This window comes from Mesocricetus auratus, unplaced genomic scaffold, assembly GCF_017639785.1.
Source record: "Mesocricetus auratus isolate SY011 unplaced genomic scaffold, BCM_Maur_2.0 Super-Scaffold_100013, whole genome shotgun sequence".
In the NCBI taxonomy this organism is placed as follows: Eukaryota; Metazoa; Chordata; class Mammalia; order Rodentia; family Cricetidae; genus Mesocricetus; species Mesocricetus auratus.
In genome coordinates, this window is record NW_024429196.1 from 42,576,753 (window position 1) to 42,826,853 (window position 250,101).

At 39.7% G+C, this 250,101-nt stretch overlaps 1 protein-coding gene and 2 gene segments (V, D, J or C); all 3 read left to right on the plus strand.

Moving 5' to 3' along the window:
* Window positions 1–25,181: 25,181 nt before the first annotated feature.
* Amph (amphiphysin) lies at window positions 25,182–209,781 on the plus strand. Of its 4 annotated transcripts, none has more exons than XM_021228210.2 (22): window positions 25,182–25,343; window positions 110,955–111,035; window positions 138,046–138,100; window positions 145,715–145,809; window positions 149,338–149,433; window positions 157,833–157,940; window positions 159,704–159,789; window positions 166,032–166,107; window positions 166,701–166,783; window positions 169,231–169,369; window positions 170,522–170,650; window positions 176,805–176,921; window positions 179,604–179,627; window positions 181,509–181,532; window positions 181,785–182,306; window positions 184,254–184,286; window positions 184,945–185,001; window positions 188,725–188,847; window positions 198,241–198,447; window positions 199,330–199,596; window positions 202,301–202,402; window positions 208,595–209,781. In XM_021228210.2, the coding sequence occupies exons 1-22, from the start codon at window positions 25,275–25,277 to the stop codon at window positions 208,700–208,702; spliced, it is 2,601 nt and encodes an 866-aa protein (XP_021083869.1). In that variant the 5' UTR covers window positions 25,182–25,274; the 3' UTR covers window positions 208,703–209,781. The 4 variants fall into 4 exon arrangements, with proteins under 4 accessions (XP_021083869.1, XP_021083870.1, XP_005071867.1 ...); XM_021228211.2 differs by having other exon boundaries at window positions 25,183–25,343; window positions 184,945–184,989; XM_005071810.4 differs by lacking the exon at window positions 181,785–182,306 and having other exon boundaries at window positions 25,191–25,343.
* Window positions 209,782–226,508: 16,727 nt separating this feature from the next.
* On the plus strand, window positions 226,509–227,192 carry LOC101822658. The segment is given in 2 exon segments: window positions 226,509–226,636; window positions 226,731–227,192. Coding segments are annotated over 2 exon segments (384 nt in total).
* A 15,666-nt stretch (window positions 227,193–242,858) lies between these two features.
* Window positions 242,859–243,601, plus strand: LOC121143538. The segment is given in 2 exon segments: window positions 242,859–243,180; window positions 243,288–243,601. Coding segments are annotated over 2 exon segments (405 nt in total).
* The last annotated feature ends 6,500 nt before the right edge of the window (window positions 243,602–250,101 follow it).

Consider the following 250,101-nt stretch of genomic DNA (forward strand, 5'->3'; position numbering starts at 1 on the left):
ACAAGTCAATATTAAGGTGCCTTTAGAAACATCTTGGTGTGGGTAGATAGCATCAATATATGGCATGGGGAAGAAACAGAAGACAGTATTTTGGAGAGAACTGTGAAGCACAGACCTCCTACTTGGTATGAGTAGCTATAGAGAGAAGGAGGCAGAACCCCAACGAGATGTCAGTAGCAGCCTTCCCTTATCAGCAACCTCAGCATCGACTTGGAACACATAGTTACCTGGCATGGACTGCTCAGCAACCTCTGTTGCTTGGCAAATTCCAGCATTTCGACTTTGTGGATCACAATTCTCTAGCACCCTTTATTTTCATTTTTAATGATTCTTACTCCTATGTCTTTTCCTTTGGGAAATTTTGTGTGGACTTTGAAGGATGAAATGTATAAAATGACAGCTTCTTAAAACAAAATAATTCTTTGGAAAAAAAACACCGTCATGGAACTACATAGCATGATGACTCTGCCTACTCCCACACAAGCTAAAACCAAGCTGCTAGAGAACTTAGATAAGTAACATATGCTCGAAAAATAAAGCATATTTGATAATCAAATTTATAAATTCCTAAGATCTACCCAGGTTCACAGTACTATTTATCTAGATTCATCTTTGTTCATTTTAAAGCTTTAGTTATTTAGGTAAACTAAGCCATACAAGAAACTACAATATTCCATACTGGAATGTCTGTTCCCCCCAAAATGTCCTTCTCCCAAAGCCAGGCATTTAGAAAAAAGTCCCCATGGACTTGAAGAAAGTTCCTGCTTGCTAAAAAGGGAGTCATTATGTGTGGCAAGAGGAAATTGTGGCCCTTCCATTAATGTAAGACTGGTGTCTATTAACTTGTCAAGGTCAATGCTGGCTTCCTCAACCCCTGATCTCAAGCCACACCCCCAGCTCACAGGCTCCCTTTCTCCCATTTAATCCTATGTGCAACTATGGAGTACAAGAGTATAAAAGATGTTTTCTTTTTTCCAATAAATGAGCAAACAGCCATCCCAATTCAGCCTCAGATTGTGTCATCCTGGTGCCCGTTGTCCACTCCACACATCCTATTTGGACCTGAACCTCATCAGAGCTGGTCTCTGGCAGTTACCTGAACTATGTGAATGCTCACTCATAAGAGGGCCAGATGCTTCTGGATCCCACTGTTGAGTTATGGGCAGTGCTAGACAGGGCTTCCTTTGGTAAGCCAGCTGACCTCTTCCACTTCCTCTGCCCAGCTCTCTCCCTTTCCTTACAATGACTCACTGCTCTCTCATCAACTTGTTCTGAAAGTCCGTCTCAGACTCTTTTCCAGAAAGAAAACCTACCTGGCAACTGCCTCTCTCCTGAGTTACTGTTTTGTTGTTGTTGTTGTTTTGTTTCCATTTAATTAAGTAGGACAATAAGGTCAAATGATGCACCTCACAAAATGCACTGTTTTCAAAGAAAGCAACAGAGAAACACTGATTCTCCCCACTACTGCAGAGCTTACTCTGGAAATCTGATAACAGTTTTTTTGGACTGAGGGTAAATTTTCAGATCTGTTGTTTTGAGGAAAATACTTGTATGCTGTATAGGTTTTTGATGCTGCCATATCAAAATACCACATACTGGATGGGTTTAAAAATAAAAGTTGGTTCTCCCACAGTTCTCTATGTCAGACATGCAACACAGATTTGTTAGTAAGACTAGTGACACTCAGCCTCTGTGGTGACTCACAAGCCATAGAGTTCTTTATGAAGCAGTCTGACCCCAGTCCTGTCTGCCCTCATTATGCCTCCTGCTTCCCACTGTGTCTGTTTGCATGGTGTTTCGTATATGGTTATCAATCACATGGGTGGGAGGGTCATCTTCCTCTACCATGAACTCATTTAAATTTATATCTTATTTAGGTGTGTAAGGATTCTATTTCCAAACAATTTTGCCTGCCCAAGTACCATAAGCAAAGACTTAATTGTTCCTGTTTAGGAAACATGAATCTATCCACAATAGATTCTGTCTTAGATGGTACTCTGGAGGCTCTGGAAGTCTAAACTTAAAAGCTTGGTCATCAACAAAAGTGAATAGCATCAACCTTTATGAATTTTTCTCTTTCCCACCGGTTATAGCCCAGGAGGCCAGCTTCCAGGTCTGCACCCAGGATAGCAAAAAGAATGTCTTCTCAGAGTAGTGAGAAATGTAGAAAATGTATCTTCTCTAACCTGGCAGCATTTTGGAGAGCCAGCTGCAAGGATGCTTCCAGGGTATGCAATAATAATAATAATAATAATAATAATAATAATAATAATGATAATGATAATCCACAAATATTGTAAGAGCCAGACTTTACTATCTGAGGGTAAATAAGGAAACACATGTTTTCTGGTGATAACTTAAGAAAACAGGATCAAGTATACACTTTCTTGATGGTAACCTTCTCTTTTACTTCATTTTGCATAATCTCTCTTTCTTGACAATCTAACAGTTACATATAGTTATCTCTCTTTACATACATACATCTTTCTCCTATATAGCCACACATCTCTACATACAATTACATCTCTTTTCACATAGTTATATCTCTCTCCCCAGCTAAATCTGTCTTTTACATTGCCACACATCTCTATACATAGTATTTTCCACATAGCAACATACCTTCTTCTTCTTTACATATTACATCTCTCTCCACACAGTCATATACTTCTTCCTTCACATACAAATCTCTCTTCAATACTGTTGCATCTTCTATATTCTATATCTCTCTACCCCCTCAGCTACATCTCTCCTTACTTCTCTCTGTGCACATTCCATTCATCACACACACACACACACACACACACACACACACACACACACACACACACAGCTCTCACACCTCTCCCACTCCTTCCTACATCTCTTACACTTCTCTCCCATCACACATCTCCTCTCACAGTAAAAGCCTCTGGACAAAAATGAATCACATCTTCATGGTTATGTAGTACTTCTTGAATAAGCAATAAGAAACAGAGCCAAACTGATCACACAGTTTTTCTCAGGCTAGAGAGGTCAAGCTGACCAGGCAGTGAGTAAAGTAAATACATAGCTCAGAGTGGTCAGCATTCCCAGACAGAAAGTGACACTGAAATTCAGGACTTATTAAACAGTTAGTTGGCTGAACCTTGAGGTTGTGAGTACATGCAGAAAGTCCATTGCTGAAAAAGCTCTGCCTACTAAAGTTGATTCATGCTCTGACCTTGAATCAACAATAAACACCTGGGAAATTGACCTCATGTATTTATCTCTAGGGGCAACCAGATATTCATATCCAAGGGCAACCAGTTTGCTTTGAATTTTGTCTGAAGTCTAAAATCAGCTTAATGTGTAAAAGGCTGTCTTTGTCCTAAGTATTATTTTATTCATAAGAATTATACAGTTAAGCAGAAATCATTTTCCTGACTATCCACATGTGTGCCCAGTAGATGGAATATATACATGAGGTAAACACACAAGCAGTGGAAAAAATACCCATCACTGTTTTTAGTGGCACATGAGAAAAATTACATAGACAAACAGTCATTCTCAGTCAGTGATTCCACCATCTTTGCCAAGTGGGGCTCCCCATCAGGGAGCTACTCATCTGTTAAATACTAGTTGCCACCTGTTGTATACTCCCATGGCCTCTCTCACCCAGCCAGTTCCACTGACTGTCACGGTGCTAACACTAAGCCACAACAAGTCCTGGGTCTTCAAGAAAAGGGAGTGAGGTAAATGATCACATGGGAGAAGCTAGTCCATAGTGTGGCCTCTGGACCAGGAAGGGGCATTCCAGAAGGAGAGAAAGCATGTCTTTCTGATAGTAAAAAACTAGAAAACAACAATTAGATCTAGGTGACCAGTGACATGGCCTCATCAGCTTTGGTTGAAGTGAGAGCTCAGAATGTGGGACACTGTGTTGAGGGATCCCACGATGAAAGGCAAAGCCTGGGCTATGCTACTGGCTACAGCTCCAAGAGCTCCATGGATGTTTTTGTCAGGGTCCTAGTATTGGAAAAGGGGGTTGTTGGCAGAAGTCAGCAGGTTAGGGGCCAGCCATGAAGTCAAAGGTGGGTACACATTTGATTATATACCTCCAAAAATACAGACATGGGAGCCGGGCGGTGGTGGCGCACACCTTTAATCCCAGCACTCGGGAGGCAGAGGCAGGCTGATCTCTGTGAGTTTGAGGCTGGGCTGGACCAACAGCCTCGAAAACAATACAGAGAAACCCTGTCTTGTAAAAACCAAAAAAAATACTGATTGCAAAAATACAGACATGGGTAAATTTAATCAAAATTAGTTTCCCAATTAAAGTTTTTGGCAACATGGATAGAGCCCGATTTATAGTCTTTGGCAACATGTATAGAGTCTGATTTTTAAAGTTTTGACTTAACGAGTGAGTTTTGACTTAAAGATGGTGTGAAATATAGATCCAGTAGGGACTATAGTTCAGATTTGGAATTTGCATCTTTTCCTAGACTAATGACACATGATATGAGTCTGTATGGAGATATAGGCATTGGCAGTGTGTTGGCCCCCATTCATCCCTTCTTAGGGGAAAGAGACAACCCTCTGTAGTTGCTGTGGCACTAAGCTGTGGTGTTTGGTAGGTTAGCTTATGACATGCATCCTTACTTATGACATATTTAACTTAAGAAGAGTTTATAGTATGTAATTCCAGCCTAAGTTGAGGAGCATCTGTGTATGGAAAAGTAAATATTTTAAAGATGTTTAGATAGATCACTGTTAAAAATCTGAGAATTGTTCAAGCTGGAAAATAGTCAATAGTCAAAAAAAATGTCAATTATCCAAAACAAGTAAGAAGGAGGTCTTCATGTGTGGAGATCAAGATTCACTAGACTCAGTACAGGTTAAGTGAAGTTTATTCAGAGAGAATCCACTTACACAAGAAATGGGTGACTGCAACAGGTTCCAGCTCCAAGAATCCACCCAGGCTGTCCTCTGTGACCCAACTGGAAGCAAGAGAGCACTGGGGTCAGGGACCCCAGATCTAGTCCTGCCCTCTATCATGTCTGTACTGGTGACAACACTCAAACGGGCGTGGTCAGTGCTACAAGTGTGGGCAGGCTGGATATTTCACTACAGGGTCTAAGTAGCACAAATGTGCTGATTCTCACATGGTACATGAGATTTTTATAGCTTTTTTTGTGGATAGAAAGTAGCATAAATATTCATAAAAGCTCATCCTACCTCAGAAAGAGTTGTGGCTAATTAGAATTTTGATTTCATTTGGGTGACCAAATGGTTGAAGTGAGAGTTCAGAATGAGGGACACTGTGTTGAGGGATCCCATGATGAAAGGCAAAGCCTTGGCTATGCCACTGGCTACAGCTCTCATTTGGCTTATAAGATATTAAGTGATGTTCAAGTAATTTGACTGAAGTAGAGGAGTTTTTTGTATCTTCTTTGCATAAGCATATCATGCATGGTACTGAAGTACATTAAAGTTATTAGGCAGCTTAATTGAGTGTTTCCTTAAGTGGCGAATGGCTATCTATAAATTGCAAATCTTGCTCTTGCCAGTTGTGGTTCTTAAGTGATGAATTATCAAAATAGATAAGAAGTGATGTTGAGACTTAGTAAAATTAGAAAAGTAAGAGTGCCATGATGAAGGCAAAATTTAGTTTGAATATTATGTGAGACTAAATAATAGGCAGTTGTCTTAATTTGAAGACTAATATGAGTCTATGCCTGATCGTTTACAGTTGGAGTATACAGGATAATCAGTAAAAATATTCTTTCAGGACATCTTAAATTACTTCCATTTTCACTTGATATTTGTGACAGAAAATTTGATTTCATTTAATCTTTCAAACAAGGAAGCTAGCTTAAGAAATCAGTATAAATTGAATGAGATCAAAATTTCTGTTATGCTTGTCTGGAGGACTAGATACTATATCATTTTAGCTACCCGTAATTAGAAAGAAGTAACTAATCAAGTCACAATTGTGTACAACATGATAGCACCTATGCATACTGACAAACAGCCTGATGTATGTAAAGCACATCTAGGTATTTCCTTTCCTAAGGGTCTTGGTTAAACTGATGAAACATAAAAGCAGGAGCAGACAAGTGCCCATGCTATTAAAACATATGTGAAACAAGTGGGTTAACTGTAATTCTTGGGTCTATTTTAGCCATTATCAAACACTATCAAAAGTTATTATAATCTACATTGGAGTCATCAATCAATTTAGAAGGAATAAAAATATATCAAAAAATATATCAATCAATTTAGAAGGAATAAAAAATGTATTGGTTATTGGTTTTTGTCTTCTATGGAGTTGAAATTCTTATGTTTTTTTCAAGCTTTGAATAAACATTAACAATTTTATATTCTCAAATTATAAGATAGTTAGATATTAAGATAAATATACATGTAGGTTTACTTCAGAAATTACAAAGAGTTATAGTTAACTATTCATAAATACTAAAATATAATGGATTGGGTAGATTACAGTTTTCCTTGACTAGTCAAGGTGGAAAATGGTTAGCCAACTTAAGGAAAAGAATTAAGTAGTTATGAAATTGTGAGCATGCCTAGTGGTGTTGAAATGAAGAGGGTATGCATAAAAGCACAATCTCATCACTTGAATAGTAGATGAAACCCCTGAAACCCTCTTGTACTTATTGCCTTTCATCTGCTATAGGGATGCACTGGGGCCATCTATGTGGGTAAAAGGCTGCTTCATGGCTGGTTCTGGGCATTTAACACCCTCTACAAGATGTCCATATCATTAGAATAGGTAGGTCCTAAGATTATGAAGGAAAAGATATTGCTGTGGTCCATAAGATCATGCAGTGAGATTTCAGTTCACAAGCTCACCAGGCTACCCATCAGAATTCCACTTGACAAAAATCCCCATTTGTAAAGCTTTGGAGATACCTGACCTTTGAATACTCACTGACATCCTTGTGAAACCATAGTGCTCTCTATTTTCCATAGTGGGATTCATCCTCCCAAACCCCAGCAGTGTATTAATCAAGTATTGGGCACAACTCTTTCTGGTAAACTGGATAACCTTTTGTTCTCATAGTCAAATCTACATAACTTAGAAGCTACCTTCCTACAGTTATCTCTTATGGCAGGACACCGCACCCCACACAAGAAGAGGAGCCTTGCAAATAGACCAAATTCAGAGCTTCAAAAGATAGGCATTGAGTACAAGACACAAACATCTGGTCCCACTGACAGCAGGACTGGGTGGCACTGAATTCTCTAACAGGAGAGTGCAGCCTACTGGCCTCTGCTCTACCTTACTCGTCTATCAATATTCTGTAACATTTTTCTCCCTTCTTAATGATAATAAACCCTTTATTTCATTTACCTCTTCCCCCCACCTCTTGAGTTTTGTCTGGGCACTTCACAAGTCATATCCTCCTTGAGACATTAGGTCCCTGCTTTTTCCAAGATTGTATCTGCCTTCCTGGTTCTGAGAGATGCATGCCTGATATCCCTGATATTCTCAGTGTTGTTAATTGTATCTATATTGGATATATAAACTGGAAGTCTTGTGGGATAATAGAGCAATAAAGATATCACTATGAATCATAAAATGCTTGAAGACATGGTAGTTGACCTACCTGTTCTTCAATGTTCCAATATGGGAAAACCTACCATGTTGCACCTTTGTATATATTTCGAAAGTTGCTTTTGCCTGCATTATATAATATTTAGTGAAAAAGATTCATCTACTCTGTTAACCTCTGTATATCTATGGTATGCCAAGTTTAAAGTTTTTGTTGTTGTTTTGTTTTTTACAGAAACTGACCTTTATTTGTTGTATTAAAGTCCTTTAAATTTTGAGACTAAGTAATATTTTTTCATACAAAGTATAATATGTCAGATCTATACCCATAAACCTGTTGCAGGTCAGAGCCCAACTGGGCTTGTGACCTAGGAAACAGTCCACACTTGATAGCCTCCAGAGTGATCTACAGTTTTTCTCAGTTGTCTGAGCTAGAAAACTGGTACCTGTAAAACAGAGAATAGCTCTGAAGGCTGAAACTTGTCTCATTCTTAAAAATAAGTCTTGTAAGAAAATATGTCCTTGCTACAGAGTCTCCCCTCCTGGCGGGAGCCACACACCCTAGATTCCTGGTCTTCTCTTCCACCAATGGGACCAGGGGACCAGGTAAACCAGGCCCTGTATCTGGGCCGGCCTTCCAGTGCCTGGGGACTGACAGAGAGCCTCCCCAACCTGCAGGAGCCCCACACCCCAGTTTCCTGGTCTTCTATTCCACCAATGGGACCAGGGGACCAGGTAAACCAGGCCCTGTATCCGGGCCTGCCTTCCAGTGCCTGGAGACTGCCACTGAGTCTCCCCTCCCCCTAGAAACCCCAGATTCCTGGTCTTCTTCTACACCCATGGGACCAGGACTAGGACAAGGAAGAGGAGAACTACCAGAGTATTGGACTTGCTTACATCCACCAAAAGGGAAATCTGGTCCCCTAACCACCAAACCAGTAAGGGGCTCTTTCTGCACCCACTAAAAGAAGGGATGGAAAAGAGACAACACAAAAACACACTCAGCAACAGAAAAACAAATATGACACCACAAGATTCTAGAGACTCCACAATAGCAAGACTGCAACATTCCAATGCAAATGAAGCAGAAGAGAATGACCTTAAAAACAACTTCATGAAAATGATAGAGGCCCTAAAAGAGGATATAGGAAAATCTCTCAAACAAATGGAAGAAAAAACAAACCAAAAAATGCAAGAAATGGAAGAAAAAAGCAAACCAAAAAAAAAAAACAAGAAATGGAAGAAAAGGCAAACTAAAAAAATGCAAGAAATGCAAGAAAAAACAAATGAAAAAATTTTTTAAATGCAACAAATGGATGAAAAGACAAAGCAAAAAATGCAAGAAACAATTCAAACAGTGCAAGAGTTGAAAACTGAAATAGAGACAATAAAAAAACATAATCTGAAGGAAGGCTGGAAATAGAAAAGCTGGGCAAGCAGTCAGGTACTACAGATGCAAGCATAACCAGCAGAATACAATAGATGGAAGAGAGAATCTCAGGTGTTGAAGATACACTAGGAGAAATTGATTCATTGATCAAAGAAAATCTTAAGTCCAACAAATCCCTAACATAAAACATCCAGGAAATATGGGACACCTTGAAAAAAACCAAACCTAACAATAATAGGTATAGAAGAAAGTAAAGAAAACCACCTCAAAGGGGCAGAAAATATATTCAACAAAATCATAGAAGAAAGCTTTTCCAACCTAAAGAAAGACATGCCAATGAAGGTACAAGAACCTTACAGAACACCAAATAGAGTGGACCACAAAAAAAGGCCCCTTGCCACATAATAATCAAGACCCCAAATATACAGAATAAAGAAAGAATATTAAGAGAAGATAAGGAAAAAGGTCAAGTAATATATAAAGGCAAATCTATCAGAATTACACCTGACTTCTCCATGGAAACTCTGAAAGCCAGAAGGTCCTGGATAGATATTCTACCAACACTAAGAGACCATGGATGCTAGCCCAAACTACTATACCTGGCAAAGCTTTCAATCACTATAGATGGAGAAAACCAGATATTCCATGATAAAACTAGATTCAAGCAATAAATATCCATTAACCAAGCCCTACAGAAAGTTCTGGAAGGAAAACTCCAACCCAAGGAAGTTAACTACAACCAGAAAAATATAGGCATTAGATAATCCCACCTTACCAACAGCCAAAAGAAAAAAGGGATGGAATTCCACACATAATTCCAACAACTGTAGGAGGAAGTCTGATGCCGCCATTAAACATGTGACTTACTAGAGGCATATACAGATGAGGTAATAAAAGGGCGGTTTACCACACCGCTAACCACACCCACTTTAGGCAGGACTAAAGACGTATACGGCTGGACGTAAAGACGTATATGTACATAGGCGGAACTATGTCACTAGCCAAGCCCACTTTTGGGCATGGCTAGGGGCGTTACGGGGGAAGGCATAAAAGACAGCACACAGGAAGTCTCGCTCTCTTTTCCTGGAGTTCGGCTTCCGGTCCAGCCGCTAGCTGAGATCTGCTGGGCTTCTCTGGGTTTGGTATCTTGTGAGTAATTTTCTACATTAAATACTTAGCTTCACTTTCAGTAATTGTGTGTCGCGTATCGTTACAGCATCCAGTAAAGCCTACAATTTGGTGTCGGAGCGGGATTGGAATCGGGACCCAGGCGCTTCTCTCGGCCTGACCAGGCACACGTGGACTCTCCTTTCACTAAGTTCCTCACTACTTCGCTCGGCAAGGCACGATTCCTGCCGCCAGGAACCAGCACCTCCTACCTGCCGGTAAGGTTAGGCGGTATTCCAAGATTTCTCTTGCGGCCACGTGCTGTTTTACTGGCGGCCTGTTGACTCTGGCCACGTGCTCTTTCGCTTGCAGCCTGTTGATTTCGGCCTGAATTACTCCATTGGTAACAAACGTAACTGCTTTATACAATGTCAACAGCTAACACTATGATGCAGGATGTTAAGAATTTTCTTGTTTTTTTGTATGGATGGGATTTTAGAAAGGGTTGAGGACCTACCTGAAAGGTACTTCCTACCCACGATGGTGATTATTAGCTTCATAATCAATATAATTTTGTTAATGAAATGGCTCAAAAATAGGAATAAACTTATACAGGTCATAGAGTCATCGCAGGATAGTTTTGAAATCTTAATACAAAGGATTCAGGAAGTGCAAAATTCATTGCAGGAGAGTAAGAAAGGGTTGGTAGATAATATTCAGGATATTAAAAATGATAATGTAGGTCTGACGAACAGATTTAAAGAGACGGAACACAAAATTGAATTACTATCAGGAAAAATGTGTTCCACAGATAGAATTGAAAAATTGGAACATAATGTGGAAACATTTAACGACAAACACGGTTCCATGTTTGATGATTTCACTAGCAAATTACAAAGACTGGAACATAACATTGAAATGCTAGCAGAAAAGAATTGTTCCATGTCTGAGAGCAATGATAAACTAACTGATAGAATATCATTTGTAGAAGGCAGTTTACATGCTATTGAGGTACTTGCTAAGGATGAGAATATTAGAAATTTGGAATCACATGTAAATAATGAATGTAAGAAAATGAAAGATTCCATGACGTCCTTAGAAAATTATTTGTCCCAAGAACTTCAGGAGCTCAGAGAAACAATGGTGAATAGACTGCAGGATTTAGAAGATGCTCAATCTGATACTTCAGAATCAGAAATACAGGCAACAGGTCAGGACAGGGGTTTCCCAAAGCTTCTCAAATGCCGGAATGATTTCCCTAAGGTTGCTATGCGTTCCCCTATGGTTTTTCCGGTATCTGTAACAGAAAAACCAGCAACGAAAAAACAATCAAATGGTCCCATTGCTTATCACTGGGAGCCTATACAGATGAAGGATCTAAAAAATATTAAGGAGGCCATTGTCCTGTATAGTTTTCATTCTCCCTTTGTCAGAGAGCTCCTAACCTCATGAGCTACTGTAAATAAAGTAACCCCAAAAGACTGGGCCCAATTAGCCTCTGCAGTGCTCGAAAATTCTTGCCAAATTCAATGGAGAGCTTTGTGGAGGCAAGAAGCAAAAGCAATAGAAATTCAGGAATTACAGAACGGTCATGAAGTACCCCAAGACAAGATTCTTGGGGAGGGTCCTTATGCTGACACGCAGGTTCAATCTGCATATGACGAGCACATGTTGTCTTTGTGCCGTACAGCTGCTTTAAATGCCTTGGATAAGGTTTGTGAAACAGGAGAGATAATGCAACCCTACACCAAGGTATTACAGGGCCCAAGGGAAAGGTTCACTGAATTTTTAGAGAGATTATCCAGAGCAGTAGAAGTACAGGTAGCGAACCCAGAATCCAGGCGTCTTCTTATAGAATCTTTGGCGTATGAGAACGCGAATCCTCAATGCAGGCAGGTAATTTGGCCATTAAAAATAAGATCAGTGCCATTGGAGGAATGGGTCCTACATACAGCGAACCTGGAATGTAAAAGTCAGGATACAGGAGCTTGGGTAGGTGAAGCTATTTCTACAGGCTTGAGGAGGCACCAGGATGCCAAATACCCTACCTGTGATGATATAGAGGCATGGGTAGGGAAGGCAATCTCAAAGAATTTAAATAGGCGTAAAGATGCAACATGCTTTAACTGTGGTAGAATAGGACATCTTAGTAGGAACTGTAGACAACGCATTCCTAGAAATAATGCTTTTACCAGGAATGCATCAAACAGAAGGCCTAAGCCTCCTGGTCTATGCAGGAGGTGTGGGAAGGGGCGCCATTGGACTGATGAATGCTTTTCCACAATAGACAGACAAGGTAGATCTTTACAGCCAAAAAACGGAATAAAGGGGCTCAACCGAGCCCCAAACAGAGAGGTTATCCGGTCATTCCCAGTGACAGTGGAGGACAGCCTCTCCCAGGACAATTAGAAGATCCACTGCCCATTGTAAATAATACGGCACTGGATAATACATTAGCTCCAGAGGATGAATCAATTACATCAGGAGGAGATACAAAACATATATTTTGGCAAACTTCTATACAATATCATAGACCCAAACTTCCGGTTAAGGTAAATAATAGGGTGATTTACGGATTACTGGACACCGGAAGTGACGTCACTATCCTTAATCAGCAGTCTTGGCCACACAACTGGGCTTTAAAAGAGGCTAATGTTCAATTCTTAGGGATTGGAACCCTATCTGAAGTTAAACAGAGCGTTAGATGGATTGACTTTATTGGGCCAGAAGGACAGAGAGGAAGGTTAAAGCCATATGTTGCAGATATTCCTATAAACCTCTGGGGTCCTGATCTACTCCAGCAATGGAATACGCAGATTAAAATTCCTCCTGTATCAGCTAGGAATTATAGACAAGCTCTTAGTGGTAGAAAGAATATAGTAAGACAGTACAGAAAACAGATGCCAAATGTATAGGCTGTACAGAAGCAAGATGCTAGTGCCAAACCTACAGAGCAACCGAAAGCTCTACCATTAAAATGGCTGACAGATGAACCCGTCTGGGTGGGTCAATGGCCTATGACATCTGAGAAGTTAGAGGCTTTGGAGAAGTTAGTTCAGGAACAGCTAGATGCTGGACATATTGAGGAATCAACTAGTGCATGGAATTCGCCTGTTTTTGTTTTCAAGAAGAAGTCTGGTAAGTGGAGAATGGTTACGGATCTTAGAGCCATCAACAAGGTAATTCAGCCTATGGGGTCTCTACAACCTGGGATGCCGTTACCTTCTCTAATTCCTAAGGATTGGCCAATTATAGTTATAGACTTAATAGATTGTTTCTTCACCATACCGTTACAAGAAAACGACAGAGAAAAGTTTGCCTTCACAGTACCTACCTATAATAATTCCCGTCCGGTACAGAGATTCCAGTGGAAGGTACTACCTCAAGGTATGTTAAACAGTCCGACTTTGTGTCAATATTTTGTGAATAAACCTCTAAAAATAATTCGTAAAAAATTTCCACATTCGTTAATATATCATTATATGGATGACATATTATTGTCTGATTCAAATAAGGATACTTTGGAAAAGATGTTTGAGGCAGTAAAGGAAATTTTGCCTCGCTGGGGATTACAAATTGCCCCAGAAAAAATACAAAGAGGAGATTCTATTAACTATTTAGGTTATAAAATAGATGCTCAGAAAATTAGACCACAGAAAGTACAGATCAGAAGGGATCGTTACCGGACTCTTAATGATCTTCAAAAACTATTAGGAGAAATTTCTCAATTACAGACAATTATTGGTGTAGAAGGGCATGATTTGAAACACCTGAAAATGGCTTTAAAAGGAGATAAAGACCTAAACAGCCCACGAGTACTATCAGCTGAGGCTGAAAAAGAATTAGAATGGGTAGAAAAGAGAATATTAGAAGCACATGTGGACCGTGTGGATCCAAATCTGGACTGTATTCTGGTTATTTTACCATCTAGAGAATACCCCTCAGGAATATTAATGCAGAGGGACGACATCATTCTAGAATGGGTATTTCTGCCACATAAACAAAATAAAAAATTGAAAACCTATATAGAAAAGGTCTCAGATTTGATATTAAAAGGTAAATTAAGGCTTCGTCAACTGACTGGGAAAGACCCAGCTGAAATTATTGTACCTTTAACGAATGAGGAAATTTCCTCCTTATGGAAGGATAATGAGTATTGGCAAATAGCTTGCAGTGACTTTTTGGGAAGTATTAGTAATAACTATCCCAAAACAGAGAGAATCAAATTCATAAAGAAAACAATTTGGATTCTTCCACGTATCGTGAGGCAAACACCTATTTCTGGAGTTCTTACCTTCTACACGGATGCAAACAAATCAGGTAAGGCAGGGCATAAATCAGGAAATATAAGTAAAGTAGTTCAAAGCCCTTACAACTCCGTACAAAAGGCAGAGTTATATGCCATTCTCATGGTACTTAAAGACTTTACAGAGCCTCTCAATATAGTTACGGATTCTCAGTATGCAGAAAGAGTTGTCTTGCACATTGAGACAGCAGAATTTGTTCCTGATAATACAGAATTAACCTCATTGTTTTTACAATTGCAGGAAATCATCAGAAACAGGACTCATCCTATATATATAACACACATCAGATCCCATACAGGTCTGTCAGGTCCTCTGGCACAAGGCAATGATGAAATTGATCGTTTATTAGTAGGTAATGTGTTGGAAGCTTCAGAATTTCATAAGAAACACCATGTTAACAGCAAAGGTTTAAAGAAGGATTTTTCTATCACCTGGCAACAAGCCAAAGAAATAGTAAGAAATTGTCCCAGTAGCTCATTGTACAATCAAACTCCATTACCAGCAGGTTGTAATCCTAAAGGTGTTCACAGAAATGAACTTTTGCAAATGGATGTATTTCACTTCCCAGAATTTGGAAGTTTGAAATATGTACACCATACTATAGACACGTTCTCAGGCTTCCAATGGGCTACTGCCCTCAGCTCTGAAAAAGCTGATTCTGTTATTACACACCTCTTAGAGGTGATGGCTGTTATGGGTATACCTAAAACAATAAAAACTGACAATGGTCCAGCATATGTCTCCAGTAAATTGGAACAATTCTTCAAATATTATAATATAAAACATGTAACTGGTATGCCTTACAATCCCACAGGACAAGGTCTAACCGAACCTTAAAAGAGATGCTTCATCAACAGCCAGGGAAAACAAAGACACCTAAACACAGGTTACACAATGCTTTACTAACGTTGAATTTTCTTAATGCTGATGAAAAAGGACAAACTGTAGCAGAAAGACACTGGACTACAGAGAAGAATTCTGAACTGAACCAACCGGTGTATTTTAAGGATGTTATGACCTCAGTCTGGAAACCAGGATATGTGTTACGTTGGGGAAGGGGTTATGCTTTTGTTTCCACAGGAGAAGAAAAGGTTTGGGTTCCATCAAAATTAATTAAAATTCGATCAGAACAGAAAACATCTCAGGAGGAGGAAGATAACAGCCCATCTACAAATTCATAGTCCACCATGGGTAAAGTGACCTCCTAAAAGGAAAGAGAAGTGTTTTGTTTTTGTATTCACAGGTAAACTCAGCAAAGAATACTGGACTTATGGATTCCTGTAGAAGAATGAATAGCTACCCTGAGGATCATCAAACAAACAGTATCTCACTGTGTGGTATCAAAGTCTAAATCTCTCTATATTGTTTTTTCATAGTACCCTTTTATCTTTATTTCTTCACATACCTCAGTTCCCATTCATTTAACTGAAGCTGGCTTTGGAGTTGGATTGGCTCTCCTACTCTAAACCCAAGCATATTATTTAAATACAATTCAGAATTTCTGTATTATATCAAAGAGCCATTGATATAAGACAGAAGAAATACAATGAGGGACTGTTATCTATGGATTTCTTTTTCTGAACAGTCTAATTTCCTCCTGGTTTTCCATCTTCCCTATTGTCACCTCTTCTGTATGCATACATATGAAAGTTAAAATATTTCTTCATTAACATTAATGTTTGAGTTTTCCAGAGAACAAGGGATTTCCTGACAGCAATCTTCAACTGCTTCCGAAAGAGAATGAGGATCCGCTTCCTTGACTTCACCTGATTCGACTGGAGGCATCTGAATTGCCCTACATCATTGACTCCACCTGACAAGCACTATCCTGAAACTGGCTTGAAACTACATCACTCTACACATCTCCGGACCAAGAAACTGAAACAGCACATCTTCTACAATCTGACCAGAACTTCAAGATAAGAGCTTCAATCAACACTAGAACCCTGGTCAGGAACTTCAATCAAGCATCTCCTGCCATACTGAGACTGTCTGATCTACTGAGATTTTGTTATACTAACATTTTCTTTTCACAGGTCCCCATGAGATTATCATCGTCCCATCTCAGCAGGAAGTAGTTTTGAGAATTCCACGCCCCCTCTCCCTACTATTGATATTATAAGATAGTTTACACCTGTTAGTGTTAGTTTTCAATTATTTTAGAGTTGGGATTGGAAGGAGGTGTTCATATTTGGGTGTTTCTTTCAGATAAGTTTAGGTTTAGATAGATGTTTATTACATTTTGTTCATGGACACAAGTTAGTTGTCCTTTTTTAGACTAAAAGGGGAATTGTAGGAGGAAGTCTGATGCGGCCATTAAACATGTGACTTACTAGAGGCGCATACAGATGAGGTAATAAAAGGGCGGTTTACCACACCGCTAACCACACCCACTTTAGGCAGGACTAAAGACGTATACGGCTGGACATAAAGACGTATACGTACGTAGGCGGAACTACGTCACTAGCCAAGCCCACTTTTGGGCATGGCTAGGGGCGTTACGGGGGAAGGCATAAAAGACAGCACACAGGAAGTCTCGCTCTCTTTTCCTGGAGTTCGGCTTCCGGTCCAGCCGCTAGCTGAGATCTGCTGGGCTTCTCTGGGTTTGGTATCTTGTGAGTAATTTTCTACATTAAATACTTAGCTTCACTTTCAGTAATTGTGTGTCGCGTATCGTTACAGCGTCCAGTAAAGCCTACAAACAACAACCATTCCAAATCAAAGAAGAATGAGCAATCAATGGTCATTAATATCCCTCAATATTAATGGTCTTAACTCGCCCATTAAAAAGACACAGGCTAACAAAATGGATTCAAAGACAGAACCCATCCTTCTGCTGCATACAAGAAACACACCTCAGCCTCAAAGACAGATATTACCTCAGAGTTAAAGATTGGGAAAAGATTTTCCAATCAAATGGACCCAAGAAACAAGCAAGGGTAGCAATCCTAATATCTAACAAATTAGACTTTAAAATAAAATCAACCAAAGGAGATGAAGGAGGTCACTACATGCTTATCACAGGAGAAATCCACCAAGATGAAGTTTCAATTCTGAACATTTATGCCCCAAATACAAAGGCATCCACATTCGTAAAAGAAACATTACTAAAGCTCAAATCACATATAAAGCCCCACACACTTATAGTGGGAGACTTCAACACCCCACTCTCACCTCTAGACAGGAATACCAGACAGAAACTTAACAAAGAAGCAAAGGGGCTAATAGAAGTTATGACCCAATTGGGAGTAACAGACATTATTGAACATTCCATCCAAATAAAAAAATAATATACATTCTTCTCAGCACCACATGGAACCTTCTCAAAAATTGACCACATACTTGGCAACATATCAAACCTCGACTGGTACAAAAAATCAGAATAACTCCATGCATCTTATCAGACCACCATGCATTAAAAGTAGAATGCAACAACAACACAAATTGCAGAAACCTGACAAAATCATGAAAATTGAATACTGCACAATTGCACCATTCCTGGGTCAAAGAAGAAATAAAAAAAGAAATTAAAGACTTCCTAGAATTCAATGAGAATGAAGCCACAACATACCCAAACCTATGGGACACTTTGAAAGCAGTGCTACAAGGGAAGTTCATAGCACTAAGTGCCCACATGAAGAAACTGGAGACTAGCTACACTAGAGAATTAACAGCACAGTTGAAAGCTCTAGAACAAAAAGAAGCAAACTCACCCAGGAGGAGTAGATACCAGGAAATAATCAAACTGAGGCCTAAAATCAATAAAGTAGAAACTAGGAAAACAATACAAAGAATCAATGCAACAAAGAGTTGGTTCTTTGAGAAAATCAACAAGACAGATAAACTTTTGTCCAAACTTACCAAACAGCAGAGTGTGAACATGAAAATTAACAAAATCAGAAATGAAAAGGGGAACATAACAATGGACACTGAGGAGGCTGGGCGATGGTGGTGCACGCCTTTAATCCCAGCACTCAGGAGGCAGAGGCAGGAGGATCTCTGTGAGTTCGAGGCCAGGCTGGACTGACAGCCTCCAATCCAAAACAATACGGAGAAACCCTGTCTTGTAAAACCAAAAAAAAAAAAAAAAAAAAAGAAGGAAACAATGTACACTGAGGAAATCTAGAGAATCATCAGGGCATACTTTGAAAACCAGTACTCTACAAAAATTTGAAAATTTAAAGGAAATGGACAATTTTCTTGATAGCTATCACTTGCCAAAATTAAATCAAGAACAGATAAACAATTTAAATAGACCTATAATCCCTATGGAAATCGAAGCAGTCATCAAAAGTCTCCCAACCAAAAAAAGCCCAGGTCCAGATGGCCTCAGTGCAGAATTCTACTAGAAATTCAAAGAACAGTTTATGCCAATTCTTCTCAAAGTATTTCACACAATAGAATCAGAAGGGTCTTTGCCAAGCTCTTTGTACAAGGCTTCAATAACCTTGATACCCAAGCCACACAAAGATACAACTAAGAAAGAGAACTTCAGACCAATATCCCTCATGAACATTGACACAAAAATACCCAATAAAATACTGGAAAATCGGACCCAAGAACACATCAAAACCATCATTCACCACAATCAAGTAGGTTTCATCCCAGGGATACAGGGATGGTTCAACATGTGAAAATCCATCAATGTAATCCACCATATAAACAAGCTGAGAAACAAAAATCACATGATCATCTCACTAAATGCAGAAAAAGCCTTTGACAAAATTCAACACCCCTTCATGATAAAGGTCTTGGAGAGATCTGGGATAACAGAAACATACCTAGACATAATAAAAGCTATATGCAGCAAAAAACAGCCAACATCAAACTAAATGGACAGAAACTCAACATTATTCCTCTAAAATAAGGAGCAAGACAAGGCTGTCCACTCTCTCCATACCTTTTCAATATTGTACTTGAAGTTCTAGCCAGAGTAATACGACAATAAAATGAGATCAAGGGGATACAAATTGGAAAGGAAGAGGTCAAACTTTCACTATTTGAAGATGATATGAAAGTTTCATAAGTGATCCAAAAAACTCTACCAGGGAACTCCTACAGCTCATAAATACTTTCAGCAAAGTGGCAGGATGCAAGATCAACTCAAGAAAATCAGTAACCCTAGTATATACAGATGATAAAAGGGCTGATAAAGAAATCAGAGAAACATCACCCTTTACAATTGCCAGAAAAAACATAAAATACCTTGGGGTAACGCTAACCAAACAAGTGAAAGACCTGTATAGAAAGAACTTTGAGTCTTTAAAGAAAGAAATTAAAGAAGACATCAGAAAATGGAAAGATCTCCCATGCTCTTGGATAGGAAGGAGCAATGTAGTAAAAATGGCAATCCTTCCAAAGGCAATCTACAAATTCAATGCAATCCTCATTAAAATATCAGCACAATTCTTCACAGACCTTGAAATAACAATAATCAATTTTGTATGGAAAAACAAAAGACCCAGGATAGCCAAAACAACCTTATTCAACAAAGCAACATGTGGAGTCATCACCATCTCTGACTTCAAGCTCTATTATAGAGCTGTAGTCCTGATAACAGCTTGGTATTGGCACAAAAATAGACAGGTAGACGAATGGAAAGGAATTGAGCACCCTGATATTAACCCATATATGTTTTAACTTCTGATATTCGACAAAGAAGCTAAAAATATACAATGGAAAAAAGAAAGCATCTTCAACAAACGGTGCTGGCATAACTGGATGCTGGCATGCAGAAGAATGCCCATAGATCCATGTCTATCACGATGCACAAAACTTAAGTCCAAATGGATCAAAAACCTCAACATAAATCCAGCCACACTGAAGAACTTAGAAGAGAAAGTGTGTGATACCCATGAACAAATTGGTACAAGAGACAGCTTCCTGAACATAACACCAGTAGTACAGACAATGAGGTCAATAATTAATACATGGGACTTCCTGAAACTGAGAAGCTTCTGTAAGGCAAAGAACAAAGTCAACAAGACAAAAAGGCAGCCTACAAAATGGGAAAAAAGTATTCACTAACCCTACATCTGACAGAGGGCTGATCTCCAAAGTCTACAAAGAACTTAAGAAACAAGTCTCCAAAACACCAAAGGACCCAATTAAAAAGTGGGCTACAGAACTACACCAAGAATTGTCAATAGAGGAGTCTAAAATGGCTGAGAGGCACTTGAGAAAGTGCTCAGCATCCCTAGCCATCCGGGAAATGCAAATCAAAACAACTCTGAGATACCATCTTACTCCTGTCAGAATGGCTAAAATAAAAAGCACCAACTACAGTTTATGCTAGAGAGGTTGTGGAGAAAGGGGAACACTCCTCCACTGCTGATGGGAGTGGAAACTCATACAGCCACTTTGGAAATCAGTATGGAGATTCCTCAGGAAAATGGGAATAAGTCTTCCACAAGACCCAGCAATGCCACTCTTAGGGATATATCCAAAAGATGCACATTCATACAACAAGGACATCTGTTCCACTATGTTCATAGCAGCATTATTTGCAATAGCCAGAAGTTGGAAGCAACCTAGATGCCCCTCAAATGAAGAGTGAATAGAGAAAATGTGGCACTTTTACACAATGTAGTACTATTCAGCAGAAAAAAACCAATGGAATCCTGAAATTTGCAGGCAAATGGTTAGCACTAGAAGAAACCATCCTGAGTGAGGTAACCCAGTCACAAAAAGACAAACATGGTATGCACTCTCTCATATATGGATTTTAGACATAGATCTGGGGAGTGCCAGCCTACAGTCCCATGGCCAGAGAGTCTGGGGAACATCCAATGACTAATGGAAGCAGAGGAAGACTCCTACAGCTAAACACTGAGCTGAACTCAAGGAACCCAGTGACAGTGAGGGAGGACTGATGAGCAAAGGGGTTAAGACTGGTCTGGTTTAACCCCAGAAACAGCTGACCTGACAAGGGTTAACTCTTGAATCCCAGGCTGATGCCTGGGAATCTAGCATGGGACTGATCAAGACCCCCTGAATGTGGGTGTCAGTAAGGAGGCCTAGGCAATCTATTGGGCCTTGGGTAGTCGATCAGTATTTATTCCTGGCATACAAATGGACTTTGGGTGCCCATCCAACAATGAGAGATGCACTCTTACCCTGGACTCTTGGGGGGGAGGGTCTAGGCCCTGCTCTGACTGAAATGACAGACTATGGACACCTCCATGGAGGGCCTCACCCTCCCTGGGGAAATGAGGGGGTTTTGGTAGGAGGGTATGGGAGGAGGGAAGAGAAAGGGAGAGGGACCTGGGATTGACATGTGAAGTAACCTTGTTTCTAATTTAAATTTAAAAATAAAAATTAAAACAAACAAACAAAAAACAAAAAAAGAAAATATGTCCCAGTGAGCAGTAGATATACTACATGCCACTCCGGTGTAGATTGCTCTTGGTTGGGGGGAGGTAGTGGGGGGGGGCTAGGCCATGCTTGGTGTCTTTAGGACCCAGTAGCAGAACAGACTCAAACATGCTACCCTGAGTACTTTGCCCTGAGGAGACAGAAAGAAGCAAAGCGCCATTTTTGAGAACAAATGTGTGAAAGGGTATGAAAGGGAGAGAGAGGCAGGGAACTCTGTGCCCTTTGGAGAGAGGCAGATCTGTAAAGTCAAAGGTGGTGAGGAACAGGCTGATATGGGAGGCCTGCTTGCCACCTCGTCCCTGGTGATGTTGGTGCCGGGTTCCTGCTAGGGGCCATATCTCTCGGTAAGTGACCCTGATTCAGTTATGGTCTGTGTTGATGTCCATGACTCCTTTTACCTCCGAAGGCTGTGAGGATGCCGGGTTTTTGGGCCATCACCTTGTGGCTACATTGGTGCCTAATAGCCACTCCATTGCAGGTGTCATCCCAATATGAGTGGACTGGGCTGCCACATGGCCATGGAGATGTCTGGGCTTGAGTTGTGGCTGAGAGCCATGTCTGGGTCCATGGCCCTACAGCAGGCAGGGTCTGTGGCTCCTGTTGTCATTGGGAACCATGGAAGTACTTGGGGTTTCTACTGACACCTGGGACCATGTTAGAATCTTGGGGACCATGTTACTGCTGGGTCCATGCCAATCTGAAAGGCATACTCTGCCACTCTGGTCCATGGTGACATCCATGCCCAAGCTGCTGCTGCTGGTTATGTCTGGGTTCATGATCCTGCCACAGCTGGGGGTCAATGTTGATGTCCATTGTCCATGTTACCACAGGGTCCCATGTGACCCATGTGTTGAATACAAGGACTTTCCTGAGTTGGACCTGCCCCTCACAGGCCTGGCTAAGCCCCCTTCACTGAACTGTTGACTCTGTCCCTTGTAGACCCTGGGATAGTGGACCCCAATGATCCCAATATGGGAAATCTGGCCTTGCCCTTAATGGAAGAGTTGGCCCCCAACACTTGGGGAAGATGACCCCATCCCTTTCCATGGGTGCAGAAGAGGGGATGATCCCAGCACCTGGTATGATCAACTTAGCAGTCACCCAGGTACACATTCAGGGTTTTAACCTGGCACACCGCAACATCTACCCCATGTGTGACCTCTTGGAGTCTGTGAAAGGATTTGTCCTAGAGAGCCATGTCTGCATGGTCTACATGACTTGGGGGTGACAATGGGATGTCCAGGGAGTTTCTGTGGGGGTCCAGCGTCCAAGGTGTACCAGAGGCCAGAAGTCTTGGACCCGACCAATGAAATATTATGCAATGAACATTTGAAAGGAACTGTTTGTGCAAAAGGGTATACTGTGTGGTACGCAGTGGCTCCCAGTGCCACTAGGAACAAAGAGAGGCAGACAGAGGAGTGAAGTATTTGTTTTTTAACTGAAATTTATATTCCTATTTGTATTATTTATTTATTATTGTTTTTCTTTTTAAAATCTTTATCTTATTTTTACTATTTCTTTGTTAGTTTTCCTTTGGGGAGACACTGCAGTGGTGAGGTGTTGATATGGAGGGACTGGGATATTGGGGTACATGATGTAAAATTCCCATAGAATCAATAACAAATAAAATAAAGTATCAAAAAATAAAAAGAAACTATATCCCTTTTCCAAAATAATGTCAATAATGGCTAAAATACAATCTACTAACTAAAATTACAAGGAACAAAATAAAATCAAAGGTATAAAAGAAACATAAGGAATAGTATTAAAATATAGGACATATCCTAATGATACATGGAATCCTGTACAATATCTATTAGCAGGACATACAGCTGAAAAGGGACTATATTACTTCTTCAGCCATATAGATGTGATGTTACAAGTGTAGAGGAAAAGAAGAAGAGAGAGAGAGAGACACACACACACACAGAGATAAACAGAGAAAGAGTAAGAGGAAAGGAGAGGAAAAAATAGATCCTTAGGAAAAACAGCAGCAACAATTCTGGAAACCCAACAAAAAGTGGAGATACCCTCATTGTGTCGGGCTCATGCTGTTAATGTTGTACTCAAAAGGAAAGAATTACCTGGCTTGCTTCTTAGGTTTCCAATAGAGGAGTCTATCAGACTTTCCCTCCAAGCTCTCATTTCAAAGTCTGTATCACAAGTAATTTCATATAAAAAATAGATGGTGCACCCTCCCCACTCTGCAGTGTAAGGGTCACACTGCAACATTGCACTGACAAAAGCTGTCAGGATCTCAGAACCTAGGGGAGCCAATGACCTGCCCACATTCCTTATTTTATACCATCCTCTGAGGACCCAATCATCTTGCAGAGGAATCACAAAGCCCCACATAGACCAGATGTGATGCTTAAATATAAATGTAATCATAGAAGAAAAAGTCCAGAAAGGCAGGAGAAAGTGTCAGAGGTGAGTTGGCAAAAGCATCAAATCTGTCTGTCTTCCTAACTTGGAGGCAAGTAATGTCATTGCAAATTGGCCTGGCCAAAGCACTGATTCTGTGTCACTGGTGGTCTGAGCATCTGCAGTTATGATGTCCTTTGGGTTATGATGTCCTTTGGGAGAAGGACTACCGAGGTGCAAGAAATCTATCAAAGTTCTAGTCCCACTGACAGGTACCTCTTAAAGACAGGGATGCCCCCCAATAACATTCTACCACAGACAGGAACATCAAACCAACAGGGAGTGACAGAGGGACAGGATCAGAGATAAAAGTTTTTAATGAGAAACCGGGAAACAATTCAGAATCTCAGGCATAGGCTTCTTAAAGAGCGTCTCTGATCCCTACCAATGTACTTGACATCATAGATACTCATGATCCAGTCTAGTGGGATTTTCAACACAACTGTCAGGAGGCTTTTAAGGAGGCGGCAGTTGACCCAGAGATCCGAAAGCCCTGTCTGCTCTTCTCACTGCACTATTTCTTGGGAAAACTGTTGGTCCAGAGTGCCTGCAGTGCAGTAACTTAAGAGCTAGCAAGGCACACAGCACCAGTGTGTAGGAGCTGACCCTTCTCTTCTGAGAGTCCCCACTCCAGAGCCTTATATTCAAATTTAAGTAAACGTCACAATGGTCCCTCTACCCCTTCTCTCTTGCAAACTGTCCTGCAGGGACTTTCCTGTCAGTTTCCTACAGACCCCCCCTTCCCCCTCATCCTCACGTTCTTTAATGGGGAGACAGAAGCAAGACCTTTTGCCTCTCCTTGATGCAAGCCTCCTTTTAGCAGCACCACTGGGACTGCGGGAAGCCTTTCCTATTTGCCGCCTCTAGACCTCCTCCTCCATCACTGGGTGCTTGGCATTTTGACTTCTCCCCTCTCTTTCAATGTACCTCACTCCTGGCTGTGTCACCCCTAGTGGCCGCGCCTCCCCTCTATCTCTTTAAGCCATTCCCGCTGTCGTGCCCCTCCCTCACCCGTTGCCTCCTCAGCTCCTCACGCCTCTGCTGCTCCTCCTCCCGCTCCTCCTCCTCTTCCTAGGCTCCACCGCGCCGCTGCCGGCCCGCTGCGCGCTCAGCTCTTCCAGCTCCACCGACCTCAGCAGCCATGGCCGACATCAAGACCGGCATCTTCGCCAAGAACGTGCAGAAGCGGCTCAACCGCGCGCAGGAAAAGGTCAGCAAAGGGAGGCGGGCTGTGAGGCAGGTGGCGCGAGGCAGTGCTGGCACCGATGGCGGTACTGGCCTCCGGCAGACTAAGCGTTGCAGGGCCACAGGTTCAGGTGCGGCGTGCTGCGGAGCCGGGGCGGGAGTTGGGTGGAGGAGTCCCCGGTCCCAGCGATTGCAGCCGGGCAGCATCCATTCAGGCAGCGTGGGCACGGCCCAGCGAGGGGGTACGCCAGGGACCCGCAGAACCCCGGAACCCCAAGCATGGAGTGAGCCAGAGCACCGCAACCCGCTCAGGGTGGCCACTATCCTGGGCACGCCTCCCGGGACCAGGGGTGGCAGGTGCAGCTGCTGTCTGGCTGCACCCAGAGCAGACTGCATTCCCTGGCTCCTCCATCTCTCTGAGCCCGCACCTCCGGAGCTCACGCTCTCCTGCACGCAGCTCAGGCGCCTGTGGCCGCAGATCCGGGAGGGAGATTGTCGCATCCCCGTCTTTCTGGGTGGGGATGTTGTGGCTATTTGAGTGAGGTCGAAATTAACGACTTAAGCGGAGAAGGTATCCAGATGTGCATGGACCAATGGGACGAATAATAAACAACCTACATCTTAGTAAAACGCTCATCTGGACTTCCAGAGAATGCACACTTTCCCCTATAAATCCCTGTTCTTTTTGAAGCCAAATGCCCTCTGGAAGGTCAAAAATAAATAGCCCCAACCTCAGAGTTCTTCTTTGCACATTTCTGCACAAAATGCTTGTTTCTCTGTTTAAGAAGAGGGCAAAACAAAACCCACTCCTATCAGAGGGGCTGGGGTCGCAGTTGTTTTGCACGCTCCGGAGGAAATTAGCCTTTGTAAATTATGTCTCTTCCCGAGGGATGTGCACAAACTCAACCCAGATCCATAGCAAGCCCAGCTCTGGGCAGTGGGTGGGCGGGGGCGCATTTTGCAGGTACTGGGCTCCACAGATTTCCTGATTGCTGTATCTGACCCTGTAAGGTCTTCTTCATTTGTCCCGAGCCAAGGACATTTTATATTGGAGGTTGAACATTGTATTTGAGCGTGTACCTAGGCTAGTGATCCTGGGTAAATTGAACTGCTTTTGCTTCACATCACATTAATTTCTGACCCTTGGATGAGGGTGTCTGCTGTTTTCCTGTGTTTCTGGAAATGAGGTTTTCCTTGTTTCTTACTTTGACAGCACTTAGCCAAGTTCCAGCTGCTCCCAGAGCTGAGCCAGGGAGCACTGAACTCTGTCAGTCCTCAGGCCCAGCCATGCTGCTTGTAGCCCCTCCCTGCCTGCACACATGCACCCTCCCAGTGCTGTAAGAGGATTGTATTGCTTTTAATATCTACTCAAGCTCATCCTGAAGTCCAGGCTCCTCCTGCCACTCCCTCAGAAGCGGAATTAGCCAGACTACTTGGCCCCTTCCATAGCCAGACATGAGATGTTTGCCTACCTCCAGATTTGGACAAGACTTTGCCATCATTTTTCCACATTTCATTTTGCCCAATTGTAGTTATTCCCCCCCCACCAAATAATCACTTGAATCTTTCGTCTGAGGCTTTTCACTGAGTCGACTTTCCATCTGTGAAGTAATTTGTGATATAGTTTGCTTTTTCACATATTAATCTAGGTCACCAGCTGTTCATATGTTCCAAATAGATGAAGGAAATGGCAATCTTTTATGACCGAGCATCGTAACCTGTACAAACTGTTGAAAACTCATTTTTTCGTGTGTAAGATTAAATGTATATTATGTTGGCAGTTGTGGATGGTGTTTACTCTTCTAGAACTGGGCGTTCAAGGGTCCTTTCACAGGCTTCAATTCTCTTATCTTCTTTCCTGGGACCATTGCTTATGCACTGTGCCTGTTGTACTAGCATAGGGGATTCAGACACCAAGAGGCCAAGAGGAGGGGTTCTTTCCTGTCTTTGAACCTGGGCAGCATTGGAGTATGGTTGGCACGGGGGGGTTGCAGCTGCCCAGCAAAGCCCAGCTGGCAGCTGAGCTTGTAATTTCCCAGTTGGTCCCCTCTTTGTGTTCTTTGGTCTCTTCATCCCCAGTGCAGACTCTCCATTTCACCAACCACACATTTTCATCAGACCCTTTGCTCCTTGGTTGGAGAAAGGAGATTTTATTAAGCAAGGCTGATTTTCTTCTCAGATCTTCTTCTAATGGTTTGAGTACAGTTTGGCTGCAAATGCTGACTGAAATTACCCTTAGAGATGATTTTAAAAATGGTTTTTTTCTTACTGAAAGTCAGTTGAAGTTTATTGAAGGAAGAATTAAATATACATGTAAGCAGGAAATAAGCTAAATCCAACAGGTTAGGAATTTTACCTCTGCCTTCTAGAGATTTTACTGTCATCTGATGGGTAGTAGACTTTCCATGTACACATGCAAAAGTTTATACAACCGAACATGCCTTCACTGTCCAGTTGGGTAGCCTATTTATTTCATTTAATAATAAAATGACTGAATATAATACTGTAGCATATAGAATAATGAATTCTGCTTTTGGATATTCATTTCTTAGTGTTTCTTTATATAAACACAAGCTACTAATACTAGGAAGAATATTTATTCATAATCTTAGTTATGGCCTTAGGTCAATTTCTAAAAATAATTATGCTTATTTTTATTACAGCTGAATTGCTTCCTGACTTTTATACCTTTTTCTTCTTTCCAGCGGTCCATCGAACACTAGCCAGTTCTAATAACATTTAGCTGTATCATGGGGAAAGTAGTTTATTATTAATGTCATTTGTTTATTCTTTGAAAACAGAAACATTACCTCCACATTTATTTTCAATTTGTGAAACTTCCTGTTTTAACTCCTTAACTACAGTGTCTCCATCTTGTTATATGTAAGGGCAACAATGCTACTAACTTAAAGCCTCTTCTATTTACTTTAAAAAGTTATTTTTATGATGATGACAGCATTATGTTTATATGAAGATGCATATATCTATCAGTTGGGTTGTGTGGTTTTTTGGGATGTATCTATCAACTGTCAGAAAATTCAAACCAACTTAAAGAAAAGAGTAATTTAATAACTAATAATAAAACTAGGTAATAACTTATATTTGAATCTTGGACAAAGATATTTAAATGATTTTTACTATAATAACATGTGTGTATTAAGCAATACACCTATGCATTTTTGCAATACATAACTGCATGAATATATGTGTGTTTTATACATATTAAGTCATTTAATTAACTCAGGGTCCTTTACGACTCCAATTTTGTACATGAGAAAAAGTTAATGACACAATTAATTCACAGCAAATCTGATTTGCATCTGCATGGTCCATGCTTGATCATCATGTTCCATGGTACTGCCCATTTCAATTAGGATCAGACAAACTTGAGTCCTCCATCGAATCAGGGCTCAGGTGTCTTTCTACTGACTTCTCTTGGTGACTTCAAGGAAGCATGTTCTTTTCCTTCAGAGTTTCCATAGGATTTTTTTTCTTTTTTGGACTGGGGTAGTACTCACTAGCTCCAATGAATCTTGTGTCTATCTCTAAAAGAGAAAACTTCCTTAAGGACCAAGATCACAGCTGGATTGGGTCCGAGTCATAAGCCATTGCTTAAATAACTGGGGATTGAAAGGTCCCTTTAACTATATGGACTCACAGTAGAAGAAGAAAGAAGTTCAGAGCAGAAGAAAGTAGGTGCTGGACCAGTAGAATAAAAGCTGTCACTGAGGGACTCCTAAGGGCCTTTTCCTTCTCAGGGTTATGTAAATAATCACTAACCATTTAATATTTTAAAATTCTCATCAAATTAATGTATCTATTGCTCAAAAAAATTAGTAAGGAGTACTTGGCAGTGTCTGTCCTATCCTCCTCAACCTCCAGCTTTGCTTTGTAGAGGCAATTCATGTTAATCACGAGATTTCTTAAAATTATGTTTCTACAGCTCAATAGGGGCTTTAGCCACTCATACATATTCGGTAGTGGTAGAGAAGGACTCAGGACATTTGCACTCGTCTCCCTAATTTTCCTTCCCCATCACATGCTATGACAAAAGTGGTTACAAATTCAGTTGGGGAGTGTCTGTGTATGGATATCTGCATGATGCCTCAAGATCAAGTTACTGAGTCATTTATGTCATTCTAGACACTGATCTGTCCTCTCGATTTTCTGGTTCTTTGTTTTTTCATGTTCAAGCTTTTAATTCCCTCAGTGTTAAGGGAGCCTCTTTTTCAGTTGACAATTGCTTATTGGTTTATTTCCTTTAGGGGCTTGTTTGTTGAAGTCTGTTGCTTGTCTTTCCCTTGCAAGGCTTGTATTTTTCTTGTCCTATGGAATCTCTTTGTATAAAAATATATTAATCTGTTGTCATATTTTGTGGTTATTTTTCCCCTACATATGCCACCACACCAAGCAGTGAATACATCATCCTAAATGAGACTTAAACATGATGTTTGTTCTGATTTTTGTGAAATTATCCTAAGGGTTTTGTTGGTTGTTTTCTTTGCTCTCTGTGAAGGTATCATATGATCTGTAATAATTCTTGTGTCCCTTCCATGGTGGAAACTTTGTAATTATTAAGTTGAACGGTGTGTACTTTCCATTTTTATAAGCCAATCAGATTTTGACAGACTCATGCGGCTCTTCTCAATGTCAACTGAATGAACTAAAAGAAAAGGAGTGTTGTCTCCTAGCACATGGCTAGTAATGTGGCATGTAAGTTTTCTGGGAATTCCGCCTTTGTTGGTGGTGACGTAAGGATACTTTTTACATGCATGTGCACATGTGTGTATTTGTTTGTCTGGAATATTCTTTCTTTGAGTTTATGAGTCTTGTCTTCAGAAGAAGAGCCAGCATGGCTGTGGTTATGTCTGAGTGAATTAAAAAGACTCAATTTCTGAGACGTGCCATGATTTCCCTTTAAAACTTTCCCAATGCTTTGCTGTTGCTTACATGTGTTACCGTTTTTTACTTCCTTCTGAGGACTGACTGCCCACCAAAAAGCATATATTGGAAGCTTCATCCACAGGTAACAGAATTATGAGGAGGGGCCTGGGGAGCAGCTTAGGTCATGAGAGACACACGCCTCGGGATGAATGAATGCTGATCTACCAGGACTGTGGCTGCTGTGTGATCTCTTGTTCTTTCTACCATGGGATTAAACGGGATGAAAGCTCTGCTCATATACTGGCTCCTTTGCCTTAGACATCCCAACTTCGGGAACTATGATAGATAAATCTCTGTTCATTATAAATGGCATACTTTCAGGTATACTATTATAGAATCACAAACCAGACCAGGACACCCTCTCCTAAGACAATTTCCCCCACTTTGGTAGAATTAAAAATTGTAAAAATAGGGCTGGAGAGATGGCTCAGAGCACTGACTGCTCTTCCAGAGGTCCTGAGTTCAATTCCCAGCAACCACATGGTGGCTTACAACCACCTATAATTCAATCTGGTGCCCTCTTCTGGCATGTAAGCAGACTTGTATATGTAATAAATAAATAAACCTTTAGAAATTGTAAAATTGAAAAATAATAGGAGAACATTCTTGTTTGAGTGAGGATTCCTTTGTTTTTTTCCCCACAAAGCCATATGCCAATGCATCTTTCTTTCTCCAGCAGAAGTAGAGTTGAGAATTAGGACTACAGGAAGTTAGGTTTAAAAAAATAGTGACTGTGACCATTATGCTTTGTAATATGACTAATTTGAGGAGCTGTGAATGTTTATATGCAAAATAAGCATATATGATTATATACATATATCAATATAGACATGTCATTAAATTTTACATAAAATAATATTTTAAAGTACCTTGAAAAGGAGAGACTAGGTATGGGAACATATATTTTTAAAATTTATGTATTTTTCTCACTTTATTTATTTATTTTTGGTTTTTCGGAGACAGGGTTTCTCTGTATAGCTTTGGAGGCTATCCTGGCACTCACTCTGTAGAATAGGCTGGGCTCAAACTCACAGAGATCTGCCTGCCTCTGCCTCCCGAGTGCTGGGATTAAAGGCTTGAGCCACCAATGCCTGGCCCTTTCTCACTTTTTAAAGTGGAAATTTATGTGTAATTACTCAAATACAAATTAAAGATTTCTAGAAACGATAGAAATGATTTGAGTAGACCTCTGAAGAAAGCAAGTGGGCTGAAAGATTTCTTTCTATGCAGAGACTGAAGATATAAAACTTCCTATGTTGTAAGTACGCTTTTCTCAACATTCTTAATAATGTTTAACATCACAGGATGAAAATACAGGTATCACAGGGTTGAAGAAATCTACTTGTAAAAGATTATAGTGGTTGTACATATAAAATATACACATGTATGGTACCACGCATAATTAAAGTGCTAATAATCGCAACTTTTGAGAATACATTAATGGACTACCTTTCAACAAGAAATGCTGAACCTGCAATACTATCAGTTCACAGTTCAAATTTAAGAATTCTCCTTAGCTAGAATTGTTCTTCCTGAACACATTTAAGAGACATCTCTGATTGGGAAAACTGTATGAATCCACGGATAACCTCTTAGCTTTGCAATCATTGTTACTCCATAAGTACCTATCAGTCTTGATTACCTTGACACTACTTAGAAAAGATGTACAAAAATCAGAAACCCACCATTTCAGTCATTTTCATCTTATTCTGATAGAGTTACTTAGTTGAAAGACTACTTAATGAGTGGAGAAGCTTTAATGTAAGAGGATGAGGCACGTGAATAAACATATATGAGTTTTTCTTATCTTAAAGTGTCTTTAATTTAATGAATGTTTAATTTAATTAAATGTTTGTGGTAACTGCATAAATACTTCAGATGATTTTGTTGGATTTTAATCAACAGAAATTTTAAGTTATGGTATAGATATTAATTTTATAGATCATAATACTACACTATGTGAACATAATTTTTGTTTGCATTTAGAAATGAAAACTTCATATCACTTGCCTTATTGTGAAAATCATTTTGCTGTGTGGTCTGCATGTGGATCTGGACTTCTCCAGGTTATACCTGCACTTGAAAGAAAGCAGTTAACAAAATTTTCATCCTCGTACATACAGAACAGCAGGAGTTGGAAGAAAGTTAGATTTTTGCACATACAAGAAATTCCATAATTATTTATGAAAATCTTAATAAAACATCTGCAAGAGAAAATACTGTTTGGTATGTAGGGAACTAACAGAGGGAGAGAAATCCTTGTATGAAAAAGGTTGATATTAAGCTAAGATCTTTTGGATGAATTGAAGGATTTGGGCATGTAGAGTTTTGGTAGGAATGAGGCAAACATAGGATTCAGGAAATATTCTATGTCTGTTTTAGTTAAGGTTTTTATTCCTGTGAAGAGACACCATGACTATAGCAACTCTTATAAAGGAAAATCATTCAGTTGACGTGGTAGCTTCCTGTTTCAGAGGTTTAGTCCATTATCATCTTACCAGGAGCATGGCAGCATGCAGGCAGACATGGTGCTGCAGAATGAGCTGAGTGTCCTACATCTTATCTCACAGGCATCAGGGAGTGGTCTGGGACACCGGGCATGGCTTGAGCAAATATGAGACCTCAAAGCCCACCTCCATAGTGATACACTCCCTCCAACAAGGTAATACATACCCCAACAAAGCCATACCTCTTAATAGTGCCACTCCCTTTGAGCATAAATAAGTACTGTAATATAGAATATAATATCACTATAAATATTGACCTTGTAATGACATCTTCCACCATTTATATACTTAACTATGCAAAAGAGACCCCCCACTCAACATTTTCCAATCTTAGTAACAGTTTCTCTTAAGTGAAATCAGATTTCAGCTCATATGTTGAAGGGCTCTTCAGAGGCATACTTGGCCCCTTGGCGCACAGTCAAGATACTGGGTCAGAGTTGACTCACCCTCTGAATTAGTAGCCATACAAAACTCCTTTGTACCAAGCAGTTCACACCAACTCAGCTAGCTTTCATGGATGTTTTCAGAGTGGGGGTTCTTATCTTAAACTATCAGAAGTTCAAAATAAAAGTGAATCATAAAATTCTCAAATGTCACCATATAGGAAGATTTTTTTTGTCTCTAAAATGTTTGATCACATTTGAAACTCTCAAATTTAATGATTTGCTTATGTATATGTGTATATGCAATTATTTTGACACATTCAGAAGAGAAAAAGGAGGAGGGGGAGATAAGCATGGTCAAGGCTAGTGTTAACTTGTTTCTGGTAGGCATTGACTTGCTTGTTTGGTAGGCGGTGGTTCTGGATCTATGGATAATCAGTATGAGATAATTTACTACTATAGCATGCTTTATTGGACCACCAGCCCCCAAATCATGACATGGATATACATTAGTAGTTATGAGTGTGTGGCCTTAGTTTAGGCTTGTCCCACTAACTCTTAAAGCTTAATTTAACCTGTTTCTCTTCATCTACATTTTGTATTGTGATTTTTTTAAACTTTCTTTCATTCTGTTCTCCTACTTTCCTGCTTCCTCTGTGTCTATCACTCTGGTGGCTGCCTGCCTGGCTGGTCTCAGGAGTCTCCTTTTCTTTCTCTCTCTTTCTCTCGGCAGCTTAGATTCTTTCTCCTACTTATTATCTGTGCCCACCAGCCCCGCCTATCCCTGTACTGTCTAGTTATTGGCCCTTCAGCTTTTTATTAGACCAATCAGGTGCCTTAGGCAGGCAAGGTAAAACAGCAACCCATCTTTACATAGTTGAACAAATACTCTATTCCACAACAATTTACAGCTTGGGAGGAGAATCTCTAGTTTCAGGTAATCTCATCTTTACTGAATCATGGATGCAAACTCTTAAATAGTACAGATAGACCAAGCCTTGAATGTTCTCCAAACTCACAGTAAGTATGGCCTAGAAGACTGATGAAGACAGTGATGCCTTCACTTCCAAGCTCCTTAGTAATACAGTCATCGCTATGGACCATATTGGTTCCTTAACCTATAGGCTGTATAGTACAAGGTATACTTCATGCCTATTCTCTGTTCAATGAGCTCTTTCCTAAGTATTTCAAAGAAAAAGATTCTAGATTTACCTTTCTTCCTTCACAAAATGTTTGTGTCCATTGGAATAGCTAGTGTTCTTGAACTGAGAGAAGAAACTTATGATTTACATCTCAGGGTCCTCTTGGGGATTCACATGGTCCATCACTATTCCTTAAAAATAGAAGAAGAACCTAGAAACCAGCCACTTCCAAATAGTGTGAGCAGGTGTGCTCAATGGAGAGTGTTAAAATGCAGATTCCCAGACTCAGATACCAGTTTCCCAAATCAGAGTCTCTTAAGTGAGACTTGAGCATCTATATTTAAGCAAGTTCCTCTGGTGATTTTAAGGCATGGTGAATGCTGCAAAACATAGTACTTTTGGGTTGAGTTTTTGTTTTTGTTTTCTTATTTATAACCTTGTAGTGTTCTAATACAGATAGTAAGTAAGCTTGCCTCCAATGTAGGAGAGAAGTAAACAGGGTAAACAATGCCCTGTAGGATGCTTTAGAATATCCTTATTCTTCAAAAAGCCTACCTAAATGTCAAAAACATAATTCAGTTTTTTGGAAGCCAAGTTGGAAGTTTGTCAAAGACCAAATGGCTTCCTTGTTGGGAATGAAGTACAGTGCATGGATGCTTGCATAGCATTATGTATTCTGTGTAATCTGATTCTACAAAGAACAGCCTTTATTTAGAGCAGTGCTGGTTGGTGCAGCAATCTCAGCAGCCAGGAAGATGAAATATCGGCTGACAAACTGTTGCTTGTTTTTTTGTAGGTAACAGCTGATGAGTGGATTTGAGGAACATTTATAATTACTCTGTTCATGTCTGTTTTATTATAGTCTGAGAAATAATTAAGTTGCTTAAAGTGATGGTAAAAAATGATCAAAACTCAGAGGAAGATTTGACTCTACTGAGAAACAAGCTCCATTTTCCAGGAAACCTTTTTATTATTTTCTTGAAGGCATATGTACCACTATTTGTAACAGATACTGCTTTGTAATTTCTTATGATGTCTTTGTTTGACTTTGAATCTAGGTAGTAAAGGCTTGAGAGAATAGGGATGAGTACTTTTATCTTTCATATTTTTACAAGTGTTCAAAGGATTTGTGCTTATTTTATTTTACAAATCCTGGGAAAATTCACTGTGCTGTAATCTAGGCCTGGGCTTTTTATTTGCAGAAAACTTTGATTGCTATTAAAATTTCTTTACATGGATAAAGTCTATTCAGAATTTTGTGACCTCTGCTTTACGTTGTCTCTGTGAATTTTGTCTATTCTATTCTAGTTATTTTAAATAGATGGAATTATACAGTACTATTTGTCTGATTAATAACTGACATGCCTCAGTGTAAGAACTGTGTATAAGCCAGGCCTGGCAATGCCTGCTGGTGATTCTAGAACATAGAGAAAGGGACAAAAGACTAATAACTCAGACTCACTTTCATCTATAGAACTTTTTAGATGCCACCCTAAAATTTATCTATAAGTTTTCCACGCAGTTCTTTTAGAAGGTACTTGATTTAAAAAATCTTATCTTTTCATTTTCTTAGTGTCATTTGAGGTACCAAGTTTTTTATGTTAATGTTGTCAATTATTTTCTTTCATTTGTAACTTGTACCACTACTTTTTTGTTTAAAATGTCTTTGCCTAATTCAAGGTCACAAAGCTGTTCTTCAATATGACTTGTAGTTTTAGCCTTTATATTTGGTGGATTAAGTTTGGAGCCTAGTGTGAAGATTCTGATTGTGTGTGTGTGTGTGTGTGTGTGTGTGTGTGTGTGTGCTGTTGATTGCTTGGATTTTGAGGCACACACATGTCCAATTTCCCCAGCATCATTTATTGTAGAAATTGTGAGTTCTCCCTCATATTGTATATGCACCTGTATCTAAAGTCAATATAATCTGATTATTTGTATGTGTGTGTGTGTGTGTGTTTGTGTGTGATACGTGATACGACATATATCTATCAGGATAAATGGCTAAACATTGATCCAGTCCTGGTGTCCATCTTTTCTTAAAACAGTATCATACTGCCTTTGATATTACAGTTAACTTTTAAAGTTGCATTGTTGGCTCCTCCAGCACTGTTCTTTTCAATTGTATTGGCTCTCTTAGGTGCTTTGAATGGCTAACAATGTTAGGAATAAGTTGACAATTGCCTCAAGAAAATCAGATGGTATTTTTAAATAAAGACTACTTTGAATGAATATAAGAAATGAAGGAGAATTACTATGTTAATGATATTTAGACCTTCATTCTGCAAACATAGACTGTTTCTTCATTTATTTACTTCTTTTATATTTTCTTGTGGCAATGCTCTATATCCTTTTGTGTACAAGTCTTGTACTTGTTAAATGCATTTCTAAGTATTTTATTCTTTTGTTCCAATTATAAATCTACTGCCTTGAGAACTAACTACAGTTCTATAAGAACTATTTTAATATTTTTCCCAAAGGTGATACCCCAGTGTGATGGTTACATTTTTGACAAGATGACACAAGCCATGGTCATCTGGGAGGTGGGAATATCAACTGAGGGATTATTTATATCAGACTGTGCCGTGGGCATGTCTGTAGGGCATCTTCTTCAATAATTATTGGTGTGGAGGGTCCAACATGCTGTGGATGGTACTACTTATGGGCATGGATTTGGGGTTGTATAAATAAGGAAACTGAGCAAACCGTGGAAAGCAGTCTCATAAGCAGCCTGCTTCTGCTCCCATTATGATGGACCATGAGCTGTACAATGAAATAAAGCCTTTCTTCACCAACTTGCTTTTGGCTATGGTGTTTTGTCACAACAATGGAAAGCACACAATGACACACACACACACACACACACACACACACACACACACACACACAGTGAGCTATTTAAGTTACCTTTAAGAGGTACCACCTTTTAAAGGTACCACTAACTCCTCCTCATCACACCATGACCCCACTTTCTATCCAAAGAGTTTTGGGAGGTCATCATTCACAGCATGTACGTATGTTTTGAATACATCCTTAGGATGGACACTATTTAGCTTTTGGATGTTTTGCCTAAAGTGATGCATCAGATTTACAACCCCATCAAATTGTGAGAGTTTGGGAAGTCTATGAGTTTTAGCTATAAATTGGATGTTTTGAACCAAGTTGTATTTGTCCACTATTCTATTCTCAAAGGGCTCATTAATCTGTTAATATCTTATATATGTCCATAGGAATAATGTCTCCCCATAGACCTGTCAACACTTTGTGTTTTAATTCATGATGCTTCTTCTCTGTGTAGAAGAGTTGTGTAGATGTTGTCCATGTGGATGGGGATCAGGAGGATTGTGGTAGTTCATGGAGGCAGGGATAATTTTTTCTGCCATATTTTTGTTTCCTGTCCACAGGGTACTCACACAAATGGTGTTTTTTCCTTCATTTGTACATGTATTCCTAACTCATGGTCAGCATCTTTGGACTTAGCTAAGGCCCAATGGCATGACATTGTCTTATAGCCTCACACTGAGAGTCCTCTGGCTGAATCAATGAACTCTGATTTGAAGTCTCCACAAAGTAACACAGCCACTGCTTTATGCTGCATGATTATGCTGCATGATGGACTCATGCCATCCCATGCATTCATTATAACAGGACACTGACAGCAGAGGAGTTTGGGTCTCCTGACAATCTGGGCTGCTTCCCTGGCACAGTGATGCGAGAGAAAAAGAGACGTCTCTCTGTAGAAGATACTGGTTCTTTTTAGTTTTTCTTTCTGAAGCTAAACATCGGCCCCAAAGATTTAGTTTGAAACATTCAAAATGACACATTTTGGTGTCAACAACTTTTAAAATGTCAATTTCATACAGTTCAAAATTAATATGCATGCTTATTTATTTTTTAATTGACTTTTACAGCCTACTACCTGATACTGTACTGTTGAAGTAGGGTGTTTCAACTAGGGTGCAAAAATGAGTCAGGCACAGTGGAGAAATCCTCAGTTCTGAGTAGGAGACACGGAGCAGATGATTAAACATGGAGAAGTTGTCAGTTCCTCTGTGATAGTTTGAATAAGAATGCCCCCCATGGACTCAGATGTTTGAATACTTAGTCTCCAGTTGGTGAGCCATTTGGGTGGGTTTAAGATGTGTGTCTTTGCTGGAGGAAGAATGTCACAGGAAGTTGTCTCTGAGGTTTCAAAAGCATCCCATGATTCCCAGTGTGCTCTTTACTTCCTGCCTGTAGGTTAAGGTAGGAGCTCTCCGCTTGCTGGTCTCATCACATGTCTGCCTACTGACATGCTTTCTCACCATTATGGTGATGGACCCTTATCCTTCTGGAACCATAGCCCAAATAAATCCTACCTTTTGTGAGTTGCTTTGGTGGCCATACTTTATCACAGCAATAGAAAAGGGACAAACTCAGATTATTTTTTTTCTTTTTTTGGGTAATGCATCCCTATTTCTAGAAGGAAGGTAGTTTTATTTGGTAGCAGCAGTCTGTCAATGGATTACATTGAGATCTGCCTCTGCCCTCTGGGCCATATTTCTATTTGAATTGTGATGAGAATGACTCACCTGAATTGGGTCTGATGCTAGCGGGAAGAGCTTAAAATGTTGTCAGGGGTTTGTTTAGAGTGACTATGATGCTACAGAAAGAGTAGCTTTTGTAAAAGATAAGCTATAAGCTGTGCTGATAGGTTGAGGGAAAGCTGCCACTATTTGGAAGCAGTTTAGGACACATCAGGAGAAGCTTCAGTGTGTGAACCCCAACTTTCTCACTTCCATGGTTTGGTGACAGCCAAGGCTTTCTAAACTTACTGGTCTCCTGTAAAATACAGAGTGTGATGCTAACACTAACGGTTTGGTCCTTTAGTTAAGATTCGAGCTAATACTTCAGAAATTGGCACAATTGGCTGTACTTCTACAGAATTAAGCGCTGGCTATTTTAATTTGTTTGGATGTCAGTGTCTTTCTCAAGGTGATACATTTATGCTATATTTATATATCTTAAACCTTCCTTTAGAACTGATGGCAAAAGGAGGCTATAAGTATCTTCTGCACACATCTATTAGGTCAAATGGGGAGGCATCTTGATTGAACTGAGAACGCCTGGCGTACAACACATGTTTTACTGCAGGCACTTCAGATGTGCTAAGGAACTGCCCCAGACCTCCTGCTAAGGGCAGACCTTGACAGCATCTACAGCAGTGCTCTATAATCTTACAGACAGGCATGTGGGCCTCTGCCTCCGCCATGGGGAAGAAAACCCATAGAACCTTCTGAAAACCATCAATCCTCTGTCCTGGAAAGATCCAGCTGTAGGGAAGGCTAAATTAGAGAGACAATACTCTGCCCCCCCCCCTTTTTCTGGGAGTTCTGTATGTACTAGCACTTCTGAGAGGAGGCTGCAGGGGAGGACTTGGGCCTGTGGATACAGCCTATAACATGTCAGCTCTGCCCTGTATTCGAGCCCCAGAGTCCCCTTTGCAACTCTAGTAGCCCCTTTTCACATTGATGGTGCTAAATAAAACAAAAAGCAATTTTACTAGAGGATCATTGGGTTTCAGATATTTGAATTTCACTGTTTGTCTCCTGGAAAGCTACTTAGATTCCTGGAATGAGGGCTCACTTGTAAGTTCTAGAAAACACTTCAGAGAATGTTGAAAATGTTAGCATACAGTGAAAGTCAAATGTCTAGTACCATGCCTGCAAGTTATACTCAGTGCACTGGAGGGACTGTTCTCAAATCACATAATTCTGGCATATTATAATTTTCTTAGAATAACATTTCAACTGAATTGTCCTCCTTCCTGTGCCTTCCCATGCACTTGGTGTTTTTTTCTGTGAGTCTCTGGATTTCCTTTATATGATGTTCATTATTCCTCTCACTACATTTGAATAGAGCAAGTTTTGGGAAATACTTATGGAACAGATGAATTGATGATTGCTGAGCTATTTTTGATGGGAACTAAAAATAAATTGTTATTCTTAGAAAAGGATTTTAAAGAATATGAATGTAACCCACAACCATGATAAAAAGCATCCATGGTCTAACCCTAAAGTGTGTGTGTGTGTGTGTGTGTGTGTGTGTGTGTGTGTGTGTAGGTGTACCCTAATATTTTTAAAATAGATTTTTACTTTTTTAAAAGTTGATATTAGGTTTAGTCTCACATATTTTTGTTTGGCATCTTTTTCTTTTCTTTTTTTGGTTCAGTGTGCTTGAAGAACACAGGTTAGAGGGGTGTTTGAGGATGGGCCATAGATGGAAGCAGATCCCTTACTCACTGTTCTACTAGAGTGCTAGGGATGTTCTCAAGTACCTTACAGTGCTGCACAGACAAATGTCCAGAAACTTCCTGAGTTAGTGGCCACTGTGACTGAGTTAGGCAGCGGGACTTTAGGTCAAGTGGAATGTCAGAGCCCAACACATGCCCCTGAAAGGTGCCTCAAGAGACTTCCCTGGAAGTTTAGTAAAACAGAAATAAATGAAATAAAATGGATGATGAAGGCCGTTTCTATACCAAATCAGTTGTGTGTGAGTCTTTGTGGGTGCTGTACCCGTGCTTCTGCCTGTGATGCTGTTGTCTGGTGCAGAGGTTGGCACCAATTAGAGACAACCCTGAAATCAGAGAGTTGAGCTGATTTTAGCAACCTGCCCCTCTCTCAGCCTGGCAATGCAGTGCTCTTTGTCTTCTCACTAACATCTTACTTCCTTAGCCCACGGGTAGGGTCCAAGAGCTCATTTCTTTTTAAGCCGTAATTCCTTGGTTTGTCTTCAAGTAACACACATTGCTACTATTGCCCAAGTAAATCAGTTACTATATCAAGACAAATAAAACAAAAAAACAAAAAAGTCCACAGTTCATTGAAATTGATGGTTTTGCTTAGAAAAGACATATCTCCTTTGTCACCTCTGTAGGAACATATCATTTTTTTGGTCTTATTTGTGGTCTTTAATCTTCTTGCTTAACAAAGGAACACATCATTTTAAGTGTCGATTTCAAAAGGGGAAATGGACAAGTTGAAAGTCACTGTTGTTGCCATAGCCTATATCCAATAGCTGATGCAGTCTGGTCACATGGTTTAAAGGGATGCGCTGCTGAGGCATTGGTATTGTGTGCATGGAATGTGACCAGGCCCCTTTCCTGACACTCCTTTTTACTTGAGTCCTCACTTGTTTTTTCTTTGGCATGTCAGGATTGATACGAGGCATCAGTAGTGGCAGTGACAATGATGTCAATATACTGGAGGATGGGAAACATATATGATGTAGTGGTTTGAATGAGAAAGACCCCTCTGGCCTCATATATTTGAATGCTTGGTCCCTAGTTGGTGGAATTGTTTGGGAATGATTAGGAGGTATGGACTTGTTAAAGGAGATGTGTCACTGGGGGCAGGCTTTGGGATTTCAAAAACACTTGTGTTATTCCCAGTGCGGGCTAATTTCCCTGCTTATGGATCAATATGTAGTTTCTTAATTCCTACTCTAGTTTCCTGCTGCCATGCCCTCACTCTGCCCTCTAAAATGCTAACCTAACCCTTGAACTGTAAACCCAATTAAACTCCTTCTTTTATAAGTGTCTTGGTTATGTTGTTTAATTATATCAATAGAAAACTAACACATATGGACATGCAAAATAATCATTCTTTCTTCTTTCACATCTGGGGGATGGCCAGAATAACAGGCGTGCTACAGAACTCATCTATAAGGTCGAAGTTACATCTCAGGAAAGCAAGGAGCTACTCAGTGAGTAGCTGAAGAAGGCAAGAAGGGAGCCTTTGCCAGGCAGTTAGTTATTTTGTCTAAATAACAGGCAGATGACATTGTTCTTGCTGCTTGTCCTTCAAGAGGACACCAGACACAGGCAAATCGAATGGTGGATAGTCAGACGGTGGGGAGTGACGGTGAGGCAGTACCCAGGACAGCTGTCCGTGAAGCAGACCATGCCACATGCACAAACCCCCTCAGGAGCCCCAACAAAGCAATTTAGGAGAGGTCTTTTTTTTTTTTTTTTTTTTTTTTTGGTTTTTCGAGACAGGGTTTCTCTGTATTGTTTTCGAGGCTGTCGGTCCAGCCTGGCCTCGAACTAACAGAGATCTGCCTGCCTCTGCCTCCCGAGTGCTGGGATTAAAGGCGTGTGCTACCACCGCCTGGCAGGAGAGTTCTTAAAAAGACACATACAAACTTAGGTCCTAGGTGGTCCCTTAGGTCCACTAAGGAAGAAAGAGAGAAAGATGTTCTATTTTTATAACCACTTTTCTCAAGCTTGATACATGGGAGTTTGAAAATAGTCTTAATGTTTATAACACCAAAATTCACCTGGCAAAGCTTGGGTGTTAGAAATCTTAGATTCTATTTTTAGTGCCTTCAGTGGTCTATGCAATTCCAAGAAAATCCATTACTAGGAACGTTGTACAAAGTTCCTGGTGTTCATCTCAGTACTGTCTGGACTCTCTTTACTTTCATTTTATTGTGTGCTCAGAAAACAGATGACAGCAGACAGCAGGCTCCTCTCCAGTAACAGAAACAATCTCTCCAGCTGTCTCTCCGTCAACCACATCCTCTACCTCTCCGTGGCTCCACTGCATTTCTGGGGGGCTTCTCATTCTCTTCTAGCCCCAGTGGCCTCTTTCATGGTAGTTAGACACCTTACATTTAAAACCTTTGCACTCAAAAATCAGAATATGTCATTAGCATTTGTATATTCTGTTTTGGAAATTTGGTTAAAAGGTGTTTTATGATTAAGAAACAGAGGTGCTACATTCAGTAATTGATGGAAACAGATACAGTGACCCACAGCCAAGCACTGGGTTGAGCTCCTGGAGTTCAGTGGATGAGAGGGAGGAGGGATCCTATGAGCAAGGGAATTAAGACCATGATAGGGAAAGCCACAGAGACAGTTGACCTTAGCTGATGGGAATTCACAGACTCTGGACTGACAGCTGGGGATCCTGCATGGGACTGAGCTAAGCCCTCTGAATGTGGGTGACAGTAATGTGGCATGAAATATTGGGGGGCTGTCAGTGGCACCAGGACCTATCCCAGGTGCTTTTTGGAGCTCATTTCTTATGGTGGGATCCCTTGCTTAGCCTTGATACAGTGGGGAGGGACTTAGTCCTACATCAATTTGGTATGCCAGACTTTGTTGGCTCCCCAAGGAAGGCCTTACCTCCTCTGAGGAGTGGATGGGAGGGAAGGGGAGGGGGAAAGAATGAGAGGTGGGGAACTGGGGTTGGTAATGGTGTGTAAAATTAAAAATGATTAAAAAAAAAAGAAATTGAGGTGCCCTTACATGCTGGTTAAATGGCTTGATATTGGGTGCAGTATTTGGGGGACTGCACAAGCTGCTTTTCTGTTGCTCTGATAAAATGCCTGATGAAAAAGAAACATAAGGAAGGCAGGGCTTATTTGGCTTACAGTTTCAGAGGGGATAAAATCCATCACACTGTGGAAGGCATGGTGACAGGTAGGGAAGGTGTGGCAGCAGGAGTGGGAAGCTGGCTAATCACATTTTCACCCATACCCAGGAAGCAAGGAGAGAGAACATGAAATGGGGCCAAGCTTCAAGGCACAAGCTCAAAGCCCTCCCTATCCTAAGCCAGTGCCTCACTCTCCAGCAAAGCTCATGTCCTAAAGGTCCAGTAATCTGCCCTAACAGTGCCACCAACTGAGACCAAGTGATTAAATCCATGAGCCTGTGGGGGACAGTTCTCATTTAAACAACCTCATGGACTGTCAGAAATTAATAATGAAGCCGGAAAAGCGCCAGTTTGTGAAATCTAGACTACTTTTCAGTTACTATTTCATAAACATACTTTCTGGGCCTTTTTGGATCTCTGGAAGGTTGATGGTTGTCACAGAAATCAGTTCTTTTGAAGAACTGAGGAGTGCATTGATTACTAGTGTGGGTAATTTTGAAGAAATTGAAAATAAATGTGTAATGCAAACCATGCCTTCTTCCCTTCCTGTCTATAGGTTACACATCTGTGGGTTCAGCTAAGACATACACAGACATATCATTGTTCCATGGAGAGAAGCTTGCAGGTCCCTTAACATTGCACTATGATAACTAATGTAGACATGACTTCAAGTACACAGGAGAGATATTTGTATAGCTTGTATGTAGACACTGTCATTTTACAGGGGAGTCTGTACATCCACAGATTTTGATATTGATGTTGTGGGATCCTATGAGTGTGATTCATGTGTGACAAGTAATAGCTTGAGTGTTCACAAGAGTGTTGTTTATAATCCTCAAATGTTGTTTATAATCCTTATATGTGGAAATATTCCTAAGTGTAGACATTGAGGAATAGGCAATTAATGTGGTTATCATAAGTAAATAAGATTTGGCTGCTAAAAATATCATCAGATAGCATTTTAAGCCCATAGAATACTATCTCTCCCCATATCATTGTATCAAGCACTCTGATAAACCCACCAATGCATTTAAAGTTGCCTTATTTATGATTTTCTGTCCTTTAAGACTATAAAAATCTTTGTAAAACTGCTTCCACATTGTAACATGGAATTTGTGGTAACATAAATTTGCTGGTCACTTAAAAAATAAATATGATTTGGCCTAAAAAATAAATGATACTGTGGCACAGTAGCATGGATAAACTGAGAACATCATGGTAAATGAAAGACTTCAGACATAAACACCATATATTAAATAATTCTACTTGTAGGAAATCTTGTAACTGGAAAAGTCACAGAGAGATGGAAGGTTAAGGGTTACTAGGCACTTGCCGGAGGGAAGAATAGAGATTTGCTTCCTGAATAATACAGAGCTCCTTTGGTGGTAATGAAGGCCCTGGATGTAGAAAGTGATGATGGTCACAAACTATCATTAGATTGTACCTCAGAAGGGTGAATTTTATATTAAATTTCATTGCAATTTTGAAGAAGCAAAACCAAACCAAACCAAACAACAACAACAACAACAACAACAACAAAACTAGGACCAACCAAAACTCCCCCAGTTAAGCTTAGTTGATAAGTGCTTGCCTTAAATTTCTGAGGACCTAGATCTCATAGGATTGCATAAACTAGACCTGGTGGTGTGCCCCTGTATTGCCAGCAGTTGAAAATTAGACACAGGAGAATTAGAAGTTCAAGGTCATCCTTGGCCATATAGAGTCCAAGGCCAGCCTCAAAAACCAAAACAAGAAGCCTGCCCCACAATAAAACAGTTTCTTCCAGACTCAAAATATAGAGCTATACAAAAAGAACTATGGGCACTATCTCCTTGTGAGGACTGAAACTGTGCTGTAAGGAATGTGCTAGACCTGTGTGATCAGATTGGCCGTCTCTCAACTTAGGCTGTAGGTACTTGGGATATCATTGTGAGCACTAAACGAATATTGGATTAAGACTCCAAGAAATACTAAGCAGACTATCTTTAAATTCTCCTGGGGAGGAGATGTGATCTGCTACAGTAAATTTATAAAGCCTTCTATAAATGAGATCAAAGGGAATGTATTTTTGGATGATACAGAGAAGAATGTTCTAGAAATGCTGTTCTTCATCTCATTCTTTATCCATCATGGCAGCTTGACCCCTCAGAGACCTTCTTCCCTACCCAGACTTCAATCTGTTTTCCTCTTTGGTTTCTTCCATCAGCTTTTCTGCACTGAGCAGATAGATCTCTTGCTTTGTTCTGCATGTTAGTTTGACCTTGGTTTAGAGTTCTATTTGAAGTAGTGTCCATTAGCCTCACCCGGTCACATGCCAGGGAAGACAAGCTAAGAACTTTTGTCTGTCACAGAAAATCTTTGTGTATGTGGTAAATATCCTTCAACAGCTTCAAATGAAGCCTGCTGCTCCTTTGTCAGTTTTCAGAAGAGTGGGAAATACATTGCCAAGCTGCGTTGCCTAATGACCTTTCCCCTTAAGAAGAGGTCCTAGAGAAGATGGAGGAAGTGCTATTTCCATGGGCAGTGTGAGGAAAAAAGGGAGAGAGAGAACTCTGAAAGGACCTCAGTTGTTTGAGTTAATAGTCTTTCTCCAGACGATGCTGAGGGCAGAGGGAGGAGTGTTGTTAAAGGGTCACTCACCACTAGTGGGATTGCCAGGGTTGAAAGGCCACACACTACAGGTAGGCTTCCCAGGAGTGACTCTTAGGGGGGATTTCCTGAGGGAACAGACTCTCCAGGAGGTGAGATCATCTGCTCAGCTCCAGTGAGGAAGAATTGTCTGAGCCAGTATTCCAGGCAGGCCCACTGGCTCAGAGACCATGCCAAGCAGCTCTATCCCAGGCATAGTCACTGGCTCTTCTGTGTCCTACCTGCTTCCTCTCTCCATAAGGGAGATCATAAGCCTAACTTAGCCACTGACTCAGTGAGGGTGGAGAAGTCACGAGGTTCATGGCTGTAGGACTGGAAGCCACTCTGCCCTTCCCTTCATTCTTACTCTTGTCATAATAGCTTTTAAAAAGATTTCTGTGTGCTTATGAATGCTTGATTACGTATATGTGTGTATACCACGTGCATGCTTGGTGCCTGTGGGGGACAGAAGACATAGTTGGAGACTCTGTAACTCAAATTATAGATGGTTGTGACCCTGTATGTGGGTGCTGGGAACTGAACCTGGTTCCTCTGCAAGAGTAGCAAGTGTGCTTAATCAACAAACCATATCTCTCACCCTATCATACTACCTGTCTCATAATCATTTGATGGATAAAATTTGGTTGCCTCCAGAAAAGCAGACATCGAATGAGTCCATTTATGTGAAACTCTAGGAGCAGCAAAGCTAATCTATTATAACAGAAAGAGGGTCAGTGTTTGCCTGAGGCTTTGGGATGAGGGTACAGAAATACTCTCTGTCTTGATTTGGGGTGCTTGAAGGGTGCATGCATTTGACAAAACTCATGTATTTCATGCTAAAAACTGGTATTTTGTGGCATTCAAGTTCTATTACGGTCACATTGATTTTTTTTTAAAGGGTAGCTGGCATAGTGTATGGGAATAGGCATGGTTCTCAAAGAAAGGGACCTGACCTCATCAGTCCAGCAATCTTGCCACTTCTCCAAGTGGCATTAAAATATGCTGCTCAAGCCTCCTGCATCCCAACTCCCTCGTGCATTACACCAAGGTTGCGATCTGAGACTGTGCTCCGTGGGATTGATGCTGGCCACATGGAGCTGAAACCTTAAGCAGACTTGTTTACAGTACCCCAATCTGTACCGAGGGATTATTAAAATCTGACAGCATGACCACTACAGCCATGGAAAGCTGGGTATCCCTTCCTTTAGTCCACACAGCTGTATGCACTCCTAAAATTGGAGTCTGTTTAAAGAGGGGAAAGGATGCGGGACCTCTGCTCCAGAGGATTCTCTGTCTCAATTGGTCTGAGAATATAAAAACCCACACATTAACTCCGTGGAGGAAAGTACTCTTGTATTCGGGTTAGTTATCGATCAGATCTTTGTTGGTTACATATGATTGTTTCTCCTTCCTGAGTGAAATGTTTTTCTATGCAAAATTTGTCACTTTGAGAAGCCATTAAATAATACCCTCCCTCTGTTATTTATGAACAAAACAAAATTTGGTTGCCTCCAGATTTGAGACTATTCTTAGTTTTGTAGGTTTTCTTGCTGTATACATTTGTTTATTCATTTACTGTTTTTTAGGTGTGCTTTTGGGAGACAGTGTAAAATACTTCATTTTTATTGAGCAGGATTTTGTACACAAGTGAATGATTCCCAATTATCCTCCCTAGTAGTGGTCGCTATTATGGCAATGTTGGGCCATCTCTGAAAGACAGCCATACTTATTTGATCATGTTTTGAAACTTTCTGGTGACTTGGACCAGCAGGTTATTCTGTAGTGACAGGATCCTGAGAGAGAGGACCAGGAGATCAGAAAATAAAGAGGAGAGAAGATAAGAAAGTTTGGGATTGGGAGGTCTTTCACCAGCCCTGTCTTTTTTGTTGTTGTTGTTGTTGTTGTTGGTTTTCGAGACAGGGTTTCTCTGTGGCTTTGGAGGCTGTCCTGGTACTAGCTCTTTTAGACCAGGCTGGTCTCGAACTCACAGAGATATACCTGCTACCGCCTCCCGAGTGCCGGGATTAAAGTCTTGTACTACCAACGTCCGGTGCACACAAGCTCTATCTTATGCCAATCAAACTTATTAAGAAATACAGCACCTTATGTACAATTTCCAGGGAAGAAATGGGACAAAGTCAGCAGAAACCAGGAAGCTAATCAAGCAATGTTGCACTAGGGGAATACAGGGTATCTCAAGAACATTACAGACCAAGAACACTGCGGCCTTGGGACTGATAACCACAACTCCTTGGGGTGGGAAAAGTTGGGTTTTCAGGATCTGAAGCCACAGCTCCCCCAAGGTGCTGGCCCCAGCCCATTACCAGCTGTGCCAAGCATATTCCTGTGTTTTTTTTAAGGATCTGTTTTTCTCTTCTGTACATCTGGTGCTCAGGGAGAGACTCAGTTATCAGCCAGCCCTAATCATTTTAGAAATTTCCACACCTTTGTCAATACAGAAATAATCTTCCCACTTAGCTACTTTTTTTCTGTCAGATGATCTGAGTCCTTTCTGTTCCATCCTGTTCCACTGAAGAAAGATGTTAACAGTCACACACTCCTGGATTTTGTTACATTTGTCAAAACTTGAATCTCTTTTCATATTTTTGCTTCCAGAGTGAGAGGAGGGCCTTGACACAAATCAGTGGTATTTGGTAGCATCCTTTTCTGTCAGTCTCAGAATTAGGGAGGTGTCACAGAAGTGCCAGGAGCATGGGCAGGGAGAGTTGGTGCTGTGTAATGCTTAGTATCAGTGGCAATTTGACAAACCTTGTGGCATGCTGGCTTTCAGGGCCTCTGTGGAAGTCTTGTTTTTCTGGTGGTTACCATCCTCCCATGTGCACTGTCTAGATCAGTACTGAGTTACGTGTGGCCCTTACATAGCTGTAACTCATGTCTACTTAACCATGTGTTTAGGCAGCAGGAAAAAAAACTATTCCAAGCAAGGTTGGAAAGAATAAAAAAGAATTTCAAAACTGTTTGCAGTACATTTCTTCTTTGCTACAGAATTCTGTCTGTTAGTGTGATTTTTATGATGTGTTTTCTGCCTTATGTTGTACTGACTTTTCGTTTTGCACTAATTTAGGGATTATAAAAAAGTACAGTCTTTCAAAAGTCAAGAACTTTACAAGCTGTCATTATTTGTCTATAGAGCCAATTCAGAAACTACTATATCTTGTTAGCTACTTTTTATATCAGGCATCTTCAGCCTTTTAGCTTAGGGTAGCAACATTATTGAAAGCCAGGGAGTTTACTAAGCATCAGTGTGGCATGCTGTTTCATCATGGTTGTGTGCTTCAGAGGATGACTTGGGCAGGACCATGCCCTTAACACATCCTGTCAAGGATTTGGAGACTGTGGGAAGCAGAGCAGTTATTGCCTAAGATATCTGAATCCTAACTTCTGGGACCTGTCAATCTACTTTACCTGGTTAGAGTGACTTGACAGTGCGATTAAGAATCTCAAGGAGGGTGATGATCTGGATATTCTGGTGGCCTACTTGTCATCACAAGAATCCTTATGATGGCAGGTGGGAGACAGGAATCAACAAAGAGATGTGACAGCAGAAGTCGAATTTGGGGTGGGGCCTGGCCATTCTATAGCATGTAGATGGTATTTCTAAACTAGACAAGGCAATGAAAGGGTGCGAGCCTACCCATAGCTTGATGCTAGTCTGCTAAGATTTACTCGAGGCCTCTGAGACTCTGGACAAATTATATTTATATATATATATGTGTATGTATACATATATCTGTATATATGTCATTTTAGCATTTGTATGTACTTTGTTACCGTAGCAGTGGGAAACTGACACAAGTGGACTTACATAGTTGGGCTACTAAGAGGCTGTGGAGGAGAGAGAGAGAGAGAGAGAGAGAGAGAGAGAGAGAGAGAGAGAGAGAGAGAGAGAGAGAGAGAGAGAGAGAGAGAGAGGTCGCATGTTCTAGATTTGCCCATCTTCCTTGTTGGCCTCTGTGGCACAGTCAGCTGCTAGCCACCCTTATATGTTGTGTTCTTATCCATACACAAACACATACAAATGGAGGAAAGAAAAAAATAAACTTAACACGAAAGACCCAAAGTTAGTGTGTTCTTTAAACACACACCCCCCCCCCACACACACACATGCATGTGAAGGTGAGAGGTCAAGGTTAGGTATCTTTCTCATTCCCTTCCCTCTCCTGATCCCCTGTTTTGTTTTTGGGACAAGATCTCTCCCTGAATCCAGAGCTCACTGATTCAGCTAGACTGGCTGGCCAGCAGGTCCCAGAGAACCCCTATTGTTATCTCTCCAGCACAGACATTATAGGTACATACCATTGAGTTTAGCTTTTAAATGGGAATTGTGGGTTGAAGTAGGATTCTCAGCTTCTGAGGCAGGTACTTTACTGAATGAGTTGTCTTCCTAGGAATAACAAATTTACAGATTCTTATAAAGTTAATATTAAGAAGATGATGAAAATATGCCACCTACAATAATAATAATGTAATATAGACTTTAGTCAATCCTGGGTATCATAAAATATTATTTATGAGGAACCATCGCTTCAGGCAAGTGATACTACAAAAATATTGGAATATGTAGAGTTGTACTGTCATTTCAGAGAAAACTGACTGGATATTTTATACCACTTCCCAGCTCAATTTCCATTTAAACAATTGAGCAGAAGAACGATAAAAGCTAAAGAACATGCATTTTGGGTACTTTTGTTTTATCAGATAGTATTTCTCCTTTTGTTGAATGAAGTACAAGGTACATGATTAAAACAATGGTGGGATAGTCCACAAATCCACTGTCAGTTTATATTTAATATTAAATCCAGGAGAATTAAAAGATTCATTGCAAAAGTATTTCCATGAAAGATAAATATGTAAAATTCAACTGTCAGTCACAAGAAAAGCACTAATTGGGAGAAGTAAGGAAATTGTTTTAAGTCTTTACAGGCAATAATACCTTCCCCATGGATCGCGTATGCAGATGATGTCAGGGGAACTTGGTGTCACTGTATTGTCTCCTCATGTAACTTGTCCTGAGCCCTGGGTTCAACTCATATTACTACACAGACACACAAAATCAGATCACATAAGACACACAAATGAAAAATAATGTGTTGTTGCATTTATGACAATGACAACATAAACACAACAAATAATGATCTAGTTTATATCTCATAAAGCTTCATATCAAGTTTGTAGAGATCTATTGAAAATTTAGCACGCACATGTTTTGCCGGTATAGCTGACTAATTGTCCTATTACATGCAAAGGTCCTTAACTGACTGAAAAGTCAATGAAGCATTTGTGTTTTAGCAGGGAAATGAATCAATGCTAGCTCCTAAATGGCTTGTATGTCTCTTGAAAGAATACAAATTATTCATAAGGCATGAAAATATTCAGATTGATTTGTATTGGAAAAAGTTAATCTAAATTGGGAGGATTTTTTTGTTGAACCATTGAAAAAAGGAGCATAAAGCAGCTTGTGTGTCTTGGGGGAAGATATTGTCCTTCAAAATACTTGTAACTTTTAACTCGATAAAGATAGCACAAGGAGACAGGGACGTTTTCAGATCACAATGCTTTTACTTCTACATGGCTTGATGAAATTCACATCAAGGCTCGTAGAATACCAGGCAAGTCTCTACTATTGTGCTCTTGTTCAGTCTCCTTTTGCCTTTACTCTGAAATAGGACCTCACTAAGTTTGCAAGTCTGGCCTTAAATCTGTAGGCCAGGCATGCCTTGTAGTGGTGGTCCTCCAGCCTCAGCTGCAAGAGTAGCTGGGAATACATGCCTGTGTTACAAGGCCCGGTTTCATACTGCCTTTTTTTTAATGAAAGAAATATGTATTAGTAGAATGTTGAAGTAGATGGTGCTAAAAATAGGAACTCTTAATTTATTTATGTCAAATCTATTAATGATGCTATTATTTAGTAATATTTACAAATTTAAAAGTTAAACCAACATTTAAAATATTTCAAATTTATTTGATATTAATGCTAAGTAGTGTACAAGTACTTGCTCTATAATTTTATGAATATGAACATATCAATCATCAGACATACTAATAGATATTCATATATTAACTGGAGGATATAATTGGTTTATTTTGATATGAAGTATAAACCACGAGTGACTTATTTTATCCTGTAAACTCAGAATACACAGTTTTTCCCAGTGCTTCAAGAATATTCACACATATAATACTGCATTAAACTGTAGTAGAGATTATCTCACTACATCTATAAAATCAGGTCATAATCTCTCCACAATCAGAAACAACTCACAAGATTTACCACAGCTCAACTCCATGAAAACTTACAAGGAATTCTATTAAAGATTTATTTTAAAGAAGATAAATCCAAAGTACATGTAGATATGATATGGAAATGCACTCCAGTCACATCAAACATGGAACACTGTGGGTATGTTGTATGCAGAGAAGCAACTGTTCCTTTAAATGGCTTTGTGTTTCTGGAGGATGGGGGAGTCTCCACAAAAAGTAAAGAAAGTATAATAAAATGGCCAAGGAGGAAGGAATAATCAAGTTAAAAGCACAAATCAAGACCAAAACGTACAAAGAAATTGCAAGAGCTCTTTGAAAAGACTCACTGAGTAAAAGTCATTGTGGGATGACAAGCATAGAGCAAGCTTTGGACCACACACCAAGGAAACAAGGAGCGAACTGAGGATGACCAAAATATAAACTAAAACATAAACTTAACTGGGTAATTTTGGTTAAAGAAAGTAAATGTTGTCTTACCAGATGTTAAAATGCTGCAAACATAATGTATCACACCAAGAAAAAGCTTAGTGAAGGGATGATGCTTGTTAGTTGTCAAAACATTACAAACTTAATGTTAGAAATTATGGAAATAAAGCCTAAGGTGTGATTGTTTAACAACCTATCATTCAGAATAAAATGGCAGCTGTATGTTATGTACCATCAGCAGCTGGAATGAAGGTTAATGTGCGGACACCTGTAGGAACTGAGGGTCTGGGAATCTTTGGGGTCACCTACTGAAGAAGATGTTTGATCTCAGAAGACTGACTACTGGCACTCCATAAATCCTAAGGAGAGTGCATTTGCTGTAGACAAGGCTAAAGGGCAAGGATGCTTCCACATTGTGGGATGACTCAGGGTTCTACAGGGACTTGCCAGAGCATCAACCTGCCTCTGACACAGTAGCAGTTACGTCATCACCTATTACCAGGTGCATTTCCGCCATCAACTATGTGACATGTGCACCCCTTGAAAGTGTGTGCTGGCACAGCTCACTCTTGCTTCTCTTGTCATTCTTGTCTCTGGTCTGTGTCTCTGCCTCTCCCTCTGTCTGTCTGTCTCATGTCACCACTCTGACAAGGCCTTTCACTCTTTCACTCTCCCCTCTCCCCATCCCCAATAAACCTCTTGCACTAACTCTGCTGTGTGCTCCTGTTTGCTTATTGGCGTACCTTGGCAAGGGCCACCAAAAGGTACCCCAGTGTTCCTTTTTCCTCCTTTTTCTTTTTAATTCTTTCAGGGCACTTTTAAGGCTGTTTCAGGTCATTGGAAATAATGTTGCTTTCTATGCATATTCTCAGTATTTGGTAGAAGTAGTTTCTACCTCTTCTTGTGGTGTGATAAAAATTGACTTTCATTGTGGGAAAACAATTAAAGCAAGTTCACCTAAACATGACAAGTATATCTAGTTCTGCTTAAGAAATCTCAGCTGATGAATTACATCAAAACAGCTTTTGAATCAAAATATTCATTGCATAAAATACTTGCGCTTACCCTGAACCTCTGGGTGGTGAGCTGAGTCAGAGCCTTCTCGGGTGCACAGCTTCCTGAAGCGAGGGATGTGTAAGCGCATCTTTGCTTTTGTCTTCTTGGAGAAGTATTTGACAGATGGTAATTTTTTAGTTAATTTTCATGCACTGTTAAATGGAAACGTGATGACATATCTGCATGAATTCCTGCAGTGTGTGTGCCATGATTATTTACAATTCCACAAGCAAACACTAAGATGACAGAAATGAAGATTTATGAAGTTGTAATTTTTTTGTTTTTTGGTGGTAGTGGTGGTGGTGGCGGCGATGGTGGTGGTGGTGGTGGTGGTGGTGGTGTGTGTGTGTGTGTGTGTGTGTGTGTGTGTGTGTGTGTGTGTGTGTTCACATGTGTGTGGGCCAGAGGTCACCCGCAGGTGGTTTTCTTGGGAAATATTTTTTGAGACAGGTCACTCACTGTGACCTGGGGCTCCACTGATAATTCTAAATAATGACTGGCAAAGCCCACTGTCTGTATCCCCAGCACTGGGATTTCTGTGTAACCACTAAGGATCAAACTTAAGTCCTAATGCTTATGTGTAGGCATTTTTAATATCGTTTTTATTTTAATTTTAAATAGCTTGTTTTACATGTCAATCCCAGTTCCCTCTCCCTCCCCTCCTCCCGCACTCCCCTTCCCCCCAGCCTCCCACCCTATTGCCAATTCCTTCCACATAGGGGATATCTAGAGTCTGTCATTTCACTCCGGGTAGGGTCTAGGCATTCCCCTAAGAGTCCAGGCTGAGAGAGCATCCCTCTTTGTGCTATGGGCACACAATGACTGTTTGTATTCCAGGGATAGACACTGATCCACTGCTCAAGGTCCCTTAGGTTGCCCAGGCCTTCTCACTGTGTAGGCATTTTACCGACTGAGATCCTTGCCCCTACCTAGCACCTGAAGCTCATAGAGTTTATTGTCCTCAACTGGAGAGTAACCTCCTTCCCTCTGGTGCACCACTAATGGCTCTCTTACCCTCATTGGCTGCCATGCCACCTGGTGCTACTGATGTTATAAGGACAGGCAACAGTCTCAACATCAGCCAAAATGTCCCTGACAGCAAGCTCCACATCTTTGACTGAGGAGGGAAGGCAAGTTGATGGATTCCCTCTCTGGGGCCTGAAGATGGAGGTTTCTGTCTCGCTTGGTCCCACAGATGCTTTGCCCCCAAATAAATACAACATCACCCATCAGTGGTCCCACACTGTCAGACAAGTATGAGGAACTCCCTGCTAAAGTCCTGGCTACTACCCGTATTTGTGCCAGCAACTGTATGGTAAAAAGATGTGGTAAACATGGCTTTCATATTCAGATGAAGACCAATCCTTCCAGGTCATGCATTTCATGGTAAAAATTGCTTTCATATTCAAGCGGAGGCCACTTGTTTCCAGGTCATGTCCATCCGCAAGCTGTTGTCTTGGGCTGGGAATGAGAGGCTTCAGACCAGTATGAACAGTGCTTTTTCCCAGGGCACAGTAGCTAGAGTTCACATGACCAAGTCATCATGCCCATACACACCAAGCTGCGTAATAAGGAATACGGGACTGAGGATCTATGAAGAGCCGAGTTTATGATCTGTGGCTGTCAGCAGATCCACATCTCCAAGAAATGAAGCATTACCAAGTTTATTGCTCATGAGTCTGAAGGTATGGTCTGAGAAGGATAGTGGTCCCTGATAGCTGTGGGGTCAAATACATCCCTAATCATGGCCTCATGGACAAGTGCTTCCAATGCTGCATTCTATAGCAAATCATGCTAAGTAATCACCCTCATATCCAGTCTTCTTAAAATAACAACAATGGCAAGGTGAGCTGGCCGCATCATTTCCCTTTTTCCATGGTTGACAAGCATTCTGCTTGGGCTCAGCTCAGAATTGATATTGTAAAATTCAAAGTAGAGTAGAATACCCAGAATTGATCTAAACAACACATTGCATTTTTTTTGTGTGTGTGGGTTGGGAAGCATAGGGCTTTGTCCTGCACCCAGTGGAAACTGCTGAATCAACAAGGTTGTGAGAAGATCTGGGTGTCTGGGAATTTCTTTGCCTCTGGTGTGTGGAGTAAGGTGGAGGAGAGAGTAGGACTCAGTCAGAGATGAATGTGTGGGTGAGTTGACTGGAGGGAGGCTCCCATAATTCAGCAGTCTTTGGGAGGTAGACTTGTCAGGAGGTGGTATGGGAGTGGGTGAGAATGATGGCTGAAGGCAATGTTGAGTTTCAGGTCTGAAAACTGAATAAAAGAGGAGGATGGAATCGACATTGCTTTTCTCATCAGCAAGCAGCTTTGGCAGTATTTGTTCATGCTCGATTGCATCACACAAATATGGCATTCTAAGGCTGCAGCATGAACACACAATTCCAAATGTAAGATTTGAGTTTAGTTATGGTTTAGATACGAAGGGCCTACATAGAAACAGTGCTTCACTTAAGGTGTGGCTGTGAGGGATATACTCACCGCCAGATTTTTCTGGGTCAGTCTTTCCCTGCCTCTGGGCCACCAAGAGGTTAAGACTTTCTGATACCATTATGTTTCTGTTGTCCATAATCTCAAAGGAATGGAGTCCCTGACATATAAATATGTTAACCAGTTTCCTTCCCCCATTTAAATTATTTCTCAGTTATTTTGTAACATCAATAAAAGTCACTAACACTGGCATGGGCAATGCCCTCTTCCCTTGTACAGTGTCCTACCATCTCCATGTAAGGTGGAGAATTTTAACTTCCTCCTGCCCATGAATCTCATCTATGGACTCTTTTCCTAAATGGTACAAGGTTTGAGCTTTCTCTGAGTTCTTCACTCCTAGCTAAAGGCTGGATACCATATGACCCATTTGGGGCTGGATCTGACTGGGGAGGCTAGAGGGTCCCTGCTGATGACTCCTGGAAGCTGATTGTAACCAAGCTCTGTCCATCTTTGGACTCATCTGTTCTCCCCAGATGGCAACAAATCCCTCCTCCTTTGCAGCTGTTTTCACGTCTTACCCAGATGTAGCTGCTCTCTAGCACTTATCACGCCCAAGCTAATGTTTTTTTCTGGGTACCCTGATTTATATATGACCTAGATTTCTATGTGGGGATTCTTGTTGTCTGTCTGTCTGCTGTCTTGTCTGTCTGTCTGTTTGTCTATCTGTCTGTCTATCTGTCTATCTGACTACTTATCTATTTATTTTAAAGCTTCCATTTTGTGTTTGAACTTCACTGGGCACTCTTACATTCCCTTTGGGCTACAGGGGACTTTGTGTCTACAAGGGCCAGGCATGTCAGGGACTGTTGTTTTGGCTATGGTGTCCCCCAGCCCAGATTTGAGACACTTCATTTTTCTTTCTCTCTTTTTTTTAAGCATAACTTTTGTTTTCCATAGTGCTTCCTATCCAGATACTGACTCCAAACCATATGCCTGGATCTACCGCTCTGCCTACTGTGAAGGCAAAATAGGAAGCCAAAGGATGGCTGAAGATGGAGAGGCAGAGAGAGGAAAGGAGCACCAGGGGCAGACTGGTCCCAAACAGCCTGTATGTCAATATATCTAAGGTGTGATGGGAGGTCAGCTGCCTGGGTTGCTCTGTAGTCACAGAGCTATGGGCACTGGCTGCAAGCAGGCCTTTTCCTCAGGTGCTCATCGTAGAGTTTTTTCTACTACATAGCAGAGGCCATTAGGTAATTGTTTTTCACTCTGGTGCCTTTAGCCTGCAAAATATAGAATCAGAGTGGAGCTTCCAAATTCTTTTTGTTTTCTCTATACTCTTTTTTTGAAGAGTTTTTACCTTTCCATCAGCTAAGATGATCATTTGAAGAAAACAATCGCTTGTAAGAAAAAAGTTTGTAAGAAAGAATCAATAACTAGCATCTCTGCTTTGCTGGGATGGGCTGCCCTTAAGGGATGTGTGTGAGTGTAGATTTATTTGTCTGGACCATAGTACACTTGCTTCTTTTTTAAAATTATATATCAGGAAGTTCAATATCTGATGGGGAATGTCCTGTATATATGTTTCTCTTCTTGGTTTATGAATAGAACACTAATTGGCCAATAGCCAGGAAGGAAGATAGGCAGGGCTACAAGAGGAAGGAGTAAGGACAGGGAGAGAGGCATTGAAGAGACATCATGCTGCCCAAGCAGTAATATGCCGGATTATGCGTAAGCCACAGCCTTGTGACTACATAAATTAACAGAAATGGGTTAATAATTAAAAGAGCTAGCCAGGAAGAAGTCCTAGCTACTGGTCAATAGTTCATAATTAGTAGATGGTTCTGTGTGTTCATTCTGGATCTAAACAGCTGTAGGACCAGGTGGGACAGAAACCTCTATCTTCAAATATCAGGAAGTTCATGTAACAATCAGGATTTCTAATTTCTCTAAATCAATGTGCTATATGACTTGGTGGCTTGGCTTTCCCTTGGTGCTTACTAACCTCTGCTTAGTCCCAAGCTGTTTCTCTCTCTAAAAAAAACCAGGATAATACTCAATACCCCAAAACTTTTAATGTGGGCCATGAGCCTTCAGGGTATCAAATCCGCTGTCTGATACGAGATGGATAGATGGTAACCGTGGGATGCTATCCACAAATGGTTAGTGTATATAAAGAGAGGGAACAGAGAAAGAGATTTGGGGCTCTCAGAATGGTATTTGTTAGGACCTTGGGATCCATTGGAATCATGTACATTTTACTTCATCTTGCAGAAACCTGGGCACCTTAGAGTCCTCTCTTGCCCTATATCTATCTAGTCATCAATAAATCATTGAAGTCCTGCTTTCCACAAGGTGACTGGCATTTGACCGATCCTCACACTGCTTCTCAAGACCACTTATACCTCTCTCACTTGCTTCTGGAAGTAGTCCTCCAGTGTGGTTTCCTACTTTTGCGTTTGACCTCTTCCACACAATTACTAGCAGGAAAGATCCCAGCTTGCCAGGCCTTTTCTTAGATCACTCCAGCGGTTCTTCATATTTCCCGTGTAAGGCCACTGTTCTTATGTGTCCTATGCCCTTATCGTCTTGACTCTGGCTTCATTTCCTATCACTATCTCATGTTCTCAATGCTCTGCTTCTGCTATCTCATGTCTTCCTGCTCTACTTCTCTCTTGTCTGGCTTCCCCATTATGTCTCCAGGTTTACTAACAAAACACTATACATTTACTCACTTGACATATTATTATATTCCTCCACAGTTGAATACATGCCCTCAGAAAGGATTCTTTTTATAAAATAATACTTTTAATTTTTTGATAATTTAATACATAAATGCAATGCATTTTGATCATGCTTACCTCCCCACTCCTTCCCCTAGCTACTCCCATATCCAAAGCCTCCAAATCCCTCCCAATTTCATTCTTTATTTTTCATAACCTTTTTAGTCCAATTTGTGTTGCCCAAACAAACATGGGAATGAGGCCATCCACTGGAGGACAGTTGACCTCATACGGAGCACATCTCTAAAGGAAATCTAATAGCTGTTCCTAATCAGCTGTTGGTACCACTCCAGATGGGGAGCGGGACTTATGTCCCCTCCTTTATCTATGTTGAAATATTATTTGGCTTGTACTCGTGAAGGTTGTATGGAGGCAGCCACAGCTGCTCTAAATTCCTCAGTGACTTTGTCCTGTCATGTGCAGAAGACACTGCTTTGTCCCAGTCCTCCTTGATGTCTGGCTTTCACTGTCTTTATGTCCCATCTTCTGTGATGTTCCCTAAGCCTTCAAGGGTGAGGTGTAGTATAGATGACTCCTGTGTAGGTGAGCATTCCACAGACACTTATTCTCTGCATTTGACCAGTTCTGAGTTTTCACAGTAGCCACAACCCACTGCACAAAGAAACTTATTTGAGAAGGACCAAGAAGTGCACTAAATGCTGTGGCATAGGGACATATAAGAGGTCAGTATGTGATTGTGTCCATTTAGTAAAATGCAGTAGTATGCTCAATCTGTAGGAAGTATGAGCTCCCCAGCCATGAGTTTTTAGTTAGATTTACACTGTGAAGCATGCATTTCCTCTGTAGAACAGGGCTTAAATCCAACTGAAGGAAATTGGTTAGCCTATAACATTCATACCATGATTGTTCCCATGGGTTTATCTTGCCAGGCTAATTATTATTGTTACTTACAGGGTTTATACCTAGATGAGACTATTATTGACCTTTCTTCCCCAGTAGCCTGCATAGCACCTTTCAGTACTACAAAACAGTCAGTATTAGCTTGGTTTCTCCATGTCCTGTGACCAAAATTGTGTGTGTGTGTGTGTGTGATCATTATCCTACAAAAGAATGCTTCTCCCAGAATCCATAGGCTGCCAAATAAAAAATTCAGTGTTAGGTGTGGAACACCTTTCTCAAATTGTTGGCTGAGGGCGTCTGAAGACCCTAAAAGTAATACAGGAGATTGCCATCATTCAGATCCTGACAATGAGATCCTGTTGCTGAAGATGCCATATACTTTAGTCTCGGGACAAGGATTTGTGACTGTGTTTTATACTGTATCCCCAGTGCTCAGAGCAGCTTGCAGTTCTAATATGGGTGACCAGTCAGTGTTTTTTGATGCAGGAGTGAAAGCTAATTAAAGTATGCCACCAAACAGGACTTCAGGTAGCATTCTTTTTGCCAAGTCAGAGCTGTGGAATAAGGCAGCAAATTAACAGCTGCTATTTTTATAAGAGGCAGGTAGCTCCTGTGTAAAAACTGAGAGCAGTCACGGGGAGTGACAAAGTTCTTTCATATTTTTATTTGATTAAATGTGAGAGCCACTCGGGGCATGACTTGTTATCCCTAGGTTCTCTGGGTAGATCTCTGTTTAATTAAATAGTGTTTATTTCCTTAAAATACACATTTTTAGGGTACACTGGGAGATCCTCCATATTTTGCTTCCCCCTTCCCCTTTTTTCCTGTGTTCCTCCTTCCTTTCTTTAGAAGAATGTAAAAGCAAGAAGTGGACCTGTTTTTATATAGTGAGGTAATAATTTCTTTTTTCTAGAATGAAATAGATTTGTTCATCTGCTTGCCTGTTTTGTTTTTTGAGAGTAGGTCTCCCTATGTAATCTAAGCCAGCTCTGAGCTCTCACCCCCTCCCTCAGCTCCCTAACTGCTGGGATATTAGGTGTTGACAACACACCTGGTTAGACTTCTTAATAGGTACATGATTACTAATGGTTTTCTTGTTGCAAAGATAATTTAAACTTCATTGCTTGAGATGCTCTTCATTTGTGTCATTTACCCAATATATTTGTTTTGTCCTTACTATCTTACAAATATCGGAGCACTAAAACGAAGTCTGTATTTGATGAAGTTCATAAGATCTACAAGAGGAGAATTTTCAGCACACTTAAAAACAAACAACAACAAAACGAAGTATACCACAAGCGTCAACAGTCACTAGTGTCTCAGAATGTGCCAGACACTGTCTTCAGCTTGTCAGAGCTCGTGCCCTCATTTAATGAGCTGCCAGGTAGATGTGGCTTTGACTTCTTTATTGACCAATGAACTGAATGCAGAGACTCAGTTCAGAGTCACATAGGTGGGATGACATAGCAAGGACATTAGATTTTAATTGTGGTCATTATGCCCCAAGATGATTTGATTCCACAGTCATTTCAAAGTCACTCCTCTTGCCACTCCAACATGGGCAAAGCAGTGCCATGGTAGTCACCAGCAGGGCAAGAGTCTACCTGTAGTAAGAGACTTAAGAGAAAGTCACCATCAAGGGTAGATGGCTGGTTATTAGGGACAAATTTTGGGGACTGAGCAGAAGAATGGAGGTACCAAGTACAGCTGCCGGTTTGTCACTAGTTTGTGAATTTGTTTTTGCTAATAGTGAGGGGGTGATAAGATTTGGGGGAACTTCCCAGAATGTCTCCCTTTGGAGAACGTTTTCAACCTAGGTGAGTCAGCTTTACAGAGAGTCAGCATTGATTGCTGAGCATGTCTGGAGAAAGGAGACACTGGGTTCCTGAGCAGGTTTGCAGAAGAAGGCTCCGGATTTCTCAACTTTGTGAATTACTCTTTCCTGGTTGAGATCATTTTTACTTGACAATTTCCTTAACTTTAGAAACTGACAAGCTTGGGATGGGAGTCAGAGGAAGTCTAATGACATAGCCCAAGGCTAAAGAAATCCTGGGTTTAGGCCTCTATGAATATGACTTACTTTTGGAAGTGTCATGACCTTTTTGTTTTTTAGCTTTTTATTTTTATTTTATTTTATTTTTTTAAATTTATTTTTCAGTTTAATTTAGATAAGAAACAAGGTTGCTTCACAAGTCAGTTCCAGGTCCCTCTCCCTTTCCCTACCCTCTTCCCGTGCCCTCCCCCCAGCCCCCCATTATCCCTTCATTTCCCCAGGGAGGGTGAGGCCCTCTATGGGGGTGTCCATAGTCTGTCATTTCATATAGGGCAGGGCCTAGACCCTTTCCCAAGAGTTCAGGGTGAGAGTGCACCTCACATTGTTGGATGGGAGTCCAAAGTCCGTGTGTATACTCTGGATGGGTACTGATCTGCTGCCCAAGGCTCAATAGATTACCTAGGCCTCCTCACTGACACTCACATTCAGGGGGTCTTGATCAGTCCCATGCTGGATTCCCAGGCTGATGCCTGGGATTCAAGAGTTAACCTTTTTAAAGTTGTTGAAATATCGGAATGTCAATTAGCAATGCCAATGTATTAGTTTATTAACATATATTTAAAATTTTTGTTCATAAATCATATCTTACTTAGAGCTATAACTTCTCTATCCTTCCTCTTTATGAAACTTAACAAAAAGCTTTTAACATGGATCTTTGCCCTTGATATCATTATTTTCCTTTTGAAGTTACCCAGCTTGTTTCACATGCCATCTCAACATTTCAACACTCTTTTTTATTTTTTTGGATTTTTGTCCTTGATTTTATTGCATCCTGTTTCCAGTGGGACCATTACAAAGGAGTTGAGCAAAGCAGGACTAAGAACATGATTCCGTAGCTACCTATGGGGATAGTTACCACATTTGTCAAACATTAAATGAACATGGAAAAATTCCCAAATCCTAACGGCCTCTGCTCTCATTTCTTTAAAACTTTGTTATTTACTCGATATAGACAATACCATCTCAACACTCTTACCGTTGTCCCAAAGCCCTTCTTCAGGCCTTGGGTTCAGATCATAAGCAACAAGAAGCTTTCAGTACAACTTGCAAATTTCCCCTTTTACTGACTTCTCGTTTATGATTTCCATAGCAAAATAGTTTGAAGTATTCTCCAAAATCTATGCCGAGGAATGGTCCCAACTTTGTGATCATGTGTTCTGGTGTTTCTCTCAACATGAACACTGACACTGGCTAAGATTATGTCTGATTTTTGTGTCTACTGGAAAATTACTTCTTCACTTTTAATTAACAAGTATGAAGTATTATGTAAACAATCAAGTGCAAATCTGTAGGTTCCCTGCCCTCCCTTTTTTCTGACACAGGGTTTCTGTCTGTGTTAGCCCTGGTTTTCTTGGAATTCACTCTGTAGACCAGGTTGACCTCAAACTCACAAAAATGCCTACCTCTGCCTCCTGAGTACTGGGATTAAATGCATGTGCCAACACCACCGGTTAGTTCTATAGTCTTAAAGGAATATTTTCATTTAAGCAAAATTCATTTTCAAGTTGAGCAGAAATAAGTAAGCTCTTCAGTGATGATGCAAATACATGACATTTGATATATTCACTCTGATTTGGATGCAGCAATGATGATAACATAAGATGTTGACTTAGTCATAATCTAAAGACAAGGCACGGACATTCTGTTATTTAAAAAAATTACTAAGTACAGTATGTATCAATCATTTCAAGTCATGTTATTTTTAGGAACTTGGGTGTACTCCAGTGCCTAGATAGTTAGAAGGTGTGAGGTTCTATCTTTAATGGCCCATATGTAAAATATGTACTTGCATACATACAGTACCTTGAGCCAAGGATTAGGGAACAGTTGCCATGACAGACAAATAAGGAATTTGGAGGGACTCAGAGATTTGTAGGGAATTAAGGCAGCTGAATCCCATCAAACCAAGAGATGTGTTAACTATATTTATTTCATATTTATTTCTGACTTGAATATCACTTACCTTTAATGTTTTGTGATAAACTGTGCTACAAATTAATATATTTATTCATCAAAATTAGAGTTTATCTAGTGACAAAAATTATAATGCTTTCTATTCTAAAGAATGAATATACTTATGGTTATTCTTATAATTGGTTATTACATTATTTCTTATGAATCTTATTTAATTTACTATTAAGCAGTAGTGGTTTGGGGAATAGGAGGGGTTTCATAAAGGGATGTTTGAACTCCTAATGCTCAAAATGAACAATTGAATTTTAACTATTACTTCCACAATCTCTGCAAAATATCTGTTAGTGTTAATGTGCTGGAACATTTAATCGAAATATCACTTGCCTTCAAAGAGAATGAACTCTTTCAGACACTGCTACCAAATTGATAACATGACTTCAGAAAATGTAAGACTGTATACTTAATCTGCTGTCCTACTATGTATTTAGCCTATTTAAGATTAGTTTGCCTTTAAGAGAACAATGTAACCAACTATAAAAGCCTTGGATTTTCCATGTAATCAGCATTTACAATCTAAAATAATGTACAGCTGTAACCAAGAGTTATGCACTCTTCTATGTCCCCTGACACAGAATAATGTTGGTGTATATGTATGTATGTTGTAATATTCATTTGTTGAAACACACCAACAGGTGGAGAGCAGCCTTAGGTTAAAAAAAATCTATCATGAATATTGGGAGCAACATGTGGATATTGGTTGGTAACATTTGTTCTGAGTGCTATTTTGGGTCAGTAAAGTAACTTATTTCCTGTATTATTTCATTACTTTACCATCATGTCTTCTGTACTGTTTAACAAATACAGAGCAAAACTCTTTGTTAGGGATAGGAACAGACACAGGATAGACATAGGCAATAAGGACAGATAGGTAAGACATGCACAACAGTTATACAACTGATAGGCCAGTAGCCACAAACTCCCGATGAATGGAAAACTTAGGGAAAGAAGTGGAAAATTCAAAGATGGTCTTGCTCTTGGCTACACTAATCCAAGAGAAAGATTCTGCCCTCATTGTTTAATGAGGTATTGACACATCTTGGTGCCCCATTGAGGTTATCCCTAATGTGTTAATTGATGTATATTTTTATCACTGGAATCTTACAGTTATGATGGGAAGCAGGTTTTCTGAAAATCTCTTTTGTTCGTGATTATTTGGGAGCTCTCCTTGAAGCTATGCATAAAAAATCACTCATTTTAGCCTCCATGTACTTGAGATCTGGGACACATGATGCAGTCAAGGATGTGAGTGGGACATACTGTAAGGAACAAAGAGTTTGTGTCTTGACAAATTTGCCTTGATGTTTTGTTACTAGCATATCTCTCCGAGTTGACATTAAGAAAAATCATTGTCAGTCAGGCTAATCCCAGCACTCTGGAGGCAGAGGCAGGTGGATCTCTGTGAGTTCGAGGCCGGGCTGGACCAAAGCCTCCAAAACAATACAGAGAGACCCTGTCTCGTAAAACTAAAAAAAAAATAAAAATAAAAATCATTGTCTGTTTTATTGACTTACATTAGTTCATTCAGGGAGAAAGCACTGAGGAATGAGTATGCATACACATGCCTAGACCTCTTCAACTTTTTTAAATATATGAAATACATGTTTAAAAGAAGATTCAAAATGATGAGAAACCTCATAGTTAAAGTTAGGGGCAGGGGAGGACTATTTTGTGGTTCATAGCTTTAAATATGAGTATCTTAAGTGATTATTCACCTGCTGAGACTTTATTATTGCAGTGAATATTGTTGGGCTCAGAGGATGAGCCCAGGTGGCTGTCATAGTGACTGCAAAGCTTTTTTTTAGCGAGCTGTTCATACACATGGCAGAAGCTTGGTTCAGCAAAGCTAGGTCATCCATGGAGAACTATTTTGCATTAGTTGAAGGTCTGTTTCATCATTTCAGGCATCTGTTAATTAAATATTTTCTTCTAAGAATTAAGTTCAGTGCACCTCGTTTTGCATTTCTCAGCCTCCAGCAGATATTTAAGGTTATAATGTAGTGCTTTCTCATTTGCAAGCTTTCATTAGTTAACTGTCAAAATCTCTCCAAATCCCCTGTCAGTTGATTTTAGCACAAAGTGTTATTTAAATATCAGAAGGCCTTTTCTTACCCAGATTTAAACACCACTGAAAATTCAGTAAATTTAGGCTCGCTGACAGTCTCTGAAGTACTTCTAGTTAGATGATAAGAATTGTGTCTGTTGGCACTAGATAGTAACAATGCCTGGTTCTTCTGTCTCACTGGCCTTGGCAAACACTGGTATTCAAGCTTGGCTGGGCCTGCAGTACAGAATGTGGAGCTGGACATACAGACTGGCATGGCTTTATCCATTTCCCCTGCATGGAAAACCAGAGTTTAACCAGATATCACATATTACTGATCATTCCATTCCTCAAGGGAGTCAGAATAAGTAGATTCTCTCTCTCAATCTCTCTCTCTCTCTCTCTCTCTCTCTCTCTCTCTCTCTCTCTCTCTCTCTCTCTCTCTGTATAATTTTCAGCCTGCATTACTTGGGACCAAGCTTGTCAAGAGGGGGATTTGGACTTTCAGGTCTGGAGGACTTGGCTCCTACCCTAGGTTCTAAGAAAAGCACTTGATCTTTGTAAGTCCCACTTTCTTCAATAGACATTTGAGAAGAACAAAACGATTTGTCTTATTGAGGACTGAAGAGAAGATGTATGAAATGCTTAGCATAGAATCTCTCACAGTGGATCAGCAGAAAATGTTAGGATAATAATTAAAAAAAAAAACCAAGGGCCTTTTACCTCTAGTCTTTGGCATGGTAGGATGTGAACTATGTGTGCCTCTTCTATTCCTAGCTGGATCCTTCTGCTTTCCTTTTGTTCCCTGCTTTAGTTTAGGATATCTTGCCTTACCTCCACTTTGTAATTTCACAAAAAAATGTGGTTACATGTAAGAGTGAAGATTAGTTCATGCTGCCTAGAGCTGACTCACTAGCAATTAGCATATCCTTATCCTAGTTTGTGGCAACGATGAGTTACTATCTAGAGTAGTTTTGAAATGGGAGCAGATGCTTGTGATTTGAGATTCTCTGTGATGGAAACATCTGAAAAAATCATTGCCATCGAATATTCTGCTCTTAAAACACAAAATTTCAGACACCACTGAAATTCTAATGTGACTTGGCTCAGAAAATGTCCTTCAAAGTATGAGGCCAAGTATGGTCTTACATTCCTGTCACCCCAGCCTTCTGGAAGCTGAGACATGTAGTTTGCAAGTTCAGGGTCAGCCTAGGCTGTTTCCATCTCAAAAAGGAATATAAATAGAAAAATAACAATGTTGACGAGAATAAAATGAGCGTGTGATGTAAGAATGGTGAAAGGTTGGGAAACTGCAAGTTGGTATGGAGTGTGTGTGGAAGTTCTACTGCTGTTTCTAATTATGTGAATGCTGGAACATTCCACATTTAAACAGTTTGAGGATATTAACAACCTTTTAAAATATTAAGAAATAGTAAGCATGTTTTAGCTCCCGCATAACTTTACTAAACTATCATTATTTATGTGTTATTTAATGCACTATGTCATTATTATAGGTGATAATAACATTTTATGTAATCTATAAATTATATTATAGATTATATGAAATAGTAAAATATATGAAACTTACATTCATGAACCATGCAAGTAAACTATCTCATTGCAAGAGAAAGAGTTGCAACTCACTGTTCTCAGTTAAGGATTGTGTAAATTGAATCATCTTGTCATCAAAACTATGTGTACATTTCTATTTAATGTTCCCACCAGGAGAAGGAATCAGGGATGAAACATTATTGAGGGTTGGAAACCTCACAATATACCGCACTTGAATGATGAAAGATGTTTAAAAATATGCCTTGCTGCATTTAAATAGCCTATTAGTCAAGAAGATTCCACTGGCACAGCAGACTGCGGGGCTATTTAATAGATCGGTGCACTAAAAGCTTAGGCTAACTTTGGGTGTGTGATGCATAAAATGATTGCAGAACCCAGCATAAAGAGCTTCTGCATCGTTTCTCCAGAGGTCCATGTGTGTGATACACCGAAGCTAGGAGCATGTCATCAGGACTTTATACACTGGTGACCTTGGCTCTAGCCATCACTGCATTTGCATCCTCTCACTTTGCACAAGTCCTTCATATGAGGGTCCTGCTAGTGTAAACATGATGCACAAACCCTTCCACTGATACTGAAAGCTAGTGGCCAAGTTAGATGCCCTGCCTTGTGTTATCCCTCATGAAATAAGAGTTTGTACTTGCTGTTTCCTTGAAGCGAATGTTGCATACCTCAGAGTCAGGTGGGCCGAGGCACAAATTTCCTATTAATGCTATATGGAACACAGCTTCACAAACTCCTGGAATCCTCATCATAATATAAACATGATTGTTGTCTGCCCATAGAGTTGCTATAAGAGAAGATGAAACATGATTATACATTTAACTGACACATAAATACTAATAATTACTGTGGATTATTATTATTGTGGTTAAGTGTCATTGACCTTGAAGCTTGAGGATTTGGATGCTACCTCTTTGTTTTTCTTGGTTGTTGTGGAGAATTCAGAAAAGGATATTTTCTAATTCTCACTTGGAAGGATCTAGAAAACGGTCTAAAACTGGAAGGGCTTGGAGAAAACAGATCTAGTGGCTCCTTGGCCAAAATATACAGATGCCCTTGCACATTGGAGTAAAGCCCATATCTTTACATAATAGCTGTTTTATTTAGGTAGAAGTCGTGAGAAAGCAGCTCCATCTGCTCAGGGTTCTGCTGAAGTAGTGATGGAATTGGGATGTATGCCCAAGAGAGTGGCACACAGGGAAAGTTTCCAGAGAGGCCGAGTGTTGATTTCTCAGTACACCCCTCAGAAAACAACCTTCCAGATTACAAGAGGAACTCTTCCTTTTCTCCCACATGCCCTGACTCAAGGCTACTTACAAGACTTATCCACTAGAGAAGAATCACTGTATCTTGACGGGAGCTGTAACTTTTTCTGAGTAACTGATTCCGGCGACATTCTCTTAGGGATGGTATTGTCAAATGGAAGATTCCAGGAAAGATGCTAAGTAGAAATGAATCACTAAGGGGTAAAGAGAAACTTTATGATTATGGCCATATATAGAATAATTCCATTCTAATAGAGAGTCCAGAGGCAATGATAACTGTACAAATACACAGTGTTTATTCCCTTCAAAAGGGAACCATTTCCTTCTAAAAATGTTTTCATTTCAGGGCTCTTGAGAGGAATAGCCTATCTCATGTGTATAAGGAAATGTGTAAGATAAGATTGAATATCACATTTTTCCTAAACAAGAAAGCTATCAAAGACTACCTGAGGTCATCTAAAACAGACACAGTTGTCAACTTGAAGGGACTAAAGTTGTCTGAAATGCCACAACATCAGAAAGACAGATTACAATGGATTGATTCAAACATACCAAATATGTAAAAACCAATGCTTTCCCAGTGACCTTATATTTTTAAAATGTAATACACAAACGAATAAACTTGTTGCCATCAAGTGTTTTTCAAGGATTAAGACAGGTAGGGATGGAATCCTACATACCCAGACACATCAATAGTCTCCCTTCTCCCTGTCACTACAGAGCATGACTCAGCCTGTGACGTGAGTGAGAGCAGGGATGGTGGGGTGGAGTCTGTAAGGGCGACTCTCCTGGGTTGTTTCTCACTTTAAAGAAGACAACCAGACTTGATGGGTGTTCCCACCTCCTCTGCCTCCATGGTGCCCAGTAAGGACCCCTTGTGCTTTAATTCTTATGCACTGCCACTTAATTTAGTGTTCTAGGCATTGTAGGGCAGAAGGGGTCTCTGTTTTGTTCTTTCAGTATTCCCCTTGTCTGCTATTGTACCCAAACATTGTAGGACTCAATACATGAGAACTGGGTAAGTACCTAGTAATATAAGGGAGGTTCATGTGAAATGAATGCAGAAAGTCACTATCTATATGATACCCCATAAGTCCTTCATTGTGTTTCCTGCATATTATGGGTGACTTTGTTGTTGTCTTTAGTCAGAGTCTTGCTTTATAATTCTGGCAGCCCTAGATCAGACTGACCTTAAACTTGTAGAAATCCTCCTGCTTCAGTTTCCCAGATGTAGCAATCACAGTTTTTTGGTACTCTGTACAGCTATGAATATCTTAAAATTAGTGTTTATAACCCTATTTAAAAGTGTGTGACCTGGCTGAGTGGTGGCAGCACATGCCTTTGATTCCAGCACTTGAGAGGCAGAGGCAGGAAGATCTATGTGAGTTCTAGTCCAGTCTGGTCTACAGACTGCCAGGACAGGCTCCAGCATTACACAGAGAAACCCTGTCTCGGAAAACAAAACAAACAAATAAACAAACAAAAAGTGTGTGGCTTATACTCAATTTCTAAAATACTAAAAATGTGAAAGTGTACCATTTATGCAATATCTACATTTTTTCTAAGCTTTTTCTTAGTTTTTTGGAGGATATAACTTATTTTACTTGACTCACAAATCTATGAAATCCCAATTTTACAAATTGGAGAATTAATTTTCAGAGATGTTAAACCCTTGTAAAATTTGTCCAGCTAGAAAATAGTCAGGTCCAGGTCTTGCAAACTCCAAAGTTGATGTTCTCTTCACTTTATTGGGATATAGAAATGCAATCTTGGATGCTTTTGGTAAAAATATTGAAGGATTATCATCTTGAGAACGAATAAATAAGATGGTGTGATTCTTTTAGCTGGGATATTTTTTATTACAAGAATTCTCTATTCCCACCAGCAATAAAGCATGTAATTTTCAATACATTGTTTGCTGCTGTGTTTAGAGATTCATTCAAGACTAAATTTCCCCTTAGACAAAATTTTAGTGAAAATAATAAGAATTTGAATGTGTAGATCTAATCATGCTTGAACATTGAGTAGTCAGATACATTTTAAAACCCAGACCTGAGTAAATGTGATTGTTTTAGAACACAGGCTTTCAAACTCACAAGATCACTGTAGGGGGGGGTCTACTTTTGATTCAGGCCTTGCACATTATGTATGTATTCCTGGAAGAACGTTACAACTCTTGGGTCTACTGTTTAAATCTCATAGTTGGCGAATAGTACAAGAAATATATAGGAGTGACTAGGTACTCCAGGCTGTGAACCTGGGAGAAGAATCAGCATGGGAAACAGTACATGGAGGAAGAAGCAGAGCATCCATTCTTACGTTCAGTTCCTTATCAGTTTAACGTTATCTACCCACCATCTATTATCTATCATCTATGTATCTGTTTGTCTATCATATATTTATTCATATATCTGTCTGTCTATAAGTTTGTCTTATATACGTTTCTATTGCTGTGATAAAATAACAGAACCAAAAGCAACTTGGAGAAGAGAGTTTATTTGACTTATAAGATATAGTCCATCATCAGGGAAGCCAGGGTAGAAATTTGAGGCAGGAACTGATGCAGAAACTATGAAGGAATGCTTTTTATTGACTTTCATGTATGGCTTGCTTCGTATGCTTTCCCACAGAACCCAAGACCATCTGTTCAGAGGTGACACTGTCCATTGTGAACTTCACACTCTCAACATCAATGATTAATTGCAAGAGAGAGAGAGAGAGAGAGAGAGAGAGAGAGAGAGAGAGAGAGAGAGAGAGAGAGAGAGAGAGAGAAGAGAGAGAGAACTATGAATTTGGATTATTAGGAAGATGGGGTGATCTGGGAGGAGTTAGTAGGGACAAACATGCTCAAAATGTTGTATGAAAAGTTGAAACAAAGGGAATTAAGAAACAAATAAAGGAAAGGGGAAGAAAGTGCTCCCACAGATTTGCCAACTAGCAATCTAACAGATATTTTCTCACTAGAAGGTCCTCTTTCCAGATGACTCTAATGTGTGTCAAATAGACAAAAATGCTAAATAGTACAAAAGTTTCAAATATTTTTCTTTTGGGACTCCATTATATTCTTAAAAACAATGAATGTCTCAGAGAAGTTTGGCAAATATTCATTATTATCTCCAAAGTTAGATATCAAAATAGAAACATTTCAAATATAAGAATCTGCAGACACATGTGCCTGTAGATGTAAGTACAGGATGTGATTACATACTGTGGAGTCTTTGGGAAAGTGTACTGTACACACTCCAGAAAAGGGGGTACAGATAGCTTTGAAGCTGTGAAATTATGCAAAAGTGTTGTCTGTTCTCTGAGGGTGCCTGACCACACTGTGATAATTGCACATGCTTACAAACACACACACACACACACACACACATATGCATGTGAACACAAACATTTTAAGTTTTCCCTATTGTCTATTGACACTGCTACTTAGTATTCTACCTGGCTATGGCATTTTAACAGTCCTTACTCCTCATTACATAATTCATTTGGTGTGAACATAATCCAATCTTTTAAAAGTACCATTTTAAAAGACTTTTAAAAGTACCATTAACTTGCAGATACTCCACAAAGTGTATTTCAAACCTTCACCTTCCTCTTGAACTCTGAATCTCCATAGTCAACTACCCACCTGACTTCTTCCCATGGGTGTGCATTAGCATTTCTAACTTAAGGTGTGCTGAGTTCATCTCTCTATCCCCCTTATCAGTCCTAGTATAAACACATTCTTCCAACAGTGATCAGATAGTTTATCTTGAAAAAGGCAGTCAGTCTCCAAATCCTTCAGCAAGTTTTCGTCTTATACATACTATCCCCCAATCAGAGCTTTCAAATGGCCTTCTAATCTCTTCCTGGCTTGTTCCTTCCTTTTCTAATCTTTCTTTTTGTAAGAGATTAAAAATTATTTTTGTTCAGGTGTATGTGTGTTTGTGTTTGGTATGTGATTTCAGGTGCCCACAGAGGTCAGAGGTGTCAGATAAATAACCTAGAGCTGGAGTTACAGGCAGTTGTGAGTTATGTGACATGGGTGCTGTAAAGCAAGCTTAGTCCTCTACAAATACACAGTATGTACTCTTAACCACTGAGTCTTCTTTCTAGGACCCTCCTTATAACTTTTCTTTAGACAGGTTCCATGCTGCCACCCTGTAGCTCCTCTGGGCCTTTGCACTTACAGTATCATTCCCTTCCATCTATCAGTTCCATTGCCAGTGGTTATCTTGTGAATGAAACCTTCTCTCAATGTTTTCTTTAAGATGATAGCTTGCTCAACACCACCCATACCTTTTTGCTTTAAATTTCTTAACAACACCCTTTAAACCATCTAATAGAATACTTTGCTTATTATAAAAAATGTTGATTTCTGTCTGTTGTCTAGCCATAGAAGGACAATTCTTCAAGGCAACTGTTTTCCCCTCCTTTTTCATTCATCTTTTTCATCTTTCATTTTCCATATTTCTGGGCACCCATGACATACCCCAAACCCTTTGTGAATAGTCATCAATGACTAAATGAATGCAAGGTTGAGAATACATTAGGTATATCGAAGAAATATAACTATGTGACATATCCTTGATTCTTTCTGTTACTGGTAGAGGGGAAAAGAGTTCCAGTTACAGATTTGGCTTACTGATCCTGGGTATTACGTCCAGTGCTCACTGTGTTAGGTGACCTCATAATTGGTATTAGAGGACACACGGTGTGAATGGTAGAATTTCATAGTATTAGTAGTTTTAGGGAAACATTGATGAAGTTGAAGATAAAATTACTCAGGAAGTAATCACGTTACTGCTTTTCCATGGTCTTTAGTTGTTGTTGTACATTGGAATCCTCTAAGGTGGAGATAAAAAATATAGGATTTCATACACTTATAGAAATACAGAACATTTTACTCTTGTAGCATCTCACTATGGGAATTTGAGAATATAAGCCTTTACCACTAATCTTTTTTTCCTGACCTCTTACTCTAACAGAGACAGAGAGAGAGAGAGAGAGAGAGAGAGAGACAGAGACAGAGACAGAGACAGAGAGACAGAGAGAGAGAGAAATAAAGAAAAGGAAAGGTATCAAAGTAGAACAGAGAATAGTCTTGTAACACTAATCGCTTTTTCCAAACCAGGAAGGATAGTGTGCTTGGAGTTGGCGCAATGCTACTATCAATCTGTAAATGAATCAGGCAGCAGGAGTCAATTTGGCATTGGGGAGAGTCACAAGAGTAGAGAATTTTACATAATTGTTTCCACATAAGTGAGGGTCTGATCTCACATTGCATCTGTTCTTTCCAAAAAAGATTTGGTGAGAGAGGAGATCAGCTTGCAAGTTTAGGACGTGAGTCATTGCTTTATTGGCCTCAGGGAAAAAGACTTCTTGTCAGTTTTGATATCCCTTTCTCACCTGGAGAACTATCATCAGTACTCTTTTTGTAAGTAGGGTTCTTGACCACACATTTCTATTTAAGACATGTATCCTTTAGTTTCTTTTTTTTCCAGTGTGTAATTTTATTGGCTTCACTTTCACAAGTCAAATCCAGATGTCACATCTTTTTTTGGTGGGGGGGGTCTTTTTACTTTTTAAATTTTTCCTTTTTTAATTTAAATTAGCAACAGGCTTGTTTTACATGTCAATCCCAGTTTCCTCTCCCTCTCCTCCTCCCCTGCCCTCTACAGACCCCCTATTCCATCTCCTTTCTGCTCCTCAGGGAGGGTGAGACCTTCCATAGGGAATCTTCAAAGTCTGTCGTACCATTTTGAGCAAGGCCTAGACCCTCCCCTATGTGTCTAGGCTGAGATAGCATCCCTCTATGTGGAGTGGACTCCCAATGTTCATTCTTCATGTACTAGGGATAAATACTGATCTGCTACCAGAGGCCCCATAGATTAACCAGACATCCAAACTGACATCCACATTCAGGGGTTCTAAGTTGGTCTTATGCTGGTTTCCCAGCTATCAATCTGGGTCCACGAGCTCCCCCTTGTTCAGGTCAGCTGTTTCTGTGGGTTTATCGAGCCTGGTCTTGACCTCTTTGCTCATCACTCCTTCCTCTGCAACTGGATTCCAGAGTTCAGCTCAGAGTTTAGCTGTAGGTGTCTGTTTCTGTTTCCATCAGGTACTGGATGAAAGCTCTAGGATGGCATATAAGCTCAAAGCCACAAGCTATCATAAAGTAGTATTTGTGCTGACATGTAGATGTTTTAATTTTAAAATTATTTAATAAATAATTAAATGCATTTCACTTAGAATCTAATGTAAATATTGAACTTAATGAACTAAAATTATTCTGGAATTTGTTTTCACATAAATGTCCCACATAATGCATGAATTATTACTTAGTAAACCTGGTAGTCCTATCTGCTCATCCTTACATATTCCTGAGTGCCTGCCTTTTAGGAAGCGGTTGGAGACACAGTTCTTTTTTTTTTTTTTATTGGCAGCCTCTCAGCATGCTTTAATGACTAAGCGCAGCTTGGGATGTACCTCTTCTTCTTTTGTCTTTGTGGCTGTTATGTATGTATCTCTCCTTGAAGAAGTTGAGGACTACTTGAAAGGCATCACATGAGAGTGTACAGGGCCTCTATGGTTCCATGCAGTAGTGTCTGCAATTGATCTTCATTCATCTATGTCATTATTTACCAAACACAGTGTAGTTGTGTCTGTTGTCACTCATGGCATAGTTTTATATCTCTTCAATGTTAAGAACGTGGCATTTGTCAATCAAAGGCTAAGAGGCTTCACTGGATGGATGGATCTTCCATCCTCCCACCCAACCATCCATCCATCCATCCATCCATCCATCCATCCATCCATCCATCCATCCATCCATTTTCCCTTCCTTTCTTCTCCTTGCTTTCCTTTCTTTCCTCTTCTCTTTTTTCTTACCCCCTTTTTCTCATTTGTTTAACTGCTATTCATTGTGTTGTGCAGTATGTGAGCTGTTGTGTTAAGTGCTGGCTCTCAAATTTGAAAAGTGATGTTCTTGCCAGAAGGGAATGTAACATCCCAGAATTCTTTATGGTTAAGTTACTCTAATTAAGTTTACAATAGAACGAAGCATATAATTGGAAGGTAAATGCGTTACTTTACACATAGGAGATTATTATTTCCTATGTATAAAATTTCTCAGCATCTCCACATGGAGAAGGGTAGAGTGCTACGAAATCCTGGACCTGACATGGCCAGATCTAGCAGGAGAGGGAAGTTCCAGAGTGAGATGTTTTATTTACTGTGTATGCAGTTTGCAAACATACAGGCCAAGATTTATGACATGCATGTATGACTTATTTTTATTCCTCTTGAGTTTATAAAATCAGTTTTGGGTGTGAATTCATTAGCAACATTTAAAAATACTAACATTTTATAATATTTCATGCTGAAATCAGAAGCCCCCACCTATTTTTGCTACGAGATGTGTATTTACAAGTTCCCTCCTGTTCTGTAGAGTTGACCTATAGTATATGGAATGAGAGCTGTTCTTTAGTATATGAAATAGGAATGTGGTGTAGGGCTGGATTCTGCGAAAGTGTTCTTTAAGGAATCACAGTCACCACTGGTATTTCCTGGGCTACACTAAGGCCTTAGATATGTTGATGCATCGCCTTTCTTAAAGCAAGCCTGCAAGGTAGCTATTATAATTATACCCATCGTAATTATATCTTTCAGACATAAGGAAATGCTAAGAAATGTCAAGCCCATAGGCATACATCAGTTTCAGGACAGAATCTAAATTCATAAGCATATGTTCAGCACATATTTCTTGTGTTAGATTAGGTAAAGAGTATTGGGCCTGAGGGTTGTGTTCTATTGTTTTAAAGAATTAAAAATGAAAAAGAACAATTCACAATCCTTCATACTCTCTTCTTTTGTCTTTAGTATCCTGACTTTATTGACTTGGTAAATTAGATGGATACAGTGGCTGGCTGGGCATCTGATTTGCACTCCGAATGATTTCCTGGAAGGCCTCAGATGGTTTGTTCTAGCTATTCTCAGGTGGATAAGTATGAAAACAGGAAAACGTTATAAAGTCAGGACAGCAAAACATTATAGGGAAAATTGCCATAATTCAATATCTGAGGATATTAAATTGAACATTTGAAAGACTGTCATGTGAAGAAGGAATTAGTTCTTCTCTGGGGAGACGAATTAAAGAATCCAATAAAGAGAAATTACAGTAGTGAGTTACAGAACTCAAGATTAGGAACTTTTATTGTTAGATGGTTATTTGTTAATGGTTTTAGTTAGATTTCCCCTTCAGAATATTGAGGTTCTCTGGCACTGGATGGGCAATTGAAAGTGTGAAGGTAGCTTTTAGTTCTTAATTTTGTCCCTTAATAATCCTGTTCTTACACAACACTACCACTCTACAGGTCCAGAAACCTGAGTAGCAGTCTAGCCTAGACATCTACAGTTTGTATTAATAGGGAAAGTGACTTTTAAGAGGGTTAATTAGGGACAGTAACCAAAGCCATAGTGTTGGGTGGGGAGGGACAAAGGAATACTGCTGACATAGTATTCCTATGTACTTTGAGGGAACTGGCAGATCAGCTGCCTCTTCTGGTTGGCTTTCATGCAATGTGAGTGCCTTATAAGAACAGAGAAGTGGACCAGATAAACGACAGGCAAGATGGACAGCATCTGTTTGGGCTTAGAAGACTGCCCTTCAGATCCTAGCATTGGTGTTATATGTCTAGTCTCTATCTTGAACAGTCCTGATCATATTAAAACTTAATATTTGGCTACAAAGATACCCATGGATATGTATTTTCTGTTTAAATTAGAACTCGGGATTCACAGCTAAGACTAAACATCTCTCACTTCTTCAACATCAGTGGCCAGTAGAGATTCTAAAAGGAATAGGACTGAATATATTTTCACAGATAAAGTGAACAGGAAACTGGAATTAGGATCATTTATGTGTTCTATACTGTTAACTATTTTAATCATGATTCTTCTTGGGTAATAAGAGTGACACACTTGGAAAGCATATAAAAACAGAATAAAGAAGTTCACCCAGAGTCCTACAACATGAAAGTAGCACTGGCACCCATTCTACTATTTTGTTTATCCTAAAAGTGCTTCTGAGTGGGGTTATGCCATTGCTGTCAGTCCAGCGGCTTTTTAAAATCCTAAGTGGCAATGACTATGTGAGCATCAGCTGCAACAATTGTGAATCACAGCTCAGCTTCCTTAACCTTGTGATTATAGAAATCTTTTTTATTTAACTTAGAATCAATCTTATTTTACATATCAATCCCAGTTCCCTCTCCCTCCCATCCTCCCATGCCCCTCACCTATCCCCTCATTCTACCCTTCATCCACTCCTCAGGGAGGGTGAGGCCTTCTATGAGGGATCATCAAAGTCTGTCACATCATTTAGGGGAGGGCCTAGGCCCTCTTTCGTGTATCTGGGTTGAGAGAGTATCCCTCCATGGGGAATGGGCTCTCAAAGTCCATTCGTGCACTAGGGATAAATACTGGTTCCACTATCAGTGGTCCCGTAGACTACCCAGGCCTCCTAACTGGCACCCACATTCAGAGGGCTTGGTTTGGTCCAATGCTGGTTTTCCAGCTTTGCGACTGGGGTCCATGTGCTCTCACTTGGTCAGGTCACCTGTTGTTGTGGGTTTCAACTTGAGAAATTTTAAGGAGAGGAATATTATAACTAAAATTTTTAGTGTTCTTGTGAGTGTTCATTTGTGTTTGAGGGTCCTGTACTTTAGTGGGGCACAGGAAAGGCTAGTTCTTGGGCTTCCATCCAGATGGCATGGGCCCAAAGCCTCCTGTTTGAGATTTTGATTCATTGTCCTAGTTTTCTTAGTTACATATTTGTAATGTGTGATAGGGATATCACAGTTATGCTTCATCCCTGCTATCTGGCACCTATGAGATGCCAGGAGAAATAAGATGTGTAAGTAATGAAGATCCAGTCATTAACTGTGTGAAATAAAGGTGATTCGGTAAGATTGCTAAGCAGTTTGTTCATGACTTACAAAGGAACACTTTGGCCCTTTGCTTTAACTTACCATCAAAATACAATCAAGGTAAGATTTTGGGGCTGTTTGAACATGAAGAATCCAAACACCAGATTCAAATGTCTGTTATGCCACTTTCTGGTTCTGTGGTTTTGGCTGAATTTATTAAGCTCTGAAAGGCTTTATTACTTTTGTATAAATTGGAAATGGCTGCTACTTTAGGATACTTGTGACAGGTGAATGAGTTATTGTATTAGTTACTATTTAGAAATGTAATTTAAGAATGTAACTGGTACAGAGCAAGCTCCCTATGGCTATTTGCTGTTAGTATTGTTGCGGCCTGAAGTATTTATTTTTTTAATTTAGCAAAACCATAAAATATTATGAAGAAATATTAATTATTACTTATTTGATCTTCAGGTGGCAAACTTGCCCTGTATATGTAGTCAGTGCAGGAAATCATAAAGGACCTACTAATTTGATTACATAAACATTAAAATCTATTTTGCATAAGTCAATAAAGCAAAGTATTTATAGCATTACAAAATAAATTGCTACAACCTAATCTTACACATGTAGAGCAATTAGGCATTGAACTAACTTCATATGATAGTAAAGCTCATGCATTGGATTTATGTTATTTTATAGTTGTTATTAGCCTCTGCTCAAAATGACACATGTACACCGCCTGTGGTAGTATGTAGGTGTGTGTATATATATGTGTATTTCTTCCCTGTATATTCTATGGACTAGTTAAGTGAGGTTGTAGTGATGCAAAGTACATACCAGCAAAGTAAAAGGAGGGCCATGCTGAGCTTGTGCATGTGATGCGGCAAGTCAGATGGTTGAAAAATCCACTGACAAAAGCTTCAATATCCTATATAAGGGATGGAAAATAGTTTCAGTACTAGGAACAGGAGAAAAATTTCTCTTCCAAGTCTCCAAAGGAAGATATGATTTGGTGAGCCTAGTGGTATATCCTATAGTTTCAGTCAATCATGACACCAAAGAAGGAGGATTGAAAAATCAAGACCAGCCTGAGCTACATACAGAGCAAGTTCAGGGACAGCTTGGGCAATGTAGTGAGACCTTGTCTGCAAATAAAAAGTAAAAAGGAAGAGATCTGGAAATATGCAGCTTCATGGTAGGGCAGTCTCCTAGGATATGCAAGGCCCTAGGTTCAGTCCCCAGCACTAAATGAGGGAAGAGGCTGTCTAGTGAGGGACATTTTGATGCTACTTTGGTTATAAAGGTAAGCATGATGCATTCCATTCTCTTGGTCTAGGTTGTTAGCATCACACCAAAGCAGGCTGCTAAGAAGTGAGTCCTTGGAGTGAAGACAGGTGCTGTGTTGTTTACCCTGCGTCTATTTATCCTCGGCCACTGTCTTTGTCCTTCTCTGCCCTATATGTTAGATGAGGACCTAGGTTTTGCAGATTCATATCCCAGACTGTGTCAATTGTTTTCAGCTGACATTGGCTAACAAGAGGGGATGGTTAGGAACCTGAAAGGTAGGTGGAAGGGAGAAACCACAGTGCTTCTTTTTGGGTGGTTGTTTGCAGAGAAGTTTCCCAATGACATCTTTCTTTGAGTACCAACTTCTGCAAGGTGACCAGAGATCCCTACTTCCACTCCATTCAGTCATAATAGCTTGTTTTCCATGTTTGTGAATCTTTGGCATACCTCTCTATTTCCTGTAGCTTCTAGACCTCTCCAACGCCTAGGTCATACACATTCAAAATGGTTCTGTTTCACGCCCCTGATTCAGCTGGATTCTGGACAGCAATGTGTCATCTATAACTTAAGATGAATTGCAGTTGCTGACATGCTGCTGACATGCCTTCAGGATGGTAATACATTAAAGTTGCAGTTTCTTTCTAAGCATCCTTTCTTCACCAGAAGATTGCTCTGGGATTGAAACTGAGCCTGGCTTTGTGCTTGGAGTCTCAGGCCTCCAATTTCTAGGATTCACAAGGATCATTTCCAGGCTGGTTGCTTGAATGTCCCTTTTCACTGAGCAGCAGATGTAAATCTGTGCTGTCATGGAGAATTACCATTTAGATTGAAGAAACCTAATTCATTTGTTTCAGTAATTTATTTCCAAGAAACTTGTGACCTGACAAATTTGACATAATTGGAACATTTTGGTTTTCTTGTTCATGAAAATTGCTTCTATCTCCGAATTAATAAACAGAGAACATATAAATAATACTTCAAAATATCTAGCCATGCCACTTCCCTGTTCCTGTTCCTATTCATGCCTGATTAGCCTCTGTCAGTGCTGCTGAGAGTCTCTCACCATGATTTCTCTGTCCTTTCCCATCTGACGAAGACTTAAACTCAAGTTGTTTTGTTTTTTTTTCTTATTTTCTGATTCTAAGCCCTTCACAAATATAGTTTCTCAACTATTCCATATTTCTATACTCTGTGCTACTTTATTAGAAAATGGAAGCAGCTCTGCTCCAGCCACATTTGTCTGTATGTTACTGATTTTTTCCTGGAGTGATGGCAAGATCTATTATCAAGTGTTTTCATGCCCTATGTAATGTGAGGTGACATTTATTTTTCTTTAGTTAGAAATGGATAATCACATGGATATAGTGTGCATGGTACAGATAGATACAAGGACATATAAAGCGCTTGCATGGAACTATTAGCCAACACTGCTAATTCCTGAAAAGCATGCAGGTTTAAATAACTGTATTATCTGTATATAAAAATCTGACATCCTTCATGCTTTAATTACAAGTTCACCAGTTCACCAGTCATCCACCATCATTTTGCCTCTTAGATTATTACCTTAAGTAGGATAAAGTATTTTTTAATATTAATATCATGCAGATTATAGTTGAAGGCAAAATAGATAAACTTTGGGCTTTTAAATGATGTCAAATATTAAAAGATGTATCTCTAAGTAGACATGAAGTTTTGCAAAACTTCTACTTAGGAGGTCCCAAGTAGAGACATAATGACACAGCAGAGACATAATAAGCCTCAAATCCAGATATAAGTACTTAGCTTGTAGATACATTGTCATTCTTTTTGATTAATTTTCATATGTATATGTATGCTTGCATAAATGTGTATAAACCATTCACCACAAAGAGGCTAGAAGATGACATCAGATCCCCTGTACCAGATGTTTGTGAGGTATCATGCTGGTGTTGGGAGCTTATAGTCTGCAAGAGTAGTAAGTGCTCTTACTGGCTAGCTCTGCTTTAAGTAATTACCCCATAATTGTTAATCTAAGTATGTCTCTTACCGGAGAATAGTTCTGGGCTCCTACCCCCATGGCGGTTACATGTTGACTCTCCTGTGTTTCTCCTACCCAGAATCCTCCTGGATTCCTAGCCCCACCTATCTAGATTCCTATTGGCCAGACAGTGCTTTATTAGCATAAGACTTCCCCAACATCTCCTCTTTTCTGTTTAAACAAAAAGAAAGGTCTTAACTTTAACACAGTCAGTAAGAGACAAGCAAGGCCAACAGCTTCATAATGAATATAGCCTCTTGTGTGTTTATTTGGGATTGAAGCGGCTCTGGAACCAGGCTGGCGGGAAGGCTCCTCTCAAGGAAAGCTTCTCTTAACAAGTATGGTTAGTTGCATCAAGATGTGCTATATATGCATCAGGCTTAGAAAACTGTATCTAAAAGAATGTAAATGTTTACCAATCATTCCTATTTTGATGGTACATTAAGTGACAGTATTTTAGAAATAGAGCATTATTAATTTTTACTCAGTTTAATATACCTATCATGTAATTTATAATTACATATTTTAATCACATTTTATCTAGCATTTTAAGGTTTAGACAGTAAGATGATATAATACTGCAAAGCACAAGAGTGTATTACAAGGCAAACAGAAAAAGCTTCATTTCTCCTATTATTTACAGCATTAATGTTGACAGGAACATTTGCTATGACAGTAAACTCAGAAGTCCGATGAAGACTCCAAGCACAGGAGGGAAGTAGGAGAGAGAGAATGGACTCTAGGATATGCAGAAGGGCACACAGAAGAATGTGAAGGTGGGAAGGGTGAATTAAAAACTTGCTTACAGAAGAAAGTGCAGGCAACTTCCAGACTTCATCCACTGAAATCTGGGCTGAAGGGATGGTGGGAACACAAGACTCCATTGCTCTCTTTATAAAACACTCCAATCATTGCCAGTTTGAGATATCAGTATAGTACAATGCACACAGTATGCTCCAATTTCTGGCGGTTGGCAGCTTTGTTAATGTCACTTATCTGAGAACCACTGTTTCTGTGTGAGGAGATGCCCTTGGAGAGCATGAAGGCTTACTAACAACAATGCATTGCTATAATAATTCTATTTTTATACCTTTTTAAAACCTAATGAGCTTCAAGTTTTGAGCTTGTCTCATTGTGCTTGTCACAACAGCAAAAGAGTTTTTGTTTTGTTTTAATTTTTAAATATAAATGTAAAATTTTATTTTGTAACAAGAACATGCTACAAAAGACAATAATATCCAGATTCAAATAAGTAAGTAAGCAAGCAAGCAGCCTTCAGAGCTTAGGCAACAGCAATACCCACAAAACAAACAAGCAGAGAGAAATGGGGAAATGCAGGAAGAGACAAATACATATTCTGTAATGGGAGATGGGTCTCTGTTCATACTAATGTGCTCGTGTGAAGCCTGTGACTCAAACACTTCCATAGAAGACTTTAAAATAGAAAGTAGTAATTTCATAAGTGTTGCTTTGACCTTTTGTTTCAGTGTTTAGAGCCTATTAGCATTTTGTTTTGGAAACAAAAATTGTTTTAAGAAATTGATAGAAATGGGGAAATGAACAGATAGTGAATTATTGGAAAGGAAAGATGTATTGTAGCAAATAAGGACCCCATACTCTTGGCTCTCAGTCTCCTTTGATTTCATCCCTGTCTCCAGTACAGGCTAAATTGTGTCTCCAGAATTCGTATGCTGAATACCCAGTTCCTAGTGCCTCAGAATGTAGCAGAATTGGTTACAGAGGTGGGGGAAGTTACCATATGACTACAGGATGAGTTTGGATATAGACCCTGAAAGGAAACCATTCGAGGGGCAAACATGTTGGGAAAGGTGAAGAAGACAAAAAAGAAAGGAAGTGGGTAGGGATCTGGAGGGTCAGGGGAAGGGTGAGGAAGACAAACAACAAAACCAAATTGTATTTGAAAATCCTGCAATGAAACCCAGTATTGTATATGGTAGTTAAAAGTATTTAAAGAGAAAACAAATATGGCTAATAGGGTGGACCCTGACCCATATTTTAGACATATGCCTTTAAATTAGAGTACATATAGAAGTTGTGAAACTAGTAGGGACCACGTGGTAGATTTTAAGAGAATAGGGTAGAACTCAGGTTGTATAGGGGAGGAACAGAGGAGTAATGGAACAAAAAAAGTTAAATGGGGAGATGAGAGGGTAGGGTAGAGGAGGGAGTATGAGAAGGGATAACTCACACTCAAAACCTTTAAAAATGCTATGTTTGGCATGATCTGCTACTGGGAAGCTTCTTAAAGTACACACATATTCATATGCTTATATAAACGGAGTTTAAATGAAATTATCCTATATCAGGGGTATGGCAGGGAACAAAAATTCCTTCCCCAGATAACATATGCTATTCAATAAAACCCCAGTGCCAAGTGTGTTTCACCTCTTTCAGAGTTGTCTGACACTGGTGTCCATAGTTCCTCCCAACCCTTGGATGTTGTAGATTGTAAACATTGTTCTTGCTTACCCTCTGGGACTTTATGGTAAGATCCGACTTCAGAAGATACCACATATTTGATTCGTAAAACATGAAGAAATCAAGCTGATACTGACCTGAAAGCTTCATGCCTGCATGATACCAGGGGAGAAAAAAATCAATAATATCACTCATCAGCCAACCCCACTAACTACAAAAAAACTGGCCTGACAAGGTTTGTCCACTTGTGTAATAGTGGCACACATGTTATGGAATAACCATCACTTTCTAATTTGAGTAAAGTCAGCTCCAGAAAATGGAACCTGTGCTTGGTACTGTTGACTGGATCAAAAATCAGGACATCCTAAATAAGGTCTTAGACACATAGGGGAGAAACTTCTACTCTTATTCTGCTAAATTTACTTGGTAACATTTACATGCTAAGTTCTTAATCTTTATATACATACATCACTGTGTTCCTTAACCCTCAACAGAGAAGCTTCTTTTTTACAGTAGATAGCAATTAATACAGAGATGCTCAACTGATCGTGATACAGAAAATAAGACCATAGAGTGCTCAGCTCTAAATGAGACATCTTTTTTTAAAAAATGAGACAGCTTTATCATATTCCCTCTACTCTAAGGCTTAGGAATCTTCTCAGAAGAGGGGGCAGAGTGATGTTAAGAGCCAGCAGTAGTGAATCTCTGCATCAAAACTGTTTACTGGACATAACAGCACCATTTGCTAACATGAGGTCTCAGTGGTTATAACTACACTTGTAAGATCTATCCAAGATCAAACCTACAAAAATCCTAGCATTGATGGCAGAGAACCTCACAAAGTCCCATTCCTTACCTGAAGGGCTGTTGGTAACTGAGGACACAGTGAAAAGGAATATCAATTTCCTTCAGGGATGCAGCCACTGAGAATCTAACCATGCACATTCAGGCAGCACTAAGTGGATTTAAACAACATAAAAGAGCACATGAAGCTGGAAAGGAAAAGCCATGGGAGAGGGGAGGGCAAGCATTGTGGGGGAAGGAAAGTGGAATGGATTTGATTAAAGCACATTCAACACGTGGATGGAATTCTCAAACAATAAAAAGGAGTGATAATTTTAAAAAGAGAAACAAACATGAGCACTAGGGAGGGTCCTGATCCATTCTGACTGAGGCCCTTGCAAAAAGAGATTAGGACACAGAAAGAAACAGACACAAATGAAGGCCATGTGAAAAGGCTTCATGGAGGAGCTATCTGCAAGCTAATGACAGAGAACCCTGAAGAGAAAAATCTGGCAGTGCCTGAGCCTGCCTTTTAACCAGCAAGACCGATTAAAAAAATAGGTTTCTGCCTTTGAACCTGACTGGAGTACTTTGGCATGATGACCCTAAGAACATAATGCTCCTGTTTTCTAGGTGAAAGAGCACAGCCCCTGAACAAAAGGTTAACATGATGGGAAGCCCTAAATACAATCATGTCAAATCAACTAAACAGCGTTTTCAGGTGATCATTTACCAGAACACATTCATTATGGGGAGAAAAGAATATACTTTCATAGGTAAAACATGTTTTTAGGTTTTAGGTTTTCTTTATCATGCCAACTCTCAAATAACCATTCCCGCTTCAAAGGAGGTGACTTGGCATGCAGGCAACATAGCTGAGTATTGGAAAGGAGACAACTCCCATGGAGAGTGAGGCTCAGTGTCAGCTTCTATTAGGTAACCCAGTAAGTAGAGAATCCAAGTTTCCATTCTCCTAGCATCTAAAAGGGGCTGCCACTTTTGTTGTGCTCTCACTTCTTAATGCTGGCATCAAGGTGTGGGCAATCCCTCACCATTTTCAGCTCTAAAGCCCTGCAGTTGGGTCTACATGCCCTTCTCTCCTGGGGTCTGTTCCTGTCAGTCCTGAGTCCATGTGGCTTTTTTTGTTCACACCCCAGGGCGTTGCAGTTGCTTTCCTGCCATAGTTTTACTTTTCCTATTCTATAAATTGGACCTTTGTTATTCCAAAACTCTTAAGTATGAAATATTACTAATTCAAACATTTTTGAACTAATATGAAACCAGAAGTGGAAATTCTACAATATGTTTTGTTTTGTGCACACAATTTTGAAAATTATACAAATCACCTTTGTGCTGTGTGAATCAATTATATATGAAACATAAGTAAATTTTATTGTCAGATTTGAGTATTAGCCTCAAGACACCATACTATGCACATGCAAATATTTCACATTAGAAAAAGCAATTGAAATTAACATATTTCACTGCCATAGTTATTGGGTGATGCAACAGAAGCTATTCCACTGAATGTTACTCCACAGTCTGTACGGCCCACTGAGGAAGTATAGGGGTTCTATCTCTTAATCTCCAGTAATACCCTAGAGGTGTAAATGTAGAATAGGCCAAAGTCATGGCCTAGAGCGCCTTTGAACTCTGCTCAATGTACCTGATTTTACACTTAATAATTTGGGGAAATATTTTGCCTCCATTTCTTCTGATTTTTAAATGCTGGGGATTTATCATAATACATAAAAGCTACCACAAAATTGCTGTGAGGAATATTCATGGAGCATTATTTTATCATTGTTAAAGTATTGGCAACCACACCTAAGAGTTTGTCAGCAAGGGAGTGGTAACATTATCTAGTTATAGTGGGCAACCAAGAACAATAACAATAGCCTCTGTTATTTTGGGATCTCTGGGGGCATCTGAGACCAATATATAGAGATACTAAATTATTTTCAAATAGTGGTCCAATTAAAATATGCATGTCATTCAAATACTACTTGAGAACAAATGATTGAAAAAAATGAATGCAAAGTATCGATTTAGAAAAATATACCCTTAAGCAGAGATTGACTTGTTCTTTTAGAATATTGTGTGTTCCTGAAGAACAATGTACTCTAATCATTCTCTCACCATTCATTCATTCATTCATTCATTCAGCCATCATTTTATGTTCAATGACCAATTGTATAGTGCTGGGTCTGAAAAACACCTTTTAAAAAGTTCCTTCCTCAGAAAACATATTTAAATTTAGATCAGTAAGCATAATGCATTTAACAATTGGTTTCTCCCATGGATGTTAATGTAGCTTAATGTACATCTACTGCAATTAGACTCATGGTTATGCTTAGTTAAGAATGGTCAGGTAAGATGGAACTGAAAGTAACGTGTCTTAATTCTGTTTAAATCCAAACTTGCCCCTTAGAAGTTTGAAGCCGTGCTCCCCTGCATGTTCAGCTTCTTAGTGTATCCTTTGACTGTAGATTCTTGTAGTCAGACTTCATAGATGATAGATGCTACTCTTCTTTCCTCCATCTACTTTCCTCTTCATCTCCCTCGCTTGTAGCCACCCCAAAGTTGTCTCACCAGTCCAGACTGAGTCTTAAGTCTCCTCACTGTTTAGGAGTGCTTGCCTGTTGCTTTGCATCTGCTAGGTCCACAGTGTTAGAGACCTTGGGTCCTTCTCCCTGTCTCCGTCCTGCCAGTAGGTAATAAAGTTTATGTATGAACTCGGGGTTCCATCTTGAAGCCATTATATTACTATAAATGATGTCACCCCAATTTAAGATCTGCTTTAAAGTTAATTGTTTTCCTTAGGAAAAGAAACCACAGGGCACAACCTCACTCATCAAGCAGTTGACTGGCACAGTTGACAATCCATAGTGACTTTCTCTTTGAACACTGGGCTTCTTGGAAAGGATTGAAAATATTCCCACATACTTCTGCTTAAGAAGGTTAAACAGGGGAGCTGTTCTCTTCTGCCCACAGAGACTGCTCCATGCATTTCTTTCACTTCTTTACTCCACATCCACCTTTCCACCCATGAGACATCCTCCCTCTCCTTTCTTTCCCTGCCTCAGCATCAAACCACCTCACTTGCCTCTCTTCTACTGGCTTCTCAGCACAAGGCCTACCTCTTTGGGGGAGCCTTCTGTCTTAGCTTGAACAGATAGAACAAAATTCTATAGAAATTATGCATTAAACAACAAATGTTTATTTCTCATGCATATGGGATAAGGCTTGGATAGATTCTAGGTTAGATGTGGAGGCTTTTCCTGGTTTGCGTGTGACTGCCAACAGGCTCTGTCCTTACATGGCATAAGGTAGAAGCTCTATTGCCCTTTTCCTATAGGGAGCTAATTCTGTTGTAGAGTCTCCACCAGCAGGACTTCATCTAAACCCAGTTTTCTCTCCATACCTCCTGACTCCACAGCACTGAGGATTACGTTTCAACTTCGAATTTTGGAGGGACACAAATATCCAATTCTTATCAAAATGAGATCTACATTTCTTTTTTGTGACCCACATGCTGGTTACACAGCTCTGCACGTTTGTCTATTTCTCTAAGCATGATTAGTTCAAAAATCGTATTCTCTCTTTTTCTAACTGGCCCTGCCTTGTCCCACATTTCTGATACTAGGGACTGAACCTACAACATGATGCATCCTATGTGTTTGTTCAACCTCTGAAACAAATCCCTATTTCTCTTTGCTTTTTATTTGAAACAGGGACTCAATAAATTATCCAGGTTAGCCTTGAACTCACTGTGCAGAGCAAGCATGCCTTGGATCTGTGATCTTCCTGTCCTAGACACAAGAATAGCTACAGTTTCAGGCATCTGCTTCCAGGCATGGCAGGTTCTCCTAAAGAGGATATACTGTAGAGATGTGTTGCTTGGATTGAGGAGGATACACAGTCACATCACATTACTGATAGCACTTCAAGGGTGTCAGATAATGCTCTTCTAAATTCCATGCCAGTTAGCTTGTGGTATAAAGACCTACCCTAGATGTAGGGACTGAAAACAATGAACATTTTTCATTTCTCAGTTCCACAGGTCAAGTGAGGAATTCTTGGGTCTGAGATGCTTCTGCTAGGGATGACTGGTTTGGAATGGCCACACTGGCTGGACCAGTGGTTCATTTGCAGTGGAGTGACTTTGCTGCAAGTGTTGCATCACCCAGCAGACTACCTTAGGTTTGTCTGGATCTGAAGTTGGATTCTCATGTTTAAAAAAACATACTTTTGAGTAAGACCTTTTCAAAATTTTATTTTTCCTGTCACTTCCTACATGTTCCAAATGCAGCAAACCACAGGGCAAAAATTCAAACTGAAGGGATACAGAAACAGTCTTTTCTTCTCCAAGGGAGGAACTTCACAGTTTCATGGTCATAGAAAAGCAGCTTGTGTACAGGACAAGAAATATTTTTATTATCATTTTTTTTGTAGTTTCTGGCTAACAGAATTCTAGGTAAATCAAAGATAACTTGGGTTACATCCTCTGTCTTATTGTCCTTGTACTTCAAACAGACTCGACGTAACTTAGGCAGGGCTGTGTTCCATTCCCCTAGCCGACATCCTGTGTTGCAGGTACCACAGGTGCCCCAGTGGTGACCCGCACAATGCATAAACTCAATACCACAGAGCAGGAAGCTGCAAGGAGTATGAACATGGGTTTTGAGATATAGCTCTAATTCTTATTTACCAACACCCATAAGCCTTTGTGTCCTCATCTGTGAACTGGGTGTGATGGTACCTAGCTTCCTGGTCGTCTGTATGGCTGAAACAAATCATATTTTAAATTTCAGTGAGTATAATTGTTAAAACTAGAGATCCTCATTTGTTAGCAAGATACAGTGAACTCTAAAAGTTTCTATATGACACAATCTGGAACCTAACTGGATGTGTGAGCCTGCTGCCAGTGAAAGCTGACTGAGCTCATTGCCTAGATCCATGGCTCACCATTCCACTGGGGACAGAGTGTCTGCAAAAAAAAAGGTTGGCTTTCTTTCAGAATATTCTGTAGAAAACAGTGTCAGTGTTTTGTTCTCTAACCTAAATGTTAGATGTACATCTTTGTTCTTTATCAATAATCCCCTCATGTAGGTGAGTGGTAAGTCAGGCAGCTGGTGTGTGCTCATCACAATCAATAGGTGAGCTGGAGAAATATGCCAGTGTACCTCACTGTGATTTCATTAGGAGGGATGCCTACTGGATCTGCCCCACAGGGTGAGTGATAGAATGCTGGCAGCAGGCCAAGTTCAACTATTGTGCCTGCAGAGATCCAAGGAGGAAAACACATGGATTGATTATACATTTAGCAGCTTGAATCTAGAAAGGGCATGCCCTTTGTGACTTTGGTTCTTAATTAAACAAACTTTTCTTAAATTTGGCATTCTTGATTTTCTGCCCCCTTCCCAGGACAAAGGAGGGGAAAAACACAGGCCAGCTAGCCAGTGTAGGGCTGAATACAGAGGCTGTTAATACTTGCTTGCTTTCTCTATTCCAGATGACCCTTGGCTGATGCTGACTTCCTTCAGTCACTGAGTCTCTGTACCTGTGGAATGAAAGTCATAGGATTGCCACCAAGCAGACACTAGCATCTTGAAAAATACACTGTTTCTTTCAAGATGTGAAAATGATTATGTATCTGATGATTTTATGTCTCTTATCCTCCAAACCCTCATCTAAGACAATTCTTCATGCTTTCCTCAGCCAGGTGCCTATTAATCACCCTCTCTTCCCTTACTGCTCTTTTTTCTTTATTGACCAGTGGATTAAAAGCAGCCTTAGCCTAAGTACTTTCAGTGGTCCTTCAGAATCAGCACAAGGAGAGTTTGGCTTTAGAGAAAACTCATTTGACACAGAAAAGTTCCAGTCCTCTGCACAAGCCAAGTTACAAACTTAAAACCAGGCTCCTTCATGTAGAAGTAAACTGTCAAAGGCTAGCCTATATCCTTAGAGTACCAGTCACCCATTCCTGCCAGGTAGACTCGACCTGCATCTGTCAGGTCTGGACCATGTGTAAGCAAGAATCATATGGCAGCCCTCACCTTCACCTGACATCATCTCCAACCTGAGCTGTGCAGTACGCAAGTCTCTCCAGGCCAGGGCCATCTGTTGTGGGCTCTTGCTGGATGTGTTTCCTCTATCCATCCCACTGATGCACTCGTTATCCCATCAGTGATGCTAACTGCGAGGGTGTTGAAAATCTCCAAGGAACTCTGTGGTCTCCTGCAGTTTCCCCTCTTAATCAGTACGTGGATATCCCTATTTTCTCCTCTCATTTATTTTTCTTCATAGCAGTTAACACTACATCACACAACATAAAATGTCTACAAGGAAAAGGCCTCTGGAATGTTCACATGTATGTTCCGGGATCTTAAGCAGAGCCTTACATACAAGTATAGCTACAGTAATGCCTGTTACAGCTGTGTTTCTTTGCAGAACTGCAGGTGAATTAAGCAGTTGTGGCATAAATGGATGTGCCTGTTTGTGCATCTTGATTCAGCCCGTTTCTCTTCCTTGCCTGCTGTGACCAGAGTTATCTCAGTCTCACCATCCTTCTTGTATCCTACCTCTTTATGCTGCTTTCCTATGCTGTCACCTCTTCTCAAGGGGTGTTCATTGTTTGCATATTCTATTCTTCATATCTCCTTCCCATCTCATCTGCTGATCTGCTGTGACCTGCACTCTGGAAAAAGAACTCTTTTGAGCTAATGCTTCTATCTCTTGTCTCTTTGCCTTCATTCTTTTATTCAGTAAATATGTGAGCACTGATTGTTCCATAACACGGAGTCTTCTAGTTCACCAAATTTCTAACAGAGTGAAAACACAGCATTTGAGGAAACCACACATCAATACTATTGTATTGACACAGAAGAGTATAGAGAATGAAGGACTGTGTAGGGGTGGGGACAAGGTGCTTTTCCTTCCCTTAAAGGACTCCTTTTCATCCCCTCTGCCTCCAAGTCACTCCTATGCTTTCACATAAAGACTCTGATTCACTCCCTGCAGAAATCCTTCCTCAACGGCTAGCCAAGGCTGGGTGAGGTACTTACCTCCTCAGGTATTGCCCTATGCCTGGTGTGAAACCATAAGTCAGAGGTGGGCTTTATACTTGCTATAGTTTGAATCCTTGTCCAAGCTGTGTATTCCTGAGACCAGGACTGATTTGTATCTGCAATGGAGCTTCTGCCTTGTGTGTTCTGGTATCCAGCAGGTGTCTAACAGCAATAGAATTAAAAGAAGTAGAAGTTATGCAAAGGTCACATCTGTGCTTCTGTTAGTATTTACATTAGGGGAGCCAAACCATGCCAGGAATTACCGCAAATGTTTCCCTATAGATCAGGTATATTTTTTAAAGATTAAGTTTTGTATAATAACTTTTTGCATAATTTCCAAAGTGTATGTACATTTTAGAGTATTTGGAAAACACTGAAATTATGAGAACAGTGGGACATCCTGCAATTCAATTCCTGATGCTTAAAGACTCTGGTAATGTATTTGCTTCAAAGGCTTCAGATCCAAAATTGGTGATCTTCTTACAGTCATAATTTTCTCTACAATGAAATACAAATGAATGCCTCCACTGTTTTAGAAGATTATTGATATGTGTTGGTTAAGCCCGGGACCTGAGGCAATATCACTCAGCATTGCGTAAAATGAAATGTTTAGCTTGAGGCCTGCCTGCTGACCACACAGATGGGAGGACTGTGTAATCACTTTACACACAGGGAAGCCAGGCTGTGATTTCTACTTCCAGGAATGGGTTTCATTCTGTATTCCCAGGAGCAAGGTCAAAAGAGGTATTTTTCTCTTGTGCTTGCCTTCTGGGAACAGATACTCTTTTAATTCATCACGACTCCAAAAATGTAATCTTCTAGAGTGCCAGCCTCAGGTTAGTGTGAGGAGAAGAGGGTACAGGTAGGTGTTCTGGGTGCTCCCCAGTCTGGGTTATCCTTATCAGCTCTTTCAAAGCAGCTTTCCAAACATAGAAATCTGTCCTCCAGGTAGATCTTCTCAGACCATTCTCATTGGCCTATAATTCCCAACTTTCTTGCCAACTCAGTATATATTGAAAATAAGACTATATATATATATATATTAATTTTGGTCGAGGTGGTTTTTTTATTTCTCTCTTGCCATGAGTTAAATAGAAGTATCAGTAAGCCCCATCTGAAAATATTTAGTTTGTCTCTAGGGTTTTGTTACCATAGGTTAATTAAAATAAGCATTATTGTAAAGATGCCTTTGATAAATTTCTGAGTGTATTTATAGGAATAAAACTGCTGGTACAATGAATGCAGATGTTTCTAAGTGCTTTGAGAGATGCTTCCAAAATTTAACTCAGAAAAACTGACTCACATTGTGCACTGACATCAATGTCTATTTAATTTCAAGTTTCTATACACAGAGACTGTGAATTCTCCTGAGACTTGTACATAGAGATAAAGGAAAACTGAGGATGCCTTTGGAGTTACTGCAGTCTCAGGTTTACTCTGTTACTTCCTGAACATTGGAAGCCATCAGAGTCATTATTGACACAAGTCTGAGACTTACATGCAGTGGATGAAAATGCTTGGCATGTAGTTTGCGTGCCTCCTTCTCTTAAGAAGCCAGTCCCAGTTAGGTGGGTGAATTAAAGAGATGAATATAAGATTGTGATGTATTAAAAAAAAGGGCTCAGGCTAGGTCTGGAGGTTACTGAAGCCTCCACCACATGGTAAAATTAGTCCGATTGGAGGCTGATGTTAGTGGTGCTTGAAGAACAAAAGCTATCTGATTATAATCTTGTGATGACGCTCAACACTCTCACCAACTGTGGTGCAGATTTTGAGCACTTTTCCAGTGTGTGGAGCTGGAGGAAGAGTCTTTGAACATGGGGCCCACATTTCTCCCAGAGTGTCTTTCTGTAAACACCACTAGGCTCATATGTAATCAGCTCAAGTTTGGGTCTCTTATACAAATCAAAGGCTGGAAACACCAAAGACCCTGTCAGTTCTTCTGGTAAACCAAGAGGACAGCTGCAGGTCTTTAGTCTGTGCTGATATTTGTTGTCCTTTCTGGGTGGCAAGCTTGTTTTTCAACAGGAGCTTCAGAGCTTGCAGACAATTAAATACACACTTATACTGCACATTATTCAGTGTGTGTTTGAGTGGCATGCTAGAACCCTTTCACCTTTCCCTGAAAAATCCATATTCTTCAAATAGATAAATGTATATTTGCATACATACAGATTTTAAAACTGAAAATAAGTGTTCTACACAAATTGAGCTCACAGTAGGCACATAAATGAGGACTGAGATGGTACAGCCTGCCTGGAAGTTCTGCTTCAGAACTACAAGGATTCTCTGGGTCCAGGACTGAGTTTGTGATACAGGAAATCCCCCAAGGACATTTACTAGTCATCTGTCTAAAACAAACCAAAACAATACATCTGCATCTCACTTTTGAAACTGCAGACTGTATTTACATATTAAGTTTGTGTGAAGTCATCCAGTATCTTTTCAACTAGTTATGTAATTCTGTGGTTTGGTTATTAATACTAGGAAAAAATTTATTCAATATATATTCAGAAATAAAACATTGTAATTGCAGGTATGCACACACACAGTGGCGTTCATATTATAAAGTCTTTTTACTTTTCTTCTTTCACTTGTTTGTTTCTCTGGTGGCTGATCTTGATTTCCAAACTGAAATGGTTTAGGATCACCATGGGAACAAACCTCTGGACATGCCTGTAATGGATTTCTAGTTGAGATTTATAAGGTAGGAGGACCCAGTCTAAATAGGGATGGCATCATTGCATGAGGCAAGGACTCTTCACTAAATAAAAGGGAGAAAAGAAGCTGAGCAGACACTCATCTCTCCTTGCTTCCTGATTGCAAATGCAATGCAGTCATCTACTTTAACCTGCCACCAACAACCTTTTAACATGATAGACTGTACCCTTGCACAATGAGCCAAGCAAACCATTTCATCAGATGTTTTCTCGTTGCAATGATAAAACTGATAGGTGTATAACATGTCATAGGTACCTACTTCTCATGTGTAGTCATGTATCTTCTAACTTCTCTCCTTCATTTCCTGCCCACCATCTACCATAAACTCCCTTCTCTCAGGATCACTTGGAGCTTCATATTCATAGACAGAATGTAGAGAGCTTCCAGATTCTGGGCATTTCTAGAGGATGCTTCTGCCTTTCGTTTCTACAAAGACAGCTTTCTACAAACTGTCCTCTGCTAATTCTGGATATTTTCCAAAGCATAATACAACATCTTTATTTTCTGTTTATGCAAACTACATGTTTTATGAAAATCCTAATACAAAGTGAAGAAGGGAGGGGTAAAAGAAGTCAGTGATGTGATGAAAATCCTACATTTAGTACAATTGTTGGTCAGAAGAAGCAATGATCACTCTTAATATTTGCAGCCCCTCTGAATAGAACAAACAGTGCTTTGTTTACAACTAAGATTTGTGTAGCTAATTGGTTGTTGTCTGTTCCTTGGCTTTCCAATAAAGAAGCAAGGAGTGGTGCCATGTTATTGGTGCTATATCCTTCTGATAAGCTCTTGGAAGAAAACCCAAGTCCTATTTTGTGTAAAAATGCCTTTATTTAATATTCAGAGTCTCTCTAATTTACAGCTATGATCACACAATGCTGTAATTCCCTGCTTGTGCTCTAAGTTGCTTGAAACATTCTGTCTGAAATCTAAAACCAGATGCAGCTCATCTGGTTTCAGTTGTTATTTCCACACGAAGGAGCAGAGTCAGTCATCAAGGGACTTGAGTAAGCCAAAGATTATTTATCACTTTGGGTCATGGCTAGGAGGAACTTCATGGATGTTACTGTTTCATTTATGTGAATGCCACTAAACCTTAATTTTGAGGCTATTCCATACATTCTGGACCAAAATGTAAATAATATAATGATTCTCTTACTCTAGAGAGGTTTGCAGAAACATCTTTCTCTAAAATCTAAATATAATGACTTCATCAAAATGCAAATTAAGCTATAAAAAAAGCCAGAGCTGAGTCAACCATCCAAAACCTTTAACCATTTGGGAGATGTCAGCCTTTTGCTGAGAGAATGAGGGAACACTGAACAGAGATCATGTGTTTATTGAAGTAGCCAACATTCAGAGTGCATCCTATAGCCTTGAAGCTTTGAGACCATCAGTTCCTGATTACTTCTGCATCTACACAAAAATGTCCAGAACAATGACTTCAATTCTTTGACTTACTTATGGTTCCATATGACATTGACTTTGCAATACATCACAGACACCCCAAACTTCTGAGAATGGGCCATAAGCCCATGGATTTTAGTTAAACTGTAAATTCCTGTTGTGATGTAGGGTACCAGACTATTCATTTAGTGAGCTGTCAAGATATGCAGACGCTACTGGTTTGTGTGAGTAGGATAAGAGGAGAAGAGTTAAAAGGGATGAAAGGATTCATCAAATAAAGAATGCAGTAACACATTCACCAGGAAGACCAAAAGTGTGTTAGTTTCTTTTCCTGCTGAAATGATAAACAAGCAGGCGAAAGCGGGGGGGGCGGGGGAGGGGGAGAGTTTGCTCTGGCTCACAGTTCAAGGGTACTGTCAATCACAGTGTATTTGTCGAGGTTGCAGGAACATAAAGCAGTTGAGCACATATGCCATGCACAATTAGGAACAAACAAGAATGAATGCATGCTGCGCCTTTCTCCATCCAGTCTGGAATGTGACGCAGACAAGGGTTCCACCACAGTTAAGATAGATCTTCCCACGTTAATGAACTTAATCAAGATCTTCCCCCACAGGCACACCCAGAGCTATTTCCAATGTGAGTATGGATTTTTTCAAATTGACAATTAACCATCCCACTAGGTGGTTAGATCTGAAAGGTTTGCTTCTTTGAATTCACCTGGATGTTGCATGCATGAGGCTTCAATATTATCAATTTTCTGACTAATCAGATGTTAGTTATTGTAAATTACAATTTTAACAGAAATGCATGAATTGGGAGAAAAAGAACTAATACTTTAAATAGCAAGTTTATCTAAACCTTTACATAGAAGACAAAGAAGTGTTACTTTGTTATTTCATCTTATAAGATATGGAGTCACTGTATTAGGTGACTCTGAACCACCGTCTCTGGAGAATACAGTCTGGAGAAGGGCTTTGTTCCAGAAATATGGGCAAGCCCTTAAGTTTTCTTTTTTGATTTCTATCATCTAGCCTCTGTTCTTAGCAAAGACCCCTGTGCACACGTTGATTTCCCAATGGGCATGGAATATGAACTACTGAAGTTTGTTCTTTGTTGTGATTTGCTGTGCTTGAAACTTGCAAGGTGTTAAAAGTCAAAGGTTCTGAATGGCATCACTTTTCTTATAGGATATGAGTAAGTCATCAATCGCTTTTTGTGTTTTTTGTTCTTGTAAACTTGACTTCCAGTGGCTTGGGAATAGGATGTAGCATCTTTCTTTATTCTGTTTCCTTAAAAAATAGCTTTGGCTAACCTGTATTTTTATCTTTCAACATATGTGTGAGAGTGAACTTAATAGTTACTTTACAAGAACATGGTGGGATTATTGTTTTGTTTGCCCTGAATTCTCAAAGAAAGAAAATCAGCATCTGAACAATGTTGATGAGACCATTGTGTAAATTGAGATGTAAGTTTTGAAGGCATCACAAAGGGAAGCATCATCTGCCCTGAATTGGAGGCTGAGAACATCATATCAAATGTTCTTTAATGATAAACATCCATTATCAAGTTTATAGTCCTGAAAAGTGTCCCAAGGGGCCGGGCTCACTGTGGGATCAGAATACTCAGACTTGATTGTTGTGCACATGATTTCTGGCTTGGTGGATTGTGGTGCCTTCTTTTTAGATTGTTTCTATGCTGTGATGTAACAATGGTGCTTTTATTCTTCACTGAAGTATAATGTTTGTATATATTATTGGGGTAATTCCACACATGTTTATATTACATAATGATTAAGTTTGGGGCAATTAGCATTTCCATGTCTTTAAGCCTTTGTCATTTATATGTGTTGGGAATGTTTGAACATTTCTAATTATTTAGAAATATGTGATTGCTTGCTCATATCCTCACAGTGCTACAGATATTGTATTTGGGATGCTTTACAGCCTTTCCCCTGCCCTTCTATCCCTTCCTGGCCAGTATGATTACTGCCCTACTCTCTAACATCTAGAAGCGCATTGAGTTGTTTTGATTCCTTTTCCTCATAGTCAGCAGGGGTTCTGTGCAATCTTGAGGTAGGACCATGAGGCTCAAGTTCTATTCCAGAGTTTGCTGTGGATTTGGTAATTAAGGGAAATGTGTAAATAATGCTGAAACTACCAACAATAGAAGATTCACTTATGAGGGGCAGTAATGTTCACAAAACTTGGAGGGAGGAAATGGGATTGTTGGGGATACTTGAAAGGAAGAAACATGAATCTTCAGATGTTGTTATTGACTGGGAGTGAGCCAGGAGAACCAACCACATTTCCCTCCTTCCTTCACTTTCTTGCATGCCCCTCCCAACTGTTGGCTCTGTCAGAAGTGGAAGCCCGTCTGTACAACTGGCTTCTGATGAAAGAGACAAGTGGATATGGGAGGACTGTGCATTTGTATGGGAAAGTGGAGATAATGTACCACAGAAGTAGCTGCTGGAGTCTATATAGGATGTGAACAGCTACGGGAAGTTCCTTCCAGAACTGGACTGTAGGACTGACACCAGAGTCTACTGATGGAGTTTGTTATTTCAAGAGTAGTTTTGTGTTACAGGTTCTGTTAGTGTTTTGCTGTCTAAAATCCAAGATAAATATAGGAATATGGACTTCTAATTCAGAAAATCTGTGGAAGGAGCTGGAAGGATGACTCTGTGATTAATAGTAGAAACTACTCTTGCAGAGGACCCAAGTTCGATTCTTAGCACCTCTGTCAAACAGCTCATGATCACCAACAAATCTAGTTCTAGGGCATCCAACACCCTATTTTGGATTCATATATGCACTCATATGTACACACACACACACACACACACAATTACAAAAAAATAAATTTCTCAGGTGAAGCCCACACCCTGCTTCAGCATTATTCCATCTCTTGAAGACTATGTCTTCTGCATGCTCTCCCAAGGATAGGATGTCAACTCCTGCTACATTTTTAGTCCTCCTTCTGAAGATCACATTTCCTATCCTCCAGGTAGGGATTTCCACTCTCTACCACAGCTTCACCCCTACCACATGAAGACCTCAAGTTCTGAATGACACTTCCAGGGAGGCAGTCCAACCCCTTCTGAGTGTCACCTGTGAAGTTTTTAAACACCAACAAAATCATTTTTAAAAAAGGTTACCTAATTCTGAAGAGTGGGCCTTATACAATAGTATTTATTAATTTCTCCACTTTTAGTTCCCTGCACGTTGATCAGACTTTTAAAAATAGCTTCAGAAAACCCAAACCTCAAGATTTGAATCATTTGTTCATCCTTCTATTCGTGAAATCACTGACTGCCCCTTCTTTTTGTGTGAGAACTTTAAGTCTCGAATGCTGGCTCTAGGGACCCAGTGCTCTGATACAAATGACCCTCAGCTTGTCACAGGAGCAGCATCTCTCAGATGCCAGTGCTGCTGTCACCCCTCTGGCCAAGCCCACTAGGATGGCTATATTACTTCTCAGCTGAACACAACTCTTTAAACAAGCATGTGAACAGCATGAACTGAAAAGAGTGCGAGCCCTGCATTAGGCATCATTATTAGAGTAAGTCCCACTTGTGTTTCAGTCTGCTAGTTATCTCTTTCCACATTTAAAAGGAGCTCCATTCAAACTTCAGGTTTTTTGTTTGTCTAATGTTTGTGGTTATTGTCTCACTAAGCTATTGTTACTTTGGGCCAGTAAATATTAAGAATGGCACTGATCACTAAGTTGCCTTTGGAATCATACTTCTTGTTGGAAGTCTCTGAAGTCTTCAGTAACTTATGAGCTTTGGCACTTGAGGTATATGACTTAGCTTTTGTGTGAACATTAAGAAATTATGGAATTACTACAGGTCTCCACTAGAGATTATACTGAATAAAGAAGCTTTTTTCAAAAGCTCTCTGAGTATACTGTAACCTTTTTTTCTCATTCATAATATGTTTGTGAGCAGGAAGTAATGTTACTGAATGGTACCAGGGTTAAAATTGATTCAAAAGGAGGCAAGTTTGTTCTTGAGATAGGGGACCTGTTGACATCACTGGTGGCCAGATAGAACTGTAATGGCAGTCACACTGTTCTTTCTACCATGTGTAAATGAATGAATAAATAAACATAATAATGATAATAAGATAAACCACCTCTTTGAATGACATTGGTCTTTAAAGTAAAACCTACAAGGAAAAATTTTTCTTAGACATAAGTCATAGTCCATGCTGTTTCCAGCACAGATTATCTAGATTCAGAAAGAAATTCCTAAGCAGGTCCTGTGTAGACAGTGTGTAGGGAGCTCTGTACTATGAGGATTCTGTCTCTGTAGCTACCAACTTCCCTCAAATGCTTCTTGAGCTATGAAGCAGTCACCAGCTATGCTGATAGTAGAAACTTGATCTACCCATGGATCTCATAGCTATATCAGCAATGTTGCTGCACAGTATGGTGCTTTGAGTTAGAAAAGTCTCCCTGATGCTTATTTGAGATACATGGAGAGAATTTCTGGCCAATCATCCTCAAAATTAAAACTGTCCTAGTTTTCACAGTATCCGTTACCCTGTAGTATGTGTCTACATAATAGGAGACTGAGGGTACAACCTGCTTAACTCTTTGGGAGTTTTTTTTTTCAGTGAGTCACTCAACTGTCTGTAACTGCTTTGTATTAAAGGTATTAAGTCACGAAAAGCCACAGACCCTATTAGATATTTTCATATTCAAGCTAGTAACTTTGTTTGTCTTCTTTAGCCTTCCTGGAACTGCAGAAAGACAAAAGCAACAAGTTATTCATGCGTGGATCCTACATAGCCTATAGTATGTATGTTTCCTAGAACAAATAGGTATAAGTGTGGGTAGAGTCTTAAAATCTAGAAAGGAGTTGAAGAGAGAGGACTATTTGATGATGAGGAAAGATGAAGGGTGGGGAAAGGTATCTGGGGACAAGAGAACAGGTAGCAGGGGGCATGGTGGGAAAGAAAATGTCTATTTAAAAAGAATTCTTCACAATCAGAGTTCCCGTGCTTACATAGCATAGACTTGAGCTGTTCAAACCCAACCTGCTTCTTCAATTCAGCTTTAATCTTTTACTTTAAAAATACGATTATTTTCCTTGAAAAAAGCGAATGTGAATGGGGAAAATAACTTGATAAGTTATCTGGAGGTTGTGCACTTGATCTTCTAGGGAGACAAGAGTTTATGAGATATACAGATAGAAGTAATTGTGCTGTGTAGGAGAGGAACCTTGTAAGGTGTTCATTGTGCTAGATGAGCTAGTTCATAACAGACGTCATACAGCCTCCATGCTTGGGTGGAAGGAAGTGTAATGAAAGGCTAATGGATTATGTCAGGGAGGAGGCAATTAATTACATTCACGTGTATTCCCCACCTCTGTGTAAATTTACTTCTTCATTCCCTATTGCCTACAGATATGGGTTCTTTAAATTCTCCTAGTAGTTAACTTCTAGGAATTAATTTCTCTGATTAATCAGTGAATAAAAAGGTTTATTGACACTTGTTCATTTAAAAATTTTATAAGCATTTTGGGTCTCCCTTCTGAAAACATTTTTTGTAGTATCTTTGTGTTTCCACAGAAGAACATATAATGTTTCATGCTTCTTGATATGTCACTCTGGAAAATATTATTGCAGATTCCTTTATGCTCCATGAAATGCTTTGGGAAACCCTGTTCAAGAAAGACCATAGTAAGTCATAAGCAATGCTGCAAACTATATTCCAGTCTTACACAAATTACAACATACCAACCTATGACACTATTGAGATGAAAAGAGAGGGCAAGTAGTCCTGCTCTTGTGTGCTTCCAGATACTGTGATAGAAAAGCAGATGAGTAATCATCATAGATTCAAAGAGAACATAGTCAGTGTTGCCTATTAGTAGATTTTAGTCCAAACCATCACTAAATTACTTTAAAATAGCTGAGTGGTTTTAGTCTTCTCTGACTTTGTCACCATGGCCTTTAAGTTCCCCTCTTTAAAAGCAAAATAAGACTCTTGTCAAATGTGAAGACATCTGGAATCCCAGAACTCAGGACACTGAGGTTGCCACTAATTCCAAGGCCAGGTTGTGCTATTTAATGAATTGCAACCCCTACCCTCCCTTGGGTGAACAAACACAACCAACAAGAACAAAAATGAAAACAAAACCCAACCACACAAACAAAATGAAGTAACCTCCCCAAAAGATATAAAACTTCCAGAAATCTTCCCTGTGCTTTGTAGATCATGCAAACTTTTGACTGCATGGACCCCTGGCAGGACAAGAGGAAAGGAGAATCCTTCACTGATGATATGCTCTGTGAGGCCAATGTGCCATAACAAGAGGGATTCTTTGGTTCTGTCTGTCACAACAGGTGGGGCAGGTGCAATGAGAAGGCTCTGCCTGTAAGTAGCCAGGTGTCCCAAGAAAAAGAGGGTTCATGAGCCCAAGCCTTGCATTATGCTCCAGGGCAAATTTCTGCTTTCCCTGGTGGCCAGGGTTTTGTATTGACTTAATAGTACTTATGAAATAAAGTTGTCTTTCTCCAGGACCACTTTCTGCTTCACTCATGAGTCATCCTTTGTGTCCTGATCTATAATGTTGACACAAGGAATTGAGGTCTTCCTAGGCCCGTGTCTTCTGTTGCCGTGATAAAACACCATGAGCAAAAGCAACTTGGGGAGGGAAGGGTTTGTCTTGCACTCAAAGTTCACATCACAGTCCATCACTGAGGGGAGTTAGAACAGGACCTCAAGCAGGGAGGGAACCTGGTGGCAGGAGCTGATGAAGAGGGGATGGAAGGGTTCTACTTACTGACTTGCTCCTAATGGCTTCTTCAGCCTGCTTTCTTTCAGCACCCAGGACCATTTCTGCAGGCTTGGCACCACTCACAATAAGCTGGGACCTTCCACATCAATCATCAATCAGGAAAATGCTTGTTCACAGGCCAACCCAAATGGAGACATTTTCTTATTTGAGATTATTTATTCCAAAATGACTCTAGTCCGTGTCAAGTTGACATAAAACCATTCAGCACATCCTGTTACTAACAGAGGATAATTGGAAGTTATCTCCAAGAAAAAATGAAGAGAGCATATATATTAACTTGCTTCCCTTCCATAGTAGATCTGAGTTGAAATAATATTCTATTTGGATGGAGTTGATGCCAAATAACTTCCATTTAAGAAGACTATGGATCAACCATTGTTATATGAGCATCCAGGATGTGGGGGAATATAAAGTAGAGGGAAAATATTGAATTGCCAAGGGAAGTATGACTAGTAGTCTGTGTTTCCTTCTTTGCTGAAGCCTTCAAGGTGTTAGTGCATAATGCTCAGAAGCTGACTCTGTCATTAATCTGTCTATTTTGAATCTAGGCTATTACACTTTAGCTGCATGGCTGCCAATTCCTCAGTGTTTCCAATATCCACATAGTTATAATACACTCACATGGCCTTATCAATAAAAGGGACAATCATAGTAACCCAACTCACTAGATTGTGGAGAGGATTAAGTATTTTAAAACTAAGGCATTCAGAACTCTGTTTGATTTGGTTAATGTTTCCATAAATGGTAACTAATACATTAGAATAATGAAATCAGTGGAACATTTTCACAAGAGGAAGAATAGCAAGAATGTGTTTTCTCTTCCCCAGACTCTCCTTCCATCTGTTTCTCACTCACAGGGTGAGCAAGTCCTCTCTCACCCCAGACACTTGCTGCTCCCGGTTTATGCCTTCCTTAAAACTTGTGAAGCAGGTCTGGGTTTTTGAATGGATGGTTTGTCTGGGTAAGGAAGATAACTGACACTGTAGAACTGACCCAGTGAATCTGTAAGATGCGACCTGGGAAAGAGCTCTCTGTGTTGCATTGCCGAGTGTGGAATCGCCCTGGATTTCAGTGCTGGATATGTTTTTACTACCAGCAGCTTTTCTACAGGGAACACTGCTACAGGTTCAGTAGACATGAGACATCTCTGGGACATCTGGCTAATGATACATGGAAGAATCTCATTCCTTGATTATATAACATGAAGGTTAACTTAGGGCTATTGTTTTATCCTGTATAGACTTGACACACTACAGTGTTGTGACTTTGAAGAGATCTGCTAGTCAAGGAAGATGTAGTCCATCTCTTAGTCACAGGACATGATTAGTAAACTTTTACTGTAAATTGGTATGCATTGTATCCTTGCAATGATACGTGGAAGTATCAAGTTTCATAGAAAAGTATTTCTGAAAATAAAAGATAGTCAAGGGTGTGGTGGTTGGAATGAGAAATGCGCCCATGGGCTTAGGCATCTGAATTCCTAGTCATATCCATCATAATTTGGGGAGGTTTAGGAGGTGCAAGGCATTTGGTTCACTTTCAGAACACAGAGCCTCATTCCACTTCTAGTTTGTTTTCTTGTGGATGAGGGTGTTATCTCTGCTTCCTGCTCTGGCCACCACTGTTCCTCCCTGCTGCCACGCCTCCTCACCATAATAAACTCTTACCTGTCTGGCACTGTAAGCCAAAATGCTCTTCCTTCTAAGTTGGTCATTGTATTTTATTACAGCAACAGAAATGTAACTGAGACACAGGGAGAGGATAGGCTTAAAATTCAGGCATCTTTTCAAGATCAATATCAAGCTATCCTTTCCACTAAGGTATTTTCCTTTCCTCTGTTATGTAAGGGGACTAGGTGTTCTCAACTTTAAAGTACTCAGGATAGCAAAGAGCAGAATTCTCAACTTGATACTTGATTAGAAAGCCGTGGTTAGAAAGCTGTGTAGGCTGGTGCTTACTCTGGCTACATCTGATTTTTAGGACTTCCAGTCACTTACCTCTGTTTCCCCTTTAGGTCCTTGAGTTTCTCTCTTCTATTATTTAACATTTTGTTTTACTTTGCTGTCCTTAGTATTTCTCATGCTTATCTTGCAAGTTCTATTACATATTTTTCTCAGACTTTTAAATCTCAAGGCTACAAAATAAGACAAGTGTCTGAGAACATTCCTTGTCTTAACTGTTCCAAAAAGTGTCTTCCAGAGTTACCATTAAGGGTCATATCAGGTGGAGGAGTTGTGATGATGGGATGACTAATACACAGTTGAATACTACTAGAGAAAAGAATACATGCTGTAATTGCACAAACCTATTATTCTCAAAAAGATGAACCTGAGGACATATGGGTACCTTCATGGGCACATGAACCATCCTAAAGATGTGTTTTCAGTAATCTTTCTTATTCTTCTCTGGGTAAAGACCACAAGCATTGATTAAAATAATTGAACAAAGTTGGAGGATCATTGTCTGGGTCCTGAAACGCATCTGGAGTGTAGTAAAAGGAAAAGCATATTGAACTTTGAGAAACATCACAGTACATGCCTAGTAGAAATGAGTGGGAGAAGTGTTGAGGGTGCTCTTATCTTACTGGATATTGTAGTATTTGAGTGAGTACTTCCATGCTTTATAACTGAGGAAATGCCTAGTGGAGCTATGGACAGAGCAATCAGTGAGTCATATGACTGTAGGACAATGCGGGAAGATCATTACTCCCCATCCTTTACTGAACAGGCTTTGGTCTTCTCACAAGTAGATACTGTTCATATAATATTATGTACTTCTTTTAGTGAAGATATACAGTAGGAAGAGAAAGTACCTCATTATTCAAAGACAACTAATTTGTGTACTTCTCCCATTGACTTTTAGAGTCTGATGAAAAGGAAGCATGAGTCACCAGGATAGGAAGTTTGTCTAGTCTTCACCCTCATCCACTGTACACTTTTCTCTAAGGTGTCCCAGGGGTCAATTCTTCCAAGTTCTTTTATGAATACATAGTACTGGTCATAGTATCAAGCCAGGCACCAACACATGTACTTGATATCCCCACATGGCCTTCCTTTTGAACTTCTTTCAAGTTTGCATCACTTGCCCTTATCAGCTTCTTCACTTCTGAATCACAAGACCTGTGTTGCTGCTTGAGGGTCAGACATAAGTACAGCTGAACTTTGCTTTGATCTTTTCTCTTAATTAACAGAAGCCATTTCCGTGGTAAAAGAGTGTGATTTTTTTCTCTCTGGCTTCAACTGCCAAGTTTTTTTCCCCTAAGAGCTGCCAACTTACTGCCTCATTTCTAATTTAAAATATTAAACAGAGCTGCTATTCCCCAACCACAGCTGCAGTCAGTAGTGAATTTGCCTTCCACTTTGGGGACATAAAACTTGATTAGAATTTTGTCTTTACACCATGGAGAAAGTATTCAAACCAGATTTTCTAAATTCTTGGGTGATGTGCTTGACCACTTTAGGCAGCAGTAATTTCTCTAGGAAAGAATAAAGACCCCTGCCATTGGGATATTTGCAGCTCACTCCCAGATCACTTCTGGAGAGGACATGGAAAGAGAGCTTACCATGAAACACTCTAACTTGTCATGTTCTTGCACTGCCTCTCCATTTGATGTTTTATTTAGTCTCTTAAGATTGGAATTTCTGGACTCAGAAGCCTGGGAGAATAAGTGCAGCCCTTGGGGGAATGATGCAGAATTTCACTGAAAGAAAGTACATCTTTCTCTGCATCTATTTGTCATTTGAAAAACAAAAACAAAGCTTAACAATTTAAATTCTATTGTTTTCAGTTAGTAATGTGCAATGAAATTAAAGTCCTAAATCCAAATGTTCTTATATAACCTAGGACCATAGCCCAAGGATAATATCAGCCAAAATAAGTTGGGCCCTTACACATGAATCACCAATTAAGAAAATGCCTATAACAGACTTGCTATAGGCCAGTCTTATGGACACATTGTCTTAATTAAAATTCTCTCTTCTCAAATGTCTAGATTTGTGTCAGGTTGACAAAAAAAAACCCAATCAGGATATATACAGAACTAAACTGTTATTCAAACTATATAATAAAATCTTAATTAATCCCTGTGTTTTTCTTGATTGTTTTAGCGACACACTACCACTGAAAAGGTTGTGGAGAATGTGAGCCTTTATGAAGACCTGATATTTGGACGATAAGCCAAGTAGGATGAAAGTGAAATCAATTGGGTGAACACTTTCAAAGCAAGGGTGTAAGTCATCAATAGGATGAAATTTCTTTCTTCAACAAGGATCTACTCCTACAATGATTAGCTTTGTGCCTTATCATTGTTCAGTTCTCCTCACTTACAAATTTGGTCGCACATGCCATAAGGCTGTCATGAAAATTAAAGGAATTAACCCATTTAAGTCTTTGGAAAAGAACCTGAAACACAGTAAAGCTCAATTAAAATGATAGTTATTTCAGAAATAACAAGAAACCTGTGAGGGCACTTTTGTTACTATGACAAATTGGAAGAAGTTAATGGTGATAATCCCATTTGAGCTGGGAAAGCTTCATGGAGGATTTAGGTAGCTTCATGATTATACAAAAAGGAGAGAGAATTTTGTAGGTTGAAGGTGACAGAAAGTGTCAATGTGGGATCAAAGTGTTGATCAAAGAAATTTTGGAGGTACGATCTTAAATTATAGACTGCACATGCCTCCATCCCTAACACAGAAGCTATCTTCAGGGGGAATTGCAACTTTGCCACCCATCACAAGAAACTCAGATTTTAATTTATGATGAATTAGGTGTCCATAGTTTCTACTGACAGACCTTGAAAGAAAGGCAAATAATTCAGCACCTACCATAGAGATCACTTCTTGGAAGCATATTAAATCTGGAAGCTAGATCAGTTTGGCATTGATATTTTAGGACTGGTATTCTAACTCTCCATTTTACAATGTCAAAGCCTTGGGGTGGGAAAGGCACCATAGGGAATGGGATATTCTGCTTACAAAGGAAGTGACTTTGCACAGGCGTCATTTTCTGTGAGTCTCAGTTTATTTGTCTACAACTCAACGATGAGTTGGCTGTTCTCAGGGTCAATTGAAATAGAATGCATAGGTCCCGATGTGGCCACTAGAGTGAAAATGTTCCTGGTAGATTCCCTGTCACTCGTCCTTTCCTCACTCTTCTCTGTGGATACTGCTGCCAAAGACTTCCAGAACTAACTTACAGGACCATTGTAACTCAGAGTTTTGGCCACTCTGTTTTTTCAATGACATCGATAAGTTAAAAATTCTTTGTACATGTAGGGAACTGTTTCATGGTTGTTTTATAGCATCATCTCATTTATATTATTTTTAGAACATGAAGCATAAAGAACGATGATTTGAAATTTCAGTGAAGAGTTTCAAGGAGGAGTCCATCCATGATCTTCCCACTATTGCAGTTATGTAGCCCATAGGACACATTTCTTAGAGCCCAGTGGCCTTGATATATTTTCTCCATGAAAATAAGAATATTATATTTGATATGCAGGTCTTACCTGCTTTCCTTGAGAAGGAAAAGACCATACTTGTGATCAAAGAGATACTGGACGACAGAAAGGGTGATTTTCCTAAAAGTTTCCAAGAGGTCACTTACCCAGCTATGTGTTCTTAGTTCTTCAGATGTCATATGGATAAAATAGGTGTCCCAAAAGACTGTCTTGAGGATGAGAATAAAGGTCAATTACCTTCTGCAATTTCGCATTCATAGAGAGTATGCAACACATATTTGTGGTGTTCTTTATCATGCCCAGGACAGAAGTGCCTATTCACTACTCTAGCAGGTTGTAGAGCTGACAATCTTGTTCAGAAGAGACTGGTAGCATCCTTGCATGCTGCTGTTAACAGATGAAGAATTAATTAACCTAGCAAGACCTATGACATAGAGCGTCTGAAAGGGTTGGGTTTGTGGACTCTGAAAGCTAGGTGAAAGTTGTATGATACATGCCAGCTGCCTTCCTTCATCACCTTTAGGCTTGTGCATGTTTGTACATCACTCTCTCATCTCTCTCTCTCTCTCTCTCTCTCTCTCTCTCTCTCTCTGTGTGGGGGTGTATACATTTTAGTAGCCATAGATAATTTGGTAGAATTTCCTCTAAAACATTTTTTAAATGATGAGACAAAAATGAGTAAAACAGCTGTAAAGCCAAAATCTTCTTTCTGAAAACCATGAAATTAAGAAAGATGAGAGCCTGAGACTCCCTTGGTTATCCAAGTTTGCTATTATTGCAAGTGTGGCTTCTGTTGCTTTTCATTATATCTGAAACAATAATAATAACTGAAAATAGTAGTAAGACTCTGAATTGCAGCTGAGCTTCCCCCTGCAGCCATTAATTCTGTATTTTGATGAATGTGGATCTCTGTAGTAAAGTTTTTCAGTGACATTTGATAATGTCACAGATGTCACAAAGTGAATTTCTAAAAGACAATGCTTGTAGAGTTTCCACGTTTTTGAACAAGTCAGTGTTTAAAAAACTGAGATAGAGGGACAATGATCATCAAATAGTGAACTCTACTGTAGCATTCAGACTCCATCTGTTTCATCCTCATGCGGCTTCCTATTTGTCTTTAAGACATGGCATGTTGTCCTGTGTTCCAGACACATTTCTTCCTGTGAATTTTCTTAGACCCCTTGATTGCCTGGAATGGACTCTGTCACATTCCTGTCAGCTGGAATTCCTAACAACAGATAAAAAAACATCCTTCACAGAGAATTCTCCAAAGCTTTTGACTCAACAGGATATTGTTGCAATACTTCATAACATCCTTTTATTGCTTATAATACATTATCTCTGCTTTGTTTTTGTCAACTTACCTCACATATTTTACTGTCAGATGTTTAAAGTAAATGCTGCAACCTGATTTATTTGTTTTATGTTTCTGTGTAGCCAATGATTATCATGAGGTTGTACAATAATTGCATACCCATGGCCACTTTGAATGTCTATTGAATTGAGGTGGATGTCAGAACAGGGTCAGGACTGAATGCCATCCCTAGAATGCACATCAGTCATATAGCTTTGCTTCATTAACTCATGGTTGAGTTACTATGCATCATGCATTTTGCCAGCTTCTGGGAACAAAAATGACAAGTAGAGCTTAGCTTCAGTCTTAAAGTTATGCATAGGCTCCTAGAGGAATTCATATGTAAGCAAACAAATGCAATGCCTCATGGCCCTTGCTCAAAATCACACAGCCTGTGGGCAATGGATCTGTGATTAAAATTCAAGTCTATTTGGCTTCAGAGTCCCCAAGCACATCACTTCCAGAGCAGAAAAGCTGGTGGTGTTGAGGGTGGTTTCTGCTCAGACCCCTTAGGGAGAAGCAGTAGTCTCTGCTGAAAAGCTTGTGATCCTGTTCTAGCAGCACTGTTAAATCAAATCATTTTGTTGTATTCACAAACTAGGTTCTCCAGAAGCTGGGGAAAGCCGATGAAACAAAAGATGAACAGTTTGAAGAATATGTCCAGAACTTCAAACGGCAAGAGGTGAGTTCAGGTCTTAGTTTTCTGCAGCAGGAAGAACTGTTTGTGTTTTCATGTGTGGTATAGTTTGCATCACTCCCCAAGCTCATGTATAGGACGTTAATCCCCACTCTGAAGTCTTAAGGCCCCAATTTAATCTACTATGGTGTTTAGAGGCAAGGCTTTTCAGAAGTGGATAGGATTAGAAAAAGCCATTCCTGGTGGCTTTATAAGAAGAGGGATAGAGGCGGAGATACATGCTTTCTTGTTCTTGCCATGTGACTCTGAACTGCCTCAGGTCTCTGCCAGTAAGCCTGTCATTACTGCATGTCCCCAAGAAATACAAGCTGAAGTAAATCTCAGGTCTTTATACTGCACTTAATCTGTGATCCTGTGTTGCTGGCAATACAAAGTGGACTAACATAGCACAAGGATGATACTCGAGATTTTTAAGAGAGGCAGGGGTTATAGGCAGCAAGTTTGGAGTATAGTTTCAGGATATTATATTTTGCTACTCTGAACCTTTGCAATGAGATGGCTAAGATAATTGAAAGATGTTGTTTCAGCACTCCATATTCCACAGAATCCTAGAAAGACATTACACAAGGCTGTCAATTGATTTCAGTTAGTGTCTACTTTAAGAACATGCAATCTTTGGCTGGAGAGGTGGCTCAGTCAGGAAAATTCTTACCTTACATGCAAGAAGATGTGAGTCTTATTTTTATCATACATATAAAAATGCAGGACATGATAGTATACACATATAATCCCAAGGTGAGGGAGACAGAGACATGAGAATACCAGGGGTTTGTTGTCTACCCTAATTGGTGAGCTTCAGGCCAAAGAGAGACCTGTCTCAGAGGATGTGATTGTATTTCTGAGGATGTTATTTCTTAGGTTGTCCTTCTACTTCTATACATATAGCCCTCCACCACCATACACGTGTTTCTTCACACATATACAGAGACACAGTTACATCCAACCCTTCCCTTTTTGACACACATTACATCTTCCCAAAAGGTTAAAACATATTCTTAGTAGGTAAAATGGAACTAAACTCTTGATGTCTAAGGCACAAATAAAAAACATGTGTTACGCCGGGTGGTGGTGGCGCACGCCTTTAATCCCAGCACTCAGGAGGCAGAGGCAGGCAGATCTCTGTGAGTTCGAGGCTGGGCTGGACCGATCGCCTCCAAAACAATACAGAGAAACCCTGTCTCATAAAAACCAAAATAAAAAAAAAACATGTGTTACATTCATAAATACATGAAATATCTATGCTGCTAAAATTTCATAAAGTATATAATTAAAGAAATGGTGTCTTGTAAGACTCCTTATAGGACATAATAGTAAAAAGTAAGTTTGAGAAGCAGTGTGTAAGAGGCTGGAGAAATGGCTTAGGGCTTAAGAGCACTGACTGTTCTTCCAGAGGACCCGTGTTCAATTCCCAGCAACCACATGGCAACTTAGGACTTTCTATGACTCCAGTTCTAGGTGACTCAATGCCCATTACAAACAAACAAAAAACAATGCACATAAAATAAAAAATAAATTAGTTTTAAAAACTGGGGAGAGCCAGGCGTTGGTGGTACACGCCTTTAATCCCAGTATTAGGGAGGCAGAGGCAGGCAGATCTCTGCGAGTTCGAGGCCACTCTGGTCTACAGAGCAAGTTCCAGGACAGCCTCCAAAACAATACAGAGAAACCCTGTCTGGCAAAACAAAACAAACAAACAACAAAAACAAAAAACAAAAACCTCCCAAAATCCAGGGAGACACATTGTGTGATATTTGTTCCTTTAATGAAGATTTGTTGTTTAACAGGCACATGAATGAATAAATAAAGTACTTTTTAAATGGGCAGTTTTAACCAGTAAGGCTTGGATAGTTGGCTGAAATATCACTCATAGTAGAGAGGAGATGAAAAGAAGATGATACCAGTAGACTATGGAAAATTGACTTGCAAATGGAGCCAGTGTCAAGATGAAGACTGTCTTTGGAGCTGCTATGTCCACAGACAATCTTAAGCTAATCTTATATCAATAATGGAAGATCATTGTAGGTTATTTGGTCATCTTTGCCCTATTAGGACCCCTGATCCTAGAGGTTCTTTCTTCCCAGTTGCATGTGGGCTTCTATTGTTTCTGTTAATGGGAGACTCACCATTTCTTTTCCTTGACAAGTTGGGTTTAAAACTCAACAGCTATAGAGTCATGTAGACTAGTCTACATTAAAATATACTCCTGAATGTTGCCAATTATATTCCAGAATTGAGGATTGGTACTTGTGGATAGGAACTCAACTTTCTCGAAATCTTGGAGATCTTGTTCTATTTAAAGAGTGAGAAGGAGTGGGGAGGTGGAGAATGTGTTAGTCAGGGTTCTCTAAAGGAAGAGAACTAACAGAACAGGAGATTTATTAGATGGGCAGTCAGGGTAGTCTAACAATGCCTGTGTCACACTGGAGAGGCAGAGAATCCAGCAGTTGTTCCATCTAGCAGGCTGGTTGTCTCAGCAGTCGCAATCTGGCACAGAAGGCCTGTAATATTCCTTGAGAGCTGATGGTCTTCAGTGTACTTGGGAATCCCACAGAATTTGGCCTTCATATTGGTGAAGGACTGTCACAGCACAGGGATAGAAGACCATGACAGTGAGAGGACAAGCAGGCAAAAGCAAAGCTTCCTTCTTCCATGTCCATTGACCTGGGCTGCCACAAGACGATGTGACCCAGATTTAGGGTGAGTCTTCCTGCTTCAAATAATTTGATCAAGAAAATACCTCACAGGAATGCCCAGCAAACTGTGCTTCAGTTGATTCCAGATGCAGTCAAGTTGACAATCAACATTGGTCATCATAAATATAAAGGAGGTAGTAGAAAAAAAAAAGGTACCTTCAAATTGCCAACTATTACATGAACTTGGATTAATAAAAATGGAAAAGAGAATCTAAGAGATATGGTAAGTATGGGTCCACTGGATAATATGTATCTATTGGCCACCAGGAGAGTAGACTCTATTTGTCAATATCTGTTTTTCCCTTGCACCATTCACACACGTCTCCTGAACTTGGATGGCACTCCGCAAGGAAACTTGTAGATCATTGCCATGTTCTTTCTCCAGACAGCCCTTGATGTTTGCTTTTGGAAATTAGATTTAGATTGAAGATGTGACTCAATCTTACAGCTGCTTTCCCTTCTTGAGAACTTATGATCTGCTCTTCAAAACTTGATCTTCTTGTCTAGTGAATCAGTATAGATCGGATTAGCTGTTTGTATTAGATTTTCTGTCTATCACTTTTCTGGCATTTTTATGTTTCCCTGAGTCCTAGCTGGAATACTGTCCTGGTCTATAATATATTCATTTCTAGGTGTCACTCTGCATTTTCCAACTATAATTAAAATTGCCCATTTTGTGGACATTTTAAAAACTGAACTAGGTCAGAAATGTTTTTTTTTCCCTTGTATGAGGTACTAGAAAAAAGTATAGTTTGTTACATCATCATTTGTGTCAGATAAATTGTCCTTGCCTCTTGGAGAAAAGTCTGGGGTAACTTCACTTCTCTATTCCACTTCCATTCTTTCTTTCTTTTCTTTTCTCTTCTTTCTTTCTTTCTTTTTTTTTTTTTGACTTTTCAAGATAGGCTTTCTCTGTGTAGTCCTGGTTGTCTTGGGATTCACTCTGTAAACGAAGTTGACCTTGAACTCAGAGACCTGCCTGCCTCTGCTCCCTGAGTGCTTGGATTAAAGGGCCATCACTGCCCTGCTCCACCTCGATTCTTATCACTTCATACACTTCTCAAATGTGATGGGGCAATTGGCTGATAACCACCTTTGAAGGCTTGTATATTGGCTCTCTTAAGAATAACAACAGATTGAAAATCTAGGTAAAACTCAAAAAGTTAGTAAAATGTGAGGAACTAATTTTATTTTATAACAATGAAGCATGTAGGCAGGACAGAGGACAGCAGTTTCCTGAGTCTTTGAGAACCCAATTGGCTTCATTTAAAAAATATTTTTATGTAAAATCATCACATATCTGCATGTTTTTTTCTTGATGTTTTCTGTTGGAATCAGAAAGAGTTGGTTTACAGTCCTTATCATGGAGTGTAGACAGAAAGTGTTAGGGATACAGAAGTAAGGAGAAGGGGGTGTTAAGAAGAGGTGTTAGTTCTTTTCTTTCTTTTTAAAAAATCTATTTATGTTTATTTTTTGTGTGTTAGTGTTTTTCCCACATGTTTGCCTAGGTGAGGGTGTCAAATCTTGGAGTTACAGACAGTTATGAGCTTCCATGTGAGCACTAGAAATTGAACCCAGGTCCTTTGGAAGAGCAGCCAGTGCTCAAAAATGCTGAACCATCTCTCCAACCTCATAGTTATTTTCAAAGGAAAAAATGCTGCACATTGAGGACCATAGTTGAGGTCTGAAGAATTTTTGATTTAAAGAGAACAAGATTTTATGGATAAAAAGACCCTCTTTACCTTTAAAAGGTTTTGGGAATTGCAATGGTTAATCTTAATTGTCAACTTGATTGGAGTGGTAAACACCTAGATTAGGAGAGCAGATCTCTGTTTTTGAGGCAATTTACGGGGCTACTGGCAGTGGGACCAGGATTTATCCCAAGTGCTTGAACTGGCTTTTTGGAACCCATGCCCATTCCCTATGGGGGGATACCTTGTTGATATAGACATAAAGGCAGGGAGGGTCTTTGTCCTGCCTCTATGTGATATGACAGACTTTGTTGACTTCCCATGGGAGGCCTTACCCTCTCTGAGGAGTAGATGGAGGAGTGGAGTGGGGGAAGTTGTGGGAATCAGGAGGAGGAGGAGGAGGGGAACTGGGTTTGGTATGTAAAACATTGGTTGTTAATAAAAAGAGAGAGATTAAGCAGAAAGGAAGCTTCCTGAATGGAGTGGTACCAGCAAATACATAGGGGACCTAAAGCGAATAAAGGAGAAGTAAGCCTTTATTTAATGTTCAGACATTCTTCTCTGTTTTCTGGTCTCCATGAAGTGAGCAACTTTACCACCCCCCTCCCCCGGTCTGCTTTGCCACTCTACTTTTGTATAGCCTAGAGACACTAGAGCTATCTAGCCATGTACTGAAACAGTTAGCCTCAGTTCTTAATTTCTTTTTCCTTTCCAGTTTTTGACTGCAGTGGTTACAGAAAGAAAATCTGACCCACAGAGTGACCAATTCACATTTGTTGCATATGCTGGAAAAGTGGTGGTGTTTATGCACAAATATTAACTGAGTAAGAATGACCTACCAAGATAGCAGTCACCTCTACAAAGCCTAGTATTCTTAATATTGTATCACAATGACTGAATACCCAAAGAAAGAATCCCAGAGACATTTTCTAAACTAGACAACCTAGAGTTCTTGTATTTTCAAAAACTATGTGTTTTTCGATCCCCAATGTGTAATTGACAGTATACAATGAAATGAATTTTTATTTGTACACTGTAGTATGTGACAGTAAATGCTTTAAAATTGCATTTTGTAAAATAGACATCCTCATAGTTGTTGATATTTTCCCTGCTGGACTGTTGGAATAAAGGTTTCACTAGGTCTGTCCTTGATCTCTGGTTTGGAGCTTAGATTTAATTTATTCCAGCCCATATATATATTTTTTTAATCTCAAATCTCTTTTTTTTAATGATGATTTGTTTGGGACAGAATATACAAAAGTTCTGTGTGCATGGTCCTGTTGGTCTGTTGGAGTTCAACTATAGTTTTTGTGGCTCAGATTTTAATTGGGATAAAGTGGAAGGAGAAATGAGGGTAGATCAGCAAATAGAATCAGTGAACTCTGCAATGAAGACTTTGGAATTTTCCATGATGAAAGCTAATCCTGCAGGAAGCAACACAATCTGATGTTAATCCTTCCTCTCTGGAGGTGGTTTTCCCCTTTCCTGATTTTTGTCTTTCATTAGAGTCTCTAACAAGTAGCAAAATTAATTGGTGTGGGCACCAATTATTTTCAGCACACCTGGCTGCCTGCTGATGGACCCTTTATTAAGTGGAGAAAAGGCCTCAGTGGGAGGAGGGACCTTGACATTTCTTTTTCCTGCCTAATCAACTCACCCTTCTTGCTAATAAGCTCACCTTTGGAGAATCTGCTAGGATAACAAAAGAACCAGTGGGTTGGCTGGACCCACATCAGCAGCTGTCAGATCACATCTTGGTGACCTTTGATGTGAGCACACTCATTCAGGTCAGATCCAACAGCAGGGTTTCAAACACTGGGAGAGAGAACTGTGATTCCATGCATTTCCATTTCCTCTGTGAAGGTCCACAGTACAGGTGGTTCCTGCTTCCTTTAGGGTACCTGCTTTTGGTACAATGCTTAACATCAGATGTGTTTCAGATCTTTGGGACTCATAAATTTGGGGATATTTGTATAGATTTCCCTTGTTGAACACCATTTATTTGAAAAATCCAAAATCTGTAATACTTCTCAATTTAAAACTTTAAAAAGGTTTCCATTTCAAAGTCTTTCAGATTTTAGATGTTCTGATTAGAGATGCTCAACCTGTATACACCAAGAGGAAAAACCAATCCTGGGATCTTGACGTACTTTTTAGCTGCAATTCCAGACATGGGATTATGTTACCCTGAGCTGCTTACTTCTCTGAGCCATAGATCCTGCTTCATCTTTTTATCTCTACAGGACCCAAAGTCTTGCTCTGAATTTGGACATGTTTGCTGATACTTGACTGTATTCCTAGAGTACATTTTCAGTTCTGAGATGAAAGAGATGTTTATTATGTAAAGACACTTTTATGACATATTCAAATAACTTGGAGGGTGTATATCAAAGATTAAAAGGAAACAAATTGCCATCATATACAGTCAGGCAGTGGTGGAGCACGCCTTTAATCCCAACACTTGGGAGGCAGAGGCAGGCAGATCTCTTTGAGTCTGATGCCAGCCTGATTTACAGAGTGAGTTCTGGAACAGCCAGAGTGTTACACAGAGAAACCCTGTCTCAAAAACCATCCCCCCCACAAAAAAAATTGGAAAATACACATTTAAAGGCACATAAATAGAAAGTATATTGTCCTGTGTGCTGACATGTGAATTGAAACTTAACATTTTATTATGGTAAATTACACTTCTATTCTGAAATGCTGGCAGTTTGGCCAGATAGCTAGGCCTAGCACATACCTTTGGAGCATTTTTCTAACAATAAGTGGCCATAATGTCTACATGTTTGTGCATTCATTCACCTTTCACTGAATATGAACAATGACTTTTCTTCTGAACTAGCCACTCCATTTATTAAACATGAACCCATTGGTCTGTTTTGCATAATTATCTGGTTCTAAATCACAGTCTAGTGAATCTCACTCAGACAACAAATCTTCCTTTCTGGTTTTGAAACCTCTGGAGTAAGAGCTAGAACCTCATTTGCTGAGTTGTATGCTTAGCAGAGCAATGCCAGTCTGAATTTAGCCTCTTCAGAACCACCCAGAAGGCACAACATAGTTCCCTGGGCTGAATACAAGAGTTTTGATTTTCGTAGATCTGGGGACAACCTTACATGTCTACATTTCTGACACACTCCTAAGTTATGTCAATGATACCAGTCCAGGGACAGTACATGGAGGACCTCTACATTAGCATATTACTTATACAGTGTTGTCTGCTGCCTTCTCTAATTAGTCCCTTAGCCTTCTAACATTATGGGCAGTGAATAGTTTTAGCATCTTGACATATGGAAAATGTTTACTGATCTGTCATATACATAGGACTTAATCAGCGGAAAGGACTTGTCTGTAATGCACATGATACTAAGCAATAAGATAGAGCTCCTAAGGCCTTGAGGTTGTCATGCCAGCAGAAGCTGCATATCTTGCTTAAGTAGGATGTACATGTGCTTGCACTTTAGTGAGAATGAATTGAACCAGTGTCTTTATAGGTCCTGTAGTTTAGAAAGGAAAATTTCAGTCAGCATTAGCATTCTAGATTTAGGGTATTGGAGTAAAACGAAGAGTGTTTGTTTGGGGAATCTGATTTGTTATAATCCTTGAAGATGAAAGCATTTTTTCTGCAGGCAGCTGGAGTCTTGCTGGAAGGGAGACTTAGAAGATTAAATGCATACACTAGAAGCAAGAAGCGATCACAAATCGTTAATCTTGTTCTTACCTCAAGAAATTAGAAAAAGTGAGGAATAAACCTGAGCAAGCAAGACTAAGAACATAAATCAATGATCCTGAAAATAAGAAAGCAGTGTGAAGATGTATGAAACAAAAAGCTGGTTCTTCAAAATAAAAATCAATAGAATTGATAAATCTCTAGGCAAGAGTAACAACCAAAAGACAGAAATCACCAGTCTGAGAAATGAAAGACTCTCATTTTAGACCTTGTAGCCAGTTAAAATACAGCAAGAGGATACTGCAATCAACTCTGTATTTAAATATTTAACAACCACAGTGGACCAGTTCCGCCAAAGCCACAAACTACTAAGATGGGATAGGCAATGGCATACAAACACTGAGAAAGAAATTTTATGATTTAAAGTTTGGTAAAGAAATTTCTAAACCCATGTTGTTCTGCTGGCGACCCAAGATACTTAAAGTAGAATTAACATTAATTTTATAAACTATTGTAAAAAAAAAGAGGCAATACTTCAGCTCAGCATGAAACTGTTCTACAATCCAGTATGTCTTCATGAATTTGAACCTTCTTCTCTCTCTCATCTGTACCTCCTTTGAGAGTGAGATACTTGTTACTCAGTAATCTCTACACCAATATTTATTTATACAACTTCCTTTTTGTAACAGTTCTTCTGACACAAGTCGCATCTCTCCTTTCCCTGTGTGGCACTAATGGAGAGTAGCACTCCATGATCTAGCTGTGGACTGACTCTTACCACTGTTCTGGCCATGAACTCCTAGCTACTGAGGTCACAAGCTGAGAGTCCCCCTTGCCTGGTACAGTGTCTTCCGAGAGTTTGTCCCCTTCAGTGCTGCTAATGCTGGGTTGTTCAACAGAGAAATACCTTGGTTATTGATATCAACTAATTAAATTTTATAATGAAGGTTATAAAAAGTACCTATGGTACAAAGTTGACCCATGGCTACACTGCATTGAACTAAGAAGCCCTATTATATATGAAGTTATACTGAATTGTAAGCATGATTAATTTCTTAAAAAGTTAGTTAATCTAGTATGAACTGAGCCTGAATATCTTTAGTCACTTCTTCACACAATTGTGGTATACTATTAGGTGAACATCATGGATGTGACCTTTAATCACTGTGATTGGGCTAGTGTATTTTTACACTTTAAGAGATAGACAATTAGTGTAAGTGCATGGTTTGTTTGCATTTATCCTGCAGTAGTTCTCAATCTCTCTAATGCTGTGACCATTTAATACAGTTCCTCTTGTGGTGGGCTCCAACTGCAAAATTATTTTCATTTGTTGCTACTTTATAACTGTAATTTTGCTACAAATTTTGAATCATATTGTAAATATTTTTGGAGATAGAAGTTTTTCCAAAGGGGTTATGGTCACATGTTGAGAACCACTGCCTAAGAGGATGAAATGCTGTTCTTAATTTTTTGGAGTAAGATCCCTGCTTGAGGTGTCTTTTTGTATCTACCTTATAATACATTGACCCTAAAGACCCCAGACACCCCAGACAGCTCATTTGTAACCAGCCACACTCTTTCTTGTTTGTTTGTTTTTTTGAAAATTCTCAAGAGAAGTGAAGAAGTAAATTCACCAGCATACTAGAATTGACTCTAATTACCCTGTTCCACCAAGACCAGTAAGAGTAATCAGAGTAGCATCCTCAGTGTTGGGATAAGGGCTCACTCAAGCCAGGCCAGCTCTGGCACAAATTACAGGTTATTTATTTATAGAATATGCTTTTTTTCTGTTCTCTACTCTGAGTATATTACCTCAGTAAGCATTATTCCAGGTTATATGGAGAAAAAGAAATAATTGACTTATGGCCATGGGCTGTAGAGAATAAAATCTCTAAGTTGTGTAAATATCATACAGCAGAACTCTGTCCAATCACAGCAGGCAGTGGGTTTGAAAGAGCATGCCACCAATGCCATGATGTTTACTTAGCAGGAGGCTGTAAGCATATGACAAAGGGACTGATGTCCAGGTTTCAATCCACTGGCTGAAAACCTTTAGCAACTCAGATTTACAGTGGGTTTTTCTTTGTGCCCATTATGCAAAGGGGAGGGTTCTTTTAAGTGGAGAGAAAGAAAGGTTGATTGCAAGAAGAAGACCCACCAGAGTTTCTAACAGTACCACTGACTGAGATGACATTTCAGCAGAGAATGAATAAGAAAAGCTTCTTCAGAAAGTTATAGCTGAGGGGCATCTCCCACAGAGAACAAGTAGTCTGTGGTTCTAGGAAAGAATGTGAAACTGTGGGAGTTATGGCTTTTCCTTTCACCTTAGGACAGGTAGTAAAGGATGACATGACATGTGGAGGAATGTCTTCTACTCACTTTGCACTTTTCCAGAAACCTTTTACTAGAAATTTCTCTGTGTTTAAAAATATGCCTTACTTCCTGCATATATTTTAAAACAGAAAATATCTAATCTTGTCTTATATAACTTGAAACAAATATTACTTGTTTGCTCTCATCTTCATTTAGATTCCTGCTGTGTTAGACATATTTTATTTGTCATTGCAAATAAGTATGTTCTTCCTCTTACATTCAGAATACTAAACTTCCTTTGACCAAACCCAGAGATTAAATCCCATTTCTCCTTCAAATATTTTGCAGAACTCAGCAGCCTACCAGCCAAGTAAATGTCTTTTCTCTTTCAGGATAAGGATAGAGAGGTGCATTTGAGACAAGTCACTCTATTGTGATTAAGTGAAGAGGGTTGGGGCAGTGACAGGTCATGGTCAATGTGTCTGGGGTGACTTAATGAGAATAAGTAAACATTATGGCTTTGGTGGCATGCTCTTTCAAACCCATTGCCTGCTGTGATTGGACAGAGTTCTGCTGTACGATATTCATACAACTTAGAGATTTTATTCTCTGCAGCCCATGGCCATAAGCCAATTATTTCTTTTTTTCCATGTGACCTTGGGGACATACCATTTGTCTCCAAGTTCTTTTACATCCTACAGTGCACCTGATCCCTTATGATTGCCTGTTCTTGCCTGAACCTCCATGTCCACATTGAAATCCCACTTTTTCAAAAAAATCTTTTCTTAAGCTATAGTTGACCTGATGTTTCCCAGTCCTTTCAGAGTGTGTTCCTGTGTTTGCTTCACTAATGCATTCTTTTTTCCACGTTTTTTGAGTGACAGCTATTTATGTATGTATTAATGTCTTAGTCATTTAAAGAAATACTCTGTGGCTGCTACAACATGCCACATGCTTAATAAATGCATCCTGGTTTTTTTTTTGCCTCCTTGGAGTACATTATATGCTTCTTCTCTCATTCGCCTTCAGTTTGTTGTCACTGACTTTTTTCTTCCTTCATCCCTTGGCAGCAAAATACCTACTTAGTTGGGCTCAATTATAACCTGAGCAACCTTTCAGCCATGGGTGCCATAACGATCTTCTGGACACACTGTTCTCTGTCTTCAGGGAGTCTTACATACTTTTATACATTTTTATAATCTAAATCATTTTACTTATGCAGCAGAATGCTTATCTTGTGTTTGAGTTCCAATTCCATTCTCTACTTTCTAGTATTAGAAAAAATGCATTGGGTAGCAGTGATCAATGAAGAGATAAATAAATTGTCCAAATGATGAAAATGAGACTTGATGTCCAGCCGTAAATGAGCTATCTGCACGAATAACCCTCACACCATCACTCAGGACACATGTGGTAGAGGTAGAAAGTAAGTATGGACTGGAGGATGAGGAGGACTACTATGAGATCTGTGAGATGTTTTCTTTGAGTCATGCTGTGACTATTGAACTCTTGAGCTCACACAAGCAGTGAAGCCAGCCCCAATTCTGGCATAAATGGAAGAAGTGCTCTCCAGGGCCCACTCCTTACTAGGCAACTCTTGGCAGTTGGTAACTGGCTGAGGGACTGTGAATTGTTCCTTTGAGGATGTGGCAACTGGTACCCCAACACACATACACCAATGCCACATGAACATATTGGCACCATATTTTTAGGGACGTTTAGTGGATTATCAACTAAAATAAAAGAAGATGATAATGAAGTTTTTTTTAAATGTGAAAACATTTTATTTGTTATTCTTTTTTATCATTTTTTATTTTAATTTTAAATAGCTTGTTTTACATGTCAATCCCAGTTCCCTCTCCCTCCCATCCTCCCGCACTCCCCTTCCCCCCTCCCTCCCACCCTATTGCCAAATCCTTCCACATAGGGGATATCTAGAGTCTGTCATTTTACTCTTGGTAGGGTCCAGGCACTCCCCTAAGAGTCCAGGCTGAGAGAGCATCTCTCTTTGTGCTATAGGCACATGAAGACAGTTTGTATACCAGGGATAGACACTGATCCACAGCTCAGGGCCCCATAGGTTGCCCAGGCCTTCTCACTGACACTCACATTTGGGAGGTCCAGATCAGTCCCATGCTGGCCTCCCCACTGTCGGTCTGGGGTCCAAGAGCACTCCCCTGTTCAGATCAGCTGTCTCTGCTGGTTTTGCCAGCCCATTCTTTGCCAATTTGCTCATCATTCCTCTCTCTCTGTCACTGGGTTCCTTGGGTTCAGTTCAGTGATTAATTGTGTGTTTGCCTCTGCTTCCATCAGTCACAGGATGAAGGCTCCCGGATGGTTATAGACATCAAGTTCATTATCAGGAATGGGCATTCGAGGTGGTCTCTCCACTATTGCTTAGCTGGCCAATTGGTGTTATACCTTTAGATCACTCGAGGTCACTCTGGTGCCTGATCTGTCTTCGATCCTATGATTCCCTCTTCCCCCTATTCTACCCCCACCCCCTCAACTTCCTGTTCCCCCATGACCAACTCCCTTCCTCTTTACCCCCTCTATTCTTCCCAGGTTCCACTGCCCCCCACCCCTCGCCGTGTTCCCCATCCATTCAGAGGATCTTGTCTCCATCCTCTTCTCTTGAGGGAAATGTGTTGGAGCTCATGGGGGAAGTTAGAAAGAGGAAATAAATGGAATGTAGATATGATCATATTTCATCATATATTCATATATATATGAAATTCTCAAGACAAATGAAAATATGCTTTGTGTTTCAGAGAAAGCTCATTTGTTTCTAAAAAACACTTTTATTATAAAACATCTGTGTGCTAAACTGATATCAGCAAATTACTTCTGAGGGAACTGTGAGTCCTGTTGCCTGAATTCATATACTTGATGCCTATTAAAGTAAAAACTCATTATGATATGTTATCTTGTAAGTGGATCAGCATCTGTCTGCATCTCTGGGAGGTTCCTGCAGGATCCTTCACTTTAGTTTCAGCAGGAGCTATATAGTATTGAGCACCAACTTGGTCCACAAAAGGTTACAGCATTTAAGCCATTTCCTCCAGTGTCAACTGCCAAGGTCATTTGTAGGTTGTTTGATAGCTGACATTATGTGGAAGCATATTTGGAACAGCATTGGGCAAGTATGAAGTATCCATTTGCTATTTATTGACTGCATTATATGTCAGGAGCTGAGCTACACCATTAGGAAACATCAAGAAGAAAACAGACAAAATCAGTTTCATTAAAGATCTTTACATCGAAAAATAAGTCAGAATGTAATGATAGGTTAATTATATTGTGTTCTCAAAAAACTCAAGAGCTATGGAAATGCAGGTAAGTGAGATACAAATCAAGCAATGTGCAAGATGCTGGGAAGCCTGAAGAGATCAGTTGTCAAGCTCTGCTTCTTAGCAGAGCTATAGTCTGCAAGATAGGAGTACATTAGAGAAAGAAAGTAGAACAAAGAAAACAATGGTTAAAATGACAAACCTAGATGATGATGGAATCCGTTTGTTCCCAAAGGAAAATGTGTTGATTCATCATAGGGATTTTCAGCAGATCTGCACCTAGGTGGGAGGAGACGGTGGGCTGGCACACACAAGTGGGGTAGTTGGTTTGAGGAGGAGCTGGACAGCTCATCTCAGGTAATAGGTAGAGAATAACTTCCCCATAGGTAAATGGCCATCAAATGCATTCATACCTAAGGGCACATAAGCATTAAGTCTTCAGGGCACAGGCACTGGGCACTGGAAAAAAAGTAATGAGCCATCTGACGCTACTCTTGTTTTGGTTAAACTTTAATATACAGAAACCTTTCTTTTGATACATTTAAATCAATAATCAGAAGAAACAGAGTCTTTAAACAATGCTACTTATTTCCACCGTCATGATATAACTTTCTCTCATAGTTTCCTCAGTTTGGTGTATGAGTATACTCCAACGGCAATTAATATCCTTAGAAAAACAAATGAATTTCTGTGCCTTCTCTTGATAGCAGTAATTCCCAACTTGTCTCCCCAAGCTCAGGACATAAGAACGTATTATTGAAAAGGACAAATATTATATTAAGTGCCATGAAATGCAATGTAACTTTCTGTGAGTCTTTGTTTAATTGTTTGAGATGTATTCATCATACAATAGTCATAGCAAAATAAGTTGCTTACTAAGTGCTAAATGAAGACTGGAAGGACATCCTCTATCAGGGGATTGGCCTACTTTGTATCCATGCTACAGTTGCTGTCTATGGTGTCAGAAGAGGAAAGAACCTTGTCATATTTGTTAGATAACCTGACCATCTTCAATTTCCTTACACATATGTGTTTCCTCTTTTTAGCAGCAGCATGCCCCGCCCTCTTGTTCTATCGTATATAAATCAAAAACTTTAAAATGAACTGAAATTTCAGTCAGTGAGACTAAAGACATTTTTAACATCATTGCTAGTGCCATTTTCTGTGGTGGCTATTCCCAGTTAAAGAGATTGTTCCTGGAAGGGACTCTTCATGCTTCTCTCTAAAGACTTCTTTTGATATATCATAGTCTGTCACTTATCTTTGATTATCTTTTACCTACCCATAGCAACTGTGACAACTGAAGAGGGTTTGGTTTCTCATTCTTCAATACCCATTAAAAGACTGACTGCAGGTATCTCCACTGCCACCTGTGAGAAAAGTTCATTACCTAGTTGGGAAGCTTCTCTCTGAATGATTTCCAGCGTAGGACTGTGTCACGCTGCTATGACATGCAGAGAATCAGGCATCTTTCTCATGGGTGCCTAGGGAGCAGTGACCATCTGAGATGGTTGTAAATCTACATAAATAAGCTGCCGTCAGTTTCAGGTTTACAGCCATTCTATGGTTTCATTTGGGCTGAAGTCACCCTGTAATCCAATTTTTGGCCCTGGCATAGGAGTAACATTCTAAACAAAGGATGGCTTACCAGGAATCTCTTATGACAATTGTCTGAACCCTGGAGACAGGCATGTGTTTTTAAGTATAGGACTGTGTACTAGATTCTAGTCAACATAAGTTCCCATAATATAATAGATGTAGTGACGAGTTAGCAAAGTTTCGAACAAGCATCAGGTAGGGGTCTTTAAAAAATGTTGATCTCTGTATTCTACTCTGGCTTCTAAATTGAGTCACACATTTGACTTGTTTCTCTAAAGAGTCATCCTATGATGGAATCATAGTCTGATTTCCCACAGAGGCAGGAGATATAATGGCTCCTTAATTGAATATGTTTTGAATATGAACTCATACCTAATTATGAGTCTTATAGGGAAACCTATGATTTTTAAGTTTCCGAGCCCTACTAGTCTACCACAAACAAAAGATGAAGGTGTTTGTTGTGGAAATATTCTTGAAAAAGAACTTTGTCAATTATAAACTATAAGTACAGTATCTACTTGATTTACATAGTGACCTACAATTATTATTTTGCTGTATCTGTAAGTAATTGAAAGATGTATTATAAAACTGTCATTGTGGGAATTAGGTTAATTATTTTTCTGATGTTAATATTCATGCCTTCTAGTTTCCTCAGTCAGTAAATTTTCAGATCACCTTAATGTCTCCCATATCTATTGTTATGTGTTTCTTGTACACCTGCATAAATTTCCCCTATGTGCCCCTGGACTCTTTACTACTGCAATATTTAAAACCATAAAAATTTCTGAATTGCTTGTCTGTGTATTTGATACTTAGATGTCCAAGTGAAAAACAAGGACTCATTAAAAATTCCCAAAGAGGTTGTTTGGGAAGTCTGGCATGTTCCCTGTGAAGGTACTCTGCTGCATCATTAGACAGAGCAGAATTTAGTTCATTTACTCATTAATTATGGAGGGCAGGTCCATGGCTACAACATGTGTATGGCAGTCAGAGGACAACTTTTAAATTTGGTCTTCCACCTTGTTGAGGCTGGGTCTGTTGCTAAGCTTTGAATTCCAGGTATTTGGCCTACAAGCTTCTAGGTGATTCTCCCATCATTCTCTCCAATCTCAACATAAGATGCTGGGATTACGGATGTGTGCCATGGTGTCTACTTAGATCCCAGGGGTCAAACTTGGGTTGGTAGGCCTGCTGGATTCGTACTTTTATCCACTGAACCATCTTAATTCCATTAAGCATTTATGAAACATCCACTTTTGGCATAGTAGAACATTTGAAAAGCACTGACTATGGTAGTGATAGTGATATATAGCAATACTGAACTTATGAAACATGCCAGGCACATTCTGCTGAGACTTCCATGGACTTACTGCTTAGCCATTCTTGTCACTCAAGGAAGTCAGCCTTGTGATCACCTTCATTTTGCAGAATAGAATTAAACAAGCTAAATGACTTACTCAAGATTGTATGACCAGAAGGATAGAAATCATTTTATTTATTAAATTTTATTTTTATAATATCCAAGATTTTAATGTAATACCAATATTTCTCCCCCTTTTATCCCTTCAAACCCTTCCATATAACCCTCATTAATCTTTTTCAAGTTTGCGGCCTTTTGTACAATTGTTATTGCATATATATATATATATATATATATATTCCTAGATATAGCCTGCCCATTATGTATAATGTTACTTGTATGTTTGTTTTCAGGCCAGCACATTTGGTATTGAATTGCTAACTGGAGTTTTCTTCCCTGGGGGAGATTATTTCTTCCACTCTTAGTATTTCTTGGTTGCTGTAGTTCTTTGTGTAAAGTTGGGGCTTCATGAACTTTCCTCAATGTATTTTGGAATTTCCATTTATATTGTGCTTTTTCAGATCACATTTGGGCAGTCATGTTGGTGATACTTTATGCTTGAAGCTTCTGAAGTTACTAGAAGGCACAATCTCACAGCAAAGTCTCTACCCTTTTGGTTCTTATAATTTCACATACTCCATCTTCACACACACACAATGTTCCCTGAGCCTTAGGTGTGAGATTATTTTGTAGATATATCCATTGGGATCGGTCTCCAAACTCTTCACTTTGATTGGTTGTGGTTTCCTGTAGTGGTTTCCATCTGTTGAAAGGAGAAGTTTCCTTATTGAGGGTAAAGGGTACATTTATCTCCAGTTACAAGAACAAATGTTCAGATTATTGTTGGGGAGGATACTGGCCTACCACTGAACTGAAACTGACCTGAATGCCTCCTCAATGAGGACTAGTGTTCATGATTCCCAAAGGCACTATGCAAACTTCCAAAGTAGGGAGGCAACCAACAGTCCCACCCAGCTATGAAGTCTATGAAACAGAGCTCACATTTTAAAGCTGGGCAATGTGATCAAAGTACATTGTCATGATGGTATACAAATTACACTAAATAAACTATGGAATCATGAGCTTTTGAGAAAAATAAGCCATCAAATTTGGCATCTTAAGTATTATAATACAAGGGATGGCTCCCGTGGCTATATTTTTTCACTGTTCAACGACTCACTCTTCCTGGATGGTCTCATCCATCATTGTCATCACCATTTCTTCACAGTGTGTAGCACAGAACTGATAGAGAGTCATAGATCAACACTTGGGCGCATATAGGGCTTAAATAGCTCAGACTACCTAAAGTCAAACAATAAATTTCTGTCTACTAGAAAAATGTTATTTGGGGGCAAGTTTTCTGCTTCTGTGCCCAGTTTCTCATCTCTAAAAGGTAAAATCTCCCTTTCTAAAACTCCATGGCAGTCTCATGGAGTTGTTGGGAAATAGTAGAGCTGTGACATTCAGGACAGTTCCTGTAATAAAGGAACAGCCCAGTAGTGTCAGACTTTGTAATTATATTCCTGTATTGATGGCTTCCATTGAGGATATTGTCCAGTCAAGAATTGAACTTTGTTTTCCCCAAAGCTGAGTGCTAACCCTCAGGACCTAGGAATGTGCCTGTATTTTAGGATAATATCATAATAGTTATAGATTTGATTAAATAAGGTTGTGTGGGTGAGTCCTAACCGGATATGGCTAGTGCTATGACAGGAGGAGGCAGAGAATGTAGGAGTTCATGTACACTGTGAGGTAGCATTGAGAGTGGCTCCTACTAAGCCAAAGAGAAACAAACCTTGTAATAGCTTGGGCTCCCTGCATCCACATCTGGAGAAGTGTGAGAAACTATGTTTCTGTTGGCTGTGGTCCCACGCTAGGATTATCTTTTATAGGAACCCTGGGAAGATAGCTTACAATTTAGACTGTAAGTGGCAGCTTCAGGAGCATTTTAGATGTTCTATTGTGACTGGAGTATTGACAGACAAGACACATTCCTCCCCTTCATTAATGCGTTTCCTTACCTTGACACAGCAGTTGTTTTTATAGAGCTTTCAAGTCTGTTTAATTTAGTCATGAAAGAATGTGGCAGGTAGAGCTGTCATCCACACAAACAGTAAAGGACACAGAACAAGAAGACATGGGGACAGCTATTGTTGGGGTGAGTTTCCTTTTTTCACCTACCTTACCCTTATCTACTCAATATTATGCTCTATGTATTAAAGAAGTGTTGAAAAGATATTTAAATCATCCCCTCATGTACCTTACAACTCTCTCTCTCGTCCCCCCTACAAACATGCATGTGAATATGAAACCAAGGGTCATAAACCCATAAACTTTATTGTATAAAAGTTTCAGATCTTATCTTCCAACTGTATCTCACCAGCAGCCATGATGATTTCATTGGTTAGCTTTTATGCAAGTTAATACACATGGTTATGAACTCAAGTTAATTGATCTAAGGGAAACTAATGGAGAAATAATACAAATAATTCTAAATTAGCTTTCTATGCTTTGCTGATAGGTACAAAATATGTTTAATTTTATTTCTGATTTTATGCGTTTTTTAAGTTAATGACTGAGAAAACTGAAAATTGAGCCACAAATACTAGAGACAGATACAAAACAAGTTATTATCTTTGGTCTCTGTTTGGTGATTATCCTGGCATCTCCATAGATCCAGAACTATGATTTCAAATATAACTCACTCCAGATTCTTGTCCGTCTTATAGCTTCTGTATTAGTATCAGTGCATACCAAAAGAATATCCAAACAGAGAAACTTTTATGAAAAGAAAGGCTCTATTTTTCAAATATTTTATGGGAACTTTACGTATGAGCCTGCCATCTACTTTACTCCTCTCCTCCTCCTCATTCCTCCCGTGTCTCATATCTCTTCTCTAATTATTATTGTTACCTGTACAATCAAGTGTGAAGTTATACCCAACACTGAGTCATTTTAACATTCCTCATGTATTTGTGTACATGGATGGCCACTTGGAATTCCACAACGTATGTGGGCGCATGTCACTGAAGGAAGCTGATTCTCCCACTCTCAGCAACCATGATCACATGTAGGGCATGACTGTTATTGTTTTAAATGTAGTTTTATGTGCATGAATGTTATGCCTGTATAAATGTCTGTGTATCACTTGTGTGCCTGTTGTCTGCAGAGTCCAGAGGAGGGTGTCAGATCTCCTGGAACTGTATTACAAAGTGTGCTGCAATTTAGGTGCCATGAATTGAACCTGGGTTCTCTGGGAGAGCAGCTAGTACATTTGACAACTAAGCCATCTCAACACCCCTAGACTATGGTTCTTAATGATGGATTTGGTTGACATATAGTGTTCAATGTGAGGTAAGAGCAATGTGTCAGAGATTCACTGCCTCTTTTACCTTTGAAAGACTTACAGTTTAGCAGCACTCAAACTTGTCTGAGGGAACATTCAATTTCTAGCTCCCTGTGGGTGCTTGTAATATTCAGTAGCCTAGAGTATTTGATCACACGTGGATTCTGATATTATTACGTGTTAACTTCTTAATAGTCACAGTACTGATTAAGGCCTTATTAAGTCTCAATTTTTTGATAATATAATTTCATTTAAGCCTAAAAAGGATAAGCGCATTTTATTTACATTGCTTTAATGCTTGAGTTAACTTTCCTGAACTCTTATAAATCATAGCCAGTTATAATTTTGATGTATGACTTCAGCCATTATTAAGAGAGAAATGTCAGCAAAGGACAAAAATAATAAGGTTAATGATGGGAATTCATGTATGCCTATCCTCATGGATGAAATGGAAGGGTTTAAACTTCTAAAATCACATTGTTAAGTTCTGTCATCTGAGGTCCAGGTTTCGTGTACCATTATTACTGTGGGTTTTGCACAAAAGCCTTTTTCTAAATGCCAGTTCACAGCTTCTTAATTAGAGAAGTGACTTAATGGAAACTTTTTTCTTAATGGAAACTTTTGTCACTTTATTTAGTCATTTTTTTACAACTGAAATTCTGGGAATTTGAAATTAACACACTTGTTGATGAGCTTCTTATACACGCCACAGTGTTCCAGACACTCTGTCTAAATGAACATTTAGACCTTGTTACCCTCCAATTTCACACAAATACTGTTACCCACAATTTTGCTTGCAAAGACCAAGTCCTCAAGGATGGTGTCAGGCACTGCAGTCAAGGTGATGCTTTGAGTGCTTCTGTTTCCTTTTTTGCTTGACTTTCTTGAGGTGACTTAGGCAGAATTCTCCTCTGAGTGAAGACTACAAGCTTCCCATTGAACTTTTCCTCCCAATCCATGCACTATATGGACTTGAACTTTCCGGAATTATTTCTGCTGAAGAACTAGTACAAAAAATACGGTAACTATGCAACCTCCACCAACTTCAGTATTCTCAGGCAAGATGAGGTTGAGTTCCCACAGCTGCACCTTGAGATCTGAGTTCATCTCTACCTTGAACCTGAGAGATACCCAACTCGTAGTCATCCAGCTTCTTGCTCTTGGTTCTACAGCTGAACATGGCCTTGTCCTTACAGAGTGTCTGCTGAGAAAGAGGTGTTTGTAGCAAAAGTTACCTGAAAAGATAAATCAGTTAATTATTCAGCAGTTACTGTTTTTAAATAGATGTTAAGCCCCTGCTACCTTAAGGTAATTTGAAGACTCATAACCTTATTATTAACATCTGTCTGTTGGGTCTAGTTTTCTAAGGTCAGTGAGGGTTAAGTGACTCACATCCCCTGACCAGGGTATCATGCACAAGGTGGTATATAAAAAGTAGTTTGCAAAATGATCCAGGACAACCTGGTGCCCTAAAGAATAATTAATTCCATATATTTTTGTTCATAATCTTATCAACTTAATACCTAAATATTGGCTTCTTTTTTTCTGAAAAGAAATGACTGAAATAAAATCAAGCTAATGAAATTGTTCCTTATCAACTCTTGCAGCCTGGGGTTATTTCCTCGTGTATTTTTAATTCTTCAATGTAACTTTTTTTGTTGTTGTTGTTTTTGTTTTTTTTGTCATTCTTTTTTTAAATTTATTTTTCAGTTTAAATTTAGATTAGAAACAAGGTTGCTTCACAAGTCAGTTCCAGGTCCCTCTCCCTTTCCCTCCCCTCCTCCTGTGCCCTTCCCCAAACCCCCCATTATCCCCTCATTTCCCCAGGGAGGGTGAGGCCCTCCATGGGGGTGTCCATAGTCTGTCATTTCATACAGGGCAGGGCCTAGACCCTCCCCCAAGAGTTCAGGGTGAGAGTGCACCTCACATTGTTGGATGGGAGTCCAAAGTCCGTGTGTATACTTTTCATATGCTATTTATTACACCCTAATGGAGACCTGGCTCTGAAGTCAAAGACCTAGAAGTCTTCCAAAGGGCACAGAAGCTCCTACCATTCTCCCACTTCATATAAAGTCCCCCTGTCACCACCAGAATATATAATTGGCATTTAATTTAATGGCATTGTTCCTGCTTGTTAGGTACTTCCTTTACAGTGGCAGCTATCCAAGGTTCTGAAGTCTCTAGTGAATGAAGCTGTTTTGAAGCCTACATTGTCTGGGTTCCACTCCACACTATGCTGCACTCCCTGACAGATATGCAAATAATTAATGAGTTTTTGTTACTCTGGGCCAATGTGGTAAAAGCAACTTGAAACACATTGAATTAAGCATGAAATGTGACTTCCTTGTACTAGCAAAGATATTTGAAATATTCATTGCTGATCTGCTTACTGCAGTGTTTCTCTGTTAATTTGATTTTTAACTTCAACTGACCTTTAGGGGGTGTGTTGATGAGATCTCCACACAAGATAAAGGAATAGGAATAGATTCTCAGACCTGGGCAGAGTTCTTTTAATCCATCTGTACCTTGTGTGTGCCTGCTAATTTTTGAAACCCCTGTGATGAAACTGTCACATGTCTCCCAGGAGATTTTCTGTTTTCTGAGAAACAAGCTACTTCAGAGGGTACCTTCTTCTTCCTCATGCTGTAAGAGTGTGAAACTCCATGGGAAGAGTGACTGGGAGAACTTAAATGTGAAAGAAAAAGGGGTATAAGTCCCTTAGGCTGTGTGTGGGAAAGTGCAACCTGGAGGGGCCAGCAGGGCTTGAGAAATATCAGGAAGCTCCTGACAATCTGAAAATGAATCAATTGAAAAAAAACAAAACAACAATACTTCTGAGCAATATTGGAGATATGTTGCAATGCTACCATGTTTGGTAGAACAAGGAATTTGGTACGTGGCAGATCCTTCTTGGGGCTTGTTCAAAGAATATTGCTAAGAAATCCAGATGAGTTAATTGTATGCACATTCCTTTGTTTTACTGTGGCCATGAGCCCTGAAGAGACTGTGATCAAGAGGTGAGAAAATAATCTTAATACAACTTGGTGGAGAATTACATAAAAGAAAATAGTTGAGAAAAGTAAAGGCATGTAGTACCACAGATGCGGGGATTTAAGTATAGTTTCTACATACACACAGAATAAATACAAAATTCATGGTTGAGTTATTGAAATAACAGTCCTCAGAGGAATAAATGGCTTCATATTCAATGAAATATGAGCAGTGAGGTAAGAGTTTTTCAACTTAAATTGAAGAGAACTGTGTTCAGGTCTGGGCTCTGTGGAGATGCAATTGGAGAAGGGGAAGGAAGCATTAGAAATGAATGGAGTAAACCAACACCAGATAAACATGGTACATTGGAAAACATTTTCCAGATCATCATCTCAGTGCTGCAAAGGCGTCACTGCGTTATGGGGTAGTGGGGGAAGAACAGTCACCAGCTGCACTATTGCAGAACAGGACAGGATCACAGGAGAGGGGTTATGATTCTATGCTTTTCCACTTAGAAGTCACCAACAGCCAAGTCTATGGATCTCTGTGAGTTCGAGACCAGCCTGGTCTACAATAGCTAGTTCCAGGACAGCCTCCAAAGCCACAGAGAAACCCTGTCTCGAAAAAACAAAACAAAAAGAAACGTTAATCAATTCTGCTAGACCGCACACCTACAGGGCATTTATTATAGCTGAATATAAAATGAGGGCAGATACATATAGATGAAGAGTTTATTAACTGCAATTATCTATGGCTCACCCACAATAATTATGTGGGAATGTTTCACCTACCCTATGGCATGCTGTAGGTAACAATTTTTCTGAAAAGTTTTTTATATTTTGGGAACTGGCAGAATTTTAGATGGAGCTCCATGTGGTTGTTATTGAAAGATTTACATAACCTTATGGGGAAAATTAAACATGTTAATAACTGAGAAAGAAGAAAGTCATTTAAACTAGCCCTAGTTTTCTGCTTAAATTGAACTCATTTATTTAAGCTAGTGCTGTACAGCCTGAACATTTCCTCACTGTTACATTAAAAAATAATCTCTTCTGAGAATTTCATTTCATTAAAAAGATTATTGTTTCCTGTTGGCTAGATGAATCCAGTGTATGGAAAGGAACATGAATAATTTAAATTTATTTCTTGTTTTGAAAGGAAAGGCAGTGGCTTAACCAGTCTTCATCTGACATACTCTGTTCCATAAGTGTTTGGGAGAGGAATTTTTTCCTGCTACACTTTTGTTGTTTCTAGTTACTCTGAACAATCCTGGTGACATATGGCCACCATTTTCACAGTGGGCTCTTCATGCTGTTTGCATGAGATGCTGGTGGTAAAGCATCTTTCCTTGTGTGAAGTGAGGCAGTCCTCATCTCTGGGGCCCTGAGCTGTTCCAAAGAAGAGCCACAGACAACAGAGCCAGCATCTGAAAGTCAGAGAGATCTGTGAGGTTCTGCCCTAAAGGCTACAGGTGTCATTCTTCTTTATGTCCCTGGAGAAACCACTGAGACATCTCAGGTTCTCCACTTACCTTGATTAAGAAGTGTGACCTCAAGGAACTCAAATCCCCCCAAATTACACCTTTTAGAACTTCCAGCTTCAGATTACTTTGGGGTCACATCAGTCCAAAAAAAATCTAATGTCTCAGTTCAGAAAGGATTCCCTCTAATTTTGGATATGAAACCTGGAATTTCTCTCATCATGATTACATCTCTTTCCATTGTTGAACCCTCCATAATCCTCTAACCATCTGCTTTGTCCTTAACATTTCCAGTTTGTTTTCTTCTCTGAATGGTTCTGCAAATTCTAATAATGCTTATCCACTCAGGAACTCCATTATATCTTTTGTTGTATTTCTGTCTACCATGCAGGTCAGCATTCCCAGTGTTCACTGAATCATTTAATTGGGCAGTTTAGCCTACGTTCTGCTGAGGTCACACTATGTCCATGACTTTCTACAGAAATTGTTCTCACTTTTGGAAATGCAAAAGTGAGCTGTATCATATGTTTCTGTCACCCTGGGACCCAGGGAAAACAAGCAGTCCCCATCTGAAACACTGTGGGACACAAGGCGAAGGAAAGATGTGTCAAGGCTATAGGATGACCTCCAGCTTAGCAGTGCATGGCACTTCTACTCACATTCCCTGGCCCAAGAGAAGTACTATAGCCAACCTTGATGTTATTGAAACTTGAAATACTACTCTTATTAAAAGAATCATAATAGATCTGCATAATAAAATCTCCCAAAACCATTTCTGCATCTTTCAACACTTCTTCCTCTTCTGAGGGGAGACCAAATTTTCTAAAGCCATGAATTATATGAAACCTGTATATATTGTCTTTTCCCTTACACACACACCTGAAATCTACATGTTTATAGATGAGACACAGTAGAAGATTAGCAATAACTTATCGTAGCTTGTAAGATCATGCAACCTCAGCAAGCAATTTTTCTTCTTTCTTGTTTTCAAAAATTTCACCATTTTACTCTGTACAGGAACTTTGTGGATTTTCTTTGGAATATCTAAATCACCACAATGATTGTTCCCAGTCTGTGCAGCCATTGTAAGATAAAGTTTATTGGAACATAAGGGAAAAACACATGATTCATGTTCTTGTTCAGGGCACACATTGAAATGTAGGATTGTTTATGGAAATTTCCATTAAGTGCTTTTGGGCCAGAGTTGACTATGGGTTGTGGCTTCTGGAGAAAGTGAAGCTGTGTTATGGCAGGGGATGATCTCCTGTACTTAGATTTAGATTTCAGTGGGAAAAGTCCCCTTTCCAAGGTTTTGTCGTAGAATTCCTTCTGCTTCTCTGTCCTGTAGCTTCTCTGGGAGCTCTTCACTCTCCACCTCATCTCATGTTTACCATGATTGTCCCACCCTTTTGCTTTTTCTGTGGCATGCCTTGTGACTGCATGCTCCTGTTTTAGAATTTCCCCCATTTCCCTAGGAGCTTTGTGCAGTTTTCCTTCACACTGTAGTTCTAGATGGCTCAAGTCAAGGGAACCTAAGAATGTTTATTTAAGCCATGTCAACACATAAACAGGGGGTCACCTCCTTAGAACTTGACCAGTTCCCTTTCCTATTCTGAATGGAGCTGCTTTGATTAAAGTTCATGTATTCCAACACATGTAATGACCCTCAGCTCTTTTCTGATGTTAACAGTATGCAGAGTTGCAAAAATAGCCTAAGAGTAATTCAAACATATACTTTCCCTGCATGTTACACAGATTGAAAAGCAACAATGCCACTCTTTCTGCGCTTCATTGGTACTCAGTAGGATGCACCTTAAGTAAAAAATGGTCTTTGGGTAAATCTTTGTTTTCAGGTTTCTTTGTATTAATCACTGTGTGTATTTAAAAATGATGGACATTTCATGGTTATTTCATATCTCTAAGTACTTTGAATGGCTATTTAGTGCTAAATTTGTGTGATATACATATTTTACTTAGAAATTTTAGTTTTGTATTCAATGATAATTTATAATCATATGCATAATCATTTGGTTGATTTATTGAGTGAATATGAGTGCCATAATTATCCTCATTAAACTCAAGGTGGAAAGGTTGTTTTTGCAAGTTTGTGACATTATCACAAGACAAAAATGTGTGTAGTGTGTGTGATTACAGAAGCTTTGAATGCTCAGACACATGCCTCAGCACTCGCCTTTTCACAGGACACTAGGTAGCTACCAATCCAGACAGAGGTGATGAAAACCATATTATTATTCCCAGGTGTCAGAATTAAAAGCAGAGAGTGTATAAGATTCTTTCTACTGGTTATTCTTAAGTACAGAAGATCTGTCTTCTGGACCCCATTTCTACTCTTAGCAAAACCTTTGTCCTTTGTTCTTCTGAATAACACCTATATAAATACCGAGACTAATGAGATTATCATCTTGTTCAGACTGTGCTTACACATATACATATTTTTAGTAACAAGGTTCTGGCAGTGATAACTGAATCTTATCATGTCTTCATATTTGCATGCAAAACATAGGCAAGTTGTTTAGCATCTTTGTACTGTGTGTTTTTCAGGCAGAGGGTACCAGACTTCAGCGAGAACTCCGAGGATATTTAGCAGCAATCAAAGGTAATGTGTATGTGTGTTGTTTACTGCCTGTTTCTAAGCACAAGTTGTTCTCAGAATTTCTAAGAGACAGTAGTGAGTGTTAATGAGAGCTCCACTTGGCTTTCTGGTAAGTAGCATACTTTAACACAGGTGTTTCATTCCACCCACTTCCAGTTTCCATTGAAATGATAACCGGAATATACAAGGACAAATATACATGTGCCCTTCTGCTGCAAACTTAGAATAAATGCCACCCACATGCCAGGGGTTTCTAGGAAGACTTGTTAGACAGAGTGAGTGGGAGACTCTACTAAAGTAAAGGTGCAGCTGGCTTCCCTTCTGAAGGAGTTAGGTCCCAAGGTACAACAATACACCCAGACTCACTTAACCCTCTCTCTACTACTAGCAAGGTGTTGCAAGAGAAGCAGGTGGACGTGTTGGGTACCAGGGAACACATGCCTGTGACTTTCAAGAAGTAAAAGATGAAAATTCCAACAATTTATAAAGTCTTGGCAATGTATAACTCTTAGGGAACAGAGAGGATTTTGCATTGGTTTCTAACCTTTGCCATGCAATTTAGGAGGCTAGTAGGAGAAGGAAGAAGGGAATCAATGGTGAGGTGTGCTCAGCCAATTGCTCACCATTCATCACCGGGCCTCCTCCTTCACTGAGTCAGAGCCAAGAGCACCAACAGACTTGATGCTTCATAGAGTAGATCTCAAGATGAGTGGAGAAAAGATGAAAAAGCTTACCAAGAATTTTGGGGAAACTCTCCAAACACTGAGATGGAAGGCCCAATTTCACACGTCACTGCTTCCTGACACAGATAAAGATTTAAACATGCACATATAAAATGGTTCAGTGCTAGAGTAAAGCAGAAAGTATTTTGTTCCCATTTTTGGGTGAGTGAGGTCTTTACAAGATACCCCCAAAAATGCAAACCAAGAACAAGAGATTTTACCATGTAAATGTGTGTTTAATATTACCGTAATTTTGACAATTTATGCAATGCAATTTAACTAAGATATAAAGCACTTAGTAAATAAACTAAATGGAGAATGGTTTATTTTTAAAAATGAGTAAAACATTTGAAGAGAAAAATTAAACAAGAGGAGCTGAGACAGGAAAATTGTAACATCAAAGCTACCTTGAGCTGTTGCTGTTGTGAAGCTGTATCAAAATAAAATTGTGAAAGGAGGTAAGGGCAGATGACACAGGTTGGTGGTGGAACACTCACTTGCTTAGTTAAGGTGAAACCCTAGGCTCAGTCCCCAGTACTGCAAGCCAAAAGGAAACAAAGAACTTCTGAAGGAAGTGACATGGATAATGCTTATTCCTGGGACTCACCAGAGAATGGTTAAGAAAATGGCAGGAAATGCCATCCCTGCACTCACTGGATATTCAAGGATGCAAGAAATCTTTCTGTTAAGATCACTTTCACAATATGGTAGAAGCTTTTAAATGAGTGTTCTTTGACTTTTTTTACACACATGTTTGACACAGCATTTCACTACTAAGGAGGTATTCTCAGAGTTTGAAGTGAACGTATAAAGATGATTATAAAGATATTGATAAATAATGAAGTACTGGAGATGTTATTAATGAAAAACTAGTTATAATTATAATGATCAATAAAATGTATGTTTAAACTGAAAGGTATGTAAGCTTCTCACTTGCCAGGAACACATTTTCAATCTTTATGACAACTTCATGAGGGAGATAGTTCTATTGTCTGTGTTTAAAAAATATCTTCTTAATCTTTTTTTTAAATTGTGTGTTTACCTGCATATCTGTAAGAGGGTGTATGTATGAGTGTGGGTGTTCCAAGAGGCCAGAAGCATCACAGGCTTTTGGAGCTGGAGTTATATACACATGGTTGTGAGCCACTCAAAGGGGGCACTGGGTGCTGGGAAGCAAACTTGGGACCTCTACACAACAGTATGTGCTCTTAGCTACTGAGCTATCTACCCAATACTATATATATTTTGTTGATGACATAAATGAAGCACCTAAGTTTAGCTAGTCCTAGAACAGTGCTTAGTAGACTGCATGCATGAAGCCCTGTCTGGTTTTGTGTTCTCCACACCTTTGGTTTTATCTGCTTTCTGACAGGGCTGTTGAACTTCATGACTAATGCTGAGCACCAGTGTCACTGAGTTTTACCTCATCTATGCAAAACTTCCACTTGTGTGTATGTGTGTGTGTGTGTATTTATGTATATGCATGTGCCACAGTGTGTGTATTTATGTTTATGCATATGCCACAGTGTGTGTGTGTGTGTGTGTGTGTGTGTGTGTGTGTGTGTGTGTAAATCAGTGGAAACCTTGGTTCTCTCTTTCCACCATGTGGATTCTAGGGATCAACCCCAGGTCATTAGATTAGTGGCAAAAGTCATTCTCTGATGACATGTCTCTATGGTCCTCCTACTTTTACTTCTTCAAGAGCACTTTTTGTGTGCTGGATTCTGGGCTGTGTACTTTAGACATCTGACTTGCTTATAGTCTTCTAAGCAAGAAGTGATAAATGCTGTTACCTCTATTTTACATTTTCTAACAAGTAATGCCAAGATTTTAGTCCTGCAGATTCACAAAATACATCAATAACTGCCTCAAAACTAACTTCAAATAGTATTTATAACATTTCTATCAGAAAATATAAACTTCTTTAGATATTTACTGTCTTTATCAACTTAAGATATGAACCCAGGAAGTCATGTCATTTCAAGATTAGAGCTTATCTCTATGTTAGCTAATATTTTTTTGTGGATGTATTTGTTGAATGAATAAGCTCTTCTATATCAGTGGTTCTCAACCTTCCTAATGCTGCAATCTTTTAATACAGATCCTTATGTTGTAGTGACGTCCAACCATAAAATTGTTTTCATTGCTACTTTCTAATTGTAATTTTGCTACTGTTATGAATCTTAATGTAAATATCTGTGTTTAGGTGACCCCTGTGAAAGGATCTTTTGACCCTAAAGGGGTCATGATTCCCATGTTGAGAACCACTGTTCTATATAGTTCTGTGTAAGTTGATCTCTTTTACCTCATTAGTATAGAGAATACCACAGAAAAAGACTGGCATAATTCTTTTCTCAATATGATCTAGAAAGGGAGCCTCCTTAAGTAAAACATTAGTTCCAGTGAGAAACTGGATGGTGCATGAAAGTCTAGTCTGTTGCTTCTGGTGACCACATCTCTCTGCAGGAGAAGGGTTATTATGAGCTTACTCCTCATTGATGTTTGCTGATTTGATGGTATTTGCTAGTTCTATCCACAAACAGTTTTCTGTGTTGAAATTATTTCAGCCAAAGATGGTTAGGATAGATATTTATGCAGATGCCTGGTGAGCTTCTCAGTGCATCTTAGAACTGCCTGTGATGCTGTGTTCTGCAGAGCTTCTTTGGGATAAGCAGTACATCCCAGATGGCCTCTCTCCTCAGTATCATGAAGAATAAGTTATGTTCTTTTGAACACATTTTGGGGTGGGAAACACACTTAAACACAAGGAGTATGTGTGCATTAAGTAGATCATAACTGGCAATTTTGAAGACATTTCACTCAAGGCCAATTTTTGTTTTCACAGAGAATGTTGACTAATTGATAGTACCGCAATGCACATATTATTATAGCAGCAGCACAAAGGAAGGGATTTAGCCCCATAGGATCCTGGGAGTTGAGGCAATTTTGGGAGGAACATTGAGTCACTGGCTGCATTCACAGACACTATTTCAAAACTAGTGCCCTGACTCTGGCTCTTATAATCTTTATTCTCTCTCTTCTGTGATATTCACTAAACCTTAGGTATACAAGTTGTGTTATAGATGTTACAAATGGAGTTTGTTTCACTGTGACTATTATTCTCTGCATTTGGCTGTCTGTGGATCTCTGTAACCTCTGTCTAGTGCATAAAATAAGCTTCACTGATTAGGGATAAAAGCTACACTTAACTGCAGTTGGAAGGACAAGATTTTAGAATATATTTAGAAACTATATAGATTTAGAAAATTGGCAGTAGTAGGTTATTCATCCTCTAGGGTCCATTACTTCTCCAGCTACCAATAGTTTGCTAGGTTAATAGTAACAAGAATGAATTCCCTCCTGTTGAACAGCCTTAAGTCTGATTAGATAGCAGTTGGTAACCCCTGAGGAAAAAAATGTGCTACTATTGTACCCTTGGGACAATCCTTATCATACTTACCATTACTATGGTTTGTAGGCTTTACATTTGGGTAGGACTATTGGTTTCTTCTTTCTCTTGACAGTTTACTTAGCATTTCTAATATAAGAGCTAATCCTCAGGGAGGAGCTTTCCAGGTCAGTTCCACCTGTATTTCTCCAAGTCCCATGTCTGAAGTGTGTGGTGTATCTTCAACTTCTGGGAGGCAACCAAACAGGAGTCTTTGCCTGGATTTGGGGTTTCTTTTAGGTGACTTCAGGGAGCACTGTCACCCCATATAGTGTGTCTCCTTGACTATATTTTATAGACTTATTGGAGTGGTTGACTACTATTCTATATGAGCTCTGTTAATTTTAACTAAAACATATACTCTGAAGCTATGCAAACAAAGAGTACTCATTGGAGTGCAATCTCTACCACTTGTCTTAGGGAATAAAAACAAGGTCATGAAGTTGGCCTCAAATGGATATCTATTTTATTAAAATCTTTGGAGAAAGCCCAACATTTTCAATATAGGCTTCTATTCAATTGAAACTGAATATTCTTCCTATATGTAGTGCTCTATAGTTGCTATGCAAACTTTTAAATTACTAATCTTATAAAATATCATGTATTAGATATTAACTGTCAGTAGTAATTTTCAGGATGAACTCTGTTCTGAGGTTAAGAAATTACTTTGTAATGAAATTGGATTTTAGCTGTTTTTTCTTATATTCTGCCACCAGAGTGAGTTCTTTGTTTTAGTTTACTTTGGGTAATTTATAATGAATAGAAACTGAATTGGCTCATCTGGAGTCTAAGATGTTCAAGACCAAAATTCCATATCTAGAAAGGTTCTCTGCTGCACCACACCACCTCAGAAGCATCCCCTGAGCAAGGGAGAGACAAGTGAAAAGCTCCTTCTTTAGCAGGTCCCACTCTCTTGATGATGAGTCTATTTGTTCAATAGCAGCATCAATTCATTCTTGAGGACAGAGCCTCCTGACAGTCCCTGCTTACCCTCCCTCCATCCCCAACACTGCTATACTGGGAATTAAGTTTCTCAAAAATAGACTTTGGGAGATACATTCAACTGAAAATCATTCTCAACTGAAATTATTTGAAATTATACCTGAAAGTCTTCGTGATCCTCAAAAGGAAGGTTTGTCCTTTTTCACTTGGGTCTCAGTCTACTGTTTCGGAATGTTTGCTTTACTATTCAAAGATTTGTTGCATTTGTTTAATTTTATAAAAACGTGTTGGTGTTTTAACTTGCCTGCCTAAAACACTTGACTGGTCTAATAAAAAGATGAATGGCAAAACAAAACAAAACAAAAAGAAACAAAAAAACCCAGATGAATGCTAATAGCAAGGGAGCAGGTATAGGCAGAACTTCTGGGCAGGTAGAGTAAGTAGAAGGAGGAATTTAGGCTCAAGAAAGAAGAAAGAAAAGGAGATACCAGCGGGATGCCAGGGGCCAGACAGACAGACATGGGGGAAGCAGGAAAGTAGGACATACAAAATGAAAGAAAGGTAAAAGAACCCAAGGCAAAATATAGATGAATAGGAACAAGTTATATTATGTTAAAAGAACTAGTGGGGCAAGTCTAAGCTAAGGCTGAGCAATCATAATTAATAATAAGTCTCCATGTCTTTATTTGGGAAGCTAGTTGGCAACTCAAGGAAAATTACAACTACAGTCCACCTGCTTCCTATGGAGTCATCTTCTTGGAACCCATTTCTATGTTAAAATGACCTCTTGTAAATTTTCTGTGTATATGCACAATAAAGAACAGTCACTTTGGTCTAACAGAAACATTACCACAATGTTGTGCTTTTAGCATCCATGAGTAAAGTCTTTCTTACAAAATTTTATTTTGTCTGAGGTCAGTTTTATTTTTCACCACAATGGTCATTTGACTGGCAGTGTCACTCACAAACTAATTGAGGACCTGCTTCCATAGCTATTTATAATTTTCACCAGACTCAGACAAAGACTTAGAGAAAATACCAGAAGCCCTTGGACTATAGAAGCACAAGAACAAGTAGCCAGTGTTGGTCATGAAATGAGGAAGGTGTTTCTTAGTGCAAGTTTGCATGAATCATGGTTGGGGTGAACATGACATATTCTGTACTTGTCACTTCAGTGGTGATCTTATTGTGGGAGTATCTATCTTCACTTGCTTGAATGTGGGAGTAGACACAGGTTCTAATGTCGCCTTTGTCTTGTCTGTGCTTGCATGACTCTGCTTCACCTGAGGCTCCAGTTCTCATTGACTTTCTCTGTCTTCACCCCATCATGTTCATGAAAGTCTCTTCAGCCACATGGACTTCACACCTCATTGTCAAGGGTATCTCCAGTCATGTGCAGCAGTGCACTCTTCATATGATGTGAGGCATGCCAAAACTCAATGGTGTGAGAACCATCATCTATGTACAATTAATTGTCAGGAAGAACCTGTCAATTTGCATGTGGCTTTCGCACATTCTTCTGTGATACACACTGTCATCTCAGAGCTTTTTTATTTTTTCCTTTTATACTCCTTGGTGAACCCAGAACTGATTTCCATCTGCCCAGGAATCATGTGGTTGTTTTCAATTTGCACAGTCTCGATCTTTGCTTCACTGCATTACAGTTTCTCTGCTTCCCTATGTTAACCTCTTAGTGATGAAGACATAGACACCAGCTTGGCCAAGTGAGGTCTTCCAGCACTTGTTTGCCTATTGTTCTGGTGTCATTCCTGAGCCACCCAGCATTTGCACCTTATCCTCCATGCTTTTCTGGGTCTGTCCATGTCAGGAGGAGTTAAGTGGGTGGTGACTGCAAAGCCCTGGAGATGCTTTATACCACTACTGCTCATAGACAATCCACATTGTTGCTACTATTAAGTGCGCGTTTGCAACCTACTGACGTGAAAAGAAAATTTAGACTTGTAAGCTCATGATCCAAAGTTTTCTAAAAGGTGTTATTCCAAACTATATCCATAGTTTTAAGAGATATTGAGAAAATGCATTTTACTTGTCTTTGTAACACCTAAGTTTCACTTGAATTGTAACCACTTTCAATAATTTTACTGCTTACAACAAGTAACCACTTTGAGTTTATATATAACTTTATTTTTTACAGTGATTCATGATTAATTTTGCTTTTAGAATTTTGCAGCTTTGTCTATTATTTCAGTGTTCTAGATAGTTATTGTTAGATTGCCCTTAATAAGTGACTAGAGCATGTTGTTGTTGCAGTTCTTAGAATATGACAGTGTTGACTTCTGAAACCCAGTGTTTTTCTACCACTGTTAAGTAACTGAAAATGTGTGCTGTGAGAAAGAATATAAGACTCAGAGACTTGTGGTGAAACATGTAGCTGTGCCTTCACAGTTGTTTTTGTGTCACTTATCAAAGTAGGCGTAGGCAGAAGATTGCAATACCTTCCTCATTCCACATAATGTAACAGGAACTGTTTTTCTCCAATACCAGGCATGCAGGAAGCCTCGATGAAGCTCACTGAGTCACTTCATGAAGTCTACGAGCCAGACTGGTATGGGCGGGAAGATGTGAAGATGGTTGGTGAGGTAAGACCCAGGTGACAGCTGTAGGAGTCCTGGGGTGACTTCCAGAAGTCTTCCACTACTCATCCCACTCACCACTCTCCCACTTCAGGGCATCAATCATAAAACAAGACTAGATGCTCAGAAATCAGCCTGGAGTTTTATGGCCTAAATCATCTCCCACTTGCAGTGTGAGGGAAAGTTGATTCCAAAAAATTCCAAAAACTTTGAAAAGATTTTGGTTAAAAATTGCTTTTATTCAAAATAACAACAGCTCCTTTCTGTTACATAGCATAGGTTGTAATGGATATTTTTTGGCAGAGCCTTTTAATACATGTGGTTTTAATGTAATAGTTCACCCTTTTATTCCTATATCCCTTTTAATCAACCATCTTGGAATGAAGAAGCACTGCCCATCCTCTGTAGTATAGTTAGTGCATTCACTGAAATCAGCTGAACTTCATGGCAACTTTGGACTCAGAAATACCCTCACACCTGAACTGAAGACTATAGCTCTGGGTCACCTGCCCTGCGGGAAGTGAGCAAATGGGTGTCATTACTTTGTGGAAAAGGCAGTGGAACAGACAGCAAGAATGGTTGTGTGACCTCAGGTAGATCCTTTATCTTTTGGGATTAACTCTCACTTAAAATGGGAATAATAATTATACAAACTGAAAATGCATTTGAATCTTTGTGTTCAGGTCCCCTAGTCATTGTTCAGAGTATGTTGTAGTAGCTGATGTTGTAGTAACTGATGGGAGCTTCTAGGCAGCTACTGTCTTCCACCCAAGTTCTTTATTGAAATGAACCTTCTTTGTCATGTCATCACTTAGGGTGAGTCAATATAACTCATCTAGGAAAAGAAGACCTGAATTAGATGATACAGCCAAAGCCCAGGAGAAAGTCAATTCCATGAACTGCACATCTCTACAGCCTTGGGAAAGAGGTTCATAGAGAGTCTCTGAATGCTGCTTGACAGTGCTGCCACCCTGATGGTGCATTTATCTATAAGAAACACTCTTGGTGGATATATTCCATCTTCTAAAATCATTCAGAATGAGGAGTTGACCAAATGGTTTCCACACACCATTATCTAATGCAACTATCAAGTGTTTTTATCATCTTATATTTTTCAGTATAAAAACATATTGTTTCAACTTGTTGGTAAATGCTTATCTTACTTTGTACATTTCTGACTAATAATGTATTCTCAAAACCAATCGCAGACAAGGAAAATATAAAGAAAAATTGAAAGGTGTATTCTTATCCTTAGAACATTATATGATTGATTCAATTTTGTCCATGGCAATGCCACTGTTGACACTGATTCTTTTTTTTTTTTTTTGGTTTTTAGAGAAAGAGTTTCTCTGTGGCTTTGGAGGCTGTCCTGGGAGTAACTCTTGTAGACCAGGCTGGTCTTGAACTCACAGAGATCCACCTGCCTCTGCCTCCCAAGTGCTAGGATTAAAGGCATGCGCCACCAACGCCCGGCAACACTGATTCTTTAATGAAATGGCTGCTATACTACAAAGGTCCCTATGGGTTCCAACATATTTAAACCCTCATTTCCAGGTGCAAACATCACCCTTTGGATAACAGAGCAAGTGATCATTACATGTTCAGAGTGTCTACTCACCACCGATGATGAGCTCTGAAATTGGGCATTAAAATGACTAAAATTAGTTTCTGAAGTGTTAAAAAGGAAACAAAATGTAGATGCAAATCAAACCTCTTTTGTTTGTTTTAGAAATGATCTTATGTAGCCTAAACTAGACTCAAACTTACTGTGTAGCTAAGGCTGACCTTGATCTTCTCACCTGTATTTCCCAAGTTCAGTGATTATAGTGTGGGGCATTATTTCTAGCTTTAAATTTGTTTTTCTTAAAACAAAATCAACAATTACCATTCACTGAAGGTTAGGGAAAGATGCCCTCCCTCCTGTCCCCTGGCACCTGTGGTGGGCTAGGAAGCAGGCCCTCCACCACACCAGCTGCAGCCCTCAGGAAAGTAGGCCCTGTAGCTTGCCTGGGCAGTACAGCAGAGCTGACCCTATTGTCAGGGGTACAAGTGAATCACCCTGACAATATGAGCATGGGAGATCTGGCACTGGTCCTCATCTGCCATATGCTGGTGTGGATGGGATATCCATCCCTGAAGTCATAAGAGTAGGGAGCTGTCCCTGCCTCTCATTAGCTGTAGCTCTTGGCCCCTACACCTAGCCTGGGCAACATGGTAGAGTTGACCCGGATGATCCAGGTGTGTGTGAGCCACCACTGAGGGTGTGAAAGCAGGAGAACTGGCCCTGTCCTTTGCTCATTACTGCAAGGGGTGAACCAGCCAGGGCAATGCTGGAGAGCTTACCCTGATGGTGAGGACAGGAGAGGGCAGATGGGTTGACCAATCCTGCAACTATCCAGGCCCAGAACCAGGGTTATGTGTTGGCCTACACCAACATCCACCCCATCTATGATCTATGGGACCATGTAAAGGGACCCATATGGTCCTAAATGCCTAACGCTGCAAGATCTCCATAACACAGGGCAACAACAGAATTCTCAAGAGAAATCCCAGAGAGGGCCCAGCATTGACAGTGTAGCAAACACTAGAGACCTCAAACCAGACCAAAACTCTTTGCAATGAACACTCACAAGTAAAGATATGTGAACAAAAGTGTTTACTGCACAACTGTGTCACACTACTGCTTCCACAATGGTATTTTTTTTTTTTTTTGGTTTTTCGAGACAGGGTTTCTCTGTATTGTTTTGGAAGCTGTCCTGGAACTAGCTCTGTAGACCAGGCTGGCCACAAACTCACAGAGATTTGCCTGCCTCTGCCTCCTAAGTGCTGGGATTAAAGTTGTGCGCCAACAATGCCTGGCGGATTATTTCTTTTGTCTTAATTTTTTTTGGGGGGATGGTGGAGATGCAAGGGCAGAGGGCAGATACAAAGTAACTGGGAAATGAAAGGGATCAGGATGTATGATGTGAAAGATACAAAGAATAAATAAAAAGAAAGTTAAAGAGGAATTTACTACTCACATACATTTGGAAGTGACAGCCCAGACTTGGAATGGTAGACTGACAAATATCAGACACTCCCCATGCCCAATCCACTGTATACCTCATAACTGGTAAGAGTATCTCAGTATGATAGACTTTTCATTCTGTAAATGATGTTTCAGCCGTGTTTTGTTGTTTGGTTCTGTCTGGGTTGGCTCTACTTTCATCAACTGTGGCAGAGAAATTAATTGTCTCACAGGACCTCTTCTCAATCTTTTAGCTCCAGTGTCCATCTAGTGGGATGTGAGAACTTGCTAAGGAAAGCATCTGTATTCTTTAATAATTCAGGGATGTATTTTAAAGAAGACATGCTCTTAGCTTCTATTGTTAACTACAGCAGACTGCCTTAATGTTTGTATCTTAATTAGTTCGGATTGTATCTTCTAATATCTCAGAAGTATTGATCACCAAGTTTTATGGTTTTAGATATTTTAGAAGTTTAGTGAAATGTGTCTGAGATTATCGAGTCACTGTCTCTTTATTTTTCTTTTAGAAATGTGACGTGCTGTGGGAAGATTTCCATCAAAAACTAGTGGATGGGTCCTTGCTGACACTGGACACCTACCTGGGCCAATTTCCTGACATAAAGGTATTTCACTCTCTGTGTGAAGGAAATAATGGAATGGTTTCATGTAGTTATTGAAACTAGGGCAACAGGGGAGAATGAAAAGTTCTCAAACCGAAATGAAAGCCATTTATAACTTTTCGTCTAGTTAAGCATGGATTTTTATTCTGTTCCTATTATCGTGAAATAAAATTCAGCGATAGAAATCAAAGTGTCTTTCTTAGTGAACCCTTCAATAGTTCTTTCTTTGACAAAGTCTTTTTAATCTCCAAACCTGTAGACACAAACTTGGAAACCAAATGTACCAAAAATCCAAATCATTATAGCCAAACCTTGTGGGATGATTTTCATTAGAATAAATGGTCACAGGGAATGGAGAAACCTAACTGTGAATTTGAGGAGAAATCTGATATTTTGCTATTTACTGCTAATTTACATGTGGTCACAGTGCACCTGGGCTTTTTTTTCTCTCCTTGAAAATTTCAGATTAAAAATGAAATATATGTCTTTTAGGTGTACTTGCAGTAGGATGTAAATGCATTATGTTTAAAACAATTGATTTAGCTCTTAACTTCCCCACAAGGTTAAAAACAATAGTGAATGATTGATGAACTGACTTTGGGTGTAAAGACGGGCTTAAGCAAATGTCTGTGTGCAAAGATATGCAGGATTAGCTTCTGTTTCAAGATGGAGTCAGGGCACGTTGTCCTTCTAGCAGGCTGAGGAGGCTATGCTCCAGTACCTGTGGGCATCTGAAGCATTTTCTTGCACAAATCTACTGTGTGCTGGCCTTCTCTGTAGTTGAAATGGAAACTTTGAAGCTTCACAGTAGATTTCAGTTTCAATACTGAATACCTTTTATGTACTTATCCACCACCAAATCATTCCACTCCCCAAATATCCATTAGTGCTGGACCCCATCAGTGCTGAGACCAAAACCAATTCCATAGGCAATCTCTCTAAAAGTGGAACCATTGTACACTTGTCAAATGTTTTCTTTCTGAAGGAGGATTCTGGATCATTTTTTTAAACTTAGTTTGCACAGAACTCAGAGAAATGGCGATGGTTACTAATTCTGTAGTAGATTCAAGTGTCATCCAAGATGAAACTAGCTCCTCAGTGTGTTGAGTAGTCAGTGTCTCAATACTTTTTCAAGACGGGGCTGTCTAGGAATATCATGCGCAAGTTCATTGTCACATAGAAGATCTGAAAGTCTACTCACATAAGAGCTGGGAGTTAAGGCATGGCAGCCACGTATCCTGAGCTGTGCCAGGCAATTGAACTACTTCAAACGATTACACACTCGTTGAGTGTCTCTCAACCAAGGATTTTCTTTGCACTTGCTGCATAGCTAAGAACCTTGTTGTTTTCCATGAGAGAATTGATTGGTAGTTTGAAACAGTGTATCCAGGGGAGAAAGAAAACCTTCTGATATTACCTCATTACCTGATAGTTTAATCCCCATAAAATCAGGATCTCAAAGTTAGAAGACGATAAAGAAAGCAGTATTCTCCTACCTTAAATCAGCTTGCAACTTGTCTGATTCTGTTGTCTGTTCGTAGTGTAACTGAACTAAGTACTGCTGATGCTAACTAGATAAGTAGACCACTGGAGGGCACCTGGATTTCAGAAGGAAAAAATGGGTGCAGTATTACCCAGAGACACTTACTTTCTTGCCTCTGTTTCCTAAAAGTGTATAATTACAAAGCAAATATGCACAGAATTACAGCGTTGAAACAAAATCAAAACTGATTACACTGATTGCTCAGATCAATTCATTTGAAATCTACAGGATATAACACTCAGTGAAACTTTTACCTAAGGAAAACACCTGAGTGTGATCCTTCACTGGCAGCACGATTAAGGGCTTCTTCACCCTATTCTGAAGGCAAATGCATGTTGAGGTTTTATATGTGTCACGCGAAGAGGCTGGATAAGTCTCTTTTCCCCTTTTAGCCTTAACTGTCAAGAGCCATTGACAAAATTATCAGCCAAAGCAGAGGATTGGAAAACTGTGTAGCATGACCAGCAATTAAAGGACTATCGTAGATATTTCAGAAAAGAGACAATTTGGAGAGCAAACAATAGCTATATTCAGTGTGTGTGTGTGTGTGTGTGAGAGAGAGAGAGAGAGAGAGAGAGAGAGAGAGAGAGAGAGAGAGAGAGAGAAAACAGATTTAAATTTTACATGTATTCAAGGAGTGTAATAGAGAAGTAGGACTAGACTCCCTAAGGTCATAAAATGATGGCTGGTGAATATTTAATGAAGGGTTATTGATGGAAAGTAGCGCGATGCTACGAGTAAGATTAACTAAGTGGAAAGATTCCAAAGCATGGAACAAAACTGACTTCTTTTACTACCATTAGAATCAACAGGCTATGTGCATTTAAAACCTCAGGCAAATTCCCAAACATTTACTATAGCCTATCACAGAGGGCTATGAAGCACCATTCATGAGGATGATGTTTGACCTTTGAGCTGCGACTGGCAGGGGACTCTGTGTAATGGTTCCCATTGTGTAGTGCTGACATCTAAAAATCAGCATTATAATTAAAACCCACATGTTACCAACCCAGGCAGGCTTACAGCTGTGAACAATTATTAATAAATGTAGTTTAGATTCTAAGTTGGCAGCCATGCATGATCAACTAAGCATATATTTACTTCAGCATGCAAAAATGAATTCCAAATTGGGGTTGTTAGAGAATTATTTTAAAGTGTAATAAATTATTTTCTAATCTAGACAGTAATTCTGAGAAATTTTAATTAAATTTATTATTGCTTGACATTTATTACTATTACTTAAATTGACTTATTTAATTAAGTTTACTACTGGGTACCTAATTAGAATTGTGTTGTATGAAAAAGTTAATCTGTTCTTATGAAACTTTATTATTTATTTATTTACTGTTTCAGACTCCTAAAATGTCATACAGGAAGGGAAATAAGATTGATGTTGTACCGGTGCAAAACTATATGTGTTGAGTGACTGACAGATCTTAAAATATTCACTGCCCCCTTAGTAAGCTGCCTTCTTAGAGAACCTTGTCAGTTACACAGGGAAGCGTCTCACAAGACTCACTTCACTTATTTGTTGAACAAACCCAAATTACCAGGACACTCTTCTCCCTCATTCCGAAGCATGGCAGTAACTAAATTTCAGTCCTTTTCAAAGACCAATTCAATCTTCAATAGCTCAAGATTTGCTATTGGAAGACATTAAAGATGTCCCTAGGGCAGAGGTACATTTGTATAGACGAGCTCTGGAGACACTGAATGATACACAAGTGTCTGTCCCTCAGAAGGAAACAGTCAGGTGCTTATTAAAAACAATGAGCTTTATCACCATTCTGGTCCATCAGCATCGTTGAATGGATGCACTTTCCCCTGACTGGGCTAGCTCAGTGACTATCATAAGGCCCCTCTAGGTGTGTCTTGAAACATTTCATTGCCATTTAGATGTAGTAGATGCAGGAAAACATTGCTGGATTGAAAATTAAGAACTGAAGCTGCTCAGAGTAAATAACCTCCTGAACTTACCTATCACCAGTGTCAGCAGATTGTGGAGAATCATTGCTGAATGGCAGGTATAATTAGCAGAGACTGAGGGGGGAGAACATTAACAGAATTCCAGAAGCAGGGTAGGGTTGACAGAAGTCAGGCAGGAGAGAGCTCAGGAGGTGCAAATTGGAAGAAGGCAGTCTCTGGCAGCTGCTTGCCTTGCACTCCAACACCAGAGAGTCAGCTGCCCTCTTGAGTGCTGTTTCCAGTCCTTCATCCACTCCTGTTGTTGTCAGTGGGTGGAGTGGATTTCTGATTTAATTCCTGTTAGGCTCAGACATGGTGCATAGTTCTAGGCAAATTACAGGTTAATCTCCTGAAACCCCAAATTCTCTGAGTAAAAAGGAAACAACCCTTACCATAGCCATCCCGTAGGTTGCTGTGAAGTGTCTTCCATGGTTACTGTGTTGTACAAAACCATAAGTATATTATTAATACTATTTTCACTCTTGTTAGTATACCCAATTTAAAAGATTTTCAAATGCCATCTCACGAAATGGTGTTTATTTTTAGGCCATCTGGGTACAGCCAGAGAGTTGCAGAGACATATAATGTGAGGCTGTCAGCTCTACTAATTAAGTCAGAATCTAAGTCGAGATCTCAGAATTCAGTGTGTTTTGCCCTATTTGTTTATTGGTTCCACGTCTTTAACTAAGCATTTTACTGATTATCATACATTTATAAACATACATTTTCAACTGTCATATTTAATTCCACACAGTTTATACTACTTGATACATCATCTGAAGATCTCATGATATGCTCCAATCATCCTTCTGTGTGTGCTATGATTTACCCGTATTTGCCTCTTCATGTGTTATTAGCTCCATAACACATTGCTTCTGTTTCACTGCTGCTGTTGTTGTTCAGAATGGGTAGTAATGTCTTCATGCAATTGAAAATAAATACTTGCCTCGAATTTTACCCTTTATATTGCTTACTGAATCAAGTAGTTCCATTTATTAGGTTAAATGTATTATGCTGGGAATGAATTTCCTACTTTTGTTTGTCTGAAATTTTCTTTTACCTTCATTTCTGCAAGTTACTTTTACTGGGGATAGTGTAACTTGAGAGATTTCTTTTTCACAACTTAATTTTAAAGTATTTTGCAGCTAGTCTTTTGTTTTGTGCCTTATATGTTTTCTAAGGTTTAGTTTGCTGTAGTTCTTATGCTCATATTATACTTTCACTGTTTTTAAATTACTTTTTATCTTAGTATACAAAATAATGTGTTTCATTCTCTCATTTTCATACATATGCACACACACTATGATTATCTATCTAATCACATACACATACATGCATACATACATGCATATCAAGTTTATCTAAGTTAATTGAACTGTGGAGTAAGATGCTGGAACTGTGTGAAATTTCTTTCCATAAAGCCAGTTCCTCCTTTGGCTAGTGCTAAGGCTTTAGCCGTCCTTCCCCATGCATGGGATTTGGGAGAAATTTTAAATCTTTCATGTCCACTTTCTAATAGTTTGACAACTGAAGTGGGGCCACAGACTCTGTCTTAGGGTATCATTTTCCCTGCCAGAGCTTCAGCAGAGAATCTAGTTAGTTTCTCTCTCTCTCTCTCTCTCTCTCTCTCTCTCTCTCTCTCTCTCTCTCTCTCTCTCTCTCTCTCTGTGTGTGTGTCTCCCTCTCTCCTTGTCTCTCTCTCTCTCTCTCTCCTCTACTCCCCATTTAATCTTCAAAGAAATACTTAGGTGGAATACAGATAAGAACTTAAGTTAGAGCTGGTGGTGGTGGCACACACTTTTAGTCCCAGAACAGGGGAGGCAAAGGCAAAGGTAGGCAGATCTCTGAGTTCGAGACTAGCCTCGTCTACAGAATGAGTTCTAGAGACAGCCAGGGTAACAAAGAGAAACCTGCCTCAAAAAACCACAACAAATAAACAAAGAAAGAGCTAAAGTTAGAAAACATTCAGTTAATGTAAGCTTAATGTAAATTTATGTCATGAAGCTCTGTTTTTAATTGTCCCTGATGCTGGAATGTGGCTTTTCCTGAATGATCTAATCTTGTGATGGATAAGTAGCAGACAGAACATAACACCACGTTTAAGTAAAGAGAAGTCTGGGAAGAAAGTTCTCAGACTAGATAAATGTATTGTTGCATCTCAGATGGACAGAATGCGTGTTGTTTTTGCTCTTACTGGGATCTCATTTCTCTGGGTCATTTATGTTTTTTCTCTCAGGTTTGGGGGTGGATACTTTTCTATATCTTTCCTTCTTAGATGTATACCTTTATGTATGTCTTCCTGTAGTTCCAGTTAAACACACAGACCTCCTAATGAAAGAAGTGAGATTGTTTACTCCCCTTCTGTAGAAGAATATCAGCAAAGGATATTGTGTATATCAGAATTCTCTAGAGAAACAGAACAGAGAGAACAAACACATGTTGATAGAGCACTGGTTAGACCGATGGACATAATATGGTTTGGGTTGTCTACCAACTGCTGTCTTCATGTCGGAGAGGCTAAGAGCCCACAGATCTGGATGCCTCTGTTGTTTCAGTCTACCACAGAAGGCCTGAAGGATCCCTAAGGAGTCGCTGTTTGCCAGCCCATGCTCCAAGGCCAAAGAAGCTGGATTTTGATGGTGGCAAAGAATGACAGCAGTGGTTGCAGAAACAGGGTGGACTAACAAGGCAGAAAATAACAGTGTAGATGAAGGTGCCAACACAATGTGAAGGTAGTAAGCAGGCAAATAACCTGATCAAGAAAATCTCTTACAAGCAGGGCCAGAAGTTTAATTTTTAATTGATCCCAGATGTAGTCAAGTTTAATTGATTCTAGATCCAACCAAGATTAACTACCATAGACACCTAAAAATTTTATAAGGGAATCACAAAACAAATCAGAGATTTAGCAACTTACAAGATGATCTAGTTATTTCCATTGCATACAGAATTTTAGAGATAATAGTGGTCGAGGGGCTGGGAAGATTGGTCAGTGAAGTCTTGTTGTGCAAGCATGAGAGCCTGAGTTTGGATGCCCAGTGTGCACATAAGAAACTAGGTATGTCAGTAGATACCTGAAATCCTAGATGGCCAGCAATTAAATCTGTAAACTTTAGATCCAGTGGAAGATGACATCTGACCTCTGACCTCCACATACTTGTGTGTACCTACATATATTTGCAAGCACATATAAACATGTACATGTGCACACAGATGCACACACAGAAAATTATTGAAAGCTCTCAGACAGGGGTTCAAGAGGGTTACAGACAGACTGTTAAAGAGTGAAGACTAGTAAAAGAGAATTGACATCATAGACAGAAAGACAAATAACCAATGGCATGATGGGGACTCTAAGGAGAATTCAGACATGAAATACAGACAACATGGCGTGGTGTCTGAAGAGAGGAATCTGAAGCCCATGTAGCAGAAGTAGCAGTTTCCTCTTAAACATTTATGAGAATGGGTATGGTTTCCCAAAATAGGCTATGGGTTCTACGAATGCCCCAGGTTATCTCTCTGGCCCAGTTCTCTCTTTAATTCTGTTTTCCTCTTTGTGTTTCAACATGGATAACTTGTTATAGTAGCTCTTATAGTAGCAAACAATGACCAGATTTACTCACTAGTCCAAAATATGGAGAATAGTTCCTAGAGAACACAGTAAGAGGGCAGCGGGTAGGTAGTCATTAGTGAGTAGGTAGTTAGCAGTGGACTAAGAAGTCATCAGCGGGTAGGTAGTCAGCAGTGGACAGGGTATTCAGCAGCTGACAGGTCAGTAGATCATATCTTGAAGGACAGGGACCTTGTGCTATGGAGGTCTCCATCCCAGAGAAGTTCTTTTCTGTTTAGGTTGAGTTTCTTTATGGGTAGCTTCCTGCAAAGTAGCTTGTTCCACATAAGGGAGAACAGTCCATGTTGGCTGCTATCCAGGTCTGGGAGCTCAGTGTGGGTCACTGTGAGGATAATTTCTGGCTATATGGTCCCTATGCAAATGAAAATGGTCCTGGTTTAGCAAAGTTCGGTCCTAATCAAAGACTTGGTCATGGGGCTGGAGTTCTGTGTTGTCAAGTTTGCCGTACTCCATGGCTAGTGGTTCAGGACTTCTGAACCAAGCCTGTGAAATGTCATTAATGAGGTGGCTATGGAAATGAGCTAGCACATGAGCTAGCACAGTACCACAGTGTCTCTGTGTACTGCACACCAGAATTTCTAAAGTGATATGTTAGCTCTAGAGACTCTAATACATAAAGGACAGTGATAACTGAAAAAGATTTCTTAGAAAGTAAAGCTGTCTTAGGGAGCTCCCATTAGTATGCTATTATAATCATAAAACAAAATCTACCATGGCTTTCTCCTATCTTCCAACTGCAAGAATATTAAGAGTGAGTATAGATGCTAATAGAGAGTCCAGGTTTGCCTGATACACCAGAGCAATTCTGGGATTTTACTGCTCTTTGATGGAAGCTTATGCTTTTAGCCACTCATGACTGGACTCATTATCAGAAGGGACACTCTTTACCACACAAAGGTCTGGAAGCTTCGTTCTGATGTCTAGCTGTCTTTCTTCCTACTCACATTGCTGCTCACCTCTATCTCCTGCTTAAACCCTCACCTTTCCATGCCAGTGAGATGGCTCAGTGGGTAGGGGTTCTTGTCATCAAGCCTGGGGACCCACCTGAGTTAAATCCCAGAAAGCCACATGGTAGAAGAAGAGAACAGACTCCTATGTTTTTCTTTAACTGTACTCACCTAGTCACATACACATTTAACTGCAGCAATTCTTTTAAAGCCTTCAGCTGCTGTCTTCGACACAGAAAGCATTTGACCTTTGACTTTTGGCATTTATAGACTCTGATCACCTCTCCATCAGTTCATATGTTTTCCATGTTGGCAGAATCGCATCGCTAAGCGCAGCAGGAAGCTCGTGGATTATGACAGTGCTCGCCATCATTTGGAGGCTCTGCAGAGTTCCAAAAGGAAGGATGAGAGCCGGATTTCTAAGGTAGGGATGGATCTAGTGGGTGACATCACTCTCCAAATCTTAAGGCATGTAGCAGCCTTGTTTTTTTTTTTTTTTGTTTTTTGTTTTTTGTTTTTACGAGACAGGGTTTCTCTGTATTGTTTCGGAGGCTATCGGTCCAGCCTGGCCTCGAACGCACAAAGATCCGCCTGCCTCTGCCTCCCGAGTGCTGGGATTAAAGGCGTGCGTCACCACCGCCCGGCTTAGCAGCCTTGTTTTTAAAAATTAGATATTTCTTTTTTAAAGGAAGACTGCAATCAGGACAGAATTTCAAACTAAATTACACTTTTCTAAGGTACTTTCATTAAAATAAGCTTTTTTCATGTTATTCTAAGTGAGATCCATGAGTGACACTTACTGACGCATTTTGGCCAGAATAAATTTGAGCCCTTTTCAGTGTTGCAAGATCAAAGAAACCAAGGAGAATTTCTGCGCTTCTTCATAATCTGTGAACACTGCTAAAATATAGATTCCGGTGGGAGGCCAACCTTGGAATTCTCAGACAAGACCCCCAATTGAAAATAATGACAGAAGTTACATTTTGCATTCCATTAATTTCTTGGAGAAGATTTATTTCAGCAGCTCTTATTGCTGTATTAGTTGCGTTTTTAATGATGTGATAAACACCATGCCTAGTCAACTTGCAGAAGAAAGATTTATTTGGGGCTTTGGGTTTTGGAGGAATGTGCATCCATCACTATCACAATGAGGAAGTATGACAAGAAGCAGGCATGCCAATTGGAGCAGGAATCTGGGAGCTCACACTTTAAATCACAAGCAGGAAGCAGAGAGGCGAAAGTCAAATTGTGCAAGTCTTTAAGGTCTCAAAACCTGACCACCATTGACATACTTCCTCTATCAAGGCTGTACCATGCAAGCCCCTCAAACATCGTTACTAGTTAGGAACCACTTATTCAAATGCCTGAGATGATGGGGGGTCATCTCATTCAAGCCACCACAATCATGTATGTCAGCATTGCAGATGCCAGATAAATGATGTCAGCTTTCTGCTTTTCCCTTGGATTCCAGTCTTGTCTTTTCTACCATACACCATTGCCAAAGCATCTTCCAACATGGCATCTCTAGATCAAGTTTCCTACTGGTCACCTCTCTTAGTGGTCCCCATTATAAAAAAAATGGTTTAAATCTCCTAGCATGACATGTAGAACCTTCACAGTTTGGTTATAACTTACTTGTCTAACCTTATGAAATTTCACATCTTTTCCTCTCTCCTTTCTTTCATCTGTACATCCACCCTGCGCAGATAGATCCTGCATGCATTACCCACCAGTTCCCAAGCAAACCAGCAAAGTTGTGCCATAGAATTCCAGCCTGTGGGTCATTGCCTTTGTATATGGTGATTGAATATTTTTCTCTGTAGTATGTTCTATAGCAAATTACAAGTCTATCTTGAAAATACACCTGGTAATAATTGATACTCTGCATGGGGCTTGGTCTTTTCTGTAGGAGCACTCATGGACAGTATCCACAGCAGAGATCTGTATAAGCAGTATAGCATTTATGTAGAATCAACAAATTAGACCAAGGCTTGAAGAATAGCCATTGATTTTCTTGTGAATCTTAATATTTCATATTTAATTACAAAAATGGTGTGGATTTCAACAAATACTTCTCCTCAAAGCCTTCTCAAGATACCACAAGGCTATCCCTGTTTCATATGAAGTGATGCTTTCTGTATCTGAATGGCTCCCCATGTGTGTAAACATGTTTTGTGTCATTTCTAGGCAGAAGAGGAGTTTCAGAAAGCTCAGAAAGTGTTTGAAGAGTTCAATGTTGACTTACAAGAAGAATTACCATCGTTATGGTCAAGGTAAACATGCTTCTGCTCCAGTTTGCACATACCCCCTTTAGCAGTTCAAGAGGAGTGGCTTTCTTCTGTGTCACCTTCCTTGTCTATGATGTTTCTGTGCTGTCTGGGAGAAGTACTGTACTTATGCTTTCCAATATGGAAGCCTCTTGTCACGTATAACTGCTGAATACACAGGTTATGACTGGGGAGACGGAGAAATGGAATTTTATATTTATTTTGTTGTGTCTTATTTTAATTAAATACTCATATGTGCCTGGCAACTATTTAGACAATGATATGTTTCTCAAGTTTAGACTCAAACTCTAATTAGGAGAATTTCCCCTAATCTTAAAACTTACAATAAGACTCCTTCCACTCTTATTTCTCTTATTTTTAGACTTCATCTAGTCATCTGAGCTTGTTCTTTGAATTTTTAACCTGAGCTATATTCTTATTTCAGACACCAAGTGTTATTCTTATTTACAGGCATTCCACAGTTCTCACGGTATCAAGTGATGTTTATGTGGTTTATTCTGTTTTCAGTACTCAGTGGTAGAACCAGGAAGTTACTGGAAGCAGGGATGCCTTATGTTCCTCAGTACTCATCAGCAGTTCCAGCCCCTCCAACAGAACTCTGCTCACCATGCTGAATTACTTTTAGTCAGTCGCCTCCCTATACCTTCCAAATAGCTGGTGGCCCTGAAGAAATTAATCTCATATGAAGGCTTAATTTTCCACTGCTTTTATCTGATGCTCTCTTTAACTGAAATTGCACACAGTCATGATTTTTCACAAGTACATAGTTCTTTTCCCATTTACATTGCTCAACCCTGAAATTGAAGTCAGTACTTTTAATGTTCAGTGTCTCCTATGGGGAAATGCACAGGACTGGCCATGCAGCAGGAAACATGTATTCAGTGATAAATGCTTGAATTCCTGCATCAAACTCAGACATTCTGAAATTATTCACTGGGTCTGGTTGTGCTGTGGTGTTCATTGAGTCCTCTCTTCTCTGTCTTGTGCCTAATTATTCTGTTTATCACCGAAGCTGAGTTATTGACGTCAACTATTTTCAGGCTAATTTACCTCTTCAGTTCTGTCAGCTTTTTAAAAATATATTTTACTCCATTTTCAGATTGAGGATATTATCCTTACAAAATGTCCTATGTTTTTTTTGTTTACTTTGAGACAAGGTCTCTTATATCCCAGTCTGGCTTTAACTTGATTTATAGCAAAGGGATATTTTGAATTCCTAGTCCCCTTGACTTTACCCCCAAGTGCTGGGATTACAGGTGTACACCACCATATGAAGCTATAAAGCATCCTCTTTTATCTCTCTTAATAAATGTGTCTGATACTTGCTTCACTCTTTACATGGTACCTTTCTCATCACCCTTTTCCATCTTTTTTCCTTTCACGCTGTTTGCATCTTTGGATGTAAAAGGTGGATTATATTAACCTGAATGCTTGTCTTTAGTTTGTTCTTTGTTTATTTTGTCCATTGTCCATTGCTTCCATGCAAAGGAAATTGTTTGAAATATTTGATTGTATAAAAAAGAGAAGTAAGATCTGTGGAGATGGCTCAGCCAGTGACGTGCATGTCACACAAGTATGAGAACCTGATGTCAGATCCCCATTGCCAAATGGAGTTGGCCACAGTGGCATGCATTTGTAACCCAGCATAAGGAGCAGAGAAAGATGGCTCATTGGAGCTTACCAGTAACTCAGGTCAATTAGGGAGTTACAAGTTTAGTGAGAGACCTTGTTTCAAAATATGAGATGAGAAGTACACTTCTGGTCACCCTATACACATGAACAAATGCACACACATAATCAACTGCATATAGGAAGATATGGTTGCAAAAGATTGTATTATTTATTATTTATTTGGGGAATTGGCTGGAGGTTGAACTTAGTGTCTCACTCACACTACAGAAGTATTCTACCTCCTGACCTATATTTATATTTTGACCAACTTGTGATTCTTTGGAGCTGGTTATAAGGTATTACTATAAAGATGGAGGATGCTGTAGGGGATACTTAAGATAAATATTTTCAAGTTAGTATTTGGTAAACAAATGTTCCAAGATGATGAGTGCACAAATAAAAGCATGGATATTGTAGATTTTTTATTCTTGGAACTTCTTTTAATTTTGGGTATTTTGCCTGCATGTATTTCTGAGTACCACATGTGTTTGGTAGTCATGAAAGCCAGAAGAAGGTGTCAGGTCCCCTGCAACTGGGAAGTTCAGAATTATTGTGAGCTTCCATGTGAGCACTGGGAACCAAATCTAGGTCCTCTGGAAGAGCAGTCAGTGCTCTTAACTGCTTAACTGCTAAGACATCTCTCACGCTCCAGTTCTTGGAAGTTTAATTAATGTAATGTGGCAAGAGGTTGATTAGAAAACAAATGCTAAGGAGGGAATTATGGGGAAAGAATAGGACAAAGGTTAAGTTTAGATTCACCTATTTATCAAAAATTTATTGGTCACTCACTGCTTGTCAAACTTCTCTGCGTTGTTATAGATCTTCTACTGAGAGCTGTATTTTCTTACAGCATAAGCTGAAAGATAAGAAATTACAAAAAGTAAACTGTCAGACAAAAATTACAAAATGGAGACTGACTTTGCTGGTTGACCACTGTAACTTCAGAGATGAGGAAGGCTTCTCTCAAAGGTTTATTATGCAATGAAAATGAAGGTTTGAGAATGCACTGAGTTCAATCTTATGTTTGCTATGTTTGAAGAATCATGCCCGATGTCCCGATGCCCGAGTGACAGTATGAAGCAGTGTGAAGTGTCAAGAAGCTCTGATTGAAAACCTGGAAGGAAATAATCAGAATTCTATCAAGGCCCTGAAATTGTAGAACCTCAAGAAGCTAAGACCGGAGAACACTCCAATGATGAATGTGTTCCAGGAGTGCCCATGACAATAGGAAGATCAAGTACAGGGGAACTAATGATATTTCTTCACCTGTGCTGAACTTCCAGAGAGGGATCAGAGGGTGGAGGGATCAGAGGGCCCATGGTAGGCACTGATGACTCCATCAGATGTAAGGGAACAGCACAGTGAATATCGATGGTTTGAAAATCTTGATTTTAGGATAGGCATGAAGAATCATACAGAAAATATAGAGAGTTGATAGAACAAGGTAAACCGTTGGAAATTAACTCTTGGCCCTTTGAGAAGGTGACAGTGCCAGTGGCAAAGGAGGGAATTAAACCTGAGAATGTGTGGGATGAGTAGCGGATAGGAATTGTATATGGGTGTTAATAGGACTGGTCAGATAGGGCTGGGGCTGTTTTACATGATTTCTTGAAATGGACTGGGCTCCAGTGGACTGTGTTGCTTGGAATAAAGACATAATGATCTCATGTACATGGTGAAGGATTTGGGATGTCTTCATCAAAGTCTTCCTCTCCTTAAGGCTCAGGGATCTATGTGGAAGAAGAGGCATATAGATTGTAAAAGCCAGAGATGATGGATGACTCCAAGGACACAGTGTCTTCTTGACACAACAGGACTGATGCACATATGAACTCACAGAGGCTATGGTAGCATGCACAGGACCTGCACAAGCTCAAGACAGACAGAGTCCCAGCTCTGAGAAGGGGAAGTGCACATGGGCTCCCACCCACTAACCAAGAAGCTATTTGCAACTTCTTGTCTTATTTGGACATTTTTGTCTTATTGGTCTTTTGTTTGTTTCATTTAGATTTCTGGTTTTGTGGTTTTGTGTAGGTTTTAAATATATGTTTTCCTTTTTATTTGTTTTAAAGAGAGTAAGAAGTAACATATTGGGTAGGCAGGGTGGTTGGGAGGATCTGAGAGGCATTGGGGGAGGAGAAAGCATGATAAAAATGTATTGTTTGAAAAAATGAATAAAATGTTCAAAAAAACAAAAAGAGGTAATAATTGTTCACAAGTTTTAAAAATAGGGTCATAGGTGCATTAAAATGTAATGAGAGATTTTTTTCCTGGAATAGGTTAAATGTGAGACCCTGGATTTGCTCAGCCAATAGAAACAGTTTGACAGACACATCAAAGCTTCCTTATCCCAACTTTTCAATAGACTTTGCATATATGGAACATATTATAAGGAAATATTGAGCTAGGCATACAATTTCATTTATTGATCTTCTCTGGAATTTAGTCATTGAAAAAATAAACTGAAAACAATAATCACTGTCATAGTTTGAATGAAAATGTACCACAAAACGTTCAGCATTTGAGCACTTGGTCCCCGTTGGTGGTGCTGTTTGCTGAGGTTTGAAGTGGTGAGGCCTTGATAGAGGAAGTGCGTCACCAGGGATGGTCTATGAGAGCTTATGGCATCATCTTACAGTCAGTTTCTCTGATTCATAATTGCTGTTTAAGATGTAGTCTCAGATCCCTGGTATCATTTGAGCTTACTACTGTGGATGTACACAGAGTTGTGTAAGTTTTGTTGAGTAATTAAAACAAAGGATTGTTTATAGCCCAAGAAAGGGGGTTATATATTCTACTTTGATCCTCCAGAAACACTCCTCTGAAAACACTACAGTGAGTGGTTTCCTCTATATAGTCTTGTTAGAGTGTCCACACTGTCTCTCTTTTCCCATATAGCTATGTCTGACCTTGTCTCTTCAAATTCAAGTGCAAATTATGTCCTTTCTCATATCTCAAAGCATATCTACATGATTCTTCTGGTCTGTGAATAAATGTGATTTTCATCCTGGCAAGGGCCTCTACCCTTGAGATCCAGCTACCTCTCACCTCCTAGTGTCTCATCTGAGTCTTTACTCTTTCCCAAACACACTATGCCAGGGTTTGTATTGTCATGTTCCTATATGCATAAGTATATGTCCATGAACAAATGCATATATTTGTCCCCTGTGTCTGTGGAGAACTGGTTCCCAGAACCCCCAGGGGAAGCAAAAATTCATGACTACTGAAGCCCTTTACATAAAATGATGTAGTATTTGTGTATAACCTACTCTCAAATCCTCCTATGCACTTTCAATTATTTCTAGAGTACTTAGAAGACTTAATGCCATGATAAACTTATGCAAATAGCTGTTGTAAATTGTTCAGAAAATAAGATGGAGAAAGAATACAGTCTGTTTGATGCAGAAGCCCTCTGTTTTCTGATGGTTTTGATTCATAGATAGTTGAACCACAGTATATAGAACCATGGATACAGAGAACCATTTGCATGCATGTACATGGAAAACATGGGATTTGAAGTAGTTATAAAAATATGTGAAGTCAGGGTCAAATGGGGATTGTAAGTATAGGAAAAATATGCAATGTGGCAGGGATTTACTATATAAGATAAGCCACAGAAAAATAATGCCTTGTTAATGGGACAGATTCACCATTCAATTGTCACTCCATTTCAGAGTTTTTAAATTTGGCTCTAAGTTTTTATTTTAGTTAAAATTCAAAAACACCTATTTTAAGTAGAATTTGCTGATACTGAAATAACAAACATCATTGTTATAAAATTCCTTGTAAAGTATTCTATGATTTTTTTTATTACATTTTCCTCTTTCGGGGTTATAATACTGGTTTTCTCTTCCCGTAAACTGCATGACCCTGGACAGTTAATCCCCACTTATTTTTTTCTAGTAAATGAGGATCACTGTCCCAAGGGATTATTGTGAGCATCAAATGAGGGAACAAATAAAAGCACCTTGATGGCTCCTGGTTCCATCGAGCCTCATTGTTTCTCCATTTCTATTCACTGCAAGGCTCGGCTTAAGCAAGAAATCTTTAAGTTTCCTTTTGTCTGAGGTCTTACTAATTTCTTTTTTAATTGATAGTTCAGTTCTCACTACACCATCAAAACACTGGTTATTTTTGAGAATGTTATTTAAAAAACAAAATTAATTAATTAAAGTTGTTGTTTCTCAGATGAGTTAAAAAGAATTAAGTAAAATAGAGTCCAGAAACTTTTCATTTGGAATTTATCCTTGGTTGACAGGATAAGTCTCCCTTTGGCATTTGTGCTTACTGTTAGGGATCTTAGATGAAGACAGATGGAATTTGCCTCATGTTCCAGCACCCTGCCCATAACTTCCCTTTACAAATGTGTTTGAGATGTTGCCAACGGGCAGCTTGTATACTCAACAGCTAAGAAAAGTTAGGCTTACTCCAAGATGTTATTAAATCCAATGTTGTTAAAAATTATGTATAGGAAACAGTCTTAATATGTTTCATTGCCATTAAAATCTATTTTTTTTTTTGCTAACTGGTCTCTCCTTTGTGTTTTCCCATGGTAGACGAGTTGGCTTTTATGTCAATACTTTCAAAAATGTCTCCAGCCTTGAGGCCAAGTTTCACAAGGAAATTGCAGTGGTGAGTAATGGTGACCGTGTCCCTTATAGAAGGCAATGTAAAGGAAGAACAGGGCATGGCACACAATCACTAATTCACCCTCTTACACGGTTCCTGTAGCAGTGGTTTGTCACTACTCTCTGGACGAATCGCACTGCTTTTGGTCATTAGTAAACACACAGCTCTCTAGATCCTTCCAAAGTTTTGTCATAGCCTCACCATCTTGTTTCCTCTTCTGTTGGTTGAAGTTGAAATTTCAAGTGATGCTCTAAACTGATGAAAAATCGGTCTCAAAATATTCAGAAAAGCATCAGCCATGTTGATTACTGTTGTTTTTGTAGTTCATCGGGACAGCCATACTACAATAGAATTTAGACAATTAGTTTTTCTCTTCTTCTTTAAATTCTAGTGAATATATATTTGGTTGACTTAGTGTTTGGTTTATTTCAGCTTAGCTATAGATTTTAAATTTGGTATATGGGATTTCAAGAGCCCTGAGACCAATCTAATTCTTAGGGTAATTGTAGCCTCTCATTAAACAATTTCTTTCTTAGGGAGAATAGCATGGGTGGGCACTAAGATGTCCTGTAGCTAATAGGCCTCTGTCCCTTTAGCTTTGCCACAAGCTCTATGAAGTGATGACGAAACTTGGTGATCAGCATGCTGACAAGGCCTTCAGCATTCAAGGAGCTCCCAGGTAGGCCACTGTTCCTCAGAGCTAGTTCTGTTCCATGTGCCAGTGTGCACTGTGTGTTGAATTTTCTGGAGTCTGTTTTATTCACCTTATAAAAGTCTAAAAGGACCCTTCCCACCTGGAGACTGCTCCCAATCTTAGATTTTGAGCTTTTAGACTTCCTTCTGGCCTTCAGATACCTCAGTATGCTACTGGTCACAGTACAAGTAAGTAGTTGCCTCTCTTGTTTGCATGGAACCTGAGAGCAATAGTGTGGGATAGTGATCATTTCTACTTGTTACTTTAACTAGATTAGAAAATATTCGAAGATTCCAAAGTTGTGTGTTGATTCTTATCTGTTGAAGAAAGGAAAGAAGTTGAAGAGACCTCTCCACCCTCTATCTCTGCTTAGGCATTTACCACCCAAAACGACTTTATTATGACTCTATTTTCTGTTGTTGTTAGTGTGCCAGTCATAGACTGAGGGCCCAGTGGCACATCTTAGCTGTTTACCCTGGTTTGATTGCATGCCCACTTTCTCTTATGATTTTGAAGTCTCTTTTATCCCATCCATGCTTAGCAAGCATTGAGCTAGCAATCGGAAGCCCTTTAGGTTTCTAAAAGGTTAATTTGGCTCTGTGGTCAATTGGTTTTGTTTTCCTTGTTGAAGCCCAGTAATCGCTGTAGTTAAAGACCTCATTTTTAAAAAATGATAGAAAAAGTAGAGTGCTCTGGAATGAAATGGTTTCTAAGGTGATGTTCAGTTCTAAGATTTTACACTTGTGGGTTTTACCCCAGTTATTGGAAACACTCATAGGAATATATTTGTAGAATTATTCACAAACATATGCAGTGCCAACCTCTCCATAGGTCAGCATGTGGTGACCGCTGTTTTGGTCACTTACTACTCCCGAGAGTGGCCATAACTGTGCCCTTGCTATGGCTGCCAGAGTAGCAAGTGTGTCTTTTCTCTCCAAGAGAAGGGCATGGCCTAAAAGAAGCAAGGAAAGGAACAGAAATATGGCTCTAACTTTGTTTAAATATCCAAATGGCTATTGGATGCTGTAAAGGAAAGTGCATAAAGAAACTAAGAATGACTTCCTCACATGGAAATGAAAGCAACAGTTAGTTACATTTGAAAAGTACCAGTTCCAAAATCAACTAAAGCAAGAAGTAGGCTCATAGTCACTTAACAAATGTTTCTTCCTCTTTTTTGTTCTTCTTTCTTCTTATTTTTACTGTTTCTTTTTATTTGTTTATTTTTTTACATTCATCTGCAGAGCAAGGTGGTGAGTTAGCTCTCTGGAAAGCCTCTAGACTAGAGATTAGATTGGGAGTGTTTCCAGTCAGAAGTCATGATTGCTGGTCCAGAGCTCCAATCATGTAGATCAGTGGTTCTCAACCTGTGGGTCGTGACCTCTTTGGGGGTCACCTACCATAAATCCTGCATATCAATTATTTACATTATGATTCATAACAATAGCAAAATTATAGTTATAAAGTAGCAATGAAATAATTTTATGGTTGATGGTCACTACATGAGGAACTGTATTAAAGTGTCACAGAATTAGGAAGGCTGAGAACCACTGACATAGCATCTGCTCTCTGAAGAACCCACTCCCTTAGCTCTTGAATGTGTAGAACACGCTGCTGTGTCTGCTCTCTTATTTAGGTCACAGACTCTGTTCCTTCTGGTTGTTATCTTAGAAGTTCTTAGAGAGTAGGATGTGTCCCACTTGCCATCTGAGTCATTATGTTAAGCTGTCCCCAAACACTTGGCAAGGTGCCTAGAACATGGTGGTTTCTCAGGAAGTTGTGGAATCTTGCCTGTCGTGTGGTCTGCTTGCACATTGCAAGGTGTCTGAGTTAGTCATTGTTTCATAAGGCGTGGAGAAAAGTAACTGGTGACTCCTCAAATGTAACCAAAAAGCATTCCCGCAGAAGATTTATTAACACTCTCCTGAGATGCCTTGGAAAATAGAAGTGACAGTTTTCTGGGTAGTTTTTCTATAGATTGTAGCATGACATGATTCTCCTGTCAATAAAAAGTGAAGCTGGTTTTATTACTACGTCTCATGTTGGGAAATCTTTGAAGCTTGTTTTGCATGTGGAGAGAAAAAGACATTTGTACTAAGATCTAAATGTGAATGTGGTAAAATATGAGTATGAGTTTTTCTTATTTTTAACTTATTTACACTCTGCCTTTTGCATATCTAATGTGGGGTCAAAACTGCATGGCTGACATAAAGAAAAGAGGTCATGTTTGGCTGGGTTCTGGCTCATAGGCAACAATTTAAGTGGTGCTGGTTGTCAGCATCTATTACTATTGCTAATAATTATAATTAGGATGGAAATGGGGAATAAAATAACAGTGACATTAAGCTTCAGGATTTCTTTGGGATAAAGAATCTTGGGTCACAGGAGTTCTGCTTCTTAGAAGACCTCTTGCTCAATCCTCTGTGTCCATCCAGTGATTCGGGTCCTCTTCGCATTGCAAAGACACCATCACCCCCAGAGGAGCCTTCGCCCCTGCCCAGCCCAACAGCCAGTCCCAACCATACACTAGCACCTGCATCTCCTGCCCCTGTGCGACCCAGGTCACCTTCACAGGTAGGAAGAATATACTGGGGTCATGATAGAACTCATGGGTAGGTGATTTTCTCTTGGATCATCCTGTGGTGACCAGGTATTATAAAAATGTTTCTGTGGCAAGACTAATGTATGAGGCAGTAGACATTACTACTACTATGATTTGTCTGTTTTTCTATTTGATTTTTTTTCTATTCTGAGTGTTTGATTCCTTTGGACATTCTTGCCATCCCCAGCTTCTTGAGCTGTAATGTACTCATCTCTACTTTCTCTTAGAATCCTGTCTTTCAGAGGCAGGAGGTCTATTCAATGATGGAACAATTTCTTGGCTTACCCCATGCTCTGAGTTCAGTTATTAGCCTTGAAAAACAAAAATCACATCTTCAAAGCTCCATTCATTCTGCATTCTTCTTGGACTTCCTTTTTAATGCTGGAGACTACCTAGGACTGCAGTAATGTTTGGTATTCCATCACCCATATTGTGTTACATGTGAGTGAATGATGCCTCAGTAAAACCTGTAACAGGTTAAAAGAAATTACAAGGACCAGGCAAAAGGAAATAAAGAGGAAAAATTACCACTTGATTTTCCTACATTGAATGAAAATAATATCTCTGTAGGGACATTTACCATCCATGGTCCAGTATAAGCTTTCAGAAATATGGTTGCAGCTGAAAGTTGTAAGAAGATACATGTAATAGATTCTAAAGTTCTCATTTCAAAATCCTGAAGTGCAAAGTGAAGTGGCAGATGTCTCTGGTTGGTCTCATTGATTCAATTGGAAAAAGCAAACAAAACAAAACAAAAATGGGCTTAATTTTTGTTTTGAAATTCCAATTTTCTGTAGACAAGAGAAATCATCTGTAGTTAAGCTGAGAGAATGTCTGGCCTCCATGTGATATCATAGGTCCTACAGCCTGGGACACTGCTCAAATTGAGATGCATGAATTCTTAGCTCATGATCTGACTTCTTCCAAGATCATTGCTTGTCAGTGTTCAGAGAACCCCCCAAGTGGACAGCACTCCTGACTTGAATCAAGCAGGCTTGCACCTACCCACATTTCAGTTTCATTCATAAGTCTGTCTGATTACACAGCTGTGTTTATGTGGGAATTCCTCAAAGATGTTATCAACAACGTCTCTGGCTACCATGTTTCTATTTGATGCTTCCTAGACAAGGAAAGGGCCTCCTGTACCACCTCTGCCTAAAGTCACTCCAACAAAAGAACTGAAGCAGGAGAATATCATCAATTTCTTTGAGGACAACTTTGTTCCAGAAATCAATGTGACGACCCCTTCTCAGGTGAGTGCTCAGGGCAGCTGGGATGCCTGTGAAAGGACCATGGTGGGAGGGAATTTCATGGTAGCTGTAGAGAATATTACATGGTAGCAAATATTGAGCCATTAGTAAGATTTTGTTACTTAGGCTTAATATATTTGTGTAAAAAAAGATTGCATACACAATGTATAGAATTTGAGTATTCTATCATTTACTGAGTATAATATTATTTACTGCAGACTATATTGAAAGCATAAAAATGAAAAGTGCTGTCATCTTACCATTGTGACATAATACCCTCTGGCCTATTTTCTTTCATCATGTCTTCCCTCCCTTGAGAATTTATCAACATCATATTTTAAAAATCAGTTTGTGTTATTATGCAGTCCTTACATTGTAACTTCAGTTCACTAGTCAATTTTACATCACAACATTGTCTTTACTCTCCTATCAACTGAACTTACCAACCTCTGACTCTTAGCCACATGTTTGTAGCTAAGATTGCATCAGCCTATATGTTGTCTACTAGGCAGAGATATTTTCTGGTTTTCTACATTAACAATTGCACTGAGCATATTTTTGGGTGGCTTGTCCTTGATCAGTTGCTTTTATCTGTGTCCACCCATAGCATCCTCTCAATTCCATCACAAGTAGGGACTTTAGTCCTCTAGAAGCCTGTGTATTTAGCTGAGGACATCCCTGTCTAGGAGATGAGGCTACTTAAATGACAAGAAGGTGACACACAGAGTAGTTTGGAAGTAAAGATGAGGTTCAGAAGTGTTCTTTCTTTAAGTGTTTTTACTTGAAGTTTTCTGGCTCCCTTACAAGGACCCTCATGGTGGGGAGAGGGAGAATCAAGGTACTTTTGAAAATTACAAATGCCAGGAGAGTCCTTAAGTGCTTCTGGAAGCATTAACTCTTGCTAGTATTGTTGAGTAAAAGAGATAGGAGCAGGGTTGGATAGAGAAGGGGAGAGGGAGTCCTTCAGGAGCAAAGCTCAACTGATTTTGGAATTGAAACTCACCAGAAACATATGACAGTCCATTGGGGGTGGGAGACATTATTTAACCTGTTTTATTTTAAGAGGGAGAAAGAAGAGGGGTTCTGGTTTTTATTTTTGTTTTGTTTTATCTGAAAGACACCCTGCTCCAGTAGCTGGATCACAGAGTATGAAATCCAATGTTTCCATTCACCAAATGGCCCCTGGTTTCACATCAAGATGTGCAGAGATGTGAAATGGAATTTATATTTATATAAATTTATATATTATTTTGTCATCTTTATATTTTAGTTTGTCATCTTGAGTTATTAAGTGGAAAATCTAATTTTATTTCAAATAGAAACTGCCTTTTTGCAGTGTTTTAACAATTTGCTCAATTGCTTGTCCTTCTGTGACTGAAAGCTGCCTTGTGCTTCATTTTAACACATCTAGCAGTCTTTAGTCTTGGGACCTCAATCAGAGAGATGCTGATTTGATCAATTGGAAGTCTACATGGTCAAAGTCAGTGATGCTGAATTGACTACTGCACTAAATTAACAGATTCTGTCCTTGAAGCTGTCTAGGCAAGCCAAGGCTGTGTGATGACTGCCCATTTACAACTGCCCCATATAAAACAGCTTTATTTCAAGTGTTTCATATAGTCTTTTTGGACACATACATGTTACATGCTTATAATATTAGATGCATTGAAAGGACTGTATATCAGGACATATATTATAAACTAATGGATTGTATAATCTGGGTGATACTGTTTTGAGCAATGCACAGAAGAATGGAAAGTAAAGGAAAGAGCAAATTCTTGATGAAAAATGAAGTATTGAAAACTAGAGATCTGAAAATTATCTGAATAGTTTTCTCTCTACATTAATGCAAGATGATTTTTTTCTCTGTTGTCTTGGTTGTTTACTAAGTGAGTCATCCTACATTTAGAAGACAGTTCATGGCTGCAAATGGCTATTTTTATCATGCACTTAATGGGAAAGAAAAACACTTGTGTTCATCCTGGCCAGATGATGCAAATATAAGAAGTAAAATCTATCCTGCCTGATGGAAAAATCGCCTTAGCAACAACGCTTTTCCAGCTGTGTCCTTGGGACTGAGAACAGAACTCCAGCAAGCCTGCAGAGCCCTCGAATGGCCCAAACCTTAGCTATAGTTCAGAACTTCCTGTGGGAAATGCTTTTTTCCTACTCATGAAGACACTGTGGAATGCTAGACCAAAATGCCTTCCTGATTTCCTAACTTTTTTGTTCACAAAAAGAAACTGCTAAAGGATATCTCATCCTTTCCTAAACTTACCTCCCAAGAATGTAGACAGTAAAAAGCAATCCTATGCATGAATCCTTTATTATACTTATATTTTGGTAATAATTTACTCCATCTCTAATTCCTCCAAGATCCACACCACACTCTTCCCTACTCACCCAGCCCTGACTTCTTCCTCTTACTCATCCTCTGCCTCTTCTACTCTTCCTCTGCATTATCTTCCTTCTTCTTCTTCTTCTTCTTCTTCTTCTTCTTCTTCTTCTTCTTCTTCTTCTTCTTCTTCTTCTTCTTCTTCTTCTTCTCCTCCTTCTCCTTCTCCTCCTCCTCCTCCTCCTCCTCCTCCTCCTCTTCCTCTTCCTCCTCCTTCTCCTTCTTCTTCTGGGACATTTTGTGCTGCCTATATATTCTTGGGTTCATGGCTTTCCACTAAAATTTGGTCAGTCTACTAAATATCATATCCTTAGAGAAAATTGACTCTCCTTGTCCCCAAAGCTGAAATTGTCAATTATGGTAGCTCCTCAATTAGGGATGAGACTTTATACATACATACCCTCTCCATGCTGATATTCTGTCTGGCTTGAGCTTGTACAGGTTAAGTGAAAGGTATTGATATTGCATGAAAAATAACTCTTAATTGGACTTGTTCCTAAAAGCTTTGTCTTCTCTGCCTTCAACATCCCTTTTGAGCTCCTCTGCCTTATTAGGAAGTTCTGGAGGCAAACAAAGGCTTGGGATATAGTAAGCTTTCTTAACATACATTGAAAGAATAGAAGCGGGAAACAATCTCTAGAAGTAGTACCTATGCTCTCATCAGTCTGGATCACTGAAATAATGGGTTATGGCTTAGTACTGTCTATATGCATGTGTGTGCACCTGTGATGCTATGGGGTTTTGTTTGGCTGACATGCTGTAGCCATAAATTGCAATATCCATTACCTCATATTGTTTCTGAAAGCTTATCTATGCTAAAAATAACATATAATTAACATAAAAAGTTTATAAAAGTAAGCAAAGCACAGATAAAAATTAGAAAGTATAATTCAGTTTTCCAGAGGTAATGTTTTAATAATCTTGTTATTATATCATATTTTCCATCTTTATATAGTGAAATAAAATATGGTTTTAAATTTTTATAGTTTTTTATAATCTGTTGAATATTTTACTGCATATATAGTGAGATAATCTTATGTCAGTTTGACTTGACCTCATCCCAATAAACAGCAGGACGACTGAAAATGTGCAGGTGTGTCAAAGCAGATGTAGCTTTTCCTACTGGTAGTTGTTTTCATTAGTAAATGTACTTTGTGTTAACATATAGTATGGTGCACATTTTAAAATGTACAGGCTTCTAAGTGACCTATATACACATGTAAGAAACCACCAGTAGAGTGGGTATGGTGAGTATACTAGTATGTCAATGAAGGTGATACTCTCAAGCTTTAGTTAGACATGCATTTTAGGTGTTGGAGTGATACTGTTGAACCTAAGTATAGTTACTGGTTGGTACTGAGTGTACAGGTTAATGTCATCTATAAATTCTAATTTTTAACCCATAAATTTATTGTATTTCTCTTTTAAAGTTTTCTTCCGGCTTCACTGTGCCTTCTTTTATAGTTTGCAATACGCAGATGTTAACATTCTTTGCTGGTGTAATCCTAAGTATTTCATACATTGGTACTGTCTAAGTCATACTTGAAATTTTTACTTTGTGGTTATTAATGCTATATGTAAATACAATTTTATATATTAATCCTGTGTACTGAAGCCTTGAAAACTCAATTATTAGTTCTTACAGTATTTTATAAATTCCATTGCCTCTTCTGTATGTATCATAGCTTTCTATGAATAGTTTAATTCTTTCTTCCTTCTAACTTAACTATCATGCCCTTCTTTGTCTAGGAAAAGAAAGGGACCAGGAGGGAATGGGAGACAGATTAAGACATATGGGGTGAATATGGTCAAAGTATTCTTGATTCAAAAGATGTTTATGAAAGCCTTCACTCCATGCAATGAATAGACATAACTAAAAACATAACAAAAGGTACACATAACTGGTTAAAATTATGTTTTAAATGTCATTTAATTGAAAATGCTTACATTTTAAAATAATATGTAAGAGTGTGATAAAAATCTGTCCCTCAACATTAAAAATAACAGTAAATACAGTATTAACTTAGGTGATAAGAATGCATTATGCATTTAAAAGGTGGCACAAAGAGTAATACACAAGTAATTTTCCTACACAATGGATGCAGGATGTTAAAGTATTACCCTTACATCCCCCACCTGTTCGTGCATTTCTGTATTCTGAAATTTGTTTCCTTGACCAGTAATGAAAACAATTCCCATTCTTTAAAATCTTTCTGCAAACACTTCAACTTTATGTTGCACATGACCCACTGATGTGACCTTTCATTTTCTATACAGCAAAATGTTCAAAAATGAAACACAAAACATCAAAAGCATGTTATTTGACTGTGTGAAACTGCCCCCCAATTCCTGTCACTGTGGTATATTTTATGGAGATGTTGTCTCAGTTTTGCCCTTTACTTTGTAGCTTGAGTCCAGGTTTATCCAGCATCAAGTCCATGCTGTTTTCCTGTGTCCCATTGCCACTGGTGAATGGGTGCTAATGTTTGATACAGTCTTTATAGTATTACAATAGGACTTTTATTCTGTGTCTTAGCTGCTTACTTGCTTCCCAACTAAGAAACATTACAGGGTGGATGTAAGCAGTATTTTCCTTTCCTGACCCCCCAGTCCCAAATAAACATCAGAGGCTTATATTGCTTATAAATGCTCAGCCGATTGCTCAGGCTAGTTACTAGATAACTCTTACAGTTAAATTAACTCATTTCTATTAATCTATGTATTGCCACATGGCTGGTGGCTTTATATGTCCTGTAGCATGTCTTGCTTCCTAGGTGACTGGCTGGAGTCTCCCCCAACTTCACCTTCCTTCTTCCCATCATTCTCAGTTTGGCTTTTCTACCTAACCTCCTGTCCAACTACTAGCCTGTCAGCTTTTTAGTAACTGATGGCAGTAGTAAATATTCACAGTGTACAAAAGTATTATTCTACAGTAGGTAGATGTGTCATTTTGTGAGAAATACTGACTAGCATAGCGCTCTCTGTCTTCTTTCCCTTTTACCATTCTAGACACACACACACACACACACAAATAGTGGGGTGGATCATATGATAACTAAATCTAGGACTGGAGTAATAATTCCAGATGCAATTGAAGTAAATAGTGCATTTCAGTTCAAGGTTTGAGAGGCAATCTATCATGATAGGAAAGGGGATGCCAGCAGGAACACAAGAGATGGCTGGTCACATTGAGTCCACAGTTAGGAAAGAGAGGGATGATAGGAAGGGGGCAGGGTATAAAACTTCAGAACCTCTTTCTAACACTTCCACATAAAGTTACCATAATCTTCCCCCAAAAGTGCCAGCAGGTGGGGACCAGGTGTTCACACACTTGAGCATCTGGGCACAGTTCATATTCAGTCCATATGTGGAAGAATGAGGGAGGTGAGATGGCCAAGAGCATTCTTTTGGTTCTTTCCTGTGTCTTGGCATCTTAGAGGTGTACCACAGAAATGGGTTATAATAATGGGCTCAGGCCTCAGCACATTTTTTATTTTTATAGTTATTTGTAGTTTTCTTTTGGATATGTGTAATTTTCTGATTTACATGGTTTGAGATATTCAAAAAGGATATTTCTTTTACCTGTGTGGTACTATGATACCTCCCCTTAATGAGAAATCTAGCCTGAGGTGTGTTCCAGGAAGATGGGAAATGCATGACTAGACTTTATCACTGCATTGCATGAAGCCCTGACATGGCTAGGAGCATCTCAGTGAACACCCCACCTGGCCTGTTCCGTGAACTATCCATCTGTCTCAACAGAATGAAGTCCTGGAGGTGAAGAAGGAGGAGACTTTGCTGGATCTGGACTTTGACCCTTTCAAGCCTGATGTGGCTCCTGCAGGTTCTGCTACAGCAACCCACTCACCCATGTCTCAGGTATAAAGTGAGCAAGGGATATTAGGGTTGACAAACCTTGACAATTATGCCTAGTTACTCGCTGATCCCTATACCATTCAACTAAATATTATAAAGTTTTCTTATTGGTTAAAATATTTCCTATATGTAAGGTATAGAAATAAGGCCTTATTAGTACCAAATATTTTATATTACTCTGTGCCATTAGCCTTCTCTTGCCATTGAGCTTTTTGCCACAGAGTCGTGTCTCACAGGGTAGTGACCAGTGCCTCATTTCTCTCAGACGAGTGTAGGTTCTGATAACGCACCTCATGCCTTCCTAAACAAAGATCTTCTAGCTTCCGGTCTTCACTGCTTCCTTTCTCATACTTTTCAAGCTAAGGTCTATTTGAATAACCAACAGACCTTTCTCCACAGAGATGTGTTTGCAGCCTGGATAGTTCTGAGCTTGAAGCTGCGATCTTGCAGAGCCCTGCCCTGGTCCGTGGTCCCCGGTAGATGTTGCCCTGGTCCCTGGATCCCTGGTGGATGTAGGGTGCCCTGTTTCTTGTGCTTGTTCTTGTACATTACTTCTTCACTTCTCCCTAGCCAGTAGCTATTGTGATACGGTTCTGTCAGAAGGATCCTTGCACTGGGTGTGTGTACCTGTGGATGTATGGATGATACTTCTGGAGTGGTTAGTGTCTGATTGCCAATTCTTACGGAAGGATGAAATGTGGTGGTCCATGCCTGCAGTCCTGCTCCTCCAGAGGATGCTGTAGGAGGATTTAAAGTGCAGAGCCAGACTGGGTTACCTTGTCTCAAACCAAAACACAAATCAGCACTATTGACATTAAGTGTGTGTGTTGGAGTAGGAGGGCACTCGCATTTGACTTTGAGAAATTTGAAGATTCACAAATATACTGCAAATTGAAACTAAAATGTATTACAAGCTTCAATTGGGAATTGACTAGTCATGTTGACTTGAATCATTATTGCTAACTTCTTCCTGAGGAGTGCAAATAACCAAAATGCAGTCTTCCTGAGGAGTGCAAATGGCCAGTGTACACAGTTTTCTTGCTTATCTGTTCTCTGCTAATCTGACTTGGCTCCTGAAGGCTTATTTGCTGTAAGTGGGACTGGGTAAGGAGTTATAGGAGACAAATACAGCTAACCCTACAGGTGCTTTGCAAATAAAAAGGATCTCTTAGAGGCTGTCTCTAAACTCTTCTAGGAAAACCACAGTGTACGTAAATTACTGCAATTAGGGAAGGCTCCATGTCCCTTCAGTCTTCTTTCCTGTCAGACAGGAAACAATTCTGGCTGTCTGTTGTCTCTAAAGGAGTCACCTAAAGGAGTCTACACATTTGCCTCTCCTCTCTAAGGAGAAAAGTCAAGTTGAAGGAGACTGCAAGAGGCTATCAGGTTCTGAGATGCCCTTTCTCCTTCACTCAGAGTCACCTCCTTTCCCTACCGCTGAGACTTTGTTGTCAGCTGATATTCTAGATGCCAAGGAACAACTTACCTCATGGTCTCTGCACTGCTCACACAAGCTAGCATATCCTTTCAGGATCTGCAGGAGCAGTACACACAATATTTAGGGATTGCTAGTTCCTTTGGAGAAAATGCTGCTGCTGTCTACACTATGCAGGGACTTGTATTATATCGCTTTTATTATCTGTTTTTTTTAAGGGGCTATAAAGAGAGGAACCACCAGGATAGTCAGGAAATGCATATCAAACACAAAGGCATTGCAGATACAAACCAGTGCCATTTTTCAAAGGAACCCTTCTCTCCTATCTTCACTGTTCTCTGAGTGGTGCTAACCAAAAGACTATCCAAGAGATGAAGTTGGAATGGGGATAGACTGTGTAGGAAACATCAGTCTGCACCACAGGGCCTGACTAATCTGTATAAGGCAACTGTAGCCTTTGGAAACCCATTTAAAGCAAACAAATGTCTTCCTAGTTTTCTGATTACCTTTAGTGCATGCAAACAAGTGGGTGAGTGCAAACTGAGTCACAAAGGCATATGTATAAAGCAATGTGACTTTAGCAATTCCCAGTCTTAGGGAGAAAGTAAGATCTCTCAGTACAAGTTGCTGTAACCATTCTGATTCCTTCATAGGTGGGCAAGCTTTATAATTAAGTATCAGTATATCAGTAGTGAGTGCACCTCAAGCATACCATTAATATGTTTTAAGGGGCACCTACTAATGTACATGATTGGCAGTTAATCTGTGTGTTCTCTAACCCAGTATATTGGAGTATATTTAAGGATCTGTTTGCCATCAAACTGGTCATAATATGTATTCTTGAGATAGTAGGGAAAGGCAAGGACATTAGTTAAGGATTAAAGTCTACATTCCCTCAATGATACAATAACTCCTAGTTTTGGAAAAAATTTTGTTTTAATGATGTGTGGATATTGAAGTACCATGTTCATCATTGTAAATCATTCTCACTAACAAGCAAACTCCTATAAAAGAAAAAGGCTGATTAGATTCCCCACTGCTCTCATGGTATCTACAAGTGGATAAACTAAAATTCAGTAATGTTGGTTCAGTTAGACTAGTACATTTTAAGTTCTTAATAGACATGTGACGAGTGTCTACCAAAATATGTAACAGAAATGGAGTGTTTCTATTATCAAAAACAGGGCTTCTTTGTATTTATCACTGACAATATGGACTTTTACTCACAGTGTTTCTTTGTTTGCTTTTAGACATTGCCCTGGGACTTATGGACGGTAAGGCATCTAAAAACTAATTTCACATATTTTAATCTATAAAAATTTGGAAATCTTTATATACTCTTTCACTTGTGAGAAAAAGAAAGCTCATACATTTAATGAAAATGTATTTACCAAGAAAAATACCTGAAAGTTGTGAGCATTTCCTAAAGCTGAAAAACCCAGCAGAGAAACTTGTGTCATTAGTTCACATTACTGAATTGGTGGTAATCAAGGCAATGGCATTGTGTTCTTTGTGTCTTCCTGTAGGGAATGATGACCAAAAGAGCTGTCATAGTGGAGGGCATGCACACATGTCGATCAAAACACAGAGTATGAATGAGAAAAATGGGAACTATTTTTCATCATTATATTTAATTAAGCTTGATTGAAACATTTGGAAAATTTGAGCTAGACAGTCATGGATTTCAGTTCAGGCCTTAATACTTATAATCTTGTAAATTTGATCAATTTCTACAATTCTCATTGTAGAAGCCTCCACTTTTCTCATCTATAAAATAAAGGTAATGATAAATACTTCAAAGTGTTGTGAGAGGATTTAATGAGATATGTGTATGATATTTATCCCACTCTGGGACAGGTATCAACAAAAGATGGATATGATTATCATGTTATTTTATAACACTAATCTGATGTGCAAGGTTGAGTATTTTCAGAATTTAGTCTTGGAGGAGGGAGATGGCCAGAGCTTGTAGCGTTCATCAGCATTGCAAAATTAGGAGACTGGTGACACCCATGCAAAGCCTGGCTTCCTTAGGGCAGGGTCTTAGTCTTTAAAACTCTGGTTGTGAATTCTACTTGAGTTTAGTAAACTGCAACAGACATAGTCAATAGATGTAGCTGTTATTTGGGGACACACTCTTCAGAAGTAATATTTCTACTAATTCCTTAAAAGAAAAAGTATACTCACCGTCTTCCCAGAGTTTATGTCCCGCTTTTTAGGATTCTTAAAAGAGACCATGATCACACATAATAGTGTTGACTGAAGTCACACATGACTAAGTCAATACTTTTCACACAGAATTAGATGTACTTGTGTACTTACAAATGGGGGATGTGGGTTAGTAGACAGGACACTAGAATTCTAACTTCAATTTTGTGTTACTTTTATTGTTGATTATGGGAATAATAATAATCTTGGTTATCCTAAAATTTATAACATGAATTAGAACTATGACACATTTTTCCCTCTCTAAAAGGAGTGTGGTGAGGGTAAAGGTGTCTTCTAGAAGGATCTTTTCACTGCTTCAGGGGACAGACTTACTAGGAATATTAGTCATAAAAATATATGAAATCGTGGCTTCTGGACATAATAGACATAATTATTAGTCCTGTCTACTCTACAAGATATTTTCCTTGTAGACAGAAAATGATTTCTAGGTTGAGGTAAAACTTTTAAGAGAATCCTCAAGTTAATATGAAGTCACTCTCCGTCCAGCACATTCCTCAGATATAGACACTAGTGAAAAATGAATTTGACATTTTGTTCCAGTGTTCTTATAGAGCATGTGACATGGAGTAATTTCTTGACCTCTACTCCTGAGGACATCTGGGTATTCTCGACATGCATATTCATTTGTATAAGCATTTTCATTTCATGGTTTCCTAAGGTAGAAATTGTGAACTAGTCACCAAACATCCTCACTGGTATTAGAAAATGGAATCGGTTCTTTGAGTTTCATTTGTGCCTCTTCCACAATTGTCTTGAATACATTTTAGAAAAAATCATTCCTATAGCAAAAAAGTGGTAAAATTTAATTCCTGGACAATAAAAAGCTGCAGCATTCATAAGAGTGTTGTTCCTGGATAACATTAGACTTCAACCAGTGATATGTTTTTCATTCTTTACTTTTTGTCTCCCCCCTTTCCCCCTTACAGACAAGTACTGATTTGGTACAACCGGTAGGTTGATTCTTATAAGATTGTGGATTTTAAAGATATCTAATATCATTATACTTATGGCTTTTTTTTTGGTAGAATGACATTTCACCATGACATTGCCAGTTCTAGTCTTGACTTTAAGCCAATTAACTCAAGTACTTTCTGATATTGTTTAACTGGTGCTACACTACTCAAGAGCTGTATGTTTTTCATCAAATATTTCATGGTCTGTTTCATCTTTTTCCCCCCTTTGCTTTTCTACATACTTTAAAGACTGACTCTTCAAAAAGTCTTTCTATGTGTAACCTCATCATAGAGGAAACTCCTGGCAGTGGGTTGGATGAAGAACTTGAAAGATCTGAAACTATAGGTGCATTTGCTTGGGGCCCTCATGCTAGGACAGAGAGTGTCAGCCAGGAGATGACCCCAAGTGGGTCTCGGGAAGACATTGAATGTCTCGATGAAGCAGAGCAAGACATGAGTTTATCTACTGGAATGCTTTCTTCTGCTGACCTTTCTGATGTAGCTGAACAGGGTGAGGATGCCCTGGGGCCAGCCCCTCCAGCTAGAAATGAGCAGCTGTTCTCAGAGCCTGTGCCTGTGGCTGGAGTTGCTATTCCTGCATACATGGAGATGGACCAGCCATATGCAGTACTTGACTCAGAGAAGCCAGCCATGGGAAAAGTTGACCTGCTCAAAAAAGGTCATGAAGAGGCTAAAGGAGCAAATGGAGAAACAAAACAGAAACAGAAGGTAGAAGATCCTATGTGGCAATGTGTGGACACCAATCAAAAGGTAGACACTGGAGCTATTGTTAACAAAGCACTAGAAGATACTCGAGGGTTTGAGGAGAAAGTGTGTGACAGTCTAGGAACAGAACACTACATTATCTCAAAAAGCCAGCAGAACAAGGCCAGGAGACCTTCAAAAGGAGTGAAGTGGGAAGTAGAAAATATCTAAGGGTGAGATGTGAAGCAAAACTAAAAACATATGAAAGTTATTTTGAGGAAGCTTATCTATTAAGAAAAGACACAGAAAGAATATGTGTGGCAGATAAATTTGGTGACAGAATCCAAAGGTTTTCTGAAAAGATTCAAGTAATAATCAATCATCATAAAAATGTAAAAGACTTTGAAACTACACCTGCCAGTCACACAGGAATCTGTAATCTGCCTCTCCAGATTGACCCTGTGTCACTTATTAAAGATTTGAGCATTGAGGAATGGGATTTAACTAAAATAGACACAGGGAAACATTCAGCAGGCCCTCACAACCATTCTACAAAGCTGCATCCAGCACAGGGAGGTACAGGAACAGAAGAAATTCAGTGTGACATTCCAGTCAGTGCACAAGAGACTGATGGACATAAGAGTCAGACTGTTGTTTTGTCAATCAAATATGCAATGGCAGATGAGTCTAACACTGGCCCTAACTGTTCTCTGAGAATTCTTGCAAACAGAAAAGGGCAGTGTTCATATAATGGAAACAATTCATCAGCAGAAGGCTCTGTAAGTACAGTGCCTGGAAACTGTAGTCATGCCATTAAATTGCCAAGAACTACAAAAACAGATTCTTGGGGAACAGGTTCAAGTCAAATCTGGCAGCCAGACTTGAATTCAAGAATAAATAATGCGGACATAGTGGGAGTCTCTGGTATTCCAGATGGCCCAGCAATTAGACTTGCCAACTGGCAGGAATCTGATAGCCACTGGTCTATCAGAGATATAGAGGGTTTACATAAATATTGGGGACATTTAGTAGAAAGTGAGAAAGGCCTGGAGGTAGATGTACCTGCAGATGTATGTGGGAAACATGCCAGGGCTAGTGGCTTGTATCAAAGCCAGGAGACCACTGGGCGATCAGTTCAGGGAACCTCCTGGAACACTAGCATGGAGAGTCCTGGTAGTCCCCAAGACAATGAAATCAACAACTCAGATTTATCTGAAGATGAAATTGCTAACCAGAGATATGGATTGTTGTACCAAGAAATAGAGGCTGATAAAGATGAGGTACTTGCCCTAGAATGTAGCATAGTCTAGCTGGACTTCCTTAGGTTCCGTTTTACCTCGTGTCTCTCACCAACTTCATCCTCCATCATTGATCTCCTTGAAACCTATGTACACCAAACACAAACAGGTTGACAAAAAAAAACCCAACAAAAACAAATAAACAAACAAAAACAAAAAAAAACTACATAATGATTCTTACTATATATCTTACCATTCCTCTTTTTAATTTCTTTTTTTTTGCTTTTGTTTTTTTTCTTTTTTCTTTTTTTTTCTTTTTTGTTTTTTGTTTTACCATTTGGATACTAGAATGTGCTAAACCATGAGCAACACTGACTTATTGTAATTCCACTCCAATAAAAACACATGAAATGCTTCTACCCAGACTCATTAAAGCTATAGAATCTTAGTTGCTGTTCATCAAAGTGATGCATATGAATGACTTAAAAGAGCCATTATCTCCCATGGTTCTTTCCTAGAATCATTTTCTCATTATTGTGAAGGTCACTGTTGGTGCCAGCGACAATTGTAAAGCTGATCTTTCAATTTTTGTCAGCCTGTTTATAATAATACAGCATGGCTTTTTGTAGTTCCTAAGCACTTTCAAGCAAAGCAAGCTGTTGTATTATTTTTGAATTTGTGTGTGGTAGTCGTTACTCTCCAGTTTGTCTAATGGATATGCACTCATCCTATGAAAATGCTGAAAAAAATCACACCTGTTTTCTATTTCTTTTAGGCTTCTGGAGGTTCATTTAATGGTTTCACCCAGGTAAGGAGAATGCTACCTTTGCAAGAGCCAACTGCGGGGAATTATCAATTCTTTTCTGTGTGAGTTTTATGTCACCAGTCCAGTAAAATGATGAAAAACATCAGTACAAAATTCAACCTCACTATTTACAGCTGGAGTAATGGAAACAGCATTGTAGCATCGTGATGAAATGAGCTGTGATTGCAGTGTCATTAACCCAGTGACCTAGCACATGCTAAGTGCTCCATAATGCTTTGCCAATATTTTTACTAGTCCTTGGAAGTAGTTCCAATCTGAAATATCCTCTAGACTTGGCCACTAGAAAAGAGAAGATATGATTATTTTTACTAAGATGATAGATATTAGAGATAATGATTTTTAATAGCTCCTTCTAAAATGTTATATTGAGTCACACCGTGTACAGCCATACCTTTAGTGAATCTACAGATAAGAGTCATCTGCCGATTGGGAACCATACTCTAGCTGTAGCCAAGAAAGCAGTGATTCCTGAATGTTCTGCCAACCCAGATTTATGTTTAGAATAGCTCATGTTAACACTTACTTGGTATTTCTTAAATGATTTAAAGGGAGAACTTTGATAAACATTAAAACGCCTTCATTGATTCAGCTTATGGTTACGAGTTTAGATAGCTTTTTACAATTTTATCCCTCTTTTCAGGCCCAGGAAACTTCATTATTCACCATGCAGGCAGATCAGAATATGGTAGGTGGCTTGGTAAGTTGATGTGACTGTATTTGTTGATAGTTATCATGGGATATTTGAAGGTTAGTTGGTCGCACTAGCTTCTCTGGCTTTTAATATAAGAATATGGTTTGTACATATCCCTCTTTTCAGAAAAACAGGAAGAAAATCATCTGTAAAACCCAACTTCGAACTTGTTTAACACTGGCACAGTGACACAAGCAAAACCTAGCTTCTTGTGATACAGATGATGCCCAGTTGAAACACAGTGAATCCACAAGTCACAGGTCTCCATGTGACTATAACAAGTATGAGATGGAAAATTAGTTTGTCTCAAGAACTTGTGCTTCAAATTATAGATCATTGCCTTTACCTTGAGCTTAGAGCTACTTATTTCTCAAGTCATCTCATCTCATTTTAAGTTCTAGCCAGAAGTATGTATACAGGCCTGCTGATGATGAGAGTAACCCTAGGGGAATGAGGTGGAAGGAGAAAGAGTTACACAGGGAAATAGAGGTTTTTAGAAGGTGGAAGTTGCAGTTATCATGGGAAGCCTTCCTAATCGAGCTGATTGAAGAGACCTTAAGAGATGTCACTGTGTATTTATCATGCAGGACAGTGGGTATGTGCATGCTGAAGACTGAAGGGACTATCAGTATTGCTATGGTTTTTCTATAGGAATACTATGCAACTATCTTAGGTACCAGATTTCACATCAGAAGTTTGGAAATGAATTCACATAGAAAATTTTTTCTTTGTATATTTCACTTTTAATTAAGTAATTCTGAGAAACTTGTCTAAAAGTTGATTTTGGTAATATCCTGCTATCTTATCAGTGGACTATCATACATTGTGCTATTTGCACACCCAAGTGGAAGACAAAGTCTCGATTTCTTTTTTCTTCAAGTATATGATAACAAAACCAGAGAAACTCAATATGTATGCTCATTGGTCATTCTTAGCCTTGATGATAGAAATTGGATTGTGAGGTTTGAAATGGACAATTGTGAACACTTGGGGAAAACTCAGAAATTCAGAAGTAAAAGAGAGACTATTGGTCATGATTAAATTTATAACCACTACATCAATACACAAAATCCAAGCTCAGAACCATGTCCGTTCAGTAGCCTGACTATCTCCACACTGCACATTAGTGTGTTAAGACTTCCCGGCTTTCCCTCCAGTCCTCTCCACATATATTCTCCTGAGCAAACATCACACTTCCTCTCTCCTGAGGAATGCAGCTTGTCAGGCCCAGCCATGCATGGTAACTGTAATCTACAAGTATCAGTAAGTTGTCACTATGCAGTATCTCAGGAACAGCAGAAGCCCCAACACTGGATTCCTTGACTGTGCTGAGCAAAGGGGATTGAAGCTGTTACTCAGCTGTACATCTCCTGGTTCATGTCTCGTGGCCCACAGAACATCACAGTAGAAAACAATTTTGAGTCTTCAGACCTTGTTTGTAGCTGCCCTCAAGTTCTCTTCAGTCTGTATTAAATCGGTCTTCTAAACCGAAAAAGGCAGTACCAGAAGGAAAATATCATATTGGTTTGTGAATAAACTTAACTCTCCATGCCCATCTCTACCTCTGTACCGACTGGCTTAATCTCATCAGAAAGTGGTTTCAGTATATGTGTTCCAAGACTACACAGTCAGCTTCATTCAGAAGAATTTGCATTTTGAAGAAAGAATCATTTCTAATGCTCAAAAAATAGGTACAGCACGTTCTCAGTCCATTAATATATTTCAAGGCAGATATCTTGTAGGAGCAACAACAAAAACAGTTGAAGTGGAGCCCAATTCACATAAGGCTTCAGATTTTTCCAAGAGATTTTTTTCTCACAAATGAACTTTTGCTATATTATAAGAAAGTATTTATAATTTCATATCTCAGAGGAATAGAAGACTAACTTGAGTGGTGGCGTTTATGCAAAGTGTGTTTCATACTTTCTCAATACTAATGAGTTGCATTTGTACCCTAGAACTTAAGTCATATCCACAGTAGTTAGAAGTCAGTAAGCATGTGTAGCTTGTGAGAAAATGCTAAGATAGTATCTTTCATTCTATACGGTAGTTCCACTTATTGATTTTAACAAGGAGATACAGCTAGACTTATGCATAAAACTGCCCTCATTGTACTTTGTCAAAGTTCCAGAATTTCCCCCAGACAGCTAGAAATCCAATCCAATCATCCAAACATTGTTGTGTATTTCAGTTACCTTTGCATCTTTAAAGTGCACAATATCTTTTTATGTAAGTTGTGTATCAAACCTTCTCCCGGCCCCTCTTCAGCTTCAGACTTCCTCCAAAGCAGACTCAGCTGGCCAGAGGAGAGCATCATAAAAGTTTTAAAACCCAGTAAAAAACATTTAAATGTTTGCACACTTGTCTACAAAAGTATCTTTTCATTTTATTATGCCCTTTGAAAATACCAGGCGTGTTGTATTTTTAAAGGTGAGTGACTTGGTGGAGGCCAAAAGAAAACCAGTTTTTCTGTTTCTTCAGCACTAAGTGAGTCATTATTTTAGAAAAAATTCTCCCGCACGTTTCTGTAAACTTCATTGTGTACGCTGAATTAATTATGTGTACAGGAAAAACAGAAGATTTTGAGTTAAGAAATGCTGAAGACCTGATTCTGATTCGGCGTGTAACAGGCACTGGAGGTTAATTATACGTGGCAGTCTCATGTTGACAACGGCATCTCACCCTAGCAATTTAAGGTTTCTCAACCTGAGGGTGATGACCCCTGTAGGGGTCACATATCAGATATCCTGCATATCAGATATTTACATTACAATTTATAATAGTAGCAAAATTACAGTTGTAAAGTAGAAACAAAAATATGGTTGGAAGTCACCATGAAATAAAGAGCTGTACTAAAGGGTTGCACTATTAGGAAGGTTGGAAGCTACTGGTTTAAAGGATCTACTTTGAGACCGTGCAAAAGGCTATTCTATTATTCTTTAAGGCATTCCTTTGTTACATGAAATAAATTGATTGCTATAGGTTTGTTTTTCTTGTTTGTTTGTTTAATTGCTTGTTTTTGATACAGAGAAGAAGAAGGGACTGAACCAGAATCTCAAATGAAATGACAGGTTCTGGAGTTAATGGAGCAGCCAGGTAGCTGAGCCTGCTCTCCCAGCTTTGGATGATCCACTGTGTTAAATAAATACCTTTTAATGTGCATACTAGAAAGATCCCTACATTTTTAGTGTACTATATACTTATATATGGAAATATCACAAAACTATATGTCCTATAGGTTCTTCTTGACTCCTTCTATCTGACAAACCGTGGAACTCCTAGAGATATTCTCTCTGTCTCTGTCTGTATCTGTCTGTCAGTCTGTTTGTCTGTCTGTCTGTGTCTATCTCTGTCTTTATCTCTGTGTCTGTCTCTGTGTCTGTCTCTCTCTCTCTCCACAGCAGAAGAGTAATCTCAGGTTCTCTTACACAGGATGTAGAGACATGAAGATAAACTGATACAGGTGAATACAGTGGCAGGTCTTTGCTGGGCTTCAAAGGAAACATTTGTGGAGCCTGTTCTAAACAAGCCCAATACAATTCCGCTCCTTGACTCTTTGGTTGTGCAAGGGCCTTGGCACTGGAGAGAATTTATTTTTCTAGGATGGATTTAACAAAACTGCTGCTTACTCTGAATGATGATGAAATTCTGGGTTCTCCATTGTTCTTCAGTGTCACCTATTCATATGCTGAATCTTTTTGTTTCCTCCTTGCCCACAAATAACTTAAGGCTGAAGCTGAACAGCCTCTATCCATGGAGCCCCAAGCTGATGAGCCTCCTGCCACGGCTGCTGTACCTGCTTCAGGGCTAGACCTTGGACTGGAGATGGAGGAGCCAAAGGAAGACGTAGTGGTGAGCCCACTGCCTGCCCCCTCTATCCACTCTGTTGCTTCCATCCAGCTTCTCCCATGATCCTTTGTACCACTTCCTTTCCAGGCTTCATCTGGGCTAAGGAATCCTCTTGTCTGCCATGGTTTCCAGGGTCAAAGAGCCTTCTCTAGTTTTATTGTAAAATCTCAATTCACTGATATTATCATTATTATTATTATTATTATTGAGATTATACCAAGGAGCGGAATTTGTGGATAAGGAAAACTGCCATGTAACCACAAGTATGACTCTCCAAAAAATGTTCCTTGATTCTTTCTGATGCACTCTTTTTGTCAGTGGAGAAGCTCCAGCATGTGGACAGAATTAGACCTATTTCTATGTTCTGCCTGAGACAGCTGGAAATGTGAGGTAATTGGGGATGAAATTACCAAAGAGAAAAATAAGGATAACTTGGCTGGTCATGTCTGCATGTCACTAGCAGCCAGGTATAGACAGCGTTTTCAGGTTCTTGACCTCTTATCCAAAACAATAGAAAATGCAGTCTCATGCAGACCTGCAAAAGAAACAAGATAAAAGTATTGGGAGCAAAGTGATAGTGCAGATTAAAGAGAGATACACTGACAGGATTGGCAGTGGGACACATGAGGGAATATACTCAAGGGTCCTGATTATGCTTTCTCCTATAGAATTCAAGAGAAGGAGGGACTGGCTACTATAGCTTGAGTGCTTCTCATTCTGATCAATAAGTTAGGTTATATTATCATTTCTCTGCTATGAATGTCCTTTCCCACAGTATATCTGATTTAATCATATACCCGGTCAATTATGGATAGGTATAAGATGGTCCCTAAAAGAGAACACAGTTTTGTCTTACTACATATGCAGCAAAATGAGTTCCAATTGGAGTAGCCCTTCTAATCTTTATACCTATACATGTTTGCAATTCACTTGAATAATAACTATACAATATGACTGTTACCAGGGGTAAGGAAACATGCCTTTGTTCATAAATGGGAACAGGTGTTGCCTGGTACATATGGAAGGTTACGGAGTTTTAGGCACATTGTTTGGCGAGGAGGGGTTATACATAGTATGTGCAGGTGAGGGAACTAGGCTGCCAAATGCATTATTGCAGATGGGGGGATTGCATAACTCAAGACCAAATGGGTGCTCTAGGTCATTAACCTATCTCCTATGCTTGTCTCCCATATATGTATTGATTATTTATGGTTTTGGTTTCATACATTGTTGATGAACCTATTGTGTATCTTTTAGACCTGTGAATCTACAAATATTGCTTATTTACAAATTCTTCTTCAAAATCCAGCCCTGGGTGGCCTTTAAGTCACAGAAATACATCTGACTCTGTCTTCTGTGTCCTGGGACTAAAGGTGTGCTCCACCACCTCTCAGTTTCTATAGCTGACTAGTGTGGTTGGCTTTGCATTCTGATTTTCAGTGGCTTTATTAGATCATAAACAATATATCACCACAGATTCTTGACCACTGTTATATATAAAGTGACCATTGATTTTGAGGTGAATGTGGCCAATACCAGAGAGGTAAGAAGGTGATGATTTAGATTTTGAAGAAATGATTTGATTCAAAAAAGCTCTCATCAAATTCCAATTTTGAATGTCAGGTGATTTCTTCACCATGTGTACTTGTGTACTATATTGATCTCAGGTTTCAGAGCAAAGCCTAATTCTACAAAGTTCGTAACACTGAACAACAGGGTGGAGACATGAAGGAAAAAAGCCAATTCTCTAAGCTCAGGCACTGATGCTGGCTGGTTCTCTGTGATCCCCTCTCAGGTTGTAGAGACCACACACCTTCTCACTCATACATATTTTGCTCTTCTGCAAGTAGATTTTTAACACATTTCAATTAAAATATAATTACATCACCTAGCCATTTCCCTTTCCTTCCTTCAGCACCTCCGATGCCCCCTTCCTCCAACCATTCCCATGTACCTCCTTAAGTGGATAGCCTCTTTTTCTTTTATTATTACTTATATAAACATACACACAAATATATAAATACAACATGCCGAGTCCAGTTTTGTTTGTGTGTGTATGGTTTCAAGGCTGAGCACTTTATATCAGATAACCAAAGGAACTCATCCCAGGGAGAGGCTAATTCTCTCTCTCTCAGCTGTCACTGATTACCTGTAGTTATTTTTCTATGAATGAGACTCTGTGGGATTCCTGGTATTTTCTTCCTTCCACTTGTGTTTTGCTGTAATGGCCTCCATTGTGTGTGTGTGTGTGTGTGTGTGTGTGTGTGTGTGTGTGTGTGTGTGTGTGTGTGTGTAGAAACGTTTCAGTGAAGGAATTTAGGGCTCCAGATAGGCTGAAATCTCTGCTAATATCAGGACTTTCCACAATAATTTCTTAGACTTGAGAGATGTCCCCTGCAGTGTTGCTAAAAAAATCAAAATGAAGCAGTAGCTCTTGTTCAACCTCAGTCTTGAGCTTCCCACAGGCAATGTGTGTTCTCATCCCTTGCTTTGGCTGTGAAGCAGTTGTCAAAGGGTATGTAGCAGTAATATCCTAAAATGGGAATGCACAGAATGAGCTTTTGGCTGTAGCTGATGTTGGGGAAATCATTTTACCCTCGGTGCCTGTTTCCACCTCTCCTTTAGAGGAGTTTCCCTGATAAAGTTTTTCTGCTCTTAAAAATCTACAACCAAATGCTTTAAAATGCAAGGGCTTTCAAATCCCTGCAGTATGGCGAAGCAGTCTTGTTTATGGCTGTTGGCAGCCTGTGTTTACTGGGCAACTGGGGTGACAGAGTCACAGGAAATAGTTCAGTCAGTGATGCCACAACTGTTCCAAAGCCATGAGGTTAGAGGGCTGCCCGTGGGTCTTCTCAGTGTGATGCTCAGCTGCCTTCTCCTCTAGTTTCAGGCCACACACAGCCACTCAGGCTGCTGTGAGACATGTACATGGTCAGAGCCAGGATATTTGCATGTAGAACATGAGTTATTCAAGTAATCTTCAGCCCAGTCTTAATCTAGTCTCAGGCTGGGCCTGGCACCATTCCTTCAGTTCTGCCACCCCGATCCAAGACCCACACAGCAGGAATTCTGCTGCTCTCGTCTTGTTGTCGGTGTTTAGAGTAAGAGATTCAGTCTGTAAATTGGCTTGTCAGTTACTTATGTATCCCATGCTGTCCTCCTGCCTCAATCCTCTGAATGTTGGGATTGCAGCACATGCCACAATTCCTGGCTTGCAAAGGCATCTTTTTAAACCAGTCTCAGGGCTGGAGTTGTGACTCAGTATTATGGTGCTTTTCTTCTTTTTCCCGACTGAAGCTCAGATTCAGTACCAAACACAGTTAAATAAAATTAAGTAAAACTCTCTTACAGACTTGGCAAGCCCATTAAAGATACCCCTTATGATTGCTTTCCAACCACTGCTTAATCATGTCCTCATTTCTTAGCAAGCACAGTATACAGTATTTACTTTTGCTTCAAAAGCTATACCTTTTCCTGGTCATTCAGCAAATAAATCTCTAATTGAAACTATTAATGCTAACGTATATAACTAGATACTGTCTCCTGTGCTTTATAGTCAAATTAACAACACCAAAAATTCATTAACTTTGGCAACTCTGCAGAAGATGATTTTCAAAGAAGATGTGGAGCTAATTTTAACAGATGTTTGCCATGGCAACCGTGCTGTAATTGGTTGAGTTGGACTAGAAGCCAGCTTCTTAGCGCTTCTAATGGGACTGCAGGGTAGCAGCCTGAAAGCTGAGTGAGATGGAGATGGAGATGGAGATGGAAATGGAGATGGAGGGTACGGGAACTCTGCTTACTGGCCTGCTTGTTCAACCTTATGCTTAGCTACCTTTGTTTTACAGTCTAGGAATACCTGTTTAGGGAATAGTGCTGCCCACAGTAGACTCATCACTCCTACAATCTAGACGGTGCCTCCATTGATATATCAGCATGCCCGTCTGATCTAGGCAAATTCCTCAATTATGATTTTTGTCTAAGTTGTGTCAAGTTGACAAAATAAAAATACTGCGGACACTAGCTAGCATCTTCTTGTTTTCTGTTTGTTGCAAAACTTGCTATGCCATGTCTTTGCTTGTTCCCAAGTAGCACAGGAAGCATGAAAACGTTATTTAAGAGTGGCATTTCAAGATCATAGGATACATATTGGTTGTTTAAAAAAGCATACTTAGAGTCCTCTTCAAACATGGTTGGTTTGGAAGCTAACACCACATTGTCTGTAGTTGGAATTTGCTACAAAATTCCCTAATCTAGATGCGTATCTTCTGGGATACAGATTAGGTATGACATAAACAGAATTTGAACAGACCATTCCAAACATTTACTGGTTCATTCTTTGTATCTTAGTTAACTTCTAGGAAATGGGAATAAGTTATAAGACAGATATTAAGAGAATAATATGCAGTAGACATGAAACTTCTGTGATAGCACCTGGAGACTGTTGGATTTACAGTAAATACAAGTTTCTTGCTCAGGATGGATATATAAAAATATTGACAGAAATAGCCCATCTGTGCTTCAGAATAATTATTTAGGATCAGGATAAGTTGGAAAACCTGTACTATCTTTATAAAGCAAACTTCAGGAGTATTGCCATATTCTGACTCCAGTATAAGCTGTCCTACAATTATCAAAATATGTCCTTTATCTAAAAATCTGTAATATATACTTCTTAGAGTCTTCACTTATCATTTATGTCAGTTATGCCAGAAAATAACATCAATAAAATAACTCCACAAGTGAAGATAGATTAAGAAAACTGAAAACACTAAAAAGTTACAAAAAATAAAACTAACTTATTATCAGTTCTTCTGTTGTAATCCTCCACACTGAAGATAAAAAGGATTTTTAACAAAAGGTATCAAAATTTCTATAGTGCTATATTTTAGAAATCTCAGCTATGACTAGGGACCTGTTCTGTAAGAGAAAGCATAGAGGGAAAAGGAGTCATAGTCAAGTCTACAAAGCAATTGATGATTGGGTATGGTGGTGCTTTTCTACAGTACCCAGTCCTTGGCAGTGTGCCATTGGGATCGTGCTTGCATATCTTTGATACACATTTGGGAGATTCACAATAAGTGGTGATCATATATAACAGCCTGATAAATCACTGCCACTGTGATAAACACCTTGACAAAAAACAACCTGGGGGAAAAAGGGTTAATTTGGCTTACACATCCCAATCACAGTCCATCATTGAGTGAAGCCAAGGTAGGAACTCAATCAGGACAGCAACCTGGAAGCAGGAGCTAAAATAGAGGTCACAGAGAAATGCTGTTTACTGGCTTGTTTCCCACGATTTACTCAGCCTGGTTTCTTATATAGCCTAGAACCTCCCCACGTAGAATGTGCCGGGCATTCTTACATCTGTCATTAATCAGGAAAATGCCTCACAGGCTTGCCTATGGACCAATCTGATAGAGGCATTTTCTCAACTGAATTTACTTCTTTCCAGATAAGCCTGATTATGTCAAGTTGACAAAACAAAAGTCTAATGGAGACAATCTCTCCCAGCTGTTGACCTGAAAGGAGCATCTGAATGCCCATAGATGGGATGCAAAATGGAACAAAGAAATGTTCCTAACATACAGAAACTGTTGAGATATCACCTAATTTGAAGCAACTACACAGAAATCGTTTGAAAGCAGTATAGGGCACATAAAGCAATATAAAGGATGGAAAGGATCGCTTAATAGGTAAAAATTCATTTTAGAGAGCAAACTGTAAAATTATTCTTCTAATTTTTGTGAGAAAAAAAATTAAACTGTCTTCTCATGGTGAAACTTAAGATGACATTGATGAGAGAAAAAGAGTCGATGTAAGTTTGACGTAAAGGGAGTAAGAAAAGAAATTGTTGTTATTAGAATTAAGATTTGAGTTCCAAGTGGGAAAGACCAGGGACTACTGTGCAGAAAAATGGCAATGATGGGAGCAGACACCGAGGATCTGCAAGTGCAGAGGAAAAGCATAGCATAGGTAACAGACTGGAAGGCCAAAAGGAAAAATCCAACTCCTGGACCGTTGCTGATTCTCAAGAAGGGGCTGGACAGAGATTTACAGAGTCAGGGGGAGGCATACTATGTTAGATTGAGGATTTCTGATTGAAAGATTCCCTAAGGGTAGAGCACAAGAAATCACAATCAGAAAGAGAGACTACAATAAAACATTACACAACATCAAAACTAAACACAAGGACATCTAAATATATTGTTAATTTTTAATTCAAAGCATAAGAAATTATGTAAGCATATATCAGTGAGTCCTGCTTTAGAATTATCTTCTCAATGCAAAATCAGAAGTGACTAGTAAAGCCCAGAGCTTCCAGAAACATTGTAGCATCTACTCCAAGCCACTAACTGACCATTATGCAAAGAGCAAAAGACATGACCAAAAATATAGCAATATGAAATCTCCACAGGAACCCTGAAAATTTTTTATGGAAATACGTTGCACCTGACTCTATATGGGTCACATAAACATGAATAAGTAGGTCGTTCTGAATATCTTTATTCTTAGGAGTAAAAGGACTAGTTTCCTTAGCACCCATTCCCAGTATTTCCCAGTGTTACTCATTCCAGTGTTTGAGTGATGTTTATTTGCTTCCATTCTTCTCAGCCCTGTCCTATGTTAGGATCCTTTCATGTGGCTGAGATTAAATTGCTGATGTCCTGAAGCTGCTTGTGCTTGCCTATGAGGATCAGGCAATACAGAACAGTTGAGTCTCTGGTCTCCACCTGCTGGTGGCCTGTTGTCACAGCAGTGTTGGCAGCCTGAACAAGCAGATTAAGTCAGCAATGCCTGATCAAATGACTCAGCCACAGAAAAGCTATGGCATGTCTATCTTGTGACAGTAAAATATGATAGAGCCCACAGACAGACAAACAAAAAACAGTCATTTATAAGCTAATGATTCTGGTTTCAACAAATGAAAGTTAAAATTACTTTTGATGTTGCTGGAGAGATGGCTAAGTGGTTAAGAGTCCTTACTGTTTTTGCAGAGCATCCCAGTTCAGTTTTCAGCACTCACATGGGTATCTCATATCCACCGTAATTCCAGTTCCAGGAGACCTGTGCCTTTTTCTGTCCTCCTGTATGTGTACATAAAGATACAATTACATAAGTAAAGAAAAATAAATTTTAACAATACAAATTTACCCTTGGTAGTAACATCAATATCAATATGCCATAGAAAATTAATATGCTTTCATCTAAGGAAATAACATTAATTCACTTAAGACAGTACCAACTGGTAATGATATGTGCTTCTCAGAACATATATTCATGGAAGAATTTATGTAAGATGTTATGAAATAGCAAGCTATGCTTTGTTCATCTAAAGTGCTCGTGTGTGCATGCATGCATGGTGTGTGTGTGTGTGTGTGTGTGTGTGTGTGTGTGTGTGTGTGTAGGCTGGTTTACCATTGGTTTACCATTATGTCTGCATGTATATAGATAACATATTGTTCAAAGCTATTGAAATCATGTGTTGTTCATAGGTGTGACTTCTGTTCAGATATATGGAAAGTAAAAATAATGGAATTATGAGTAAGTAGTTTCCCTTCCCCATTTGAGCCTGTGAGCTACTGTATTCATATTGTTTTTATCAATAGTCCCCACTATAGAAGAAAACATGTTAGGTCTTCAGTACCTTAGTAGAGCCCACTCTCTCCTTCCTCCCTCCTTTCTTCTCTTTGTCCCTCCCTCCCTCCCTTCTTTTTCTTATCTTTTTATCACAATACCTGGTATTGAAAATAGAGCCTCAGCTGGAAGAACTGTAACATTGAGATCTGTCCTAGCCTAAAATTGTCGATTTCACAAACAATAAATCAATGAGCAAGTGCTCATTATTCTCCTTGGGATTAAGATGCCTTCCTGTTATTGCTAATTATACTTCTTTTGACAACAGTGACGGCAGCATTTACATAAAAATTATATTTACCAACATTTAGATTTAATTTTAATTAAGTATCAGCTGTAATTCACACAAGAGGATCACTTTTCTGAATCCATGCACTTTAATGGTAGAGTAAAAATAAAAGAAATAAAGACAAGTGGCTCCTTTTGCAACCTTGTCCACTTTCTGTGAAAAACCAAATTCTCATAATAGGATATTCTCATATAAGACATAGAAATTTCTATGAATATGAGTAACATTTGATCATGTATCAAAAGATATATCTGTCTTTTATCCCCAAAGTAAAATCATGACATTTAGAAAAGGTCCTTCACAGAAGATTATTTTAAGCAATATAGTAGGTGTGACTTGGAGGCAAAGGAGAGTTCTTGGATAATGCCAGGCTGAGTGCCTATGTGGGGAGGTCACATTCCCCTATGCCATTTGTGATGCCCAGTGAGAGCTGCTCTCCATCACCCACTTCAGAAGTTGGGCTTGGAGAGCTAATACTTGCATGAGTATGGCTGTCCTAACAATACAGAGAACAGTGTAGAACTGATCCAGTAAAAAAGAGCACCAACTGATTCTAACCCATCAGAAAGCAACATCAATGTCTGGAATATGTGTCCTGGGTATACTTATACAATCAGCCTGAATGTTCTTTCTCAATAGTCATTTTTATTCTACTTGTCAAATCTGGTCTGTAATGCTGATTTACAATCCTATTAAAGAGTTAAACTCTAAACCAGTTTGTTCAAATTATAACCCTGTGATGGTACTTCCTTTATTTCATCATCTGGTGTTTTAAGCACTACTGAAAACTTCTTGGGATTTTGCTTCCCTTAGTAAAGACTCCAAGTCTGATTGTGACATTTTTCTAGCCAGTAGATAGCGCCATGAATATTTGTATATTGTTGATGCATATTGGATTTACAAGCTATTTCCCTTCATTCTTCTTTTAGAGGAAACCACACCATCATTCCTTTTCCCTGAACGTGACTCAGCCACGAGGTCTTCTCCACACAGATGTGGAGAGCAACCATTCTGATTCTTACTGTGTGGTGAAATGCCACCCCCCCTGTGGTCCTCAGTGAGTCAGGAACTCAGGTCTCTTAAGCATTATAACTTAGGTATTTCCTAAAGCTTAACCCACTGATGTCTGCTTTCATCAAACAAAAAAGAAAAGGCTATGGAGAGAGATCCATCCACTGCTTACTAATAGCCTCTAAAAATGGCATATGTGACCTGTTCCAATGCCATCTACCATACCTGACTGAAGGGTAAGCCAAGGGATACAGAATTCATATCGTTGGATACTCTGGGAAACTGAGCTCTGACCACAGAAGAAGCTTCTGTTGCCCCTGACTACTGCGATTCCATAGCAAAGCAGCTCAGTGCTGATGGCCTTAGCAGTTGGGGAAGAATGATGGAGTGGTCCTGGGTGGGGCCTTGTGGAGGCTCTAAAGAGACAGGCATAGTGACTGCTCTCTAACTTATAGATCCCTCCTGGAACGGATGCTGACGAGACTGTGGGAACTACAGTGCCAGCTGATGGGGTCCCAGTGGAAGAAGCAGGGGCAGAGAAGGCAGCCCTCCCTGCTGCAGAAGGAGAAAGCATGGAGGGAGCCAAAATCAATGCTGAAAGCCCTGAGGTTGCAAGCAGTGAAAGCCCTCCACCAGCAGAGACTGAAGTGGCTGCCACTCAGGTAAGGGTTTCCTGAGGGACTTGTGAGGAGAGGGCTGTTTAGTGGGCTGTAGTCTACTGGCCTGGGTGGTAGCTGTCTGTGGAACGGACTTCCTATGCCTGATGGCTAAAGCATAGAAAGGGGGAAAGGAAGCTGCAGTCGTGAGAGAGGGAAGAAATGAAGCCCAGATGATGAGAAAACTCAGTGGAGAGAGGAAGGAAGAGGATGGTAAAAATGACAAATCTGTTAGAGTGAGGAATGCCCCCAAAGGCTTAGCCCAGTGCCAGACCTTGGTAAGGAACTCAGTGTAAATACAGAGGTTGAGTTACAATTACCAGTGTTTCATGGTTACTTTTATTCCAGTATCTCAGATTCCCCACCAGGAATCTCTCACCAAAGCCAACCCCACTTTTTAAGGAAAGTCAGATGAGCACACACATGAAGTTAGAATTGGCTCCAGCTCTTCCTGTCTCCCTGCAGTGAAAAAAGACAGCACACCCTCAGCCCCATGACTTGGGCAATGATGGGTGGCCATTGCGAAGTGTGAGAGCAGCATGGAGTCCTCCCTTGTATTTACTTTTTAGGATAGCCTCCTGGCCCTCAGGACAGACCGTCTCTGCTTTCAGCCTCCTACCACTCTGGACTGCTCATAGAAGCCCCAGTTTCCAGGCAGTGTGACTGCTCAGGATCCAGATAGGCTTCCCACAAAAGCTTTAGTACTCAGGGGAGACGATGAGAAAGTCAGGACAAATGTAAGGCATAGGCCCAAAGTCTGCGAACTTAGTGGGCTTGAAACTGTGGGTTAATGAGACAGAGAAAGTATAGGTGGCCGGGAAAAGACAGTCCTTGAACAAAAGCACCCGTTGTTTCCCAGGCCGTTACAATATCCATTTCTCTAACCAGGAGAAGGCTATCCCTTCTGTTGTCATCGAGCCAGCCTCCAACCATGAAGGGGAAGGAGAACACCATGAAACCACTGTGGGTCCCGAAACCAGAGAGGCCGCTGATGATGTGGTTCCCAGAGGCCAGGCTGCTGAGATGCCAGAACTGGCCACAGAGGCCACGTCTCTGGGTTCCCAGGCAGCTACACCTGCAGCAGCAGGTGCTGTGGATTCCTCCTCGCCTGCAGAGGATGCTGCTCAGGAAGTGCCTCCTGGCTTTCTCTACAAGGTCTTTATGTTGTCACTTCCGGGTCATTGGCCTTTCCTTGAGTCCCCTTCGCACTACTTTCTGGTTGTCCAGTGTGCTATTTGCATTGTGTATGCTTTCTTAAATCTGTTTTCCTTTCACCCTGGCCTGGGAAAATGGCAACATGTCCATACAGTAATATCCTTTGTGTTTCAAGACAGAATAGTTAAAATGGGCATGACCTGCCCTTGGGTAGTGAGTGGGCTAATGCCTCCCATGTCTCCTTCAGACCTAAGTCTGTCCAGCCTGTCTCAGACCAGGTCGTTGAAGTCAGCTGTACTCCAGTATGTTCCCTAAGGAGTTGCCAAACAGGCAGGAAGCAGAGCCATGCAGTCCAAGTACAGATCAGGGGGCCAACCAGAAGTCTAAAAACAAGTCCCTAAAGGTACTAAGGGCCTTCTGTGAAAAGGATGAAATAAAGAAGGCTCCATTCCTGGGAAGAAAGTTTTTCCAGCCAGGGACCATTATAAATTAAAGCCTCCTTACCAGTCAAACAAAACAACACAACAGTGATTGCCTAGAGACCATACTTACAGCCAAGTGTTAGCAGTGGATAATGACCCCAGAAGAATCTGATAAGAAAGTGTAAGCAGTGTAGAATTTGATAGTGTATTTCAAAATGCAGCCTTTGTTTTCATTTGGTTCCCTGCTTTTTCAGTACTGAGAGTGAACTCAGAGCTTTGTGCATGCTAGGCAAGCACTCTGCTACTTGGTACACTGTACTTCTTTCGTTTTAAGACAGGGTCTTGCTAAGTTGCATAGGCAGACCTTCACATTTTGATCATCTGCTTTAGCCTCCCAGATAGCTGGGTGATAGGCACAGACCACCATGCCTGGATACCTATTTTTCTTTTTAAATATGAATATAATTCGTTTGTGTTCATAAGAATGAGATTGAATATCTCTATCCATTCTCTCGGTCCCTCCTTTAGCAGGAAATTTCCACCTTGCCACTGGAAGTGGGTGCAGGTATAATAACAGATTTCTGAATGGATTAATGTGGGGCAAAATAATTGAACATATGGGTTAAAGTTGGGGCTAGAAACCGGGTTATTTGTTTAAGCAGTACAAGTCCAGGAAATGTGCACCATGCAAGGCTGGGGCATGAGGGACCAGTCTTTAGCTTGGCTAGTCACTATAGTGTGACCCACTGTGCACATCTCAGTCCCTTTCTGGACATCAGTTCTCATTGCAGAAATTAATTTTGTATAATAATCAGTTCTTGCTCTAATACTTTTATTCTACACATGGAATGCATATTTTAAAGGCAGACTGTTTCATCTTGAGTGTCTAGGTGTTTGCAGGGAACCAAATTGGAAGAAATAAAACTAAATTGGAAGAAATAAAACTGGCCAGGACTATACAGTCCTTCAGGTTGAGAAATGAGTATTCAGTGTGTTAGTCTTTCTGCTTTTTTTGTAATATAGTTTAAAAGTGCAAAGGAAAAACAGGCTGCTGTAGCATAAGGTGGTAGGATAGAAAAATTTATTTTTAAAAAGCCATTTGTTGCCAGGCAGTGGTGGTGCATTCCTATAATCCCAGCACTTGGGAGGCAGAGGCAGGTAGATCTCTGAGCTTGAGCCCAGTCTGGTCTTCAGAGTGAGTTTCAGGACAAGCAAAAACTATATAGAGAAACCCCATCTCAGAGAAACTAAAAAAGAGGCCATTTGCTTAATTCTTATATAACACTCAAGTGGCAGTTTGCCAGGCTTTTCATTATTTTATAAAAATTCTTTAGCTTGGCAATATTTAACTCAACTTAAACAATCATCAGTGACAATATCTAATTGATGATTAATTAAGAAAATTAAATATCTAAAATATCTAACAAAAATTAACAAGTTAAATTTTAGTATAGTATTTTCAGCTATTGTATAGTACACTGAATTAATAAAGATAGACATAAATGGCCTCATACAAGTCAGTAAGAAGCAAAGGTATTAAGTAAATAGAAAGTAGTGTTCCCAAAAGTGTTCTGCAAAATTTTCCCCCCTTGGGGTTTGTGTTAGCCTGTTTTATGTTACAACAGTAAAATGCTGGATTCTAGGTCTTTAGAAAGAAAAGTGGTTTATTTAGCTCACAGTGGGAAGTCCAAAGAACGACACTGGCAGTGGCTCTTCTCTGGCTACATGACAGATGCTATCACAATGACACAAGAAGCTGGAGCATGGAAAAGTTCACTGTCTCATAATCTTGCAGAATAACCTAGGTTCTATGAGAAATCCACTAACCCCTTTGAGAGCATCACCCTAGTGGCCTCCTACTTCACTCCTTATCTTATTGTTTCCCATGCCTCTCATACCACCTCCTTGGGGTCCAAGCCCCCCCCCCCATGCACGCACAAATGAACTCTGGGGCAGACCATATTCTATCCATAGTAAGATTGCAATGTGTATCATCATCCTTTATGTGCTTTTAATCTTGTTAGGAAATATGAAGTTACCATTTCCTTCCTTCCTCCCTCCCTTCCTTCCTTCCTTCCTTCTTTTATTATTTCTCCTTATTTTGAAGCATGGCTTTCCTGTGCAGCCCATGTTTTTGCTAGTCTAGAGTTCAAAGGTAGCACAAGCTGCCTTTGAAGTCATGTCCATAGTCCTGCCTCAGACTCCTGGGTGCTGTGGTTACAGGTAAAGCCACCACACTCAACTTCTTTCTAAAATTAACCAATTGTTTAAATGTTTTGCAGGTGGAAACCCTGCATGATTTTGAGGCAGCGAATTCTGATGAACTTAACCTGCAAAGGGGTGATGTGGTGCTCGTGGTTCCCTCAGACTCAGAAGCTGACCAGGTAATGTATAAGACCGAAAGGTGTCTCAGGCCACATTGGTCTTTTGAGGGCGAGTTGGACAAGTGACTTCCTGCAGCATCTCTGTTGTCTAAGATGCTGCAGGGCAACTTTGAAAAGGCCTTAAGGACTTGCACACTCAGCACTCTATCAACTCTTTTTTTCAGGATTACCATTTATGATGCCGTTGACTGTTCCTTTACGTACAATTAGATGAGATGACCTTTCTTTGTCTCCAGATTTCTTGCTAGGGATGCTGTACTCGTAACATTGGGTTTTAGGAAAGGCTGACACCATACATGAACTGTGCATCCCTTTCAGAAGTAGTGTTCTCTCATGCTGTGGTAACCCATGCAAAGAACCTGGGAAAACATTATAGGTAAAGTGAAGTTTCACATCTTGGTGAGGTTATACCTATATAACTTTTACACCTACATAGCACAGCTTTGAAATTATGCCTCATTTGGGGAAAGTATCTATTATCAGAATGATTGATTGTGAGATACAGGAACTCCAAGGTTGTTCCTATTCACAATTTGGAGCCTCCTGAATTGCTATGCAAAGCATGTGTAAATGAGCCTATGAGCATGTATTTTTACAGAGAAAAGCTATGACTCCCATACTCATTTTAAAGAAATGAATTTATGAGTCTTCTCCCTAAAATAAAGTGTAAAATCACTTTATATGCCAACATTTTGTTCTTTCTTTTGATAATAGATTTAGCAATATAAATCAGCTGATGGCTAAGCACCTAGATTCTCTGCCTCTGTAAGAGTTAGAAATTATTTTAAACATATATTTTAAAGCTCCAAATATTAAAAAACTGATTTCCAAATAATAAATTTAGCAAGTAAATAATATTATAAGTGAAGAATATTTTATACTGGGACTGGAGAGATGGCAGAACAGTTAAGAGCACTGGCTGCTCTTCTAGAGAATTCAGATTTGATTTCTAGAACACATGGTGGCTCACAAGTGTCTGTATCTTCAGTCTCACAGAATATAACACCCTTTTCTGGCCTCTGCAGGCATTGTACACATGTGATGTGTTGGCATGCAGGCAGGCAAAACACGCATAAACACAACAATAAATAAATTATGCATATATGTACATATATTTAAGTATAAAGTAAAAAGAAAGAAATGATAAAATAAATTCACAAATGAATTCAATCAATAGTACTCAATAGCAAGACATGGTGTTCCATGTCATATCTCAGCACTCAGGAGGCAGAAGCTCACCAGTTAGAGATTATTCTGAGCTCCATAGTAAATTCCATTCTCAACACACACACACACACACACACACACACACACACACACTCAAAAACAATAACCCAGAGAACAGAAAACTACAAAACAAAGAAAACCTTACAATTAATAATTTCTAGTAAGTCCTAAAGTAATTCCTTGAAAGAGTTAATAAAAGTAGTATTTAGGCTATTCATGAGCAAAATTGATAAAGCAGAGATTAGCAGTATAGGCAGAAACAAAAACATCTCTGTGCTTTTTGAGGCATTAAAATTCTATTTAATTAGTTACTTTTCTCATTGCTGTGGCTGAATTCTTGAGGATAAGCAACTCAAGCAACGAGGTCTTATTTGGGCTCATAGTTTGAGGGAGTATAATCCATCACTGAAAATTACAGTTCATCATGAATGGTGGGAAAAATCTGATAGCAGGTGGCTCCATGGTAGTAAGAATGTACCCTCACATCTTGGTAGTCTAGGAGCAAAGAAAGGGGCATGCCAGGGCTTAGCTGGATTTATCAGTTTTCCTTCTTACTTACTTTAGATCACAACCACGAGGTAGTGCTTTGTATATTCGGGACAGGTTTTCTCCCTTCAGTTATCCCTCACTGATGAAGCACTCATAGAAAAGTCCTAAGGCATGTCTTATGAAATTCTCTAGGCATTTATTGATTTAATCTAGTTGACAATGGAAAGCAACCATAACAAGTATGTCTGTTGTCAGTTTGATACTCAAATATATTAGTGCAAAAGATAACATTTCACTCTTGATCCCTTTACCTCATAATGTAAATGCATTTAGTCTATCTTCAACATTCCCAAAGTCTCAACATTGCTTAAAAGTCTAAGTTCAGTGTCTCAACTGAGACTTTGACAGTCTCTTACCTGTGAGGCCTGTAATATCCAAAGCAAAGGGAAGGAAGGAAGGAAGGAAGGAGGGAAGGAAGGAAGGAAGGAAAGAAGGAAGGAAGGAAGGAAAGAAGGAAGGAAGGAGGGAAGGAGAGAAGGAGGGAAGGAAGGAAGACCACCCTATTGCATACTTCCAGTATGAAATGGCACAATTTAAACATCCCCAGAAGGAAGGAATTGGAGAAGAACAAAGAAATGCTGGACCAAAGCCAGACAGAATCCCAGTAGATTTACTACCAAGTACTCATGTGTGGCATCTGGGCCTAAGGCACTGTCTTCTGTGCTACACTTCTCCAGCTCCAAATGCACTGCTTTCTTCAACAATGTGTTGTCTCTCTCTCACTAAGTGAATGAAGTTTTTCTTGGCAGGCAGCCCTGGCTTTCAACCAGTCTCTCATGGGGTATTGCAACTCGGTCTTCACCTTCACAGCTTTGCCCCCTTAGAGATCCATGCAAAAAATTTGACTCTGCTGTGCATTGCTAGACTCAGCAGCCTCTTAGAACCTTGACATAAACCTCCAGGACCCTACAACACTTGTATATTGTACTTTTGAAAATGCAAGTGAGTACCCTGTAGAAAAATTTTGCTGCCTATTCAAGATATAGCCTGGGTTCCTTAGACCACAGTCACAGTAGCTTCTTTGTTTCTTCAAGGCTGAACTTGGGAAACCACTTCAAATAAATTTTCATTTTTACAAGCTGGAGTCTTTGGTAGTGGAAGTGGTATGGCTTTCCCACTTTCCCAGTACAAAGTTTCAAGATTTATATTAATGGTACACACCCTTTTAACAACCGTAGTTACTTTGACACTATCAGTTATGTCTATAACCATATCTGGTTAAAGCTGTTCACTTGAAACTACATATTTTCTACATCTTTCTGTTCTTGTACACTGTAAATCTAAGCCAATGCATTAACCTTGGGTTATTACCATACACTTGGCAGATATTATGCTATCTTGAAATATCCTCTGCCAAACAGTTTAACCCATTAATTTTTAACTTTAAGTTCAATATCACTCATACTTTCAGGACACAGGCAAAACACAGCCTGCTCCTTGGTAGAATAAAGCACACGTGGTCTCTGGGAGAGTCCTTGTTTCTCACTGCTGCATCATGGGCAGTCATTCTTTACCTTCTGCATTCTATCAGCATTCTGATTTTCCAAAGTCCCATCAGAATAGCCCATTAGGCTGTGTGTACAGCATTCAAGGTCTTTTCTTGCCCAGGGATCCAAACTCTTCCATATTTCTTCCACAAAACAGTTTCAAACGCCTACAAACCTCATGATTGGGTAGCCATAGCCACAAGCCCAACACACAGCACTAACCTCCCATATTAGTTCTCTCATCCCTTTTCAGAGATCCACCTGCCTCTGCTTCTCTGAGTGCTGGAAATAAAGGCATGCACCACTACTGCCTGGTGTGTTTGGTAACATTTTTATTGACCCTAGATGCAGTAAGTGTACAGTACATTGTAGGGAGCTGGGTTCTGTTTTCTATATCTGAAAGCTATTTATTTTTGTTCTTTAGGCACTAAAATTACTAACTTATTAACCTAAATTTGTTGAAGACTGTTTTGTGTTTTCTCAGAGTGTGTACCTATAGACCCTTCATAAATTCTTATTCATAGGGCAGTATTTCTACCTCTCAAATGTAACAACTTTTTAGGGTGACTATCTATAGAAAGCCTGTAGTGTAGTGTTTTATCAATTCTCCTGACTTGTTAATCATTAGTTTTTAAGAATTGTTTTGATTTTAAACTTTATATAAGAATAAATGGCTGTGTGGGGGCCTGTGCCCACGAGACAGGTGCCTAGGGAGGCTGAGTGTCAAATGTCCTAGACTGGAGTTACAGCTGCCAGATGTGGATTCTAAGATGCAACCTCGAAAGCTCAGAACTGAACCCTGGTGCTTGCAAGTATTTACAATGTTACCCACTGAGCCGACTCTCCAGCTCCATTCAGGATTTAAAGTCCAAGGGTGCTCAACTCTCCTTACAGTGCTCAACCATGTTGCTATTGTTCTCCCCTAGTTCTTGAGATCTCATGTATAGACGCAGCCTGAGATTTAAGGAAAGTGTCGCTGAGTACTCGGGGACTTTTTTCCTCCAAGAGCTTCCCTGCCCATTAATATAAAGCTGCTTTTGTGACCTCAAATTCTATAACCCTGCAGTATGCAGGATGAGGACAGTTCTCAGGGAAAAGCCGTATTAACCTGCTCTCACTCACAGCAATTCCCTACACTCAAGGGTTAAACAGTCTCCATTCTCTGCTTGCTTTTTTGTCATTCTTGGTGCCTTCAGCTAGCTCTGCACATAATTTATACTCACTTCACTATATATAAACTTTTTTCTATTTTATAATTATATTTTACAGTTGGATATGTATAGATTCATATGTGCACACACACACACACACACACACACACACATGCTTCATTATCTGAATCCTTACTCTATGCAAGCATTTATCTAGTACAAGCTGTCCCTCTATAACCAAAACTGGAAATTCTTCTCTATCATATATTCTCAGCAGTAAAACTTTAATTTTCCCCAGCTAAAGATTTATACTGCCTAATACCCTTCATGTTACAGTTAAAGTTTCAGAGTAATGCGTTAGAATATATCTTCATTATGGGTTTGTGGATGTCACTTATCTTTTTGCTCTCTATTGAAACAATTGAAAACTGCCTAGCTCTATTTGGCCTCATTAGGTTTTGACTTGCTGTAAATAAAATTTAATATAGACATGTGGGAGGAGAACTGACCTTTCATATGCATACTAGAGGCTTAGAAAATATTTATTCATCATCTCCTACTCTAGGTATAACTTTGTCCTTCACATATGTGAGATCATAATTTTAAGAAGGGCACCTTTCCTCATCAACAAGAATATTATCAGTCAATTTATTGGGGCATTTTTTCCTCTGTTATTTTTGTGGGGTTTTTTTCCTCTCTTCAAAAATTGGCCTGTCTAAGTGCTTCTATTTCTTGTCTATATAGAAGCATTAATTTATAGTCTCGGATGATGTCAAAGGGAACATATCCAGCAGTTTATTTAATTTTTGAGACCTCTTTTTATCAGATGTTCTTGGGCTTTGGGGAGGATTGATCCAGATTAAATCTGGCCATCCCTCATTGTAAGTGGACTCTCTTTCTTGCCTTGGTTAACATAATAAAGATAGTTGTTTCCCACTGCTGATCATGTAGTATGTATCCTTCCGTGTTCCTTTTTCTTTGGAGGTCAAGGACAGGAAGCAGCTTGCAGTTCTCAGTTATTGAAATTGTCTCCCATTCTGTAGGTGGCCATCTAAGCATGAATTCTCTAGCCTTTCTATGGCTAAATGCCTTTATTTGTATGATGGTACTGTTAAAAGAAACAAAGCCTATTTAGAAAGAACATGTACCTCCTACAAGAATACCACTGCATGAAATTTCCCTGTAATCCACAGGAATGGGAAACATCAGACCTCAACAATAGCAGCAACAGCAATATGAGGCAGCACTTGGCCAGCATTCAGTTGTGATGAACCCTGTATAGGGTGCTTTGTTGGAGCTATGTGGGGCAATTCTTTTCTGTAAGAAAGTGGCTCAGGATGGAACACCAGACATTTGGTGGCCATGTTGCCATTATATTCTAACCTAACAACTTTAAAATGTTTGTCTCTACTTGGCACCAAGGATTGTTTCCTCAATCCTTAGTTCACTGTGAACCCAAGACAATTGGTTATGCTCCTTGAATGCCATGTTTTTGTGTGAAATCCCTTTTCCTTAACAACTAATAATTCAGTTAATGTTAACTAAATATATCTTATACAAAATTAAAATGTTAAAATTAACCTTAAGTTAACTATGTACAACAATACATAACAAATTATTTATTCATTATTTTTTCAACTTCTAGATTGTACAGTGTTTTATAGTAGTGTTTTGTCCAGAGATTGCAGTACTAGATGAATGGATTCTTGAAAATTCTTGGCACTATGACTGTGCCCAAGAGATTTCTGTATTCTGAAACCCTTGTTCTTTTCTTGCAGGATGCAGGCTGGTTGGTGGGGGTGAAGGAGTCAGACTGGCTTCAGTACAGAGACCTGGCCACTTACAAAGGCCTATTTCCAGAGAACTTCACCCGGCGTCTGGAATAGGGCTACAGATGTTGCAAAAGAGTCCCATGATTGGGTTTTTAAACCTTCATGAAATGTGGAGGAGTTCACTCTTGCTACTACCCTCATAATGACTGACAGACTGGTGCCAGATGAGGCTTGGGAAGACATATCAATAGAGCATGTATGCAAAAACTGTAAGAAGAGGGAGAATAGCAAATTAAGGAACAAGTCCTTACTTAGTTCCCTATGTTCAATAGAGGTCTGTGTGTGGTTTGTCTAACTGTGGACACTGGTACTTGATTCCCCTCCCCCAAGTCTAAAGTAGCTTTCTCCAGACCAGACCTGACTTCTTTGCATCAAATGTGTGATGTCGAGTGACTGCCCTGCAGATAGTGAGTTATCCTGTAGTGAGACACCATCTTACTCCCTTGCCCAATGTGAGCACATGCTCTCTTTCCCTTTCAAGTTTACTGTGTATAAAACTAAACAGCTGCAAATGTTCTTAACAGTCTTTTCCCATCACCTCTATATACTTATGTATGGGCATACAATCCCACAAGCTAATTCCCATGCCTGCTGGACCTATGTGTATGCAGATGGCTACATATGCATAGTGGATTCCTTCCCTTTCCACTGTAGTTCTTTGCCTCTAAGTGTCATTGATACATGCATTGCTCTTATTCCGTCTGGCATTACAGCTGTAGTTTTGCCTCAGGGCAAAACCTCTCATCCCATTGCCAAAACAGTTGACAGTGTCTGTGTGTGTTGTGTGCCGTTTTCAGGATGATGTAACAGATAGCACGTCCATGCTGCTGCCCCTTTGGAGAGAGCTGGGCCTGGTTGTGTAGCTGCTCAGCTGCTGGGGCCAGATAAAAATTAGATCTGGATTAGCAACTATGCAGTCTTCACTTCTGCCTTTAGGCAATTGACTGAATGAGGGGGCAAAAGAACCTATTTACAAAAGCTCCTATATACTTCCACAATATATTTATGCAACTCATCTTCATAGATCATTCTAAAGTGAAAGAGGTGATGTATGCTGTATCACAAACCATCTGTAACAGTTATGTTCTCAGTGCTGTGTCATTCCAAATAAACCTTCGGTAATCTCCAAGTTACACTGATTCTTTTTCACGAGTGTTTTTTTCTTTTTGAAATCTTGTTCCAGCTGGACATGCTACTTGAAGCAGTTTATATTGGAGTTGTTATTTGTGCAGATACGTGCTTGTTCCACCTCTGGGTTGTGCTCCATGGCCCTGCCTTACTTCACCATCCCTCCATCCCAGTCATTGCTGGTCACTCGATACTTCCCGGGAACCAGCAATTACTAGAGCACAAATAACGGCTGCGAGGAGATCCCCTTCTATTGTTGGCTGTGGACACTCAGTCTGTGAATCACTGGCAACCGTATGACTCATAATCAGCTCACAACAGCTTCATTTTTGGTCACCTTTCTTTCTGGCATTTTTATGTTTGTAAGTACATAAAAAAATTAGATCAGATGGAATATAAAAGTCAATTCATGGAGACATTGTAGCCAGAAGAGAATTCTAAAAGCATATTTCATTTTGAGAAATTTCTACTAATATAGCTCTGTATACAGTATACACTGATCAAGAATATGCATGAATATATTTCTTTTTATGCTTCAAATTCTCCTGATAGATAACTGGGTTTTATGGGGGTTTTTTAAGTGTTAATAGGAACATTTTTATTATTGACCTATTGTTTCCCCAAGAGGTAATTTACAGGGAGACTTAGTCATTTTTGAATGCTAGTCTAATACAAGAAAATAAAATGTAACATGCCACTGCCCAGCAACTTGCCAGGAAATTAATCAAGCGAAGTGCAGTAAGGCAAACCTTATAAAGGAAATCACTCCTGGCATGTGAGCATATGGAGTTCTGAAATATGACTGAATGAACAGGGGGTTAAATACTTTGCTTTGGTTTTGTTGTTTTTTGCTGTGTTTTGTATTAAGCTCTGACTGTTGCAAATGCTAGGCAATATATCTGCATCCCCAGTCCTCCAAATGATCTTAATAATAACATGACCCAAATTGAGCAAAGCTAGTTGCCACATCCCTAGGAGCAGTTACTCTGAAATTCCACTGTGCTCCTCCCTTGACATGGGGCATAGCATCCAGGATGTGGCTCAGGTCAATTTTGCCCTGAACTTCCTAGATTAACAGACCAAGGTGACGCTTCTAAGTTTATCTAGAACAACATCCTTTAATTTTTTAATCCCTATCTAAATTACTTTTTGCTTTTGTAATACCAAATGCAAGTAATCATATTGTTTAATGAACTGACAAGATCCAAGAATTCCCAACATCCTGAGAAGGGATGACTGGGAGACAGTGTGCCATTCCCATGCTACAGAAATTGCTCTTCATTTCTAGTGGGCTTTCTAGGGGGGTGGTAGTGGTTTCAGGTGCTTCCAAGGCTACCACTCTGGTGAGCCCCTCCTGTGCACATCACTTGATTATGTATCAGTGAGTTTGCACCTATATTTTATCCCACGTGGCCTGAATCCAGGAAGTTGTGTCTAAGTCACTTGCTCATTTACTTCCTGTTTCAAAACCAATGGCATACGGAATTTCACATTTTTAGGAATCAGATAGAGAAAGCCTGTGGGTATCCTGAAGTGGACACCGACCCCAGCCCTACGCTAGAACTTTACTCCATTAACCTGTGTGGTGTAGATAGCTACACCATCCTCTGCTGTCCTCAACATTCAGTGGCATCTCAAGTTACACTGTTCCCCTGGGCAGAAAAAGTCCCTGCACTGTGCTGCTGTGCAACCACCAAGAAGATTCTTTCTGTCAAAGCCAGGGAAGCTTTGGAGTCAAGAAGAAAACCATGATGATGGCATTTCATGGGTAGAGTGTGAAGACTCAGTGTTCTGAAAACTCTTTTAAAAAATCTCATCATCATTCCACATCCCATTCAGGTGGCCCATTGAAGAAGACATCATGGGAAAACTCCAAACACATGAGAAATGAAGAAGCTGTTGATGACTAAGGCTCAGTCCTTCTTTTTCACCCAGACTTCACGACTGAGCACTGTGAAGCTTTAGAGAGACGCTAGTCACCAGAGTCACCACCCTAGAACTCTACTAGTGTTTTCTGAGAAGCCCAACTAAAATCTGCCTTTTGATTTTTATTTAGAGGTGAGAGAAAATCCTTAAAAACACTGTGTTGCAGACCTTGGTGGAAAGCATATCTGGCTTTTCTCATGTGGTAGTAGCTACTGTCTTCCCAGAATGTTACCTCTACTTGAGCCTCAAGTAAATAGACATTTTATACTTCCTGGAGAAGACAATGACAGTCTCTTGGCAAACTTAGACAACTGAGAGCCATGTGGTTTTGTTCAGCCTACAAAGTTCTTTTTCCTGACTCAACCTTGACTTGAGATTTTCTTAACCTACAACATTAGGTTGAAGTCGATCTGGCTGAGACCAAGTCTCTATGCTATCACACAGTAAGGGAATGGGCAAGTTCAAAAGCACCAAACATTCAAATGTACGAAAAAAGAACAATCTACATAAATATTTTGAGATGCTGGTTATACTTTTTCAAGATTGTTTAATGACTTTTCATGTTTTAAAAGATAAGTGTGATACAACTCTTAAATCTATGCAAACAGAGAGAAGAACCTAAAGATTTTTTCAAAGGAAACTTAAACTTTGTATTCGTTTCCTAAAATCAATAGCCCCTAGACACTTACAATCTCAGGTCAAACACTCAAGTTGTCCAATGCCTGAAGGTCAAGTGGAGTTGTAAGCTGATTTTTGCCTCCTGGCAGCACCTATGGATGTGTCTGTATTTAGCTCTTGAGAAATCCATCCTTGTACATCATCAAGTTATATAAGTTCGGTTGAGTGTGGGAGCACCTTGTCTGTAAATACTTTGTCATAAGTATGATACCCATGTACCCTCTCCCATCAATAAATATTATAGAACTCTCATATTGCCGTATTTCCCCCATTTCTGACCCCTGTTTGATGTCTGTGGCATCTGATACTATCAAGCCTTTCCACACTCTCTCTTAGATTCCAGGATACAAATTCTACTTGTCCTACCTCTCTGATTTTCCCTTTCTGGTTTCCTGTGCTTGTTTCCCTTCTTTCCAAGGAAGCTGGGAGTGGGACCCTAAATGAGGAGATGGGAATACCCTTCAGTTTGTATCCCTACTGTCTAAAGACTGACCCTCAAGAGAACCCCTTGTTGCTTCTAACTCAACAGATTTGCATGTTCATTAAACAGTTGTCAAGTTCTTCCTAACTCTGAGTTGCTATCTATAGCTTTTGTGGAGTTATTCTGAGATTTCTACCTTTTCTCAGCACATGGCTGAATCCTCGACCTGCTGAATTGGGACGTTTTTGTGCTTCAGTTTCTTGAAAACACATACACCCTGTCGCCTCTGCCCTCCAAAATGTGCCATTCTGTACTTTAGTTTCTATTACCTGATCCTGCAGCCAGAGGTCCCCGTAGTCAGAGGTGATTTTGCACCTCCTGCCTTCCCAGTTTGGCCTCTCCTCAGTTCATTTTAGATACACAACACTTATGCCAGCATGCTGACACTCCCCTCCTTATCTTTGCTTCTCATATGCATGTGACAGTGATGAGTATCCTTTGGACACTGTGTTGTTGGTATTCCAGAGTCACTGCTTAGCCCTCAAAGACCTCCCATCCTCACCGGTATTTCCCCTCTGCTTCCCTCATCTGAGTCTTCTCACTGCCCCACTCTGTACCCCCCTAATTAGCACGTTATACCTTTACTCGCCCTGATGCCACCTCTTCTGGAATGCCCCCTTTTCTACTTGCCTGAACTCTTCTCCCTGCCACCCTAGAAAACAGGTTATATCTCACTCTGAAGTAAAGCACCCTCCATCTATTCAGTCCTGTGCTTTCGCCCTCTCAGACTTCTTACTGAGTATAGAGTGTGTACAAGTGTGTAGAGTGTGCATGAGTGTGTAGAGTGTGCATGAGTGTGTAAAGTGTGCATGAGTGTGTAGAGTTTGCATGAGTGTGTAGAGGGCATGTGAGTGTGCAGAGTGTGCATGAGTGTAGAGGGCACGTGAGTGTGTAGAGTGTGCATGAGTGTAGAGGGCACGTGAGTGTGTAGAGTGTGCATGAGTGCGTAGAGTGTGCATGAGTATGTAGAGTGTGTAGAGTGTGCATGAGTGCGTAGAGTGTGCATGAGTGTGTAGAGTGTGCATGAGTGTGTAGAGTGTGCATGAGTGTAGAGGGCACGTGAGTGTGTAGAGTGTGCATGAGTGTGTAGAGTGTGCATGAGTATGTAGAGTGTGCATGAGTGTGTAGAGTGTGCATGAGTGTGTAGAGTGTGCATGAGTGTGTAGAGTGTGCATGAGTGTGTAGAGTGTGCATGAGTGTGTAGAGGGCACGTGAGTGTCTTCAGCCTTTTGTTTCCCACACTAGCTGATACACAGTTTACCCCAGCTTCATATTCTCCATCCACCCTGGTGTTCATATGTTAAGTGTGCTGAGTGAGTAAACAAGAGGCATAGCACCAATCAATTTGTTCAGAAAAGTATAGAAACATCCCAAGAGCAGCATTTCAGGATATTTGAAATTAAATATAAAAGAAATATAAAGTAATTCTGTCACACTGGAGAGCAATATTAAATAAATTTCCTAAGTCTACGGCTTGTACGGCTGAAAATAAATGAAAAGGTTTGACTAGGAAACTTCATTTAATGAAGTGATGCAGATGGCAAGCAGCTTGATATACTTGTTACATCTGAGGCGCACAAAGGATTGACAGCTAGCACACATACTACTCATCTGAAAAGGATGTGTTGTAATCACCAATGTCACTCATTACAAACAGGAAAATTTGAGCAAGGTTATATAGTCAGTAAACAGCAGTACCACAATATGTGTAACCTCACATGATTGCCTCCCTCTCTAACCCTGTGATATGGCACTTCCTTTTAGCTATACATAAAGGATGTGGATAGCAAGAATTGTGAAGAATTGACAGTTTTCTAATGATCAGATCAGTTCCTGGTAACTGAGGAGATCTTGCTTAATACACACCGGCAAAAACTAAAGATTTCTACCACCACCCACTGGCAATACCTTGTGAAAGTGTGTGTGTGTGTGTGTGTGTGTGTGTGTGTGTGTTGTGTGTGTGTGTTTGCGAGCCCACTTGAGCATATGTATGTATGATACCCCTGAGCAGCAACCACCCTAGGACTGAGTTCCAGAAAGACATTCATGAATGTTACAGCACAGCATGGGCAGTAGCAGCAAAAACCCTAACCCAGGGAAGCCTCATGAATAGTTCAGCAAAGCTAGCTGTGGAGCAAAGGAAACCAATCAGAGCACCAAACCAGGAGTGCAAGCACCTCCTGACTCAGGAGGGAAGAATGCGTGGCTGGAGCAGGTAAAACGCATGATTGACAAAGCACTGGGACATTTGCACACATAACAGAGACTCCAAGGATGTGCAGAAAATGCCTTCGATTGAGTTCACAGAAAAAGAGAGGAATGGGGAGAAAACAAGTAAAACAACAGTTATGAAAAATTATGCCATGATACTGGTAAGAATTAGTAATGACAGCATGTCACTATTCAGAAAACAAACAAACAAACCAACAAGCAACAACAACAACAAAAACAAAACAAAACAAACCAGGAGATCTAAGGTCTGAAACAGCACCAGCAACTCCACAAGATGTGTTACTAATTTTAGATAACCCATCCAAAAACTTATATTTAAACTATTTTCATACTTTTTCAGTAATGGCAATTGAACTCAGGAATGCTAGGCAAGTACTCTACCACTGATATACATCCCAACCACATTTTAAATTAATTTTATTTTGAGGGATCTTAAGTTGCCCATGATAGACTTAAATTCAGTGTAAGAGGCCAGGCAGGTCTTGGACTTGCTATCCTTATACCTCATCTCCCTAAGTAGCTGCGCCTACAGGGGCACCACCAGGCCTGGTCATCAAGCCTTGAGACTCAGACAACCCTCAGTCACACAGAGAGGTTTCTGCTCATTAATTGAGACCAGGGTAAAGTGAATTGTTCTGTCTTTGGTGGTTGTAGAAAATGTGACTATGTTTTTTTTTCCCTGAGAAAATCTGTATCCGCAGCTGCCAAGGGCCATTTAGGTGGCTCTGACACTGGGTACTCATATGGGGATTTGTCACACCTCTTTTCTGAGGTGACTGAAGCAATCTGGAATGAGAGCAATGAAGGACACTGGGTTTGGGCACTGATTGGAGTCTTGAGAGGAGAGATAAGAGCTTGTTTTTAGCATCCAAATCATCGATAACCATCTTGTCGTCCAGCTACAGGTTGTAGCAAGTCACAGTTGATAGTCTTGCTGGTTCTTAGAACTCGATCATGAAAACATTTGAAATGTTAAGCATGCTTGAGTCCTACTGAGACAATGCCAAAAGATGCCCATGCTGAATATCCAAAGCCAGTCCTACTGCTTCACTGAGGGTTCTTCTTTTTCAGTTTCTAGACAGGCAAGAACCAAGCATCAGTAAGATTCAGCACAACTTCTCCTGTGTGTTTCTGTTGTCTCTGTGTGTGGTGTGTGGGTCCAAGTGTGGGTATACAAGCACATGAGTTACCTCTGCAAACTTCAGGTTTCCAACCCTTCCCTGGGGGGGGGGGTTGAGCATTGCTATCCTAGTGATCTAAAAACAACTCTGCTGGTGTTGCTTACGTTCTGTAGCAACCAGGCTAGGTAGTTAACAACCAGTTATTTTGGTACTATGTATCTTACATGGTTTTCTTTTTCTAAAAATTTTATAACTATTTTTTATATACAGAAAACATAGCAGTGCACATTTAACTCCATGTAGTAGTGAGTTCTTTTACCTTCCCCTTTTCCAGCTTGGCAATGCAAGCCATGCATTTAGGACCCAAGACATTGCCTCCCCAGTGGTGGTGGATCTCTTGTATCTGTCATTGTAATTGATCCCAATACCTCCACCAGCTTACCCAGAGCATCCTTGCCTCCCAAGTTAACCTGTGTGAAGACAACAGTGGAGAATGTCTTCCTGTGGGCCAGATGTCCCAGCCTGGCCTTTCCCTTGATGATACAGTAGGGGACTTCCATCTTTCAACACAGGGCAGGCAGGAAGACCACCAGCTCAATGGGGTCTACATCATGGGCAATCACTACCAGCTCAGTCTTCTTGTTCTCCTGTAAGGTGGTGCTGTACTGACCTTGATCAAAGGACAGATGGTCTCTTAGTTGGGATGTCCCTTTTGTTAGCAGCTTTCTTCTCAGCATAGGCCAGGAGCCTTTACTTCTCCTGCTTTGTCTATGGCCTGTTCTTGTAGGCAAGTTTAAGCAGCTGGGTAGCTTTTTGCCAGTCAAGGGTCTGGGGGAGCTGGTTAATGGCAGGAGGTACTCTGAGCCTCTTTAGTGGATGTCCCTTTGCCACTGCAGTCTGAGATAGTGGTGCTGTTTGAGAAAGCCCATGAGACCTCTTTTGAGCTGGATATCCTGCCTAGTGCTGAAGTTCTTGGGCTTTTCTCAATCAAAGGATTCACCACCTGTTTGGCTTCCTATTTCTTCCTGACATAGGGTCCTGGGCACTGTCTTCCCCTTGCCCTTCCTTCCTTTGGGCATCTTGCTCTGCTGGAGGAGTGAGAAAGCCCACGTAGTTTTATTAACAGTCCTACTCAGTTCCTAGTCAAGAGGATAAAAGCAATATACATTATTGTTGAATCAAAATTAAAATGATAGACTTCTCTTTTTCATCTTATCATACCTATTTCAGTATACAGACCATCTATTCAAACCAGAGTCACAAAATGTTCACCTGGAAGAAAAACCCATGAGCCACTTCTCTCACTTTTGCATTTTGGAAAGTAGAGACTGTGCAAAGGAGGGTCTCTTAACTACGCCTGTGGAGTGCAGCACGGGAGAGATTGGGACCTGTCTGCTATTGCAGCTTCTTTACTGGAGCCTCAGTGTAGGAACAGTGTGATGCTACACCTACTATGGCCAGGAGAGGGTGCTAAAAATTAGTGTAAATAAAGCAGTATCTTTAAAGCAGTAAGCACACATTTGAAAACTTAAAGATAGTATATCACCATCATGTTTTCTTAGTTTGAAATGTGGCAAAGATAATAAATTCTGAATAAACAGCCAAGTAGTTGACTCAGGAAACAGGTGCAATAGATGAGTGGCTCCTTCAAAATTGTTTTACTTAGTTTTATTCTTTGTTTTGTTTTGTTTTGTTCGTGTGTTCGTGTGTGTAGTGTGCCTGTATATGTGTGCATGTTTATATATGTATGTGTGTGGTATATATGTGAAATGTTTGTGTGCATGTGTAGACACATGCTTGCCACACTGTGTGACAAGTTAGTGGACAACCTTTGGGTGTTTATCCTTCCACTTTGTTAGAAACAAAGTCCCTTTGCTGCCCCCCTCCACATAGGCTAGGCTAGCTCACCTCTGAGCATCTGGAGAGTCTACCTCTGCCTCCATCTTTCTGTGCTAGCACTGGAGTAACAGAAAGAAAATGTGCTACACCTAACTTCACTGGGGTGCTGGGATTCAAACTCGGGCCCTCACACATGTATGGAGAGTGCTTTAGCACCAAGTCATCTCTCCAGCTCCCTTTCAAATTCTTAGTGTATCCCTTAAGGGCTACATGAAATCAATGAGTTAGTTTTTAAACGCTCTAAGCCAGAACTTCATCAGAAAAATTGGAACAGGCAACACCAACTTTACTCTTGCCAGGAAAGGGCAGATAAGTCTTAAAGAGAGTTGGTTATCATTTAATGAATCAAGACTTAGTTCTTCAAAAAGTGCAGTTAACTATTGAAATGTCAGGGAAAATGTCTAACACTTTTTTCAGCTCCCATAATTGACTAAATGATTTGAGAATGCCCTGTGTTCTTTAGTGACATCTGAGTACTATGTTTTTAGTTTATGAAAATGTCTTCATGTCAATCCCTTACACTGTCTAGTTTAGGGTAGAAGTTATGTCTATATCAAATTCTTTACATGATAAAACAGTGGCTCCTTCTTAGGAACTCACTGGGTTTGTATTTAGTACAAGCCCCCTTGTGTCTGAAATGACCTTGAGCAGGTAAAGCTTCTTAAATTCCAATTCTCCCACCTGTCAAATGCAGTTTTTATCTCCCTTGAAGGATTATTATAAGGATTAAAAGGTTATAAAATTTTAAATTGTCCCTAAAACTAACTCATTTATTTTAAAACTAATAAATTGATGCAGTCCCCAGGACATCATGTGCAGAGGGGAAGAGTTATTATTGCCCATGATGGGGACTTTCCCAAGGACTCTTCTAGGTGGCAATGGACTTGACTGGTCATTTTTCCTTTTTCAGAGCAATTCTGTTCAAAGAATTTTAGATTTTCAGTCAAGTTCTCTACATTGTCCCTCCAGAAGTTCCATCTTGATAAGTCCCTGTCCCCAGCGTACTGTGTGTGGATCACACTATTGGCTGCCCTTTCCCAGTGAGCCCCATAACTTTAACTTAAAAGGTTAACGCTCTAAGCTTCATAATGATCTTAAATTATTGATACAGATCAGTTTTCAAAATATTTGAGAGGTATTATTTCTAGAACAATCGGTGTAAAGCTGTGGTTAGATCTGCAGATTTCTGAACATTGGCCATAAAATAATCCTGGGCAGTTTGATGAGATTGTAGCTTGGTTCAGTCTTCCTGGAATTGTGTCAGTCTTTAGTCCTAGAGATGGAACGGCTCATAAGTGAAGTACATCTTTCCCCATAGCCTGACTGGGTAATGTGACAGCCATTTAGCCTGAGGCAGTGTTTGATCAGAACTGATGGCTTCCTGGTATCCTTTTGCACATATGGATACAGTGACCAGGAAGTAGAAATTTTTGTAAAGTGTCTAGAACACAATTAACTTCCCAGGACATGGTGTCTGACCTAGACTGCCCACACTCACAGAAGATGCTACTATAGCCTGAAAACCAGCATGCACTAAGAGTTGCAGAGGCATGTAGACATGAGCTAGGATCCCTCTGTCTATCTTCTCTCTTGTCTAATTCACTGTCAACTCCTGATTCAGTCTACTAGGTCAGTAATGGTTTGTTACTCACTGTACCTGCCCATGACCCAGTTCAGACTGGCAATATGAAAGGGCTATTAGTGACAAATCTTTTAAAACTTTCTATGGAAATAATTCACAATTTAGCTTCACTGATACGCTTATAATAATCTCCAGAATTATATTATGATGACTTCCCCTAAACTCACATACTAAATGTGTGTGATGCTTCAGACTCTGTGATGAATGCTCTTAATCCTGGTGTATGTGGTCCCAGAAGCTAGCCACAGACATTAATGATCCACCTCATTACTCCCAAAATATTGCAGAGGGAGATCAGATATCTACTTATAGGTCATGAAACCATGGGAAATGCAATAATTATACTAATTCATGGTAATAGAGTAATCTCTATATCATTGCTAGGTAGCATCTCATACAGACTGAAATAGAAATAGAAAATTAATATGTTTGCTATAACCTGCTCCTCTAGGCAATGATTATTTTTGCAATTCTATCATCATAGTGATTCAGTTCTGTTGATATGTGACCTGTACAATTGCCAGGAAAAGCAGAAATATATCTATTTGGAAAACTTGGACCTATAAGAAGAAACTGGCCAGTTGAAAACGTTTGACAAATAGACATCTCATGAACTGATTGAAATAAAAATAAAAATAAAAACTGTCATCTTTCTTATTCTACATAACAACAAACTGTTTATTGATAGGATTGTGAAGTGAAATGAAAGGTCAGCTGTCTGTGACAACAGACACATCAGTGGTTGGACAAGTGACTTGCTGAGTAGGCTTTTTGTTTGCAATTATTTCACAGGCATTCAGAAGGTGTCAAGATCAAACCATCAGCAGACCACCAAACAGTGACTGTGATCTCTTTTTCAAGTATCTAGACATAATTTTGCATTCCCCATGGTTTCATTATGTCCCTGTTCCTTCCATTTGGAATAGAAATCTTTATTCAATGCCACTGTATATTGGAAGTATGCTGGATGTGGATGTTGCTATTGTTGCTGGTTTTGAAGGGGGTTATAGTTAAGAGATTGCCTTCAGCCTCAGAGGAGACTTTGGAATTCAAACTTTTAAACACCATTGAGACTATAAAGGGTTATGGGAACTTTTGAATTTGTACTAAATGGATTTTGCATTATATATGGGCACAGGACTATGGGAGTCAGGGAGTGAAATGTAGTGGTTTGAATGAGATGTTCTTCATAGTCCTAGTTGGAAGAACTGTTTGAGTGAGTTATGAAGGTGTGACTTTGCTGGAGGAAGTATGTCATTGGAGGCAGACTTTGAGGTTCAAAGTTCCACGCCATTCCCATTCCCTCTGCTTCCTGTTTGAGATAGAAAATGGAAGTTCTCAGCTTCAGGTTCCAGATAACATGCCTCTGCTCTGACATCTTTGACACCCTGCTGGAACAGCAAGCCCAAATAAACGGTTTATTCTATAAATTGCCTTGGTCATGTAACAAACACAACACCATTGAGTACAATTCTTCTATAGCAATATGTATGAATCACTCAGACACTACTATATAAGAACTAACTAGCAGAGAGGAAGATTTTGTGGTTGGCTACAGATTGATTCCTCTATGTTCTGCAACCAAAGTACATGATGTCTTCAGAAATATCATTTTATCATCTATCTGTGGTGAATAAACAAGAGTAATGGCAGTACCCTATACTATCTAGGGGAGTTTTGTGAACTTCCTGACCAACAACACACAGAAAGGTATCATACACTTGGTACAAGGATTTTCAGTTAATACCTTATAACTTCTAAGAACAGTATCACCCACCCAAGCAGAATACTACTGTGCAATTTCTTTCTTAAAAATTTTGATCTTTGCATTAACTGCGTTAGTCCTTCATATATTCTAGTTATATGGAATTTGGTCAGATGTGTAGCTGGCAAATATTTTCCCCAAGGTGTAGGCTACCTCTTCACTCAATGACATAAAGTCCTTATTTGTATCTACATCTTGAAATGTATTCCCTACTTTTTAACTTGTAAGTTTCAACATTTCAGGTTTTACATTGAGCCCTTGATCTATTTGTAGTTGTTTTATGCAGATGGAGAGATAAGAATTGAGTTTCATTATTCTAGATGTTTGTCATCTTCCTCTCTTAGGGATATTCACTTAGCATCTAGATTTGTATCACTGGTAGATCTGAGGTTTTTATATAAAGGTAGCTACAGTAGTGGTGACAATAATAATGAATGACAAATACAAACACTTCTGGTAGTAAATGTGCAGAACACTTCTTATATATTAAGTCACTTCATGGGCACAAAATCCTGTTGAGTAAGCTGGGTAAGGGTATGGTGGCAAATGCCTTGAATCCCAGCTCTTGGGAGGCAGAGGCAGAGGCAGGAGCATCTCTGGTTTTGAGACTCAGCATTCTACAAAAAGTGAGAATTGTTAAGTCAGTTGGAAGTTTGGTGTCTGATGAGATCTAACATTATTTTATAGTTTGTTTATCACATATATTCTCTACTGAATTGACATTTTGTATTCCCTTCCACTTCTTTTGCGGTATATTCATGTTTAACTGGTCTATACATGTTTTCATGTTTTATTTCAGAGCTATCCTTCACTATCTATGGGTTTAAAGACTTAACTTTAATGATTTTTGTCACCTTTGGATAGAAATTATAACATTACTTTTAATAAAATCTAATATTTTTCTTTACATATTCTGTTTTTTCCTTTGTTGTAGACATCTGACCTTTATTTAGTTATTCATCTGTTTAGTCTACAAATTCAGAGGAAGCATGCCTGATCTTGCTTTTGGTGTCAGCAATAGAAAAGCCCTGTCTTGTAATGTATGTGGAACTTTTCAATACAAAATTCTAATGCTTTCTGTTTTCAAATTTATTACACTTAAATGTTTTGCATATGTTAAGGTAGCAATTTAACAATATCATTCCACAAAAGAACAGACAAAGAATGAAAAGCATTTCCTTGCTGATCTGAATGCCCTACCTCCACACATATGTGTGAATTCCTTTATGCCTTTTTTATTGTGTTCCATGGATATTTCTAATATAACACTCTGGTATTGGCTTTTCTCCATTGCTGGTGGTGTTTGTATGGTTCTATTGGAATGAGTTTCTTTTCTGACCTTTTTTTAAAGAATATCCTTTTTACTCTGGTAGATAGCAATTTGCTTCTTCCTTAGTTTTAATTCTGAGCCTTGTATCCTAGTAAGGGCCTTTCAGCCTCCAAGACAGTAGAAGACAGTAGAGCTTGTGAGAACCTGCAATTTTATCCTATGTATATGTTCCCACAGCCAGTCAAGGCCTCTGATTTCAGAACTGTTTCTAGGGCAGTTTCACATCCTTGCACTTTGGAACCGCAGGCCAGAGACAAAATAATTGACCACAGGCTTCCTGATTGCCTAGCTTTCATTGGACAGGAAAGTGAATTACCTAATAGAAACCAAAAGGTGGCTGGGATAGATATTGTCCTACATTTAATCACAAGCCTTTAAAAATATTTATTTATCACCAGCCTGCGCAGAGCCAAGGAGCTCAGGTAAGTGGATGCTACTGTAATGAACAAGTATGTGGGTGGACAAACAGGAGAGAAGGAGAAACAGAGTGGTTTGTGCACTGTGGAGAGAAACGGAAGTGAAGACACCCTGGCAGTGAAGAACAGGCTGATAGGGGTAGCCTACACTGCCACCAGGGGGCATGTGATCTCCAGGCCTGCTACCACAGAAGGCCATGTCTGGATCCGTGGCCTGGGGTCTGTGTAGATGTCCGTGGTTGTGATATCACTGGAGGCCAAATAGATGCCCGTGATCTAGGCTCCAGCAGAGGCCATGCTGATGTCCAGGGGCCATGCTGCCACTAGGGCCATACTAATTTGAGTGGCCTGCGCTGCCATGGTGACATCTACCACAGGGTTTGTGATGATGTCTGTAGCCCATGTTACCATTGGGGTCCTTGGAAAGCTGGTCCAGTGGCCTGAGCGCTGGAAAGCTGGTTCTGCCCCTCCTGGGAGAACTGTCTCCAGGTGAGCTGTCCTAGAGAGTCTCAATGGCCCTGGGAAAACTGCCCTCCTCCCCCTCACAGCCTCTGCAATGGGAGAGCTGACCCTGCACGTGGAAGAGCTGGTTCCACTCCTCATAGTCCATGCAGAAGAGCTGGTCCCAATGCATGGGCAAAGGAGAGCTGACCCTGACCCTCACCTGAGGGGCCTTGTCCTAGAGGAGGCCCAGACTGACAAATTCAGACACCACCCAGGCCCACATCCAGGGCTTTGAGTTGACCCACCCCAACATCTACCCTATCTATGACCTTTTAGAGCACCTGAAGGGACCAATCTTGTGAAACCACAGCTGCAAAATCTCTACGACTTACAGCCTGATATCCAAAAGAAGGCTTGGTAAGGGTGCAGATTGATGGTGTATCAGAAGCCAGGGTTGAACCAAACCAACAACTCATTGCAATAAACATTTGTCAGTAAAACTGTTTGGGCAAAAGGATACACTTTGTGACACATAGCAACTCCCAAAGCCACTATGATAAATGAATACGTGATGCAGAGGCAGGAAAGACACAGGAACGAAATGTTTTTTCTTTCCTTCATTTTATTAGTTTTCTTTTTTTAATTTTCTTTTGGGGGGGAGCCACAAGGGTGGAGGGCAGATGTGGAAAGGCTGGGAAAGGAGTGGGATTGGGTGCATGATGTGAAATTCCCACAGAATCAATAAAATTATGTTAATATAAAAATAAAAGAATATCATTCACTAGACAAAAATATTTATTTTCTGTTTGTGTGTGCATGTATGTATGTGCAACATATGCATACAGAGCCTGCATTATATTCCGTGTAACTGGAGTTAGAGTTCTTCTGCAAGAGTAGGAAGTGCTAGCCGGGCGGTGGTGGCGCACACCTTTAATCCCAGCACTCAGGAGGCAGAGGCAGGCGGATCTCTGTGAGTTCGAGGCCGGGCTGGACCGACAGCCTCCAAAGCAATACAGAAAAACCCTGTCTTGTAAAACCATTTCTCTTCTCTGGCTCCACAAGTCCACTCTTCTTATTCTCCTTCTTATTTTTCTTTTCCCACTTAGTATTGGCTTTTAATCCAGGGCCTTATACATATCAGACACACACTTGACCACTGAGATATATCCCTAACTGTCCTTACCGTCCTTCACATTTTATTTTGAGACAGTGTCTTGCTAGGTTTCCTAGACTAACCTTGAATTTATTGTGTAGCCCAAGCTGGTTTCTAGCTTGCAAAATACCTGTATCAGTCTTCTTGGAAGTAGGATTACAGTCATATCCAGCATGGCCAGAATGAAGGTTTTTAACAAGTTGATTTATGCACACATATGCACACACATACACACTCCTACATCCTCACACATACCCCTCTTCCTTTGGGAAGGTGTGAGAGCCAAAGTTACATTTTAAGTTTTAATTGCTATACCTAAGAGATTCATGAAACAAAAATACCGTTGATCTTCAAGCCCTTTGCCCAAGGACAGATAGTTCCTGAAATGCTGGAGGCTGTTTTCACTCCCCTAAACAAGTTTGTTTGATCTATCTGCACTGGTATGTCCTTGATCACATGTGGGCAGGAGGTAGGTAGGCAGGAAGAAGTCAGGATATATGCTTGCCCCTGATTGGACCTAATGGGAAATGCAATGAATTAATGGGTTTTCCTTCCTAAGCCTTTGCCATACTTGATTCTGGGCCATTTCTTGGGAACTTGTGAATGGACCTGGCAGAGCCCATCCAACCTGGCCAGTTTTTAATTAAAGCTTGCTTTAGTTTGGCTTTAAACTGTGGTAGTGGTCTTATTCTCGATTAGTGGGATTAACAAAGAGTTAGAGGTAGCCATCGTTGAAAGGATTCTGTTAGGTCTGAGCATGACAAACATGGTTCTGGAAGGTTTTTCCCTTCCCCCATTCCCTCTTCCTCGCTAAAACCCATTATAGTGCATTCCTAAACTAGCTACAGTGGTTCATTCCCTTATTTGGTCACTTCCTCCTCCTCTTAAAACTACCAAGGTCTAGCTGTTAAAGTATTAAAGTCCAGCAATCTAAAGTCCTCTTTTGGCTGCCCTAATTAACATGCCAAATCAAAATTAAACACCTCATCCTAATAGGGAGTTTCCCATTTCCCTTTATAAACTGCCATTTTCCTGCAGGCCATGTCTGTCTCCTCTCTATCCAGAGGCGGTCCTCCAGGACAAATATCTCTTCCTGTTCTCCCTTGTTCCTTTCCCTTTCTCCTTTTTCGTCTATCTCCTATATCTTATTCCTTGCCTTTGTCCCTCTGAGGTAAACAAATCTTTGTTTTGAGGTTTCTTGTGCCAGCGCTGGTCCTTTCAATGTTAATTTGTTCTAGTTTTTTTTTATATGTGTACTAGATTTGAGACTTATCAGATTTGCTGGTGGTGGTTGCTTCAAAGTCCACTCACATGTGTTACAAAGATAACTTTTCTCAGGACAAGATTGCAGCAGTATTCATAGATGGAGAATCTGAGTTACAGGAATTTTCCACAGTGGGGCAGGCAATTTCATCCAGAAATCTGTCTCCAAATGTGTCTGTACTGATCCTCTCCAGTTCTTTTCTCTCCATTCTAATTTCTTTCAATAGTACCTGCACTCAGTCACCTCAAGAGGGGGCTAAATGAACACACAGAGGCAGAGAGGCCTGACTACTCCCAGACAGCTTTTCATTGGACAGCTGGTTGATTCTAAAAGAGCTCTTTAGCTTAAGTCTCTGCTCTGCCCGTGACTCAGTCAGCAAAACCAGCTTCGAATGACAATTTTAGGGGTTTGTGTCCAAGAGGGTTTTTGCTGCACCTAGCCTTTCCCTGTCCACAGAGCAGAAGGCATGCTGAGCATTCTGGCCCTACTTCTAGCTTTCTTGCCTGCTGGTAAGTATAGAGCATAGATACTAGGAGATTTCATTTTGTTTTTCTAAGTAGGAAGCTATGCTGATGAATTCCTACTCTACTATTCTCATTTTAGGCAGACAAACATCCCCCAACTTGGAAGAAAGAATAATGTCAATTGTCAGGCCAATGGGATCCTCTGTCATAATCACCTGTGATATTTACGCAACAGACAGTTATATCCACTGGTACCTATTCCAGAAGGGGAAGGCCCCACAGTACCTTCTCTACTATAACCGCCTCAAGTCCGAAACTGTGGTGGATTCTGGACTTAGTTCAGAGAAGTACTATGTTTATGAAGGCACAGATAAGACTTACAAATTTGTACTTCGGAATGTGGAAGAGTCTGATTCTGGTCTGTATTACTGTGCCTGCTGGGCTGGCACAATGATTCAGTCTTGCCCTTATCTGTACTGAATCATTAACTTGCAGCTGTTACTAGTGCACAAGACAGACCAGCTCCTCTCTCACCTCATGCCTCTCACTTCTCTCTGAAGAGAAAATTCTGGACACCTTGCCTTATTGTTGCCTTGTATACATCCTACTTCCTTCTCGTCAGCTCTATCATGGTCCCTAACTGTACCACTGGACATTTCTATAGACCAAACTACAATCTCTGATACTTGACCAAGAACACTTGAATGAAAATATAATGCTTTCAATTCCCTTGAAGTCTGTTGGAGGCCCATCCAGTTGGCAGACTAGGACATAAAAGGTTGCTTCAGTTTGCTGATATCTGCCACAATGTATTTACATAAGAGAGCATTTTGGGAAGGCTAGTTAAGTTGATCCACATATGTGATCATGATGCAAAGAAAGTAGCCAAAACAATAATTTTTCATTACCTAGATTGTGAGAAATGGTAGGATAAAGACTTTGGGCTTTCTGAAGACATCATGCTGATGTACAGTCATCATCTTTTGAACAAACTGATCATTCCAGCATCATAACATCCATAATATTGTTTGTGGGAATGATAGTATAGAAACATGCCAATTATTTTGTCTACTTAAAGAATCCAATGTCAACACACTGAATTTCAAAGATATTGTTGGATTATTTTAGGGAACAAAGGTTTCCAATCTACAAAGCAGATGGGAGCTCTGCTGGAGGTGTCGGAGCTGTTGGCATTTGCATAGCAACTTGAGTCTAACAAGAGTTAGCAGAGTTCACAGAGAAGATTGTCAACATCTGGCTACTGTTGCCTAGGTTAAAGTAGAGGATCTTGGTAAACTGTGTCACCTCAAGTGGACTAGCTCTCTTGTGGATTTCCTTGCTGTTATACCTAGAATACCCATCAATAAATAAAGGATCAGGCTGAATGAGCATATAATCAATAGTACATACTTGAATTGAAAAATACACAGGAAAAGGAGACTGGATGCCACACTAAAGTTGTATGTAAAGATATACAATTAATTAATATGTAATTAAGGAGATACAAGATTTGTTGGGAATCTGTTCAGGATTTGACGATTATCAAAGAAAATAGGTTTGAAAACTTTTCACTTCATAGTCTTAAATATCACTTACTATTGGTATAAAGAATTGTCAGTCACTGTATGAACATATGTATATTCTAACCAATACCCTTGTACAGTTCATTTAGGAATTCCAGTCTTATTCCTTATATGATTATTTTAGATTTTCTATTGTTGTGTTAAAACACCATGGTCAAAAAGCAACTTGGAAAGGAAAGGGTTTTTTCTATCTTACATTTCTCAGGTAACACAGTCAATCATCAAAGGAAATCAGAGTAAGAACTCAAATAGGAAGGGGTGCTGCTTATTGATTTGTTCTTCATATTTTACTCAGTCTGGTGTGTTTTTGTTTTGTTTTGTTTTTGTTTTGTAGACAAGGCTTTCCTATGCAGCCCTGATTATCCTTGAACTTACTTTGTAGACCAGGCTTGCCTCAAACTCAGAGATCCGTCTCCCTCTGTCTTTCGAGTCCTGGAATTAAAGGCATGCACAAACACTGCTCAGCCTCTCAATATGCTTTCTTTTAGTACTCAGGACCACCAGCCTAAGGATGACTTGTTTTGTGGGGAAGGGTGGGTGCATGCAATATTCTATTTGTGGAGGCAGGAGGACAGCTTGGGAGAGTTAGCTCTCTCCTTCTACCATGTAGATTCTGGTGGTCAAATACTGGTTGCTAGGCTTAACAGCAAGCTCTTTTACTACTGTACAATCTGCAGACCCCATACTTTTAAAAAATATGTAAGTTAAAATCAGTATTTATAATGCTTCATGAAACGATATTGTGAAAACCCAAAGCTGCATTCATGATTGTGTGTGTGTTCTTCTCTGTGAACTCTTCTAGCTCTTGTTAGACTCAAGTTGGTATGCAAATACCAACAGCCCGACAACTCCAGGGCTCATGCATTCTAGACAATTGCTTTACCACTGCGCTATTACTCAGTCCTTGATATTCTTTACAATAGTAAGTGCATGGTATAATGACACCCAACTCTTGACCATGAGAACAGGGCCTGCTATATTCAGCCATTGTTGCCTGAGTTGACATCTCTTCTGTAATTTACTATTCCCTGTGGATATTTTTGACTCACTCTTTCACTGTTCCATTTGCATACTGGTCATTACTATCCCTCTCAAGTTTCATTGATTTCAGTTTTTAATATATAAATTTGCAATGGCCAAAAATCCATACCTACCCTCTCAAAAGAGATGCATCAAAATTTGCATCCTGTGGGTTGACTTGATTCCTATTATTTATTTTTTAACCTCTTGTTTATTTAAATTAGAAACAAGCTTGCTTCACATATCAATCACAGCTCCCTCGCCCTCCCTTCCTCCCCTGACCCCAAAAACCCTTCCCAACCTCCCACCCAATTCCCACTCTGCTCCTCAAGGAGGGTGAGGCCCTCCATGGGGGATTTCCAAAGTCTGTCATATCATCTAGGGCAGGACCTAGGCCCTTCCCCATGTGTCCAGACTGAGAGATAATCCCTCAATGTAGAATGGGCTCCCAAAGTCCATTTGTATGTCAGGGATAAAGACTGATCTACTACCCCAGGCCCCATAGATTGCCGAGGCCTCCTCACTGACATCCAAATTCAGGGGGTCTGGATCAGTCCCATGCTGGCCTCTCAGCCATCAGTCTGGTGTCCCCTTGTTCAGTTCAGCAGTTTCTGTGGATTACAACAGCCCGGTCTTGACCCCTTTGCTCATCACTCCTTCTTCTCTGCAAGTGAGTTCCAGGAGTTCAGTTCAGTGTTTAGCTGTGGGTGTCTGCCTCTGCTTCCACCAGCCACTGGATGAAGGTTCTAGGGTGGCATATAAGGTATTAGTCAATCTCATTATCCATAAAGGGCATTTATTTTACTTAACCAAAACCAAATTTGAGAAATGAGAAAATTTGTAAGGCAGCCCTGAAAATTAATTAATGCACACAAAATTGAATGAACAGTGTTCTTTTAAGAAAATCAGTTCTGTAGGGGAGGAAAAAATGCAACAAAACTTCACCCAAGAATTCAGTGATAACAGTCATTGTCTTCTGATACTGGGTGTTAGTCATGGATGTAAGCACTCCATCCTTTAATCCTAATTAAAATATTATTAAAAATAAAAGCTATCCATTATTGTTCTCATGGTCTCATTTAAAGATATTTTAGGATTAACAACTTGAGGCTTTCATACCATTTGGTAACTGATATTTGAGCTCATTTTAACTGAAAACTTTATTATTTTGATTGCAGAGTGATGAACAAAATTGAATGAATAAATTAGTCCCCAAATCCTTCTACTACAAACATTTTGAAGTGAGATACAGTATTATTTTTTTACCTATTGTATATCTAGGCTGTATTCTCATGAGTCACATGACATCATGCAAAGAAACTTGAATTCAGTTTACTGAAAATAATACTTACTTAAAAATAATTTATAGGCGCACAGGGAAGTAGCTGTCCCTCTGGCATCATCAGGTAAACAGGCCAGCTTCCCGGCCTGTGTTCCAGAGCCTGCAGATCGCCTGGGAACTGCACAGAGCTCCCAATCCCGGTGGGAGCATCAGGTAAACAGGCCAGCTTCCCGGCCTGTGTTCCAGAGCCTGCAGATCGCCTGGGAACTGCACAGAGCTCCCAATCCCGGCGGGAGCCAAGCACCCCAGACTCCTGATCTTCTCTCCCACCAAAGAGACCAGGAAACTACAGGAGCCAGGGAGACCAGGGGAGTAGCTGTTCCGGATCAGGTACAACAGGACCCAGCATAGGGTCCAGGGGACCAGGTAGGAGGCTAAGCGCCCCAGATTCCTGTTCTTCTTCTCTACCCACGGACCAGCATTTGGACAAGGCATAGAAGAACCACCAGATTACTGGACTTACTAGCACCCACCAAAAGGGAACTCTGGTCCCCAGACCAGGAAGGGGCTCTTTCTGCACCCACTAAAAGAAGAGATGGGAAAGAGACAATACAAAAACACAGTCAGCAACAGAAAAACAAATATGACACCGCCAGATTCTAGAGACTCCACACCAGCAAGACCCCAATATTCCAACGCGAAGGAAGCAGAAGAGAACGACCTTAAAAGCACTTTCATGAAAATGATAGAGGCCCTAAAAGAGGATATTGGAAAATCCCTCAAAGAAATGGAAGAAAAAACAAACCAAAAAATGCAAGAAATGGAAGAAAAAACAAACCAAAAAAGGCAAGAATTGGAAGAAAAAACAAACCAAAAAAGGCACGAAATGGAAGAAGAAATGAAGCAAAAAATGCAAGAAATGGAAGAAAAAGCAAAGCAAAAAATGCAAGAATTAGAAGAAGAAACATACCAAATAAGGCAGGAAATGGAAGAAGAAACAAAGCAAAAAATGCAAGAAATGGTAGAAAAAACAAAGCAAAAAATGAAAAAAATGGAGGAAGAAACAAACCAAAAAAGGCAGGAAATGGAAGAAGAAACAAAGCACAAAATCCAAGAAATGGAACAAAAAGCAAACCAAAAAATGCAAGAAATGGAAGAAAGAACAAACCAAAAAATTCATAAAAGGCAACAAACGGACGAACAGATAAACAGAAAATTGCAAGAAGCAATGCAAACGCTGCAAGGGTTGAAAACTGAAATAGAGACACTAAAAAAAACACAATCTGAAGAAAGGCAGAAAATAGAAAAGCTGGACAAACAGTCAGGCACTACCAATACAAGCATTACCAACAGAATAGAAGAGATGGAAGAGAGAATCTCAAGTGTTGAAGATACATTAGGAGAAATGGATTTATCAACAAAAGAAAACCTTAAATCCAACAAATCCTTAACACAAAGCATCCAGGAATTATGGGACACCATGAAAAGACCAAACCTAAGAATAATAGGTATAGAAGAAGGAGAAGAAATCCACCTCAAAGGGGCAGAAGGCATATTCAACAAAATCATAGAAGAAAACTTTCCCAACCTTAAGAAAGACATGCCAATGAAGGTACAAGAAGCCTACAGAACACCAAATAGAGTGGACCACAAAAAAATCCCTCGCCACATAATAATCAAGACCCCAAACATACAGAATAAAGAAAGAATATTAAGAGCAGCTAAGGAAAAAGGTCAAGTAACATATAAAGGCAGACCTATCAGAATTACACCTGATTTCTCCATGGAAACTCTGAAAGCCAGAAGGTCCTGGATAGATATTCTACCTACACTAAGAGACCATGGATGCCAGCCCAGACTACTATACCCGGCAAAGCTCTCAATCACTATAGACGGAGAAAACAAGATATTCCATGACAAAACTAGATTCAACCAATATGTGTCCACTAACCCAGCCCTACAGAAAATTTTGGAAGGAAAACTCCAACCCAAGGAAGCTAACTACAACCAGAAAAACATAAGCATTAGAGAATCCCTCTCTACCAACAGCCAAAAGAACAAAGGGGCGAAATTCCACCCATAATTCCACCAACAACAACCATCGCAAATCGAAGAAGGATGAGCAATCAATGGTCATTAATATCCCTCAATATTAACGGCCTTAACTCACCCATAAAAAGACACAGACTAGCAGAATGGATTCGAAGACAGAACCCTTCCTTCTGCTGCATACAAGAAACACACCTCACCCTCAAAGACAGACATTACTTGAGAGTTAAAGGTTGGGAAAAAATTTTTCAATCAAATGGACCCAAGAAACAAGCAGGGGTAGCAATCCTAATATCTAACAAACTAGACTTTAAAATAAAATCAATCAAAAGAGATGAAGGAGGTCATTACATACTCATCACAGGTGAAACCCACCAAGACGAAGTGTCTATCCTGAACATCTATGCCCCCAATACAAAGGCATCCACATTCATAAAAGAAACATTATTAGAACTTAAATCTCATCTAAAGCCCCACACAGTTATAGTGGGAGATTTCAACACACCACTCTCACCACTAGACAAGAATACCAGACAGGAACTCAACAAAGAAGCAAAGGGTCTAATAGAAGTAATGACCCAACTGGGATTAACAGCTATCTATAGAACATTTCATCCACATAAAAAAGAATATACCTTCTTCTCACCACCACATGGAACCTTCTCAAAAATCGACCACATACTTGGCAACATATCAAACCTCAGCAGCTACAAAAAAATTGGAATAACTCCATGCATCTTATCAGACCACCATGCCTTAAAATTAGAATTCAACAGCAACACAAATTGCAGAAAACCTACAAACTCATGGAAATTGAATAATGCTCAACTGCACCATCCCTGGGTCAAAGAGGAAATAAAAAAAGAAATTAAAGACTTCCTCGAATTCAATGAGAATGAAGACACAACATACCCAAACCTATGGGACACTTTGAAAGCAGTGCTACGGGGAAGTTCATAGCACTAAGTGCTCACATGAAGAAACAGGAAAACAGTTATACCAGAGAATTAACATCACAGCTAAAAGCTCTAGAACACAAAGAAGCAAACTCCCCAGGAGGTGTAGACGCCAGGAAATAATCAAATTGAGGGCTGAAATCAACAAAGTAGAAACCAGGAAAACAATACAAAGAATCAATGCAACGAAGAGTTGGTTCTTTGAGAAAATCAACAAGATAGACAAACCTTTGTCCAAACTTACCAAACAGCAGAGAGTGAACACGCAAATTAACAAAATCAGAAATGAAAAGGGGGACATAACAACAGACTCTGAGGAAATCCAGAGAATCATTAGGTCATACTTTGAAAACCTGTACTCCACAAAATTCGAAAATTTAAAGGAAATGGATGACTTCCTGGACAGCTATCATTTGCCAAAACTAAATCAAGAACAGATAAGCAATTTAAATAGACCTATAACCCCTATGGAAATAGAAGCTGTCATCAAAAGTCTCCCAACCAAAAAAGTCCAGGTCCAGATGGCCTCAGTGCAGAATTCTACCAGAAATTCAAAGAACAGCTTATACCAATTCTTCTCAAAGTGTTCCACACAATAGAAGCAGAAGGGTCTTCGCCAAACTCTTTCTATGAGGCTTCAATAACCTTGATCCCCAAGCCACACAAAGATACAACCAAGAAAGAGAACTTCAGACCAATATCCCTCATGAACATTGATGCAAAAATACTCAATAAAATACTGGCAAATCGGATCCAAGAACACATCAAAACAATCATTCACCACGATCAAGTAGGTTTCATCCCAGGGATGCAGGGATGGTTCAACATACGAAAATCCATCAACGTAATCCACCATATAAACAAGCTGAAAAACAAAAATCACATGATCATCTCACTAGATGCTGAAAAAGCCTTTGACAAAATCCAACACCCCTTCATGATAAAGGTCTTGGAGAGATCTGGGATAACAGGGACATACTTAAACATAATAAAAGCCATATACAGTAAACCAACAGCCAACATCAAACTAAATGGACAGAAACTCAACGCAATTCCTCTAAAATCAGGAACAAAACAAGGCTGTCCACTCTCTCCATACCTTTTCAACATGGTACTTGAAGTTCTAGCTATAGCCATATGACAACAAAGGGGGATCAAGGGGATACAATTTGGGAAGGAAGAAGTCAAACTTTCACTGTTTGCAGACGATATGATAGTTTACATCAATGACCCAAAGAACTCAACCAGGAAACTCTTACAGCTGATTAACACCTTCAGCAAAGTGGCAGGTTACAAGATCAACTCAAGAAAGTCAGTAGCCCTACTATATACAGATGATAAAAGGGCTGAAAGAGAAATCAGAGAAACATCACCCTTTACAATTGCCACAAACAACATAAAATACCTTGGGGTAACGCTAACCAAACAAGTGAAAGACCTGTATCGTAAGAACTTTGAATCTTTAAAGAAAGAAATTAAAGAAGCCCTCAGAAAATGGAAAGATCTCCCATGCTCTTGGATAGGTAGGATCAATGTAGTAAAAATGGCAATCCTGCCAAAAGCAATCTACAGATTCAATGCTATCCCCATTAAAATCCCAGCACAATTCTTCACAGACGTTGAAAGAACAATAATCAATTTTGTATGGAAAAACAAAAGACCCAGGATAGCCAAAACAACCCTGTTCAACAAGGCAACGTCCGGAGGCATCACTATCCCTGACCTCAAGCTCTATTATAGAGCTATAGTCCTGAAAACAGCTTGGTATTGGCACAAAAATAGACAGGCAGACCAATGGAATCGAATTGAAAATCCGGGTATTAACCCACACACCTACGAACATCTGATCTTTGACAAAGAAGCTAAAAATATACAATGGAATAAAGAAAGCATCTTCAACAAATGGTGCTGGCATAATTGGAGACTGGCATGTAGAAAAATGCGGATCGATCCATGTTTATCGCCATGCACAAAACTTAAGTCCAAATGGATCAAAGACCTCAACATAAATCCAGCCACACTGAACCTCTTAGAAGAGAAAGTGGGTGGTACCCTTGAAAGAATTGGTACAGGAGACAGCTTCCTGAACATAACACCAGTAGCACAGACAGTGAGATCAACAATTAATAAATGGGACCTACTGAAACTGAGAACCTTCTGTAAGGCAAAGGACACAGTCAGCAAGACAAAAAGGCAGCCCACAGAATGGGAAAAAATATTCACTAATCCCACATCTGACAGAGGGTTGATCTCCAAAATTTACAAAGAACTCAAGAAGCAAGTCTCCAAAACAGCAAAGGACCCAATTAAGAAGTGGGCTGCAGAACTAAATAGAGAGTTTTCAATAGAGGAGTCTAAAATGGCTGAGAGGCACTTGAGAAAGTGCTCAACATCCTTAGCCATCCAGGAAATGCAAATCAAAGCAACTCTGAGATACCATCTCACTCCTGTCAGAATGGCTAAAATCAAAAACACCAATGACAATTTATGCTGGAGAGGATGTGGTGAAAGGGGGACACTCCTCCATTGCTGGTGGGAGTGCCAACTGGTTCAGCCACTTTGGAAAGCAGTATGGAGATTCCTCAGAAAAATGGGAATAAACCTACCACAAGACCCAGCAACTGCACTCTTAGGCATATATCCAAAAGATGCCCATTCATATAACAAAGATGTCTGTTCCACTATGTTCATAGCAGCTTTATTTGTAATAGCCAGAACTTGGAAGCAACCTAGATGTCCCTCACCCGAAGAATGGATAGAGAAAATGTGGTACATCTACACAATGGAGTACTATTCAGCAGAAAAAAATAATGGAATCATGAGATTCGCAGGCAAATGGATGACACTAGAAGAAACCATCCTGAGTGAGGTAACCCAGTCACAAAAAGAGAAACATGGCATGTACTCTCTCATATATGGATTTTAGACATAGATCTGGGGAGTGCCAGCCTACAATCCTATTGCCAGAGAGTCTGGGAAACAGAAACTTCATTTACTGGCTGGTTAAGTACTGAGCTGAACTCAAGAAAGCCAGTATCAGAGAGGGAGGACTGATGATCAAAGGGATTAAGACTGGGCTGGTTGAACCCCAGAAACAGCTGACCAGACAAAGGTTAACTCTTGAATCCCAGGCATCAGCCTGGGAATCCAGCATGGGACTGATCAAGACCCCCTGAATCTGGGTGTCAGTGAGGAGGCCTAGGTAATCTATTGAGCCTTGGACAGCAGATCAGTACCCATCCCAAGTATACACACGGTCTCTGGACTCCCATAGAACAATGTGAGGTGCACTCTCACCCTGAACTCTTGGGGAAGGGTCTAGGCCCTGCCCTATATGAAATGACAGACTATGGACACCCCCATGGAGGGCCTCACCCTCCCTGGGGGAATGAGGGGATAACGGGGGGGGGATGGGGGGGAGGGCACGGGAGGAGGGGAGGGAAAGGGAGAGGGACCTCGTACTGACTTGTGAAGCAACCTTGTTTCTTATCTAAATTTAAAATGGAAAATAAAAAAAATATTAATAAAAAAAAGAAAAAAATATTAACAGATAAAAAAATAAAAAATAAAAAAAATAAAAAATAAATAAATAAATAAATAATAATAATTTATAGCAAAATTTATTATGCATCCAGACATCCTGAACTTTAGTTTTTAAGGTCCTTCTCCCCAAAAAGGAATGAAGGACACAGCAAGAGCATTGTTTTTTACCCATAGAAGAGCATTAAGATGAATCACTAAGATATGACCTAGAGCACCATTTTTGATGCTGCTCTTTCACTATAACTCTTCATGGTAAACACAGAAGCATTATCGAATGTAGATGTAAATCAGGCTTAGAATATAATTAAACTACAGCCTTCTCTGCAGTGGCCACCTGTGCAAGCTTTGCACATGGCCATGTAAGGAGGACCTGTCATATGCAGAGGCCAAATGGGCATCAGACTTTGAAACTTACATGTCTCATCTTACATATATAAAATCATATTCTTGTGTGTGTGTGCATTTGCATGTTTGTATGTGTGTAAGAGCATGCATACACATGTGAGTACTCACTCATGTCACATAGCCTGATGAAATGTCGGGACCTGTGTGTAATATTTCAGAAAGATGCTCTGCTCAGCCAGAAATTTTAGGAGCTTGGAACTTCTAATGTTTTTTAAATGTTGGCTGGTAACCTCTAGATGGTCTCTCCTAGGTCATGGGAAATAGCTCCTAGTTTGTATAACAAAAGACCTAGGCCTGGGTGAGCCTATTCCCACCCTAAAGGCTAGTGAGACATGCTGATAGGGAGTGTCTGAGGGCTTGAGTACATGTTGCGTAGGAATATCTTTAGGGTTAAAGGAAATATTTCCAATCAGCCCTATCTGCATGGTAATAGATGTCTTCTGCCAGTAGCCCTGCTTTTGGATAGTTACTTAAGATGATGTTTGAATAAACCATGTCCGCCAGTATTTACTGGGAGCCCCCTTGATATGACCAGCATTGTTTGGTCTCTTCCTTAGCATTGTTGGGTAGCTAGGACCTCCCTCATCCATACTTCCCAACTCAGGGTCAGACCTGGGGCTATTCCTGTTCACAGCCCCAAAGACATCAGTCTGGAATAGATGGACCCTGAAGCTTGAGACTGATACAGGCTGGACACTGGCACTGAAACTGTAAGGAAGACTAGTTAAGTAGATTTGCTGTCAAATTCTTAAATACCCAAATGATATGTGTTAGAAAATGATATTCTAAATTTCTTAATCTTATTTTGTGTATCTTTTATTTTTAAATAGAATATTCTGTTTTTTTTTTGCCATCTGCTTGGTTTGAAGACAAACAGTAAGTACATTGAAGCTATTTCTCTCCCTACAGTCTTTATTGAGGTCCATTGTGCATGTCTCTAGAAGAGTAGGATAGACTTGGCCAACCTCAGAACCTTTGCTATGAGATACCATTGCACCAAACATCTGCCAAGATTGGGGGCTCTATGATGTTCTCACTCAAGATGATATCAGTAACACTTGAGCCAAAAATTAAAGTCATACAAGAGCATACCTAAAATCTACCTTAGATAACCCTACAAAGCTTTGAGCTGCAGCTCTTAAAGAGGAGGCATATGTGAGAGGAAGAAGGTGACTGATGTGGAAGCCACAGAATTCTGAGTCACTCCCTACCCTACTATTCTCCTTTTGTAAACAGAGGTAGAGGTAGGAATTTTTATTTCGTTTTCATAGTTGATAATCAGGCAGGACCTAAGAAGCAGGGCACTGGTCTTCATTTTCCCTTCTGTAGACCATGTGACTTGGTATTAAAGAAAGAGGACTGAGGTTCAGCATCAACCTTTCCTAGCTCATTTCCTCTAGCATTATCTTTCTGCTTAAAAGTATCATCACTCAGATGAAATAAGCCAATGTATAGAAAATGTTTGGGAAATTTTAAGCAATCAAATAAGAAATTTTAGGTTATTTTAACAATTTTATTCATTAATATAGTCTATAAAAAGAATTACCCATGACTTACAATAAACATGAAGAACTCAAGAATTCTGCTTGATTCCACGGAGGACTTAAGCATCTCTAACATAACCCAATACAGCAGAAGGTAGGATAAGGATGTGGAATTAATGGGGAACAGCTGATCCACAAACATCAGTGTTATATGATAAGTGACAGTATTATAGTGCAAGCTCCTCTAAAAGAAAGAGGCGGTAGAAAGATTAAAGGATGCTGATGGTGAAAGGGAAATTTTCCATGCTAGTTGTTCATCGGGGGTCTCACTAAGATTTCATGACAATTATGCTAGTATGTACCTTTTCCTAAACATGTGACTAAAACAATTGTTCTCAGCTGAAACACTGGAAATGTTTGTAGACATTTTTAAGTTGTCACAAGAGGGTGGAGTTGTACTGTCATCAACCGGGTAGAGGCCACAACTCATCTAAACATTCTATAGTGCATAGCACAGCTCTCTCCTTATACCTGAGGAACAACGACCACAGCCAAAAATGTTAACAGTACCAGGCCAAGAAATTCTGGACTATACACATGACCCAAATGCTTGGTAATCATTGAAATCAACAAAAGGATAATGGTGATGAGAGTCACTGAGGTAACACATTTTGTAACATTTGTCTTAATAAGTGGGATGATCATTTTGGTGACATATAGAACTGGGCAAAACTGACCAGTTAGTGCTCTCAGGACTAGCTGATCTGAGTGTACCTATTTTCCACCTAAATACTATAACCTCTGCTCCTTCATACTGGCTTAACACCTTCTGCTCCAGGATTGTTGACTCCCCATACTTCTCCTTAGGGAAACTAAGTCTAAGGTATAGACATAAAGAGCCCAGGAAGGTGGAATTACTAACTATAAGTATTCATTTGCTTTTCAATCTTTGAGTTTGTTTCTTTATTCCTGAGATTGGTTGAGGGAGACCTTTAGGTGATGTTGGGTGTTTTGCAGTTGCTCATAATGCTATTCTTTTGTTTGAAGTAGAAACTGAATACAAGTGAACCAAGCAAATGTATGCCATTGATGAAAGGAATGCATTTTCTCTGCAGTTATCTACACACAGCTTTTCATATATACTCAGGTATGGAACAACTCCAAATGAAGTTTTTGGGAATCTGCTGTTTACTTCAGGAGGAAAAGCATGAGACAAGGTCAGTTAAAGGTAAAGCGCAACAAATGTGAAACATGTAAAAGCTTCTGTCCCGTATTTGGTCCTTCATTTATATTTCCTGATGACATGCTGGCCCTTGGAACCTACCATGAATCGAGTCATAGTAATGAGCACATACACCTTCAGCATGTCTGTAACCACTTCCTTCCTAACATAGAGTAACCTAGTCCAGCCCTGAGACCTGCTCAGCCTCAGCCCCCACCTGCAGCACTTCTATCAGGAGAAACCAGAAGAGGAATCTGATGACTATCGACTGTGTCCCACAGATGCCAGGAACTGTGGTCCCAACTTTCTGGGTCAGCATCATTTCCTGTTGACTTGGTTTAGACATCAAGTCTATTACAACTCTCTGACTATCTCAGTGAGAAAGCAAGGCCCAGTGTTTCAGTTGCTATGGACTTCCTATAATATGGGCTCCTAGAAGAGGTGTTGAGAAGGAACAGAAGGCAATGTATATATTTTCAGTTCCCATCAGCTCTAAAAATATATAATACATATTCTAACTTTTTAGAATCTAAGCCAATCAACAGATTGCTATAGTCAAACCACCCATAGAAGCATAACTACTTTTGATCTGTTGTATCATGGTAGAAATTTAAGCTTAGACAAATGAAGACACCATGAGACCACACTAAGTGTAAGAATTTCAGTTCTGAAAGTGAGTGCTAGGGTATCTGCAGTACATTAAGAAGGAGGAAAAATACTTTACTGGGAACTGGGACAAGGAAATTTTTCAGGATGATGCCATCAAAAACCAAGTGGGGTCACTTTGGCCATTAGATGAGTTCACAGCCTTACATACTTGTAAAGGACAAGACAGACCTTATGAGACAGAGTCATCAATATGTGCATGAGATCTCTATTGGTGCTTTCAGTCCTTTGCATATATTAGTTTCTTTAAGTCACACCACTTAAAATACCTATTTCTCTTTTCTCACCAATTGTATCAGAAAATAAGTGAAACACTAAGTGGTTCAGGCATTTATCCAGACAAGGGTCCATGATAGATCAAGGTAGACACTCAGCTAACAGGGCACTTTTTTGGCTGTTACTGAGGTAGTTCATCTCAGGGGGCATAAAAGAATTAATTATTTCCATCTTACATAGAGGAGACATACCATAATGTAACATTAATTGATGCAAATTATTAGTATATGTTGAAGCATGCTCAGGATTTGAATAATTATGTGGCTTTGTAGAATAAGCAATATGACCATAAATTTCCAGTTAATTTTTTCATATAAAATATCTCAGAATATTTGTCATTTTTAACAATAGCACCTTGTAGTAGTCTTCTAGAAAAAAAGGTCTTCTAACAAGAAAGCACAGAAAACAGTACCAACTTTTCAACCTATTAATCTTCAAAATTACATCAACATGTTCATTCTTGCTGTTTCTTGTGTCAAGGATCCATGATCTTTTGTTTAATTTGAGGGAGTGGAAAGGAAATTGCAATGTACCCAAACACAGGAGGTAGAATGGATGTACAATTCACCCATTTTATCTCCTCTCTCTAGTTAGGATCATGTTTCTTTGTTTCCCATCTAGAACTACATGACAGGAATATTATACAGCCTTTGGAATCAATGCCTGTGCATTTATCAGTAAAATTTAAAAATACAATGGAATAGAATGAAATTTTCATAAATAATTAATAATCTTTGAATAATACAAAAATTATCTTGGTATTTTATAAAAGGAAATAAATTTTTCCAATTTTTCAAGTGTAATTATTTCCAAAGAAATAGGTGTTTTAATTTCTTCTACATATATTTCTTAATTTTAGTGTTCTTAACTGAGATATTGTTGTTTTATAAAAATGATTATTAATGTTATTTTCTCATTTTTGATAGTAGTTAATGATATCAGTGAAGACTTATGATGTGTAGGGCATGCATACCTGAGCATTTGACTCAATGCCTTTACATAGCACAGCATTATAAACTTCCTAACATTTCAAAAAACATATGTATATGCAAGGCCTAGAAAGCTTAATTACCTCAACTAGTTTTCTACAAGGCTGTGGACTACAGGAGGGCATTTAATTGCCATTTGTTCTTAAAAATGATGTTCACGTATACATAAAAACTGAAACTATTACACACAATGGGAAAATCAGGAGGGAATTTGAGGTCAATTATGCACCTCCCACTTAAAAATATAAATGATACACAGCAGTCTTATTTCTATTAACAGATGCAAATAAGTACAGAAAGTTCAAACTATTTGAATGATTTTGTCAAACAGAGATACTCATAACATGGAACTAAAAGTTGAATTAAATATTATAAGGAAACAGGTTGACCAGAGTCTGGAAAGAACCAAATCCTCAGTGGCTATTATATACAAAATTAATTTTAGAGCTCTAATTACAGCTTGAACTTAGACTGATTTAAAAATACTACTGCCCCTACATCTGTTAATGGAAAGTTCTACTACCCAGGGAGGACAAAGACTAATTTCTACAGCTGGTCTGTCTCATATCCCCAATAACTGTCATCTGATTAATTCTTAAAGGGACCAAGAGTATAACTGAAACAATGTCCCTAGCTTGCAATTTGTTTAGTGAAATGCAATTGATTAAAAAGAACTTATAAATTATCCAAAACTTGTGCATTTGGTATGTTAAGTCAGCAAAAGATATCAAAGGCTGATTTGTTGTTGTTAGACAATTAAAGTCAGATTTTTTATTCCTCCAGGCCAGAACATACAACAAATTGCAAATAGGAAGCCTCACAAAGAGAGCATAGCAACTATGTCTTCATAGCTCCCGAGCAACATCTCTGCAGTAAGCAATGGAAGAGGAAACAGATAAGAACGCTGCACCCACACTGCCCCACCCTCAGAAGAACAGTTACAACTTACATGCTAATCTGACCAGCTTGTGTGGGCCAGAAAATCCAGAACCACATTCATAACTACTGTAGACCATGAAGGGTTCTGGCTCACAAATCCTCCTTCCCTGGGAAGCCGGCCTGGCAGATGGGAATCCACTTCTGAAAGTAGTCCTTTTCTCGTGCCTCTTCACTTGTAGGTTACCACTGTCCTTTCCCTGTGCAGCAGAAAATGAAGTCTGTCTGTTTTGGTGCTTCTTCACCTGCCATTTATTCATGGGAATTTTTCTCCTCGGCTTGCAGATGGACTTGGGAACTTGGAGCAACCTGCAATATCAATTTCCAGAACAAAAGATGAGAGTGTCCAAATATCCTGTAGGGCTTCCATCAACAGCTTTAAAAGTGTAGCCATACACAGGTACCGGCAGAAACCCAATCAAGGTTTAGAGTTTCTATTATATGTCATCGCAACTCCTACCCATATTCTCTTAGATGAGAAGTACAAAAAAATGGAGGCAAGTAAAAACTCTAGTGCTTCCATATCAACATTGACAATATATTCCTTGGAGGAAGATGATGAAGCTATCTACTACTGTTCCTGTGGCTAAAGCACAGCATTTGAGCTTCTAGAATAGTCTACACAAGAACCTTTCCCCAGCCCTGTGCTCCAACCCACATCCTCCTCAGCAAGGGCAGCCACCTGCTGTTCAGTGGCGGGTACCACTTGGAGACTCATCTTCTCCCAGCACCTCCCTAGCTTTCCATTCAACAATGTGGATTCTCCTATTAAGTGAATCCCCAGGGACTATATTGCCAACAAAGGCTGGCTCCACACTGTTTACTACTAAATGAGAACATCTGGTAACAAGTCATTCATACAATAAGGACTATGTTTATAGCAGCATATTTGTAATAGCCAGAACCTGGAAGCAACCTAGATGCCCCTCAACTGAAGAGTGGATAGAGAAAATGTGGTACATTTACACAATGGAATACTATTCAGCAGAAAAAACAATGTAATCCTGAAACTTGCAGGCAAATGGATGGCACTAGAAGAAACCATACTGAGTGAGGTAACCCAGTCACAAAAAGACAAACATGTTATGTACTCACTCATATATGGATTTTAGACATGAATCATGGGAATGCCTATCTACAATCCCACTGCCATAGAGGCATGGAGAGAGGAAAGACCCTAAGAGAGATATACATGGTACCCAGAGAAGGTGGAATAAGGCAAGATCTCCTGAGCAGTTGGGAGCACAGGGTGGGGGAGGGGAAAGGAAGCCAGGAAAAAGAGAGGGAGATAAAAGGAAGGGAGAGGAGGACATGGGGGAGCAGGAAAGTTGAGTTGGGGGAAGAATAGAGGAGAGCAGGATCAGAGATACCATAATGGAGCCATTCTAGGTTTGAGGGGAGATCTGGCACTAATGAGAACTCCAGAGATATACAAGGATGACACCAACTGGCAAACTAAGACTACTTTAAATGCTCCTCCCTAATAGTGACTTTGATGACTATCTTACATACCATCCTAGAACCTCCATCCAGTAACAGATGGAAGCAGAGACAGACACCCACAGCTAAACACTGAACTGAACTCCTGGAACCCAGTGACAGAAAGGGAGGAGTGATGAGCAAAGGTTTCCAGACTGGATTTGTGAATCCCAAAGAAACAGCTGACCTGAACAAGGGGGAGATCTTGGACCCCAGTCTGATGGTTGAGAGGCCAGCATGGGACTGATCCAGACCCCCTGAATGTGGGTGTCAGTGAGGAGACTCAGGCAATCTATGGGGTTTTTGGGGGGGTAGATCAATATTTATCCCTGGCACACAAATGGACTTTGGGGACCCATCCCACAATGAGGGATACTTTCTCAATTTGGGCACAAGAGCCCAGGCCCTCCCCAGAATGAAATGACAGACTCTATAGATCCCCCATGGAGGGCCTTACACTCCCTGGGGAATGGAGTGGGGAATGGGTGGGGGTTGAGGGAGCAGGGGGAGGGAGTGGGTGTAGAGGGGAGGGAGAGGGAGCTGGCACTGACATTGGAATCAAGCTTGTTTCTAATTTAAATATATAATAAAAAAGTGTAAAAAAAACAATTCATTATGGGATGGCAGACTCACTGCATGATTTGGTTCTATTTTTAACTGTATGGAAGTTTCCCATAACTGAATTTATAAGGAAAACAAGACAGAGTTAGTGTCAAAAGAGGGGTGTAACTATTTCAGAGATACTTCATGTTATAGTTATTTCCCAATGTTATTCATGTGCATCAGAGGCTTTCAGAGGTTGGAAAGTCTAGCAAATGTAGTAATCGGATGCCTGCTATCACTATCCTAAGGTCTTCCTGAAATAAATTTAGTGACCACTTGGGTATAAGAGACAATCATCTCCTTCTAGATATAGCAACAAAGTAGAATACTGCACATGCAATGCAGCCCAATGTAAATCAGGACCAAGGCAGGGACAAAGCAAAAATCTGCTCCAAGAAAGCACTTTAACTCAGTACTTAGAGTTCTGCAAGACAGAAATAACAAAAATACGACATAAGAACTTCGCTGACTTCAAAAGAAAAAAAAATACCTGCGTTTTGTACCTACAGAGAAAATAATCACTCATGAATTGAAAAAGTAAAAAATAATTATTGACAACTATTACAAGTTTATTTTCTCACTTCCATTTGGATAATTGGGAACATTTAAAAGTTTAATGAGGAAAAATAATTCTTCCTGTATAATAATAATTTTATACTGATAAATTTAATAATATAGTATCTTACAGTACACTAGTCATTTGTGCACTCTACCTATGGTCTCTGAATACCTAAAATATATTTGTGATCCATTTATTCCTTCTAAGGATCATCACTGAAAACTGAATGAGAGAACACTTGGTTGCTCTAAGCATGACCCCAAAAGCCAATTCAGCACTCTGTTGCACACACCCTCTACATGATGGCTTCTGAACACAGTGGTCTTCAGTGGGCCCAAACAGAGTACCCAAGTCTCAGCAGATGTTGCCTCCTGCCTAATGTGTGCATAGTCATAATGGTAAGACTATGGAAAGGACAGACAGTCTAAGAACAAGGACCCTTCTAGAAAGAAGGAGACAAAATTGTGGAATTAAACGTCCCATGATCTCTGAGTTAAGCCCTTGATACAGATGACTTCTCTATATTCTCAAAAGAATGTTGGGAAGTCTCACAGTCTTAACTTTTGAATAGATCTGGGATAGAAACTTGATGGATGCTAAAGTGATGCAGAGGAGACAAAGTGGTACCTTATCTGTGGGTCTAATATGACAAAATAGCATGTAACCATTAAGTACAGCCTTTGAAGAATTGTTAGTAAAATGGAAAACATTCACTACATTGTGTGGTAGCAGGAAGGGACCTTAGAGGGTAAAACGAAAGGACAACAGGGAACAACTCCTTGGGCTAGTCAGTGTCCATGTGTGTATACAAGTAGGCTGGCCTCATATGAAAGGGCAGACTAGACATATCTCTCTTCAGCCCCTTCTTTCTGTCTTTATCCTCATTCTAGCCACCCCTGCCTAGTAGTTTAAAACAACCATTTAGAATGGATATTGCCATATACAGCAGACAAAGCCACCAAAACTTTATAAAAGTCTTAACTTTGTGACATCATGGGCTTTCTAGCTTTTGTCTGCTGGAGGCCTACAAGTGCTCACTAGAAAAAGTAGCATTGGAGTCTTGTGCCTTGAATTTAAAAGCCTATGACATATTTGCTAGGACTGCTTTAGCTACAAAGATGGTTTAGTTTATAAACTTTGAAATAAAGGAACATGTTCATTGATAAAAAATGATTAAATAGAAAGGAAATTTGCCAAATTTAGAAAATTATTATGAAAAAATAGATTATTTAAAAACATTCCTGGTATCATAGACTTTAAACATTTCAATAGAAGGCTTCTATTCCATATACTGTTATGTATATGTAATAGATCAACATATTGATACATGCATTTGATCATGAATTATTTATATAATATAATCATATGTATGATTGGAGCTTTTTTCTATTTATATTTTCATATTCATTCATGTATCTACTCTATAGTTCTAAGGACAAAACCAAAACAGGATAAAAGACATGAACATTACAATGATGACAGTCACTGAACTGCAGGGCTTGAGAGGGGTAGACAGTGAACACTACATATGTTCAGTACTTCCACACTCCATTGATATGTACAATTGAGGCATGTTAATAGGACAAGAAATTGTTTCTCTAAATTGACAGTTTGATAAACATGTTTCATAGGGACAGTAGAGAAATCTATTAACCAGTGGATCAGGTAAACCAATTTCCACAGGAAATCTTGATGAAACACCATGCCACCCTCTTTTCAGTCCCCAGAATGCCACTTCCTCTTCCTGCACGAGTCTCTTGTATTCTGAGCTTGTGTAGCCTTAGTGTTCAGTGCCTTCTCAAGACAAAGGCTGCAGAATGTGGCTCCTGCTACAAATCTTCATGCTGGCCTTCCTCGGGATTTGTGAGTAAGATGACCTTCGCTATTGGAAATGGAGGACACAGAACACAGGGACAGTCAGGTCATACCACATTTACAAGGAGGAAAATCACACAACTGCTCACGTTGAGTTAACAAGTTTAACTATGATCCTAAATTCCTCAAGGCACATTGGGGTTGGGGGGGCCCACAAAACTGAGACACTGATTTGGATTGGACTTGGACCCCAAATGTGTATTATTATCTCAATGAAATTTAAAATTCACAATTTTGAAATAAAATTTAAATTTTAGCCTTTGTTATCTTTCAAATACAGGTGGAAGCAATCACACTTCACATCTGATGTCATATATCACCAAGAAAAAAAGGAAATACAGCATTTCTCGAATGCCAAATAAAATCAAGTGTTCTGAAGCGCAATACATATGTACACTGGTACCAACAGAAGCCAGGCCAGCCTCCAAAAAGAATGCTATATATTTCAAAAGAAAACACTGTCTATGAGGAAGGTTTTAGTGAGGAGAGACATGAGGCAAAGAAATGGCAGAATGGCTTGTCTTCAATTCTCAGAATACACCAAGTGACAGAAGAGGACACAGGAATATATTACTGTGCATTCTGGGAAACACTCTATAAAGATTTTGCATTGTTACCAAGCAAAAACCCTGCATAGGAGGCTTGCCTGAACAGACCACATGCCTCCCCTTACACTTCCCACAGGGGCTAGAACACTACCACACATCAGAAGCCATCCAGGCTGATTCCACCTGTGCACTTAATCGCCTCCTCCAGAGACATATGACCAAAATTACCAAGCATTCTTTTTTTGTTTTTGACTTTACAATAGTATATACTTTATTTTCCAAATGAACATAGGTTTCACATTGTTTTCTTTTTCTTTTTTCCTCAATATATGTTTTTTTTAATTTGAAACATGAATGCTTCACATGTCAATCCCAGCTCCCTCTCCCACCCCTTCTCCCTTATCCATCTACCAGGTCCCCTAAGCCCCCACCTAATCACCACATCATTTCCCAGGGAGGGTGAGTCCCTCCTTGGGGGGAATCTCTAAAGTCTGTCATTTCATCCAGGGCAGGACCTAGGCCCTTCACCATGTGTCCAGGCTGAGAGAGCATCCCTCTATTTGGAATGGGCTCCCAAAGATCATTCATACACCATGGTAAACTACCCAAGACCCCAGTGATTTCTCTGGCCTTCTCACTGACACTACAATCATGGAGTCTGGATCAGTCCCCTGTTGGCCTCTCAGCCATTAGACTGGGATTCAAGAGCTCCCCCTTATCTGGTCAACTGTCTTTGTGGGTTTCACCATCATGGTCTTGACCCCTTTGCTCATCACTCCTCCATCTCTGTCACCAGGTCCCAGGAGTTCAGTTCAGTGTTTAGCTGTGAATATCTGTCTCTGCTTCCATCAGTCACTGGATGAAGGTTAGTTTAGTTGCTTAGTTTGCCGGTTGGTGTTATCCTTGTAGATCTCTGGAGATCTCACTAGTGTCAGCTCTCTCCTCAAGCCTATAATGACTCCATCTATTATGGTATCTCTCATCCTGCTCTCCTCCATTCTTACCTCGACTCAACCTTCCTGCTCCCCCATGCCTTCTTCTCCCTTCCTCTTACCCCCCTCTCTTTTTTCTGGTTCCCTCTCCCCTCCGCCGATGTTCCCAATCTGCTCAGGAGATCTTGCCTCATTCCACTTCTCTGAGGTATCATGCATCTCTCTTGGGAAACTCCCTGTTTCCCAGACTCACTGGCACTGGGATTTTAGGCTGACAATCCCCTGATCCATATCTAAAATCCATATATGAGTGAGTACATACCATATTTGTCTTTTTGTGTCTGGGTTACCTCACTCAGGATGGTTTCCTCTAGTACCTTCCATTTGTCTGCAAATTTCAATATTCCATTGTTTTTTTCTGTACCAAGCATTCTTATGCTGTTTTGTGTCCTGAGTTTGATCTCACCAGAAACCCAAGGGCCATGCAATGTCTCCTTCACCAGGACCCCATAATCTCTTCTCACCCCATTCCTGGGCCACCTTTCATCAGTGTCTGTGATGGTTTCTGCTTCCCCAACTATGGAAAGCTTCCTGGAAAGGAGGCCAAAGTACAGTGCTCAGGGAAGCTTGTGGACTTTGTGAATGAGCGAGTGAGTAATGATGGACAGTCCAAAGCCTTTTGAAAGATACAGGCCTGCATTCACTTTCCTACTCAATCACTCACTGAGGAGAGTAAGCAGAACTTCTCAGCTCAAAGCCACAGTGCTAGTAAGTGACAAGATGCTGAGGACTCCCTGAAGTTTCATTTGAAAGTTTCCAGCATTGTGATCAGTCAAAATCTTTTCACATTACCACTTAATTGAGCTATCTCAGCTCAAGTGAGAATGCTCCAACCTCAGCAAAGCATGCCTTTCATGTTCTCCTAACAAAATTAAGGTGGAACTATAATTCTGATAAGTTAATTATGAATGGTCAAAGACATGATGTTTTTCCTAAACAGGACTTCATTCACAATAGATGATTATTGCTTGGTATCTTTCATTATACTGCTTGTTAATATAAAGTTGGGTCAAAACAGACTAGTGTGTGAAATGTGCATGCAC

What these genes read in the sequence shown, in the direction of transcription:
- Amph (XM_021228210.2), top strand. Translation starts at nt 25,275, where the DNA reads ATGGCCGACATCAAGACCGGCATCTTCGCCAAGAACGTGCAGAAGCGG. An exon ending in TGCCCTGGGACTTATGGACG is followed by an intron (nt 179,628 to 181,508) that starts GTAAGGCATCTA and finishes TCCCCCTTACAG; the next exon opens with ACAAGTACTGATTTGGTACA. An exon ending in CATTTAATGGTTTCACCCAG is followed by an intron (nt 184,287 to 184,944) that starts GTAAGGAGAATG and finishes CCCTCTTTTCAG; the next exon opens with GCCCAGGAAACTTCATTATT.